The following is a 288,358-nucleotide window of genomic DNA, read 5'->3' on the forward strand; positions in this document are numbered from 1 at the left end:
TTAATAAACTATGTATATATATATATATATATATATATATATATATATATATATATATATATATATATACATACATACATACATACATACGCATTATATATCCATATAAAATTATGTGTGTGTATATTTATCTATATATATATATATATATATATATATATATATATATATATTCTGTTAGATGGTCGAAATTACACTCTGCTGAATTCCAAATTACCAAGACCAGCTGTTTGAAAGACCACATTGTCAAAAGTTTGCTTTTCCCTTGTTTGTTCCACTGGGACGGTTACCACATAGCTGTGACTTCCATTATTTAGTGTTTGAGTATCTTATGGTACACCATACTGCTTCTAAATTTTTAAATGGAGATAGCAGTATAGTGATGATCATAAAATATACCCTTTATATCAATGTAGTGCAATCTCAGAGTTGGTATATATAATTAGCATGGGGTGTGGGGGCTGCAGGGTAATTTCTTTGATCTAACAGAGGCCCATATACATATATATATATATATATATATATATATATATATATATACACACACATATATATATATATATATATATATATATATATATATATTTATATTTATATATATGGATTCACTTTATAATTTCGAAATACTGAAATCCCGAATTTCAGAATTTTGAAACCATAAAGTCAAATGGCCTAAATTCAGAAACTAAACAATCTCAAAATCACGAACAGAAACACACTATGCACCACACAACACATACATCATCCAACCCAACAAAACACACAAACACAAAAATGCAAACAAATAAACCTACACTACATATAAGCAGGGGTGCCTGCCCCCTGAGCCCCCCCATACCCCCTCTATTAACTCCGAGATTGCACAAACACACATAGAAAGGAAACTCACACCCACACATTCTACGGGTCTATATCAGTTCCGTGAAAATCCATTTTAGTGAATACCAAAAGAGCGTCACGTATTAATCGAACCACGAATAAACCAAATGCACTAAACAGTGAAATTTCAAACATCGAACAGACATAGTCGGCCAACCCCACCACCTGCTACATGCTACCTACCCAAACAAAATAAATAAATCACATACATACACTAACCAAACCCTACTCCTATCCCTAAAGTAAAGCACCACAACCCAACCTCTAACCCTACACTAAACCCCACATACACAACTATCTATGCACTATCCTTAACCCCTCCCTAACCCTAAGGGCCGTAACTACCTCACACTTCTCCTACGGAGATATACCCTAACAAAATAAATAATACACATAAATACATTTAATAAAACCCTACTTCTAACACTACACTAAACCCCACATACACAACTATCTATGCACTATCCTTAACCCCTCCCTAACCCTGGGTCTATATTAGAACATTAAAGTTTCAAAACTTTGAATGTTCTGATATCAATCCCTATTCAGCGAAAGCTGAAAATATCGAGGCAACAGAAAACCGAATTTTTACCTAGGGAAAGAATTCAGTTGTCCATTTCTGTTGCTTCGGTATTTTCAGCGCTGTGGTGGAAAGTTAAGGGGTCGGGTTCTGGTAAGTGTGTGATTGAGTGTGGTTAGGTTAGTTAGGGTTAGGGTGCGGGTTAGGTATGTGTGCGATTGTGTTTACATGAGGGTTAGGGCTGGTTAGGTGGGTTAGGGTTAGGGTGTGGGTTAGGTATGTGTGTGATTGTGTGGACGTGAGGGTTAGGGTGGGTTAGGTGAGTTAGGGTTATTGCATGGGTTAGGTATGTATGCGATTGTGTGGACGTGAGGGTTAGGGTTGGGTAGGTGAGTAAGGGTTGGGGCGTGGGTGAGGTGAGTGTGCGATAGGTACGGACATTAGGTTTAGGGTTTGGGTTAAAGTAAGTGGATAGTTAGTGGTGTGTGTATAGTTTAGTGTAGGGTTAGGTGTAAGATTTTAGGTGTATGTGTGTGGATTGCTGTTTGTTTGGTGTGGTTGTATTGTGTGTATGTGTTTTGGAACAGCAAATTTTTTCCCTAGGAAAAAATTTGCTGTTCTGTATGTTCAATGTTTTCAGCTTTCTCTGAATAGGGGTCAATATTAGAACATTCAAAGTTTTGAAACTTCGGTGTTCTAATATAGACCCCTAACCCTAAGTTCCGTAACTACCGCACACTTTCCCTACGGAGATATACCCTAACAAAATAAATAATACACATAAATACATTTAACAAAACCCTGCTTCTAACACTACACTAAATCTTACATACATTACCTATCTATACACTTACCTTAACTTGCACCCTACCCTAAGGTCCATACCTATCGCACACTTACATCAACCGCAGGGGCATCCCCTCCATCAACTGCCAGGTCATATGTGATGTCCAGGGCATTATAATTAATGTGTGTGCTGGCTGCCCTGGAAGCTATGACGATTCCCACATTTGGCATCTGACACAGCTGTACCAGAGATTTGCCATTGGGGACATCCCCTATGATCACCTAGTAGGGGATGCTGGGTACACACTGGAGCTGTGGCTGATTAGTCCCATCAGAAATGCACACACACCTGAACATCAATGCCATAATGAGACACATGCACAGGCCAGACATATAATAGAGCATGTGTTTGGGATTCTCAGGTCATGGTTCCGGTGTCTGGACACATCTGGTGGAGCCTTTCAGTATTCACCAGCTACATGTACCCAAATTGTTATGGTATGTGTGATGCTACACAATATGATCCTGTGGAAACAGCTGCAGCAGGAACAGCATGGGGCAGGGCCACGCAGCCCCCCACCATTGCCAAGGTCTGCACAGGCACACAGTGACCTGGAGGAGGAAGAACCTGAGCCTGCCCCAGTAGGCAGAAGGAGGCGTGCCCAGTATGCCCTGGCCTTGGCAAAGAGGCAACGCATAGCACATGCACTGATACAGTAGGGTCCCAGGGAATGACACCTCTCTCTGACTCGCACATACAGTAAAAGGGATGCCAAACATGACACCACCTGTGCTCAACCATGTATAGGGAGTGCATTATATGCATCCAACATAGGCAGCCCTCCAGCACCATCCACAAGTCTGGCACACCCACAAGGTAAGTCAATCAACTTACCAAATGCCAAATGGAGTAGAATGTGTTGTTACCTGTAGCTATAGTATGGATGTGAGCATGCAAGGGAATTAGGTGGCTGAATGTTACAGCAGCAGACAGTAGACACCCATAGTGGCACCCTGACATGTGTAACACATACTGGAGTCACCATAGTAGCCAGTACTACACAGGGTGACAAAAAACACTGCAGGAAATGTGCTGTGCGAAATGTTTGTCCATATGACCGACACATGCCAGTCAGGACAGTTCACATACCCAACAACAGTTGCAGACAGCAAGACAGGTGGACACAAACCCAAACAGGGCCTGTGCCATGGCCCCAGAATGATGGCTACGGGTTAACCCCACCCCCAGGCCTACACAGACAGACCACAGCAGGGCAGGCAGTGGGATGCCAGTTCTGAAAGGTAGGACATCAGACAATAATATGTAGGGCAACCAAAGCCACAATCTGTAGTACACTGGTCTGCCTCTAGACAGCATGATAGTTAGCAATACAGAATGAAATGGAGTACATGACATACCAGTACAGTCATAGCAAATGTGTACAAGTGTCACTTGTGCTCCCCCATCCTATCTAACAATGTAATGACAGTCAGGTGTGCCTCCCCATTCCCATGTAGACACATAGAAACAGTCAGGTGTGCCCTTACCTCCAATCCAGCGTAGAAATGTAGTAACAGTCAGGTTTGCTCCCCCAATCCTGTGTAGAAATGTAGTAACATGCATGAGTAGGTATAATATGAGTGGAGCAGAGATGCCCAGAGGTGGCCAAGGTAGCAGGATAGGTTGTAGCATGTGCACAATATACAGGTCTGTGTGTGTGTTAGGATGGTGTGTGTTACATATTGTGTGAGTATTCAGTATGTATGCATGTCGAGGTAATGGGTGGCCATAACCCAGTACTGCTGATGACAGGGACAAGCCCTCACAACTGCAGTGCCTAGGACAATCCCCCCAGTACACCATCTGCTAGCAGTAAGCCAATGTAAATGTATGGTGGTAATATGTGTCACTATCTGAAAGACTGACATGGCATGGTTGTTGGGCTAGATATACAAGCAGTACACAGGGGAAAGTACCCCAGACATACAGTATACATTGTATCACTGTGAAATGGAGACAGCTGCAGAATTGTACATACGAGTATGCGTCACAGCAACTGGTTATGTAGTAGTGGATACCGGTGATGTCTGCCTGAACACCTGCAGATCACAAAGGAGGTAGGACTGATGCATTGGGAAACAGCTGGTGTACCTGCACATGCCAGCATACCTGGAATGCCCCATGCATATCTGTGTGTCAGATGCAAGTAGTGTCCATAGCACACATGCATCCAGCTCACGCAAACACTATCCACAGGTACCTCTCTGGCCATATCCCTGCTTCGGGGAATGGGAAAAGTATGACCCCTCCTGTACATGGCAATAGTGGAAGAATGCAGCATGCAGTGCACGTGTCCCATGCAAGTGTGTCCCTAGCTGTACGTAGCACCCTGCCAGCATCCACATCACCTGATCAAGACTGATAGAAGGAATTTGCATGTACACCTATCACACCTATCCTGTCACCCCAAGGGAATATACTGTATGGTGGTCTGCGACTGTAGGCCTGACAGAATGCAACGGCCTGCCACATGTTGCCCACCACAACACCTAATGCCCCCACAGGCCTCTGCCAAAGGCCTGTGTCTCACACGTACTGCCAATGCATGTTAAGTCATGGACACCCAAATAATAACATAACACACTCCACATAAGCCATATGCAAGGCCATGTGGACAAACCACAGTAACATGTCCACCATGTCCCACTGCATGAACTGAGGACCAACACTAACACACACACCTGTGATAGGGTGATACCCTTAGGGAAAATGTCAGAGAATGTATGCATAATGTATGGAAGAGGTTAGAATAACAGGGGGGTGGGTGGGAGCATGGCCAACATGGAATGTGCAGAGTCTGACACCAAGCTGTGTGCCCACACTATCCCTGGCTGCAAATACATAAATGGGTGGCTACACACCTGCCCGTACACCACAATAGGGTTAATGTCCTGACCCATGACCCCTGCCTCTGGGAAACCTCTGTGAATCTGTACAGCTGTAAGGCATTGCCAAAGCAAGATAAGCCCATACTGTGTTGTCAGTGGGTGTACAAATATGGTATTCCCTGCCAGCACTCTACCAAGGTGCTGAAACAGATACACAGACCCAGCATCAAGTGTCTGCAGCTTCCCCTTCAGAATGGCATAACTTACCATGAATACGTAGGTGTCTGCCCACAATACTGGACACAGCTGCAGTCACCCTTGTCCCCCAAGATAGCACAGTGAGCAAGAATGTCCACCTGGCAGTACATGAAAACAGAAAACATCACTGTGTATAACAGTACACATGTCTGAATATCTCTGCTAACAGCAATACCATGCAGCTGAAGCAGCACAGACACAATCACCTACAGTACACACTATCCCCTGCACAGTTTGTCCCCATATTGCCAAATGATTGACGGATACCCAGCAGAAACACCTTGCTACCTGTAGGTGTACAACACAAAGGTCTGCACTGGAGTACAAACTACCTAGTATTGATCCACTCATTCTATACAGAAGGGCATACTGGGCATGCTCACACACTTAGAGAAATGAAGGCAGTGTCAGTCAACAACATACTGAAAAGTTATACTGGGCATGCTTACACACGTAATCAAAAGAAGCCCATGTCTGCAAACAACAGTGGATCAGACATATCTGGCAGTCGCAGATGTTAGTGCAGGCACTCCTCAGTATGCACCACTCATGCTTTGCACACACAGTGGATAGGAATACATGCATATATCCAAGGACAATTCACTATAATAAGCCAAACATACACATACATAGATGTGTGGGAGAGAGTGACTGTGACAAGGAGCCAACCATTATGAGGCTTGTCCCAGCCAGCACATAGCCAAATGACTACAACCACATGATGCTCAGATGTCACTCACTGTAGACATTAGCCACCAGTATCTGACAGCATTGTGGACTATGTGGTGCAAGTGCTAGCTGTGCAACATGACTGTACAAGGAAGTTTTCATCTAGCAGCTGTATACAAGTACCTGTGGAATATAACCCTGCATGTCAACCTCTAGATGAATGGGTTATGGCCCATGCACACACACTGCCCTCCCATAGCCCTACTATGACAAACCCCCTGAGGTCATCCACTTTGAAATACATCCTTGGGAAAAGTGAAGCCCAGTAATCTCCATAGAGTGCCTGTAGCTGTGTACTGCTGTAGTGTGATAAAATAGCTAGGTAGGTGTTTTAATCCCAGACATGGCAACTGTGTCTGTGTGTGTGTGTGTGTGTGTGTGTGTGTGTGTGTGTGTGTGTGTGTGTGTGTGTGTGTGTGTGTGTGTGTGCGTATATGGGTGCCTGTCTGTGTAGAGAGCAATGCTTTTTACGGAAGCCACACTCCTTACAGTTCCCATGCTCAACTTTGGCAAGGCTGCTGATGTCACCCACCTAGAAATACACCTCTGGGAAGGTTGTATCCCAGTAATCACTGTAGTGTGTTCTGTAACTGCATACTGCTGTAGAGTGATAAAGTAGCAAGGTAGGTGTTTTAACCCCAGACGTGGCAACTGTGTGTGTCTGTCTGTGTAGAGAGCAATGCATTTTAGGGTAGCCACACAAATTACAATTCCTATATTCGACTTTGTCAAGCCTGCTGATGTCACCCACCTAGAAACACACCTCTTGAAAGGTTGTTGCCCAGTAATCACTGTAGCGTGCCCCGTAACTGCGTACTGCTGTAGAGTGACAAAATACCTATGTAGGCGTTCTAACCCCAGATGTGGCAACTGTGTGTCTATCTGTCTCTGACTATGTAGAGAGTAATGCTTTTTAGGGTAGCCACACTCCTTACAATTCCTAAATTCAACCTTAGCAAGGCTGCTGATGTCACCCACCTAGGAATACACCTCTGGGAAGGTAGTAGCCCAGTAATCTCTGTAGTGCATCCTGTAACTGTGTACCACTGTATTGTGATTTAGAATTGTGGCAGGGTTCCATCCCCACTCATGGCAGTTCTGGATGTTTTGTATGTGTCCAAGTCTGTATACGGAGCAATGCATTATATGCTAGTCACAAGCAGTATATTTCACATGGCCCACTTTGGCAATCCAGCTGATGTCATTCTTCATGAAAGACAGCTTTGGGGAAAGAGTTTCCTAGTAATCCCCATGGTGCGTTCTATAACAGCTCCATGCTGTAATGTGGTATAGACCTCCGTCAGGGGTTCTACACCCACACATGTCGGACATCGATGTTTTGTGTGTGTCTCACTGTCTGTGTAGGGAGCAATGCATTTTAGGGTAGTCACCCGCAGTACATTTCAAATGGCCTACTTTGGCAATCCTGCTGATGTCATTCTTTGTGGAATACACCCTTGGGGAGGGAGTACTTCAGTAATGTCATGGTGCGTACTCTAACTGCATAGTGCTGAGGTGTAATAAACTAGTTAGGCAGGAGTTCTACTCCCAGACATGACAGGTGTGCATGTGTTCATACCTCATATCCTGTGTAGAGGTGGTTGTGAGTGTGTGACACCTGTAGCCAATGTGGAGTGGGTTTTGCATATGTCTTATATGGCAGCCCTACTATATAGCACAATGTCCACTGTACAGGGATAACAGATGTGAAATAGCTGAGAGGCTTGGGTGCAAAGCCATACTCATACATGTGACATCAAGGCCAGGCAATCACATTTAGCAACCCCAGTATTACCCAAAGCACACTCTCAACCCATGTCTCATACGCACACACATGCCTAGGCAACAGCCAATATGTGGTTAGTACACTGCATGATGGCCACTGATAGTAACCATGGAGTGATAGCAGTAGGCTACAGAGGGCATGGCCCCTGTCCATCTGTCCAATATGCATGTACATGTTGACAGTGCACCTCCACCATGTTCCCCAATGGATACTTGCACCACCTGTGGTGATATCACGTGTCCCACAATGGACATACCATGCCTGACAACATGCCCTGTATGGACAGTTGCCACTGACATATGGGAATGCTGTCAGCATGCTACCAATGTAGGTGCAGGTAAACCTGGTACCCATTAAAGGTCCCTGCCACAGGGAGCAAGACTGGCACATATGATGGTATTCTGTGTTCATAACATGGGCCAGACACCCCAGGTACAGTTCCACATGTCACTATACATGCATGTGAGAGGTGTGCACATCCCAGACACCATCCATGTCATGGGGTAAGGAACACATACATGGCAAGTGATGCACAGCATTGACCACACACAATAGTCGCCAAGGTGACTGGAAGGGGGATACAATACCCACCTGTGTGGGTAAGAGCAGAAACTGCAGCCCTGAAACACAATGCAGACCACTGTCATGTGGCCTGATGCCAAGGTATTCCCATTGTCTACCCTTGTATAGCCTGCTGCCACAGTCGACCACCACACACCCATGCAGACATGCACCCATGCATGTCAGTACTGGCACCCTGTGTGTTTATCTGTGTGTTGTATGGTGTGTATGCTCACAGCCACACTCACTACAACCCCCATGCACATACAGAAGCATGCTGTCAGATGTCAGACACCTCCTTGTACCCTTTGCCCATACAACCTCCATATGACCCATGCGGTGCATGTGGTACCTGCACAGTGATGTGTTGTGGCAATCCTGCTACTGATGAGTTGTACCCCTAGCCCTGCCCGGTGTGTCGATGTGTGCATGTCCCTGTGATAGTGTGGCTGTTTTGATGCTGGCACCTGTTCATGCTGACAGGCATGTGTATGTCACCTACCGTATAGCTGCCATATCCCTGTTGCAGATGCCACACACCATCACAGATATGTTCTGAGGGCTCCACAACAGGTAACCCATATGACACATCCAATAACTGCATCAAACTGTAAATGCAGTACATAGTTCTCAGGGGTTTGATACCCTGTGCTGGTAGGTGCATGACACAAACAAGCTGCAGTTTTACTCCCCCACCCCTTCCTGATATGTCTTCACCTCTGTCTACCTCTCCCACTCCCTCTCTGATGGATGTGGAGGCCTACATCAGCTTTGCTTAGGCAGCAGCATGTGCATTTTAAATGATGCTCATAATCAGCTGATGGCCTCTGCAAGAATCGCAGCCCTCCCTAGCTGACTGCATGTGGGACAGCTGCGGTAACATTCCCATAGCCAGTTGCATGGAAACACACTCCAATATCTAGGAACATCATGTTGGTGTTGGCCCTTGTCATTCACTGTGAGCACAAACTAGATCTGCTGGTTGGCAGCCAGCATCTGCGGTGGATTGGGGATTTACCTTCAACAACATACACTGTGGAAACAGGGCAACACACAGGAGGGGGATGTGCCTGACTCGCCAACAGACTGTAAGTGCTGCTATACTGCATGTGGCATACTGTTGGTTTAACAGTGTGTGTGTGTGTGTGGATATGTCTTTCCTAAATGTCTCCATACCTGCCATGTCAGTTCCATGTTTATGTGGAATCCCCATCTGTAGGGTCATCTACAGACAGGGCAGTGTGTTGTGCCATTGGTTCCATGTGTTACCAATGGAGCATCTATCTGTGGACTGCAGATGGTAGTATGAAGACTGCAGTCAGTAGATGGTGAAAGCCATGACAGTTACTGGCATCTTATCCCTCATAGGACATATGTTGTCACAGACCCTGTTACAACAGTAAATGTATGAGGTTATCACAGCAACATGTCATTAGTGGCCCTGTGTATGTGCTGCCAGCCACAACTCTGCCAACCTGTGTACATATGTCGTGCATGACGTGGTGTGTATGTGCTGTATACCATAATTAGTGTCATCATATCTGTTAACAAGCCAGTGAGATATCAGATTGCCCCACATATTATGTACAGTAGGGGTTGTATTTGATGACATAACCTGGGCTGTGGATGTTTGTACAGTCCTACGTGTGTGTGGGAATCAGTGTTATAGACAGCAGGTAGCAATAACTTCTAAGGGAGAACCGGAACATTCAGTGCAGCTATATATGTTTAGGAGGTTCAGGAACTACAGACAGAGTGTCGGTAGAGCCATGCTATGCTTTGTATAGTACTGGTGTTACAGGGTGTGTGTGTGTACATACTACTTTACCTTGGAATGCAGTCTGCCTGCATAGCCCTCAACTGTGGGCCTATCCTCTAGGTGGCCAGAGGTGTGCCTAACATATGTTGTCTGTCCACCACACAGGTCCTGTGTCTGATATCCCACTGGCAGTGTGTGTGTGTGTGTCTGTGTGTGTGTGTGTGTGTGTGTGTGTGTGTGTGTGTGTGTGTGTGTGTGTGTGTGTGTGTGTGGAGTGCTATCAGTACATGACCTACATATCAAGCTTTGCATATATGACATGCTGTGGGGGGATGTACCATAGTGGGCTGTGAGTATATCACACTGCCATTGCTGCCATCAGTCCACATTAGTTGAATCCCCCACACATATGGTGGGGCTGGGCCATATATATGTGGGCGTCACATACACAATATGTGTGTGCTCTTATGCACTCCAGAGGCCAGTGTATGTAATAGTGGTATATGGCCCTGTATTACTGAGTCAGGGGAGCACCATAAATTACCTAGGCTGTTAAATATGTGGGGGTATCGGGGTGAGCTGCCATAAGGTATCTGGATGTAAAGTGCCATATACTTCACCTATATGTACATTACATACATATATTCGGTTACTGCAAGCCTACTGCCACCTGCCAGATGGACTGTTCTGTTTGTCAGTGTGCATGTGATGGTGTCAGTTATGCCTTGTTATGTCACAGTTAAAGCCCATGTGGTCACATGACGTCTTTACCTCCCACTGCTGTTGTACATAGTGTAGATAGCGACTGATGAACTATACACCTGCATTACACACTGTTGATCATTTGGTATCCTGTGGTCCAGTCAGTCCTCACTACTGTACAGATCTAAGGACTTGACCTGGACAGCAATGGTTGTGAACCTTTCCAGACCACTGCATTAGAATATCTGTTTCACGGTTGCATTCCTCTGTTTATATGGATGTCACTGTCTGAACAACTATATGACATGGCATCTAGAACTGTCATGGCACACAATGAAAGGTATTCCATTTTTGCAAACCTGTGTGTGGAGTTTACACAATGACCTCTCTATGGGTATATGTTGAAGGCAACTGTCGTCATTTGTATGGTTGGCCCATACAGTATCCAGTTGTTCAGAGGTTAGCTGTAGGCATAGTGGCTGTTCCATATTGTGTGCACTGACTACATATGTATCCTACTGTACATATAACTGTGTGTGTATGTGTAGTCACATATATATCCATGGTTCCCCTTCACAAGATCAAATTCCTATAAACTTGAAATTCATAACCCCAAAGCCAGAAGCTTGAGTTTACAGAAACTCGAAAATGTGAAGGGGAAATAAAAAAAAAAAAACTTTCTAATGTTTTTGCGAGGGGGGCTTCACCCCCCTGCACCCCCCATGTGGGAGGCTGTGCCCCCACACCCCCTACTTAAACATTCCTACTCCGAGATCACACTACAGCGAAGGAAAGGGAAATCTCCTGTTCTGCGCTATATGCATAAGTGCAAAACGGAAGATTCCCCAGTCCTCCGCTATAGTGCGGTCACGCAGCTTTTAGATGACAGCTGCAAGGGTGCAGGGGGACCTAGACCCCTGTAAAAAGGTAACTGAACTCTTGTTTTTCTAACCCTAAACTTTTTATTCACAATTTTGAGTGAATGGAAGTTCGAGATTCTGATCTCGAGCTTATGCATTTCGAGCTTCCATTCATTCGATCTTGTGAAGAGGAACCATTTCCATATATAGGTGTGTGTGTGTGTGTGTGTGTGTGTGTGTGTGTGCATATATATATATATATATATATATATATATATATATATATATATATATATATATATATATACATATGTACATATGTATGTATGTATCTGCATATCTGTGTCTGTGTATCTGTATCTTAAGGATGTTGCTGGCTACCACAGTTTACATTACCTATGGGAGGCAGACTGTACTGCATAACTCTTGCCTTAAACACATAATCCTGATAGGACTGTTTAGTCTTATCAATACCACATTCAGATGCATGATGTGACTCTAGATAGATATTTAACATACTTTATTGTTTGAATATGTACTGATCATTATATATGTCTTTGTGAAGGAATGAATAATGTGTGCTCATCTATATTGTCTGGTTGAATATACTAGAAACATGTAAAATATATTGTTTGTATGTCTTGCATATGTGTTTCTTTGGAGCTTTTCTCCCTGGGCCTCCACTGGAAATGGACATGTATCCAGTTGGACTATCTCAGTTAACAAATGTAAAATAAAAAAAAAAATGTCAACAATACCAGCCTAACATCATACAGGTGGGATGTTGTACTCTTAAGTTCCTGTGCCCATGTCGTGTCAGGTCCTGGTTATGGGATCTGCAACACTTGATAGCGTATTGCGGGACGGAAGTGTTTGGCCGTGGTGGGGGATGCCAACTTGTGCAAGACATATAGTGTGTGGGGCCTCTCAACCCCAGTAACGGTGTATGTGGACATATGTGTGTTCGTTAATCTGCCATTGCTCTCTACAGATGTATGGCCATATGTACATATATAGATATATATATCTGCTGACATATATGTAACTATGTCCGTTTAGACCTACATAGCTGTATATCTGCATACACATATGTAACATGCTGTGTATATGTAGACATATAGGTATAGACACATATATGTGTCGATGTAGCTATTAGCATGTATATATGTCCATATATAGTAATATCTATGTATATAGAGTTAGAAAGCTGTATATATATATATATATATATATATATATATATATATATATATATATATTTATACGGATATGTTGTAGCAGTGTAGATAGTAATATATTTACATACAGATACATCTAGCATCTAGATGATGGTATACATTCTCTGTACAGTTGCATGACTGGACTGGTTGATATGTTACAGATATTGTCCTGACTTTCTACAGCTGTAGTGGCCTACTGTCAGACCATTGTAGCTGTGTTGCAGAGGGTCTTGGGGGTCAATAACTGCATGTGCTGGATATTGCATTGCACAGCATATCTGTTACGGCTGTGGTAGGGGGGAACATAGCAGTCATCACCAGGTTCCACTCATCTGACCCCCCACCCCTATCAACTGTGCATAAGGTCAGTTTTTTTGTGGTGTGGGTTCTGGTTGTTATTCCTATCTGGTGCTGCAATTCACATATCTATCCATATATAAATATATTTATATATCTCTCTCTCTCTATACATATATATATATATATATATATATATATATATATATATATATAGATATATATATATAGATATATGTATATCTATATTTATATCTAAATATATGTGGACATATGTATCCACCCACCAACATACCATTGATGTGATATGATGTATGTGTGAGTCAGACATTTATATGTACCTGTGTATCTACATTTACAGATCTATGACTGTCCATATGTCCATGCATGAGTGACTCACAATATTGGCCTGCCCCACATTCGTTTGGCTAATTGATGTGGATGATGTCAGACATGTGGTCAGTCAGGAATGCTGATACATTACAGTTGAAGACATCATGTTGTTCAGATTATGTGTATTACAACATATCACTGTTTAACTAGCAATGTTTTACATGTGTATGAACAATATTTCACGTGTCCAGATATGTACTCCACTTTTGTCACACTGTGTCCACAATGTTTGCAATAAGAGGTTGAGTGTTGTACTATTAGTACAATTCCCCTTATGCAGATTGACTGTGCTGCATGATATATCTGGGAATACATGGGATGTCTGTATATCCGACATGGTGTAGTGTTAATTCACTATGACTGTGGTATGCAGGGTCCTGGGTTCGGGCTGTGCAGTGGCTGTCAATTATGTTGCAGGGTTGAACAAGGGTGGTGGGATGAAGGGTGATTAAGGCACTTGTAAGCAGTCATAAGCATGTTTGAGCGACGGTATGCGTCACCAACTGCAGGTAACAGCCAGTTACACCAGGTTAGCCTCGACATTGCTTACTTTGTGTACGCAGTGCTCACTGTTACATAAACACAGACCTCCAGTTACATATGCCTAAAGATAGTTTGCGTCAGATTTACTGAGCCTGGAAATGTAAACTTGCTTACTAGTGCTGACATATGCTTACAACAGCTTAGTGCTGCTTAACCTAACTACTGCTGTATGCATTATGGTACTGACACCTCACATGTGCATTCCCTACAGTACTCCTGTTTTTATATATATATATATATATATAGATATATGTATGTATATATAAATATATGTATATTTATGATATTTCATGGCCGCAGAACTCCAGTTCATGTATATATGTTATTCCGTGGGTTATGCAACATACATATTACCCATAACGTGGTTTGCCATGGGAAATGGTATGTCCCAGTATCTTCCCTATGTCCCCCCCCCTCTTTTCTCACTGACATCCATGGGCCAGTCCCATTAGAACAGGTTCATCTAACAATGGCACGCCTCAGTTCATAATGTTGTACCCATCGTTCCCTCCCCCTCCCATTCCCCCTCTACATCAGTCATCCTTCCTACAGGTTCCAGCCTAATCTAACCACACCACTACACATTGCCCACTCTCCAATTCTCAGGACCCTTCGCGTATGTTGTCTCAACCCATGGTTCCTCAGGCTTCCCACACATGTAGTCTGCGAACATACGTCACTGTCTGTGCTTACTTTTTATGCATGGTATGTTACCCCGAGGACACTTTTTGGCAGACGTTTGGGGTCATCCTGCCAGGGACGGACATGCATTTGTTTAAGAGTAGACTTAACAGGGTGACACTGTTTCTTCCACTGGTAGTATCTTGCCACTAGTCTGGGAGCCAGTGCTATGCTATGCTTAATGGTGCGTATTATTAGAGTTGCATGATAATTGCCTTTTGGCATTGATTTCCCCTTCACCACTTATTATATATGTGTCATGTATCCTTGACACATGTGTATGGATACTGTACGGGGTCCTGGGAACTTCTGCACTTTATTACATTAAGACCTCACATCTGGACTTACTGCTGTACTCCAGTTCACATATGTATGTTCTGTAGTCAGTTATGGCACATATGACTGTATACTGATGCCTTTCACAGGTTCAGTTTGGTTATACTATGGTGAGGACATGTTTACTACTACCCCATTCTTCTGTATGTCTGTTATGGCTTGGTGGATAGCTACTGGGACTATGGTGTATAGGGTCCTGGGTTTGTGACCTGCATGGCTGTTTATTTTGTTGCCGGGCTGACAGGTCCATTAGATGCAGAGTGATTAAGGCACTCTAAAGCAGTCATAAGGCCTTACTCCCACTTACTACTGTATACATATACCTACTATTGCCTGTTTGTGCTTACACCTGCTTACTAGTGCCTTATTCTGTCTGACACTGATACGCCACACGTGCATTTCTTGCTGTACTCCAATTCATATATATATATATATATATATATATATATATATATATATATATATATATATATCAGCTATTTAGTGGGTCTTGCAACAAAAATATTGGTTATAACGTGCTTTGCCATGTAAAATAGGCTGTGCTACAGTGGGACCCGAACCAGGAATGCCTGCTCATTGGTCGGATTCTCTACCCACTAAACTATTGCTGTTCTGCTTCATTTGCATATTTCTACCATATTGTAATACCCATGTTTCCTTCCCCCGGCCCCTGAGCTCTACATACACAGCATCCATCCATTCCCCAGTTGCTAGCCCAGCCATACCACACCTCCACACATTTCCCTCTCTGCACGTGTTGGTACTCCTCCATTATACTGTCTCAACCCAAGCTTCTGCAGGCTCTTCATCCGTTTAGTCCATGTACATTCAAGCCTTCCCTTGATCCTCCTCCGATACTGGTGGAAACATCTATGTGACCCACAAAGATTGGTTCATCCTGCCAGGGATGGACCTGTTGTTGTGTCATGAGTAGATTTGCTGGTCTACACTGTTTCTCCAACTGGTAGCATCCTGCCAGAGGTTTGAGAAGTAGCAGTTTGCTCACACACCAGGCCAGCCTCATCTCCCGGTTCTGTGGAACCAACACCCCAGGTGTGACATTCTGTGCATGAAGCACACCCACACACCCCCACGGCGTGCACCGTTTTTTATTCTTCTCTTCAGTATTATGCAAGACTACTGTTCTCACAGTATGTTTGGACAGGCACTGCTCATTGATACACATAGACTGCTCGGAATACTGTGATTGAGCAATGCGCACATGTTTACTGGTATTAATCTACATACTTACATACATTTCCTATACTGTTGAATGACTGTGCTGGATGATATGTTTGTGATAGCAGCTGATTGTGTATCTGCCATGCCTAAGTGGTAATTCACTTAGACTATAGTGTGCAGGGTGGGGGCGTTGGAACCTGGGAGTGCAGATTATTTTGTTAATGGGCACAATGAGAGCTGTTGGCTACAGAATACCTAAGGCACTGTAAAGGAAGTATAGGCGGGTATGTGCTGGTGTGTGCGAAGCTCAGCCTTGCTGACCTCCTGTTATGGTGTCTTACACTGAGTTGGCCTCCACATTGCTTAATCAGTGTGGGCATTGCTTCCCGCCACCCAAAAAGGCATAACCCCGCTTGCTGCCGCATACCTCCATGCTACTTCATGTATTTAATTCACATTTGTTGTCTGGGACAATCTGACTGGATGCTTCCCCATTGTCAGTGGTGGCCCGGGAAGTGAAGCTCCACTATAAACCCCAGCTACACATTACACTTACTACCTACTGAGGTGTACACATTCATAGAGAGTAACAGACTTAACATAGCTATGTACCACATTCTTCATGCTTAGTTCACATTAACATGTCAGTATTATACATGCTTAGGTCAGGTTTACATGTCAGGTATGACTGTTGACAAAGGTCAGTTTAAGATGAAGTTAGATTCCAGTTTAACAGTTCTGGATAGGTTACACTCAGGTATTCGGGTTAGGTTTAGTTATGCCATACCTGTGTGGTAGAGTAGAAGAGAATAGTGAAGGAGTAGGTAGGTAGGTAGAGGGAGTGACATTGTAACTGTATAGTATCCTGTTGGAATAATTGGTGGGGGAACAGTAGGGAAGGTATGCAGGATGTTGGAATTTGTATGCGAGGCAGGACAGGAGGTGTTGTTTTCACTAGTTGGTGTAGGGGTATGGAGTGTTAGTTGGGGGGGGGGATTCACCATGTGGTGAGCATGTGCTCATCCAAGTGTGCTTGAGGTGTTCCTTCATGTGTTATTTACATGTGTCGTGTGGGACAGCTGAGGTAATACAAGTGGGTAGGGGGTTCCTGATTCTGCCAATATAGTTGGGGAAGGGGGTGTCACCTACTTGTGACTGTGAACATTAATAGTAATGAAACAGGGGTCGATAGGTAAGTGGTGTTAATGGTGTACACAGAGGGGCAGATAGTAGGGGAAATGTCCAGGGATGTGCAGGGACGCGGACGGGGAGGTCCACAGGTGGCCATTTCTTCTACAGCAGCTGTGTATATACATTGCATTTGGAGGTAGGTTCAGACACTCACATCCCTGGGTGGGGGTGAAGACAACAATAATACCTTATGATGCCAATTAGTTTGCCTTACATACCTATACCATACTTTGCCATGTAAAATAGACTGTGCTGCAGTGGGACTTGTACCAGGAGTAGCTGCTCATTAGGCGGCGGCTCGGCCCAATGCACACTATTGCTTACATCCCTGGGATGGTCTAAATAGAACTGCTCCAGCCAACACCTGCATGCCTATGCCCATAATTTCATGCCCATATTTCCCCCAACTGCACCTCCTCTACAGCACTCATCCTTACTATGGGTGCAGTTCGGGTCTAAACACACCACTACACACTGCCCACTCTCCACTTCACAGGACCCATCTCATACGTTGTCTCAACCCATGGGTCATCAGGCTTTTCCACCCTTGTAGTCTGGGTACATACACGCCCGCCTTGAAAGATCATTGCATGGGCGTCCTCCTATTACAAGACAATTTTTGGGGTGTTCTGCAAGGGACGCTCCTGTCTCTATTCCAAGATTAGACTTAGTGTGTCCACTGTGTTCCCCCCCCTCTGGGTGTATCCTGCCTGTGGTTTGGGGAGCAGTGGATTGTTTACATTGTTTGTGTGTTTGTATGCTTCCCCTGTCTGACTGGGGGGGGGTTAATGCTACATGTTACACGTTTGTTGATTGGCCCCTCCCTCCCTTTGGCACGACCTGTGAACATATGTCATTCTTAAGTGCTGTATCATATCATAGCTATATATCTGTGTATATGTATATATACACACACACACACACACACACACACATATATATATATATATATATATATATATATATAATATATATATATATATATATATATATATATATATATATATATTGCTGTATATACATATCTAACGACATGTGGTTGTATGGGTGTCTGCATATGTATATATCTATATGTGGGTATTTATATATATGTCTGTCTATGTATGTATACATTTGTACTACAGAGAGGGAGAGGTATATATCTAATTATGGGTATATATATATATATATATATATATATATATATATATATATATATATACATATATATATATATATATATATGTGTACACACACACACACACACACACACACACACACACACACACACACACACACACACACACATACCTCTACATATTTGGCTACATATACTGTAATGTTGACTGGTATTGCTGGTGTGTGCATACCGGCCAACCTTGTGTGCAATATATGCTTTGCAATACCTTCAACTAAATCTGTTAGTATACACAGAGTCACATGTGAAATCTGTTGTTAGTACTAGGAATACATTTGTCCCATGTGGGACAACCCGAACATTGGGTATTCAACTTTTGTCTACACCCAGAGTTACATAGGTACCCATGGCTATGGCGTGTGCCAGACCTAGGATACTTGGGTCGGGACAGTATATGGGATGGGTCCCGAGGGGGGGGTGGAGGGGGGGCAATGTGTGATGGTGTGGTAGCTACGGGCCAGTAACCAAGGTAGGGATGGTCGCTGCATGTGTGCAGCAGGTGGGGGGAAGTGGAATTGTGGGTAATGAATGTATGGGTTGGGGATGGCCTGGGTTGGATGGGCTTGTACTGCTCGGCCCATCTAGTGGGTGGGAGAGAGGAGTATGTGATATCAACATGTGAAACATAACAGAGGGCTAATTTAAACCCTTGTTTCAATGACACACGTACAATACAATGAGCCTGGTAGTGTATTGCAGGCAGACATGTTTGGCTGGATGGGGAGTATGCCAATTCTTACGTGACGTATATTGTTTGGGGCCTCTCAAGCCCATTAACGGTGCATGTAGACATATATGTTTCTGTTCATCTACCATTGCTATCTACAGATGTCTGGCCATATATACCTCTGTGAGTATATATATTTGCTTACATATTTCTAACTATGTCCGTATATACATACGGAGTCATATATCTGCATACATATGCTGTGTATATGTGGACATATAGATGATGACATATATATGTGTAGTTGTCGGCATTTGCATGTATATCTGTTCATATATTTGTATATATATATATATATATATATATATATATATATATATACATATGTATGTGTATATATCTCTGGATATTTATGTATATATACATATATATATATATATATATATATATATATATATATACATATACACACACACACATATATATATATATATATATATATACATATATATATATATATATATATATATATATATATATATATATATATATATATGTGTGACTACGTCTTTAGATAAACTACAGACTTCAAAAGTAGATTCAATGTAGCTGAAAAAAGAATGGAACACCAAAATTAGCACTTTCATTCACTTTATTTGATGTGAACTTCTTCAGAAACAACTTACCCAACCATAACAACACTTTAAATAGTAAAATAACCAGCACATGTTCTATGATGTAATTAATTAATTAATTAATTAATTAATTTCTTAAAGATATAAACTATAAATATACATATATATATACATTATTATATACAATACATGAAAAAATATATATAATAATAAATACATATAATATAAAATGTTAATAAAATTACTTCATTTGTAAAAAAACATTTTATATTTATTACCTCATTTAAACCTGGAGCCTGATCTGCTCCTAGATACACCTGCCAAACAGATTCTCTACATTCTAACTCAAGTTTGTTATTACCAGTAAATATATTATCAACACTGTCTAAAACGGAAAAAAACAAACTTTTTAAAGTTGTTACATTTACTAGAATGCTTGCCCAGTGCATTTGTCATGTCCTTTTTCTTAATAGCTAAAATGTGTTCACTAATTATTTTTTTAAAACATCTTGTAGTCATTCCTACATAATAGCTTGGACATGTCTGGCACTGGGCAACATAAATTACCATTTCACTGTGGCAAGTGTAATATTTTTTAGACCACTGCGTAATGTTTAAATGAGAAAAATAAACTGAAGAAGAATTACTAATGTATCTGCACTGTTTACAGTGAAAACACGCATATGTGCCCCTAGTATTGATAGTGGCTTTACTCTTCATTTCTAAGGTGTCTACTTTTTTCTCTAACAAACTTTAAGATTCACAACTTTCTTAAAAGTAAAGTTTGGTTTTACACCTATAACTTTAGCTAAATCCTGATTTCCCAAGACTATCTTCCAATTCTCAACTATAATCTCTTTAATAAGCCACATTTCATTAGAAATAGGCAAAACAAAGGCATTAATACATTCTCTGTCCACAGTTGAAATATTATTAATAAAAGCTAATGAACAGATAGTTAAAATAGGTCCAGCTTTACTATTTCTTAACACCATTACTTCCCTTTCAATTGACTGTAGCCAGGAAACATGATAACCTCTATCAAGAAAGAATCTTCTCAAAATTCCCATTTCATTATGAAAAGTATTGTTCTGAGATGTCAATCTACTCAATCTAATATATTGTCCCTTGATGACTCCTCTTTTCATATGCAATGGGTGTATACTTTCTTTATGCAAATACTGATTCGTAAATGTTGATTTCCTATATATCTTACTAGAAAATTGTTTGGCTATGGGGTCATAAGACAAATTCAAATCCAGAAAATTTAAAGTGGGTCCGTAACCACCAACTGAAAATTTAAAAAAAATCAGTAGTACTATTTAAATAACTGACAAAGCCATTAAATTCATCCAGTGTACCTTGCCAAAGAAAAAACAAATCATCTATATAACGACAGTAAAAAATAATCTTTTCACTATAACTACTGTCATCAATAAAAATATTCTCCCAATTGGCCATTATCAGATTTGCATATGCTGGAGCCACTCTTGCACCTATTACAACACCAGAAATTTGCTTATAAAGGTTACCATTAAATGTAAAAAAAATATTGTCCAATGTAAGTTCCATTAACGTACACACAGTATTGACTTTCATATTATTTAAATCAGTGTGTTTAGACAGATATTCCCTCAAATATTCAATGCCTATCTTATTTGATTGTTCTCCCTTAATTCCTTCAAAGCCCTGATTTCTAACTCATTCAGGTTATTTACATTTTTCACAGGTTGAATATTTCTAATAGATTCTTCACACATATTTTGAAAAACTTGCAATGTGCCAATTAATGGTGGATTATAGGTACTAGCTTTTTTTGGACCTGCATGTGATGTTGTACAATTAATGTCTTGCAGTATATATTTCAAGTTCAGCTTTCTCAAAGACAGTCTAAAATCAATGATGGTCCTAGCTAAATTAAAATTGTTAGAGGGAATAAAAGTAAAACCCTTTCGAAGAAGGTTTGTAATTGGAACTGAAATGGATATACTAGATAAATTATGTATTTGTATATCATAGTTGTCAAAACTGCTTTCTTCTACCATCTCTTTTTGTTCCTGAGCCTGCCTTTGGGCTTGTTCTGTACCGCTTTCGACCAAGTAGGTGCCCTCTTGTTCCCTTGTTTGTCCACCAAAAAAGGCACCGCATTCACTACCCCTTCACTTGTGTTACTAGTACCACCATTATTATTTGAATGCACATTTATAGTCTCATTACTTAACTATTAGAAGAAACTACACATTTCTCACAGTTTACATTACTGTTAATGCCAGTTATATCATTTACATTGTTATCAGGCCTTACATTTGAATTACTTGCATTGTTGCTGTCATTAACTTCAGCATTTGTAAAATTGTTATCTGTATCATAGTCATGATCTATCGAAGATTTAGTGTTCACTGTATATGCTGTCTTGTTTGCATAAGCCATAACTTCATGCTTAAATTTCTTTTGTTTCCTCGCAATTATTGTGGCCCTTTGTCTGTCCGCCTTTGCTGTAATGCCACAATATAAGTTGTTAAACCAAGAGAAACACAAAAAGTTTTTAACTTTCTTGTCCAAGTCACTCATTTGTTGTTTAATAGTTTCTATTTGCTTGGTGTAATATTCTGTAAGCGTAACCATCATCCTGACACCAAAGTCATTAAACATGTTAAGTAATTTGTTAAATAAACTGTCACCAATGGACACACAATTTGGAAATGTATTTGTTCGCAGTCCCTGGGGAACAAATTTTCTTTTGATGCATTCAGTTAGGTAACTGATTTCAATGTCTAACATGACATACTTTAAAGTCAACTTTCCTAAATCATATATATGCTGCTTACAGTTTCTTTGAATAAATAATGAATTTAAATTTGTGTCATTACTCACTGAATCAGTCACTTCACCATCTTGAATATTTGCAAAAGGATTCGCCGACTGTTGTAAAATGTAATCCAACACACTATTCGGACCCGCCAAAGGCTCTCCAGACGTATCGTCGTCACCTTCTCTATCCGGTGTGTTGGCAAAAACCATCCGACTAGAAGTGTTCACTTGTTGACTTTCACCAACTGCGACACTATGGTTAGTTGCTTTTTCAATCCCCTTCTGAATTGCTGAAGTAATTACACTTGTAATTTGCTCTGAAAATTGAGCAAACCCATCAGGTACTGGATGAATGGATAAGTTGAGTAGGGTGCCTTGTGACATACTCGCAAACAGCCAAATGAACCAAGCTTCGATAACAGAAAACAATCCACAAAAACGAAAGAACTTCCACAACAGATAAACTACAGACTTCGAAAGTAGATTCAATGTAGCTGAAAAAAGTATGGAACACCAAAATTAGCTCTTTCATTCACTTTATTTGATGTGAACTTCTTCAGAAACAACTTACCCAACCATTACAACACTTTAAATAGTAAAATAACCATCACATGTTCTATGATGTAATTAATTAATTAATTAATTTCTTAAAGATATAAACTATAAATATACATATATATATATATATATATATATATATATATATATATATATATATATAAATTATTATATACAATACATAAAAATATATATATATATATATATATATATATATATATATATATATATATAATAATAAATACATATAATATAAAATGTTAATAAAATTATTTAATTTGTAAAAAACATTTTATATTTATTACCTCATTTAAACCTGGAGCCTGATCTGCTCCTAGATACACCTGCCAAATAGATTCTCTACATTCTAACTCAAGTTTTATTAACATTTTATATTATATGTATTTATTATTATATATATTTTTTATGTATTGTATATAATAATGTATATATATGTATATTTATAGTTTATATCTTTAAGAAATTAATTAATTAATTAATTACATCATAGAACATGTGATGGTTATTTTACTATTTAAAGTGTTGTAATGGTTGGGTAAGTTGTTTCTGAAGAAGTTCACGTCAAATAAAGTGAATGAAAGTGCTAATTTTGGTGTTCCATACTTTTTTCAGCTACATTGAATCTACTTTCGAAGTCTGTAGTTTATCTATTGTGGAAGTTCTTTCGTTTTTGTGGATTGTTTTCTGTTATCGAAGTTTGGTTCATTTGGCTGTTTGCGAGTATGTCACAGGACACCCTACTCAACTTATCCATTCATCCAGTACCTGATGGGTTTGCTCAATTTTCAGAGCAAATTACAAGTGTAATTACTTCAGCAATTCAGAAGGGGATTGAAAAAGCAACTAACCATAGTGTTGCAGTTGGTGAAAGTCAACAAGTGAACAATTCTAGTCAGACGGTTTTTGCCAGCACACCGGATAGAGAAGGTGACAACGATACGTCTGGAGAACCTTTGGCGGGTCCGAATAGTGTGTTGGATTACATTTTACAACAGTCGGCGAATCCTTTTGCAAATATTCAAGATGGTGAAGTGACTGATTCAGTGAGTAACGACACAAATTTAAATTCATTATCTATTCAAAGAAACTGTAAGCAGCATATATATGATTTAGGAAAGTTGACTTTAAAGTATGTCATGTTAGACATTGAAATCAGTTACCTAACTGAATGCATCAAAAGAAAATTTGTTCCCCAGGGACTGCAAACAAATAAATTTCCAAATTGTATGTCCGTTGGTGACAGTTTATTTAACAAATTACTTAACATGTTTAATGACTTTGGTGTCAGGATGATGGTTACGCTTACAGAATATTACACCAAGCAAATAGAAACTATTAAACAACAAATGAGTGACTTGGACAAGAAAGTTAAAAACTTTTCGTGTTTCTCTTTGTTTAACAATTTATATTGTGGCATTACAGCAAAGGCGGACAGACAAAGGGCCACAATAATTGCTAGGAAGCAAAAGAAATTTAAGCGTGACATTATGGCTTATGCGAACAAGACAGCATATACAGTGAACACTAAATCTTCGATAGATCATGACTATGTAACAGATAATTTTACAAATGCTGAAGTTAATGACAACAACAATGCAAGTAGTTCAAATGTAAGGCCTGATAACAACAATGTGAATGATACAACTGGCATTAACAGTAATGTAAACTGTGAGAAATGTGTAGTTTCTTCTAATAGTTTAAGTACTGAGACTATAAATGTGCATTCAAATAATAATGGTGGTACTAGTAACACAAGTGAAGGAGTAGTGAATGCGGTGCCTTTTTTGGTGGACAAACAAGGGAACAAGAGGGCACCTACTTCGTCGAAAGCGGTACAGAACAAGCCCAAAGGCAGGCTCAGGAACAAAAAGAGATGGTAGAAAAAAGTAGTTTTGACAACTATGATATACAAATACATAATTTATCTAGTATATCCATTTCAGTTCCTATTACAAACCTTCTTCGAAAGGGTTTTACTTTTATTCCCTCTAACAATTTTAATTTAGCTAGGACCATCATTGATTTTAGACTGTCTTTGAGAAAGTTGAACTTGAAATATATACTGCAAGACATTAATTGTACAACATCACATGCAGGTCCAAAAAAAGCTAGTACCTATAATCCACCATTAATTGCCACATTGCAAGTTTTTCAAAATATGTGTGAAGAATCTATTAGAAATATTCAACCTGTGAAAAATGTAAATAACCTGAATGAGTTAGAAATCAGGGCTTTGAAGGAATTAAGGGAGAACAATCAAATAAGATTGATGAAAGCAGACAAAGGGGGTAAGATAGTCATTATGGATAACGGACAATACTATGAGTCTATGGAAAACTTATTTTTGGATGAAAACACCTATCAAAAAGTAGACTATACATTTATTCAGCATAGTTTTCTAAGATCAGACACATGTTTGTTCGACATGTTTTGTCAAGGAGAGTTAGACTATCCAAGTTATAGTTTTTTACAAGTTGAACATCCAAAAATGGCAGTACTGTTCGGTATTCCAAAATTACAGAAAGATATTACAAATCCTCCCTTTAGGCCTATTATATCAGCCGCCAAATCCAAGACTGAAACTATTTCTATTTGGTTGGACTACATTTTAAATCCAATTGTTCAGGCTTCAAGCCACTATTTGAAAGACTCTTGGAATTTATTTGAACTATTGAGAGATTTAAAACCATCAGTTACAGATTTTTGTATGGCATCATTAGATGTTCAGTCATTATACACCAGTATTGACCATGAGATAGGCATTGAATATTTGAGGGAATATCTATCTAAACACATTTATTTAAATAATATGAAAGTCAATACTGTGTGTACGTTAATGGAACTTATATTGGACAATAATTTTTTTTACATTTAATGGTAACTTTTATAAGCAAATTTCTGGTGTTGCAATGGGTGCAAGAGTGGCTCCAGCATATGCAAATCTGATAATGGCCAATTGGGAGAATATTTTTATTGACGACAGTAGTTATAGTGAAAAGATTATTTTTTACTGTCGTTATATAGATGATTTGTTTTTTCTTTGGCAAGGTACACTGGATGAATTTAATGGCTTTGTCAGTTATTTAAACAGTACTACTGATTTTTTAAAATTTTCAGTTGGTGGTTACGGACCCACTTTAAATTTTCTGGATTTGAATTTGTCTTATGACCCCATAGCCAAACAATTTTCTAGTAAGATATATAGGAAATCAACATTTGCGAATCAGTATTTGCATAAAGAAAGTATACACCCATTGCATATGAAAAGAGGAGTCATCAAGGGACAATATATTAGATTGAGTAGATTGACATCTCAGAACAATACTTTTCATAATGAAATTGGAATTTTGAGAAGATTCTTTCTTGATAGAACAGTCAATTGAAAGGGAAGTAATGGTGTTAAGAAATAGTAAAGCTGGACCTATTTTAACTATCTGTTCATCAGCTTTTATTAATAATATTTCAACTGTGGACAGAGAATTTATTAATGCCTTTGTTTTGCCTATTTCTAATGAAATGTGGCTTATTAAAGAGATTATAGTTGAGAACTGGAAGATAGTCTTGGGAAATCAGGATTTAGCTAAAGTTATAAGTGTAAAACCAAACTTTACTTTTAAGAAAGTTATGAATCTTAAAAGTTTGTTAGAGAAAAAAGTAGACACCTTAGAAATGAAGAGTAAAGCCACTATTAATACTAGGGGCACATATGCGTGTTTTCACTGTAAACAGTGTAGATACATTAGTAATTCTTCTTCAGTTTATTTTTCTCATTTAAACATTACACATTGGTCTAAAAAATATTACACTTGCCACAGTGAAATGGTAATTTATGTTGCCCAGTGCCAGACATGTCCAAGCTATTATGTAGGAATGACTACAAGATGTTTTAAAAAAAGAATTAGTGAACATATTTTAGCTATTAAGAAAAAGGACATGACAAATGCACTGGGCAAGCATTCTAGTAAATGTAACAACTTTAAAAAGTTTGTTTTTTCAGTTTTAGACAGTGTTGATAATACTATATTTACTGGTAATAACAAACTTGAGTTAGAATGTAGAGAATCTATTTGGCAGGTGTATCTAGGAGCAGATCAGGCTCCAGGTTTAAATGAGGTAATAAATATAAAATGTTTTTTACAAATGAAGTAATTTTATTAACATTTTATATTATATGTTTTTATTATTATATATATTTTTTGATGTATTGTATATAATAATGTATATATATGTATATTTATAGTTTATATCTTTAAGAAATTAATTAATTAATTAATTACATCATAGAACATGTGATGGTTATTTTACTATTTAAAGTGTTGTAATGGTTGGGTAAGTTGTTTCTGAAGAAGTTCACGTCAAATAAAGTGAATGAAAGCGCTAATTTTGGTGTTCCATACTTTTTTCAGCTACATTGAATCTACTTTCGAAGTCTGTAGTTTATCTATTGTGGAAGTTCTTTCGTTTTTACGTCTATAGATATGCTGTGTCCATTTAGATACTAATATATTTGCACACACACATCCATCTAGCTGCAGGTATACATTATCTGTACTGTTGCATGACTGGGCTGGAGTTATGTGTCTGACAACATATAATTTATGCATGTCTGGCATGGCTTAGTGGTAAATCATTTTGCGTATGGTGTGCATGGTCCTGGGTTCCAGCCTTGCAGAAGCTGCTTGTTTTGTTGCTGGGCAGAACATCTGCCATTGGACACTGTGTGCTTAAGGCACTTTAAAGTGGTTGTAAGCAGGTTTGGTGGAGGTAAGCACTGCCAACTTCTGGTCATAGTGTCTTTTACCCAGTTAGCTTCTCCTTTGCTAATCTGTGTTGGCAGTGCTTAACCTTATGCAAATGCACTTGCACACGCTTACTAGTGCTTACGTATGCTTACTACTGCTTATCTGTGCTTACGCCTGCTTACTGCTGCCTTATTCATTATGATACTGACTCTTCACATGTGCATTTCCTGCAGTACTCCTGTTCATAAAAATGTATGTTATTTAGTGGGTTTTACATTACAAATATTGCTTATACCATGCTTTGCCGTGTAAAATAGACTGTGCTGTGCAGGGACTTGAACTGGGAATGCCTGCTCATTAGGCGAACGCTCTGCCCACTACACTATTGCTGACATGCTTCATTTGCATATATCATCCTTGTTATCTTCTTCAGCCTTTTAGGCTGCTTTCACCGTGGCTAAGCAATGGGCACACCTGCACACCTACGGTTAGCTGTACTCGGAGCTTTAGACACCAATATGGGGGTTTCTTCTTTTGAATTTTATGTCCTGTTGCTGTTGTACTCATGGGGGATTGTTGATGGGGATATGTGGACACCTATAAGTAGTATCGCTCATTTCCTTCCACTTTCTGCTGTTCAACATTGTAGGGGCGTGTTTATTCTGAGGGCTCTGCTCTCAGACATGCCCCCTGCACTTGTACACACTCTGTGTAAGCCTGGGGGCTCTGGTAGTGCACCTGCATTACTATGCATGGTGCGCTGCCATCCTACTCCTAAGCGGCCGCTTCCGTGCAGGACTAGACTATTCTTGCATGGAAGATTAGTAAATCCGGGGGTCATTCTATCACTTTTCTTCTTGTATGGCATGTTTCCTGTTGCAGCAATTAATCAATTACCAGTCCTCACAAAAAATTATTGATACTGTACTTTCTGATAGCACCATTTGTTTCTTATTTTTATAGCTTTCATTTTTCATCTGTTAGATTTTACCATGGTTTTACATAGCAAAGTTTTATCATTACATTTTCATACCATACTTTTCTATCTTTTCTATATCGTCAATTTTTATTTTCCACAAAAATATTTTTTCTTGGTAATTTATTTCCTCATTTATACACTCTATTTCTCTTTTACTCATTTTATCATACCCCAGACAATTTTTCTGCTAATCTCTCTTTTTCATTTATCCACTTTAACACTTTGTGCAAATTTAATGAAGTAGTGTATTAAGTAAACCTAAACCTCCTTCTTTTTTATTTACATATAAAACTTAACTTTTACTGGATTTAATCTAGAGCCCCATATAAATGAAAAAAATATATCTGTAATAATTCCTTTTCAAATACTGTTGGCAACATAAATAAACTTGCTAAGTATGCTATTTTTGTTCTGAAATTATCAAACAACACTTTTTTTTTCTGAATGATAATTTATATGTTCTCCAAAAAAGACAGGTTTGTTTTATTTATTCCACTGTTTTTCCTCATTGAATTCTACTTACATCTTTATTCTCAAATGTTATACCTAACACAGAAATTTAATTCATTATAAAACATAAACTACCCATCTTTACCACATCAACTAAAACTTTACTTTCTCTTTATTTAGGGATATCCCTATCATACAAGACATGCATTTGCACAAATTATTACTCATGTTATCCAAATTTTGTTTGTTTTTTTTTTTTTGCAATTATTATAATGTTGTATGCATATGTTAGCAGAACTGGAATTTTTAACCCTTCAGGTGTCATATACCCTGCCTCCTTCAATTTGTAATTTCTTTCACATACTATCACATTTATAACTAATGCAAAGAGCATACAACTTACTGGGCATTCCTGTCTTATACAACTCTTCATATGTACCTTTTTGGCTTAACCAGCCATTTACAAGCATTTATGCTTTATTGTTACTATATTCTAAAATTCATAATTTCCTAGCTTTCTCACTTATATTATAATCTTTCATTATTACCCATAAGATTTCTTGTCCAGTTGTGACAAATGCCTTATTAAGGTCTCCTATCATGATTTTCACTTCTTCTTTTCTGCCCATAATATCATCCTCAATTTCTGTAACTGTCAATAATAATTCTTGAAACTATTCCCCTTTATACTATATATGTTATCTTCCATAATATTTTTCATTTTAGTTTCAAATCTGTTTTGTATTATTTTCATAAAGATCTTATAATCATTATTATTCAATACTATTGGTCTCTAGTTTTTTTGTTTTCTATTCTCCTTCTTCTATATGAATTTAAGTATTCCACTACATGATTCTTTATACATAATACCTGCATTTAGCCATTCATTCAAAATCTTTAAAAAATATTTTTTACCAATCCCCTAAATTTGTATATGTTTCGTACCCTGTTCCATCTGGGCCTGCAGACAAATTTATATTTACTGTCCTTATACTTTATCTAGATAATTTAAGGAAATCTCCTTTCCAACTCTTTATTCTCTTTTTCTGTTAACTTTTTACATTCCGTTATTTTTGCTACCTTCTTTTTTTCTGTAAACATTTCTTGTATATATTGCACTCCATTCATAATCTTTTCCTGAATTTTTTCTATTTCTCCTTTTACAATTTTATTTCTGTCTTTACAGCACAATCTTCCTTTGTTAATCTGCTTAAGTAACTTGATACTTCTCTTTTCTTGTAAAATATATTTGCTTATAGAACAATTATTATATTCTTTTCTTGATTTCTTTCATATAATCCTTTTTCTTTGTCAAAGTATTTTCAGTCATTATGTTCTAAATGTTCCACTGCATCCTTATATGCTATTTTACATTTTTCTATCTGTACTTTTCTCATATCATACTACCACTGTAAAAACTTTTTTTATTTTTAAATATCATCTGCCATTCAGATAAATTTTTATAAAATGTTCTCACAGTAATGTGATCTTTGCATAACTGTATTACTAATCTATTTCCTTCTTTGTTCCATGCTTTCTCATTTATCCTTTTTATTCCTTTGCCTATTTGTCTATATTCCTTGTTTTCCTTTATCTCTAGCCATATTACAAGAGGATCAGAAAATCCAACTACTTCTCCCTAAGGCCTTTTGTTATTATAATATTTTAATATTCTTATTTATCACTACACAATCTAAAATCCAATGAAATAAACTTTCCCTTTCTGTATAATTAGTATAAGCATATAATGTTATAATTCTATATACTTATTTCCATTTTAAATCTACAATGGTGAATCTTCCCATTTTTCTAAAGTTACATCTAATATCTTTACTGTATTTCTAAAGAATATGGCTATTCCAGAACATCTCTAATTTTCCAAATTCCAGATTATTTTTCTTACCCCTAGTTTCTCTGTTTGTCATCTTTCATCATTTGTTAAAAATTGTGTGACCTCAAATATAATTACATCTACATCATATGTATTACACCACTCTAACATTACTCTTCTTATTACTATATTTTTAATACTATTCGTATTTACAGAAAGCTCTCTAAACTTTTCATTTTCCATTTTCTTTAGATTTATGGTTTCATACATTCATAGCTAATTACTAGGCTATATTTCTTAATTGGCCAATTTAAGCTTAACTAATTTCCTTCCCAAATGTGAAAATTAAACACTGCATCTTCTGTCTGTTAGTATAACACCGTAACCATTATATCAAGACCAATCTTTAGCTGTATACTTTCCTCTTCATCCATTTCCTTTCTTTTTTCTTTGTACTTATCACTTTAAAATTTATTTTCCTGTCTTTTACCATTTACCAATATAATTCTTTGTCTTTCCTTTACTACCTCCCAGTTTATGTTTTCTTCATTACTTATTTCAAAACATTTTATGCCCTATTAATGAATTTTTTCTCAGCTAATTTATCTTTTATTTCCACTTCTAAAATTTCTTGTCTTTGTTCATTTTCTTCTCTTTCTTTTTCCTTCCTCTTATTTTCATTTTTACAATCCATTCATAAAGGTCCAGCTTTGCTACATTTATTAACACAAAAGTTCACCAAACAAGTGGAATCTCAAAAAATGCTGCTCCCAGTATCACTAAAGGCTTTCCTCTGTGCTACTCCTTCTGTCCAGAAGTAGAGCCTCACAATTCCATTCAAGAAGATCCAAGTGACAATAAACTCTCAAAATACTTTATTTTACATATAAAAATGAAAATAAAAATGTATTTAGTGCTTTCATCACTGTTACAGAGACTTCATTAGAATCATCTGCCCACTAATTCTCTACCTTATTTAAAGTGATAAAATCCACATCATTGGCTGGCCAATTAGTCCAAAGGTTTTAACTTTTCCTATTTTAACCCTTAAATAACAGTTTAACAAGTTTCTGTTTAAGTGCTTATACAGTATGTAGCCATTTCTATATGATTAACTTGTACTGACTAGTAAATGCAGACATAAAAATTCTTATTAAAAATATATAAAGGAATATGTAAATAAATAAATATAAAACATGTAAAGTCTAAAAATTTTTTGTATACATATGTTGTATAGTGACTCTAATTATTTAAAGGGCAAAATATATGGGGAATCAATACTAAAATACAGATTCAACACATAGGGACAAAAATACCATTTTATAACATTTCATTGCATTTAAATCATTTCCTACTAAAGTGCATTCATAGTACATATACAAAGTGCTAAATTGTATCTTTATAAATATTAAATATTGATAAAATATTAATAAAATTCCATAAATATTTCTATAAAAACTTTTTGTATTATATATGTTGCTATATGCAATAGGAGTTGTTTATCTATGTGTACAATAAGATTATCATAAATCCTGTTACACATCAAGTAAACCTATTCTGTATTCAATGTAAATCAATATGTAAGGTATGATTGCTCCTATATTGATTATATAGATGCAAAGGTGTCGTTATTCTAAATTATGTCTCTTTGGGTCTGCTGAGAGTAGATTCAAGGCTAGGCTTGTAGAACTATGGTCATTTAGACCTGGACTGCTACATGCATCCAGTCTAAGTTGCCAAATTATTTCTCAATATTCTAACCTTGTTTCCCAGTCACCCCTTTTCTCATTGTGTCTAACTTCTTACAACACCCAAAATTTGTAATCTGCATCTTTACATGTCAATGTGTGTCTGTAAAGGCAATTATTTTCATTCTTTTTGTTAATATCAAATAAATGTTCATATATACGTAATCTTAAATTATGTTCTGTTTTACCAATGTAATATCCTCAACAGATCTTGCAATATACCAAATACACAACACCTTTTGTATAGCAACTAGAATATGATTTACCCCTAATATTCCTGTTTATACTAGGTATTTCTAATTCCTTTGTTCCAGCAATAAACGGGCACTGTGCACACCTCCCACATTTGAAAGTGCCATATTTTGGACATGTCCCACTTCTATACTCATTGTTTTTCTTTTCCAATATATTTTTTAAATTCATGTTTCTTTTGAAACTATATCTCGATGGTTTTTGGAAAACTCCCATCCTTGTGGGTATCCTGCTGAACATGTCCCAAATGTCATTTATACATTTCCTTAACCAACCCATTTCCTTATGATATGTTAATGTCAACTATGGTAGCTGTACATTGGTTTGTTCAGTATTAAAATTACCCTTCTTAGTTCCAATAGTTTCTCCACTAGTCAATAGAGGTATATAAATAGTACCCCATCCTTTAATCACTCCTTCCTTGATAGGGTTGATTAGCTAATCAGGGTACCCCCTTTCACTAAACATCTTATATAGATTCCCTATTTCTTTCATAAAGTCAGTTTTATCAGATGTCATTCTTTCTATTCTGATCATTTTTCCCTTTATAATGTTCTTTTTAAGATAATATGGATGGTCACTCTCATAATGTAGGTATGAATTCGAATAGCATTCCTTCCTGTATATACTAGATCTGTAGGTCTGATTTACATAATCTTTGCATAACTTGACATCCAAATAATGTATTTCATATACAATTTCATGTATAAACTGTAAAAAAACTAGTACTATGATTTATATTCTTCATAAATTCTATAATCATTTCATCAGTTCCCATAGGATGAATATATCATCCAAAAAAAGGTGATACCCCATGATATTTTGGTGAAATTTTGGACTTAAATACATACATACTGTTGTTCCCAATATAACATAATAATATTGGCATATATAGGAGTGCACGCTGAACCCATAGCCACCCCATCCATTTGGTGGTATAGGTTCCCCTGAAAATAAATGTAATTATATCTCAAAACTAGTTCCATATTATCTAATACTAGTTTAAATTTATCTGTGCTCAAAAAATCAAACTCAACTAATATTTTTTCAAACCATATAAGACCTTCTATGTGTGGTATTACTGAAAATAAATCCTTTACATATATGGTGAGAAAAATAATATTTTCCTTAAAAAGACTAGAACCTATTTTATTCAGGAAGTCCCATGAGTCTACCAAAATTAGCAGATATTTAAGATAAAACTTCTTTAATTTGGTATCCATGTATATCATCAGTGGTTGAGTTTTAGATCCTTGTGACGAAACTATGGGCTTCAGTGGTGAGTTGTCCATCCCCTTATGTATCTTGGGGATGCCAAAAATAGCTGGAATTACTGGTTTGGGTACTTTTAAAAAATTATATAAATTAATATCAATCAGTCCCTGTAACAGGTTGTCTTGTAGAATCAAATCTATTCTTTTGTATGAAATATTTACTTCATTTTTTGATACTATGACATACCTATTATCCATGTCCAGGAGTTCCAGCATCCTATTTGTGTAGTCCCATTGATCCATAAGAACAACCCCACCCCCTTAATCCGGTTTCATTTCACAGATTTTCCCATTATCACTTAATTCTTTAAGTAGTTTTCTCTCATTGACTGTTAAATTAGATCTAGTCTTTTCATTCTTTTTGTATTTGTTTCCTATCTTGCTGGTGACACACATCTCAAAATTCTGTATGTCTTGGTGTAAAGGGGGGTTGTAAGTACTTATTTTTCTTAGTATATTGTCCCGAGTGTACTGTGGGTCATCCTTAAGTATATGGGCTTAATTTAACTTCCTGGTAAATAATTTTATATCAAGTATTATATCTTCAGTACCAGGTTTTTTGCTGGTACAAAGGTAAAATCTTTTACAAATAACTTAAAATAATCATCGTTGACTCTTACCTTTGTATAATTATAAACATTAAATTATTTTGTGTATAAATTATGGTTTTCTTCCCCATAGTAATTGCATCATGCCCGACATCCTTAATATCTACAAGTACTGTCCCTTGTTCTACATAATTCTCTATTATATCCAGTGATAAGATTGGTCTAGGTACATCCATATTTATCTCCTGTAGCCCCTCTTCCCTTGTTGATGTATATAATAATTGCCTGTCACTTCCACATAGGAGGGTTGTTGGACCAGGTACTGAATTCTCTCAGACCTCCTTGGTCCTCCCCCCCTAAAGGTTACCCATACCTTGATTACCATTCTCATATTCCTGATACTGAATATTACATTACTGTGTTGTATGTTGTGATTGTTGTTCTCCCTTTGCCCCATGTATTCTCTATCTACCCAATAATCACGGTGTATAGTAGTATCTCTATATCTATTACCAAAATTATTTTTGTTGTTTATACAATAATACCCTGTTGGTATTCCCTTATATCTCTTTCTAGTTTGGATGTTTTTCTTTTATGACTTTTTATAATCACATTGTCAACATCATGTAATGTTTTCAAATATACATTCTTGTATTCTGCAATAGTAAACAAAAGGTCTACATTTATCTCTCTATTTAATCTCTCAACTTCATTTTTACACTGTTCCATTAAATTATCATTGTTTCTCATCATTGCTTTTAAAATGGCCAGTCTACAATCATTTAATATATTACTAATAACTTTAGAAAATTCAGTATCCTCACTAGTATTATTAGAAAACTTAACCTAAGACCTTTCGGCACAATTTTGTTTTCAATACATTTGCTGAAATACCAGTTATCCAGTGCCAATGTTTTATACCTGCATAGCTGTATTTTAAAAGTCTTACATTTGTCCTTGTATGTAGCATTTTCCGCCTGCTTCCTCTCTCTTTCCCTTGTTATATTACCAAAGGATTTTTCCAGCCACTGGTTGAAGTCCATGTTAGCATACTTTTGTAAATATCTCGTTGTATGTTCACTGTCTAGGCTATACTCCATAGCACTGGATGGCTGTTTATTAGCACCGTTATCTCACCTTCCATTTTGCTGTTGTTGCTCTCTTCTCTTTGATGTTGTGGGTCTCTTGTTTCCAGCATCTGACGTCATCACTGTCTCGGCCAATAGTTTGGGACTGCTCTGTGCACATGCTATATCCGTTCCGGAATCCTGAAGTGGACTGTTAGTCTGCAAGTGGGTTTGAATAACCCTAGTAAGTTCATTGAGTAGAGAACTATTATTCATTTTACCGAGGATGACTCGGTACCAGAAACTAGTGCCAAAAATAAAACCAGTAATCAACACAAAAGTTCACCAAACAAGTGAAATCTCAAATAACGCTACTCCCAGTATCAATGAAGGCTGTCCTCCGAGCTACTCCTTCTGTCCAGAAGTAGAGTGTCACAATTACATTCAAGAAGATCCGAGTGACAATAAACTCTGAAAATACTTTATTTTACATATAAAAATAAAAATAAAAACGGATTTAGTGCTTTCATCTCTGTTATGGAGACTTCATCAGAATAATCTGCCCACTAATTCTCTACCTTATTTAAAGTGATAAAATCCACATCATTGGCTGGCCAATTAATCCAAAGGTTTTAACTTTTCCTATTTTAACCCATAAATAACAGTTTAACAAGTTTCTGTTTAAGTGCTTATACAGTATTGTAACCATTTCTATATGATTAACTTGTACTGGCTAGTAAATGCAGACATAAAAATGCTTATTAAAAATATATAAAGGAGTATGTAAATAAATAAAGACAAAACATGTAGAGTCTAAAAATATTTGTATACATATGTTGTATAGTGACTCTAATTATTCAAAGGGCAAAATATATGGGGAATCAATACTAAAATACAGATTCAACACATAGGGACAAAAATACCATTTTATAACATTTCATTGCATTTAAATCATTAACTACTAAAGTGCATTCATAGTACATATATAAAGTGCTAAACTGTATCTTTATAAATATTAAATATTGATAAAATATTGATAAAATATTAATAAAATTCCATAAATATTTCTATAAAAAATGTTGTATTATATATGTTGCTATATGCAATAGGGGTTAAAACAGTTCATCTGTGTGTACAATAAGATTATCATAAATCCTGTTGCACATAAACTAAACCTATTCTGTATTCAATGTAAATCAATATGTAAGGTATGATTGCTCCTATATTGATTATATAGAAGCAAAGGTATCATTATTCTAAATTATGTCTCTTTGGGTCTGCTGAGAGTAGATTTGAGGCCGGGCTTATAGAAATATGGTCATTTAAACCTGGACTGCTACATGCATCCAGTCTAAGTTGCCAAATAATTTCTCAATATTCTAACCTTGTTTCCCAGTCACCCCTTCTCTCATTGTGTCTAACTTCTTCCAACACCCAAAATTTGTAATCTGCATCTTTATATGTCAATGCATGTCTGTAAAGGCAATTATTTTCATTCTTTTTGTTAATATCAAATAAATATTCATATATACGTAATCTTAAATTACATTCTGTTTTTCCAATGTAATATCCCCAACAGATCTTACAATATACCAAACACACAACACCTTTTGTATAGCAACTAGAATATGATTTACCCATAATATTCCTGTTTATACTAGGTATTTCTAATTCCTTTGTTCCAGCAATAAATGGGCACTGTGCACACCTCCCACATTTGAAAGTGCCATATTTTGGACATGTCTCACTTCTATACTCGTTGTTTTTCTTTTCCAATATATTTTTTTCAATTCATGTTCCTTTTGAAACTATATCTCAGTGTTTTTTTGGAAAACTCCCCCCTTGTGGGTATCCTGCTGAACATTTCCCAAATGTCATTTATACATTTCTTTAACCAACCCATTTCCTTATGATATGTTAATGTCAAATATGGTAGTTGTACATTGGTTTGTTCAATATTAAAATTACCCTTCTTAGTTCAAATAGTTTCTCCACTAGTAAATAGAGGTAGATAGGTAGTACCCCATCCTTTAATCACTCCTTCCTTGATAGGGTTGATTAACTCATCAGGGTACCCCCTTTCACTAATCATCTTATGTAGATTCCCTATTTCTTTCATAAAGTTGGTTTTATCAGATGTCATTCTTGCTATTCTGATAATCTGTCCCTTCATAATGGTCTTTTTAAGATAATATGGATGATCACTCTCATATTGTAAATATGAATTCGAATAGGATTCCTTCCTGTATATACTAAAGCTGTAGGTCTGATTTTACATAATCTTTTCATAAATTGACATCTAAATAATGTATTTCATCTACACCAATTTCACTTGTAAAGTGTAAAAAACTAGTACTATGATTTATATACTTCATACATTCTATAATCATTTCATCAGTTCCTTCCCATAGAATGAATATATTATCCAAAAAATGGTAATACCCATGATATTTTGGTGAAATTTGGACTTAAATACATACTGTTGTTCCCAATATAACATAATAATATTGGCATATATAAGAGCGCATGCTGAACCCATAGGCACCCCATCCATTTGATGATATAGGTCCCCCTGAAAATAAATATATATCTCAAATCTAGTTCCATATTTTCTAATACTAGTTTAAATTCATCTGTGGTCAAAAAATCAAACTCAACTAATATTTTTTCAAACCATATAAGATTTTCTATGTGGGGTATTACTGAAAATAAATCCTTTACATCTTTGATGAGAAAAATATTTTCCTTAAAAAAACTAGAACCTATTTTGTTCAGGAAGTCCCATGAGTGTATCAAAATGTGTGGATATTTAGGATAAAACTTCTTTAATTTGGTATCCATGTATATCGCCAGTGGTTGAGTTTTAGATCCTTGTGAATAAGCTATGGGTCTAAGTGGTGGGTTGTCTTCCCTCTTATGTATCTTGGGGATGCCAAAATAGCTGGAATTACTGGTTTGGGTACTTTTAAAAAATTATATAAATTAATATCAATCAGTCCCTGTAACAGGCTGTCTTCTAGAATCAAATCTATTCTTTTGTATGAAATATTTACTTCATTTCTTGATACTATGACATACCTATTATCCATGTCCAGTAGTTCCAGCATCCTATTTGTGTAGTCCCATTGATCCATAAGAACAGCCCCACCCCCTTAATCCAGTTTCATTTCACGGATTTTCCCATTATCACTTAATTCTTTAAGTAGTTTTCTCTCATTGACTGTTAAATTAGATCTAGTCTTTTCATTGTTTTTGTATTCATTTCCTATCTTGCTGGTGACACACATCTCAAAATTATGTATGTCTTGGTGTAAAGGGGGGTTGTAAGTACTTATTTTTCTTAATATATTGCCCCGAGTGTATTGTGGGTCATCCTTAAATATATGTGCTAAATTTAACTTCCTGGTAAATAATTTTATATCAAGTATTATGTCTTCAATACCAGTTTTTTTGCTGGTACAAAGGAAAAACCTTTTACAAATAACTTAAAATAATCATCGTTGACTATTACCTCTATATAATTATAAATATTAAATTATTTTGTGTATAAACTATGGTTTTCTTCCCCATAGTAATTGCATCATGCCCGCCATCCTTAATATCTACAAGTACTGTCCCTTGTTCTACATAATTCTCTATTATATCCAGTGATAAGATTGGTCTAGGTACATCCATATTTATCTCCTAAAGCCCCTCTTCCCTTGCTGATGTATATAACAATTGCCTGTCACTTCCGCATAGGAGGGTTGTTGGACCAGGTTCTGGATTCTCTCAGACCTCCTTGGTCCTTCCCCCCTAAAGGGTTACCCATACCTTGATTACAATTCTCATATTCCTGATATTGAATATTACATTACTGTGTTGTATGTTGTGATTGTTGTTCTCCCTTTGCCCCATGTATTCTCTATCTACACAATAATCATGGTGTATAGTAGTATCCCTATATCTATTACCAATGTTTTTTTTCTTGTTTATACAATAATATGCTCTGCCCTGTTGGTATTCCCTTATATCTCTTTCTAGTTTGGATGCTTTTCTTTTATTTATTTTTATTTATTTATTATTTATTTATTTAACATTTGTTGACCGGGAATGTCCGACTAGGTTCCACAGAGCCTGTTTTCATCGGAGGCCCGGGGAGAAATGCTCCAGATGCATGTCTTTGGAATGTGGGAGGAAACCGGAGTACCCAGAGGAAACCCACGCGAACACAGGGAGAACATGCAAACTCCACACAGAAGGCACCCCAGCCGAGAATCGAACCGGCGAACCTCTTGCTGTGAGGCGACAGCGTTAACCGCTGCACCACTGTGACTATGACTTTTTATAATAACATTGTCAACATCCTGTAATGTTTTCAAATATATATTCTTGTATTCTGTAATAGTAAACAAAACTGTTTATTGTTGGAACAAAGAAATTAGAAATACCTAGTATAAACAGGAATATTAGGGGTAAATCATATTCTAGTTGCTATACAAAAGGTGTTGTGTATTTGGTATATTGTAAGATCTGTTGGGGATATTACATTGGAAAAACAGAAGTAATTTAAGATTACGTATATATGAACATTTATTTCATATTAACAAAAAGAATGAAAATAATTGCCTTTACAGACACACATTGACATGTAAAGATGCAGATTACAAATTTTGGGTGTTGGAAGAAGTTAGACAGAAAGAGAGAGGAGGTGACTTTGAAACAAGGTTAGAATATCGAGAAATGATTTGGCAACTTAGACTGGATGCATGTAGCAGTCCAGGTCTAAATGACCATATTTATATAAGCCCGGCCTTGATCTACTCTCAGCAGACCCAAAGAGACATAATTTAGGATAACAACACCTTTGCTTCTATATAATCAATATAGGAGCAATCATACCTTACATATTAATTTACATTGAATACAGAATAGGTTTAGTTGATGTGTAACAGGATTTATGATAATCTTATTGCACACACAGATGAACTGTTTTTAACTCCTATTGCATATAGTAAGATATATAATACAAAACATTTTTATACACATATTTATGGAATTTTATTAATATTTTATCAATATTTCATATCTATAAAGATACAATTTAGCACTTTATATACGTACTATGAATGCACTTTAGTAGGAAATTATTTAAATGCAATGAAATGTTATAAAATGGTATTTTTCTCCCTATGTGCGGAATCTGTATTTTAGTATTGATTCTCCATATATTTTGCACTTTGAATAAGTAGAGTCACTATACAACATATGTATACAAAAATTTTTAGACTCTACATGTTTTCTCTTTATTTATTTACATACTCCTTTATAAATTTTTAATAAGCATTTTTATGTCTGCATTTACTAGCCAGTACAAGTTAATCATATATAAATAGTTATATACTGTATAAGCACTTAAACAGGAACTTGTTGTTAAACTGTTATTTAAATGTTAAAATAGGAAAAGTTAAAACCTTTGGACTAATTGGCCAGCCAATGATGTGGATTTTATCACTTTAAATAAGGTAGAGAATTAGTGGCAGATGATTCTGATGAATTCTCTGTAACAGAGATGAAAGCGCTAAATCCGTTTTTATTTTCATTTTTATATGTAAAATAAAGTATTTTGAGAGTTTATTGTCACTCGGATTTTCTTGAATGGAATTTTGATGCTCTACTTCTGGACAGAAGGAGTAGCATGAAGGACAGCCTTTATTGATACTGGGAGCAGCGTTTTGTTATATTTATATCATTTCATTTCCCATTTTGCAACATGGCCCATTTCCCTACAAATATAACATGTTTTGTCACAGTTAGTTATCAAATGCTCTTCTTTTCTGCAAAAAAAGCTTGTTTGTGTTGTCCCCAGTATTTTACAACACCCCATTGTCCTCCACATTTATCATGCTTGGTTTATCAACCCACAAACATACTCAAAACAACTCTCACTTTAACAACACAGCAAAAGACAACACCACTATATACCCAGGTAAACACATCAAATTGCTAGGAGTGGAAATAGACAATAAACTAAAATTTGACATTCACATATCCATGACCATAAAAAAAGTCCACAAAAAACTAGGAGCGTTATACAGAAATAAGCAATTTCTCTCCAAAGCAGCAACGATTTCAATAGCAATTTCCCACCTTATCTCCACCCTACTTTATGCCTCTCCAATATACACCAACCGAAGGCAATGTGATCTAAACAACCTAGAGACCTGTTACAACAAAATCACCAAATTCACCACAGGGGCATCCTACCATAGTCACCACTGTCTCTCACTTGCTGAACTGGGCTGGCTTGAACTCCCTCACCTCCTTCAGTGGTATCAACTCTCACTCGCCCACAAACTAGTAAACCATCCACTATATGTCCCATCCCTCCAGAATCTACTCCAACCCTATCGCACCACCAGACCACTAAGATCCAGCAACAAAAATCACTTGCAGATCACTAAAGCCAATAACTCTGCTCGTGTAGCACTATTCTCTTGCACCATAGCCAAATTATGGAACTCACTCCCACCCACAATTACCTCCATACCATCATGCACCCACTTCAAAACTTTACTAAAAGCGCACCTAAAAACATGCTGGCTATGCCCTTGCAACTCCCACTCTAATATCATCCATCCCATCCAACCACTACCTTTCTTTCGACTCCACTAACTACCTTGATTATAGCAAGCTCAGATGCTCATAAGCCTAGTACTTATTATACAGCAGGAACTTCTCATTGTAACATTTGTTAATGTCTGTTATGTACTTCACAGATAAAGATTCTAGTTGTCTACTGGTGTACTTTGTTCTTCATCTGTAAATATGTTGTAAGCAATTGCTATGTTAAATTGTTAATCGCAATGTAATCCAATGTAACTACTGTCTGTTTATTTTACTGTGGAGCTTTCCTTCCTGGGCCTCCGCTGAAAATGGACCTACGTCCAGTCGGACACTCCCAGTCAACAAATGTAAATAAATAAAAAAATAAATAAATAAATTATTTATTTATTTATTTATTAATATTTGTTGACCAGGAAAGTACACTGGCTCAGAATTTCCCATTTTCAGTGGAGGCAAGGGAAGAAAAGCTCCAGTAACCAATTAAAAATCACTACAGCAAACAGGTAAATAAAAATTATTATACAGTAGGATAAGGTTTACAGTCATAAGTAACCATACAAATATAAACAGCATTTCTTAGTGATAAAAATATGCAGAGTACAATGTCATTATGCAGTGAAAATCAATGACAGTAGAACTTGTACACTATATAAATGGATAACTTGTTGAGGACATTCAATATAAACAATCATGACACACAATATATTCTGTACAATATGAAGGAGATTATACTTCTGCCTTGTGGAAGTTCCTTAAGGATTAAATATTGATTATTATACTTTGTTTAAGAGAAAGTCACAGAAGTACAGTTGGTTTACTAGCATTTCAGTTGATCTAAAAAAGGGATATTTTAGTCAGTAAACTCATTGGTGGTGATTTATGGTGGTATGAAATTCTGATTACAAGGACAGATGTGATTATTAAGAAAGTGATTTTTTAGGGTGACTCTGAAGGTTTTTCATAGACTCAGTTTATGTTATGGAGTTGGGTAGGGCATTCTATAGCTTTGCTATGGAGGAAGAGTGTAAGCTTTGTCCAGCTCTCTTATTGGGGTTGTACATGGTAAGAAGCTGTTTATTAGTAGAATGAAGATTTTGGGTTGTGTTGTAAGATTGTACAATAGAATGCAGTGATGTGTAGTTATTTGGATTGTATATTAATTTATGAGCAAGAGTTAGCTGAGTGCATTGGCAGTAATGTGGGAACTCCAACCATTTTAATTATTTAATGGCATGACAGTGGTGAGCCCGGTTTTGCAGTCCAGAAGCAAATTTGGCAATTTTAATATAACATGATTGCAGTTTATTGCTTAAGGTTGTGTGAAGGTTGGTAAAGATGGGGGAACCATAGAGGAGTGAGGAAAGTAGGAGGGAATGTGCTAATTTTATTTGTGTGGGCTTATCCATATACAGTTTATGTTTATATAGTTTACCTAGTTTTGAGTGTGATTTTTTGATTGTGTTAAGAATGTGTTTTTCGAATGATAGTTTATCATCTAAAGTGTCTATATATATATATATATATATATATATATATATATATATATATATATATATATATATATATATATATATGTATAAGTTTTTCTCTATTTTTAACACAATATTACAGTCTCAGCTAGCAGTCCATAAACCCATTTTATCATAAAATTTTGCAACGTCAGTACTTCTTTATATAAAGCTTTCAAATTATATTTAAAATTCTCTTTCTGCCTCTGTTTGAAATAGTTTGTAAATCTTTTTTTTTTTTTTTTTTTTTTTTGTTTCCCTGTTAAAATGCTTTTATCTCATAAAGATTCCATGGATTACAGCCTTTTGTTTTTCATATTTTGCAAGAAAAGTTTCCATCTCAAATATAATGTCACAAAATGTATATTTGATAATAGGAATAAATGTTCTTACCTCATTCACTTTTACACCCAAAGGAGCTATTACATTTTCCAACAATTCATACCTGTCCATTTCTTTGCCTTCTTTAATTTGAATCCTTACCACATACTTCCCTTGTTTTGTTTTCTTCTGCTTTCTTTTCTGCTACTCCATTTTTGCCTTCTTTTAATTTCTCTGCATATGTTTTCTTTCCCAGCTCACCACTATTCTTCAGAATTGTCTCTGCATCCTCCTTTTGTGTTTTCTCCATTTTTACCTTGTGGGAAACCCCAAATTTATTTTCTGGCTCATTCTGCACCACTTCTTTAAGTAAACCATCCCACAACCCTCCCAACTGAAGGGTTGTAATTATACATCCATTATTTACTGACTCTTCTCTATCAAACAGGTTTCTTTGAAACATTTCCTCAGAATCCTACACACATTCTCCAGTCTCAATATTTGCTTTCTCCTTCATTTATTCCACCAGTCTATCATATCCTATGCACTCAATCTGCCTCCCTGTTTCTCTGGGACATCTCTGCACCTGGAACAGAAACAGGAAGTGCTCCTCCAAAGTGGGTCCTATGCACAACAGTGATGAGAGTAGGGAAAGTTCCCAGATGCCCTGGCCAAATTTTCCAAGCTTGTATAAATACTACTTCAGGTATCCCCAGAAAAGGAGGCTACTAGCCTCTGGTCAACAAAGGATAAATATAGCTATACATACAAATATGCCATTTCACTACTCTAAACAGATAAATGAACAGTAGGAGGTTACAAATAGTGAAGTAAGATTTCTTATGATTGCATAAATGAGTTAAAAAGGACTAAATATATGTTCATCATAAAACATAAACTAAGTTAATTTTAGTAAAGCTCTGGATTTGCTACTAAACAGGAGATTAATTAGTAAATGAAGACTATGGGAATTTATATAAATAGGAAAGTCTTTTAAATGATATAATGGGAAATCCGTCTTTACAGAAAGAGCAGTTAACTTTGCACTCAGAGCTGGACCTGAGTGTAATATTATAGTGACAGTGTTGTAATGTAACATTGTTTGTGTTTCTGTGACTGAGGTGAAACAGCTATTTTATTTTGACAAGTAGGATATGAGGTGTAATTGCAATGCGACTGTAATAGTTAGGAAAATGGTAAAGAGATGTACACTCATATTCTTTGAAAACTTACAAACAGGCTTTGGTGCCATACAAGGAATTTTTAGCCAGTGAAATTTGACTATTCTCTTACTTATGAGTAATCTGAAGGCTGTATTTAATCAATGATTTTTTTCTACCATTTTTCAAAATTTCCTTTATCTCCACTGTATTCTAGAATTACATGAATGTTTTTGTTCCCACAACCTCATCAGGGAAGTTGTTAAATCCCTTAACCATTTATTTGAAAAATAATTTCTCATGTTCCATATAAGTTATCCATAGGTTCATAGGGTCATAGGTATGTACTAGGCTAATGGAAATGGAGCCTTTACAAACCTACCCCCAAAAAAATTGCCCAGGCACTGTGCCACCCAATGTTAGTTCCCAGTGCCCCTATCCAGTAGGGCAACTGGAGTGATCCCTGGGGTGAACTTTCTGTTACCCATCCACTCATCAAGATTTCTCTTGAAGAGGGCCAGTGAGGTGCTCTGCTTGACATGAATGGGAAGCTTATTCCAGAGTATGGGCAGTCTTTGGGAAATGAACCTGTTCCTCCAACATGTTCTGTTAATTGTGGTAATGAGGTTGTTATCTCTGGAGCATGTGGCACAGGGGATTGGGATTTCTTTACGTGTAGCATTTCAAGTAGGGCTGGGTCAGACATGGCTTTGTAAGTCAAGCAGAGATCACTTCAAAGTAGATGATAAGAAAATGAGAACAGCTGAAGTTTCTTGAGTCTGTCCATGTAGGACATGTGTTTAAGGCCTAGGATCCTTTTTGTGAGGTACTTTTGTTGCCTCTCCAGCTGCTGTAGGTGTCTGGTCAGGTACATGCCAAATGGGGTGTTTTATTCGATGATTGGTTTAATGAGGGATGAGTAGAGAGGCATGACCTCTTTCTTGCTGGGTGTAAAACCTTTGGTTATATGATGTGCCACATAGAAGGACTTTCTGACTACAGTGACAATGTGGTGATCAAAGGTGAGGTGACTGTCGACCTGGGTTCTCAGATCTCTTATGGCCCCTTCAGTGTTCAGTGGGCTTCGATCAATGTGGTAATTTGTGGGAACTGAGTTTTTCCAAAGGGGATGATAACTCATTTTTTGATGTTAAGCTTCAGGCCATGGTTCTGACACCAGTCATTGGTCTCAGAGAGGCCTTTTAGTAGGATGCCTGCATCACTTGGGGAGTTGATAATGACTCCTAGCTTGCAGTCATCAGTGAACCTGATCAGCCAGAGTCCTTCTGTGCTGGCCTGGACTTCTAAGAAATAGATGCCAAACAGGAGAGGGCCCAGTACCAAGCCCTGTGGGACTCCACTCATGACTGGTCAACAGTCTGACTTGGAATTTGCAACTTTCACTCTGTGGGTCCTGTCTGTGATCCAATTTGCAACCCACCTATTGATGTAAGGATTGATGCCTAGTTTGGTGAGTTTATCAATGATACCTGAGTGGGGAATGGTATCAAAGGCCTTGTCCAAGTCGAGGTAGGCTGTATGCACTGCCTTACCCTCATCCACAGCCTTGGTGACTGCCTCAAAAAAGTCAACCAGGTTCAGCAGGCAGGATCTCCCCTTGACAAAGCCAAACTGTGTGGGGTCAAGAGTTTGGAGATTGCCTATATCTTTGTTAAGCAGGTCCATGATGATCATCTCCATAGCTTTGCATGCCAGACTTGTCAGGCTAATGGGGCCATAGCTTCCAGGGTCTATAGTTGCTCCCCCTTTATGGAGTGGGATGACTAGCAGTGCACCATTCATTAGGGACATAGCCTGAGGTAAGGCTGAAATTGAACAGGGTACACAGATGTGGTGCCAGTTCATTTTGTAGCTTATGTAAAACACAGCCAGGGATATTATCATGTCCCATGGATGCTGTATTCTTGGATTTGGAGAATGCAGCTTTTACCTGTGCCACAGAAATGGTGGGTACCAGACTTTATTTTGGTATTGTGATAGGGCCCTTGTGGGGCAGAGAGGAGAAAAGTTGGCACTGAATCTGTTGGCCAGTATGTTGGCTATATCTGTCAGCTCAGTATAGAAGGTGCTGTTGTGCAATAACTCAGAGCAAATCTGGGTATTGCCTTGGAGGTTTTTGATATAGCTATAGAAGGGTTTGTGGTTGTTTTTGGTGTCAGCCGCAATTTTGCCTTCATAGCTGGCTTTAGAGGATTTGATAAGGGATCTCAGCTTTTTGTTGAGACTGATAAGGGAGGTTTTCCAGTCTTTTGACTTCATATTTTTTTTCAACAGTTCCTTCAGTTGTAGAGTTTATTGATGGCTGGGGACCACTAGAGTGGCTTCCTTTTTTGGAAGAGAGCATCTTAGTTCTATTTGGTATGGCAAGGTCCATGTCTTTTTGTATGTGCTTGTACAGTGCATTGGTGTTTGATTTGGCAGTCATGCAGCTATTTTCCATTGACATGGGTGCTGAGAAGTTAGCTACCACTGTTTTTAGGAGCCCAAAGTTGGCTTTAGAGAAGTTTTTCAGGGTGGTCACCTTAGCGAAGGTTGTAGGTGAGGGAGATTTCCATGGTGATCAGTTTGTGGTCAGATTTAACCAGGGAGGAATTGACTATAGGTGTGGAGCAATGGTCTCCCATGTTGGTGATAACCAGGTCGAGGATGTTGCTTCCTCTAGTGGGTGTCAGAATGGGTGGTCCAGGGCATTGGAATTGATAAATTCCAGAAAGCATTGGGCCTGTGCATTGGTACTTGAATAGTTTTCCCAGTTGATGGAAGAGTAGTTGAAGTCACCCAGTATGAGTATATTGGGTTGGACCGTGATAGATTCCAGGGTGCTTAGGAACTTAGAGTGATAGTCTAGGGCAGGGGTGGGCAAACTTTTTGATTCGTGGGCCACATTGAGTTCTAACATTTGACAAAGGGGCCGGAACAGGAGCAGATAGATGGCATGCTTTGAAAACATCACCTCATTGGGGGAAAAATACACATCTTGGGATATGGAGAAAACATGTGCTTTAATTTCCAATGAAAATGAAGAAAAGCATTACAATAAAATCTCTGACTTTGAAATGAGTCTTTAAACACTGAAAATCAAATAAATGACCATTTTATTTTAAAGCACTGAAAGTTCTGTTATCCTTCAGGATATCACCATCACTCTCCTCCTGACTGTCTTTTTTCAAAAGAGGTAGGAGATGCAGATGTACTTGTCCTGTTCCTTTTATTCAATTTGTTTCCCCGGTGCCAAAAGTCAACAACGACCAGTGCAAGGACGAAACAGTTGCAGCAAGTCAGTCTGTGAATCGTTATATTTGATTTGCGTGCACTGTTTATTTTAACAACGTGCGTATCACGGAGACACACACATTTTAATGGGAGCAGTGTTGTTGGTCTCCTTTTTTAGCCAGCGCATCAAAGTCTGGAGTTAGTTTTGTTGTGGCGATTCTCAGGATGGATCTGAGGTGTAGGTCTGTTAACGTGGATCTGTGGCTGGCTTTGTTGATGTTCATGACGCTGAAGGTCTGTTCACACACGAAGGTAGAGCCGAACAAAGCCAACATCATCTGCGCTTTTTGCCTTAGATTTGGAAACGGCATCATTGAGTGAAGCATAGAAGTCATTTAGTTTCAGAGAGCTGAACTTCTCTTTTAAGGCAGGGTCGGACTGAAGGTCGATCAGTTCGAGCTGAAGCTCCTCTGGAGCTGTTTCGGGGTCTTGTGACAGAGGAAAGGCCACCAATTGAAGTGACTTGTCAATTTTGTCAAAATCCAAAAACCGACGGCAGAATTCTCTGTGCAGTGCATCCAGTGACTCACTGTATTTCTTTACTTTTGCTCCGGCCTCTTTCAGCATGGCTAGTCTGGGAAAATGAGTGAATGACTTGTTCAAAATCTGCCTGGAGAATAAAGCCAGCTTGGATTTGAAGGCTTTCACGTTTGTGTACATGTTATGCACAAACTGCTCCTTCCCCTGCAGTTTCACGTTGAGCTCATTCAAGTGTGAAAATACGTCCGTAGCAAACGCAAAGTCACACATCCAGCTCTTGTTGCTCAGCTCAGGAAATTCATTAGTCTTCCCCTGCCGCTCCAAAAACACGCCAGTCTCCTCTTTGAGCTCCCACACTCGTTGAAGCACTTTGCCCAAACTCAACCAGCGGACACAGGAGTGATAAAGCAGGTCCTGGTGATCCGCATCAGTTTCCTCCAGGAACGCAATGAACTGACGGTGCTGAAGTCCCCGTGCATGTATGAAGTTGATGAGTTTCACCACAGGATTCACAACATGATTCAGCTGTAACACCGATTTACATAGAGATTCCTGGTGGATGATGCAGTGGAGGAAAATGACATCCTGGTCAGGGTTTTCATCTTTCACTTTATTCTGGATTCTCCTCAGCAGGCCAACGTTTTTTCCCGTTAAATTCAGAGATCCATCTGTGGTGACGTTAACAAGCTTACTCCAGGGAAGCTTCATGTTTTCGATGGCAGCAGACACCCGTTCAAACAAGTCCTTTCCCCGTGTTTGTCCTTTCAGAGACTTCATTGTCAAAAACTCCTCCGTTATTTCAAAAGTTTTGTTGATTCCTTGGATAAAAATGAGGAGCTGAGCAGTGTCTTTGACATCGTTGCTTTCATCCAGTGCTAAAGAATAAAAAGTGAATGACTTCGCCTTTTTGTTTAATCTGCTGGTGATATCTTCATCTATTAGTTCCACATGGCGAGTCACTGTCCGCCGTGATAAACTGATTTTCTCAAATTTGTCTTTGGTCTCCGGGCACAAAATACCTGCTGTCTCTACCATACATTCTTTTAAAAACTCACCCTCAGACAGTGGTTTGCTGGCCTTTGCTATTTTGAATGAAAGCATAAAACTGGCCTTGGTACTTGACTCTTGAATGGCAGTTTGACGGTGAAAAAAACTTTGCTGAGCCTTCAAATTAGCTGCCACCTTCTCAGCAGCAGCTTCCCGTTCTTTTGTTGAGAGCTTGCTAGCATAATTAGCGTGCTTTGTGGCAAAGTGATGGCTAATATTATACTCTTTAAAAACCACCACAGTTTCTTGGCATATCAGGCAAACAGCAGATGATCGGTGTTCAGTGAAAAAATATTTAGTTGTCCACTCCTTATTGAACACTCGACATTCTCTGTCCACTTTCCTTTTCTTGGGTCCGCTCATCTTCATAGAGGGGCGGTGGGTCAAAGGGTAAAGTGCAAATGTGGAGTAATAGGCCTACGCTTCACCTCAACAAAGCCAATATATCTAGAGTGCGTCATCTAGTGAGGAAACATCAGAATTGCAGGGGAAATAAAACATTAACAAGGTTAATTTATTAAATTTTTTCAAGTTTGGCAGGCCGAATCAAAACGTTTAACGGGCCGCATGTGGCCCCCGGGCCATAGTTTGCCCATGCCTGGTCTAGGGACATGTTTGGGGTTCTGTAGCAGGCTATGACTTGTATCACCATCTTGCCCAGTGTTAATTGTACCTGAAGTATGTCAGATGCATTATGATGGGCTACCAGTCTAGATGTGTACATATCCATTAAGAATATGGAGACACCAATGTCTTTGGAGCTTCTGGCCATATTCTGTGGCTGAAAGGTATGGAATGAGATGTGCAGGGGTGTGTTCTGCCTCTTTAAATCAGGTCTCCATTACAGCACAGATGTCGACATTCTCCATTTTGAGGAGAGCTTCAAGCAAGTGCATTTTGAGATTTAGACTTCTAGCATTGAACATTATAACCCTCAGATTGTATTTGTTTGTAGCTGTTACAGTGGAATTTTGGTCTTTGGAACACTGCCTAAAAAGGCACTATATGGGGTGGGAGGAGCCTTAGCCAGTACTTGGAATCCCGGGGGTGATAGATGCAGGTCATCTCTGGCAAAGCATTGAGGTCTGTCGATCATGTCATCCCAGGCAGACAGATACTGGATCCCCTTAGAATGACACCAGAAACTTAGCCAATCACTTTCTGCTCGTTCTGTGGTATCATTCTGGGTGATGGTAGAATACTGCTCAGGGCTAGGGTTATACCTGCATAGGGCCACATAATCTGAGAGTTCCATCACATTTGTTTTCATGTAGTGCAGGGAGGTACGTCTCAGGTCATTCACACCCACATGGACAATGACTGAGTCATATTTGTACTTGTTGTAATGTGACCTGAGTGCATGTGTTATGTGGCAGCTCCTGGCACCTGATAGACAACTGACTGTCACTTTCTCCTTGTTCAACCTAGTGAGTGGGACATTACTGTGCCTCACAATTGAGACCCCTATGGTTAGTACATTGGGCAAAGTGTTTTGCCTTAAGGGCTTAGGTTGAGGGGTACACTGTGGTGGTGAGCTATGTGTTCTGGGGTTGGTGTTTGTGCTGTGGTGGTTGAGTGTGTTTCTGTCTCTGGGGTCTCTGTTGTTTGGGTAAATGTTTATTGAGAGCCTCCGTAAAGGTGGGTGCATGGTTTGTGTTTCTATGTGTGGGTTGTGATGGTTGGTGTTTTGGAGGGCTTTGTGTTCTATGTAATGAGTTGTAGGTGTTGGCTTTCTCCTCTTGACCAGCTATTCCAGTCTTGGTTGGAGTGTGCACTGCTTTCAGTTTGGTGATATAAGTGGATCTCTCACATGTATAAGTGTTGGGAGGTAAGAGAGAGGGTTGGTTGTGTAGATTAGACAGTTGCCACACTGTCTCAGAATGCTCAAGTGCACCAGGTTAGCAGGAGAAAGCACAGGAAATTGCCCTACAGTTATACAAGGAGGGGTGGTCATAACTAATAAATACAAGTGCTGTTGCTGCATAGGAACAGCTAGTGATGATAGCACCTAAGTGTGCTACAATAAATGCTACAAAAGCCTGTTAAAGTGCTATCTTGATTAAGCTAATTGAAGTGAAAGAAGTAAAAGAACAAGCATGTTCTAATGGAAAAATTGAAGAGCAGACTTTTTGGCACCGGTAATAGCTTACTTCAGCTGAGTGCGTTGTGCGGTGTGCAAATCCACGCATCATGGGCTTTTAAACCAGAAAGTTGAAAGGAATGGAAAAACTTCCCAAATGACTAATAAACTACAATTTCTGGACCAGAAACCACTCCTCTTGTGGTAGATAGGCTACCTAGTGCTTACCACTCCCACTGGTAAGCTAGAAGGCTTCCCTCCAACACAGAAAGGTCTTGGAGGCTCAGAAACTTACAAAACAGTCCTGGATACAGCAAATCTGTATCTGGACTAGACTAGCTACAGGAAAGGCTGGAAACAAGCTTAGAAATTTTGTTTTGTTTTTTTTGTTTTTTTGTTGCAGAAAGGCAGCTAAAACAGTAGCAAAAACACTTTAAATGCAGTACAAGCTAACACAATTAAGTGTGTAGCAATATTAAAGCAAATACAGTTTAAATAAATGCAGATAAATTAAAAACAACAAAAAACAAGTGCAGAGAGCAGTACATTATGAAAAAATCAAAATGGAGGCACTTAGAGTATCTCTTTCTCCTCCCTGTTGTTCTTGTAGTCTGCAGAATGCCAAAACTGGATCTATGGAGCTTAAACAAGCACAAACCTGCAAACAGCGGCTTTTAAACTAGAAAGTTGAAAGAGATGGAAAGAACTACCCAAATGGACAATAAATTACAATTTCTGGAGCAGAAAACACTCATCTTGTGGTAGATAGGCTACCTAGTGCTTACCACTCCCACTGATAAGCTTGAAGGCTTCCCTCCGGCACAGAAAAGTCTGGAGGGGGGCTCAGAAACTTACAAAACAGTCCTGGATACAGCAAATCTGTATCTGGACTAGACTAATTACAGAAAACACAGGAAACAAGCTTAGAACGTTTTTTGTTTGCAGAAAAGCAATTCAAACAGTAGGAAAACACTTTAAATGCAGTACAAGCAAGCACACTTGGGTGTGTAGCAAAATTAAGGCAAATGCAGTTGAAATAAATGCAGATAAATTAAAAATGACAAAAAAGTGCATAGAGCAGTAAATTATGAAAAATATCAAAATGGAGGCACTTAGAGTATGTCTTTCTCCTTCCTGTTGCTCTTGTAGTTGGCAGGACACCAAAACTGTATCCGTGCCTAGGCTTTTAAACCAGAAACTTGAAAGGGATGGAAAGACTACCCAAATGGCCAATAAACTACAATTTCTGGGCCAGAAACCACTCCTCTTGTGGTAGATAGGCTACTTAGTGCTTACAACTCCCACTAATAAGCTAGAAGGCTTCCCTCCAACACAGAAAGGTCTGGGGGGCTCAGAAACTTACAAAACAGTCCTGGATACAGCGAATCTGGACTAGACTAGTTACAAGAAAGGCAGGAAACAAGCTTATAACTTTTTTGTTTTGTTTTGTTTTTTGCAGAAACAATTGCAGAAGGCAGTAAATTATGACAAACTCAAAATAGAAGCACTTAGAGAGTCTCTTCCTCTTGGAGTCTGCAGGACACCAAAACTGGACCCAGCTTCTATTTTGGCTCTACTAGGGCTAAGTAGTTAATTTCTGCCTCAAAACTTTATGTTCTGAGGTTCAATCATGATCTCCATTCATTTCATGGAGTTTGTATGTTTTTCCCATGACTTCCTTGGTTTTCAGACCAGAGTAAATAAAACCTACCTAGGTGGGGGCCTACACCCCAACACCCCCCAAAATCCCACACCTACACTAACTACATATACCAACTCCAGGATTGCACTATGGAGTAGAAAAGAGCATACTGGGCAAGAGTTTACTTACCCTGGGAAAATTTCACCAGTCAGATATTTTGTTTTTGTGATTTTCAACTCACAAAACTGAAATTCAATAATATGGTCATTTGAGTATTAGAAGGGGATCCACACACATACATACACACACACACACGCACACGCACATTATATATATATATATATATATATATATATATATGTATATATATATATATATATATATACCTATATCACATCATCAAATACATCATCTAATGACCTATTCAGCTAATGCCTCTTCATTGAACTTTATTTCTCAAAAGTTCTTTATTTCTTTATTTTATTATTATTTTTTTTTAAGTTTCTTTATTTCTTTATTCATCAAATGATAATTTTAGCAATGTTTTCCCCAAGGAAAACAGTGGGCCATCACTGGGACTTTGCTTTTTTCCCCACTTTAGTGTGATCTCAGAATTGGCATATTTAGATAGGGGGATGTGGGGGCATAGCCCCCCACTTGAGTGGGTTTTAAATTTTGTGATTTTTATGATGATTGGTAGTTGGCCTAGGTTTTTTTACATGAGTAAAAAGCATTCACTCATGTGAGAGTTTGTTCTTCTCAACTATAACCCTATAAATATATATATATATATATATATATATATATATATATATATATATATATATATATATATATATATATATAGTTCCCCTTTATAATCTAGAAATACTGAAATCTCGAATTTCAGTATCCCGAGACCATAAAGGTAAAACTTCAAAATAAGAATATCTGGAATCCGCGCTTATGCATTTAAGCTACGTTACGTGAAGTGTTTGGCTGGGATAGTGTCTGGAATTTAAGGTGAGTGAGTGTATGTGAGTGTTTCTGTAAGTTGTACATGTGGATTAGGGTAGGGAGGTAGAAGTATGAGTGTGACTGTTGGATGTGTTCGTGTTTGTGTATGTGTGATGTGTGCGTGTGGTGTGTGTGTGTGTGTGTGTGTGTGTGTGTGTGTGTGTTTGTAGCTCTCAAACCTCCATCGCCAAAATGAGGAACACTACCTTTTTTAATGTGTGACATATGGACAAAATGTGGAACACTTACTAACAGCTTACTAACAACTTCACCTAGGAAGCACTTAAGATGGTTAAAATGTGCTATTTTTACATATAAAAACTTATCTTGATGAATTAATATGATTCTGCTCTCTTTATCATGCATATTAGTTAAAAAAATACCTAACACTGAATGTGTGACAGATACTTTCAATGTGGAACTTCATGGAACATGAATGTTTCAGGACCTCAAATGAGGAACGTTCCTCGTAATGAGGTACATTTGAGAGGTATGGTGTGTGTGTGTTTCTGTGTGTGTGTGCGTGTGTGTGGGACTGTAGAATGTCTGGGTGTGAGTTTGTTTTTTTTTTTTTTCTGTTTGTGCAATCTCAGAGTGGATATATATAAGTAGAGGGGTATGGAGGGCACAGCCCTCCACATGGGGGGTGCAGAGGTGCTTGCCCCCCTGCTTATATGTAGTATAGGGTTGTATAGTTTGTGTGCTGTGGGTAGAATGGTGTGTATGTTGTGTGGTGTATGGTGTGTGTATGTTTGTGATTGTGTGTTTTGTGATTTTTTGTTTTGGGATTGTGAGTCGTTCACCTTTATAGTTTCGAGATACTGAAATTTGAGGTTTCAGTATTTCGAGATTATAAAGGGAACTATATATATATATATATATATATATATATATATATATATATATATATATATATATATATATATATATATATATATATATATATATATATATATATATATATATATATATATATATATATATATATATATATATATATATATATATATATATATATATATATATATATATATATATATATATATATGGATTCCCGGATTCCCTTCGGAATCTCAAAATCCTAAAACTTCAAATTTCATATGGTCAAGACCATATGATCAAAGTTTTAGAACTTTGAAATTCTGAACAGAGATCTGCATACAGTGCAGAAAGAGAGATTTCCCTTTACTTCACTGTAGTGCAATCTCGGAGTTGGTATATTTAAGTAGTGGTGGTGTGGGGTGTGCAGCAGGGCAGCACATTGATATTGCAGTTAGCGATGCTGCCTCACAGCTCTTGGCTTTGCAGTTCGGTTTTCAGCTGTAGTTCCTTCTGTGCTGAGTTTGCACATTCTCCCTGTGTCGGTGTGGAGTTTTGCCATATGCTCTGGTTTCCTCCCACATCCAAAGATATGTCATAGGAGAATTTCTGATCCTCAGAATTGCCCAAACGTATGCCTGCTGTGCGTGTGTGTGTGTGTGTGTGTGCACGCGAGCATGTGCGTGTGTGCGCACGCGAGTGTGTGTGTGTGTGTGTGTGTGTGTGTGTGTGTGTGTGTGTGTGTGTGTGTGTGTGTGTGTGTGTGTGTGTGTGTGTGTGTGTGTGTGTGTGTTTATCTTGCAGTGGGGTAGCGTCCCATTCACTTCTCAATATTAGATCCACTAAATGCCAGGATAGGCTATGGCTCTCCCACAGCACTAACCTAGATTAAGTGGGTTATGAATGAAATGCATAGCACTGAATCTCTGCAGCACTTCCCGTCCTGCAGTAGAAATGCAGGCATGCATGTGTGCATGCAGAACAATTATTTCAGTGCTGGAACCAAGGAATCACATGTCTTTTATCAGAATTACATGTTGTAAGAATTACAAAATTGAATGGTCCGGTAATTAATTGTAAAACTATCAACACTGAACATCAGTAATAATGATCATCAATGTTATTGTTACGATTTCTGGAGTTTTTATTTTTTTTGGTGGTCTTTGCTGTTTTTGGCTTAATATGTGGAAAGAGAGCAAGGGGTCATGGATAGTTGCTTTGATTTTGCTTTTTTTGAACTGAGGGTGCAATTGCATTGTCATACTTTCTGTAAAAGAATGCTAATATGGCAGTGAGGCACTTTTCCTGCTAATGTGGATATTGTCATCTCTCACGTTAGATTATTTAAGTGAGGGAAGTATGGAATTAATGGCCCTTACTTAGGGAGCAGGAATGTATATACCCCAGGATGAAGACTTGATATTTTATTTTGTTTTATTATTCAATGTTAGTGTCTGTGTTTATGTATTCTAAGGAATAGAGTATTTTGGATTCAGTGTAGCAGGACTCCATGTTTTTCATTCCATCAGTGCATTATAGGAAGAGACCAGTTGGTATAATGGTTAAGGTCTTTGCCTCCCATACACAGTATCATCAATATAGGAGAACATGAATCACATACTGCACTGTGGCAGGGCTAGCCACTCAATGGTGTAAAATATGGCTCTAGCTGATTCAGTCATGTTGAAAATGGGCATGGGTAGTTTGCCTGACCTATTTCAGGGACCCCACTGTGGGAGTGATTTATGTGCCCAGTATGTGTTACATTTAATGTAGGTTCACTGACAGGATGCAGCTTGGAAGTGGACGATATGAAAATGGATGATGGAAGGTGGAAAGGCAGTGCAGAGAAGCAAAGCCACTTGACTTGGGATACAGAGTCTACTACTCAGGAGAGGGATAGGTGTGAGAATTGTGGTGAGAGAGAGACTTCAAAAGGCAGTGAGGGATATCATTAGAATTATTAATGACAGACTCATGGCAAGCAGTCTAAGGAAAAGAGTGCATTCATACAGCAGGAGACTTATGAACTGATGATGGGTGACTTGAAAGCACATATTGGGCGGGTCCAGGAGTAAAGAAGGTGAAGCCATTGGACAGTCACAAGATCACATACAAGAGTGGCCAACATGCAACTCAGGTAGACATCCTCCTAGTAAGGAAAAGGCACTGGGGTAGAATCAATGATTGCAAAGTCATCCCCAGTTAAACAGTTGGCCCACAGGTTGCCACAGTGGTCACAGAAGGATCTAAGGTCAACAGAGAACAGGCTGAAGGAGTTGACTGGAGAGAAATCACAACACTTCAAGGAAGGATTCTAGTACCCCATGAAGAGGAGAAAATAGGTGGACTTGAAGAAGAATAGCAGCACCTCAAACAGCATGTGTGAGGACTACATAACAGATATATGGCCAAGCCAGATATGGAAATAAGGTAAATAAGGAAAGCTGTTGGTGGAATGCAAAAATACAGGAAGTCATCAAAAGAAAGAAGGAGTGCAGGAAAAAGTGGGAGATAGAAAAGACTGACCAAGCAAAAGAGAACTGGTTGGCTAACAAAGAAGGTAAGAAAGAGTTGCAATAGCAAAGAATAAGGCATCAGACGTACTCTTTCCAACTTCTGGAAAGTGACTCAGTAAGTGGCACAAAGAAAAAACCTTCTCACCAGTCCACAATGGAAGGAGTATTTCAAGCAACTTCTGAATGAAGAAAACACCACAGAAACTATACTGCCCCCAGAAACAGCCTACGATGAGAGAAGAAGAGAACCCAGAATAGCACTAAGGAAAATGAAGTCAGGGAAGACATCAGGCTCAGATGAGGTCACAGCAGATATGATAAAGATGCTGGGTGAGATAGGGGAGAAATGGGTCCTGAGGGTACTCATAGCTGTGTGCAGAGAAAGGCGTATCTCAGATGACTGGAAAATAAGCATACTTGTGCCAGTGTACAAAAACAAAGAGGATATCCACAACTGTGGACAGTACAGAGGAATAAAACCCCTATCACACTACATGAAAGTCCTGGAGAGGGTGATTCATAAATGGATACACATAGTAGTAGAATGTAAGATTAAGATGGCAGATGACCAGCTGGATTCAGATTAGAATGCAGCACAACTGACCTGATGTTTGTAGTGTGACAGATAGTGGAGAAGAAGCTAGAGATGAGGAAAGAGTCCAACTGAGCATTCCTAGACTTGGAGAAAGCATATGACAAAATACCAAGAAAGCTCATCTGGGCAGTCCTACAGTGGTTTGAAGTCCCAGAAGCATAGTACAGGCTATGTACAAGGACTCAATGACTCAAGTATGAACAGTGTTCCACCTCACAAAGGAATTCCCAGTGAGAGTGGGTGCACACCAGGGTTCAGCTCTGAGTCCACAGCTGTTCATGCTGGTGATGTACTATATTAGCAAACAAGTGGGAGGAGACAGATCAACAAAACTGCTGTATGCAGACGATGTGGCATTACAGACAAAGTCTGAGCAAGAGCTTCAGCAAAGGATAGGGGAATGGAAGCAAAACTGAAGGCACATGGGATTAAACTAAGCACATATAAGACAGTGGTAATGGCAGCAAACTGGGGAAATCAAAAGAAGCTGAGAATTGAGATAGAAGGGAAGATAGTGGAACAGGTAAATAGCTTCAAGTATCTGGGAGGGGTGGTTGAGGAGAAGGGAAGTCTGAATGAAGAGGTCAAAGTTAGAATCAGAGGGGCTGCAGCCAACTGGCATAGAGTCTCAGATGTAGTATATGACAGAAGAATGCCAAATAAGCTGAAAAGTAAGGTGTATGCGACATACTACTGTATGGTACAAAAACTTGGGCAGATAAGATGTAGAAGCTAGAGAAAATGGAAATAAAGTGCCTGAGAAGGTTGGTAGGATTCACACTGTGTGACAGATGAAGAGATAAGGACATAAGAGCAGAGCCAAAGTAGCTCCAATTGCAGAAAATATCAAAGAGAACAGATTATGGTGTTTCGGAAGACAATCTGGTGAAAAAGATTTGGGACAGACAGGAATAAGGTAAGATGAAACAAGGATGTCTATGAAAGTGATGGATGGATTGTGTGAAAGAAGATCTGTGACAGTCAAGCATAAGTGTTGATGAAGGTAGGAGTGTGGCATTGAATCGAGAGAGATGGCAACAGCTAACACAATACCCCGATTGGAAAAGGGGGCTGATAATGATGTTGATGGTGAATGCATTATAGATCAAATAATAACTGTGCTAAACAGGAAATTGTATTCTGGCAATATGCATGCATCACTAAATAATGGTTAATTTAAAGAACAACTAAAACACTGACCTAGATTATTTTGATCTTTTACTTAAGGTTTGATTAACTAAGCCGAAAGACACAACAACAACTTAAGGTTTGATTAACACTGATTCAGATAAATGTTTATGTAAAGCCACAGATAATTAATCAATACTCTGTGGTGGCTGCATAAGTTGCATAGCTCAGGTGGTCTGATGGAAAGAAAACTGTGTAAATACCACACAACTTGCACCACTACCATTTATTATTATCAAATTTTTATTTTTTAATCTGATTAATAATGTAATTCCACAATAAAACAGGATTATAGCTGGACAAGGTTGCAGGAGGATGAATACAACTGTCTATAACCTTATCCAGATGAAAAATAAAATATGAAGTATCTTTTGCAAGTGAGTTACCCCCCCCCATCTCCCCACAACCTCAAACTTATTTATACCAACCCCTTGGTCATAAAAACATGGGAGAAGGGAGAAATCTCGCACAGAAAAGGAATCACTGCTGAAGATCAGGCAGTTAAACTTTGTTGATTTAAATGGAATTACATGGCACCTCATTCAGTTTTAGCTCAGCAGGGAGTAGTGATGAAGTAGTGAACAGGGAGTATGCATGTTCAGTGCATACATTTTTGAAGAAGAGTGGTTGTTAAAAATAATCTACCTAGTTTGTATGTTATATCTTTTATTTTGGTTTGCTTCAGTTGTAATTTGTTGAATATGATTATTTCTTCTGAATATGTTTTATTTTATTTTTTTCTTTAGAAAATATATTTATGTATTGTGACTCAGTTTTAAACACCAGAGCAGATTTGGATAACTTAGCTTTAAATTTCTTAAAAGCATTTAATTTTTACACTTTCAGTTCTTGACTTCTGGGAGATATATGTTTATGTGCCCACATTGGACAGAAGAAACCACTAAATAAACAGTGTAAAAAGAAATAATCCCCGGGATTCAATAAGGCTTTTTTCTGTGCAGGAATAGTGTACCACTCCTGCAAGGAATATGGCCGCCGAGCAATCCAGTAAACAAGCCTAGGGACGTGCACCAGCCTACTAACACTATTTTGCCACGGACATAACTGGATTATGATAATGAACTCCTTTTCTGGTGAAAACCATGGAAATGAGGTCAATTAGTGATCCAGTAAGCAGGCAGGCATCCGTGGCAGAATAGTGTAGCTTGCAGAACTGTATCTGGCTACTAGCGAAATACATTTCTGCAAAAATCAAAATGGAGGTATGACAGCTCAAAGAAAAGCATGTATTATAATTCTTAGGCATGCCAATGGCCATTATATGGCCATTGGAATGGAAAAGTGTTGCAAAATTATAAAATACAAAGTTTATTTTTTTGGCCGATCTCTGCCGTTTAAGCATAGGGCAGCGGTGCGCAAATGGGATTGTGAAAAAATAAAAACAAATGTGAAAAAGCAATTTTAAGTTGAATCTGTATTTTGCCATTATAGTCTATGGCATGCAAAATCAAAACAATAGAGAACAGTGGTTGCTAAGGGGAAAGGCTCTGCTGTAGTGCTATAACTAGGGACTAAGACAGTAGGGTATGCTAATGAGGGAAATTTACTGAATCACAAAAATAAGACAAGTGCCAAAGTGCACCTAACCGTGTAGGAGCTATAAGCCAGTGGTGTAAGTAGGAGAAGCAGTTGACATGTAAAGGAGGTGTGTCATGCTTGGTGCAAGCACATTGGAGCCCCACAGCTCAAAGAGGGTGTGTCTGAGATTGTACTGACTTATTCCATGGAATGAAGAGCATGTTTGTGTCCAGGGGAGGGCCATTTTTCATTGTTTACCTTAGCTAAATGGGTTTGTGTGGTGCATACCAGGTCTAAAACAAAACAAAAAAAAAAACAGAAGTAGCAGGACTGTTTACATTTGGGCACCAGGTTTGTGCAGTGCGCCTCATGGCTTAAAAGTGGCAGAAATGCAAGGGAAAAAAGAAAAAAAAAGGCAAATAGCAGAATAAAAGCAATCAAGTACAAAAAAAATAGCAAGCAGGTGGAATGTATTATAGCCAGCCAATCATACAGGCAGCATCTTCAGCACAACAGTATAAACTGTGCAAACACCTGTCAGTCTGGTTTCCCCCACAAACTCTGCATCATTGGTATACACATGTGGGGGAATTTTAATCGGAAAAATGCTAGGGGCTCCCATTGTGTTGCTCCATCAGTATGTGCTAGAGGCTAAGTACGGTTAGGAGGATAATACTGACAGCCACCCCAGACTGAGGAGGAGGAGGAGAAGAGTGTTCAGACCCAGGGTAACTTACCAGGGGGCTTCATGATCTGGAGATAGTAGAGTGCTACAGGGTGGGCAGAGATATACTTCAGCAAGTCATTGAGCTTTGCCGGTCTCAACTCAGACGTGCAGCCAACAGAGGGGGACCCATCCCAGTGGATACCAAGGTATGTGTAGCCTTAAGAATTCTAGCTACAAGTACTTTCCAAAGACCTACTGGGGACATGATGGGGGTCTCACAGGCATCTGCATCCAGGGTACTGCACCAGTTCCTGGATGCCATGCTACTATATGCCGGTGAGCACATTTACTTCCCCAACACACATGAGGAGGGGACCAGTAATATGCGTCTCTTCCACCATGTAGCAGAATACCTAGAAGTACTGGGTGCGATAGACTACACGAACATCCACATCAAAGCACCACCCAGTGAACAGGGTGGGGTCTACATAAACCACAAAGGCTTCCCCTTCATCAACTGCCAGGTCATGTGCAATGCCCAGGACATTATCATGAATGTGTGTGCTGGAAGCGCTGGAAACTATCACAACTCCCACATCTGGCATTCATCCCAGCTGTACCAGGCATTCGCCAGTGGGAACATCCCATATGGCAATTTGGTGGGGGATGCTTGCCATGCACTGGAGCTGTGGATGATAACACCCATCAGAAATGCACACACACCCACTCAAAAATGCCATAATGAGGCACACGCACAAGCCAGGATCATTATAGAGCGTGTGTTTGGGATGCTCAAGTCACAGTTCCGCTGCCTTGACATATCTGGTGCAGCCTCGCAGTACTCTCCAGCCACATGTGCACACATATTCATAGTATGTGCCATGCTACACAATATGATCCTGTGGAAACAGCTGCAGCAGGAACACCATGGGGAAGGGCCACACAGCCACCCACTATTGCCAAGGTCCTCACAGGCACAGAGGGACTCAGAGGAGGAAGCCCCTGAGCCTGCCCTGTAGGCAGATGGAGGCATGCCCAGTATGCCCAGGCCTTGACAAAGAGGCAATGCATAGCACACACACTGACACTGTAGGGACCCAGGGACTGATATCTCTCTCTGACTTGCACACACAATAAAATGGATGACACACATATCACACTACCTGTAACTTACCATGTGCAGGCAGTGTACTGTGTGCATCCAACATAGGCATCCCTCAAGCATTGTCCTCACAACTGCCACAGGCACAAGGTAAGTCAGTCTTTTTAATAATAAATGAATGGATTAGTATGGTCTGATAGCATACCTAAGGTATTGCTGCATGCATGCAAGGGAATGGGGTGGCCTACTGGGATAGCAGAAGACAACTGACAGCTCTGTGGGACACCAGGAAATATCTGCACAATACTGGCTTTCCCACACTATGCAGTATTATTCAAGGTGGCAAATCCCACTGCAGTATATGTGGGGGTTCAACTAAGGGGGGGTCATATGTCACATGCATGGATGTCAATGTGGGGATCCCATACTCACCCCTCAGACCACCCAGCAAGTCAGCCATAGAAAACCATAAAGTAATGTATGGCAAAGGCCCACAAATGATGGAATACCCTACATACTTACACAGTGATATCACAGCAGGCCTTGCATTTACAGTAAGGCTCTAAAGCATTAGAAGTCTGAAACTCAGTTGCACACCATTACAATCTAACCTGTGGTCTCTAGTGATATGCCTCTATTCTCCAAGACAGGACACAATACTATGGTAAATGGAACCAAAATGTACAGCCAAATATCAGCATAGTCTGTGCAAATGTGTACTGTTGACAGGCGTGCCCCCCTCCCACACCCATATTCCCACAGAAATCCAGTAACATGTAAGTTTGTAGGGTAATAGCAGCAGAGCGCACATTGCCAGGGCAGTCCCAATCAACATGATAACTTGCTGCATGTCCACAATATGCAGGGGTCAATGAGCTATGCATATGTATGGGGAATACTGTCAGGATGTGGCCAGCAACTTCTCATGGCTGTTGTGTCCTAGTGTCTTAGGTACAGTACTGTGACAGACAGAGTCATGTTCCACGAACTGCATTGCCAACTATTTTGCATGTCAGCTACACCTACGGTGGGAATTGTACACACTGTTCAGATGTCAATATCCATTACTGCCGGAAAGCTGGATAAGTCATGTACAGGGGGCCACACATATGAACAGTACACAGGTTGGAGTAACCTACACAGTGCCTACCATAACTCCCAACTGTACAGACCTTTTTCAGAATGTACAGAAGTTTGCATCATACTTGTAGAGTCTTTATTCTGAAATAGTGATTGTCTGGCAAATCAATGGCAAACCACGAAAGTCTAAAGTCAGAAAATAATGATGGATTGTAGTGTCTCAGACTTCATACCCTATAGAAAAATGCATGCTAATGCAAAATATGTTATTGTATCACCCTTCTAGGTTTGTAAGGCCAATAGTTACAATGGTCCCTATATTTAGGCCTTTGTCACCCAATTACTCATGGCTTTGTCCAGATGTCTGGCTCACAAGCATAGAGTGGTATGGTGCCTAATAGCACAGCAGTGCATTCTGTCACTTACCATTGTCATCCCAGAGAGGTCCACTGCCTGGCATCCTGGGAACATATGAGTGACAGAATGCACTGCCTTGCTACAGATGGCCTGCATCATTCTCACATGGCCTACAGGCCTCTGACAAAGGCCTATGCCTCACCCATAGTGCCTTTGTAGGGAATGTCATGGGGTCCATACTACCAAAATAAGACAGTCAACAAAATGCAAATGTAAGGCCATGCCAATAAATGCTAGTAGCATACCTCTCAACCTCGTAGAGGAAGAAATCTGGACAAAGCCATACATAATGGTGGAATAAAGGCCCAACTATAGAGACACATTTGAAATATTACTCTCATAATGTTAGAAAGTTGATAGAATAACAGAGGGTGTGTGTAGAAGCATGAATGTCATGAAAGGTGTGAAGCCTGAAACTCTAATGTTCTGTCATTATTCCCTGACTGCAACCCTGAGTGATTTGCAACAAACATGCTAGAAAACCACAATGTTAAGGGAAACTGACCAGATATATGAGGCACAAATCTGGATAATCTGTGAGAATCTGTACAGTTGACAGGTATAGCCACACCAGGATAAGACCTTTTAGGTAAGAAGAATACCGAACAACCAGTAGATCCACAGCCAGAATATCACCAAGGTGCTGGACCTTTTACACAGCTTCATCACTCAATCGGCTGTAGCCACACCTCTCAACTGGCCGGAATGTACAATAATGTCTAGCCTATCCCTCATAATATAGGTCTATGTATCATCCATCTTGTATTTCTCTGATAACTGTGATGATCCGATTATAGCTGTCAGTAGGTAATGGCACAATACAGTACAGTGTCAAGCATTACATATGTCAGAAAATGTCTGCTAAAACAAACCCTGTAACTCAAACAACTCATACGTTGATAAGAGCAATAGTTACAGCTCCCCATGTTTGGCCCATTTTTCCAGATATCTAGCACAAAGAGGTTGCAACGTATGGCTGTAGCACACAACACCCCGGACTGGAGTACAACTATCCCTGGAATGGATTCCCACACTTACTATAGAAGGTCATACTGAGCATGCTCCTGCACTTAGAGAAGTGAAGCCCATGTCTGAAACCACATTGGACTATATATATATATATATATATATATATATATATATATATATATATATATATATATTGTGCAAATGTCTTTGCATACACACAGCTATGTAAACCTAACTGTCTCCACACACATCCATCAGACAGGATTACCTACAGCCATCTGTAGCTGGCACATATGTGGTATATCTGCATCTGTTGCATGTGATACACACACACACACACACACACACACACACACACACACACACACACACACACACACACACACACACACACACATATATATATGGGCAACATATTACAATATGTCAAGCATACACACACATAGACAGGGGGAAGAGAGGAACAGACAGTGATATAGTGAGACACACAGGGAGACACACACACAGAGTGAGTCATACACAAGGATACCCTGAATGGCATAGAGTAATGCCCTGCTGCAAACAGTTGCATACCAGTGGTAACCACTGGCATGTGCCAGCATGAAAATGAGATTCATTGTCTGATGGTACGGAGGTAGGGGTTGGAATATCACATCACCTACCTTTGTGTGTGTGTGTGTGTGTGTGTGTGTGTGTGTGTGTGTGTGTGTGTGTGTGTGTGTGTGTGTGTGTAAGTATTATGACGCCTTACCCACCCAGTACACTTCCCATTTCTCTACTTTACAAGATCTGCTAATGTCATTTACCTTAGAAGTACCTTTGGAGTGGTTTCAGTCCTGTAAGCTCTATAAAGCGTGTGATAACTGTGTAACACTATCATATGAATAAACAAAAATTGGAAGAATAAGGCACCACAACTGAGACCAACAAACAATGTAAAGCAAAGCACCTGGAGCCACCAATAAAATAAACTTTGACTTTATTGAACAAAAATACACATAAAAAATAAACGCTTAACTTATTCACCGTGTTTTTCATCAACCATGTAACTTCATCAGAAAAAACACATCATTAATCACAACCCCCTCATTATATATACTTCCCTAAACCAATTATCCAATCACTTGAACTCATACATAGTTACATACTAAAGGGCTATCACAAAGGAAGCTTTAAAAACATATTACTTAAAACACATTGCATCAACCATAAATCATCCTTGCCTATTAAAACCTTATTTAATAAAAAACACAATTAATTAATTAATAGGCAAGGATGATTTATGGTTGATGCAATGTGTTTTAAATAATATATTTTAAAGCTTCCTTTGTGATAGCCCTTTAGTAAGTAACTATGTATGAGTTCAAGTGATTGGATAATTGGTTTAGGGAAGTATATATAATGAGGGGGTTGTGATTAATGATGTGTTTTTTTGATGAAGTTACATGGTTGATGAAAAATATGGTGAATAAGTTAAGCGTTTATTTTTGATGTGTATTTTTGTTCAATAAAGTCAAAGTTCATTTTATTGGTGGCTCCAGGTGCTTCACTATCATATGAATAACTACATAGGTAGTGGTTCTAATCACAGTCCTCACATATGTAACTGTGGTTGTGTGCGGGGTAGTGTTTGTGTGTGTGGGGTGTATAGGAATAAGTGTTTTAGTCCATTCCCACCCAGTACAACTCCCATTGCCCTACTTCACAAGATCTGCTGATGTCATTCACTGTAGACGTACCATTGGACTGGCCTCTGCCCTACAAGCTCTGTGGCACGTGCGATAATTTTGTAACACTGTAGTACTAATAACTAGTTAGATAGGGGTTCTAATTTCAGTTCTGGCAAATGTAAAAGTGTGTGTGTTTGTGAGTGTATGCCTGTAGGTTAAAGGTTTTGAGCCCATTCACACCCTGTGCACTTCCCATTGCCCTACCTTAGCAGTCCTGCTGATGTCAGTCACCACAGTAGTAACTTTGGCCAGCCAGCAACTCTACAAGATCTGTGATGCATGCGATAATTGCACAACACTATGGTACAAATAACTAGTTAGGCAGGGGTTTTAATCTCAGTCCTTGCAAATGTGTGTGTGTGTGTGTGTGTGTGTGTGTGTGTGTGTGTGTGTGTGTGTGTGTGTGTGTGTGTGTGTGAGAACAGTATCTGGTGGGGGTGTGTTTGTGTGAGAACCATATCCATTGGGGTGGGTTTTGCAATTTTTTGTTGTGGTCCACCCAGTACATGTCCCAATGTCCACTTTACAAGGCCCACTGTTGTCATCCACTGTAGGGGTAGCTGTAGACACTCTGCAGCCCTATAAGCTCTGTGCCACATGCAATAACTATGTAACAGTATGGAATAAATAACAACATAGGTGGCCCTTCTAATCCTTGGATAGCATTCCCCACTCAGGAATCATAGACAAACACAATCAGCTAGGCATCAACCCCTATATCATTAGGTGGCTTGCAAACTGGCTCACAGCTAGAACCCACGATGTGAAAGCAGCGGACTCCATGCCAGACTGCTGACCAGTCACAAATGGAGTCCCACAGGGTTTGGTCCTGGGTCCCCTCATGTTCGGTATCTATGCCTCTGACGTTCAGCCCAACATGAAGGGACTCTGGCTGACAATGTTCGCAGAAGACTGCAAGGTGGGTGCATTTATTTCCTCCCCACATAATGTTGACATCCTGCAGAAAGGCCCCACTGAGACCTACGACTGGTGCCAGAACCCTGAACTTAATGACAGAAAATGTGCTGCCATCCCCTTTGGGAACAACTTGGTTCCCATGATTCACCACATCCACGGTAGCCCACTGAACACTGAAGTCATTATAAGAGAAGGGGGAACACAGGTTGACAGTGAGCTCTCTGCTGACCACTACAGTGCCACTGTGTTCAGAAGGTCCATCTATGTGGCACATCTCATTACTAAGGGTGTTGCATCCAGGAAGAAAGAAGTCATTGTCTCCCTCTACTCTCCCTTCCTTAGGTCAATCAATGAGTACAATGGCCCATTTAGCATGTACCTCACTGGGTACCTGCAACAACTGGAGAGGCTGCAAAAGTACCTCACAAAGAGGATCCTAGGCCTTAAACACTTATCCTATATGGACAGACTCCAATAACTCCAACTATTCTCTGTCTCATATTGACTACTTAGAGGTGATCTCTACTTGACTTACAAAGCCATGTTTGACCCAGCTCTGTCAGGAATGCTATATCTAAAGAACCCAATCCATCCACACCACATGCCACAGAGACCTTAACTCCATTTCCACAATCAACAGAACATGCTGGAGGGACAGGTTCATAACCCAGAGACTGACCATGCTATGGAATAGATGTCACATACATGTCAAGCAGAGCACCTCACTGGCCCTTTTCAAGAGAAATCTGGATGAGTGGATGGGGAATAGAAATCCCACCCTGGGGATCACTCCAGTGGCTATACTTGTTAGACACACTGGGGAATAACGTCAGGTGGCACGATGCCAGGATAATCCTATGGGCTAGGTTTTTAAAGGCTCCATGGCCATTTGCCTAGTACAAACTGATGAACCTATGAACCTATGGATCTCAGTACTGGCAAACATGTGTGTGTGTGCATTAGTGTGTATAAAAGTGTTTGCGAGTGTGTAAATATGTAAGTGAAAGTAGTTTGAAGCCCTTCTCACCCAGTACACCTCCCATTGCTATATTTTACAAGGGCCGGTGATGTTATTCACTTTATAGGTACCTTGGGACACTCTTCACCCTATAAGCTCTGTGGTGCATGTGGTAACTGCATAACACTATAGTATCAATGTGTGTGTGTGTGTGTGTGTGTGTGTGTGTGTGTGTGTGTGTTTGTGTGTTTGTAAGTGTGTATATTTGTACGATACAGCATTTTGAGGCCTTACTCTCCCAGTACACTGCCCATTGCCATACTTTACAAGGGGTGGAGATGTTGTTCACCTTAGAAGAACCGTGAGAAACTCTTCACACTATAAACTCTGTGGCACGTGTGATAAATGCATAACACTGTATTAGCAATAACTAGATAGGTAGGGGTTCTACTCTCAGTCCTGGCAAATGTGTGTGTGAGAACTGTATCCTGTATATGTGTTTGAGTGAGAACTATATGCACTGGGGTGGTGGGTTTACATTTTTAGGCAATAGTACCCCCAGTACATGTCCCAAGGTCAACTTTACAAAGCCTGCTGTCTTCATCAACCATGCAGGTATCTGTTGACACTCTTCAGCCCAATAATCCCTGTGCCACATGCAGAAACTATATAACAGTATGGGCTAACTAACAAGATAGGCAGGGATGCTAATTTCAGTCCTGGCAAATGAGTGTATGAGTGTATTTGTGCTTGTAAGTGTGTATAACTGTATGTTCAAGTATTTTGGGTCCATTCACACCCAGTAAATCAGCCATTGCCAGACTTTACAAGGCCTGGTGATTTGTTCACCTTAGAATTACCTTAGGACACTCTTCACCCTGTAATCTTTGTGACACATGCAATAAATGCACAACACTGTAGTAGCAATGACTAGATAGATAGAAGTTCTATTCTCAGTGCTAGCAAATGTGTGTGTGTGTGTGTGTGTGTGTGTGTGTGTGTGTGTGTGTGTGTGTGTGTGTGTGTGTGTGTGTTTAAGTGAGAACTATATCAATTGCATGGCCGTGGTTTACAATTTTAGGCCATGGCACTCCCAGTACAAATCCCAAGGTCCACTTTACAAAGGCTGCTGTTCACATCTACCATAGAGGTACTTGTAGACACTCCTCAGCCCTATAAGCCATGTGCTGAGTGCAACAGCTATGTAACAGTATGAAATGAATAACATGATAGGCAGGGCTGCTGATGTCTGTACTGGCAATTGTGTGTGTGTGTGTGTGTGTGTGTGTGTGTGTGTGTGTGTGTGTGTGTGTGTGTGTGTGTGTGTGTGCATTGGTGTGTATTGCAGTGTCTGTGAGTCTGTAGACTCATAGGTGACTGTCTAATGAGTCCTTCCACACCTAGCACATCCCCCATTGCCATACCTTACAAGGGTACATGATGTTATTCACTTTACAGGTACCTTGAAACAGTCATCACGCTACTAGTTCTGTGCCACTTGCGATAACCACATAACACTGTAGTACCACTAACTAGATGAGTAGGGGTTCCAAAACCAACACTGGCAACTGTGATCTGTCTGTGTATGTGACTGTGTGTGTGTGGGAACAATATTCTTTGTGTGTTCAACACAATATCCTCTGGGGGTGTGGGTATTACCAATCTGAGATGTGTTCCAACCACTGCACTTACCATTGTCAACTTTACAAGGGCTGCTGATGTCATCTACCATAGACTTACCTGTATATACCCCTCAGCCCTCTAAGCTCTGTGGCACATGCAATAATTGTTACACAGACCTGGTAAATGTGTACATATACAGCTGTACCTCAGCTATGACACAGTCAATGTCTGCAGGGCCACATCCTGCTGACACACAGACACCTAGAAAATAAACAGAATACAGCATGTGAGCCTACATTCAGTCAGCATTACTAACACCAATTATGCATCATGGCTGAAATGTTACACACATACTGGTGTACCCATTACAAATGCCAGCTGACAGCACCTTACACGGCATTACATAGCAAAACTGTACTTAAGTCACCCTGTGCATCAGAACCATATTAACATGTCCCTGCATTGGTGGTATGGATGACAGGGATGTGGTACAGGTATCATCATATGCACAGGGTGTTGTGTAGGTTTGCCAGAGCCCTAGGCTGGGCCATATGGTTGACATCATGTGTGTGTGTTTGGAGGAGTGTTCTATGAATGGGTCATGCAGAGGTGGTGTGTGTGTGTGTGTGTCTGGAGGTGGCCTGGCTGTGATGGTGATGTGTGTGTGTTTGTATACACACAATCATGCCATGTGACTGCCCTACGCAGGGGTATGTTGGACAGCTGTGGACCATATATGGCAGGGTGTACAGTTCACCATCACTGGCCATGGACATGTGAACTGGTCCTGCCTGGGGTCTCAGTAGTACCACCAGGCCCAAGGCCAGATGCAGTACTACTCCCCAATGGTGACTGCTGTCTGCTGGATCCGTGTCCCTGATGGAACCGGCCAGGAACACTTGCCCATGGCCTGCTCCATTGTAGTGTGAACAGCACCCGCCCTTCAGTACTGCTAGTGGGACTGCCGCTACTGGAGTGTGAAGGTGCATGGTCACATAGACTGTCAGCTGATGGTGCTGACCTACATCCATCTGGCTGATGCCCATCTCCCCCCACACGCTGCAGCACAGACATTCCATGGTCGAGGATTGCCGATGTCTCACCCCACCATCAATTCGAGACCTCAGTATTTTGATGTGTGGCCTCAACATGGTCATGTATGTTGTCACATAAGCCAGGAAGAGTTGCATTCAAGACCCTGAGTATTTGTTTGGTGTTGCCTTCACTATGTGCCTGTGCATCCATGACAGCCCAAAACATGGGTCTGGTGACACCTGCTGTGGCACTTACAACAGTGGCTCGACAGGCAGTAGTCCTCCTTCAAGCACCCCTGTCCATCCACCTATGTGGGACCTCGACTGCACTCTGGCTATGGCTAATGTCTACACTCACACTTGCCATAGTCACCACACTAGCCTGTTCCATGCCACCACCCACCAACTGTCCATTATCTGTGGCTGCTGGGACTGAGTATGTTTGGGCATTGTGACTGTGTGTGGGCAGATTGTGGATGACTGTGGGGATTCAGCCCCTGACAACCCCACTTGTGCATCACAAGGACCATCATCATGGTCAGAGTCTGCAGAGACACTGACATCAGATTCTGAGCAGGAGGGACCAAGACCACCATGTCCACCTTTGAGGGGAAGGCAACATATGTAAATTCATACCTGCACTATAAGATTTGTTGGAATACATACACACACACACACACACACACACACACACACACACACACACACACACACAGGTGAGATGGCACAAAGACATTACACAGACCTCACAATAGCCGACTGGTGACATTCACGACACACAGTCAGACCACAAAAAACACACTCTGGACAGGCCCTCAACATCATGCAGTGCAGCCCTTTCCACTTAATGTTACTTCTAATATGTACTTCTAGGATACATGAGTAGTGTTAGTAGGTGATGGATGTGTCCAATTTGTACTCATAGTCAGCCTTAGTGTAGTTCACGTGTGACCTCATATGCTTGTTCAGACACGGGTTGACTTTCTTCCAAGTTAGTGCCTGCTTCTACTTGGCCCTATACAGCCAATATAGTGACCAATTATGTGGTTTGTGTATTGCTGCTGTCCAGCAAAGGGGATTACTCTACCTTGGAGGAGGCAGGTTTTACGAGTCAGGTATTGCTGAGTCCATACAGCTATGTAGATGCTCATGTAGCTGTTTGTAGTGGACATGGACACAAGGTCATAGCACAGTTGGACAACTCTCCATTTTCAACCTGATAATCATGCTTATTCTGGCATTCATGTCTGTGTCAGGGCAATGCAACAAACAGTAGCTGTAGAAAGTTATGTCTGTTGGATGCACAAAAACTAAGATTACACATGTGTACAACATGTACAGCTTATTTACCTGACATTTTGCATCTCACATCTGTTGTTTTGAGGATTCCAGCAACACCTACTCAAATATACATGTACACAGGTAATACCTGATATACATTTCTGTTCTATGCCAGTATAACACTGTATTTACACTCTTGCTGCTCAGTCATACCTCTCAACCTGTTAGAGCAGGACATCTGTTGGACGACACACATAAATGGAGGTCAATGGCCCAAAAGTAGTGACACCTTATTAATATTGCTGTAGCACACTTGAGTCATTTGATAGCAAAGTAGGCTTTTCATTCACAGAAATACCCTGGAGGATGTCCAACACTCATATGTATGCTATTATGTTCTAATGTCAGTCTTCACAGATTTGCCACTGATTTGCCAGATATAACACAACTCTATGAGTAAATGACTACAAATATGAGGCACACATGTGGTGAGTGTGCATAACACTGGACAGGTGAAAGGCATGAGCTCAGTATATCAGATGCAGTTCAACAGACACATCTGCGACAGCAGTTTACTGTGCACATACCATGTATAGGTCTGTTAGAATTGTGAGACAAACATGTGTGTCATAGTTGTATTCACAAGTAACATATGGATATTTACAACATCCCACTAGCTGGCCTAGCAGTGTCACAGTCAGTATTGTTCAGACAATCCAGTAGTAGTCATATGTGAGCCGTCCTTTCTCAGGGTGACTCAGGGGCCTGAGTTATGAGCTATGTCACAGCAGACAGACCCAGATGCTATGGGTATGGGTGCTGATCAGCAATATATCAGTACAGCAAGTCTTGCTGAGACATATTTGTTCAAATTCCTAGTTCCCATTATTACATACCCCCTACTGTATTCCATTACATGCTTACTTGTTTGACATACCTTTTTTTTTCAAAGTATTGCTGATTTTGCTTTCAATTTGTGTTTCTGTCTCTCTCTCTCTCTCTATCTATCTATCTATCTATCTCTATCTACAGATGTAGAGGTATATACCTGTTTTGCATAGGCAGCAGCTTGTCTTTTGTAGGTAATGCTCATTAGCAGGTGATGGCCTGTGCTCCCATTGGTGTCCCTCTCTTGCTAACTGAATGCAGAACAGCTGTGTTGTTATTTCTATAGCCAATGACATGGCAACACACTCCTATAATTGAGTATTTCATGTGGGCATTGCCCCTTTTCTTTGCCTGTGAGGTGGACATCATGGAGGTATGTGGACAACAGCATCACAGAGGGTAGTTAGAAATACCTCTTATAACAAAAAGTGTGAAGACAGCCCAACAAAATGGGGGAGAAGGTTCTAGACTTAGGGTCAGAATGTAAGTATTGCTGTTATACAGTTGGATTAATGCTAGTTTAACAGGTTTTGTGTGGACATGGATTTTCGGTGTGATTTTAAGACTGACAGTGTTATGTGGTTGACATAACTCCCATCTGTAGGGCTATCCACAGACTAGTGAGAGGTTTGACTCTTATGTTTGGTCTGTTCCTCAGACAGTTTATGTCCTTGCAAATCAGTAGCATACTCTGGGGATTACAGTCAGTAAATGCTAACATCCATTTGTGTTCCTGACTTCATATCCCTCAGAAAAGATATGTGACAACAAACCCTGTAACACCAGAAACTTTTTCAGTTTACAGCAGCAATATTTCAATTATGCCCTGTTTGGGGCATCTGTCCCCAAAGTATGTTAAGCTTTGTCCAGATGTCATGCAGTAATAGGTTGATAGCTATGGTATATCATTATTTGGTGCCTTCATTCCTGATATCATCCCAGTGATGTAGCAGAATGCCAGACATGTTATGAGGAAGAGGCCATATATATGAGATCAAAGCCTGAACATTCTGTGGGAATCTGTACAGTTGAGAGGTCTTTGTATGTCAGGTGATTGTTAACAGACTGTCAGGATTGTGTAGCAGTGTAGTGTGTAAATGATAGCTGGGCTGTGTAGGGAGGGGGTAGATGTAAGTGTCATGGCTCCTCTTCTATCCAACTGTCCATGCTGCTCCAGTTTCTGGTGGTTTGTCAGCTGTATAAATTGAGTAGGGACAGACTGAGACATGTCCCGTACCACCTCAGGATTAATACTACACTGTGACATGGAACACTATATGTAGGAGTAGTGTATGAGTGGCAAACATGATATTTTTGTTCACACAGTCGTTATACTCTAGTGTTCATTCGGCTTAATAGTATGTCTCTGACTGTGGTGAAATTAGTTGTGGGTATGCGCTGACACACCAGTGTCTGTTTTTCACTACTATTACATTCCTGTAGTGCCTGATATATTTGCAAATGCATGTGTAGTTCTCCATAACTGATTTGGGGTAGTGTGCCAGTCTGACTGTAGTTTGGACAGTGCTTGGTGGCATGCTCAGCAACTCAGTGTAATTTCTCTAATGTCATGTTCTGTTCAGATATGCGTAGTATGTCCAGGTGTCTGGCTCATATCCTTGGTCTGGTCCCCATAATTGTGTATTACTGACTAATCAGTGGGGTGGTGTGGGGATAAATGTCACTAACTACTGAGAAACAACTGAGTCTTGCACTTATGTTATTTTAGTCAATATATATTAGAGCATATGTTGTTACTGCAGCAACTGTCTCAGCTTATCTACTCAAGCATTTCAGATATGTCCCTATTTTCATGGCTTTCTCCCCCCACTTTGTCAGGATTGGTCCAGATTAGTTGCACTAAGGGGTGCTGAGCATACCTGTCAAATGGCTGGATTGTTTCAGAATATCCAGATTTATTGTGAGGAATCAGAGGCCCATGAGCCCCCATATAGATACAGTGGGACTGACATCCCCACCCACAGGCACCATGCACCATCACAGCTGCAAACTGTAAAGGGGGTGCAGGGGAGATGTTGACCTAAACAGTGATGGCTATGTGGTCAGATATTACCAAGTAGGATGGCACTGTAGAAGTGCTACAGTGGCTACTCATGTTGGTTAGGATCAGGTACAGAATATTTCCACCTGTTGTAGGAGTGTTGACCAGATGTCTTGCAGTAAGAGGTTCAGAGGTATGTGATATCATTATTTAGTGACTGCACTCCAGGTATCATCCCATTAACTTAGCAGACTCCTGGAAGTGGTATGCAGTAGTGGCCATGGATATAGTCACACACTCTGGACATTCTTTGGAAATCTGTACATATGTGAGTTATGTATGTCTGGTCATTGTGAACAGACTGCAAAGACTGTGTAGCAGTGTTGTGTGTAGATGTTTGTTGGGCTGAGTAGGGAGAGTAGCAGATGTGAGTGTCATAGATCTTTTTTCTATCTGACTGTGCATGCTACTGTAGCTGTGTATGATTGTAGGGGCAGACTGAGAAATATCCTGTAACACCTCAGGATTCCCAGTACACTGTGAGATGGGCCAGTATATGTCAGTGTAGTGTGTGACTGGCAATCAGGATATCTTTGTACAAACAGTCGTTCTAATCTAGAGTTCATTTGGGGTACTGGGATGTTGCTGTGACTGTGGTGCAAATGGTTGTGTATGGACATTTTTGCACCACTATCTGCTTTTCTCTACAGTTCCATCCCTGTAGTGCATGTTATATTTGGATATACATGGGTAATTAGCCAGAGCTGATTAGAGTAGTGTCATGTTGGTCTTACTGTGGTTCAGAAGGTGCTTGGTGACATGATTGGCAGCTGTCATGGGTTTTTCCATTCTGTTACATGACTGCGGTCATAGCTCTCCACTGTCCAGATGTCCAGACACTGTCCAGATGCATGGCTGATATGTTAGTTTTGTTGCCCATAACAGTTGTGGGTTTCTGAGGAATCACTGGGATGATGTGAGCATTGAAATCAGTCAATAATGAAATTAATTTGTGTCTCAGACCTGGAATCTATCTGGAATTGTATGTTAAAGCATACCATGCTTCTCTAGCAGACTTCTACGCATATGACAGCCATATTTCAAAGATGTCACTATTGTTTGTCATTTATCCCCCCACTTTGTCGGGCTTTTTGCAAATGTCTTGCAGTAAGAGGTTGGTTATCTATCTATCTATCTATATAATATGTATGTATATATATATATATATATATATATATATATATATATATATATATATATATATATATAAATATAAAATTTGTCTGGATATATATATATATATATATATATAATTTGTCTGTATATATGCATATATATATATATATATATATATATATATATATATATATATATATAGATATAGATGATATATATATATATATATATATATATATATATATATATTTGTCTACATATATAGATATATAAATACTGGTATCTATATATACATATATTTGTATATCAGAGTACAACGGATATATAATTCCCCCCTTATGTTGAGTGGCTGTTGTGTAGGATATGTTTGTAAAAACATTTCAAATTCCTACAGCTTAGATGGTGTAGAGGTATGTTGTTGTGATTGTAGTGGACAGGGTCCTGGATTACAGATTTGGAAGTGATAATTTTTTTCATTAATGTTAAATGACCAGACTGAATGATATGTTGGTAAAAGCATTATAAATTCCCACAGCTCAGATGGTGTAGTGGTACACTGCTGTGACTGTACTGCACAGCATCCTGGGTTTGAGACTTGGCAGGGCTGATTATTTTGCTGCCGGGCAGAACAAGGGCTGATGGAGACAGAGTGATTAAGGCACTTTTCAGCAGTTGTAAGTGGGTTTGCAGGGATTTGCACAGAGCTAAGCGTTGCTAACAGATGGTTAAGCCCTGTTAGCTTCACTTAGCACCCCTTGCACCCACGCTAATTTTAATTAAAGGAAAATAAAAAGGGTGATAGGATAGTGGTGAACTGGGGGCAAACAGGGGGTAAAACATTAGGAAAACCAGCTAGAAATGTGCAGGACCAGTGCAAGGAAGGACCATAGGTTTGCATTTCTTCTACAGCAACAGCTGTAAATAATGTGTAGAATTTGGAATATACAGCCTCACACTCCACAGGGAGGGGTGTTGATGACAGACATTTGCAGAATAATCTGTGGGTTGATTGATTAGTTTCACTGTACATGGGGGAGAAATATAGAGCTATGTATGGGACAATGTTTTTTTTTGCAGGACAGATGCCCTTTTTTTTAAGGAGAGAGTGGGATGTTGGGGAAGGGCTGTAGGTATGTTTGGTGAGGTAGGTTGGGTAGGATAGGTTGCATTTGCAGACAAACAAAAGAGACAAGGCAGCAGACATGGGTGGTGTATGACACGAGGGGGGTAAACACATTTGACGGGGAGGGTAGTTGGGAATCCAAAGCCCATGAGCCCCCAAATGGATACAGTGGGTCTAAGGTCCCCACCCATGGGCAGTCACCACTGCTCATTCACAGCCCCAAAGATGGCTGTGCTGGAGGCTGGACAGGAAGGGTGGCCTGCCCCTCGAGGTGCACCAGGCGACCCTCAATCTGGAGCAGCTGACCACCCAACTCTGGTTGGATGGCACTACACACCAAACCCTGGAAGTGACTGTGGTTGACAGACTCCTGTCCAAGCCCACTCCCAGGGGGGGCAGCCCCATCCCCTGAGGCGGTTCCACCTGAAGGTGGTGCAGGACCAATGGATGAAGAAGTCCTGGGTTGGGTCCCAGACATGCTGGGGACCAGTGCCAAGGCCAGATGAGGCAGGAGAGGTGGATCCATCGGGATCTGCCTTCCCAAACATGCTATGGTGTTGATGTTTTACAGAATATGTTGGTTAGTCATGCACAACACATTTCAAGGTTAGTTATAACAGCATGCATGTGTGTTCCAATTAACCCCATAAAACAGAGTTGAAACAGATGCATAGCAAGCAGAACACATGCATAAATGGAACAACAGTATGCATCCTAACAGCATGCCAGTAACATTGATGGCAACAGGCCACCAACAATGGCATTTGAACAAGGTATGTTAACATGCAACCAATTAAATATATGAACAATACTAGAACACAAGTCCCAACATTAGGTTTGGATAACAACATACCCGTAGTAGATGAATAATAATTATTGATGCAGATGAGGAGGGGGGGGCAAAAATTCCATTACCAACTGTTTATGCTTCTATTTTCCACAACAGTACTGCTCAATACTCTATAGGTCTGCCCTCACTTTACACCTGCCTATGGCACATAGCTTGTGTAGTACAAACATACATATTAAACTGTCAGCCTGGAATGGTATGGGGCAAACTGTGACAATTCTGGGTACATGACTAGAGGGGCCTAGTACGTCAGGGTTACATATCTGGCACAGGAGGGGTACCCTATGCTGCTGTTATGTGTGTGCTACTGGCATACTTTAACTGGTTTCCTATCTGTGTCCAGGGTTATTGGCAGCAGTGACCACTAGCTGTGACAGTGTGACACTTGAGAGACATGTATCGGGAAGAGTGCATGTTGTATTTATCTATCCTGCTGTCATTTGCAGCATGTGGTGGGACAGTTGGACAGTTGCATGCACTTTATTAGTATACCCTTCATACAGCTACTACCAACATTTCCTTACCTGTAAAACCTGTGGAGAAAATATCTGTTAACACTATCTGACTATTTTTACATTTATTCCTGATTCTTTGTATGTAGATATGCACACATCTTAGTACCACTCCCTGGATTTGAACCATGTCTGGGTGTGCAAAATTAGCAACTCAGCTATTTCTCATCACACTGAGTTACTGGGGGACTGCTGTTTCTTGTTTCACTGGTTTCTTCCTAATATTCTATTGGTTACACAGTCTGAACTTGTAATCCTGTGCTGCATGCATGACAGATAGTGTACTGTGCATTAATCCTTTGGATAACTGCAGTCTGGAGAGCAAAGGTTAACACAAGGCAATGCTGCATGGAACACACTTTGATAACTTAGACATTACTATTCAGGGTTGAGTTTAGTGCAGTATGTATTTCACATTTCGTTTATATCTTGTTTTACAGCTCCACCATCAACACCTTTTCATAACAGCTGGTTCACAGAAGAACATAGGTTAATGTATGCTGTCACAGCCATATTTGCTGTGAAGAACCTGTATACATTCTATATGTCTACAAAAACATACCAGAGTAAACACAACAGTTTCTGTTATAATTGTTTATTTCAGATCAGTCTTTGTCTGACATACTTTATTTATTCAGTTAGCACAGTAACAGTATACCTACTAGCACTACTCAATGTACTCCTTCTTAGTTATTTGCACAATATACTGCAAAATAGATTTTTACTCACCAGCCTGTCAGTGCTGCCCCAGCAGTCTGTCAACACGGGCTTTTTATGTTACTAGCCCTCTCTGCTGCAGCTGTAGGGGAGAAAAACAAACATTATGCGTACCTGTCTATCACATCCTCTGGCTAGAATTTGGTACACGTATATCTGTGATACTTACAAAACTGCTGGATCACGGTTGTCCTTGGCATCTTGTATCCACTGGTCCAAGAGTGCCCCCTTCCTCCGCTTTAAGTCAGCATAGTGGTGTCGGACCTGCTCACCAGTTCGGGGATTGCCAGTAGCACTTGTGATATCATGGGCAAGATGGTCCCAGGCCTCCACTTTATACTGGGAGCCCTGGTACTGGTCCTGCAGCAGTCACTCATCATGGTTACTTACAAGGAATCCAGCCATGACCTTGGACTCCACGATGCTCCAGTACTGCACCCTAAAGTGTGAACCCTCACCTACACCAGCCATGGTTCCTATACAGGTTGACTACAACAGGTACTGGCTGTATTCCTGCCTGTGCAGTTTAAATAAGGCCATATTCACACCCTTTGCCATAATTGGGAGATTACCAAACTGCTGGTCACAGCCTAGCAATGCGCAAACCCCCCTAAGCTGGGTTGAACAGTGCTTAAAGGGGTAATTGCTGAGCATTGCTTAACAGTGTGCAAGTCCATTTAGCTGAGCTGACTGCTCACTAAACATAGCTGAGCACTGCTAACCATTGTTCACTTTTCATTTTATTTTCATTTTATTAACATGTCAAGATAATAACAATTAATCATTACTGACTTACTAGTAAGTGTATATTATTTACTTTACATGACATTCCTCTATGTGCTTTTACCTTACCATTGGGTGTGACTATACTGTATGGGTCTAGCTACACTACCCTGGTTGACAAATATCAATTACTACATCATTTAAAAAAAGAAACATTTTAACACTACTTTCCTATCTAAAAATGAAGTATTTTTCTTGGTACTTGAACACCTGCCTACAAAGGCCAGGACTCTAACCACTACCCTATCCCAGCATTAGTATTTTAGCTGTATATTTTTATTTATCTCCTCTGGGGTGTTTAAGCAATGTTGGGCAAAGGGCCATAATGCACACACCCATTCAGCTACACTTAAACAAGCCTTAGTATGGAAAAAAAAATAATTTAACTATTTATGTCCTTGTACAGCTTGAAAAGCACACACCAACCACAAAAATGATATAAAAAGCCAGATAGAAGCCAATAAGATCCACAACTGATTTATTGATTGAGCGCTTTTGTCTCACAATAGAAACTTCATCAGAATACCATTGTAACAAAAACCTCACCTTTTATACATTGTCTTAATCACATAAAATTACATCACTTCCTATATACAAAAAGTGAATTTATACATAAATACAAATAACTACTTAAAATTACTACATGACATCATCCTGTATAAAACACTTAACATGTAAAATTCTGCTTTAAGTTTTAAAATAGAACTAATAGAAATTGCACTGTTAAGTCCTGGTGCCTCAGAGGCATTAGTTCTCATTTGCCATCTGAGCTCCTTCAGTTCTAGATATTCATTCAGGGGTTCCCCCTTCACCCAAAGCGACTTGCTCAATGACAGTGAACCTGAAACTGTGTCCTGGATGCAAGCCAATATGTGCAGCTAGGGCATTTTTTGTTTCATTCCTACCAATGTCATAATAATGTTGGTAGATTCTAGTTCTCAGTGCATTGATGGTTTTTCCTATGTAAAAATATGGGCACAGGGAGCACTTAGCTAGATATATAACCCCCTTACTGCTGCAAGTGAACTTGTTTTGTATTATATATACACCATAATTGGGTATATATACCTCCTTGCCTTCCAGGATATATTTGTATTGCTTGCAAAATCCACATTTTACCATGTCCCGTCCTTGCATTCATCTTTCTATAGGTTTCCATCATATTTTTTATGCTGGTGTCTTTTTTATAGACAGTTTTGGGGAATGTTCCTACGGAGTCAAGGTGCTCTGGGTTCGTACTGAATATGTGCCAATTGTGTGTTAAAATCCTTTTAATATTGTAGAAGTGGCTGTTAAATCTAAATATACCTGATTTATTGTACAGCTTGATTACTCTAGGAGGTTGATGGGTATGTGAAGCAGGCATCTGGGCATTCTGCAGACACCTATACAGTTTAGGGCTTTGCCCATATGGCACTTTCAGATGGCAGACATTTGTGTTTCAGTCTTCGTATCCTGCAGTAAGTCTGTGCTACTGCAAACCTTTTATTCTGTCAGCTTTCAGGTTTGTCAGTACACTTTTTAAAAGGTGTCCCTACTTATATGCCTTTGTTACCCCATTATTTATGGCTTTGTACACTGTTCTTGCTTTAGGAGGTTAAGAAGTATGTGAGGCTGGCATGTGGGCATTCTGTGGAAACCTGTATAGTTGAGGGCTATGCATACCTCTCAACTGTACAGATTTACACAAAATGTCCAGCTTGTTGTCTCGTATTTTTGGCCTGTTTCTGACTGAATTGTGTTTTTCTGGAAAGTCATTGAGGACTGCAGTCAGGAATAATGGTATATATTTGAGTTTCAGACTTCTGTCCTTATGGAAATCCATGCTAATGCATAACCCATTTTCTATCAACTTTCTAAGTTTGTAAGAGCTATGTTTAAAAAGTGTCCCTATTTTTATGGCTTTGTCCCCCCATTATTTGTGCCTTTGTCCAGATTTCTTGCTTTAACGGGTTGCAAGGTATGGGACTAAGGCCGTACAGCACTTTTACAATTACAATGCAGGTGGTGTGTGACAGAACCTGTCACACACCCCCGGCATTGCTTTCTTGCTCCACTATGTATTTCAGTGTCTGTGGACACTGAAATACTAATTTATTTCTTCTCAGTATCTGTAGACACTGAAATACCTACATAATATTAGAGAACTTATCTAATATTATGCCAAACTATTTTTAGAAAGTGCTGTACAGTACTTTGAGTGCTGGAGGTCTGTTAACTGTGCAAGCACTACTTAAACATGCCCCCTGCACTCATTCACTGTTTGTGTCCGTTTAGCCTTAACAGCAGTGCGCCTTCATGAATATGCATATATATGAATATATATATATATATATATATATATATACATATATATATATAGATTTATATATATATATAATATAGATATATGATAAACAGGTATAGATATATGATAGGTGTAGATGTAGATACATTACTCTCTTTCAAGTGCTTGAACTATAAAAGTTGGACAACTTGAACACAAATGCTTGAATCACAAAGATTAAAGCAATACAGCAAAAAATAAAATATTTTTTTTATGGGGAGGAACACCCCCTGCACCCCCATATAGGAGGCTGTGTCTTGCATACTCCCCTATATTTATATATATACTGAGATTGCACTATTGTGGGGAAAAGGCAATTTCTCAGTCTCCAGTGTACCGCAGTTTTGTACATCCACCTACCAGCAATGTTAGAAAGGTGAAATTTCAAACTATTTAGCCAATATTTCAATTTCTCAAACTTTTGAATTTTATTGTTACTTTCTGTTCTTTTTTGTCTGTAACATGAATATTTAATGTATGCTTTTCTATTACACTTTTTTCAAGCTTTCAAACTTTTGAATTTTATTATTACTTTCTGTTCTGTTCTTGAGATATATAGCATACTGCCTATTACACTTTTTTTTCCTCTTTGTGAATTATTTCACCTTGTAAGTGCCTGCAAAAGATCAGTGCACTACTCAGGTAAATAAATGTTATTATATATATATATATATATATATATATATATATATATATATATATATATATATATATATATATATATATATATATATATATATATATATATATACACATTTGCTAAGTGAAACCATTTGTGAACATTGTTTCAGTAAAATTACTTTCTGTAATAATACTATAAATACTGTAAAAATCTACACAAAACATTTGAATTGCAAAATGTAATTCAATGCAACAAAACATTTGGAGAATAATGCATTATTGGCATATTTAAGAGGGAAAATTTTAAACTGCATCAGTAGAAAATGTCTCTTGACTGTGGACAGAGTGGGTGTGAATCTTAAAGTCAGTTTGTATTAAATGCTGAAGAGTTATAATAATTAAAAGAATTTACAACTACCTTCAGGAGTGAACAATATCAATAACTGATGTGTACATAGTGCAAGTAATTTATAGGGTATCACTTCTGTGTCACTGTTAGACAGAGGCACAGTATACTAACCTCAAAAAAGGGCATAGCAAAATTAATTTAAAATGTGTGGCGAAAGCCAAACACTTTCTGGCTAGGCTTATAAATGTCCTAGGGCAGATAGCCTAGTATGAACCTATGAACCTATGAACCTAAGGAGGCAGGCTGTTGTATAACAGGATACAAGAAATAATCAGGTAAATAGTTATTTAACTTATAAGAATATTTTATTAAAACAAAGTTTGGTTAAGGGATAATTCTTTAGATTATTGCAGATGATCTCCAGCTATAATCCCTTAATATTGGAATTTGAAAAGTTAAAGAAAATATTTTTGCAAAATGATTGTGGAAAGTACATGTTTTGTTTTACAACATTATGATACTAATTTTCAGCCCCTTTTGGGTAATAGGTTAACCCAGCTGAATATGTCAGAAAACAACAAGCCTGACAAACAGGGGTTTAATAGGCCTTTGATGCTAACATATTCATCAGAAGCCAGAAAGAAAAAAAAAATATTATAAGACAATTGGAAATTGTTAGATTTAGTGACAAACTGTTTGGCATAGTGGGTGAAAAGCCACAGTTTGGACAGCTTGTTTTCAAATCTGAGACCAATTTAAAAAAAAAACATTTTTGAACATAATCAACAGAAACAAGAGAAACAGGATTCACACATGGACACTAAAAGGTGTGGATGCTGTCAACAGTGCAATTACATTTTTAACAGAAACTAAGCTGACATTACAGATTGTGCTCAATAGTACAATATTTTTTTAATGGAAACGGATGAGTGGTTTATTTGGCCAAGTGCTTTAATTGTCATACATTTTATGTGGGTAAAACACAACACACACTGAAAAAAAGAATATATGAACATCTATATGACAAAGAAAGGGCCAGTGACAAAAGTGCTTTGTACAAACACACTCTAATTTTAAATTATTATCACAAGTTTTGTTTTGTTATATTAGAGGTAGAGTCCACCAACCAAAGGGAAATATGTCTAGAGTACAGTTAACTGCTATGGAAGTACTGTTTAAATGCACATACAAAACCTGGATTAAATTAAATGGTTTCTCTTACTCTGGTATTAAAAATGAGGGCACCTAAATTATAAAACATTGTTAATTAAACTTGATATATGCACTTGGATTTTGTATTGCCTGTAACAAAAGTATTTAATGCATGTATAATTAACTAACAATTCATGGTTAGGTTTATTTATTTATTATTTATTTATTTTTCATTTGTTTACTGGGATAGTCTGACTGGATACATGTCCATTTTCAGTGGAGGCCCGAGGAGAAAAGCTCCAAACTTACAACCAGATAAAGACAAGCAAGTTACAGTATATGCACAAACATATTGTATTAATATACAAGTTACAATCTCACATGTCAAGCCTATGAAGAATACAGTTTATATTCAGAAATATTTACAAATATGTTACAGTTTCTCTTATCAAACCTATAGGTACAGCTATATACAGAGTATCTGCAAAGATGTTACAGTTTCTCTTTTCAAACCTTTTAGTGTAAGACATAGGCACCGGAAGAAGGTGACAGGGGCACTTAGTGAACTAAAAAGGGTAATTTATTTATAACTATTTGCTACCACAACATAGGCTCACTTGGAGGACATTTTAAGCTTAGCCAATTTTCTTTTGGTGCTTGAATTAACATTTTCTGATTGGTCTTAACTATCCCCATGGCTGATAATTGTATATTAGTACTAGTGTGAACAACTGTGATCATGCCATAGATAATTTGAGGGGGTCATGTAAGGGATGCAGCATTTAGAAACTGCCTCTATCCATTAGTGGCATGAGGGGAAATCCTGGAGTACATTTTCTATTACCTATCCTTAGATCCAAGTTGCATTTGAATATGGATGGATGAGCTTTGCTTTATTTTTATGGATAGTCTGTTCCAGAACAGTGGTAGCCTCTGATATATATCCATCTCTCCACAACATTCAGCTTAGATACCTGGACTGAGTATTTCTGATGCGATTTGACTTGCTGATGTTCAGTAGGTCCATCTGTATTATGTTGGAGGATGCTTTGTATGCCAGACATGTCACCTCTAAGCACTCTGTAGGATACTGAGCATAGTAATAAATCTTTGAGGTGGTCCATGCAAGACCTATTGTTTAGGAATTGTATCCTTTTAGTAGGGTATCTCTGAAGGTATTCCAATTGTTGCATGGGGCTGGACAGATACATGCCAAAGTTGGCATTATACAAAATGATTGCCATAATGAGAGCTTTGTAAAGGGGGACAACAACATCTCTAGATCTAGCCACAATCAATTTGTTTATAAGCTGTGCAATATAGAAAGGTTTTCTTATGACTCTGGGCACATATTGGTCAAAAGTGAGGTCACTGTACACAAATTCCCAAATGCCAAACAATTGGATCAGTTCTCAGAGGGCATTGTCATGATTTTGACACCAGTTATTTGGGATAAACCTTCCTGCATGACTGTTAAGTCATTTGGGGATTCAATAACTTCTCCTAGCTTGCAGTCATATCAAAACTTAGCTGGCCAAAGCTCTTTGGTATTTCCTTTTACTTTTGAGATGTATATGCCAAACAGAACAAGTCTCAGCACCGAGCCCTGGGGGACTCCATTGGCGACTGGTCTCTTCCCCTGTTTTGATCTCCTGCTTCCTGTGAGACAAGTGATGTAAGTGTTTGCTCCTACATTATTCATCTTTTGTACTACACCTGAGTAGGGGATTGTGTCAAAAGGCTTGACCATGTCAAGGTAATGTGGTGTGAACTGTTTTACCTTCATCCATTGCTTTGGTAACAAGAGTAAAGCTTAAAATTTGCCCATGATTTTGAGCCTTTCACACTTTTCTCTGGGTTGTTTTCAAACACATTTTTAGGGCATGCATACATGTATGTATTCCTTGATTCACCTTCCTGATTGTATTAAATTATATTCCTTGTATACTACAGCACACTTGTTAGACTTAAGTTAGAGCGCATTTTAAATTTATTGTTTAATCATTTTTCCAGTAGGCATTGAAACAAAAATGCATTAACTAATAATGACAAAACTACCCTGTTCAGAACATTTCCATCATAAAGGTCTACTTCCACACACAACTGCATTTTAAATGTATTGTTTGAACATTTTTCCAATAGGCAATGAAGCAAAATGCATGCACCAATAATGACAAAACTGCCCTATTCAGAACATTTCCATCATAAAGATCTGCTTCCACACACAACTGCATTTTACATTTATTGTTTGAACATTTTTCCAGTAGGAAATGAAGCAAAATGCATGCACTAATAATGACAAAACTGACCTATTCAGAACATTTCCATAACAGTATACTTCTACACACAATATACAAATACAGAATCACAGTAATGTAAGCCATAGGCATGTTGCACAGCTTCTTGAACTTATTTTCAATTGGGGGGGGGGGGGCAAAAGGCCAAAAACCAGGGACAGATTTTAAACATTCCCCTGGATTCACGAATCCTCCGTGTAAGACTAAATAAGTCTTACTCGGAGGCTGCAGTTGAACGGTGTGAAGTCAGCGTGCCATGAATATTCATGAGGGCATGCTGACTCACAACAAATCTAACACGGACTGTGCAGAAAAGCAGGGGGTGTGTCTGACTGCCGAGCAGTCTAAAGGTTGATGCCCCTGCAAGTGTCCGAAATGCTAAATGTCAACACACAAGAGCGAGTCCGCTCAAATGTCCATGTACACAACACCACACTCCCTGACATTGTAAACCCCCAACACAGTTATAAAAAGTAAAACATTTAATTTTTTTTTTCTAATTCCCGATATAGCTGCACATATCTGCGTGTGTGTGCGCGGGTGTGCCCATTGCTTAGCTGCAGTTAGCAATCCCGACATGGAAGAGCATAAGAAGGAATGTTTATGCAAATTACGCCAAATAGCAATAGCGTAATGGTAGAGCGTTCGCACAAAGAGGAGGCATTCACGGTTCGAGTCCCACCACTCCCCTTCCTACTTATGTTCTAAAGTAGTATATGAAATAATTCCTGACATATATGATTAAACCTTTACTAAACGCCATTGAAATGGCCTATGTATCAGTGAACAAAATATATATTTATAAAGGATCCTGACATATAATTGCCCACAGTTAAGCAGCGCTTTACCCAGCACAATATACTTGCCCGCAGTTAAGCAGCACTTTACCCAGCGCAATAGAGTTGCCCATAGCTAAATAGTACTTTACCCAGTGCACTAGAGTTGCCCATAGCTAAATAGCGCTTTACCCAGCGCAATTGGTTTGCGCAGAGGTGGGTGCCGCGCCAACCAGAGCACCGTAGGGCAATGTGGAGCAACGTTGAGCAAAGTTGCTTAAACACAGCCACACCCCCTAGCTTGTCTGGGCAGTAGTAAAATAAAATGAATGGCAAGGTTCGAACCCAGGACTCTGTGCACCATAATCAAAGTACTGAACACTAAGCTATGACAGCTTAGGATAAACAGCCACTGTCAACATACATATACTTATAAATGGGAGAATAACCATTACTAAGCAGGCCTGCAGTCAGCCAAGAATTTTCAAAAACGGCCAATCACAAAAAAGTGCAGGAAATGCGGCATATTTAAGCCCCATAGGTGGGAATACTTGCCATAAGTGATTGTAGCTCCCATCTGCAGTTAGAATGGCTGGTGCTGGAGAGGGTACATGCTACTGAGCGCAATGTTGGGGCATCGAGGAGTTGAAATACATGGTTTGGCTCCTTGTCCACTGTCATGAGTCAAGACTCCTGCAGGGCCAGTTCCAATGGACAGAGTACAAGGCAGAGGCTTGGAACCAGTTAGCTCATGACCTCACCAGTGTCACAGCCATTCCTCGGACTGGTGAGCAGGTCCATCACCATCATGCAGACCAAAAGAGATGGAAGTAGGACCTACTGAACCAATATATACAGGAGGCCCGTGGGATGCAAGATGCCCCACAACTGAGTAGGTAGCCATGGAATGCAGTATGTAAGAAATGATAATTGATTTTGTATAATGGATAGGTAGGTCTCAATATCCCTTCATTTACTTCACAGCTGCAGGTGACCATGCTGTGAATCAGCAAGCCTATGCAGATAGGCTGCTAAGGCTGCGCCACCAGGCAAGTTAGTGATTATTCTGCATGTATTGTTATATAAAATAGGGGAGAGAGCCTGAAAGAAAGTGTCATAGTCCAATAATACAGCCATAAAATGCCCTGAATAAGTCCTCTGCATGTACTGTTATATAAAATAAGTCAGAGAGCCAGAAAAAGAGTGTAGTAACCCATTAAGAAAGGTAAAATATGTCCAGAATAATATCTCTGCAGGTACTGTCATATAAAATAAGTGAGTGACCCTGAAAAAGAGTGTTCTAACCTATAAATAAATGTTTAATATGTCTTGAATATGTCTTCCATATGCACTGTAATATCAAATAAAGGAGAGAGCCTGTGCAAAAGTGCGTAATGTAATGAATAAAGGTATAAAACCTGGAGTGTGTCTGTGTCACTTACTTTGAAATGCTGTTGTACCCTTGCATTATACAAATAGTACTGTTTTAATAAGTGCTGGCAACCCACAGTTGGCCAGTCCCATCTAAAGTGGGTGATGGAAGTGCTAGTAGCTGTGAAGCATATATACAGTCCTCAACAGTCAGTTACTGGCTGGCATGCATAAGTAAATCTGGCACACGAGTAGCTTGTTAATTTGTTCCCCAGAAATGTGAGTGTGCTACAAGCAATGCAGGGTTCTGTACAAATTGAACTGAAAATGTCATGTGAACACATCCAGATTTGTAGATAAAGAAATATGTAGCAGTGACATCTGCATCTTGGACAGTTAGTATGACAGATATAGGTCAGGTGAACTAGCCAAACCCATTACACAACCTAATGCATGTTGGCAAGTGTAATAATACATGTAGGGGATATACACCTGCAGTCACTAGGAATGTAGTGTAGACTAAAAGTACTTATAAGATGTTAATTGAGGTTTCTTTCTACACCCTACTGTATGTGCATAAACCATGCAATTACACACCTCAATCTCAAATATTTGTTGGGACATATGTCCTATTGTTTGATAAATATCTGCATTCACTTTGATGCATGTGCCCTGTTCAAACACCATGATCATGGTGGCCTGTTGCTACCACTCATCCCTGCATGCTGTTGGAATGTCCACTGTCATTCAATATATGCATGTGTTATGCTTGCTGTTCAACTGTTGGAACCTGGGTGTGTTAGGTTAATGGGAATATTACTGCATGCTGTCACAACTAATTTGGAATGCTGTTGTTTATGTTGTAATTAAACATACCTAATCACAGAACGTATGGGAAGGCCGGTCTCTATGGACCCACCTGTCCCTCCTCAGCTGGCGAGTGCACCTGGCACCAGCAGGTCCGGTGCCCAGTACGGGCTCCCCTCCTCCGTTGGTCTTGTGCCACCTTCAGGTGGAAGTGCTGCAGGGGATGGGTCTCATCCTCCCTGTGGAAGCGTGGGCAGAGAAGGGCCACCTGTCACCCTTCGAAGGGTCCGGGTTGTGGTGCTAAGGGAGATCCAGCATTCAGTCGCTGATCCCCTACGCCAGCTCGAGGCGAGAGTGGCACCTCTCATGGGTGAGCATGCCCATCTTACGCAGCCCCCAGCGCAGCGACCATCGGGGCTGTGAAAGTGCAGTGGTGACTCCCCATGGGTGGGGATCTCAGTTCCACTGTTACCATCTGTGGGCTCATGGGCTTGTGATTTCCAAACATCCATCCCCGTCAACTGTGTTCACCCACCCCATGTGTCAAACACTGCCCCTGTATGCGTCTTGTTTGTCTTGTCTGGTTACCTCCCCAACCTACCTCCCCAAGCATATCTACTTCCTCTACCTCACTTTCCACTCTCACCTGAAAAAAAAAAGGGCAATCTGTACCCACAAAAAATTTACGCCCCATACATAGCTGCCCATTTTGCACACATGTCCGCTGGACATGTAAACTGATAATTATAATTGGCAGTCCAACATACTTTGTTGTCCTCACCCCTCTCCCAGGGGTGGAAGGTTTCAAATGTCATTCCAAATTTATTGCATATGCACAGCTGTTGCTGGTAAAGAAATGGGCAGCTATGGACCTTCCCTACACCCGTCCTGCACATCCCGAGCTTGTTTTCCTACTGTCTTTCCCTCTTTGTGCCCCCTTTTTCACCACTTTCCTATCTCCCCATTTTCTTTTCTTTCAAAGAAATTAGCGCGAGGGTTAGCGGGAATAAGCACTTTTAAGCAGTAGTAAGCGGGTTTAAGTGAGTGTGCGCATGTGTGCTCTTAGCTAAGCATCGCTAAGAATCATGCAAACCCACTTACAACTGCTTAAAAGTGCCTTAGTCACTCTATGTGAGGGCCCTTGTTCTGCTCAGCAGCAAAATAAAACACCTCTGTCAGTCCGAACCCCAGACCTTGGACACACTAGACTGCATGAAGTACCACTAAGCCACAGCAGATATACAAATAACTTGGTGCTGAAATAAATATATCATGCATTACAATGAGGGAATGTAAAGGGAAAATAGGAATGGCATAACACAAATCCTGTTCTGTGGGTCTTTACCAGCAGTTGTTGTGGAATTGCATGACATGACTGTGAAAGGAGAACCAGCCATCCTAGCAGGGAATAATGTTACAGTAGCACCTTACAAACACCACACAGTATCAGACCAGGATAAACACTGGCATAGTTGAATAGGGCAGAGGCCAGACTTCCCAACTGTGACTGCTTTACAGGGATGTCCCTGATTCATAAACAAATGTTAGCTGTGCCCCTCTGAATCACTCTGAAAAGTACTAACATTAGGCAGAAAAGTGGGGAATCACACTTAATGAATAATATCAATAAGTGAGAGTAGACACTGCTTGCACGTCAGAAAAGGTGTAGTAATACATATGCTCCGATTCCTAAGAAAGTTTCAACTGAAATATGTCTGTAATATATTACAGGTGTATCTCACTTATATGTACCTTTCCCTGAGGCTGTTCAAATATATACCTGAGAGTATCTGAGGCCTGGCAGAGGCAGAAACACATAGGCATATCAGCATTTCTGCTGTTACACACTCTGAAAATAGCTTTGGAAGGAGTTCCACAAGCATGCCCTTATGTAGGAGTACAACACAGAAATATCACAGGATGTAGCCATGTACTGCTAACAACCAACTGTGACAATGCCATTGTTCCAGTGCTGAAAACACTGGTGTGGTGCACAGACAAAGAATAATAGGCTAACCTCTGGCTACCATCTAGATATGTCCACGGGTGGGAGCTACGCAGACAGACTACTTGCCTTGATAGACTAACAGGTACACAGCAACCCTGTATGTTCAGCAAGATAACCATCACACAATAATAAATAATGCTCTTTGCAGTTCTGCACCCCTTCCCAAAAGTACCACATACCTGTGTATTCAGGCAAAACCAAGGGTGTAGGTAGGCATACTCAGTACTGAAATATGTCCAGTTGTCTTGAGCAGCCTGTGCTAATGTCAACACAAACAAACCACAAACTGTTCAGAAGTGAGTAACTTAATAATTACAGTATAGCAGTTCACAAATAGTGCATGTGCCAGAGGAATACATTGCAATAACTACATTTGTATGGCAGTTAATTGTCTAATTCAAAAATAAAGTACATACTCCCATGTATCCTGTGTTAGCATTTGGAGGGGTGAGTAAAAGTCTACACTGAGAAGTGTGTACTGGAAGCAGCAACATTCAGGTTTGAGTACAACATGCATATCACTGGCTACAACCCTAGCTTCAGATATGAGACATATACTAACTTCCTGACTGACACAACGGTGTCCAGAGCAAACAAGCATGGGCCCCACCTTGGAAAGCTGAAAGGGCTACGCCTACCTACCCTAGCATTTTATAGCAGTGGGCTGCAATCACAGTGAGTACTGCAATTACCACACAGCAGGCTGCATGCAATTACTTAATGGTGGGCACCAACTGGTGCAGAGGCTGTCACATGCACATGTGCAGATGCCTAGAAAACAGGCTATACATGCTGTCCACACATGCAATAATATCATTACAGGAACAGAGAGATAGAGAGCAAGAGCAAGAGCGAAAGGGAGACAGAGGTAGAGACAGAGACACAGACACAGACAGAGACACAGACAAAAGAGACAGAAACAGAAGCAGACAGATAACCCCCCACCCCCCAAAAAAAAAAAACAGTAACAACAGACGGAGCAGAGAAATACAAAGGTAAGGTATGTAACTCATATGTATTTGCCGGCATGTAGTAGATGTTCTTGAAGAGTACTCTACACACTGTAAATCATCCATATGTGGCAGCAGTATGTATCAATATGTATCTGCACATGTGCATAGGGCAAGGGACATACTGCAACTGTTAGTGAAGGGTGGACATATATATGTTGTTGAAGGTTGTTATGTGCATATATCTATGTAGGTTGTAGTGTGTGGCATAGTAAACAGCATGCACTGCTGGTATATGTCATGTGGTGGTTAAACGCTGTGGGACTGATTTATCAGTATATCTCACAACTGTCGCATAATTGATATCCCCACCATGAAAGGTGGACTGTACATGTGCCTATATGTACATCTATATGTACAGCAATGGATGTTTAGATGTATGTGTATATATATATATATATATATATATATATATATATATATATATATATATCTATATCTATATCTATATATATATATATATATATATATATATATATATATATATATATGTATGTATGTATAAATATATATATATATATATATATATATATATATATATATATATATATATATATATATATATATATATATATACATATACATATGTGTACCACAACAGGTGCGTGGTGACCAAGGCATGGACTGAAGACCAGTGTCGATACTGCAGTGCCATCCCTCCTTTCCAAAACACTGTACCCATTAACTACCACATAGGTGGAAATCTACCTAACACTGAAGGTGTGATAAGGGAACATGGGACACAGGTGGATAGTAGCCTCCCCTTTGATAATCACAGTGCCACACTAGTTTTGTAATCTGTCTATGTGGTACGTGTCATCACAACTGGTGTGTCATCTAGGGAAATATAGGTCAGTGTTCCCTACTACTCATCACAATGCCCCTTGTGGTATGTACCTCACATGACAACTACAGCAAGTGGAAAGGCCACAAACATACCTCACAAAGAGTAATACTGGCCTCAAACAGATGCCCTATGCAGACTGACTCACAAAACCACAGCTAGACTGTGTTGCATACGGCCCACATAGAGGTGACCTCTGCTGGACATACAGAGGTATGTCACACCTATAGCTGTCTGACAACCACCATGTCAACATATCACAATCCCTCCGGGCTACACGCTCAAGGGCCCTAAACCACATCAGCTCACTAAACAGCATATGCTGGAGGGATAGGTTCCTATCTCAGAGATATGCCATACTCTGGAATAAACCACCTAGCAATAGCAAACAAGGCTCCTCATTAGCAGTTGTCATAAATACCCCTGATGATTGTTTGGGAGATAGGTAATACACCCCGGGAATCACCTCTGTGGTTCTGGTTGACAGGGGCAAGTAAAATCAAATTACATGTGTGTCAAAGGCCAGGGTAGCATATGGTTAGGCTGCTCTAGGCCCTAGGGCCAATATCGTATTACCTACCTATGACACGATGCACACACACACATGTACTCAATGCAATACCTGCGATGTGAGGCTGAATGAGTGTAACGCTGAATGTGTGCAAGGTCTGTAAAGGTGTGATAGCTTAGTGTGAAGTTGTATCTGACATGGTAGTGTGTGTCCTAGCTGTGAGGCCAGCAAAAGATGTGTATGTTATTGCTAGGCAGACATAGTAGTATGGCATACATTGTGACGTAGTTCCTGTTGACGACTGTGGTGTCCCATTGTAGGCTAAAGAAATACATGTATGCTTAGTTAGTGGTACTACTGGTGAATCCAACTCCCATATGAACTGTAGTACTACCTGAAGCTGTAGGCCTAAACAGCACAGTATGGTGTACGTTCACATTGCTTGGAAACACCGTCTTGTGTGTTTCCTGTAGTCTGCACAGATTACATACCTTAGGCATAAGGTTTTGTAAGTAGTGGCACACAGTACTGTATGGTACACAGGTAAAGCTCATCTGGGTTGGCATACATTGGTGTGTTGTATGTTTGTCTGATGTGTGTGTAATTATGCCTGTACCATGCCCACAATCATATGTGTGTTACAGGGTATATGTGTGTATCTAGCAACATATATACTCTGTTACAGCAGTATGCCACCTATATTAACAACTGTGTACATATGTTAGGCAGGGGTATGGCATCAACGACTAGGGTGGTTTACTGGTACTACTGTAACTGTACTTTACATTCATTGCAATGGATGACATCTTTCTTCATGCATTAGCGTGCTATATGCCCCTGTGGCGACGTTGTGCATTGTGCCACAAACAGTGTGCCAGGTACTGTTGTATAGTGGTTTGATATATCGAGTGTGCCAGGCACTGTCAGTCAGTTGTGGCCTGAGCACCAATATGTGGTATTGAACGTGTGTATCCTCTGACAGACAAACAGATGGTATATATGGCAGTTAAGTGATATCTGTAGTTAAGGGTGTAAAGTGTGCCACAGGACTCGCTCACACATATTGTTTATTTCTCTTTCAGGCTGATAGCCCACCACCATAATCCCTGTTACACAGCAGCAGAGGAACAGGAAATCCACCACAGCCTGGTGCAGCACTACTCCCTGCTGTTTTCCAGAAGCAGCCAGCACCAGCATGAGTGGACTGCACTGTGGCAAGATCTTGTTCGTCAGGTAAATGACATAGGCATGCATAACTGGACATATGAACAGGTACACCATCACTGCAGTGATTTAATTAGACATGTCCAGCGGCGTGTGTCTGATATCCATGGACAACAGCTTGCCACAGGTGGTGGGGTGGCCATTCATCCCCCCCTCACCAGAGTGGAGGAGCTGCTACTAAGCATGGTGGCTCCTGATCAACAACAGCAACTGCCACAGACATGTGTTGTCATGAAGGCAGGAGCCACCCAGCATGTTGACATGGAGCGTGCAGGTAACATGCCCTATCTGTAGACTACAGTTACCTGTATTGTTAGATTATGCATATGTGAGATGTGTACTGTGTGTTTAGCAGTTGTGCTGCCTAGTGTTGTGCAATACTGATATTTGGAATATTATGTGTATACCTGTGACTGTCGACTGTTGTTCTACTGTAGTTTAGCAAACCCATAGTAGCAATGCCAAAGTTGTGGCCACTGATGAACTCTTTCATATTCTTGTAGGTCCCTCTGGTGTGACAGCAGGGCAGACGGTCCATGCTGTTGAGTGTGTTATAACTTCAATATTGGTAATGAAATGTGCATGTCATAGGTGAGGTGTAGGCCATGTACACGTAACACACCTACGCATAATGCATGCTGTAAGACGTTGCACATCTCAGTAATGTCAGTCGCTGCCTCAATCACATGCAATACACAGAGCATCAGACACACTTGTGGCAACACCGTACTGCACATTGGATAGGCATAGTTGATACAGCTGTACACAACATAACACGTTTGTCATACCAGTACACCTCAACATGCTACACATGGCGTAACCACACACCCGCTGTAAGGTCACACTTCAGTATCCCACATGTCATCCACACAGCACACATGATATACGTGAGGGGGAGAGGCCTATCATGGGGCTGTGCAACTCTCTTCAACACATAACACATTCATGTTAGGTAATGCTCCCTATTGGGCACCTCACACACCCATGTACAACGTGGCTGTGTAATTGTGAATGTAGCCACTGCACTGCAGTTCAGGTACAGCATGCTAGGCGGTGGTCTGTCACACATTAGTAGCCTTGAGTGACCACATGATGCATGATGATGATGGCTCATGGTACTACACCCCATCCAGTTACAGCGACCACAGTACTACACATAGCAGTCACTGCTTTGCACCTCAATGTTGTGTGTGTGCAAACATATGCACCTATACACAATATGCATAGCATGCTGTGTGTGTGTGTGTGCAAACATATGCAACTATACACAATATGCATAGCAGTCACCATCTGTACAAAGTGACACATATATGTCCTGGAATGCTATTGGGTGTATAGGCCACATGACACACATTGGCTATGTGTGGTGTTTAATGTTGCAGTCATGTAGCATGCCATGTCATGGCTGGCACCGACATATCTGCAATATGTCCCACACTCTCCATAACGACTGTACAATGGCCATGTCGAGCACTGGTATTCCATCACGTATACATGCACCACTCATCCCGTGTGTGTACATAGAATGCATGTGCTACATCTGTGCCCACTATTATCTGTTACAGACACTGACACTGTAATCAGACATGGAAATCTATGTGACACACAGATAACACATGCAGCCATGGTATGTATACCTGTGAGTGATGGTGCACAGGACATTGCAGAGCTGATAATACTTGCACAGCAATGTTGTTTCCTTGTACACATTGTGTTCCAGGGTGTAGCCAATCACTGAACAACTACACACACATCAAAGCCATGTATACTGTTATTACTTGGGCTGTCTACACTCGCACTGCATGGTTTTGAGCAACACATATTCTGCATGCTGACATGTGTGAGGTGACCTTTTGCCTTGTGATACTGTCACCCACCTTCAACCACTATTGAGTATGTGTTGGATTGCTGGTGTGTGTGTGTGTATCTGCTGTAGTGAGGAGTGTATTTGTGGATTGCTGGTGTGTGTGTGTGTGTATCTGCTGTAGTGAGGAGTGTACTTGTGTGCATGTGTGCATGGGTGCATGTGTGATAACATCATGTACAGATTGTAAAGTGTGTTTCCTGTCTTCCTCTCACAGGTGCTGAGGTTGGGTTGGCTGAATGCAGCAGGGAACCTGAAGTCACTGCCACAAATAGTGGAAATGATGATACATGTATTGTGGCACAGGCAGGTTTGACAGGGTCTGTCGTTGGTCCGCCAATTGACAGTACACAGCTTTCCACCCCATCTATGCGCACACTCATACTGCCAATACATCCCTCATCACCAATGGCCTTAGCCGAGGGACGGCATACAGTTGGCATTGACCAGGATAGTGTGGCATCCATGGCACATGCATCCCCTCACAGCAGCCATACCCGGATTCCTGGAACAGTACCACATAGGCAGATGTTCAGGAGTTCTCGTGGGAGCACCACTGGTTGTAATGTCCCTGGCAGACGTGCCCCCACAGGTCTTACAACCTCAAGTATGTTCTGGGCTGTAATGCAGGCACAGGCACATATGGAATGGTACACCAGACAGGGACTAAGGGCGCAGAGGGCCCATTACACCGCTATCAATGACATTATCCGTGACCTTGCTGGTGCCATCTGTAATTACACCGAAGTCATTGATAGACGTTGGGGGGAGACATTAGATGCCCTCCACAATGTGTTTTCCATGAGCCAGGACCATGCAGGATGGTTGAGACGTCAACGCAGATGTATGTCAGCAACTTCAATGGCTGGCAGTCATTGCGGATGACCCACAGATCACAGCCGCTCCCGTAGTGGCAGTACCAGCCCAGCAATGCTGGGGCTGGCCTGTCGATTGACTGTCCTAGTAGACCACATGCACGTGGCTCTGGCCAGTCCCAGCAGGGACATGGGTCCAGTCGACATACCTCTGCCTCTGATGATAGTACCCAGTCAGGCTTGGTACCCGATACTGTCCGTAGCACCCCTGCCAGGCACAGGTACCATGTCCATGCCCAGAGACAATGATCTGTACAGCCTGGCAGGTACAGTCTGTGGCTGTCCCACAACCTCCCGTATATGGCAGCCACATGGTGGAGCTATGTGCATGCAGACACACACACATTAACCAAACAACTAGGGCTCACAAATACACACACACATTACATCAACATTGGCCCATGATGTACTGTTGTCCCACACACACACACACACACACACACGCACACACACACATACATGTCGATTGGATGGGTCAATGTCGGGCTCTGGCAAACCAACCACACACCCTGTGTATATGATGAAACCTGTGCCACCTCCTGTCATCTGTAACATTGACGCAGGAACAGGCTAACATGGTGCTGATACACAGGGTGACATTATAGCAGTGTACCAATGTTAGCATGTTGTCAACAGGAAAGTGTAATGATATCCTTGTAGGTATATCTGAGCAGGCATGATGTATCAAAGCTATGATTGTCAATGTAGTATTGGTTACACCAATGTTAAGTCTGAGTATGTATTGTCCACCCATGTGCCACTTGGCTGAAGTGTATAGTGTTGCCAGCATGTGTTAGTGAGTGGACAGTACGTGTGTGATGTGTGCAGTACAGATTAGCAGGTGTACATCTGTGAACATGGTGGGGGTGCACTGTCTGCATGTACGTGCATAGTGGACACATGGAAAGTGTGACATACCCTGTATTACACAGTGTTAACATCTCATAGTATCTCTCGGTGGCCAGTATGCATTCTACTACAGATATGTTCTAACATGGGTACACATGTGTGTATGACATGGTTTGACACCATGCTATGGGTGATACTGTTACTATCTGTCAATGTTTTGCATTTTGGTAGTATACACAACCTCAACAGCCTAACTATAACCAATCATTAGATGTTCTGACAACTAACACACAGATGTAGGGAACTCAGTAACAGTTGGATCCTTCCGGTACTATACTATAACAGTAACCAGTGGTATTGACCACCACCCATTCCTGGGACCACACCTGTTTGGCATATAGCCCTCTTAGGTACATGCAAAAACACCAGGGATATGTCCATCCACATCTGGAAATGCATGCATTGGCCTACAATGCATTCTCTGGATGGGACACATATCCTACCCAAGGGTATCATACAGACAGATACCTGTTGTCCAACACATGCTGTATAGCTCTAAGCTAACTATAGCATAGTCATCCACATTTACTATACATACTATCCCGACAGTACCACATAGGTGGTAGCCCCCAGCATGTATGTTGGGTACCAATGTGTACATACAGCCAAGTGTTATGTCATCTGTCCTTTGGTATCCACATATCCAAAGGTATTGTGGAGTCCCTCGGTGTATCACATAAGAAATTAGGGGCCTGTATGCATATCCACAAGGCTGTTATACACCTATAATGACTGTCCATTATTGCTAGACGTTGTTGTGTATGAACATGTCTGACATATACCCCAGGCATGTACCCTCACTCACACTAGTCTATAGTAACTGTCATGGGTGTGCATGACACAGATGACAGTGGCCACAGATCACTACAGTGGCCGGCCTTGTCACATACATACATATGTGACCTACAATCTGAAAAGCAGCGGCACAATCTGTCAAAGGTAACAAATCTATTCATGTAGTATGCAGGCTTCACACCTATGTACTAATTGAGGTCACATGTACATATATTTATTTGCCACACTGATACCTGATGTGTGCAATACACATACTGTTTCAATCCGTCAGCAATTGCAGGATTTGAACCCCTACCTAACTATGTTATGATACTAGAGAGAAACACATTAACACAATGCGCTATATGCTTCACTGGGTGGTTTCTTTTCTCCTGCTATATTTGTAGGGTGCTGACATCATCAGACTTTCCAAAGAGGAATGTACCTCTTTTAATGTGTTTTCCCAGTGTCCAAAAAGGCATTCCTCTCAAAGGAAATCACAAACATGCACCCCCCCCCCACAGTCAGCAATTGCAGGATTCGAACCCCTACCTAATTATGTTTTGATACTAGAGAGATACGCATTAACACAACGCGCTATATGCTTTACTGGGTGGGTCCTTTTCTCCTGCTATATTTGTAGGATGCTGACATCATCAGACTGGACATGGTAATGTGTGTACACTTTGTTTTATGCAATCCCAGGAATGAACCATGTGGGTCAGCAGGTGTTAACAGCTTGGACAGGACCCCACAATTCTCAGCTTGTGTGATCTGTCTGTGGACAAATTGCCATTCCTTCATATGACAATACATATTTATGCACAGATTGTTGATTTTGTGGATACGACATGTGTCTGGGATGTTGATAAAGGGCTATTCAAAGTCTATGTGGGACATGTGTAGCTCCGTTCAGTGCTGCCTTGCAAACAGTCTAGGAGGTTTGGGAAACATGATCTACCCATGAACATACCACAGTTGGTAGGGCTGTGTGTTTGTCGGCTCCCAATAGCTCTGTTTATGACTTCAATCATGATGGACTCCATGGCCTTGCAGATCAGACTTTATAGGCTTATTGGACTATACTTCCCATGGTCTGTTGTGAACCAACACTTGTGGGGAGTGCCATATGTTGTTATAACACATTCAACGGTTTCAGATCCTGTATAGAGGGTGAGGCGCAACAGACTGTTCAGGTGCTGGGTCTGTTTGTTCTGTAGTTCACTCATGACACATATAGGGAAACAATGTAATCCAGTTGATGCCATGCTTTCGGTTTGGGGGGAGCTGTTTACCCATTCTACATGTGATATCTCCTGGTATGATGATAGGGCCTTTTGTCAGTGGGAGGTGGGTGTGTATATATGGGCCTGTCTGACAGGATGTTGGCATTGTCAGTCAGGTACAGTTGGCCCTGACTCAGGACATATATGAGTGTACATTGCTATTTATGACATAGCTGAAGGAGGTGTCATGGTTCAGTCTGGACTCCTTCGCAGATAATCTTTCCAAACCACCGCCAAACCTGAGCACTAAACCCCTGTTATACTCTTTTACACACTTAACACCCTACTGATCCTTTCTAATCAGTCAACAGAGTATGTCATCATAATATCCTGGCATGTCCAAAGGTCGGTTTTGTGTGTACTCTCCAGTCCAGCTGGTGAATATTGGAATTTTGACGCAATGTTACAACTGTCTTATGTAAACAGACAACCCTCTCCTCCTCCCAACAAACTCAGATATATGTGAGAGATGCAACTATATAGACATACAGGACGCTGAGCTCTCTCGACCTATGACTGGCACAGTCTATCAGGTGGTGAAGGTAACCACACACACACCACAAATCCAGTTTCACATAGACCTATAGCGACAGCAATCAAACTACATTACCACACAAAAACATACTCGGAGGCTCTAAATAAACTCTGCCTAAGCAGCAGAAACCTTCAAAGCTGACACACAAACAACTGCTACCCCACAACAATACCGACATATCACATAGTTCACAAAGTCAGTGTGCCACACAGTCACTGCCCTTAGGGCTAAACAACACACCTAATATACTTGTAATAGGTGACACTTATTGTCAGACATACTGACATCCCACTCACCAGGCTGCACAAGGAGATGGTCGCTTTGAGCTGTCTGTCGGGTGCCAGGATCCGCCACATAACACATGCACTCAGGTCACTCCACAGCAAGTACAGAAATGGCTCCATCATTGTCCATGCTGCTGTGAATAACCTCAGACATTCCTCCCTGGACTACATGACAAGAGACATAGAGGAGCTCTCTGATCATGTAGCCCAGGCCAGTATGACCCTGATATTGTGTAGCATCTTACCCTCACCAAGAATGATGTCACAGTATACAGACAGACTGATCACTTTTAACAGTTGGCTAACATACTGGTGTCATTCAAAGGGGATCCAGTGTCTGTCAGCCTGGGATGACATGCTCGACATGCCACATAGCTTCGCTATGGACAGCTTGCACCTGTCACCCTTAGACTTTCGAATACTGGCTAAGGCTCATGCCACCCCCATAGTGCCTTCTTTAAGCGAGGCTCAAAAGACAAACCCACCTCCATAGACGTTACAAGGTAAAAGAAACTAAGGGTAATGCTGCTCAACACCAGATGTCTTACCCTCAAAATGCGCACACTCAGGACTCTCCTCAGTATGGAGAATGTTGATATCTGTGCAGTAACAGACACCTAGTTCAGGCTCCCAAAAGCACACCAGCACTACTAGGTTATACTTCATACCATGCTTTTTGGCCACAAGACTCGGACCAGCCAACACAAATAAGGGGAGTATCCATATACATCCCAGATACACACACCTCCAGGTTAGTAGCACTGTACGAAGCATCGGAGACCATACATGTGCAACTAACAGTGGGCAAAACTGCCTTTCAGTTTGTAGCCTGCTACAGACCACCCTCCCAAACTCAGGAACCCCACTCAGCTTTCCTGGGAACACTGGAGAATATGAAGGTCTCCCCAAACACCATTATATTGGGTGTCTTCAAATACCCAAACATTGACTGGGAATACTACTCAAGCCCCAGCACCCTCGCCCAACAGTTGCTAATATTTGTAAACTCAAATGCTATGGCACAACTGGTCACCACACCCACAAGAGGGGAAAACATATTGGACCTGATCATCATCAACATGGGGACTCTATGTTCCACACCAGAGGTATACCCCTCATTGGTAAGGTCAGACCATACATTTATCTCACTGGACATCCATATCCTATCCTCACCCCCATCCTAGGTAATCTCAGTGAAGAACTTCTCAAAAGCAAACGTCACACTTCTCCAAACCAAGGTGGTATCCTTCAAAGACCCTGGGACAGTGGTAAATACGGCTCAGACCGCTGAATCATTTACAAACACATTCTATGGACACCTACTGGAATGCATGGATCATGCCATCCCAAATAACAACAAGACTCACTCCCCCAAAAGCAGGGGACCTGTCTGGTGGACCCCGGCCATTAATAAGCTATACAATGAAAGGAGGAGGCTACTACTTGATAGAGCACAATCCCAAAAAGGGAAGGCATCTCTGATCAGTACTAGCAAAAAGCTATGATCACTCATGAATTCATCTAAGGCCCACTTCTAACAGAAAATTTCACCAGACACTTAGGACAATCACAAGGCCTTCTTTAGTTATGTCAGGAACCTGGGTGGAAACTCACAGATATGCTGTGAGTTACTGCATACTGACTAAACATACCCTGAATCCACAGACATTGCCAACATCCTGGCAAACAGGTTCAGTGCAAATGTCTCCCCCCCCATCCCCCCTAAAGAGCAACTGTCCATCCCAACAAAGTGTAGCCTCCCTGACATCACAAATGAACAGGTGAGTGCTGTCCTCTCCAAAGCAGACAACACAGTATCAATGGGACCAGACGGTGTCTTGGCCTGCATCTTACACGAGCTTCATGACGAACGTAACCCTCACACTAAGTCACTGTTCAATATCAGAGTTACTACAGGATATGTACCCAAGGAATGGCGTACAGCAACAGTGGTCCCACTCCACAGAGGTGGTGCCACAATGGATCCCAGACAATATCGCCCTATAAGCCTAACTAGCCTGTTCTGCAAAGCTATGGAGCGTATTGTCATAGAACTCATACACATAGACATCAGGAACCTACAGACACTGGATCCTACACATTTCAGCTTTGTTGTGGGCAGATCTTACCTCTTGAACCTGTTCGACTTTTTTAAACAGTTACCAGGTCCATAGATGTAGGGAAGGTTGTCCACACAGCCTATGTGGACCTTGCAAAACCCTTCAACACAATACCCCACTCGGCCATTATACATAGGCTCACCAGCTTCGATATCGACACATATGTCACAAGATGGATTGCTAACTGGATCAGGGATAGCACCCACATGGTCAGTATTGCAGGTGCCATGTCTGACTATACACCAGTTACACATGGCATCCCACAAGGCTCAGTCCTGGGACCTCTCTTGTTCAGTATATATTTCTCTGACAGGCTAACACAGGAGGAATATGGCTGACCATGTTCGCAGATGACTGCAAACTGGGTGCCATAATCAGCTCTCCAGCTGGCACAAGCATCCTCAAACAGGGTCTCACAGAGATGGATGACTGGTGCCAGAGCCATGGCCTACAGCTAAATGCCATTAGATGCATAGTCATCCCCTTTGGGAATAACAACATGCCCACACATTACCACATAGGTGGTAATCCATTATGTAGGGTAGGAGTTGTTAGGGATTTGGGGACATGAGTTGTTAGTATTCTCGCCTTTGACAATCACGTTGCCAAAGTGGTTAGACAGACCTTCTATATAGCCCACCTTATCCCATAAGGTTTCACATCTAGATCAAGTGAGGTCATTGTGCCCCTATACTCATCAAGACCATGCTTGGATACAATGCCCCATTTGGGATGTACCTTACCCAACACCTGCAGCAACTCTAATGGCCACAAAAATACCTCAACAAGCAGATCTAGGGACTCAGACAGATGCCATGCGCAGTTTGGATAAAGTAACTCCAGCTCTACTCAGTCGCTTACCGCCTACTCGGATGTGATCTGTGCCTGTTGTTTAAAGCCATGTCCAACCCAGAATTAATGGATATGCTCCACCTCAGGATATCCGAATCCCTTGGAGCTACACACTCTAGGGATGTAAACCTCAGCACAGATGTTAATAGGACATGCTGGTGAGACAGATTCTTATCCCAGAGGCTCCACTCACTCGGGAATGCAATCCCAGTCCCGCATAGGCAGAACCCCCCACTGACCACCTACAGGAGACATCTTGACAAGTGGATGGGTGATCGTATGTTTACCCCTGGGATATCTTCTGGGTCCCTGCTAGACAGAGGCACAATAGACTAAACGTAAATGGGCTATCTTGTGTGACCTACTATTCACAGGAACAGTGTACTAATCTTACAGGTTTGTGAAAGCCAAACACACTCTGGCTAGGCTTATACATGCCCTAGGACAGATAGCCTAGTATCAACCTCTGAACCTATGATAATGTTCGGGATGCACATTGTTTATTGAAGATACTGATTGCAGGTTTTTTATCTTCTTTGCTTTCCCACGTTCTATGAACAACCTAAGTATCTGCAGAAGATATTTGATTATGACAGGGTTCCACTATATTATATATGTGTCTGTTGTCATATAACTGTGTGCACAGGGCAGATTGCTGAATAGTGAGAGGTTCCTGGGTTAACACATGCAACTTCCGGATATGTGTGGCCCACTGCTGTACTCAGACATGGCCTAAGTGTGTGAGCATGCCCAGTTCGGACTTTCAGTGTTTTGTTGCCTGACATTTGTCTCATTTATTCAAGTGTGTGAGCATGCCCAGTGTGACCTTTAAGTATGTTGCTGTCTGAGGTCCACTACATTTGTTGATGTGTGTGAACATGACCAATATTAACATTTATACTATATGTGTGTTGAAAATCAGGTTCTATTCTTACTGCAGGGTTCACCTTTGTGTCATAACTCGACAGAGATTATGCTGTGCCTGCAGGGTTTCCATGAGATACTTTGCATAGACTTATCAAATACTGTCATGGTTTAGTGGTTCAATACTATGACTATAGTGCACAGTATCCTGGGTTCGAGGCCTGTCACTGCTTTATATTTTCATACCGAGCAGACCAGACTACTTAAGGGCCAGTAGAGCAAATATGAGCAAGTTGGCTTTTGTTCAGCTATGCCCAGCTTAGACCAAGCTTGTCCAACATTGCTCAACGTTAACCAACATTGCTGAACGTTGCCCAATATTGCTCAACATTGACCACAGTTGTACTAGTTGGTGTGTGCAATTTTGTTTACATGTACTAAATGGTGGTAAAAGCTGTTTAGCACTGCTTTATATTGCTTAACACATGGCAATCATGCCTCAGCTGGTGCTGCAGGGCTGCCTATGTCGGATGCACATACTACACTCCCTATACATGTTTGAAAACAGGTAGTGTAAAGTTAGGCATCCCTTTTACTATATGTGCGAGTCAGAGAGAGGTATCATTTCCAGGGTTCCTACTGAGCCAGTGTATGTGCTATGCGTTGCCTCTTTGCCAAGGCCAAAGCATACTGGGCACGCCTCCTTCTGCCTACTGGGGCAGGCTTAGGTTGTTCCTCCTTAGAGTCACGCTCTGCCTGTGATGGCCTTGGCAATGGTGAGGGGCTGTTTGGCCCGGGCCTATGCTGTTCCTGCTGCAGCTGTTTTCACAGGATCATATTATGTAGCATAGCACATGCCATGACAATTTGGGTACATGTAGTTGGTGAATACTGCAAGGCTCCACCAGATGTGTCCAGGCACCGGAACCGTGACTTGGGCAGCCCAAACACATGCTCGATTACATTTCGTGTTTGTGCGTGTGCCTCATTATGGCATTCCTGTTCAGGTGTGTGTGCATTTCTGATGGGTGTCATCAGCCACGGCTCAAGTGCATAGCCAGCATCCCCCAGTAGGTGACCATGAGGGATGTCCCCATTGGCAAATGTCTAGTACAGCTGTATCAGATGCCAGATATGGGAATTATGGTAGCTTCCAGGGCAGCCAGCACACACATTCAGTATTATGCCCTGGGCATCACACACAACCTGGCAGTTGATGGAGGGGAAGCCCTTACGGTTAAAGTAGACCCTACCCCGCTCACCGGCTGGTGCTTTGATGTGTATGTGCGGGCAGTCTATTGCACCCACTACCTCAGGTTATTCCACTATTTGCTGGAAGAGACGCATATTGCTGGCCAATACCTCACGGGAATTTGGGAAATATACATGATCACCGACATGTGCTGACATGGCATCCAGGAACTGGTGCAGTACCCTGGATGCTGATGCCTGTGATATCCCCATCATATCACCAGTTGGTCTCTGGAAGGTACCTGTTGCTAATATACTTAGGCCAACACATACCTTGGTTTCCACTGGGATGGGCTCCCCTCTGTTGGTTCTGTGTGTGAGGCATGGCCTGCACAGCTCAACAATTTGCTGCATGAGGTCTCTGCCCACTCTATAGCGCTCCACTATTTCCAGCTCATGTAGCCCCTGATAGGTTACCCTGGGCCTGTACACTCTTCTCTGTCTCCTCACTGTGGGTTGTCCAGCAGCATTCACATTGTCACCACCCTCAGCATATTGCATATGTCGCCTTATAACAGCAATGTTAGCCCCTAACATTTCTTTGTCTCAGTAAAGCTTTTTCAGTTTTCACTTCTATTAGCTTACTGCAGTTTTGCAGTGTCTCTGAGAGAAACATAGTGGAATGTTGTTTGCAGAGTTTTAAGTGCTGTGCTGGGCTGGGCTAGTGTACTGCCTGTGTAATTGCCTGTTTCTGATTGTTTTCACCTGCTAGCTCTACTAGTTCTCCCTGGTTAACTTCCTACCATTTGTTCTGCTTCCTTTTCCCTTTCTGTTTCCTCAGGGGGGCAGCGCCGTGCACACAAGTGCAAACACGTGCACACCAGCTCACACGCGTGCACACATGCTTATACGGACTAAAACTTGCTTATTCTTGCTAAAACGTGTGCACACTGGCACAAACATGCTTACACAACTTTAAACAACCTTAGACATGCTTACTCCGGCTTAAACGCGCGCACACAGGTGTACACGCATGCACACAGTCTTACTTGGATATACAGGCGTGCACCCGCGCACATACATGTTGCAAGTACTTCTACAAGAAACTTTAGTGTTATCCATGGCATACACCTTCAATTTCTTGCCTTTAGATAGGGTACCTGTTGACACACCTCTTCCAGTGATGAGTAACTGACAGCAAACACATGCCACTCTGCTCCAATGAGCTTCACTTCTTTCATACATACCCCCCTCATGATGTCACCTATCTTCTACTCTGATACTCCCCTTATCCTACTCCTACACTCCACTGACTGTGCTCATTTGCTATGTAAACTTGGGATTCACTATCCTTACCCTCATTTGCATAGGATTGCCTACTAATGCTTGGTTACATCTCTTAGACTGGGCTTCCCCCCTTAGCAACCTCTACTTGGAAGCCATGTTGTCTTTGGACTGCTATTCCCTTGCATTGTAAATTAGGAATTACAATAAAATCCACATTTGTAGATTTTAATTATTGGTTTTCTGGTTTTTAGAGCATCGCACGTTTGCGCGGCGCTGTGCTATGCTTAAACATCAGTGATCAGGATAAAAAAAATACTTTTATTTTTATTTTGCATCAGTGAACATTGCCAATGGCCGTATATTTGGCCATTGGCATGCTTCCTCAACTAGATGCAACCTTTATTTGGTGCTGTCATGGCTCAGTTTTGCTATTTGCAGAACCGTACTCAGTTGTCAACTGAGTACATTTCTGCAAATAGCACTACTCTTACTCGGACAGGTTTGGGCTTCCTGGATCACAAATTTATCTCATTTGCATAGCTTTCACCTGCAATTGAGGTAATTTGCATATTCAAGCCCTGTCCGTGTAAGACTCGTTTTAGGAGCTCTGTTGCCCACCCCTACCGGCTGTTCCTTGATCACTCGGCGGACATGTTGGCTGCATGGAGTCTTACTCTACTCTTAGACTCCGTGCAAGCCTTCGTGAATCCGGCCCATTGCTTGTATAATTTTAGAAAGTTGCTTGCATAAAATGTTGTGCTACCACCATACATTTCACTGCCAAGTCTTAGACCCAGAACTCTATGCACTACAGTCAGAGCAACATACCACTAAGCCAAACTAGCAGTTTTTTGAAAGACAGGAAGACAAACTTAAATGGCTATCATATAATTTAGTGAATTCAGTTCTCACTTCTCACCATAGCTCTCAACCTCTTAGCACAAAAATACAGAACAAAGCCAATAATGGGTGAATACAACCCCAAAATAGGGACACATTTCAAATACTGGTTTTATAACCTTAGAAATTTGCTAGAATAAAAGGTTTTGTTTTCCCACTGAGGCATACATTCACAAGTGATGGTGGCTAGGGACTTTATGCTCTTTTTACCTGTACCCAAGGTACAGGGTTTGAACCTGAGTACCTCTAGCCACCTGATGTATTCTGTTGGGGGCATTTTCACATGCTTGAATCCATTTGAGCCTGTTTAGTGGAAAAGAAAAATGTTTTCCTTTTCAGGAAATAAAGAAGAATTGCTACATGTGATTTCAACCTGTTAACAGTTTTCAAGTATTCCATGCCAAAGAGGGTGCTAATAAGGCAATGATTTGTAGTCCTAGATTTAAGCAAACATTACAGGCAGCATACCTAGCTTCAAGCCAGAGTTGACAATGAGTGCAGAAGGTTGTCTGAGGTAGGCTGCTTTACTGAATCACATGACTTTGTCCTGTGACTAAAATCCAATTATTTAGTTACACACACACACCAACAAACAGAAGGTTAAATGCATTTTTTTTACTAACACCTTCAAGGTTTCTGCTGCATCTGATTCAAATGATGTAATCTGCAGCATGACTTGAAATTCTGGGTTGGTTTAAGGTAAAGGGATTACAAGAAATATTATGAAATTATTAAAGGTTAAGGAATGAATCTCGGGTACACAGCAACTCAGAGACATTACTGTCAAAACACCAGTAAAAACAATAACAATGTACAACTGCTGAAATTAAATATAACTGTAAAAACAGAAAATTTTTCTAAGGGGTAAACAAATCTGCAGCCTTCATATGGGGGATATGCTCCACACCTTCCTTACCCTAAACATACTAACTCAGAGACTGTATGTACTACAAAGGAAAGGAATTCTTCCTAATCTCAAACAATGAGCAACCTCAGACATTTACAAGTACATTTGCAGTTTCTAATGAAACAGTTTTTGATGAATTTGCTTTGATGATAAAACAGTCAACAACATTTCTATAACCCTCATTTGTTTACCAGGAAAGTTTGACTTGTAGCAAGCCAATTTTCATTGGAGGCTTGGGAAGAAGTGCTCCAGATGCCTTTAAAACATGTGAGGAAACTGGAGCACCCAATGGAAACCCAAATGAATGGAGGGAAGACAAGCCGACTCCACACAGAAGGCACCCCAGCCAAGAATTGAACCAGAGAACCTCTGGCTGTGAGGTGACAATGCAAACCACTGCACCACTGTGCCATCTCTGACATTTCAGTAAGGTAACCGTAACCCCATTGCTATGAACTTGCTGCTTGCTGGACTACTATGCGATTCTAGAAGTTGGTAAGGGCAGATTGACCACGACATAATGAACAGGAAAAAACAGAAAAAGCACATACACACACACACACACACACACGCACGCACGCACGCACGCACGCACGCACACACACACACACACACACACACACACACACACACACACACACACACACACTCACACACACACACACACACCTACCTTACTCTGTACAGCCAGCCTCTGATATTCTCTGTAACTCCCACCAGACTCCAAAGTTAAATCCTTCAGCAGTAACTGAAACCAGCCAGAAATATGTGCGCCAAGCTAAATAAAACATTCAACAGCTAAAACTGTCTGTTCCTGCTTCCATTCAAGAAAGCACACCAGCCGGAAACCTTCCTTCCTTCAGCAACAGCTAAAACTGTCTGTTCCCACTCGCATTCAAACCTGGAAATATGTGCGCTGAGCTGATGTCATCGCGTGCGTGACTGACATCAGCTGCTAAAGTGCGAAAACTACAAAAATTCAAAAACTAAAGAATGGGACAAAACTGAAAAGGTGATCTGCAAAAGTGGGGGGTTCCCCTCCCCCCTCGCGCTATGATTCCGGCACCCATGGTGCAAGAGGGCTGAGATGGTACTGTGCTGTGGTCTAAATCCATGCTGGGAGTTGGCCAGAAGATTATGTTGAATAAGGTAGTGTAAGAGTTGTTTATGGATACACTTTTCCATAATTTTAGCCAGAGAGGAAAGGATAGCTACTGGTCTATAGTTTTTACATGGCATGTCCAGAATTGTGTTTGTAATATATTTATCACAATGGGCATTTAAGATACATATTGATATTTTAGAATGTGTATTTTAAGGTAGGAATGATGTAGTCACAAGTATAATTTGTAAATTATTCTTTTATTTTATTTAGGTTTTGACTATAAGATCTATTTTGTATTAATTATACAAGGTAAGTGATTGTTGTGCTTACATATCTAATGGTTACTTTATATAAATGAGTATCCAACATTGATTACAGTTCTGTAGAAGTCTAGGTTAGGCAAAACAGCTTAACTACTAGTTAATGTTTGTTGGTTTTAATAAAATATAATTTTCAGCCTGTTCTACACAATTTATTTTTCGGTTTTATAGCTTTGATTTGTGAAGTTACCTGCCTTATTTTGGTTAAGTTATAAGCATAACAGTAACAGACATTTGGTTCAGTGTTAGTATTAGTATGTAGATAAGATGCTTTTCCTAATTAAATGCATATAAGGCCACATATATTAGCGATGCTAAAAAAGGGCAACTAACTAGTACTTTGCTGAGAAGCATACAAATCAAAATGGCAGTAGACAACAATTTTAATTTAAGGACCCGGCTATAGCAACAAGTGGCAACAAAGGTAGATAAGTTATTGATAAGAAATGAAAGCAAGTGGGTAAATAAAATTGAATTCTTTGAAAGGAAAGGACTTCATTTTTTCACTTTAAAACATTTTTCTTCATTATAAATAGTTGTACTTCCAGATTACTCATTACTATTTTACTGTGGTAAAATAGTTAACAGGTTTAAATACAAAAAACTGCAATGTATGAAAGCACAGCTGAAAGTGCAAATCGGTATCTTTGAAATGGAATAACAGTTTTTAGAAATGAATATTCATTGACTTGTTCCATATGTGGTATGGTTGGGTTTAAAAATTTTTGAGCACTAATTTTCCTGCCCCATATGTATATATTTTTTCAGCTTCACAAATAACTTATATTAGCCAGCTATTTTTTCAGAAGGGTACAGATTTTTCAAAACAGGGCATGCTTTATATTTGTGGTATGATATGAACAAATTCTTTTGTGTCTATTCAAGAAAATGCTTGCTTCCTCGAGCCTTATTTAATGGAGTCTACAAGCTTCAGTAACAAAGTTAGTCATGTTTATGCATCTTATAATAGTTACTAAACACTGGCTTTGACTTTTTCTTTACTTTGATATTTTCTAATCCCATTCAGGTGAAGTAAAAGATTAATACAATTTGATGCAGTGTGGGCAATGTGAAGCATACATGTAAAAGCTACAACTCACTTTTTCCTGGAGATATTTATGTTTCTGATTGTTTATAGTAACTTCTCCGCTGATTCATGCATCTGTGTAATCTATGATTCCCCAGTGCTGCCTTACAATTGGTATATGTTTGTGATAATTTGTTAGCCTTCTAGCTTTGGGTATCTGCTAAGCAAAGGCAACAGTAATTAAACAGGAATAGCCAATATGTTTCTCTCTACTCCCATGTTTCAAGCAACACTGCAGGATTGTGGGGGTAAGAAAGATTCTCAATACCCCCAAGGCTGTTTCATCTCATAGTTGACATATTTAGAAATGCAAGGGAGTCAGGTATTGCCTACCCCCTAAAAAGTATTATTATTCATTACACTGTTAAAGACATTAATGTGAATTATGAGTGTAAAGGGTTCAGTGATTTGCAGTGCAATGTCTCTTTTTGCAATATTTATCCATATATTGCTTTAGGCTTACAGAGCTTGAGGCATTGAATTGATGAAGGCTAAACTGCATAACACAGAAATACATGTAGTACACGCAGAAGAAATGGGCTGAAACTCAAATTTAAATTAGTGAAGACAGTGAACCCCAAGTACAATGTTCAGTAATATGGGTCTATATTAGTTTGCCGAAATGCAATTTCAGTGAACACCTAAACATCGACCACACTTCAGCAAAAAACATTTCAGCAATTTGCTAAATTTACCAAGGGCAAGTAAATACTTGTCCTGCAGCAGAACAGACTGACATTCAAGTAAATTGAACCCACCCAAGTAGGGGGCTTTGCAGCCACACCCCTCACACCCTCCCTAAATATATATATATATATATATATATATATCTATATATATATTTATATATATATATATATATATATATATATATATATATATATATATATATATATATATATATATATACCAACTCCAAGATCACACTATACTGCAGAAAAGGGCAAATTTGAGTAGCAGGCCAACTACTTCTTTGCCCTTGGTAAATTCAGCAAATCGCTGAAATGATTTTCGCTGAAGTGCAGTTGATGTTTAGGTGTTCGCTGAAATTGCACTTTGGCAAATTAATATAGACCCAGTAACATATATTTCTACTGAAAAATATGATCACTTTGCAATGTCTGGCACATGCATTTTACATTGCAGCAGTGTAAACACCGAAAAGGTGCTTTACCATCAAGGGTTATTGCTGCTCCAGGTTTGCTGGAAGGGAACTCTAAAGGAGAATGAAGTAGTACTTGCTGGATCAGTACCATTCGTTACAGCAGTATGTTATCACTCCAAGAAGATGCTCTGAGGAATATGTTATCACTCCAAGAAGATGCTCCGAGGAGTTCAGTAATGTAGTGGACATGTCCAATCCACAAGTAGCACACGTACTGTATCTCTGGATGTTTTATACAAAGTATGTTTTCTGCACAGTATTAAAAAACTTTATTAGAGGGAGTGGGAAAACAGCACTGTTACTTATACCAAGTAGAAGCCTAAGTTATTCTGCAAATATGAATTTGTCAGAATATGTGACAATTTGTTTAACCATTATATACTATTTCAGCTTTCGCCTCTATAAACTGTAAATGCTGTTCCAGCTCCTGCCCTCTACAGCCATCCAACATTGTTTTTATTGGTGTAGTCCCATCTCTAAGTCTGATTTATACAGATCTGTATTGTAGACATTAGTTCAGGTAGTTCTTGATGTTCTTGGCTATATTAGTTCAGTTAGTTCTTGATGTTCCTGGCTATATGAGCTATATATTTTTTTGTAGAGCTGTTAAAAATGTGGTTGAGACTATACACAAAATTTCTAACTCCAATGATCAGAATTAGCCGCCATAGGAAAAGGCATCTCGGCTATTGTGATATTGACAAGTTGACCAGCTTCAAAAATATCCAAAAGACTTATTGTGTTTTACTTTTGTAGCCTAAAATACAAAAACAGCCTTTGAAAAGATGTAGAGGTGCACTGAAGTGTACCTCAAAACTAGTCACCCTAAACAGAATTGTCAAATGCAGGACTTCTCACTTTTGCCACTAAATGTCAAATCTCTTCCACAGCATTGACTTGTGGCAATGCAGCTGGCTAGTTATGAGAAGAACATAAGTTAGTGATTGGTCAAGTAAGACCAAGAAGTGAAAGTATGTATAGAGGCCCTGTGAATTATTCATACGACTCATTGAAATACAATGTTTCAGTGAGGGTTGTTTCTGAATATGCTCTCTGCTTAGAATATAGAACTTTGAATGCACAGGTTGATTTAAAATTTGACAGATTGGCTTCTTCTTTCATTGCTATCAGTCATGCAGTTATGCTTCAGTCTATAACAATTCATTAATGCTCTTTCACCTCCATGATTTTTTATGAGGTATTGTATTTTTTTGTACAGAAAATTAGTCAGTCTTGTCAACGTTAATAAGATAAACTTCCTGACTTCACAAATGACAGCTGTTAATTTGGATACTGCCTCACTCCCATATCAGGTTCAGCCTATAGGAGTGTCAGTCTGCTACCACACAAAATAACCCTTAGACTTCTCTATCTGCATAAGATCCATTACAGTGGGTAGTGACTTCAATACTAGGGTTAATAACTTATTACAGATGTTCACATTAAAGTTACCAGCCAATCATTTTTCAGCATTGAAGTGAGTTTATGAACTATTGTAGTAAATGAAACATAGTCTGATCTGATGTTGAAACAACTTTCTGTCCATGAAATAACATACTAACTTAACAGAAAGTAAAAAAGAAAAAAAATTAAAATAAAACTTTAGGAGTTGTGAAGGTCAAGACAGTATGCAATTGATATTGCTCATCATAGTCTGAAAAAAGAATCAACTCCATACCAAGAATAGCAAAGTTTCGGAAACAATCTGTTACAGTCCATTTGATCAGCTCCTTGGGAAAAATGGGAATTGTGCGAACAATACATACAGGGGGGAATGAGGTTTAAAAGCAGGCAGGACTTAATGAGCTATGTAATGTTTGACTGAAAATGACTGGGTAGATTATAAGTGATGTATAATGTTTGCATCGGGGAGTGTGTCAGTATGCTTTGGGATGTAAAATGCTTGCAACTGGGATTGTATCAGTATGGTTTGTTTTCATTTATATAAATGTATGATTACTTATGTCATAAGTGATGGTTTAATAAATATGTTTCTTGTTTACAAAGGGGGCAAGAATTTAATAATTTATGTTATGTTGCTTAGGTTATATGATGCATAGCAATATATGTGAAGCATAACATTTAGTTTTAACTTGTTAATACAGCTTGATTTATTTTATATAAATGAAATGTGCCTATGCCACAAGTGATAAAAGGTGTTAAGAAAGCAATTGAGGTAAAAAGTGCAACAAACAAATGTTTGTATTGCTATATTTGAAGGCCTAACATATGTGAATGCACAGAAAGAACAATACTCTGCGACCGCATAGAAATATTTTTTGTAAAAATACATAATTTATTTTTTCTCTGATACAGCAAACTGAAAATCCAAAAATTGAATAAATTATGTCATTCTGGGACTGCTTCTATGGGGTAATAATTGTCAGAGTCTATTATTTACCTTTTTGTACACCTACTCTCTGAAGTGGGGACTCCATATCTTCACTCTGTCTATTAATCATTTGTTTGTTGTGGAGATGCACTCCACTGGTTCCCTTTCTTGGTATAAAACTACTTTGTTTACCATTTTTTCACTCTTACTTTGGGATTCTAATAATACAATGATGTAATTTTGGGGAGTTTTGAGATACACTGTCATTGTAAATTGCCCAAATACTAACTACCTCATACCTTTTAATTAAGTAGCAGTGCTTACTACAAGTAAAGCTATCTTTGTCAAAGATGTCAATATCTGATGGTAATATAGTACAATTTTTGCACTGAATAAGGCATCTCTTCCCTAGTAACTCATCAAGATAAAATTTGTCAAATGGTACCAAATATCATTCAGGGAGAAGTAACTGAACTGCAAGCTAACTTAATATCAGCAGTGCAAACCAAACTCTCATGGATTATATTATTCCAATCATTCTTTGATTTGGTCCAAAATTATTCTTTTTGTGCATAATACTTTAATGAAATAGGTGCATTAGTGTACTTAAAAAAATAAAGTACTAGCACTAATAGTAAAGTATCGTATCACTTTGCTGTTAATGCTCTTGTTTCTACTCATCCCACAATCACTTTTTCTGGAACACTCATTTTTTTTATAATACTGCATAATACTGCAGATACAGCACTTATAAAACTATGCCTTAGTCTTAAGTTGAAAGGTTGACTTTGTTGAGATACCAGTGATTGGATGATACGAAATAAAAGGAGCCAGGACAGTCCTTTAGTCAACTCGTGCCCTAGGAAAAAGGGCTCCACAGTGCCCACCACACCACCTAATGTCCTCATCCTGGTCTACCTACACCATCCAGATTACTTTTTCTTTATTTTTCTCACAGTTTCTCTTACTCTTCAGTTTTCTATCTTCATTCAACACATTTTAGGGGAACAGTTTCTTTACTACAAAAAAAACAAAAAACAAATAAATACTGGAAAAGCATACCTGCTAGAGTGGAACCTTAGGCAACCACCTAGTTGGCCTATGCCTAAGTCTAGCTATGGAAGGAGTACCTCTAATTGCCACTACAATTAGCTTCCTTTTATGGTAATAAAAACAAATATTACACAAAGTTAAAAATGTATCAGAAGAACTCTCTTGAAGGGGTTAACTCCTTTGTAATGGAGCATTTCAATCATCTTAATGGTCTAGTCTTATTGAAATATGTCTTAAGCTCTTACAATTGTTCACCTTTTGAAAAGATATGTTGAACCTCATTGAGAACCCTGCAATAGCATTAATCAATATTTTCTAATTATTATGACTAGATCCCGTTAATAGGCAATTTATCTCTTAAAATAGTGTTTTTAATCCTTCACTTAATAGTCACAATATACCAGATATACTGAACTGCAGAGTGGCCCTACATTTCTGTAAATTTGAGACTACATATATCCATTTACCTCATTTATTGGTATAGATGTTTACTTATGATGATGTTCATGCTTGAATTCCATTTTTATGTGCCTGACAAAGCTGTTTTTTTACCTATGATTATTTGATGTTGTAATATAACGATACTCTAATCCAACAAATTTCGAACATCCACTTATATTCCATGCTAGAATCTGGAGAAACTCCAGTGACTAGATTACACAACAATTTATTTTTTGTCACAAGACACATTGCTGAAGCTGCAGTTGCTCTCAGAAGAGTTGCAGTTCCAAAATCCTGCCTGCCCTGGTGAAATGCAAATGAAAGACTGCATATGCATGGAGCAGTTGGAGCATATAAATTGCACCAAAATAATAAAGATGGTTTACTGCACTTTTAAAAATTGCACATACAAATTTACAGAGCATGCCAGAGAGTACTAAAGTACAACTGACGACATGTTATTCTTCTTTCTAAATACAGACAGTCTTAGCATATGTAGTGAGGCATTCTACCAGCATTATGTCATATGCCCAGTCATTTTTCACCATACCAAGGTAAGTCTTAGCCAGGCAGATATTTATAGGTATTGCCTGGTCAGGGATCTGTAGCAGTATGCTTCGGGTATGCAGTACATGTCAATACCAGCCTGTAGGTGATTCCTATATGTCTTAAAATACAGCCTTCCTGATACTCATTATAATGGAATCAGCAACACTCAAGTGGTATATTGGGAAGAACTGTGTAAGTGCCCCGGGTTACAAACTCCAATATTCTCCATAAACCCATGACTGCCATGGTCAGTGAGTCTAGAAAGAATATCACTTTCCTATCACTTCTTATGTGAAGTACCATTGTAGCCTGTGAATACCTTCTCCATGATGGAATTTAAATCAGCTCATAACCCATTACTGATGGATCTCATTAGCTCTGCTCCTTCTGTAATGACATTACTTTTCAGTAGCATTAGCAATAATTTGGGGGAGTAGTAGCAAAGTTTTTCTATAGTCAGCAGACACTGCAGGGATTTTCAGGCATATGCCATTAAGGGTCTATAGTGGGAGACTGTGCTTTGTATATTCCAGCAGCTTGAATGTAACAACTGCTTGTTTTATGACCATGTCACAAAATCATATCCATGAACATGCAAAATACATTAAAAATAACACCTCCTTATTGTAAAAATAAAATGATAGAAGATACAGTTTTCTGGCTATCACTGGAAGTGCCCTCACAACCTAAGTTAAAACACATAGAATGATATACTACATGCTTCAGTCTTTAAGATTAAATTCAACTAAAAGTCAAAGAATTAAACTACAGAAAAATGCAATATTCTGAGTCATACATCTTTGAAAAATTGAGATTTATAAAAAAAAAAAAAAAAGTGAATTCCAAACCTTACTGTTATACCTTTTGTGCATTTATGTAGGGAAACTTCACGTTCTGCATCAACCTGATATAGGATGGACCCCCAAAACCCCTACTACTGAACTACACTAACATTTATAAATAGTACCTTGGAGGAAGGGACATACTCTGAGGTAGCACAGTATTTGACTTTAATATATATTCCTCCACATTTTGCACTTGCAGACCAACTATTCCAAGAATTTCAACAATAATCTTTTTAAAACATCTTAAATCTACCATCAGATCTGTTGTATGACAGAGAACACAGATATCTCTGTCCAAAGCAGGTGGCAGCATCGTTCTATAATAATTACAGTTTTGTTTTATCGTGACAAGTAGTTTGTAGTTCATTGTCTATGCTTGTTCTTCTGCAGATAAGGTAATTTGAGAAGTCATGAAGACTAAATGACTGCATGTTTCTGAGGCATGACTGTTTGCTTCTCATTCTTAAAAAAAAGACATATGAATGTATGAGTCACAGCTAAAGAACAGCTAAAACTAATTTGTGAAAAGCTACAAATTAATTTGCTCTGGTAGTAACATTTTGTTCTTATTTCTATTTCCAGTAGCTTATCTAGTCCAATGAAACTACTCTCACAGCCTATGTTAAAGTATATAGAGGTTTACTAGAGTTTTCAATATGCCATATATAGTGGTAATTATTACTTTTTGTTGTATATTATTAAGGCCAATGCTTGTATTTTTTTTTTTTTATAAAGGGCTGCTAGGACTTGTTCCATAGATATCTGGTGAGGGGATCAAGGACTGAGAAGTTGAAAGGGGGAGCAAATATGATGGTAGATGAGGTGATGCTCAGATTCATTTTGTCAACTAGGCTATCAGCTGTTTCTTTGTGTACAGAATGGGTAGTATCACTGAGAATCAATTCTGAAAGATAACAGTGTTGTTTCTTAACTCTCTAACACAGTCAAAAAAGGATTTATAATTACTTTTAATCTAAATGGCTATTTTGAGCTTATAATTAGCTTTGTGTTTTCTGACTGCAACCTTAAGTTCTTTGTTAGGATGTCTGAATGCCCTTTTAACACAGGGAGTTTATGACTTTCTATAAGAACTCTATTGCTCATTTTGTTGTATAATTTATTTATGAGTGTTGTATCATAAGTAATGTTGTTTTTAGTTTCCTGTATATTTGGTACAGGTAGGTTCATAGGTTCATAGGTTGGTACTAGGCTATCGGCCCTAGGTCCTATACAAGCCTAGCCATAACAATTCCCTGGCTATTTCTTCCCACAGTATTTATGTCCTTGGACCCCTGTCTAGCAGGGCAACTGACGTGATCTCCAGGGTGAATTTCCTATCTCCCATCCAATCATCAAGGTTCCTTTTGAAGAGGACCAAAGAGGCACTCTGCCTAACATGTATGTGCAGACTGTTCCAGAGTTTGCAGAGTCTCTGGGTCAGGAATCTATCCTTCTAGCATGTTTTGTTCATTGTGATAACAAGGTTTAGATCCCTGGAGCGTGTGTCTCTGACGGACTGGGATTTCTTTAAATGTAGCATATCCAATAGCTCTGGGTTTGACATGGCCTTGTATGTTAAGCAGAGATCGCCTCTGAGTAGATGATATGTGACAGAGTATAGGTGGAGTTTTTTTTTAGATGGTCAGCATAAGGCATCTGCTTTACACCTGTGATTCTTTAGTGAGGTATTTCTGCGGCCTTTCCAGTTGTTGCAGATGTCTTGAGAGGTACATACCAAACGAGGCATTGTATTCTATAATGAGTCTAATGAGGGATAAGTACAGTGGGACAATGACCTCCTTTTTTCTGGATGAAAAGCCCTTAGTGATGAGGTGTGCCACATAGAAGGATTTCCTGACTGTTGTGGTGATGTGGTTATCGAAGGTGAGACTACTGTCCACCTGTGTCTCTAAGTCTTTTATCACACTTTCGGTGTTTAGTGTACTGCCACCTATGTGGTAATTCATGGGTACATGTTTTTTCCCAAAGAGGATAACTATACATTTCTTGGCATTGAGCTTGAGCCTATGGCTCTAGCACTAAACATCTGTTTCTGTAAGGCCCTTTTGTAGAATATCCACATAATTTGGGGATTCAATAATGGCTCCCAGTTTGCAGTCATCTGTGAACTTTGTTAGCCAGACTCCCTTAGTGTTGGCCTGTACTTCAGAGAAGTAGATGCCAAACAAGAGCGGTCCCAGGACTGAACCCTGAGGTACTCCACTTGTCACTTGTCTGGAGCTGGATTTGGAGTCAACTAATTTTACAGTGTGGGTTCTGTCAGTAAGCCAGTTGGCAACCCATCGAGTGATGTAGGGATTAATGCCCAGCTTATTAAGTTTATCTATGATTCCAGAGTGGGGGATGGTGTTGAAGGCCTTGGCGAGGTCCAGATAGGCTGTATGGACCACCTTACCCTTGTCCATGGCTCTGGAGACTAGGAAACTAGGTACTGAACTGTAGCTGCATTATCAGTTTCCCAAGCTGTCACCCACTCATCTTTAAGGTGAGGACCAAAAAAGTCCTCTCCATATAGAGAAACCAAATCCCCCCCAGAAAAGGTCCTCTGAAACTCAAAAAAGTTCTTATGCACTGAAATTGCAGCAAACCACTTACTACAAATGTAACAAGTGATTTACTACAAAATGCCACACACAAAGCCTTCAGTACTTCAGCCATGACAACAAATAGAGAATTAGTATTCATTTTTGAACACCAGAACTGCATTACTGCCTCACTGGCATCGGCTTATTACACCTTGTGCCCCAAGCAGCTGCCCTTGTTAACCACCAAAGCCAATATTTTTTATTTAATATTATGCAGAACATGCCAGCTAACAGCAAGAGGTTCTTTGGTTCGATCCTCGGTTGGGGTGCCTTCTGTGCAGAGTCTGCATGTCCTCCCTGTGGTCGCATGGGTTTCCTCCGGGTGCTCCAGTTTCCTCCCACATCCCAAAGACATGCTGTAGATGGATTGGATACTCTAAATTGGCCCTAGGTGTGAGTGCATATGTGTGTGTGCCTTCTGTGGAAGGTTGGGTGCCGGGCTGGCAACTCAACATGATAAAACTCCACTGCCAATCTTGAGCTGACAGGTGATCTGCTGTGGCGACCCCTAACTGGGAAAAGCCAAAAGAAGAAGATTATGCAGAACATTGTAATTGTCATTGTTATATATCACATAGGAAAATGGTTGGGTCTCTGAGTAACCAGTTTATTTTGTGTTCAAGACAGGGATGTCAAGATATTTACCTCAAATAAAAAGATATTTACCTTGAGAGCAAAGTTTGAGTGATAAATTTATATATATATGTCATGGACACTTAATAAAGAGGGTTATAATTAGGAAGACCTGATAATTTTTTTGTAGTGCATGTGCCCATGTACTATAAAAGTTAGAGAAAAAATTTAGGAGAACTAAGTGGTTTACACTTTTAAAAGCTATAAAGCATTTACCACTGTGACACAGAGAATGGCTTCTACAGAGCAGCAGCAGGAGGCTATTTTGTTTCAGTTCCTATTACTGTTATGTGATGACCATTGACTACTGTTGATGCATTAGTATAAGACTGGTGCTTAACAGAAGTGAAGGGCGGTTAACAAAAGCTTGGTAAGTATCTTTGTGACATCAGAAGGATGTTTAACAAGACTCTATTTTCTCTAATTTTGTAGAATATTAATGGTGTTCAATGTATAAGGATCCTGTTGTTGTGTCTTTTGGCTTTTCCCGGTTAGGGGTCGCCACAGCGGAACTCCGGTCCGCTAATGATAGGTAGTTGATTTTTACATGCCGAGTTTCCAGACCTGATGCACAACTTTCAATGAAGGTACGCCCGTTCACGCATGTCTCCACGCAGAAGACGCTCTAGCTGAGAATCGAACCGGACAGAGTCTTACTGTGAGGCGACAATGCTAACGCTGCACCACCACCGCACATTAGAATCCTGTGCACTCTCTAAATAAATTTCCCCACTTCTTGTGTGTTTTTTTTTATATAAACCAAAGTTTAGAGTTATGTATTAGCTTATGCATGGTGTGTGACATGGCTTCTGAACAGAGATAAGGACTATGACAGCCCCTTATACATTTACAAACAATATACTCTTACACCTGAACAAAGATTAACTTACTGGGGTCTTTGTTTATTTACCTCACAAATGCTTTTGACATGGTAGACCACAACCTATTATTAATGCTTTACTCTCATCAGGAATGAAACCCCCAGGGCAGCACAATGGTTTGATACATTCCTTACCTACATTTTAAAGTCTAGTTAGGGTCATTCAACTCCCTCTTCAACTCCACTTCTGAAAGGTTTACCAAAGGGATTAGTCCTGTCCTCCTTACTGTTCTGTCTTGATTAAAACACTCCCCACTGAACTCCTCCACCTGCCAGTCATCCTACATGCAGATGATATGATTAGTTACAGATTTTGCTCTTGTCCTACAGCAGTTCAAACCTGCTGTGGAAACACCTGAAAGCATGATAAGGCTGGCTACAAACTCACAAACTCTTACTCAACACTATTAAAACCAAAGTCATGCTGTGTGCAACTTCACAAAGAATGTCCAAAGAACCTCAGTAAAACAGTACAAATACATCAAAGTAGGACTCAACTACAACCATGCCTTTCAAAAGCATGTTTAACGTACTAAGGCCAGAGTAAGCAGTCTCCTATTAGACAATATTTCAGTTAATCCCCAGCTGTTAGAACAGCCATTAACCATGGAGTTCTGTTACCTGAACTAAGACAATATGTCATTTAACCCCCAGCTTTTAGATCAGCCATTAACAAAGAAGTTGTGTGACCTGAAAATGAGTAGGACCTACTATGCAATAATATTTATTGATTTACCTCCTTCACCCAAAAACAGAACACCACTGCTCAATACTCACTAAAGCCAGATGGCTACTCCTGCACATCAGGACAACTCTGCTAATATCAGGCCTAGTCTTTAAACTAATCAACCTTAAACAATTTCCCTCCCTAGAAGACTCTATGAAAAATTTGGCATCTACAGCCTAAGCTCCCTCCCTATATCCTCCCTATATCCTCCATTAATCTACAACTCACAAATTCCAACTTCTGCAGGACACTTCTTTTCCATATGCACTTCAAAAATATAGACTTCAATGCCACCATTAATGAAATCCATTACCACTCAAATCATCAGAGAAGTGCATGGTAAATACTTCCTTAATGGCAGTATCACTTTGTCCCCTGCCCTCTTTGCAGTAATTCAGCCTCACTGAATTATGTACATCTTTTCCACTCATCATCACTCCTCCCCCAAATAACATCTCCTTCACTCCCTTAATCTCTTTCGCTTGGCTGTCTTCCTGTCACACATGCCACTTCTGTATTCTTCCTTCTCCTGGCTCCTCTATTTTCTCCTTCCTATACACTTTTCAATTCTTCTTCACTCCTCCCTCAGGTTTACCCTGTTCTTTTTATCTCACGTCTCCTTCACATACATTGTAAATAGCTCTCATGGTGTCACAGCACTTCTTTAGTACATGTTCTGTAAGATTGTCTCTCATATTCAGGCATAACTAATCCAGCTGTTTATTATTCATTGCAACTTTGCGTCAATGGGCTGATCCTGAAAATGATTTGAGTGGATCAGTGCTCAACCCCAGACAACAAATAAAATAAAAATAGTATAATCTGGGTAACTAAGGTGATATGTACATTGGGTTATAAGTTAGCTGTCTGTACAGAAAATAAATGGCCATTTTTAATCAATATCATGCCTATAACTTTTAAAGCACTGAACAATTTTTCACACCATTTTTAAAACAGACATGATACACATCTAAAAATCTTCCTATATTGGTTGAATAAGTAAAGTCTTTCTCATTTAACAGAATGATGCATTTTAATATGCTGTTTTTTATGTTGCCGATCTTCAGGACAACGTATTCTGTTTCTAAAATGGTTGATGAACATATTCCTTATCCAGCCTTGCACAATCCATCACTTAAAGATGAGAATGTTGGCAAACCTCGCTAAGAATGCACTCTTCCCATCTATTTGTTGCGTGGTCATGCACAGGTGACACCCTGGTGAGACGTACTTGTGTCATGTTGTAATAATTACACAGTATCAGTTCCTGATAGCAGAACCTACTGCCCCTGATCAGGTAGAGGGGCATGACTGACTCTCATAGGTTGGGCTGTTTTTTTTATTTGAAATGTTTGCAGTAAGTGACTCAGGTGTAGAACGAAAACAAATTATCATCAGTAATCAACGATTAGAGAATAATGAAAATAATATATGCAAAGAAAGGTCATTCTACATTTTTCTTGGTCTCTGGTATGCCTACAGCTGACCATCAGATGCTTGGCATTGCTCCTATGCTTCTAAATCATGCCCCTCACATTCTATGTACTAAAAATGGGGTGTGTACTGCCTCCACAGTTAGCAGGCTGGGGATGCAAAGTGGAAACTTAGAATGGAGCCAGCAGCATTCCCCCACACTGCCCTGCAAGCCAGGGCTTTTCTTAAACCCTGCCACCTCAGCATGGTGACCTTACACTGTGAGGTTGGACAGGCAAAGAGTCATGGCCTTTGTGGACCAAGTAAGTCATACTTCCTTCACCATCCCTTACTCCAAGCCCAGCTTTCCCTATGGCTTAAATGTGATCCATGTATACCACCACAGTCCCCACCCCACAGAGGGAAAAAAGCACTTTCTTCCTTCCTGCCACACTGTCAGTTGCCACGGTCACTGAATGATGAAGGGTCATTGGGGATGTGTTCAAAGTTTCATCAATTTTTCTGGTTCCATGAGACTGGCTAATGAGTGGGTATTTATTAATTAAACATACTAGTTGTCCTCATTTACTATCACCCGAGTTATGCTTGCCTTCATACTTTAGTCTGCAGTCTGCAAGATGTCCATTTCTATTGCTGTACCTCTTCAAGTAGTTTTAACACTTTTTTCCTCAGTTTTTATCAGGCATTAAAGGATGCAATTAATATTAGTTAGATAATTAATCCATTATGTTATAGATAAAGAATGGTAAACAAGTCTGCTGGTTTATTCCTCATTTTTAAAAACAAAAGATAAGCTGCAGACAAACACTCTGAATCATTTTAAGCAAAAAACATGCAGAAAGGACAAAACTAAGCAATAATAAAAGATCTGAGCACCTAAAATGAAACATTTATGATCACAGCAGTTAAAATGAAGGATGAATCTCTATCAGGTTGTAATAAAGAGATTTGAAAGAAAGGGGAGAGAGAGAGAGAGAGAGAGAGAGGGGCGTGCTAAGAACAATAATAATAGTAAATGAGGTTTACTCTAGCTGTTGCCTTTGAGTCACAACTCACTAGCTCTGAAAATATAAATGACATTTCACTGAGGTATAACAAAGTGTTATAAATGAACTCTTGATGAAAACTAGTAACAGAAATGTTAAATCATCTCCAGTGTAGTCTGCTGAATATAAAATGAAGTAACGGATAATTAACAGTTCATGGTATTCTCCAGGATCAGAACTTTATACAGCAACTTTTAAAGTATTAAACTCATAATCCTGCATACTAACGGGAATGTTTCCTCAGAAGTTGGCCATAACATAAATCTAGGCCATAATCTGTATAAAAAATAGCTGGGTCCATTTTATATACCAATAATTAATTCATTAACTAATTACTCTTTTTCATAAATGCTATTGGTGCACTGTAGAAGTAATGTTATATCGTTATTAAATATAACTGTCCATTATTTTCATATGGGTAATATATACCTTTTGCCATAGAAATGTGGCACTAATGACAATAATGCACAATTCATCCTTTGTCTAAGACTCAAAGAGAAGTGACTTTAAACTTTCCTCAATGCTACTCTGCTGAAAATACAAATAGTACTGTAAAATATCGATTCTGCATGGATATGTTTTCACCTAAACATAATATTCATGCAAACAAGCATAATTTGCAGAAGTCAGTGTTTACGGATAGGAGCTAAGGCATTTGATTTCCATGTTAGTAAAGATATTTGAAGATGGTCAGTTGCTCCAGAGACTAGGTTTGTCGGAATGCTTTTCAAGAAGGTATTATTGTATCTGCTATTGAGAAATGTATCTGACATTGACAGTTTATACTTTATCCCTCTCCAAGCTGTCAGACAGCCACTTCATCAGTCCCCCTAGATTAGTACCCCACTAATGCAATCCTTCGGTGCCTGCTATCCTCTAAGTGCCCATGCCTATGTAACCCTAAGCGAGCCTTTTGCAGAATACATTCATACATACATATGTACATACAAATATTTTAGGCACAGGCAATAATGTCCTTCTAGCCTGCCAATATACCAAAACAGTTAGTCCAATAATAAGTGTCCAGGTTGTTTTTAAAAATATCTAAATAGTGCTTGCTTTAAGGTAGTCTTTTCCATGCATCAGCTACTCTCTCAGAGAAGCAATCAGTACACCTCTCATTCCTATGCAGTCTTCTGCATTGGGTGTCTGATGATTCTGTGCTACTTTTTGATAACCCTAAACATTCCCACAGGTAGTTGTTCCTACCTGAAAAAGGTCTCCTCTTAAACATCTGTGTGAGACACTGTACAAGTTCAGATATTTTAGTCTTCCATAACTTAAATTTTGACATCCATGGATGCACTCAGTATATTTTTATTGTACTCTTTAACAGTTTACTCATGCTTGTTTTTTATAAGGTTTCCATATTGTTACTCAATACTCAAATTTGAGTCTAATGCAACTAACAAATAATGATTTTGTCATTTCTGATTTCCTTGACTTTATAAAACTTTTTATATGATCTGTAGTTCTATAACTATCATTAACCAATTGCTTGATATAATTAGAAAAACTCAAAGCTGGATATATCCATATACCCAGGTCTTTAACTGAATCTACACTTTCAATCATGGCATCCTGTATTAAATATTCACCTTTTTTTCTCTGTGTCCTAATCTCATATTCTTAGTTTTTAGTGTATTTATCAGCATATTATTCTCCCACAGCCAAATGGTCAATTTAGTTAAGTTATTTGGCAGACATGCCCTATCTGTAGCACATGTAATCGGTTTACCCATTTTGAAATCATATGCATACAGACTGCAGAGCACATCAGATGAAAAGTATAGATCATCTGAAGCATACAACTTAAATAATTATGGGTCTAGGACAGAGTCCTGTGGGATACCTTGACTGTAACCAAGAATTTCACCTATGCAATTGTTGTACAATACTTGTAATGTCCTATTTGTAAGCCATGCAGCTATCCATCATATCAAGATTTCATCAATACTCAGTTGTTTTAAGTTATTAATCAGTGTTTTGTGTATGATCCAATCAAATACAGAAGTTAAGCCTTAATAAATTACATCACAGCACACTTTTCATTTATAGCTATCATTATGCTGTTATAGGACATCATGTTACAGGTGGTTACAGATTTATTTTTAATGTATACATGCTGATATACGGTTTCAAGTTCCAACTTTTCCAATTCTGAAAATAAGTTATCCGAAATAACCTTCTCCATTATTTTTTTCATAATCATAAAAATAAACTTATGGTTCCAGTTTGTGCAGTTCTTTTTCAGTTTAATCTAATTTAATTTCAATATATGAAGTTACCTGGATGCTAGCAGGACAATCTGTCACTCCCTTTGTGGAGCCAAACTGTTTTCCATAACATTTTGTAAATATATCTATAATCAGTTGTACCTGTGAATAACGTTTAGAATCCATAATTTATCAGTCTGTATCTTTAGTCCTGCTGCATCTTGTGTATCTATAAAATGACTTCATATTATGCTCATTGGAGCGATTCAATAAAACCTACACCATTCACATGGCCACGAAAAGTTTTAGATTCAGTAAACTTCGTGTAGTGGGGCGCACTCATGCTCAAACACGGAAACTTTTGTGGCATGCAAATTACAGCATAAGTATCTGAATTGTTTACTAATGAAGTAAATCAACATGGTGGAGTGATTTAACAACCTCTAAAGCAACCGTGTAGACTCTGTGCTTGTGTTGGCCATGTATACAAAAGTTTACCGAATACAGGAGTCTATATAGAAACTACAGCAAGTAATTTTCTGTACATTTGTACAGAACAGACCCTAACATGTAACCCAACACACATTATGGCATTCCCATATATGTTGGATGCTAGAAAATTATGTTAAAAATGGCAAGAAGTCCTTATTAAGTACCATGACATAAATGCTGCTTTGCACCTCCACCCCCAAATGAACAATGTAATCCTAACTAATGTAGACAGTTAAAAGTATAAACCGCATAAAATATAGAATCCCAAACCTGAATTCCTGTGTGCACATGTATACACCTGAGTAATACCCTCCTTTGACTGTACAACATTGAGCTCCCCCTCAGTTTCCCTGCCTATACGGTTACCAGCTGTGTAGATTCAGGGCTGTCAACACACTGAAGATGCAAATGAGGTCAAAACTCATTAGAATTGCTAAATTCCAAAAACTTGTAACCGTGTAGAGAAGTTCACTGCATATAGGCACTTACACAGTATTCTTGATGAATGCATGGCAGCAGTGAATGGTGACATTGGAAGGGGGTGTCAGATTACACTTACAGAATGTACATGTTGGTCTGTGAAGTGTAAAACTGCATGCAAGCAGTGCACAATTCACAAGTTCTGTGTCATCCTCTTTATTTGCTACAATGTATCTTATCTATCTGCATTACATTTAAATTTATTTTTTAATTTTTGTCCTTTTTTGTGCTATGCAGCGCTTATTGTAACCACGAGAAATGGAGGAATGAATGTCAGGTTTTTTGATACATGTCACATAACTATTCCTATGACAGCATGTGTATGTCTAGGGCTGGACTATAGAAGGTCCTGAGCTCTACTATAGGGTCTGTAATCTTCCCTCTACTCTTTTTAACTGCATATTTGCATGATATAACAGACAAAGACAAAAGTAATAAGTTCCCTGGTGTTCACCTTATTTCAGCGTTTATGTGAACAGTGGCACATAGGTCCATTTTGTGTTCCAATGGCCACTAACTGAGTTCATATATTTAGTAACGTAGCAGATGTTTTTCATAGCTGATAATTACAGCATAAGCAGGTGATTTCAGTATGGTGGAGCTATTCAACAAGCTGTAAGGCATCCATCTAGCCTACATTCTGTTTTTTCCTGCATACTTCCATCCCACGGAAGTAGACACAAGGAAATTCTAGGCCTGAAATAAAATTATCTCCACTGCATTTGCAAGATAAGTCCTGAACCTAGAATATATTCTGTAATAATATTATGGCATATCCTTGTATATCTTAACTTGGTGCAATTATTAAATAAATAGTTGTGGATTTATCTAGAAAGTACCTTAACATGTGACAACAGGCACTTATTTTACTCGTATGTGTCCATTTCTAAGGTTTTCTTTCTTATTTCTCTCCTTTTTCATTGCCATTTTTGCGTGATGTGCTGCATAGTGCAAATAGCTTAAGCAGGTAACGGTTATATTTATCAGATTTGTGAGAAGCATGGAGGACCACCTATGAAGCAGACAATCAAAAACAGTAACCAGATACATTCAATTAATGCCCTTAGCCATAGTGAAAACCCAACCTGGAGTAAAGATTGCAGTGGCTTCTAGTATAGAGTGTGCAATCTTCCTCTTACTGATGTGACATTGCAGTTTACAGCAAAGAAATGCAACAAACACAACTGTTTCCTAAACATTCTTGTGGCAACAGGTGCATGTGTACGACTACCATACACATGGGCCTGGTTTTGAGTACAGTATATGCCATATAGTTTTATTTTTACAGATATTAGCAATGCAGCTCCGGTTTGCCCACTGCTTACTTACATGCAAACAGGTGTAACACGCATGTGTGTACACGTTGTTAATCATTATGCAAATCTGCTGCTCACTGCACTATGGAACTATATATACAATGCTTTCTTATTGGTGTTTATTGTCCATTTCCTTTGTATGACATAAAACTACATTTGAAAACATTGCAAATTCAGGGCATATTCTCAGTAATCATCATATATTCGCAATAAATACATGTGTTGTCATGCCCCCCCAAGGAATTAAACCCTGGGGGTTCAGATTATTTTGCACACATACTGTATATTAACCACAATACAAAGTGTAAGATATAATGTTGTATTCTCTCTCACTGACAGTGCCAGTTAGTGGTGCTGACAACCTTGCTCTGCTAAACTCAAAATTACAACTATGCTCCATGAGGATACTTGTGGTTTTACACTACTAGGCTTCTACACACCAAAAACACACTCTACAGTTAGGCTACTGGCCTCATATGAACCTAAAAATCTATGTGCCTATGCAAGCCTCCCAACCTGGTGTCCCACATAGGGCCTGCTGATGTCATCTACCATAAGTTGACCAGCAGCCATGTAAAAGTCAGACTTGTGCCATGGTGCTTGTGGAAATTACTGAGTTCTGTAGTCTGTATACTTAGGTAGTGTGTTTGTGTGTGTGTGTTTGTGTCCAGCCAGAAGTGCAACTGTGTATTCTGCAGTTACCACCCCAATCCCATGAATTGACAACATTTTGATACTTGCAACTGCCTACACATCCAGTTTAGGCAGGCATCCCACATTCTTTTCTTCAATATGCACTGCTGATGTCAACCACTATAAGTGGACCTGCAGACACGGAAAAGTCGGACTTGTGCTGTGGCTCTTGCATAGAGTACTGTGTTTTGTAGTCTGTGTACTTAGATAGGTAGGGGTTCTGTTGTTACTCCAGTCAACTTGATGTGTGTGTGCCTCTACCCAGCAGAATAAATGTGCTATCCTATTTTTCTGATGACATGACTTGCTAGTCTTTTCATACTTGCAAAAGCCTACACATCCATGTCATGCAGACCTTCCACATGGCCTGCTGATGTCATCCATTATAAGTTGACCTGCACACATGTAAAAGCCAGACTTGCACAGTGGAGCTTGCATCAAGCTATCTGCTCTCTGATTTGATTTCTAACTCCCAAAATGTCTAAGCTACCTCTCAGTTGACTGTTCAGAGGAAAACATTGCATGAAAAAAAAAAATTCTAGATCATTTTTAGAACATTCTTTCTTTAGAATCTTTTAGATTGTTTTTAGAACATTTTTAGAACTTTAAAACGTTATTTTAGTTTGTTGCACTGTTCTTACTATGTATAATTAATATGAGACACTTCTATTGTACTTCTATTATATTTTATCTTTCATTTGTAACCTTGATGGTACTGCCTTTGGAGCTTTTCTCCCCGGGCCTCCACTGAAAATGGGTACCTTGTGGCCCAGTGGACTTCCCCGGTAATCAAACTGAAATAAATAAATATAAATAAATAAGTACTGGGTTCTATATTCTGTGTACTTAGGTAGGGGTACTGTTCTCACTGCAATCAACTGTGTGCATGTGTGTGTGTGTGCATGTGTGTGCATGTGTGTGTGTGTGTGTGTGTGTGTGTGTGTGTGTGTGTGTGTGTGTGTGTGTGTACATGCATCTGAGATGTTACTTGACATTACAGAGATATTTTTACACCAGCATGTGGGACACTGTTATCACCATATCCTCAACAGACAATGCTGATGTACCACCACATGCTCAATAGACAATGCTGATGTAATCAGCTATATCAGATTATTCCATGTACAACCATCCCACCAGGGCAGGATCAGACACTGGCCTAGAGCCCAGGCAGATGTCACCTTAGGTTCATAGGAGGTTACTAGGCTATTGGCCTTAGGGCCTTTATAAGCCTAGTCATGTTATACCACTGTTTCCTTATGGACCAACTTGTATGGCCTATATTTGCCATGCAAGTGTATGATCATCACCGACTACCCTTATCCAATAGGGAAATGGGTGACACACATGGGGTAAATTTATATTCTCCCATCCAGTGGGCTAAGTTACTGTTAAATAGGTTTATTGAGGAGCTGTTTTATGTGAATTGGGATTGTTTTCCAGAGGACTGGCAATCTCTGGAAGACATATCTGTCACTCCAGCATGTCCTGTTAATGTCGCAGGCTAGGTTAAGATCCCTAGATTGAGTGAATCTTGTCCCATGTGACTTGTGAATGCGCAGTATTTCTATTAGGCCAAGGTCTGAGACTGCTCTGTAGGCTAAGCACAAGTTGCCTCTTACCAGCTTATAATATACAGAGTACAGTGACAAGGCGTTCAACTGTCCATGCAGGTCATGTGTTGCAGGCCTTGATCTGCCTTGGTGAGAAACCTCTGAGGTCTCTAAGGTTGCTACAGGTGTCTGTTGAGGTACATACACAAGGGTGCATTGTACTGTATTAGTGATCTGATGAGGAATGTGTACAGAGGAGTTATAACATCCTTAGCTCTGTATGTGATGCCCTTACTTATGAGATGTGCAGGACAGAAGGCCTTCCTTACCACTGTGGACACTTGGTGATCACAGTTAAGTGTGCTATCAATCTTTGTTCCAAACTATCTCACCACAGGGTTTCAGCTAAGGAAGGTGCTGTTAATATTGTAATGTGCAGGGAATTCCCCTTGGCCGTAAGGGATGATAATGCATTATTTAGCATTTATTTTGAGTTTGTGGCTTTGGCACCAATCTTTTGTCTGTGTAAGACCTTTTTGTAGTTTGTCAGCATCATTGGGGGACTCATTGATTGCACCCAGTTTGCAGTCATCAGCAAACATGGTAAGCCACAGGCCATCTATTTTCTCCTAGTCTTCTGAGAAATACATTTGTAGGTTGCCCAACACAAATCCTTCTAGTACACATGTGGTAACTGTTCTGCTGCTAGAGGTGGAATTCCCAACTCTGACTGTATGTGTTCTGTTGGTTATCCAGTTGGCCACCCATCTAGTGACATATGGGTTAATTCCCAGTTTTTAATTTTTCCAAATCTTCTGGATATCTAATACTATGATGAGAATAGACCCCATTCCTAAGTCAAAGCATGATTAAAGTTCATGAAATTAGTATTGTTTCAATCTTTGATGTCATCCATAAGTGCTCTTTGCAGCACCCGCAATGTGCCCAGTAATGGCTCTTTCTACAATTCGTATGGAGTTACATGTGTTGGTATCATAGCTAAATATGATTGTAGGCTTTTTTATAAGACCCATTGCTCCTACTACTATTGGAACTATATGGGTATCTTTCTTCCACATTGCTCTTGTTTCTGCTTGCAAATCATGATATTTTATAACTTTGTGTCTCTCTCTGTATGCAGGACACTATAGTCAATGGGTGTGGTGATTTCAATGATCAATGCTATTTTTGTCTTCTGTTCTTGTACATCTATATCTGGTTTTCTAGCATCTATCTTTTGAACTGTTGGTAATGGGTGATCCCATGTGATATAAACATCATCATTTTCTATGATGCTTTGTGGCTCATGTTTCCAGTGTTTTTCAGCCACTTTGATACCATAATGTTTGCACAATCCCCAGTGCAACAGTCATGCCACATTATTATGCCTTTCAGTATACAGTCCTTCTGCCATTAGTGTGTTGCAACCAGCAACAAGGTGTGTGACTGTTTCCAATTTGGTTTTACAAAACCTACATTTGTCTGTTTCTCCCACATGTTTAATGGACTTTGTAAACCAGTGTGTATAGCCCACTTTTTTGGACTGCCAATATTAACATTTCATTTCTTGGTTTGAATTCACCTCTCCTTAACCATTCCTGCTTTTGTTGTTGATCAACATGAAGCTCTTCCAGAAGTTTTCTATGCTTGTAACTATATTTATGTTTTTTCCACATTTCTTGCCTTCTCATTTGGTCTTTCACCTTATATTCTTTCTTTGCTTTTTGGCACATTCAGTTGCTGCCTGGTTTTTATCTACTTCTGGTTTGATTTACATTCCTGCTTGACATTGATATGCTTCTCCTAAATTAAGCAGAGAAGTCATCTTAGATTTATTCTCCTCATGTTTCAAAACTTTCACTACATTGAGATCTTGTGAGGTAAGTAGATATGTGTGGAGTCCCACGATTGCAGAACTATGAATGTAATCAATTTCAGTGAGGCCCATCCCTCCTTCAGATCGGGGAATATATAATCTTGGTATGCACTGATTTTTATAAACCATTTGGTGAGCATGAAGCATCCTTCTTGTTTTAATATCTAATCTACCCAACACTTTTTGGGGCCAGTCAATCACTCCAAAACTGTACATTAGGCCAGGAAGAGCAAACTGATTCATAGGTTGGATCGTCTTCCTAGATGTCAATGCAGTTCTTGGGATTAATTTAAGTCTTCTAAAGTATTCCTTACTGCATTTTATTTACCTTTGTTCATGCTTTATTGCTGATCCTTCATCAATTTCCAAGTATTTATACACTCCCTCTTGCTCAAGTTAATTTATATCACATTCTTGTCCCAAACTGATGTTTTCCTGGTGCTGCAATTTTCCTGCTTTAAAGGTTGCTTTTGCACACTTATCAAGCCCAAATGACATTTTAATATCATCTGAAAACATTTTGGCAGCCTGCAGCTGTGCTTTCAGTTCCTCATCTGATGAACTATACAGTTTTAAACAAACAAAGAAAAGATGAAAAGTCATTAGACTTTGTTGTTTTCTAGGAGCCAAATTGTAGCCATGGTCTAAGCTGTTAAGTAAACAGCTTAATGGATTAATGGAAAGGCAGACTGGCAACGGTGACAGAGAGTCACCCCGGAATATCCCCCCTTTGAAATTTTATCCCTGGGATAATAATCTGTCCTTTATCATGGCTTAATTGCAAAGTGGTATGCCATTGGCTCATGGGTACTGTAATTTAGTCAATCAGTGTAGGGTGTATCTTGTACATTTTAAGCACTCTTTTATCCATGAATGTGGGATACTATCACATGTTTTCTGTAGTCAATCCATGACATACTTAGATTCTTCCCCTTTTTACAGTTCTCCGCTATAACTTTATTTAACAACAAATTATCCTTTGTTCTAGATGACTTTCTTTTACTGCAGTTTTGTTCTACTGCCATAATTGAGTTTTTTTCTAAATGACTATAAACTCTGTCGGCATCAGTTTCCATGTATAGTTTATATGTTGTCAGAAGGCAAGTTAGTGGACTTTAATTTTTAGGGTAGTTTGCAGGTTCGGGGGTGCACATATAAATAGGGTCTATATTATAACAACGAACGATCAAATGATCGAACATTGTTGTATCAAACTCAAAAGTTTGAATTCACAACATATCGAACTACCAGAACAGCGTTCCCAAAAAAAAAAAAAAAAAAAAACACATTCAAACATTATATAAAGTGGGGGACTTTGTCCCCACATCCCCGAACATGGGGGACTGTGCCCCCCACACCCCTTTACTTAAATATACCAACTCTGAGATTGCACTACAGTGCCAAAAATGGCAAAGTGATGGAAGCGGCCAGGCGCCTTCTTTCCCAGGGAAAGAATTTGCTTATATGCCGCTTCATTTTACGTTTTCGACATTTGAAGTTCGACCAAGACACATTCGACAAAATGAGTCTTTCGTCTTCTGATAGAAGTACTTACTCATGTTTAATCCTTGTGCAAAGATATTAATACTTTCAACCAAAAGTTAGGTACTGCATCTGGTCCTGGGGCCTTCCATTTAGAGGGTTTTATTAACTTTGTTTCAATCTCTCTAGCTGTTACTTCATCCTATTTCATATCCTGTACCTTTAAACTTATTATTCTTTCTTTTACTTCTTCCACCTATTTAGCATCTTTGTTATGTTCCACAGGATCTTCATAGATACTTCTCCAAAATGTATCTATTTCCTCTTTTTTTGGCGGTCTTTCAATTCCTTTTACCTTATTTCCCAGTTCTCTATAAAGCTTTTTTTGGGTCATCAATAAATTGCTTATTTTGTACTTTTCCCTTATATTTATATGTGTATCTTCTAAGTTTTTCTGCCTGTGCTGAAATGTTTAGTTTGTTATTTGCGGTAGTGCATGACACATCATGGTCTGTTCTAATACTGTGCATTGCTTTAATCAGATCTATCTTTCTTAGTATTTTTGTTGATCTATTTCCTCTTCTATAATCTTTTAACAGTGACACTTCTTGTCTTAATTGCTTTATAGTTTTCTCTATTCAATACTTCCATGATGGTATTCAATGTCTTCCCTTCCTTTCCCTCACTACCCTGTGTCCTTGTGGTAGAACTTTATTAGTTATTAATTTAGCAGCACAGTGATATATCCTGTTTACTTCTGTTATATCACATGGATCTCTATGGGCAGTCCTAATTACTGCATTCATTTGTTTTATCAGACTTCTTACTTTTGGGGTTTTATTGACCTTCTGCAGTCTATTTCTCTCATTGATCTTAATATATCTATCCATGTCCATTAAAGCAAACAACTCTTCTCTTAGCTCATTTTCTTCCAAACTGAGGGCACATCCCTTGTTTTCCGTCTCCTGCAGGCATTCTATAGAAAGTTCTATATCATCTTCTTGTAGCACATTCTCTTCAGTTTCATCCTGTGTCATCTATTACTCTGTCATATGGGAACTCACTCCTCAACATTGACTGCATCAGAGTTTCACAGTTTCCTGTTCCTTTCCTTGCTGTCTAGATTCAAATGAATGTTTATACTGGTTTCCTGTGGAAGGCTCCAAAATATATTGATATGGCACCTGACCAATTGCTTCCTGTTGCACTGATTTCCCCTTAATTTAGATATCCATTGCTCTATCCTGTTGTGGTGCTTTCTGTAATTGATTTTCTATACTGAATCCTTCTCTTTGCAGCTGCTCCATAACCTCACTTTCTATTTCTATGACTTCTCCATTACCAATCTCTTTTTCTACTTTTCCTCTTAGTCTTCTTACTTTTTGTATTGTAAAGTTTTCCATATCCAGATTCATTTGCTTGTATTTCTCTTCAAATATCTTTGGTGCTGCACTTTTTGTTTTGGTTAGTTTGCTTTCTCCTTTGCATAAATATTGCACCGCATTAAATCTCTTTTCCTTTCCTATGTCCATATTTCTTCTTCAAGTCTCCTGATCTTCTTGCTTTTCCTTATTCTGGGGACTCACTCTATAATGCTGTGATGTAGTCTCTGTCAGACCTTCTACATTAAATCCTTCAGTTCACAGGCACTCCATAACTTCTGCTTTACTAATCTTTTCCACATTACATCTTTGTGATATTATTTTTATTGTGAAATTTTTCATATCTGGATGCCTTTGCCTGCACTTCTCTTCAAGTGCCTTTGAGACTGCCTTCTCTATATTAGTTAACTTGGCTTTCTCATTTGCATGAATATTGCACCATTTCAAATCTCTCTTTCTTTCTCATGTCAATATTTCTTTTTTATATTTTTCAAATATCTCTAGGTTTTGCTGTTTATATTTTCACATTTCCTCATATGCTTCTTTTTCCAAACAGATCAAAGTTTATTGATGTATATACTATTTTTCTAAAATCTGTTGTATTAATGAACACAATTTTTTATTTGAAGCTTCTGACAGTTTTTTCTGCCGAAGTATTTTTCTTTCCTCTAATTTCTCTCTTAATCATTTTGTATATCTTGTGTCTAGTCTGGAAATTCTGGGCTTTTTACATAATAGTAACAATACATAATTTCTTTCTTATCCTCAGTAGTCCACTCTATCATCTTTATGGCTCTTCTTTGGCCAATCAATTTTTGTGAATTTTGTGGACTGCTACTTCCTTTTACAACAGGGGGGGGGGCATCCTTGCCCCAGGCCTGGCCTGGCCCCATTTTAAAAATGTTTCCATATTTTGAGGGTTCTACACTGTCATTATTTCCAGTCCTGGCATCAGTGAGCCTACCAGGATTGGGCACTTTTTTATCCTGGGTCTTGTGCACCCAGATATCTTTTTTTGTTTTTGAATTACCTCTGTCTGTGATATATGCTATATAAATGCAGTCTATATATCAGTGTTGCCTTGGTGAGATTTTGTGAAAAACAGGGTCTACCTTGCAAAGGTACTTACGAAGACTTGAGGATGAATTCAGTTTCAGCACTACTACTCTCCTTTGCTTGCTGACTTTTCATCTCTCCATTAGGACCACTGCAGTGTGAATAACACAATGCTCTAGAAATGTACTAAGCAATGTGAAGCATTTACCACACTCAGTGCATTTGTATAGTTTCACCCCCATGTGAGAATTCTGATGGCATTCTAGCTGCTGCTTCTTTGTAAAATGCTTACCACATTCAGTACATGTATAAGGTTCCTCTCTTTTTTAATTTCTCTAAGTCGTATGGGTTTCTAATACCATGATGGGAATGAACTCCACACCCAAGTCAAAGTATGATTAAAGTTCATAAAATTAGTATTGTTTCAGTCTTTAATGTCAGCCAGTAGTGCTCTTTGTAGCACCTGCAATGTGCCCAGTAATGACTCCTTCTGCAGTTCATATGGAGTTACATGAATTGGTAACATATCTAAGTCTGATTGTAGATTCTTTTTTATAAGACCTGTTGCTCCTACTACTATTGGAACTATCTCGGTATCTTTCTTCCACATTGCTCTCGTTTCTGCCTGCAGATCCTGATATTTTATGACTTTCTGTCTCTCTGTATTCAAGACACTGTAGTCACTGGGTATAGCAATTTCAATGAGCAATGCTACTCTTGTCTTCTTTTCTTGGGCCACTATATCTGGTTTTCAAGCATCTATCTTTTGAACTGTTGGTAATGGACGATCCCATGTGATGTAGACTTCTTAATTTTCTGTGATGCTTTGTGGCTTATGCTTCCAGTGTTTTTCGGCCATTTCAGTACTATAATGTTTGCACAATCACCAGTGCAACAGTCTCACCACATTATTATGCCTTTCAGTATACAGTCCTTCTGCCATTAGTATGTCACATCCAGCAATGAGGTATGCAACAGTTTCCAATTCAGTTTTACAAAACTTACATTTGTCTGTTTCTCCCACATGTTCAAAGGACTTTATAAACCAACATGTATGCAGCCCACTATCTTGGCCCACCAATATTAACCTTTCATCTCTTGTTTGCATTCGCCTCTCCTTAACCATTCCTGTGTTTGTTCCTGATCAACATGAGGTTCTTCCAGAAGTTTTCTATACTTGCAACTATATTTATGCTTTTTCCACATTTCTTGCCTTCTCATCTGATCCTTCACCTTATATTCTTTCTTTTTTTTTTTTTTTGGCACATTCAGTTGCTGCCTGATTTTTATCTACTTCTGGTTTGATTTCCATTCCTGCTTGACAACGATATGCTTCTGCTAGATTAAGCAGGGAAGCCATCTTAGATTTATTCTCCTCATGCTTCAAAACTTTCACTACCTTTGGGTCTTGTGAGGCCAGCAGATATGAGTGGAGTCCCACGATTGCAGATCTATACATATAATCAATTTCAAGGAGGCCCATCCCTCTTTGGAATACAGAATATATAATCTTGTATGCACAGATTTTTATAAATCATTTAGTGAGCATGGAGCATCCTTCTTGTTTTCCTGTCTAATTTATCCAACATGTTTTGGGGCCAGTTAATCACTCTAAAACTGTAAGTTAAGACAGGAAGAGCAAATTGGTTTATAGCTTGGATTTTGTTCCTAGATGTCAGTGCTGTTTTCAGGATTAATTTATTTATTATTTATTCATTTATTTTATTTATTTCCAGTTTGATAACCGGGGAAGTCCACTGGGCACGAGGGCCCATTTTCAGTGGAGGCCTGGGGAGAAAAGCTCCGATCATAAACATATTACACACTTTAAGCTACATATTACAATGAAATTACACCCTTAAACAATTTACAAATAGGAAAAATACAATTTTTTATACAGATTGTATTAATAGCACAGAAAAAATATATAGTTTCATTTTAAGTTTCAGATGAATGATACATTTTATGTAAATAGTGAAAGTTACAGTTGCAAGAAGAGGCATGTAGTCAGAGGGAAGTGAAGATATAAGAGAATTTGCATAGAGTTTACAGTGGGGCGAAGGTGAAGAAAGTAGAAGGTGAGGGATAAAGAGAGTTAGAAGAAAGAGGGGCAGGTGGGAGGTAATTACACGGGGAAGTGAAAGGATTTAGGTAGGAAGTATACAATTACATTTCCAGTTTAGTGAGAGGTGATTATGGAGTAGAGATTTAATTTTTTCTGGATTTGTAGTGGATCTTAGCAGAGGAGGGAGCAGGTTCCATTTCCTTGCTATAGTATAAGAAAATAGAAGGTGGCCAGGGGGAAGTTTAGGTTTTTGCACTGTGAGAAGATTTTGGTGGGCTGATCTTAGAGGTCTGAGAGGAGTGTATAAAGGCAAGATGTTAGAAAGTGCAGGGCAAGCAGAGAGTTTTAAAATGAGTTTGTGTGCTGTAGTAAGTTGGAGGTAGTCAAGATGATTAGTAAGTTCAAACCATTGAAGAGAATGAAGGTAGATACAATGGTGAGACAAATGCTTTGAGTTAGTATCAAATTTAGCAATTTTGTTGTAGCAACTTTCTAGTTTTGAGGAGATAGAAGATGAGAGGTTGGTTAGAAGGGGAGCACCATACAATAGAGAAGGTAGAAGGAAGGTGGAGGTGAGGGTTTGTCTAGTGGCTAATGAAAGAAAGGGGGCATTTCTATAAAGCATGCCGAGCTTCTAATGTTTTTTTTTTTATGTTTAGTTGAATATGATTATTAGAAACAACTTCTATTGAAGAGTGAGAGAGGCTGGTGATCTTGAAGGAGAGCTTATCGAGTGGGAGAGCTTTAGTGGGGGGAGAAAATAATGATATGGGATTTGTTGGCATTTAGGGAGAGATGGTTTTGAAGCATCCAATTCCCAGTGGTTGTGAAGGCTAATTGTGTTCTGGCCTGGAGTTCGGGAAGTGTAGGGGCTGAGCAGACTAGAGTAGAGTCGTCTGCATATTGCACTATTTGAGAGTGAGGAATTGCAGTGTGAAAGTCATTGATAAATATATTGAAGAGCATAGGACCGAGAATAGATCCCTGAGGAACTCCGGTAGGGGTAGGAAGGAAGGTAGAGGTACCTGTTTGCCATTTCACAGCTTGGGATCTATCTGAGAGATAGCTTTTGAACCAAGAAAGGGAATATAGGGAGAGATTGAGGCTTGAAAGATGGTTAAGAAGGAGTGAGTGAGATACAGTGTCAAATGCTTTAGAGAGGTCAAGAAGGACAGTGGAGAAAAGATTTCCAGAGTCACAGGCATGGTTAACAATGTCTGAGAAAGAGAGGAGAGCAGTAATGGTACTGTGGCCAGGACAGAATCCATGTTGAGTAGGGGTGAGGAGTTGGTTATTGAGGAGATGGGGCATGAGTTGCAGGTGGATACAATTTTCAAGGATTTTTGAAATTGGGGAAAGAATGGCTATTGGGCGGAAGTTATAAATGCTATTATTTTTGCCTCCTTTGTGAAGGGGCAGGATATATGCAGCTCTCCATAGTTTGGGAACATAAGATTCCTGGATGGATCTGTTGATGAGACTGCTAATAGGTATGGCGATACCATCGGCAGCAAGCTTAAGAAAGAGTGGAGGGATCTTGTCTGGGGCACTGGAGCATGGTTTGAGTTTAGTGAGGAGTTTTTTGATACAGGTGGTTCACACTGGTTTTAGGTGAAAAGAGGGAGGGGGTTTGGGAGAGCTGGAGTGGGAAATGGAGGAGGAAGTGGGTTTAGCGGTAATAGAGGGGATGGATTTGGTGAAGGTTTTAGTATGTTCAGCTATAGAGCTGGTAAAGAAGGAGTTAAAAAGGGTTGCAATTTCAGTGTCAGACTTATTGCTGTTGGGACAGGATTGGATTTAGAACCAGGGTGTAAAAGGGAGTTGATGGAATTCCAGAATTTTTTGGGATTGTTTGAGAGGGAAGACTGTAGTTTGGTATAGTAAGATTTTTTATCTTTAGTAACAAGTTTTTTGGTTAGGTTGTGGAGTTGCTTGAATTGGAGTAGTGTAGCAGGGTGTTTGGTTTTGTTAAAGAGTTTCCAAGTTTTGTCCCTTTGTAGCATGAGAGTTTTTGTGTCCTTAGTTAGCCAAAGGGCAGAGTTATTTTTTATTTGTTTTGTTCTAGGTGGGGCTTGGGATTTTAGGATTTTCAGAAAGGTATTATTGAAGACATCTAAGGCCTCATCTAGAGGAATAGTTTTTAAGATATCCCAATGTGTTAGTTTAAGGGTTTCAGAGAATATAGAGGGGTTGAAATTGGACAGGTTACGAGTGTGGACATATTGGTGCTGGTGAGGGAGGTGTTGGGTAGCTCGTTGAGTAAAGACTGGAAGATGATCACCTATAGAGTGAGGAAGTATACCACAGTCAGAGATCTTGTTTGGATGGCTGACTAAGATCCAGTCCAGGATGGACCCTGGGGGATGATTTTTGTTAGGTCTACTAATGTCCTTTATGAGTTGAGTAAAGTTGTAACGATTGATAGAAAGAGTAAGAGAATTGTTGTCAATTTTATTCCAGTCAATGTTGACATCTCCCAGTATGTAAGTCTGTAATTTGATATTGTTTGAAGCCCATAGGAGAATATTCTCTAGGGTGGAAGTGTTGTCTCCAGGGGGAATATAGATAGTTATAATACAAATACTTCTAACGTTGTTCATTTTGAGGATTCCTATGATTAGTTCAGCATTACTAAACTGAGGGATGGTATTTTGCTAAGGGCGGAGATTTAGCAGGCAGTTGTAGATTAATGCTACACCACCTCCTTTTTTGTTTTGGCGGTCGAATCGAAGAGCTTGGAGTCTGGAGGGATAATTTCAGAGTTAGTAATGTGTGATTTTAGCCATGTTTCTGTAACTGCTACTATGTCAGGTACAGTGTGATTTAGCCATGCATGGAAGTTTGTTATTTTGTTATTTATACTCTGGGTATTAATGGTAATGAACTTAAGGTATTTATGGTTGTTTCTAGTAGAGGAGGATGTAGAAGAAAGCGTGTTACTGGATGTGGGCCCAGGGTTAGGGTGGATGTCCCCTGATAGAGCAAGCCATGAAAAGGGAGAGATGAGAACAACCTTTGGATTGTAACTTGTGGTAGGATGGAGAAACAGTTTTGATTTTATAGAGAGTGGTTTTAAAATAATTGTTTGGAGTTTTAATTTGAAGTAATGAAATGGATTAGGTTGAAGTAGAGAGGGAGATATTAAATAAAAGTGGAAAGGAAGAGGGTGGGGAAGGGAGAGAGTGGAGGAGGTGGGGAGGAGAAAGAGATGGATATTTTGGAAGAGGAGTAAGAGGTTGAAATAAAAAGAGCTTTTTGGAAGAGAATACATGTAATGGAGGTGATTTGAGTTGAACAGGACATGGTTGAATAAAAATAGAAAATATTTTGTGAGAGGAGGCATAGAGGAGAAGGTAGAATATGAGGCAGTATGGAAGAGGAGTATATGTGAGAGTGTAGTTAGGTGAGGGATAAAGGGTGAGGGGTAATTAATTAAATTGCAGCTGGGAGGGGGAGGGTTAAGTAATTAATATGTTGCAGGGAGGGGGAGGGGCAAGGAATCAGTATAGGTCAGGGAGAAATGGGGAGGAGATTCAGGTGTCTATAAAGTTAGTTGCAGTGGGGGTGGGTGGAATTTGGGGGTAGGGTAGGGGAGCGGAGTGAGTCCATAGACAAATTTAAGTCTTCTGAAGTATTCCTTTTTGTTTTATTCGCATTTGTTTATGTTTTATTGTTGATCCTTCATCAATTCTCAAGTATTTATACACTCCTTCTTGCTCAAGTTCTTTTATATCACATTCTTGTTCCAAACTGATGTTTTCCTGGGGTTGCAGTTTTCCTGCTTTAAAGGTTGCTTTTGCACATTTATCAAGACCAAATGACATTCTTATATCATCTGAAAAAGTTTTGACAACTTGCAGTTGTGCTTTCAGTTCCTCATCTGATGAGCTATAAAGTTTTAAATCATCAACAAAGAGAAGGTTACACTTTGTTGTTTTCTAGGAGCCAGAGTATAGCCATGGCCTAAGCTGTTGAGTAAACAGCTTAATGGATTAAGGGCAAGGCAGAATAGTAACGGTGAGAGAGAGAGAGAGTCATCCTGGAATATCCCCCTTTGAATTTTGATCCCTGGGATGACAATTTGTCCTTTATCATGGGTTAATTGCAATGTGGTCTGCCACTTTTTCATGGTCACTGTAATGCAATCAAACAGTGTGGGGTGTATCATATACATTTTTAAGCACTCTTTTATTCATGAATGAGGGATACCATCAAATATTTTTTGTAGTCAATCCATGCCATACTTAGATTCTTCCCCTTTTTACAGTTATCCACTATGACTTTATTTAACAACAAGTGATCCTTTGTTCCATGTGACTTTTTTTTATTGCCCTTTTGTTCTACTGCCATAATTGAGTTTTCTTCTAAATGACTATAAACTCTGTCAACATCAATTCCCACGTGTAGTGTATATGTCATCGGAAGGCAAGTTATTGGTCTATAATGTTTAGGAGAGCTAGCAGGTTCACTCTTAAGTAGGAGCATTGTTTTTTCCTGTTGTTAGCCAGGTTGGTGTCTGCCCTGGGTGTGCATATAAATAGTTCTTACTTGTGGCTAAATCCTCATGCAAAGATGTTGATACTTTCAACCAAAAGTAAGGTACTTCATCTGGGCCTGGGGTTTTCCAGTTAGAGGGTTTTGTTAACTTTGTTTCAATATCTCTAGCTGTTACTTCATCCCATTTCATATCCTGTACCTTTAAACTTATTATTCTTTCTTTTACTTCTTCCATCTATTTAGCATCTTTATTATGTTTCACAGGATCTTCATAGATACTTCTCCAAAATGTATCTACTTCCTCTTTTTGGTGGTCTTTCAATTCCGTTTACCTTATTTCCAATTCTCTATAAATTTTTTTGGGTCATCAATAAATTGCTTATTTTGTACTTTTCCCTTATATTTATATGTGTATCTTCTAAGTTTTACTGCCTGTGCTGAAAGTTTTAGTTTATTTACGATAGTGCATGATACATCATGGTCTGTTCTAATACTGTGCATTGCTTTAATCACATCTGTTTTTCTTAGTATTTTTGTTGATCTATTCCCTCTTCTATAGTCTTCTAACAGTGACACTTCTTGTCTTAATTGCTTTATAATTTTCTCTATTCCATACTTCCATCATGGTATTCGATTTCTCCCCTTCCTTTCCCTCACTACCCTGTGCTCTTGTGGTAGAACTTTATCCGTTATTAATTTAGCTGCACAGTAATATATCCTTTTTACTTCTGTTATATCACATGGATCTCTATGAACAGTCCTAATTATTATCTTCATTTGTTTTATCAGACTTCTGACTTTTTGGGTTATATTAACCTTCTGCAGTTTATTTCTTTTATTGATCTTGATATCGTAGGTTTATCCCTGGGATCTCTTCTGTGTCCCTACTAGACAGAGGCACAGTAAACTAACCTTAAAAGGGCTATAGTCTGTGACCTACTATATAGAGGCACAGTCAACTAATCTAAAAAGAGTGGCGAAAGCCAAACATACTCTGGCTAGTCTTATAAATGCCCTAGGGCAGATAGCCTAGTATCAACCTATGAACCTATGAACCTATATCTGTCCATGTCTATTGATTCCCAGCTGTGTGAGTTTATCAATGATGCCTGAGTGGGGGATTGTGTCAAAAGCCTTGGCTAAGTCAAGATAGGCTGTATGTATTGTTTTGCCTTCATCCAGGGCTTTGGTGGCATTCTCTAAGTTGTCCTCCAGGTTTTAATTAGCCTGATCTACCCTTAATGAAGCCAGATTGTGTCTGGACAACAGTTTGAAGGTCACCTATGTCTTTGTTGATAATGTCCATCATTATTCTCTCCATGGCCTGTGAAATACGATTGGTGAGGCTTAGGGGCCTATAGTTCCCAGGGTCAGTTGACGGACCCCTTTTTGTGCAAGGGAATTACTGTTGCTGTGTTCCACTCTGTTGCAACAAAGCCGGTACTTACACTGTGGTTGGAGAGAGTGCCAACTGGTTCTGCTAGATCCTGTTTCAGATCATTTAGTTTGCAGCTTGTGATGTTATCCAGTCCTATGGAGGCTGTTTTTCTGCCTGTGGAGAGTGCAGTTATAAACTGCTCTTTGAAGATTCTAGGTAGAGGACTGGTGACAGGTATGCTTGGGGTATATCTAGTGGAGACAGGGGGGTGAGGTTTGCCCCAAACTGTCTGGTAGTAGGTTGACAATGTCCTCAGGATCAGTATGAGTGGTACCATCCACTACTAGTTCGGCACAAAGCTGGCCCATTTCTGATGTATCTAAAGAATGCTGCCTTATTATCTTTAGCTAGGGGTGGTAATTTAGGTTTGTGCATGGCTTTAGAGGACTTTACAAGATAGCTAAATTCCTTGTTTATGCTGTAGCGGATGTCCTTCCTCTGCTGAGTCAGTTCCATCTTGTTCTTAGACATTACTTTATTCCAGTTGCTGTATAACCTATTTATTGTCAAAAAACAAACCCAAAGGTTCCAAACCAGCAAGTGTAAAACTCCAAAGGTTTATTAAGAAATATGAAAGTAAAGAAATTTTGGTCTCCCTTATTAGGAAGACTTCTTCAGACAAAGAAAAAAATCATCTAACACAATTTAAAACCAAAAAGGCGCAAAAAAAAGGGGCGTATTACAAAATTACAAACAGCTGCCTTAATTGAACCCACTGACATACCTTCACATTTAAAGTTGTATTACATTAAAAGCATGAAATAAATGTCTACTTTGTATAGACGAAGTGCCAAGCATAAAAAAGTTTTCAAAAAAAGAAACACAAACTTGATAAAAGTAACAAAGGATGTCTTAGTGAAGATTCATGAACACATTCAAGTGTAAATACGATTTGTTTCCCTTAAAATACATTTTAGCAACAACTTTTCGTAGGGTAAACAAAACTCACGCAGAATCTTACGGTTAAGAAGAAAATAAAATAAAGTAATGCTTGCAACTAAGTATATACAAATATAGTATCCATTGCTTAAAAAAGAAAGTAGTAAAGAGTACACATCTCTAATACATGATGAAGAGTCAAGAATAAATAAATAAATAAACAGTGCAACTCAACTAGGAGTCTGCAATAAGTGGAATTTCAAAGGTGTTTCTAATAAAAGGAGTGGTATTTCTAATGTTAAATAACCAAATATATATGTGTGTTTCTGTTTTAAATATCTAACACAGAAATTACTTGTCATTTCATTGCCAACAGAATGCAACAACAGTATATGAAAAATAGTTTTATATGAAAAAGAATTTGTTAAAATGTTCCTTAAGCAATGGGTAAAGCACCAAGTTGCAATGAGAACACTTTCTAACCTTTAGTATACACAGTTGTAACAGCCAAAACAAGTCTAAATGCAGCTGTTTCAGTAGAAAATATGGCAAGGCATTGCTTAAAAGACACGTCTAAACCAAAACAAACAAACCACTGGATTCACATTACGGTACTTCATTCAAAAGCCATGCAGATACTGAGTATGCGAAAAAAGGCGGATAGCCAAACAAACAAAAAATCAGTTCACAACCGTGCCCATGAATACGGCACATTGTTCTGCAAATGATTTGGTACTGTGTGCAAAAAAGTAACAAGTAAATAAACTAGCAAAAGACAAAAGAAAGAAAGAGATGCAACACCTAAGTAAATCCACAGCTGTTGGTGTTCAATGACATTGACAATAGGTAAACATAGCGCTTCAAAATACCGTGGGTCTAAACATTAAAAGCTCGTTGTTGCTTACACAAAAAGATGTGTGTGTCTAGAAGTAAGCAAAAATCAAGTCAGACCACAATGCAGAACCTGACAAAAATAAAACATACAAATCCTGAACGAAACTATACAAAGTAAAGATAAGATAAGGTAAGGATCAAAGTACAGCGAAACGCTGCAGAAGTCAGAAAACCAATGTTTCTAAAGTTTAGAAATTTGTGAATTAAAGTTTAAAAGCCAGACTTAAGGTTCAACATAAGAACCAATCACCCAAAATTCTTACAGGTAGAAAAGAATAATAATAAAAATGACTAAATCACGGCTAACCCTGCTCTTAGCACTCAATCGCAAGGGTGTTTGACTACTTTTAATGGTTCTGGAAACGGAACTACTAATGAAGGAGCGAACCACACTAGTGTACTACAACACCCACGACAGAATGAAACTAGTGGTGAAGTTTCCACTCTTTTTAATTCTACAAATGAAGCCTCCTCGGAGGGCTTCCTAACGTGATCAAATGGTTAAAGTTACAATCAGTTTTTGGTTCCAACCACAATGAAAGGGTTGTTAGAGGCTCAGCTGGAGGTGGTGAGTCCTTACCTTTTAAATTAAAGGAAGTTGACAAGAAAATGTTGAAACTTAAAAAACTACAACTGGAAGTGAGTTACTTTACAGAATGTAAGAAACAGGGAGTAGTACCGAAAGGTTTACGATCCTGGCAGTATCCATCGGGTTTGGAAGCTGGAACAGAATTTTACAATGAACTACTTTCTCTATTTGACAGACATTGTACTGAACTTATGGACATGATGTGTAAGCATTATGCCATATCCATAGAAAAATTGACAAATGAGGTCACTGGGTTGAATAATGACATAAGGACACATCCAGACTTTATGAGGTACCATTATGATTACAAGAGAGTGTTTTGATCAATTGACCAACAATTAGTTAAGAACTCTGAGGCAAAATTAAAGAAACTAAGAAGGGATATTAATGACTACAAAAATGGATCTGCCTACCCTAAACCACCTCCCTTTCAGGGTAAAGGCATTTTTGGTCAACAAACTCAGTGCAATAACTTTGTGCGTCCTTATGGTAGTAAAGATCCTGAGCCTGCAATGCGAGTAGGAACAGGTGTCGGAGAATTAGATGCATTTGAGGGAGATTGGAGAAATGGTGACCCTGACTTGCGCCCAGCCAACAATTTGACTAACAACAACCACTTTAACACTAATGACAGTAATGATTCTTTTTCCAACAGGGGCCAGAACCACCAACGGAGATACAATATGAGGGGCAGGAAAGAGAACATCAATTACAACAGATAACTTCAGCACCTGTCATTTTATCGAACAATACTGGAGACTTCAAAGTGTACAATTACTCTAATTTTAATATTAGACACGAACTTTGTAGCCTTTTTAGCAAAGGACTGACCTTTGTACCTGATGAGCACTTTGACCTACCAGCGACTTTGATTGACTTGAAGTTATACATCTGAAAACTTAACCTGTCCTTGATTTTTGGAGACAAGCTTTTTGTAGAAGACCCTTTGAGGGTATCTAGTACTTACAATCCACCAATTTGCCCCCCTTTATCTTTGTTTGAACACATGTGTGAGGCTCACTTCAGGGCTCTCTGCAGGACTAGAAAGAGGAATACCATTAGGAATGTTTCAGACAATGAAGTAGAAGCCTTGAACCTAGTCAGAACTTTACTGGTCAGAGTTTTGAAACCAGACAAAGCAGGTGGTTTGGTGATCATGGACAAAGAGGAATATGATAGGAAAATGTTGGACATTTTATACAGTAACACCTATGTTAGATCAAGTATCAACGAAATGAACACTGCATATAAAAAAATGTTTCCTTCTTTAGGGACTTATTGATTGAAGGTTTGATGAGCATTGATATTTACAACTATATAGTGGTTTCTAACCCAAAAACACCTAACTTATTTGGTTTACCTAAGATTCATAAAAACCCTTCAAATCCCCCTTATGAGGGCTTTAGTCAATACTAGGTTTTCTATTACCTATGCTTGTGCCAAGTTTGTTGATGAGTTATTAAAGAAGTATGTGTCCCAAGAGTTACAAATAGTTAAGGACTCCTGGGCTTTTTAAAAAAATGTACACAAATTTGAATACTGTGACAACATACATTTTCTTACAATAGATGTAGTCGACCTTTACTTCTCCATACCCCATGACATAGGGATTGACTATGTCACCAGGAACCTAATAGCACATGGAGCGGAGAGTGATGAGATCTGTCTAATTCAAGAACTATTAGACGTGATCCTGAACAATAACTATGTTGGATTTAATGAGGGCATACATAAACAAATAATTGGAGTAGCTATGGGTTCCCCTTGCGGAGCCAGCTACGCCAATTTAGTACTGGCCCAGTGGGAACATGACTATGTATTTAAAGACAACAATTTTCAGAAAGTCAAACTATATAACAGGTTTTTGGACGACACGTAGGGGATGAAAGTAACTTTGTTGAAGTTTTAAATAACAGCACTCCATTTTTGAAATTCACATTTACTTTTGGTGAAGACACCATTAACTATTTAGATGTTGAATTGAAGAGAGATGACATTCATAGGTGTTATGTTGTTAAAACTTACAGGAAACCCATGCACTCTAACACTATGTTACACTTTTCTAGTTGCCACCCACTACACCAGAAAAAAATCTGTTTTAAAGGGCCAACTAGTTAGAGTGGCAAGAATGACTACTGAGGACTTCGCTTTCAACGAGGAATGTACCTTGTTGAAATGCATGTTTATGAGTCATGGGTACCCCGAATCACTGGTTGATGACACAATAGGAGATGTTTGTAGGAAAAGGGGTTTGGGTTCTTTTAATCCCATTCTGACTTTGAAACAAGTCAATGTAAACCTGGTAGAGTCAGACAAAGTTACATTACAGATTCTTGGTGTCCACTCTCCTAGCATGGGTCAAACCATTTTTCCCCAAGAGAAGTACAATAAAAAAAAGTTTCATTATTTCTTTTTCATTAGAAGCTAAATATATTAGCAATGTACTTAGAAAGAATTGGCAGTTGTTATCCTTTGAAAAAGAACTCACAGAGAAAATAGGGGACAAACCTGTTATCATTTTCAGAAAGGGCAGAAACCTCAAAAACATTATGGAAAGATCTTCAATAAAGCATTTTAGAATTGAAGGCACATACAAATGTGAGACCTGTAACTATTGTAAATTTATATCTACAGGGTCCACATGTATAGTGAAGCAACATCTGTTTAAAGCAAAGGGTCTTTAAAATTGTAACTCAAAATCAGTAGTGTACTTAGCTGTGTGCCAGTCATGCCCTGCCTTTTATATAGGGAAGACTGACAGAAAACTCAAAGAGAGAATTTACGAACATACGTACCACATTAGGAAGAAGAGCAATACTAATGCCCTTGCAAGACATTGTAATAACAACCCTTCTCACACTTTCCTTTTAAAGTTATAGACCAAGTACTTATAGATGAAAGAGGAGGACCCCAACAATTGCTATTAGAGAAAAAGGAACTTATTTGGCAACTTAAAATGAATTCTTACATGCCACCAGGGTTGAACGAAGTTACTTCTTTGACTTGTGTTTTAAAGTTAAGAAACCTTCTAAGATAAGACTTCTTTATTTTTACTTTAATTCTTATTTTCACTATTATTTTCATTATTATAATTTTTTATTATTACAAGATGTTGGAACCTAATTATTCCCCGTGTTCTCCCATTTTTTGGTTTCCTGTTTTGTCCCATTTTTTTGTTTAGCACATACACGGTCTCCACATGTATTGTCTTCGCTTTCACTGTTTTTCCCATTCTTAGTTTCTCATTTCCTCATTTTCACATTCATTATATATATTTCATATATACTTTACATTAAAGATTCTTTGAGCATTTATTTGCTGTGACCTTAGCGACTTTTACTTGCCCTGAGTGCAGTTCTTAAAGTTGAAGAACCCATGCAGCAGCAGTATTGAGCTGTTACCCCACACTACATTTTTTCACCCTACAGGAACTAGCCTTCTAGAAAACCTGTTAGGGCTGTATAAGTGACACCCGACACTTTTTAGTCATTCCTTAGTCATTTTTATTATTATTCTTTTCTACCTGTAAGAATTTTGGGCAATTGGTTCTTATGTTGAACCTTAAGTCTGGCTTTTAAACTTTAATTCACAAATTTTTAAACTTTAGAAACATTGGTTTTCTGACTTCTGCAGCGTTTCGCTGTACTTTGATCCTTACCTTATCTTATCTTTACTTTGTATAGTTTAGTTCAGGATTTGTATGTTTTATTTTTGTCAGGTTCTGCATTGTGGTCTGACTTGATTTTTGCTTACTTCTAGACACACACATCTTTTTGTGTAAGCAACAACGAGCTTTTAATGTTTAGACCCACAGTATTTTGAAGCGCTATGTTTACCGATTGTCAATGTCATTGAACACCAACAGCTGTGGATTTACTTAGGTGTTGCATCTCTTTCTTTCTTTTGTCTTTTTCTACTTTATTTACTTGTTACTTTTTTGCACACAGTACCAACTCATTTGCAGAACAATGTGCCGTATTCATGGGCACAGTTGTGAACTGATTTTTTGTTTGTTTGGCTATCTGCCTTTTTTCGCATGCTCAGTATCTGCATGGCTTTTGAATGAAGTGCCGTAATGTGAATCCGGCAGTTTATTTGATTTGGTTTAGACGTGTCTTTTAAGCAATGCCTTGCCGTATTTTTTTACTGAAAGCTGCATTTAGACTTGTTTTGGCTGATACAACTGTGTATACTAAAGGTTAAAAAGTGTTCTCATTGCAGCTTGGTGCTTTACCCATTGCTTAAGGAACATTTTAAAAAATTATTTTTCATATAAAATTCTTTTTCATATACTGTTGTTGCATTCTGTTGGCATTGAAATGACAAGTAATTTCTGTGTTAGATATTTAACATGGAAACACACATATATATTCGATTATTTAACATTAGAAATAACACTCCTTTTATTAGAAACGCCTTTGAAATTCCGCTTATTGTAGACTCCTAGTTGAGTTGCACTGTATATTTATTTATTTATTCTTGACTCTTCATGTATTAGAGATGTGTACTCTTTACTACTTTCTTTTTTAAGCAATGGATACTATATTTGTATATACTTAGTTGCAAGCATTACTTTATTTTATTTTCTTCTTAACCACAAGATTCTGCATGAGTTTTGTTTACCCTACAAAAAGTTGTTGCTAAAATGTATTTTAAGGGAAACAAACCGTATTTACACTTGAATGTGTTCATGAATCTTCACTAAGACATCCTTTGTTACTTTTATCAAGTTTGTGTTTCTTTTTTTGAAAACTTTTTTATACTTGGCACTTCGTCTGTACAAAGTAGACATTTATTTCATGCTTTTAATGTAATACAACTTTAAATGTGAAGGTATGTCAGTGAGTCCAATTAAGGCAGCTATTTGTAATTTTGTAATACACCCCTTTTTTTTGGTGCCTTTTTGGTTTTAAATTGTGTTAGATGAATTTTTTACTTTGTCTGAAGAAGTCTTCCTACTTTGTCTGAAGAAGTCTTTCTACTAAGGGAGACGAAAAGCACTTTACTTTCATATTTCTTAATAAACCTTTGGAGTTTTACACCTGCTGGTTCGGAACCTTTTGGTTTGTTTTTTGGCAGTTTGTTTTTCTTCAATTTTGGAATTGTATAACCTATTTATGCTTGATGCCCACCAGGGTGGCTTGTTTTCTGTGAGGATCTTGTTTTGAACTGTTCACATTCAGCTGACTCTATACATTTGTATAGGTGTTCATACAGGCCATTTGTCTACATCTCCATATAGCAGTCATTGTTGACAGTGGTAGCAGGGGCGTTGTAACTATGGCATCAGTTAGGAGGCTATAGTTTGCTTTGGATAAATTTTTCATCCTTTCTGCTCTTAAGGAAGTGTCAGGTATGATTGTGAATGTGAATGAGATGGAATTGTGATCCAACCTGACCAGGCAGGACAACACACAGGGATCAGTGCAGAGAATCACTACGATGATAAGTACTATATCTAGGGAATTCAAGCCCTTTATGGGGGTGCAGACTATCTGTTACACAGCATGTATATTACCAAAGTCCAGAAACCTTACAATGAACATGTTTGTGCACATATATGACTCCAAATTGATGGAAGGATACTTAAAGTCACGCATGATCAAGGTGTCTGGCTGTATAGTGAGTGACTCAAGTAGGTCCAAGTAGGCAGAGTAGTACTTTTGGTTCATGGTAGGGGACCTGTCGATAACAATGATGTGGAAGGGGGGTTTACATACAGTTAGTTGCACTTGGAGTAGCGCTACAGAGTCATACTATTTGACCAGTCTTGCTGTGTATTTGTCTTTAATGAAGATGTATACACCTTTGTCTTTGGTTCTTTCATGCTTGTTTCAATGTCTGAACATATGGAAGCCATTGTACCCTTGCATGACCAGGGGGCTGTCTGTGGCCTTGAACCATGTCTGTGTGACTGCATAGACATGGGTATCATTTAAGGTAAAGAGTTCTTCCAGTGAGTGCAGTTTCTGACTTATACTCTATGCATTAACAGCATAACCTTCAGTTTGTCTCTAGTGGGTTCTTTTACACTGGGACTTTAGTTCTTCTGACATTGCCTAAAAAAGCCATTATGGGGGAGGCAAGCACCTTCCTATAGTACAGTGAGGCATGTCTCCAGTCATGCACTGCAACATGGACTATGACAAAGTCATAATGGTGCTTGTTATTCAGAGACATCAGTGCATGCATGATCTAACAGCCCCTGGCACCTGACAGGCAGCTGAATCTGACCTTCTCCTTGTTCAGCCTGGTGAGGGGAACATCTGTGTGTCTCACTATGGAGTCACTTATGAGCAAGTCATTTGCTTTTGAGGTGTTTTGACTGAAGCGCTTATTGGCTGAGACACTGGTGTGTGTATTATTATGTGCAGTGGATTCTGTTGGGTCTACACTCTGTGTAGAAGGTTTGCGCTTGGGAGGTCTCTGATCTTCAGTTAGGTTTTTAGCAAGCACCTCTGAGTATTTGGGTCTATGTGTTGTGAGCTTGTTGTACAAGAGGTGACGTGTGTGCTGAGAACATGTTTGATATCTGGTTTGCTGTTATGTGAGATAATTGCTTCCAGATCCATTGTAAAGATACAGCTCTCACAAGTGGTATTGGTTTGCTTTAGCACTAACTTGTTATCAGTATACATGAGGCAATTGCTCTATTGCCTCAGGGTGCTCATGTAAATCAGGCTGCCTGGAGAAATGTTGGGAAACTGGCTTAATTATAGAAAGTATATATTGTAGCAACTAGTGGGGAGTGGGCTAGATGGACCAGGTTGTAGTGTAAGACTAACAAAAATGTGTCTATTCTGTGGTGGGCTAGGGATAAAAAAAGTGTCAATTTTTAACAATGCAGAACTGGGTTGCTTGCAGGGCAACAGTGGAAGCTCTGAGCAGCTATGGTAAACTGAGTGCAAACCTCCCAGAACAATGCTAGACTACAAGGGAAGTTAAACTATTTTAAAAAAATAACAAAGGGAAAGGCCAAGAGTGAGCCTTATTCCAGCAATCCTCAACTCAGATGGTTTCTTTTCTGCACAGTTCCGCCACAGGGGTGCAGGGTGCCCTTCTTAATGTAAGAAAGCTGGTTTTAGTGCTCCAACAATACCAAACAGACTAGATTCAGCAAGCCCAAATCGAGCCTATGCTATAAAATGCCAAAGTACTAGGAATCCAAAGTGCAGAAAATCGCAATCACAACAGAAGAACAAACAATTTAAATAAAGCAGCACTTCAGTAGAGTACTCAAACAACACTGTAGACAATAAATATTCCTGATGTGAAATAAGTGGTCGGGAGCCCAAGTGCTTAAACCAGAACTAAGACAATTTCACAGTAACATGCACAATAAGCCTTCAACCAGCATTTCTCAGCACATAAGGGTGTAGACTATACTCCCGTGCTACAAGATTCTACACCACAAACCTTCCTAATATAAAATAACTGGTTTGGAGGCCAAGTGCTTAAACCATAACAAAGACACTTAGAGCAATAGCCACAATAAGCATTCAACCAACAATTCCCAGCTCACAAGGGGAGAGGCTACCATCTCCTCCCACAAGAGTGTAGACTACAAACCTTCTTAATATAAGACAACTGGCCTGAAGCCCAACTGCTTAAACCAAAAGTAATATGCTTAGAATAGCAGCTACAATTTAATGTGATACCAGACAGATGACAGTGACAAGTCTATTAATCTACCCACATACATCATGTCATGGTTAGTAGGCCCTGTGTTTTCTTGATGAGAAAGCCTTGTGGTCTGTCCGGCTGCTGGATGTGTCTGGTGGGGTTCATGCAAAAGAGAGCATTATACTGCATTACTGTTCTTCTGAGTTTGACTACAATGCTATCATGCAATCCTGAGATCTGAATGTGATGGCATCTCTTATGATGTGCACCATACATATGTACTGGAAAACATTAAAAAGAAAGGTTAAAAAGTAATGATACACATTGCAGCTCCTGACTTCACAACCCTTACAAGAGAATGCACTAGAAAATACTGTCATGATGATGCTATCCACTGTATCATTTGACAAGGCAAATATAACTTACAGGAACAATTATCAGTTCAACAACACAAATGCAGATATGCTAGGCACTAATGTATCTGTGTACCCTGTGTATCAGACACAAAGCTTTTGTATCCCTGAATCCAAAAGAGATAAAACAGGGATATGGCACAGTTATAATCACTTGCACAGGGTGCTGGGGGGGGGGGGGCAGGAGGCCTAGGCTGACACAAGAGGTCAGTGAGTGTGTGTGAGGGAAAAAGGGAAGCAGACAGGCAGTGTGTGTGTGTGTGTGTGTGTGTGTGTGTGTGTGTGTGTGTGTGTGTGTGTGCGTCTGTAGGAGTCCTCATGTGAAAGTGGTGAGTGAGAGTTTGCATGAACACAGCTAAGCTCTGTGCTAGCTCTGCATTGTAGTATGTTGAACAGTTGTGAGCCATGTATGGTAGAGGTGGCAGTTCATCATTGTTCCCCCCGACCACAAGCCCAGGCTCTGCCAGGAGTTGCACTGGCACCTCCACTCCCAAGGTCAGATGGAGTGTTCCTACCTGAGCATGAATTATGTCTGCTGGACATGCTTCCTTCATGGGAATGCCCAGGACCGCAACCCCATGGCCAGCCACATATGAGTGTGGACAGCACACTCACTGATGAACCAGCAGAAGTACTGCTACTATGGGAGTGTGATTGGGAATAGCCACGTTGGCTATCAGCAAATGTTGGGGCTGACCTATGCCCATGAGTATGCCGTTCCCCTCCCAGAAGATGTTCCATCACAGACACTGCTTGTTCCATGACAGACACCCCTTGGTGCATCACAGACACCCCTTGTTCCAACGTGACATTTATCTGATCCAAGGAATTGGTAACATGGTGGAAACAGTCATGCATGTCAGATTGTGCCACTTCCACAACCCAGAGCATTTGCCTGGAGCACCTTTCTCAATGTGTCTGTGCCTCCATGATGGTCCTAAACATACATTGTGTGACATGGGAAAAGACACCTGCACCAGGTGGAGGAGGGACAGCAGGGCCCCTCTGAGCACCCCTATCAACCCTCCTGTGTGGCACCTCACCAACACTTTGGCTGACAGACTCAACAGGCACTGAAGCCACAGTAGCCACACTTCCCTGCTCAATGTTATCATCCCCCACCTGTCCTATATGTGTGGACTCAGTGGACTGGGTAGGTGTAGACCTACAGGTCGTGTCTGGGGAAAAGGAAAGGAGTGGCTGGATGTCAACCTCTGTGTCAGATTCAACCTCTGCACCCCCTGACTGTGCCTCAGTTTCACCGCCATCATCATCACTGTCTGATGAGACACTGACATCAGGTGACACAGGGCTCGCACTTCTACTGTCATGATCACCTGTGATAAAAAGGGAGAAACACAGGCAAACATTAATACCTGTACTACTGTGGTGCAATATATGCTAAATGACTAACAGTGCTGGCCTGTGACAGATAGCATAGCAATACACACAACAGGCTTAAAATGACACATTATATTTCTAGAAACTGATCTGCAGTACTGAAATAACATGATTTGGCTTATCATGTGCAGGAGGCATACATTGCTGGATTCCTGATGGTCCTGAAATAAGTTAAGCAAGAGGTAAGTCCAACAACATCACATTTAACACTATGATGGTGGTACTACATGTACTCCTCCCAATCTGCATGACATGTTACTTCAACAAGAACATGGCAGACAACTCCAAACTGGGCTTATCATTGTACCAATCTTCAATGCCCCACAAAAAAGACATGTGACACAGAAGTAACTTTTAATTCAATTATTTTACTAGACAGCAGTATTCAGCTAGTCATATAATAAAGACCACCTAGATGCTCTTCCTGGGACTGAGAAGGAGGGGCACCCACATCAATCACATAACATGGGCCATTCTGCTATGAGTTGCTCTGCTGTAGAAGATTCACATAGAATTCCTCACTGGCGGTGAGAGGTGGTTCTGCAGCAGGCCCACCCCTGGTTACCCTCTGGTATTGAGCAACAGCAGTATTCTCTGCCTCACTGAATGGGGTTCTGCACCTCAGTGACATTTTCAGTCCTAAAAGACAACAGAATGATAATACACATAACTATCACATAACTACAAAGTAACTGTGCCATAGCAGTAACTTACCTGTGGTCCCCGAAAAGAACAGTCCATTCTAATTTGTGACATAACAGCAATGTCTCTTTGACCCCCCCCCCGCCCACTAAAGAACAGGCACATGGACCATTTGCTAATAAAACACATTTGAAATGCTAAACATGCATTCAAAGACCCAGTCCCTGAAATATTTGTACATATATATCACACAGCTGACTATTTTCATGTATTGCCAGTCATTTGTACCTCTGAAATGGCTTGACAAACAAGGTCATGCCATCAGTACACTTCTAATTAATGCATATAGATAACAGTGAAAAAGGCTTTGCTTCACATTATTCATTAATATATTCAAACATATACATTATGCAGGTAAAAAAAATTACAGCATAACTGCTGGAGTTCAATACTACTCTGTAAAGATAGCTTGGGAAAGATTTTGTTTTGTTGAACATGTAGCAAGTATCCTCATGGTACCCCTCAACTGTCCAGATTTTTGCAGAATGTCCAGATTTTTGCTTCCTATTTTTGTTCTGTTCCTTATAAAATTAATGTTTTTTCTGGAAAATCACTGAGGATTGAATTCACTAAATAATGACATAAATTGGATCCTTCAGGAGATGCATGCTAACACAATTCATGTTATTCTATCAACGTTCTAGGTTTATAGGAGCAATATTTAAATTTTGTCCCTATTTTTGGACCTTTGCCCCCCCCCCCTTTTTATTTTAGGCTTTGTCAAGATTCCTTGTGTTAAAAGGTTGAGAGGTATGATTCTCACCATTAGTTTGACTAGCAACATGTTTACCTTTTTATAATGGAGTAGATTACTATTGGAATGCATCTGACTAGGCTGTGTTTCAGAGATGCTAATTACAGCATAAGCAGCTGAATTGCATGCTAATCAACCAGTCTGGTGGAGCTATTCAAGAAGTTATAAAGCAACCATTTAGCTTCCATGCTGTTTTTTCCTGTGGATTTCAAAAGTAGTGGAGACACAGAAAGTCTGCACAGACAAAATATTAAGAGTTGCTGCCACTTAACATTTGCATGTGCTACACACTGTGCAGGCAATGCTGCTACTGCTCCTGCCAATAGGCCTAGACCAAGATGGAGAAGAGTTTTCAGGCCACATTTAAATTATCACAATATACACAACATGGACATTGTATAGCACTACAGGACAGACAGGGACACAGTACAGGAACCCTGCAACCTCTGCCGGCCTCAACTCTGAGCCACAGCCTTTAGTATTGGCTGTGTACTGCTTGAATTATAGTCAGTCCTGAACTAACACTGTATCAACAACTGCATTTACAAGGTATGTCCTGAACATATACTGTATTGTATAATAATATTATGACATGTCCTTGTATTTCATCACTTGGTACAGTAAGCAACTTCAAGGTGAGACATTTGTACACAAATTAATGCTGTATGTGAAAGCAGAAAGTTATTTGACTTTTATGTGTTCATTAGTAAGTAGTAGGCCTCAGGCCTCAAAAATTCACATGTTGATACCTCCCCAAAGTACGGATGATCGCTGCATGCCCTCAATTTAGCACCATATGTTTGTAATGGGAAATCATAACAGAGAGACGTTTGCAAATAATGAGATACATAGCAGTTTCCAGCTTCAAAATCCTCACAAGATTAAACCAGCAAGATGCAAAACAAGGAGAGTAACAAAAGAGACATAGCCTTGTTTGTGCCATAACAGTAGCTCAGCCTGGGTCCACCCTCATTGAAAGAACATTATACCCTTGCATGTTCCATGACAGGAACCCATCTTTCCTTCCCACCTCCAAAACAGCAGTCTATACTTGTCTGTGGCATCCAACCTTCCATTAGTTTGATGGCAACTGCATATGATAGTGTTCCCAGTGAACATCCTCACAGATTTGAAGGTAAATAATATAGGCTGGCTTATACACTGCATGTCTCTGAGTACTGATCAGATAACTGAAGAATGACCAAGAAACACAGAACAGTAGGACACAGCTGTATATTTGCAAGGAATAATCATAGTAGGTTGTGTGACCAATAAGTGCACCACATCCAAATATATTACATAGAATGCATTTACAAATAACAGTCATGCCATGATATCAGTGTACATTCAGTTGCACTTGGTTGTGCGAGGAATCATGTCATGTATTTGCTGCAAAGCTGTTTGCGGACAAAGATGAATAAGTCCCCCATCCTGTTTTCTGACAGTGCATTGCATTGAGAATTGGGATCCATGCCTATGAAGTCATATCTCATGTGTATTAACAGTTTCTACTGTGTATGTCAAAAATTGATTTTCTGTATTTCAACTAATTCTCCATGTTTTATACTTTTTTTTGGCGGGGCAGTGTTTGCTAGATGCTACACTTAGCACAAACAGCTTTGGCTATGCACATCTCATTTGCACATAGAGTGGCAGTGCACAAACCAGATGATTGGGCCATCCAGGTAGCAGGCGAGACTCAGATAACCAAAAACATACACCAGATACATCCAATTGATACTATTGGCCATTACACAAATACATTTCTGGGCAGTGCACTCTATCACACAATGTGTTTGCATGATGGTAAGTGCTGCACAACACTTTCAAATGTTGCAAATCCAGAATGTATGCACTCCCAGTAAACACGATACCTGCAGTTAATTGGAAAACATCATTCTACATTGGTCTTAATCTGTGATAGGTATGGCAGGCATTCCTGGAGAGTTTTTGAGATTTTGTTCTCAAAGATGGGGTGTCCAGGAGTCCAAAGTGTTTGCTGGACTCCTAGTGAATGACTATGGGCCCAGGCTGTTGTACAGGGACTATCATGGCTCGAATTACAAGGCAGAGACATAGAATAGTTTGGCCCAGGCTCTTCCAGTGCTACTGGTATCCCCCCCCCCCGGGTGAACAATGTAGGAATCTCTATAGACATCTCAGGATGAGGAAGAGGGATACTCTTGACTATTGGATAAAGGAATTTAGGACTGGGGGCACCCCACAGATGTCTAAGTATCACTTACAAAGACTACATGTCAGAGTTAAAAGCTAGATATATTCAAGATTGGTATGCTTAATGATATTTTGTTCTGTTCTGTTTTTTCCACAGAGGTCACAGACTGGGAACTGAATGTCTAAACCCATGCGCTAGATTGGCACAGATGCAAGATGCATGTGGTATGTATGCATCCCAACAGTACGGTTATTTTAGCATTAAAAGTTACGATGCATTTATTAGTTAATTATACAGTTGCATCAAATTGAGCATTCATTTCTCAACTGTAATAGGGAAGTATGCAGGTATTACTCTCGAGGGTAAAACAAACAGTTCCGTATTAATCCACTCTTCCCACATATACACTACTGCTAAGTTTTTATAATATTGCAATGTAATGTCAGAGCTGTAGAGTAGTGTTATCACTGGCTTGTTGTAAACTCTAATCAGTATAAGTGGACCACACATATGTGCAACGAATACACACATCAGTGATTACTTACTGCAATCTGTTGTATATTGTCCATTTGTTAGGAGCTGGGTAGTCTTAACAGTAAACAAAGGTACTTGTTAGGAGTTGATACTGTTAAAAGCAAAGGTAATAGAATAGTGTCAAATACCTGTATCAATGTTTTGTATTTCACATATGATATTACTAATGGTCTTTTTTTCTCACCCCGACCCTTTTCTCTCTTTTTGTCCTTTTTAAATTTTTTATTTTTTGTGTTTCCCACAGCACAGCAGGGTAGGCCTGTCCCATGGTATCCTCCTGCCCCCACCACTGGCTACAGCATGGCTGCCCAGTGCATCTGCTGCTCTACCAGGTTGTGTAGTGCATTTTCTGCAAGACCTGGTAGCAACCCCTCTTCTGACCCTGCACTACCTGGCTTCTCAGGTAGTTCTGCCCTGCAGGATAGGCCAGTGGTTCCCTCTGAGAGCAGTGGCAGAGGTGGTGAGTTTGTCACCCGCAATGACTTGCCATGGTTAGTGCGTAGGATTGTGCACCACACAGTTGGTGCATGCCTACACCAGATGGAGACACTGCTCTCCTTCATTGTATTAAATAACACAAGGAGTTGCAGACATCAGACACTGCAGCCATTGGAGCAGTGAGGTCACAGTGATGATGTGATGACAATCTATGGGGTGAGCACTCGATTCTCACTGCCACAAAACTCGGCATCCATAGGATCTTGATGTCCCTGCCCTCACCCACCCATGGTGTTCACCCACCTCATGTGTCCTTCACTGTCCCTGTCTCTTGTCTTGTTGTTTTGTCTGTCTGTAACTGCTTCCTCACCTGCCCAAATTACCACACTCAAACATTCCTACAGTCCTTCCCCAATATTCCTCTCTCTCTCTCTCTAAAAAAAAAAAAAAAAAAAAAAAAAAAAAAGGGCCACCCGTCCCACAAAAAAAAAAAATTGTCTCATACATAGCTCTTCATTTCATACACATGTCTTCATGACACACTTGATTTGGTCGAATTCCCTATACAACAGATTGTGTTGTCACCACAGTCTCTGAAGGTGACAATCCAAATTCAGCAAAATTGGTGCATATATGTTCATGTTTTATTCTTGAATAAATGGATAGCTGTGGTTCTTTCCTATATCCTTCCTGCACATTCCTGTCTTCCTTTTACTTTGTTCTTTCCCGTTTCCCCCTGTTTGCTCCTCATTTCACCACCTTCCTCTCTTTCCCATTTTTCTTTTTTCTTTAAAGCATAAATATGTATATATATATATATGTAGATATATGCACCCTGGAGCTGAGAAAGAACAGAGGCAACCAGTAGTCTTCTACGGAACTCAAATGGCTGCCAAGTCACCAAACGCAAAATAATTGTACTGTTGTAAAAGCCTCTGAGACAAACAAATCAGCACTGACACAAACCTGTCGGTTCAGGACAACATAAATGAAATAAATGAAATACTGAAAAAATGACAAACCAAAATAAGTAAGCTCGCAGTGCTAATTATACGAAAATCAGTAGTTTTAGTTGATAGTATATAGCAGTTAATCCTCTATAATGAATGGATTCCAAGCAATGAAAATTATAGGTAAAAGCTGAATTTATTTGTGAGCGCTTTCGTTGAGGTCGCGAAGTGAACTAAAACTGAACCGAAGGGTCGTATCTTGGATTTAGCTGAAACGTTGAGGTCGCGAAGTGAACCATTGTTCTTACAGGTCTTTTGGACCTGTATTTAGCTGATATGCTATTTTGTCTCTGTTAGACATTTTCCGATTCACCTACAAGCCAGTTTGAGGGAGTCAGCGTTGCAGTACTGAGGCTATTTGGTGAGCGGATACTGATTTTCGTATAATTAGCACTGCGAGCTTACTTATTTTGGTTTGTCATTTTTGGTGGACCGAAGTGAAACCAATATTGGTACGAATTTCAGTATTTCATTTATGTTGTCCTGAACCGACAGGTTTGTGTCAGTGCTGATTTGTTTGTCTCAGAGGCTTTTACAACAGTACAATTATTTTGCGTTTGGTGACTTGGCAGCCATTTGAGTTCCGTAGAAGACTACTGGTTGCCTCTGTTCTTTCTCAGCTCCAGGGTGCATATATCTACATATATATTTTTGGTTCACGATAGGGTGGTTTGTACGATATATATATATATATATATATATATATATATATATATATATATATATATATGTGTGTGTGTGTGTGTGTGTGTGTGTGTATATATATATCTATATATATCTATATATATATATATATATATATATATATATATATATATATATATGCACCACACACACACACACACACATACACATGCCAGATATATGTCAACATATATGTCTCCAGAGAAAAACTTTCTGGGGCAAAAACACTGTACCCAGGAAAAACATTCATAAAATCCATAGTGATAGTAACCAGACATATGCATGAGCCCCAAACCCTAGGACTGTGAAGACAAAATGTTACCACTGCCTCACCATGCTTCCCTATCTAGTGCCGAACAGTAATCGATACAGAGTTACAGCACCCAGAATATTTTGACATAAGCAGAAGAAATAAACTTGGCTTTCAGGCTTGGAGAAATACTACCAGCACCACAACTAATGTTAAATGAAGAGTGAAATGAAGACCATGAATTTTAATTGTGACAGAGTAATTTTGCAGATTGTCCTCCACCTGAGAAATATTGCCAATGGCATAATAATAAAAGTGAAATATGAGCCTGAATTGCTAAATGCTCCACATTTGGATAGATGGCATTATATAATAACGTTCTGAACAGAAATCAGAATAAGTCACTAAATTACTTTTTTAATCTGAAAGTACTACCTTAGAATATTATTGTGATATACAATTCCTTGATCTTAGACAAAACATAGGCAGTATTAACATGTTAGCAGCAAAGTAATTTGAGTAAGTGGAGGACAGAGAATAGAAGTTGCTGATGTGAAATAAGAAAACATAAAACAAAAAGGTCAAGACATTCTGTCACCTAATAAAATCATTGCTTTTATTTCCATCATCAAAATGTGTTCTTAATATTAATTGGTATATAAAAAGATAAAAAATAGTTTGACCCGGGAGCATTTCAGTCCATGTTTCTTGACAGCATCTGCTTCCCCTTGATGGAAAACTTTATCTGTAAATCCCAACATGATTTATTTTTTTGATTCCTGCCTACATCCAGTAGTTTCAATCATATGTTTATAATAGCTTGGGGTTGGGGTGAAAATTGCAAACATGCATTAAGCTGTACTATTCTCAAGCTCCAGCTATTTTATTATTTAAAAATTGCTTTAAGCCCTTTAATTCTAATATTAAAGTAAACAAAATATTAATCCTGATTTTATGTATTGCAGAGTTTTTGGCTGTCTTCTTAAACAATATTTTTCTCTTTGGAAATCAGCTGTCTAATATGAATGACATGGCTGAGGCTGGCAGCATGACTGGTCCAGCAGGCCTTTTTCTAGAATATTATCATCTTATGAAACTGGATAATCTTAGCACTGAGTTGATAAAGCACTGCAAAACAACACAGCCATTAAGAATGGGAATGTCCATTTTCAATAGGCAATAGACATTTTTACAGCATGAATTGCTTTCCTGTTATTAGCAATGAAAAACTCGAACCACCCAAATGCAGATGTGATTCGATCAAACAAGGAAAAGAGGATGCCCTGGCAGATGTCATGAAAAAGATGATAGAACTTGAAAGCCATTATGCAAGCAATAATGCCTGACATCATAGGTTCATAGGTTCATAGGTTAGTACTAAGCTAACTGCCCTTGCAAGCCATTTTAAGCCTAGCCAATTATCCCTTGTGAGACTCAAACCCTGCACCTTGTGTTTCTAAGGCAAACACCTTGACCATTAGGCCACCCTACCAACCCCTATGTGTGTTAATGTGTAATTAATGCCCACCCAGGGGTGTTATGAGGCTCAACACCACAGGTGGAGGACCTCTATACCCCTGGAAGGGCATTAATTACACATTAACACACACCCTAGAGGGCATTATTGTGCTTAGAGAATGGACTCTGTAAAATAGTTGTGTTTTACTTACTTATTTATTTTTTTAAGTACTATATTATTTTTTTACATATTTTTAATGTAAAATGGTGCCTCCTGCTAATGTTTTGAACTTGCTGTAGTATATGTTGATGGTGTTGGAGGAAAGCATTTTACAACAAAAATACATAAAATAAATAACATAGTGCTTAAAAATGAATAAGTAAGCAATACACAACAGTTTTACATATATCCCATTCTCTCTCTCTCTCTCTCTCTCTCTCTCTCTCTCATACACTCATACACACATACACAGTCTCTTCTTCTTTCACAAACACACACACACACACACACACACAGACACACACACACACACACACACACACACGCACACACGCACACACATATACACACACAGTCTCCTCTGCTTTTATGCACACATTCACTCACTTAAAATTGGTCTCACTCTTTCTCAATCTATCACACACACACAGGATCCGCTGCTTTCATACACGCATTCAGTCACAAACGATCGCTCTCACTTTCTCTCCAACTCTCTTGATCTCACATAGACACACACACACACACACACACACACACACACACACACACACACACACACACACACACACACACACACACAGTCTCTCTCTCTCTCTCTCTCTCTTTCTTTTTTTTTTATATTTTACACTCGCTAAACAGCAGAACCGCTGCTTAATGAGCATAAAATAATGACAGACGTTATTTATTTTCCAGTCCGAGCTCCATGGCAAATTGATATTCTGCCATGAAGCAGTGGACTCTTTTGTCAATGGGCATTACTTGTACATTAATATCCTACTGGGGAATGTTTGTTCTCCAATCAGTGCATTGATGTATAGTTTGCCCATTCTCTATAGATGGAATAATGTGTAGTCAAAGGAGTGGTAAAGGGGAACATGTGTGACTTCCTTGAAACCCATTTTACTAAAACAATTGACCTAGACTAAGTGTTTTAATTTGTTACAGAAAGAGGTCACATGGCATTGAACCCGGCAACTGTAGTACTGTAGACAAACCTCCTAGACAAATTATCTTCAGTATCATAAATTTAGCTGACAAGGAAAGGATGCTGAGTAAAGCCAAGGAAGGGGACCATTCTTGAAGTTCATCACTATGGTTTGACTCTTCCAGTTGTATGTCCTGAGTCTCTCAAACAACACACAGACCTTGCTTCAGTAAGGTCCTTGTTCTATTGAAATAGAGTCACTACAAGACTTACACTTCCAGCAAAATGTATAATTAAATGGAAGGGTGGAGAAAGTTTGTTTTCTAACCCAGATGTAGCTCTGAATTTTCTTAAGTCTAATTCTCTCTCTCTGTTTCAGTCCCAAACAAGAGGGCAAGAGCTACCATCTAAAAGCATCAAAAGACACCCAATATAATACATAACTTTCAGATCAGCCAGTAGTCAGGTCAGAAACTATTTCTGGCCTGGGCACATTTTCATGATTTTGCACATCTGCTAAGTTCTATGATAGCAGCAAAACTGGAATCACAAAAGTCTTAGGGGGCTCACCTTTGCAAAATATTGTCTAGACAATTCTTTCCAGCAGCAATGCAGACTTCCAAAAAGTTGATATCATTGCAAATGAAAGAGGGAGAAGGAAAGGTAATGGATACTGAAACAGCCAGGGGTGAATTCCACTGTACTCAGCTATGATCAGGCCTATCATTAAGTACAGTGCCCCCTTTGGTATGTACCCAGCCAGGCACATGCAATAACTGGAACTCCACAGAGGTTCCCAACCTAAAGAATATAGGGTGTTAACAGCATGCCCTGTGCAGATTATCTCAAAGTCCTATCTCTGCAGTCTGTTTTCTTTAGATTGTTGAGATGTGGTCTATGTTTGATATACAAGGCATCCGTGGATCCCACTCTTATGGACCTTTTACCTGTTACAAAATGAATAGCATCAGAATTATTCAATTTGTGGATTTAAATGTTATTTTCAACATAAACAGGATATGTTGGAGGGAGAGAGAGAGGTATGTGTCTCAGAGAATTCCCCTTCTCTGGAATAGGCTCCCCATCTATGTGAAGCAGAGTTCTTCCCTAACTCTATTCAACAGAAACCTAGACCAGTGAATAGGAAGTTAGAAATACATCCCAGGTTTAGCAACTATGCTGTAGATGTGGATGTGAATGACCTGAGACGTACCTCCCTGGACTACATGAAAAGAGACATGGAGAAGCTCTTGGATTATGTAGCCCAGGCGGGTATGACCCTAACCCTGAGAAGCATCCTACCATCATCCAGAATGATACCACAGTACAAGCAGAAAATTATTGATTTCAACAATTGGCTAAGTTTTAGGTGTCATTCTAAGGGGCTCCAGTATCTGTCTGCCTGGGATGACATGATTGATAGACCTTGATGCTTTTCCAGAGATGGCCTGCATCTGTCACCCCTGGGCTTCCAGATACTGGCCAAGTATCTTGCCACCCCTATAATGCCTTTTTTAGGCAGTATTCCAAAGACCAAATTAACACCATAACAGCTACAAACAAATGCAATCTGAGAGTCATGCTGCTCATCGTTAGAAGTCTAAATCTCAAAATGCACTCGCTTGATGCACTCCTTAAAATGGAGAACATTGACATTTGTACTGTAACAGAGACCTGGTTCAAGGCATCAGAAAGCACCCCTGCACTACCGAGCTATAAATCATTCCACACCTTTCGGCCCCAGAACTTGGACCGAAGCTCCAAAGTCAGTGGTGTTTCTATATTCATAAAGGATGTGCACACCTACAGACTGGTAGCCCAACATAACGCATCTGAGATACTTCAGGTGCAGCTAACATTGGGTAAGACAGTGATTCAGGTTGTAGCCTGCTATAGGTCCCCAACCATGCCCCAAGACTCACACTCCACATTCCTAAGCACCCTGGAGAATATTAGGGTGCAACCTAACACTCTCATACTGGGCGACTTCAACTACCCCTCCATTAACTGGGAAAACTACTCATGTACCAATACACTTGCCCAATGCTTTCTGGAATTCATTAACTCCAGTACTCTGGACCAGCTTGTTCCTACCCTCACTAGAGGTAGCAACATCCTTGACTTGGTCATTACTAACATGGGCAACCGTTGTGCTACACCAATAGTCAACTCCTCCCTGGTTAGATCCGACCACAAACTAATCACCTTGGAAATCCACATACCCCCCCCCCCCACACACACACACACACAAAGGTAAGCACCATGAAAAACTTCTCCAAAGCTAACTTTTGGCTCCTAAAAACAGAGGTGGCTAACTTCCCAGCACCCGTGCAAATGGAGAATAGTTGCATGAATGCTGAATCATACACCAATGCACTGTGCAAACACGTACACAAATGCATGGATCTCACCATGCCCAATAGAACCAAGACACTCTCCTCAAAAAAAAAAAGAAGCCAATCTGATTATCCCCTACCATAAACAAACTCTACAACAAAGGAGGAAACTGATGTGGAATAAGGCGAAGTCCCAAGACTGGAAAAACTCCCTTATCAGCCTCAACAATAGGTTGAGATCCCTCATCAAATCCTCTAAAGCTAGCTATGAAAACAGAATTGCAGCAGATAGTAACGATAACCAGAAAGGTTTCTATAGTTATGTTAAGAATCTCCACGGCAATACCCAGATTTGCTCTGAGCTACTGCACAATGGTACCTCCTATACCAAGCCAACAGATAGTCAATATACTGGTCGACAGATTCAGTGCTAACTTTACCCCCCCCTGCAAAGGACCAATCACAATACCAGTAGATTGCCAAGAACCCAGTATTACTGCTGCACAGGATAAAACAGCATAGTCCAAGGCCAAGAATACAGCTTCTATGGGACCTGACAATATCCATGACTGTGTTCTACATGAACTACAGAGTGAACTGACACCTCACCTGTGTGCCCTGTTCAATCACAGCCTCACCTCAGGCTTTGTCCCTACTGAAAGGCGCACTGCTACAATCATCCCTCTCTACAAAGGAGGAGTGACTGCAGACCCCGGGAATTATCGCCCCATTAGCCTGATGAGTCTGATATGCAAAGCTATGGAATGCATCATCATGGACCTAATAAACAAGGATATAGGGAATCTCCAAACTCCGGATCCTACACAGTTTGGTTTTGTGAAGGGTAGATCATGCCTGCTTAACTTGGTCAACTTCTTTGAGTCAGTAACCAGAGCTGTAGATGAAGGCAAGTTGGTTCATACAGCCTACCTTGATCTGGCCAAGGCTTTTGATACCACTCCCCACTCAGGAATCATAGAAAAACTCACTAAGCTAGGCATCAACCTCTATATTACTAGGTGGATTGCAAACTGGCTCACAGATAGAACCCACAGTGTGAAAGTAGCTGACTCCAAGTCAGACTGCCTGCCAGTCACGAGTGGAGTCCCACAGGGCTCGGTCCTGGGTCCTCCCCTGTTTGGTATCTACTTCTCTGAAGTCCAGGCCAACACAAAGGGACTCTGGTTGACAAAGTTCACAGACGATTGCAAATTGGGAGCTATTATTAACTCCCCAAGTGATGTTGATATCCTACAGAAAGGCCTCAATGAAACCAATGACTGGTATCAGAACCATGGTCTTAAGCTCAATGCCACAAAAATGTGTCGGCATCCCCCTTGGGAAAAACTCTGTTCTCTTGAATTATCACATTAATAGCAGTCCACTGAACACAGAAGGTGTTATAAGAGATCTGGGAACACAGGTTGACAGCAACCTCTCTTTTGGCCACCATGTTGCCACTGTGGTCAGAAAGTCCTTCTATGTGGCACATCTCATTACTAAGAGTTTTGCATCCAAGAAGAAAGAGGTCATATTCTCCCTCTACTCTTCCCTCATTAGACCAATCATCAAGTATAATGCCCCATTTGCCATGTACCTCACTAGACACATGCAACAACTGGAGAGATCGCAAAAGTACCTCACAAAGGATCCCAGGCCTTAAACACTTGTTCTATATAGACAGACTCAAAAAAACTCCAACTATTCTCTGTCTCATATCGCCTAATTAGAGGCGATCTCTGCTTGACTTACAAAGCCATGTCTGCTTTGTTAGAAATGCTACATCTAAAGAAATCCCAATCCCTCCACACCACATGCTTCAGAGACCTCAACCTCATTACCACAATCAACAGAACATGCTGGAGGGACAGGTTCATAACCCAGAGACTGCCCATGCTATTGTATAGACTTCCCATACATGTCAAGCAGAGCACCTCACTGACCTTCTTCAAGAGAAATCTTGTTGAGTGGATGGGAAATAGAAAATTCACCCTGGGGATCACTCCAGTGGCTCTACTCGACAGAGGCACTAGGAACTAAGGTTGGGTGGCACAATGCCAAGGTAATCCTATGGACTAGGCTTGTAAAGGCTCCAGGGCAATTAGCCTTGTACACACCTATGAACCTATGCCTCTAATGGACAGGAGCAGCCTGTAAATCTTGCCCTAGCTTACATATTTCCCTTAATATAACCTCTAAGGCACATAAACTTAAGGGATACATTTGTGATGCTTGGCTTATAACAGCCCCAGTGGTCATTAGCATAGTATACACCTATGATCCTATTAAAGAAAAAGCAGTTTTATATTATTTAATGTTACTTCAAGTGGGCAACAGATAGTGAGAAATGCATGGGAACTGTCAAAAACTGTGAGGCTGCACAAAAAAAAAATACAAAAAAAAAAAAAAAAACAAAGAAGCTATTCCTAAAACCTGAAGGGTTAAAGCTGAAACTTGTTATTATTTCCAATAAATACATAGCAGGAAGGAAACTATAAAAATATTTAATTACCAGCAACACAACTGACTATAGTTGTTGACTGCTGGTACATTCTAACAATGTCAATTTAAAACATTGAGAGTTTGTGGTTTGGGACAGTTGCTAGGTTACCACCCATGGCTCTCCTTATCTGTCTGATTGTTTAATTGTTGATGTACTATGCTATTCAAGGTGAAGAGCATGTTACACTGAGGGCCTGATGATATACTGCCCTGTTTGGAACTTAAATGCTACTTATAAAAAGAAGGCAATTTTAAAATAGAATAATGGTTAAAAAAATCTTCTTTGCATCCAGGGATGTATAATGGTGAAGACATGTGCCAGAATAATTAGGCATTTTGGAGATGAGGAAAATCTATCTACTACTTGAATATGAAATCAAAACCTGGAATGAGGATTTTGTTAGACCCTTATTAGGTTGGGTACTGATGGACTCTTTCAGTGATAGTGATGACAGAATGGCATGGGCAATGCTTAATACTGCAGCAGGGCAACTGATCATAGGCAACAACTATGATGTGAACAGTAATACCAGTGACATGTCTGTGACGTCTTCAGTAGTTCAGAGAAATTAAAAAATCTCACCTCCATGACAGTTCTAGCAGGGATACTACAATGTTGTGATTGATGCAGTAAAAGCAGGCTACTGGCATCATCAGAAAAGCACATAAAGATGCAGAATATAATTCTCCAAGCTATGAGCACCTGGGGATTATATGACATCAGTGCCACTGGCCTTTATCAACAACTCTAGCTCATATCTATTTAGATTAAAAAAGAGTACATTCAAGGGGTATGTACTGTGTCTGCTTTATTCCTCCAACAGATGACATGTTAAATAGGAAACCAGACAATTAGATTTCTGTATAGCCTCTGTATAATATTGCACTCACAGCAATCTGGTTTGATGATGACTGACTGGTTTTTATACAAGACCCACAAAAAGGTGCCCATATGATGCTGTTACTACATGAATAATTTCACAGTTCTCTATGGTCTTGGGATCAGTATCTCTAAAATAATACAATTTCCAGCAAACTCCTTCTCCCAAACCACCACAAATCAGGGACAACAATGCTCGTTCTACAGACTTGGGCAACTCCCAAACACCAGCTCATAAAATCATCCTTTTATAGTAATATGATACTCAATCAAATTTTGAGAAATTCTGGTCAAAATTATATATTTGGGTCCATAGTTACAAATCCCTGAAGTTTTCTGTAATTGAAAGAATTACGGTAGTAAAAGTGTTTATGGCCCTGCACACCTTGAACCTTTTTACACCAAGGTGATGCCCTGACTGCATTCCAGATAGCCTGTGTTTGACCAGTATCATGGGAGCTAGGAGGACCAGGCAATGGATGATGGAATTGAGCAGCTGAGACCTGCTTGCCATCCAGAGAAGACTGAGGCACTCTGGTTCACTGCATTAGTAACACCTGCAGGACTACAGGTATATTTTCTGCAGTGAAGACACTAACATGCCCATGCTCATGGCAAACATTATTGTGCTGCTTAATCTGAAGGTTTTCCATGTGTCATAATGCTCATGCCCTTCCTAAGAGAAGTTATAGAAGGGCTTGCAAGCTATTGATTGGGTAGGGATAGCATGACCCACAGGATGTGCATTCTAGCCCATTACCTAAGACCAAACTCTCATAGCCCATTAACTAACACCTAACTCTCATCTGCACTGGAGAATGAATGGGCAAAAAGGCTCTTGCCCAAGTGAGGAATAAATTAGCTAATTGAGTGCAGGAAGGGTAGACAGTGGGCTGAGTCTATTGAATGCCCAAATAAATGAAAGTTAAATTATTCATGGCTCTGTGTATGTTTTACATGTTTAGCATCTTCTGGTATACAGAAAGAACTGGTAGTTTTCAAGGTTAACTAGTTGAGTGGGCAATTTATTTGGGATGGATTACGAAGAAAAATCTCCAAATGTGGTGCATGCCCCTACCTACATTTATTTAATTAATTAATTTATTTATTTATTTATTGTGTTTGTTTGCAAGAAAGTCCAGCTGTGCACTGGGCCAATTTTCAGTGGAGGCTCAGGGAGAAAGGCTCCATATACATACAATAAAAGATGGCAATATATGATAGTATTTATGACATTAGCCCACAGCCAGATGAGAATACAGTTCAAATTTAAATAAAGGTACGGACTGTTTCTACTGTTATTATTATATAGTGTGCACTGTAGCTCATACATATCCATAACATAACAATATGCTTATTGAGTTTTAAATCATGAAATTGTAGTATGAATAAAATGACAAGAAGAGTAGAGGGGAGGGATGAGAGAATGAAAAGACTAGATGGGGATTAGTAAAAGAGAGGTAGAAGTAAGACATTGGTGCAGATTATAAAACAATGTGGAGGGGGCTGATTTGGGATTACATATTACAGGTCTTTGTGTCCCACTACGGGAAGACTGTGCTAAACCATTTACATTAAATCCACTGCTAGACTTCAAGCAGGGTAACTGTTCCATTTGGGCACCATTAGAAACTAACATTTTAAAAGCAGATAAGCCATGAATAATTATCTGGTTCCAGAAATCATTAACTAAACATCTAAAAAAGTTGGCACATGATAAGTACATCACACTTAGCCCTTCAACAATTGTATAAATCAGTATCTTTGAGCAAGACCGGGGGATGACTATTCCAGTAACAGTCTATTCTTCCCTAAAAGTGGATGGAACCCCTGAGGCTACATGTTTGGCAGTGAACGGGTATCAAGTTCCCTTATAACCTGAGGCAAAGAGTAGGAGACAAGGAGGTTTTCATTGCCTTTCAACATCTCTGTGATACCTGGGGACACTTCCACAAGGGTGTTTGGAAGTATTTACAAATAGGTATGTAGTACAAAGGTTAGTGTTGAGAATTTCACAATTGCATCTTTGAAAGGGCCTAGCAAACTCAACGCCTCTGATTTGTGTAGGATACAGCTAATACCTTTGCTAAAAGAATAAATGCAGAGTTCCAGGCTACATATTTAGAAATATTTGGCAAGATGGTGCATGCTATCATGACTGATTTTATATATGTAGCTTTCAGATTTAAGAGTTCATCATCATTTTTATGTGAAAACTATTTTTCATGGTGCCTATTGGACACCAGAAATTAGTATGAAAAAGGGATTCTGGCTCACCATTTAAGTACAGATTTTGGGAATAATGGAGTTTATTATAGTATTATTGCATTAGTTTTAGCATTGTAAGCCTGTTCTGCAAGTTGTTTTTTATATGCAATGGTGTCAAAGTAGTTACAATGTGATATCCCATGCAGTTTAGGCTTTTTTCTTCGCAGTGAAACATCAGATAGTACTCAGTTGGGATATATCACGTAGTCTGGTCATTATAATTACTTACGTCTACAAGGACTTTTATGGCATTTCAATGGAAGAGAACAGGAAAGCTGCAAGTCTTTGAGCATGTGAAAAGGCTGCTTTGCTTGCATTCGACACAGGCAGGGTGTTTTGGATCAGTGTATGCAGGAGTCAATCAATATGCAAGGAAAGATGTTTCCCCCAAAAACTATGACTTCATGTCAAGATGTTTTTTTTCTGCACACTATCATCTGTGGACAGAGAATATTTTAACCTAAAACCTCACTTATTTATCTGAGATTATGTTCTGGATTAGTGATTTCCTGTCCACTGTTAAAACAGTTGTACAACTGCTTATTAGTGTGTGGAATAACTGCCATATATATTCCAGAACTAACATGTAACTATATCTGCTTGGTAGCCTTTGTTTGACTGTTACTTCAGTGGGTGAATTATTTGAAGCTTGTAAAATTAATTTCTAGTGATGGTACAGTTAATTCAATGTGCTTTCATTGTTTGATAAAGCTTTAGAAAAATCTGTTGTAGCAGTTTATTAAGGAGACTACAGTGAATATCAAAAAGAAATACAGCTGCATTATTTGGCAGTAGCTCATATTCCAGCTGTTGTGGGATCCTGCATGAGCTAAGTTAAGATAGTTGAACAATGAGGTCTTTTATCATCATCTGTAATAGTACAAGGTATTTGCTTTGGAAATCATTATATGCCTTTACTGATGTCATTATTTATGTGTATATTGTTAACAGCATGGGGAGTGTAGATCTTTTTCGCTTATTATTTCAGAGGTGACTTTTGAGAGCTTTTATAAGATGAGATGACGTTAGACTAGGGGACTCTGGTACTTATCTTGCAAACGTGTCACTTAAAAGGCTTCTTCTTGTATCACTTCAGGAAATCTGGCACAACTTGGAACAACACATCTTCTTTTGTATGGAAGTTTTCCAAAGTCATGTTCAGTTGAACTCCTGCTTTACTTAAGGAGAACAAATTTCAAACTTCCTCTTCCTCCCTCAAAGTCTTTAGGTCACTATATGGGGAATGCACAATGCCAGAACACAGGGTTTCATAATGAAATGACAGGTAAGATGAAATGTACAATACTTTCCCAGACTTCAAACTATATTTATCCTTTGATACCACCTAACTAAACATTGCCACAGAGATGTTTAAATGCTTTCATTCAATGTTTGAATTTTACACTGTTGAAGATATACAAACATGTTTTGTGCCTGGTACCTTAGCCCTTTCTGCTTTGGACCAGCACTACCAAGAGCAAACCAATGTTTTGCTGAACAGTACATTTATGAAGATTTGTAAGCCTAATGTAGAAAAGTCTGTTCCAGTGATGGTGATGACATTTGTTGCTCATGTACTCATTCTACCCTCTCTGTTTCTTTCAGAAGACAACATTTGTATGTCAGTATGATGTTTAGAAACACTTACAGAGTATATTTCCCGGTCTGGGTAGGCTATGTATTATGTCAGTTTTGTGAAGCACATTATTTTATCTTATACCACAAAATATTGTAGCACTAGTAAACGTTTATGTTATTCAGACCAGTAAGTCAAGAAAATGCAAAATAATAATAATAATAATAATTGCAGAAGTTATAGACAACTGCCATACATGGCTTTACAGGCTACTAAATAAAAGTACTGCAATTTCATTCAAATGAAAAAACACACAAAAAGAAAGAAAGATAACTTAAATCTGAGGCTTGCAGAGGCAGTATTCAATTAAAACCAGGTTCTATGAATTATCTTTTCATTCTGGACAGAATGTATGAGATTCCAAAAGATCTTACACTGGGTACACCAGATTACATAATAGCATTTGCAGCTGTCTGCATTCGCAAAGCTCTCAAACTTCCATCTCTAGAATGTGGAACACTGCCTCTCATAATGTGGAACAAACGCGCAAAGTGTGGAACACTGCCTCTCATAATGTGAAACAAATGGGCAACGTGTGGAACACTGCCTCTCATAATGTGGAACAAATAGGCAAAGTGTGGAACACTGCCTCTCATAATGTGGAACAAATGGGTAAAGTGTGGAACACTGCCTTTCATAATGTGAAGCAAATGGGTATAATGGGGAAAGTACATGATCACTGTTGCAGTATTCTGAGCTATATGGGATTATATCCTACTAAGGATATAACAGCCATCCAGCTTCCAAAGCCTCAGGGTACTTTCCATGCACCCAAACTATCAAGCAGCTTGAGCTGAGCTGACTAAAAGACAAGTGTGGCTGCAAAGCCCTTCAGAGCTTTCCTGCCAGCAGAAAGAGGGAGGCCTTGTAATGACAAGGCTAGGAATAAGAATAAATAAATGTCCACATCATGGCATAAAAACATCCCAAAAACAAGGAGGCTATAGGGAGGGAGCAGCTATTGTAGCAGTGATCATTTGAACATCTACTGCTATTGTAAGTTCAACTTATACAATTGTACTGTGCTCTTCATATTGATCACTGCTGCAGTAGCCTTAGATATATGGGTAGACTATCATAGCTAACTATATCTGGGAGGTGGAAGGAGAAGGGTCCAGGACCTCCTGGAGAATGGTCCTAGCAAACTATGACTTAAACCTAGAGAAGGAATCCAGCTTATAGTGCTTTGTAAAAGTATGTTCAGAGGACCAAGTAGCAGCTTCTAGAATACTTCTAGAGTTCTGCCCTTTCCAAAAAGCTATAGAGGAAGCCAAGGTCCTTATAGAGTGGACTTTGGCCCTGCCTGGAATAGATTTGTCATGGTGAGTATAACAAAAGGAAATAACCTTAGACAACTATTTGGAAATAGTCTGTTTTGACACCGGTTGATCTTTCTTCTTACCTTCACAAGAAATGAACAATTGATCCAATGATCTGTCAAGATAATATAGGTTCATAGGTTCATACTAGGCTATCTGCCCTAGGGCATTTATAAGCCTAGCCAGAGTGTGTTTGGATTTCGCCACCCATTTTAAATTAATTTTGCTATGCCTTTTTTCGAGGTTAGTATACTTTGCCTCTGTCTAACAGTGACACAGAAGTGATACCCGGGGTAAACCTACGATCTCCCATCCACTCATCAAGATTCCTCCTGAAGAGAGTCAATGAGGGACTCTGCCTAATCTGGACTGGGATTTTATTCCAGAGTGAAGGGAGCCTCTGGGTTATGAATCTGTCCCTCCAGCATGTCCTATTTATTTCAGTGCTGAGGTTCAAGTCTCTCGAGCGCGTGGCTCGATGGGATTTGGATTTTCTGAGGTACAGCATGTCCATTAATTCCGGGTTGGACATGGCTTTATACGTCAGGCACAGATCGCCTCTGAGCAGGCGGTATGCCACTGAGTAGAGCTGGAGTTTCTTTAACCGGGCAGCATATGGCATCTGTTTGAGCCCTTTGATCCTCTTGGTGAGGTACTTTTGGGGTCTTTCCAGTTGCTGCAGGTGTCTGGTAAGGTACATCCCAAAAGGGGCATTGTACTCAATTATGGGCCTGATGAGGGATGAGTAAAGAGGCACGATGACCTCCCCTGATCTAGATGTGAATCCCTTCATAATTAGGTGGGCTATATAAAATGTTTTTCTAACCACTTTGGCCACGTGGTTGTTAAATGAGAGATTGCTATCAACTTGGGTCCTCAGGTCCCTAATTACTTCTTCTGTACTTAATGGATTACCACCTATGTGGTAATTTGTGGGCACTTTGTTTTTGCCAAAGGGGATGACTATACACTTTTTGGTGTTTAGCTTGAGGCCATGACTCTGGCACCAGTTGTCTGTTTCTATGAGGCCCTTTTGGAGGATGTTTGTGTTGGCTGGAGAGTCGATTATGGCGCCCAGTTTGCAGTCATCTGCGAACTTGGTCAGCCACAGTTCTTCTGTGTTGGCCTGTACCTCTGAGAAATATATACCAAACAAGAGAGGTCCCAGGACTGAGCCTTGTGGGATGCCACTTGTAACTGGTTTGGAGTCTGACATGGCTCCAGCAATTCTAACCATGTGGGTTCTGTCCTTGAGCCAGTTTGCAACCCATCTAGTGACATAGGGGTTTATATTTAGGCTGGTGAGCTTATCTATAATGCCCAAGTGGGGTATTGTATCGAAGGCTTTTGCGAGGTCCAGGTAGGCTGTGTGGACCACCTTCCCCTCGTCAATGGCCTTGGTGACTGTTTCAAAGAAATCGACCAGGTTTAAGAGGCAGGATCTGCCCTTAACAAAGCCGAACTGGGTAGGATCCAGTGTCTGTAGGTCCCCAATATCTTTATTTATGAGGTCCATGATGATCCTTTCCATAGCTTTGCAGACCAAGCTAGTCAGGCTTATGGGGCGATAGTTTCCAGGATCCGTTGAGGCACCACCTTTGTGGAGAGGGACCAATGTTGCTGTATGACACTCTTTGGGTACATATCCTGTAGTAAGGCTGAGATTGAACAGTAGTTTTATGTTTGGGTTTAGCTCTTCTTGGAGTTCATGTAGGATGCAGCCCGGGACACCATCTGGTCCCATTGATGCTGTGTTTTTTGCTTTGGAGAGGGTGGCTCTTACCTGAGCATCTGAGATGTCAGGGGGGCGGCACTCTGCTGGGATAGATATTTGCCCTTTTGGTGGGGAGGGGGGGGGAGAAGTTTGCGCTGAACCTGTTAGCTAGCATGTTGGCAATGTCTGTCGGTTCGGTGTATTTTTTGTCATTTTGGACTAATTCTGAGCATATCTGGGAATTCCCACCCAGGTTACTAACATAACTAAAGAAAGCCTTGTGATTATCCTTAGTGGCCTGTGCAATTTTTCTCTCGAAGCTGGCCTTAGACGATTTTATGAGTGCCTGTAGTTTTTTGCTAATACTGATCAGAGATGCCTTCCCTTTTTGGGATTTTGCTCTATCATGTAGTAGCTTCCTCCTTCTATTGTATAGTTTGTTTATGGCTGGGGTCCACCAGACAGGACGTCTGCCTTTGGAGGATTGGGTCTTGGTTTTATTTGGGATTGCATGATCCATGCATTCCTGAAGGTGTTCATAGAATGCGTTTATAAAGGATTCTGTGGTCTGGGCCGTATTTTCCACAGGCCTGGGGGCTTTGAAGGATTCCACCTCAGTTTTGAGGAGTGTGAAATTTGCTTTAGAGAAGTTTTTCACTGTGGTTTTCTGGGCAGGGGCTGGGGTCGGGATGTGAATATCCAGTGAGATTAGTTTATGGTCTGATCTTACCAGTGAGGGATACACTTCTGGTCTGGAGCATAAAGTCCCCATGTTGGTGATGATCAGGTCCAGTATGTTTTCCCCTCTTGTGGGAGTGGTAACATGTTGTTCCATAGCATTTGAGTTTATAAATTCTAGGAACCTTTGGGCTAGGGTGTTGGAGCTAGAGTAATGCTCCCAGTCTATGTTTGGGTAGTTGAAGTCACCCGATATAATGATGTTTGGAGAGACCTTCATATTTTCCAGTGTTCTCAGGAAGGCTGAATGGGGTTCCTGGGTTTGGGAGGGTGGTCTGTAGCATGCTATAAACTGGAAGGCAGTTTTACCCACTGTTAGTTGCACATGGATAGTCTCTGATGCTTCGTGCTGTGCCACCAACCTGGAGGTGTGGGTATCTTTGACGAATATTGATACTCCCCCTCCTTTTGTTGTTCGGTCCAAGTTTTGGGGCCGAAAAGCATGGTATGAGGTATAACCTGGTAGTGCTGGGGTGCTCTCGGGAGCCTTGAACCAGGTTTCTGTTACTGCACAGATATCGATGTTCTCCATGCTAAGGAGAGTTTCGAGTGCATGCATCTTGAGGTTTAGACTTCTGGCGTTGAGTAGCATTACTCTTAGTTTCTTATCCCTTGTGATACCTATGGAGGTGGGTTTGTCTTTTGAGCCTTGCCTGAAAAAAGCACTATGGGGGTAGCAAGAGCCTTTGCCAATATCCGAAAGCCCAGGGGTGGCAGGTGCAAGCCGTCCCTAGCGAAGCATCGTGGCTTGTCGAGCATGTCATCCCAGGCTGACAGGCATTGGATCCCCTTTGAATGACACCAATACTTAAGCCAATTGTTGAAATTGATCATCTTGTCTTCATATTGTGGCATCATTCTTGGTGAGGGTAAGATGCTACTCAAGGTCAGGGTCATACCGGCCTGGGCTACATGCTCAGAGAGCTCCTCTATGTCTCTTTTCATGTAGTCCAGGGAGGTACATCTCAGGTCATTCACACCAGCATGGACAATGACTGAGTCATATTTGTACTTGCCTTGGAGTGACCTGAGTGCTTGTGTTATGTAGCGGATCCTAGCGCCCGACAGGCAGCTCACCATGACCTTCTCCTTGTTCAGCCTGGTGAGCGGGATGTCAGTGTGCCTGATGATAGAGTCACCTATTACAAGTGTATCAGGTGTGTTGTTTACTCTTAAGGGCTGTGACTGTTCGGCACACTGGCTTTGTGAGTTATGTGTTGCATGTGTTTTGTTTTGGGGTAGCGGTTGCTTGGGTGTCTGCTTTGGAGGTCTCTGCTGCTTAGGCAGATTTTTATTTAGAGCCTCCGGGTATGTTTTTGTGTGTTTATGTGTTTGGTTTGCTGTTGTGGTAGGTTTATGTGAGACTGGAATTGTAGTGAGTGTGGTTTCCTTCACCTCCTGACTGGTTACGCCAGTACTGAGTTGAGAGAGCTTAGCCTCCAGTTTGGCTATATGGTTGCATCTCTCACATGTGTTGGAATTTGTTGGGAGGAGGATAGGGTTGTCTGTGTACATGAGGCAGTTGTAACATTGCCTCAAGATTCCCAGATTCACCAGCTGGACCAGAGAGGAGACTGACAACTGACCTTTGGACATGCTAGAATAGTATTGGGAATTCCTTTATAATTGAAAAAAAGGGCCTATGGGGAACAAGGTACTCAAGGGGAGTTTGTGAGGGTGTAGTGCTTTTAATTTTTTAGTGCTGACTTATATAATTGCTTTAGTGAGCAAGTGCCAGGTAACTTAAATGCAATGTGTTACAGGTAACTTAAATGCAAAAACGACAAACAGTAACTTTCTTTCAAGTGAAACAAGGAAATAAGTACAGTAAGCAATGCAGATATCACTAGGGATCCACAGAAGCGCTGAAAAGCCGCGTTTTAGGTGGAATTAGCTTTTCAGGGAAATAACAAGCAAACAAACAACAAGCATACAAACAAAGCTAGATTCAGCAGGCCTGGATCTAGTCTATGCTACAACAAACAAGGTGTACCAATTACAGTAAGAAGCAATTCAAATATGCAGGCACTATAAGCTTTTAACCAGAAATTCCCAGCTCAGAAGGGCAGAGTCCAGCCTCTCCTACCACAAGAGTGCAGACCACGAACCCTCTTAATGTAAAATAACTGGCCTGAAGCCCAAGTGCTTAAACCAGAACTAATACACTTTTAGAATAACAGACACTGAGCCCTCAATCAGCAGTTCCCAACTTAGAAGGATGTAAGCTACCTGTCCTGCCACCACAGTGCAGGCCACAAACCTTCCTAATGTAAAACAACTGGTCTGAAGCCCAAGTGCTTAATCCAAATGACTTAGAATGATATCTGACTTGTCTGTTGATATCCAAAATATGGAGTATCCTTTCACCCTCATTTTTAGGTTTAGGAAAGAAAATGGATATATGGATAGTTTGACTTAAAATAAACTTGGATAACACTTAGAAATTCGAAGGATTAGTTCTCAAAAAAAGAAAAAAAAAAAAAAAAACCTGTTCGTGTGGAAAAAGAGGTAGGGTTGACTCATCATAAGAGTTTGCAACTCAGATACCCTTCTTACAGAGGTCAGAGCAGACAATTAAACTGTTTTCCATTTTAATAACCTCAAGTCAGCCAGATTAATTGGTTCAAATGGAACAAATGGAACAAATGCTAGTTTCTCTAACACAAAATTAAGATTAAAATTAAGAAAGGCTTATTTTATTCACAATTCAAGAAGGTATAATGCAACAGGAAAACAATATTATCAGATGGAACATATGAAGAATGTAACAAACCCAAACAACAGGGTAGTACAAATGGATGACAATGATATTGACTATCAGATAGATGTTATTGAATTTGATGAAGCAGAAGACCCTTTAGGAGTAAGACAGGAGGTGAGGAGGTCCGAAGGAATCAGGAATCGGAATGGTCAGCAATCATATGCAGAAGTGACCGGGAATCAGATAGGAAGATACAAGGGAAGAGGATGAGACAGGAGATGATTAGTAGATTATTCACATCAACCCCAGAAAAAATATACAAATCAATTATGTATATCATCCCTAGTTACAGATAGAATTAGTGTATTAGAAAAGGAATTATTTTTGACAGATGAAATAAATCAAGAGGCTATAAATGAAGTATTAGGTGTTAATCCTAAAACTATTATATATAGCTATAACAACTTCAACATATTCAATTATACAGACATGGAGATTACCCATGAATACTTTAGACTTTTTACAAAGGGATTTACCTTCATACCAGCTAGAAAACCAAGAATAGAAGAAATAGTGTTAGATATAAAACTGTTTACAAGGAAGCTGAATTTAACAGTTTTATATCAAGATAATTTAAATTATGAGAACAAAGTACTAAGGAAAGTGGTATATATAATCCCCCTTTACAGCAGGATATACATAACTTCGAAGTATGTACCATCAATATGATAAGAGATGGATACAAGAAGAGACACAAAATAATAGATAATCTTACTGATGAAGAAAGGATCATTTTAGAACAACTTAGCAATAATAAAAATATAAGAGTTATGAAACCTGACAGGGGGGGTGGAGTGGTACTTATGGATAGCTGGGATTATACTGAGAGAATGCAAAAAAAATTTAAATATGGATAGCAGGTATCGTATTATTTCCATGAATGAACTGAATATTTTGTATTAAAGAATAGACTTGAGGATAATTTGTTACAAGGGCTTATCGATGTGGAATTATATAATTTCCTTAGAGTCCCCAAACCAGTTATACCTGAAATCTTTGGTTTCCCAAAAATACATAAAGATATAGCTGATCCCCCAATGAGACCAATAGTAACATCTAGGGGATCTAAAACGTAACCTCTTGCCATATATGTTGATACTAAGTTAAAAATGTTTTATTTAAATTATGTGCACATTTTGATTGATTCTTGGGGCTTTCTGAAGAAATTCAGTACAATACCATTTCATGAAGATTATTTATTTTTAACAATTGACGTTAACGATTTGTTTTCTGTAATCCCACACAAGGAAGGCATGGAATGGTTTGAGAAAATGATTACTGAACTCAGCATGCTGAACCCTGACAAATTCAAATTAGTGTTGGAAAACATGGAATTAGTCTTGAAATATAAATTTATTTATTTTCAAGGAGATATCTACCATCAACTTGATGGAGTTGCCATGAGTTCAGCATGTGCTCCCATTTATGCAAATATAATAATGCTATTTTGGGAGAAAACATATATTTTTGGGTCAAGTTTTCAGCAGCATATCATAAGGTATTTTCGATTTCTGGATGATATTATTATTATATGGGATGGTGCATATGAATTAATTGAACAATTTATGGAATATGTAAATGGTAGTACCAACTTTCTGAAATTTACATATGAGAGTAATAAGGATGAAATACATTATTTAGATGTAAGGATAAATAAGGACTATACTAAGAAACTATATAAATCAAATATTTTCAGAAAGGAATGTTATTCAGACTCGTACTTGCATTATCAAAGTGACCATCCTTACCACTTAAAAAGAAACGTGGTAAAAGGACAAATGATTAGGGTGTCCAGAATGACAACTGAGTTTTGTGATCTCATAAGAGAATTAGATGTTGTACAGGAGATGTTTATAGAAAGAGGTTATCCTGCCAACATGGTGAAAAATATTAAAAAAGAAATAATTAAGAAACGTAATAGTAGATATAGTCCATTGTTGTTGAGTGGACAGTACGACAATGGGACAGTTAATAATGTGATTAATATGGATACGACTACGAATAATGAGTATGACATAAACAGGGACAGGAATATGGAAACAAGTAAAACAACAATAGAAAAGGATATACCCCGGTTAATTTTAATGTATTATTCTGACATAGGTTGGTTAAAAAAGGGCATTAATGGGATTTGGAATATGTTTAAAACAATGCCGACGAGAACAAACATATTTCAACAGCAACTTAAATACACATTAAGGAGAAATAGGAATTTGAAAAATATTTTGGAGAAAAAGAAAGGACAAGAAAAAGAAGGGGCATTACTAAAGGTGGGCGCACACAAATGTGGAAGGTGTGCACAATGCCCATATATAGCCTGTAAAAAGGAGATAAATATATCCAGCATAAATTTTACAATTAAAGGCCATGCTTATACAAGTTGTTACACCAAAGGAGTGGTTTATTTAGCCTATTGTCAATCATGCTGGGGGTATTATATAGGTAAGACTGAAAGGCATCTGAAAACTCATATATACGAGCATATTAGGGATATAAATAAAAAGAATGAGAATAATGCACTTTATAGGCATTCAACCATTTGTCAGAATATGAATATAAAATTTTGGGTACTTGAGGTAGTGAAACAGAAAGAAAGGAGAGGAGATTGGGAAACTTTCCTGGAGTACCACGAGATGATTTGGCAAATGAGATTGGATTTTTGTGTGTACCCAGGAATGAATGACCATATCTCTATTAAGCCTGCTTTGAAATTATTGGCATCAAACAATATAAAAAAGAAGAAATAAAATTGTGGTTTTCACCAGTTGCAATAGAATATGTAGATACCTAGGTAGATACATACAGTTTTTAGATATACAAATTACCTTGCCATGATTGTTTGGTAACGAATAGAACAATATATTAGAAATATTTATAAAATAATTTTATAAAGTATTTTAAAGTATTTTAGAGAATTATTCAACATCCATTTTTTATATATTTTTTGTACATTATATTAAATTAATTTTATGAATAATTAATGCATTTTTAGGAAAGTTTGTACATATATATTTTAGTATATATATTTATTAGTTTTCATAAGTATATTTTACATAATTGGTTATTTTAACATATTTGAACATATAGGTGATAGACAAAAAGAATATATGGAACTTTATATACTTTTTATGTTCAAGAATTATTGCATTTCTACAAAAGGTTCCTTTTATAAATTACCAATAACATGAAGTTTAGTAGTTGTCCATATTTTTGCCTTCAAGAATTTATGTGAATGAATTTACGTTTTCTTATATGTATTATTATTGCATTTATGTCATTTATATTGAGAGAGGTATATATATATATATATATATATATATATATATATATATATATATATATATATATAGATATATATATATATATATATATATATATAACTTTCATTGTCATGTGGGTGTGCACTTTAGCTATTTATATGTGGGTTAAGTAATTTTCAACAGTTTTATATACAAAAGGGTTATTCAGAACTGGAATCAACTTTAATGTGATAAACAAGTAATCAAATAATCAAGAATTGATTTATTATGAGTGTATTTAAGCAGAACACTTGTACTAACATGAGATTCTGATGAAGTCTCACGATATGAGACGAAAGCACGCTCAATCTGTTTGAATTCTGTTTCAGTTTGTGGCTGTGTATGTCAAAATAAAGATTTTGGACTTATATCATCGGTCAGTTCGTTTCTTCATATATATGTTGGTGGAGGACAGCCTTTTATAGTACCCAACAGTAGTAATAACTGTCTTGCTGTAATTTTGTTGATACTGGGTTTGCCAGTACCTGGTATTTGTGTTGGTTACAAAATTAAGATCCTAAGGTGGGGACATCAGTTCACTTGGACGCCTATTTTGCAAAAGCACTTTCTAGAACATTTTGACACGTGTCTGCCTTAAAATAGGAGGATCCATGAGCAGACATGTTGAAATGGCTGATAAATGAACCTTGACAGAGGAATAATAAAGGCCATTGGTAGTAACGCATACAAATATTGAAAACCAGAGAACAACTAGCCCTGAACGGATGCTGTTTATGTTATTGGCACCAACTAGAAAACCTTTTCCATTTGTTAATATATGTTTTTCTAGTAGCAGGCTTTCTTGCCTCCATTAGTACCTGCAGCACATCCTCAGAAAATAGGTGCCTAATGGGAATTAAGACCCTATCATCCAGACATTCAGTTGAAGAGGATTGATGGGGTGTATTAAACACTCCCTGTTCTTGTGTGAGTAAATCCATTCTGTGAGGAAGCTTGTGGTAACTACCCCTAGTAATTTCCAAAAGAAGGGAGAACCATGGTTTCCTGGGCCAGAACAGAGTTGCCATGATGATCTTCAGGGATTCCTTCTGAATCTCCAGTAGTCCACTGGATATTAGTGGAAAATGTGGAAATGCATACGGGAACATTCCTGTCCAAAGAAAAAGCATCTGTCTCCCAGGCCTTCTTGCATGGAGTACTGAAACAGAATTTTGCCAGATGATTGCTCAGGGAGGAGGCAAAAAAGTCTACTTGAAGAACTCCCCACAGACGGATCAAATCTTGGAAGATCCCCCCCTGGATCTAGCTTTCATTTGTGTGGGTCTGTTTAGTCCTGCTGAGTTTGTCTGCCACACAGTTTTGCTCTAATGGAATGTTGGATGCCTGCGGAGTGAGATTGCACTGTAACTCTATATCCCAAGCTAATATGGCTAGTTTGCAAATGAGGTATGACCTGGTTTCCCCTTGCTTGTTGATGTACCACACCACTGTGGCATTGTCTGTAACCACTTGAAGAGGTCTTGGGGAGCACAGATGGCTTAGAAAATTGAGTGTCTTGATCAGGCCAAGCATCTCCTTGATAAATATGTGCTTGCATCTGTGTCCCACGCCCTCTGCACTTTTATCACTTGTGAAACATCTTCCCAATCAAAGTTTGAAGTATTAGTGGTGATTAACTGCTTTGGAGCAGGGAGGGAGAAGGGGGGACCTTGATTTAATGGTATCTGTTTTCTCCACCATGTGATTTCTCTTGTGACAAACCCCAGTACAGGATCTGAAATGATAAAACGTGTTGATTCTTGGACCAAAGAGATTTCAGATACCACTGTATCATTCTCATCTGGAGTTTTGCCAGGGGTATCATGAGAATCACAGATGGCATGAGTCCAAAAATCCTGAGGTATTCCTTCACAGTGATTGAAATCTGAGAGGAAAACCTTAGAAATAGATCTAAATAAAGAGAGATTTTTTCCTGTGGAAGAAATGCTCTTTGAGCTGAGGCATCTAGATAATCCCAGGAACACAATCCTGTGTGAGGGACTCAAGAAAGACTTGAATGTTTTCTTGGAATCCCATCTTGTGCAATAGATCTCTTACTCAAGAGAGAGAGAGATTATTGACATTTTGAAAAAGACTTTGCAAAGATAAACGCATCATTTCAATACAGAAAAATTATGATACCCCGTATCTTGTAATGAGCTATAACTGGAGTTAGGCACTTTCTGAACATTCTTGGGGTAGTGGATAGCCCAAAAAGTAAGGCAAAAAACTGATAATTTGATCCAGAAACACAAAAACTTAAGAAATTCTTGAAGTCTGGATGAATAGGAATGTGTTAAGCATCTTTTAAGTCTAGTATTGCCAGGCAAGTTGAAAGAGGAAGAAGAGCCAACAGGTTATGAAGTGACATTAATTTGAATTCGAGCACTATCACAAACAGTTTAGGAAAGAAAGATCCAGTACTGGTCTCTAAGTGCTTTCTTTAGGACAAGGAACATCCTTGAATAAAATCCCCTTTCCACCAGGGAAAGGGGAACTGATTCTATAATTTCTTGGGACAGCATGTAATGAAGAACAGGTAGAAACAAAACAGACTGATCTGCAGGATGAGGAATTACCCTCTGGTAAGGAGGAATTTCCTCCCACTGCCATCTCTACCCCCGAAGAATGGTTTTCAGAACCCATTTGTCTGAAACAATCTGTTGCCAAAAAGAAAAATGGAGATTCAGACTTTCTGGAAGAGAAAGAAGGCCAGGGTTGTAGTGGGTCATAAAGTCTCTTGAATAGCCATTCAGGCTTGTGTCCTTGGCTTTGAGAAGTTTGAGACTTCTTTTTGGAACTTCCTTGCCACTTCATCTTAAACATCTGTTTACCTGAATTCTTTTGATACTGTTTATTCAGTTTTTTGCCAAAACTGGATGAGGAGAAAGCAAGTCCCTTGGAGAATTTGGAAAAGGAGGGTTGAAAAATCTTAGAGAGTTCCTGGATCAGCTTGCCCCTTTCATCACACTTTTTGATCACCTCTGCAGCAGAACAACCAGACACTGAATCTCTATACAAGGGAAAATTTAAAATCTTATTTTTAACATCATCTAGAAGGTTCTGAGAATGCAGCCATGCAAATTTCATTGGAACCATAGCAGTGGCAATAACCCTTGAAGAAGCATCAACACAGTCATACACATGGTGCAAGAAACTAAATTATTTAAAGCAAATGTTTTCTTCACAAGAAGAAACCATAGATAAAACATCCTACATACGTCACAATATGTCAGAATAAACTTTAACATACGAGGCTGATGATTTAAAATTCTGAAATTCAAAGTTGCAGAAATATACACTTTTCTCCCATACTTATCAATAATTTCCCATCCTTATTAGAAAGAGTAGGACTGGAATTAACTAAGTGTTTAGCAGCAGAGGCGTCAACTAAGGCTATTGCTGTTGGGTCAGGTTTGGAAATAGTGTATAAAAAGTTAAGACACATCCTCTGAAACAGACAGGACAGGAGGAGAGTGTGTTGGTTCTGGAAAATCTTTCTGTACAACTGTATTTTTTGAGATACTGAGAAACCTCAGTGTTCTCCCACTGAAAACACTGAAGCATTCAAGCAATAGTCACAGAGAAAGTGAAACCCCCAAAGAGACTCATAAAGTGAGCTTTCCTCTGATTCTGAATCAGAAATCTGAGGACAAAACCCTGAATCCATCCCTGCATCTTCCTGTTCAGATTCAGAATCTTGAATCACTTATTTTACCAGAAACTATTCTATAAGAAGGATCAATCGCCTGCAGCAAAACCTGAGCCAGCCCAGTAGACTACTGTTATCCAAAGAAATTTGTGGAAGAGTAGATACATGCTTGTTTTTTTGTTTCTTTTTGACAGGAAAAATGAGGCCAACTGTGTTACTAATGGCAGCTGCTGCTTCTCCAGGGATGGGCATAGCATTCTGGCACAACATGGAAACTTTCCCTGTTCCCTCTTTCAGTACCAAAAAGAGTGGTTCTCGTTTGCCCACTGAGGGGACACTAACGGCCACAGAGGATGTGGCTAACCCTAGGTCCATAGTGGCAGTAGGTGCTACACCGAAGGGATCTGGGGTAAAAAATGAATGGTCTGAGGTACAACAAATGGCCACTGCAGTGGTTGAGGCAAACTGCTAGCCTGCTGTGGGGGCAAAAGCGCTTTGCTTAATTTTTTTTTCTTTTTGTGGCTAGAAGAAAGACTGATCTTGGGAATGACAGATTGTTCCATGTTCAAGCCAATATTCATAATAGGGTTCTTATGAAGGCATCGGTAGTCATGCAGCTTCAACAGGACATAGTGTTTTTAATTTTGCGGTCATACAACTAGCAGTACTTAGCAATAGTAGAGGTAATGTTAATAATGAAGTGGAAATGCTTGAAGCTAAATGGATTATATCTCTACAGGCACATAGGCCTCCAGGCTTAAACTCTAGTATTCCTCTCAGACCAGCCTTAATTAGGAGGCGGTGATCTTTGCTAATTGTTTTATTAATGCAAATTGTTGATTGTTTGCATTCTCTTTTTTCTTCTTTTATATAGAATGTGTTTTGTGATTTTATCATTCTTGTTTTGGATCTGATGAAGCAGTAACCCTGTGAAAGTGCTAATCCTTGGAATAAAAACACCTTTTGGACTATTTGGACTATTTGTTTCATGGCTGGCTGTGTTGGTGTGCTCACGTTTGTATTTTTTCTATTAACTACTTTAGTATGAGCAACCTTAAGTAGCTGTTATCACTCTATTTTTGTTTTTCTCAATCCATTAACTCCCAACACTCCTAGCTTTAAAATAACTTTCCTGAAGAGGAAAGAACGAAGCATCAGTAAAAAAAGAAAAAAGAAAATGGAAGTTTTTTCCCCAAAGGGAACTAATCTGCCCAGCTAAGTAAAGCACAAGCCGACCGTCAATCCTCAAAAGGCTCAGAGGATTGTGCTCCTCAGCAGCAGAAAAGATCTGAAGGGCTTCATGCCAAAACTTGTCTTTTAGTCAGCGCAGCTTGAGCTGTTTGACAGTTTGGGCATATGGAAAGTGTCCTGCAGATCTGAAATCTGAATAAATGTTATATCCTTGGCAGGATATATAACCCCATAGAGCTAAGGCTACTGCATCAATGATCAATATGAAAAACACCATTTAACTAACAGATTACTAACAACTTCAATTCAGAAGCTCACAATATGGTTAACATGTTTACTTTATATGTATAAAAAGTTAGTTTGATAAATTAATATGATTCACTATTATTTACCATGGATACCAATTTGAAAAACAACACTGAATGTGTGGTAGACCATTTCAGTGTGGAACATTGCAGAAGATAGACTTTTTAAAGCTCAAAATAAGGAATGTTCCACATAATGAGGTACACATGGCAGGGATGTGCATTCTCCATGTACTAGATGAGGTCTCTGAAAACTGTTTACTACGTTACTTCAGAAATCTGAGAGTTAGCTTATCCTCAGTAAATGTAATCTGGCTAAGCTACTGCACACAAATGTGCAAACAAACACTCAGACATGCACTTTATCTATCTATGTGTCTATCTATCCTTCCTGTGTTGACTGAATTAGTCTCACTAGGGCAGGGGCTTATTTTTCAGGGGAGACACAAGATGGCGTTTATAGTACTCTTGGAAGTTTTGCCAGGGCATTAGAGAACTTTCACTACTCTTTTCACTTCCAGTACAACTACAGTGGCCTGTAGGGTGACTGCAGCCTGCAGCAGAATGATCAAGAACAGTTTGTTATTGAACAAACGTTGACTGACTGGAATAACCCTGTTCATATTATGCAGTTATCAGAAAGTGGCTTACCTGAAGATAAATGTGAATGTTTGTTAAAAAAAGATGGAACCCTTGATCAGGATGGTGTCGTTTGGAGTCAGATAATGGACATATTGGATTCATCAGTTACTCTACAGCAAGAGGTGATATCAGATGCCTTTAAAGTTCTGGTCCCTGTTGAGTATTCTGCTTGCCATATTTTAGATAGAAGGCAAGAGATGCCTGCTCCAAATCAAACACGTTCTTCTCCATTATTGCATATAGAAGGTACAGCACTGGGATCAAAAGACTATTTTTCAGGGAATCAGAAAACCTGTTAAATTCCCTATGGTTCATATTAATGTTAAACAAAATATACCTATTAATATGCGCAAGGTTTGGGACTCTTTGATTCTGCCATTGGGTACTAATGTGACTTTTGAAAGCAATTCTGTTGCTGAAAACCTTTTACAATAATAAAAATAAAGATTAAAGTTTCCTCACCAGGCAAAAATGGTATTCCATGCACTTCCTATACCACTATGTATATTTTTCAGAACCAATTTTTTGGGCAGATTTTGGATGAGTGGCTTATTTACAGTACATGGATACTGTTATACCTGCATGTGTTTTAGTTATAATAAAGATGATAGGACTAATACATATAATTGGAGGCTTTTCATTCATAGTAATACAGATTGTACGATTTTTTTTAGCAAAATAGGATGTGTATTGTTTTTTTTTCCTTAACATTATGAGAGGGTATAGGATGTACCAGGTAAATTTATTAAGGATATTTTATTGATCTTGAAGAAGGTGATATATGCTATTAATCATCAAACCACTTCTTCTCTATTGCTATGTTGTGGTATTCACAAAGCTTTTGATATCTTTTCTCATGAGTTGTTATTGTACATACTAGCAAAATATAATTTTAGTTCTACATTATTAAATATATTAAAATCTATTTATGAGTGTACATTGGGAAGGTGCCTTGTTAATGAATAGCTTGGAAAGCAATTTTTAATGAAAAGATGAGTAACTCAGGAGTGCACTTTAAGTGGCTTATTGTTTGGGATAGTCATGTCTTTTGTCCTGTGCTGCTATTTGCTGTTGCCACAGCTAAGCCGAACAAACGTTACGCATGTTCCTCTCCATCTCTCTTATGTTGAGGATTCAAATTTTGTTTTACAGTTTCACGAGGGGATTATTTTTACTTACTCCACTTTGCTGAACTTTTTTAATGCTGTTGGTTTATTCCTTAATTTAGAGAAATGTCATGGTTATGGTTATACTTTTGTTAGTTATGAATTTTTTACTATTACTTTTGATCCTATTAGTACTAAGTCTAAAATTTGGTATGGATTTTGTCGTGTATTATTCTTTGCAGTTATGAAGAATGGGTGTACATAAGATGTCCTTCAGGAAGAAATTTTGTTCTTCTACAATCTTTGGTGTTAAGTAGATTGATTTATTTTTGGTGGTATATTTCTGTTAGCTGAAGTTAAAGAAAAACAATTATTGCGAATTTTTTAATTTATTGAGTTCTAAGCATAACCTTCTTAAGAGAAATCTTTTGTATTGTCCACACAACGATGGAGAATTAAGTCTTAATAATCCTGTAGTATAGGTGACATCAGTACATTTATATTACGTCTTTACTTAATTTCATCTGCAATCCTCTGATGTCCTTGGGAAACTTTTCAACATTTTTGTGGTGATTGAAAAGGACACTTAGATGTAAAATCTGTATGCATCTCCTTTTGAAAGAATATGAGGATAAGACTACATACTGGAAAACTGATGTGAGAAACTCACTTCCACATTGTAAATTGTTGTATTACAAGCTGATGAACAATTATTATTATTATTATTATGATTGTCCATGGCTTAGTTTGAGTGCATGTCGCAGGACTTTTGTTAATGAATGATAGTTACAATTTCATGTTGTTTTAGAAATATAGGATTTCCCTTGTTGATTAATGTTAAGAACATTATGTATTAAAAGGTTAAAGAAATATAAAAAGTCAGATTCAATAAACCCTACACTGCCCATTAAAACCATGTGCACATCGCGCATGGTGTGTAGAGCCACATAACCATGATAAACACCATGGCATGCTAATTACAGCATAAGAAGCTGAATTGTCTGCTACTTAATTGATCCAGGATGGAAGAGGTATTCAACAAGATATAAAGCAACCATGTAGACTCAGTGCTGGTTTTCTGTGCAAATTCCAAAACCTATTGGAATACAGCCACATAAAGGATTCAACACAGAAAGAATGTTGGGCTCTGCTGTTGTTCTAATTCACGTGTATGCGCAACAGACCATGGCCAAGAAGGAGAAGAGTAACTTGTCATAATCTGCATGAGGTGGAAATTGTAGATAGCTACAGGGTGGATAGAGACACACTACAGGAACTCTGCAACCTCTGTCATACTCAACTCAGACCTAGGGTACAAATTGAGAGAAACCCATACCAATGGAGACAAATGTATAGCACTTAGAATTTTAGCTACAGGAACGTTTCAGAGACTGACAGAGGACATGGTGGGGGTGTCACAGGCATCAGCATCTAGGATCCTCCATTAGTTTCTGAATGCAATGCTCCAACATGCCAGTGACCACATTGTTTCCCTGTACTCCTGAAGACAGGGCCAAACATATTCAGAAGTTCTACTCTTTAGCACACTACCCTGAAGTACTGAGTACCATAGATTGTACATATGTAGAAATTAAGGCACAACCCGGGGAATAGGGAAGACTCTACATAAATAGAAAAAAGCTTCCACTCTATTAACTGCCAAGATGTGTGTAATGCCAAGGGAAACCTCTTGAATGCGTTTGCTGGCAACCCAAGCAGTTACCATGACTCACATATTTGGCATACCTCCCAACTGTATCAGATGTTCACATGGGGTGATATCCTACAGGGTAATTTACTGGGGAATACAGGTTATGCACTGGAACCGTGGCTGGTGATGTCCATCAGAAATGCACACGCAACTGCTGAAGAGTGTCATAATGAGGCACACACTCAAATCATAAATATCATAGGGCATTTGTTTGGGCTGCTGAAGTCATGGTTCCAGTATCTAGATGCATCTGGGGAGCCTTGCAGTACATTCCATGTACATGTACTGAAATATTCACTGTCTGTGCCATGCTACATAATATTATCCTGAGAAAGCAGATTCAACAGGATCAACAAGGGGAAGGGGCACACATCCTACCACCAATGGCAGGTTTACCACAGCCACACACAAGTGAGGAGTCAGAGGAAACCAGCAACTGCTGTAGGAGTAGGCAGACATAGGCATGTTCAGTATGCCCTTGCATTGGCTACGAGGCAACACATAGCACACTCACTCACCACCTAATTGGCTAAAACCTTCTTCCTAAACACAAACATATAGTAATCACAGTCAGCCCTGAACTAAAACTGTTGCAACTGCTGGATTTACAAGGTAAGTGTTGAACCTGGAGTGTATGGTGTAATAATATGAATTAATGGCATATCCATGCATGTTGTTACTTGGCAATGTAAGCAAGTAAAAGGTGGGTGATTTGTACAGAAATTACTCTAGCATGCAACAGTAGAGACTTATGTGACTATGTGTTTTCTATCAAGTAGTAGGCCTCAGGTAACAAAGATCAAAGATCCACACATTCAAACCACTCAAAAGTGCTGATGATCACCAAATGTCCTCATTTTGGCATCATACGTTTGTACTGAAAAATAATTAAAGAGAGAAGTTAGAAAGTAACAATACACATTTCAGTTTCAGACTTCACATCTCTCAGATTATTAAACATACTGATGCCAAAAATGTTTGATGCTATCAATTGTCTAATGTTCTAAGACCAAAGCATGTCAAAAGTACAATTAGCAAAACAACATCACAAATGAAGATATACTAAGCACTAGGTCAGCTATGCACCCTGAGCATCAGACACAAGTGTTATATATCTCTGAATCCAAAAGATAGAAAACAAGGATCTGGCAGTGATCATCACTTGCACCTTGCACAGGGGGTTTTGTGGGGGGATAGGAAGCCTAGGCTTATTCAAAAGGTTGGTTAGTGTTTATGAATAAGAAAGGGAAGCAGGCAGACATTTGGATAAAATGACAAATGGCTAGTGGGGAAAAAATGAGATTTGCTTCACAGCTGGACCATGTAACTATTGTGTGTGTGTCTGTATGGGTCCTCCAGGTGAAATTGATGTACGAATGTTTGCAGGAATACACCCAAGCTCAGTGCTAGCTCTACATCCTGGTATGTCAGACAGGTGAGTTGTGCATTGTAGAGGTGTCAGTTCATTATTGTCTTACCTGACAGTGGGAACTGGATCTGCCAGGAGTTATACTGGCATGTCCACACTGATTGTCAGATGCACTGCTGCTATCTGAACATAACTGATGTCTGTTGGATGAGCTCCCCTCTCGAGGATGCCCAGGACCAGAACCCCATGGCCTGTTACGTCTGGGTGTGGACACCTCAGCCACTGATGGAACAGTGGAAGTAGTGCCACTATGGGAGCATGATAAGGCACAGCCAGATCAGCTAACAGCAGATGATGTGGCTGACCTACACCCATGAGGATGCTGTCCCCCTGCCAGCAGATGTTCCATCACAAACACTGCCCATTCCAATGTGCCATTCATCCAATCTATTGCACTGGGAACATGGTGGAGGTAGACACTCGTGTCAGCCTGTGCCACATTAATAACCCTAAACTTTTCTCTTGAGGACCTATAGCAACATGCCTGCACCTCCGTGATGGCCCTAAACATATGTGGAGTGGCACGGGAAGCACTCCTGGATCAGGTGGAGGATTGACAACAGGCCTATTGTGAACACCCCTAACAACCCTCCTGTGTGGCACTTCACCCACACTTTGGCTATGGCCAAAGTCAATATTTACCGAAGCCAAGGTAATCACACTTTTCTGACTATCTCACCCTCCATCTGTCCAATATCTGATGGCTGACTGGAATGGGTTGGTGTAGGCCTACTGTCTGTGTCCAGTAGAATTACAGGGCACGGCTGAATGTCAAACTCAGTGACAGATTCAACCTCTGCACTCCTCAACTGTGCCTCTGTTTGTCCACCATCATCATCACAGTCTGCTGATACTCTGACATCAAGTGGTAATACTCCTACAATTTCACTGTCAGAATCACCTGTGATAATAAGCCACAAAAACAGGAAAAAAAATGAATAACTACACTACTATAGTCAAATGTATGCTAACAAACAAACAGTGGTGTCATTATTACAGACAGTACAGCAATACACACAACAGTCCTAACACCCACATCACACATATGGATAAAATTAATATTTCTTTGAACTGCTCATCACTACTGACAAAAAATATTTGGCTTACCATGTGCAGATAATGCTATGCTTCCCATAAATAATGGACCTGAAAGAAGTTAAGCAGAAGGTAAGGACACCATCACCACAATTAACAGCAACATAGGGGGTTAAAACATTTTGCCCTTTATATGTCTATTAACAATACTTTTAACAAGAACTTGGATGATAAGTCCACCCTAAGCCCATGTGTAATAAATCAGAACATGTTAACTGTATCAATTGACAATTATACCCCCAAATGAATTTAACGTTAAACAGAACTTAAGTATTGTTGTCAGTATTTTACTATACAAGAAGTATTTAACAACTGACATAGATAAGACTACCCAAAAGCTCCATCTGGGACATATTTGTTTACCCTGAAACAGTAGCACCAATGGAAATGATATGCTGTTGTGCACTTTCCAGTGAGCTGTCTGGATCCCTGACAGTGGACAAGAACTCTTCATTTGCTGTTAGTGGTGGCTGTGTAGCAGGCCACCCCTAGTACCCACAGACCCACCCATTCACGGGCCACTGCAGCTTCTCTCCTCCATGCAGATGAAATCATGTCAGTGGCCCTATGGCGCGCCTGATTATATATCCTGTTGTGGCTGCTTACTGGGTTCACATCAGCAACTATTTGCTGCCATATTTGCATTCTGCCTAACATATCACCACATCCCCTTTCAAGCAGAAAGGTACCATGTCGCCTAAAAGCTTCCACAATTACCTCATCTCAGATCACTGAAGGAGGGGGTTTTAGGGATTGAGACACATGGGTCACATAATCCTATGTGACCTAAAACACAGCAGCAGGATAATACACATAAGTATCACATAACTAAAAGTCCTGCTTAGGTATATCACATAAAAGGTAGCATTTTACTATTACCCACTGGAGAAACATAAAACAATCAAGGTATTCAAATATAAAAAATGAATTGGGTGCTTGTAACATATTACAATCATGCACAAAGCAAGGTTAGATCAAAAATAAGGGAGAGTAACAATAGCAAAGATCATGTTTGTGCCAAAACAGAAATGCTCCCCCACCCACAAAAGAACAGGCAAATGATACATTTTGCTAACAAACCATCAGTGACATGCTAAAAGTGCTATCAAATAAAATGTACTTGAAACATGTGTACGACAACCCAGAACATTAAATTTTAAGCTATTTCCAGTCATGTCCACTTGTGGCCAGCACTCCTCCAGAGGTGTATTTGGTTCATCCTAGAAGGTTAACACCCCTGTGTCATTGACGATATAGGTCATTTAGATTTCATGGAAATAACAATAGAAGAGTGTACAGAGAGAAACAGTTGTAACATTAGCACTTGTGATGATAGTTAATAAGGCCGAGTATCTGAGAAAGTGAACTAACAAACATGCCCATGCCATCAGTACACTTCTAAGAAATGCATACAGATAAAAGTAGCATTTGATAGTGCACATAGACACACCCACACACACACACATATCTATCTATGTATCTATATCTATATATATATATATATATATATATATATATATATATATATATATATGTGTGTGTGTTAACAGATTTTTCTTAATGACATTTCAGCATATGCACTATATAGCTGAGAAATGTAAGCATACCTTAATAAGCTCAGTCATGTTCTGTGCAGCTATATCCCAAAGTAATATCCTTTTCTGTGTTGTCTACATAAAAAAGTCTCCGCACCTTCAGGTTCCCTAGCTACACAGTTCCCTTTTTATGGTGTAGATTCAGGGCTGTGAGCATAGTAAAGATGCAAATGAGATGTGAACTCATAAGAATTGCTGAATCCAATTACCTGGCTCTGCATGGCAGATGTAAACATGGTGGAGGTACTTGCTCAGTGTTTGTTGATAATAGATTGCAACTGTGAATGATTACTGGTAGGGAGAAGGAAAATACAACAGCAATTGTGACTGCACTATATCCAGTGGGTGGGTCAGCCAGGTTAGACTTACAAAGTGTAGAGGTAATTGTATCAAGGTTTTAGTTGTAAGTAAGCAGCACACATTTTACAGTTTCTTTTCAGTAACATCCAACCTCCCCTTCATTTGTTGATCACCGTATATTATTGCCATTTAATATCCATACACATTTTAAGGAAAATGATACAGAATGCCTTACAGACTGCATATCTCAAATTACTGCTGAGATAAGATGAGAATGAGCAACAAACACAAAGTGATAAAACAGAGCTGGATATTTGCAAGTAATAGTCAAAAATAGTTGTGTGATCATTCAGTGCACTACATCTGAAATGAATACATGTACAGACAACTGTCATATGTTTTGTTACAACTGTGGATGATGTCACAGTTGGTTGTATGCAGAATGACTTCAGGTCTCTGCTGCAACCCTGTTTGTGTGGCAAAGAGGGATGAGACACCCTTACTGCATTTTGAAGTTTAATTGGAGTGAGAGTTCAAATCCTGACCTGTGTAAAAATATTTCAGGTGTACCAACAGATATTTTGAAGTGTTTATTTCATAAATTTGTTTTATATATTTCAACTCATTTTCTCTCTTTTTTAATTTAAAAAAATGCCAGTGTCTGCACAGTGTATGGAATAACGCAAGCAAGGGAAATAGAGAAACACATTGAATGTCATGTTTAGCTGTACTTAATTTTTTTGGTGTTTGATACTTAGCAGTGCGCAAACCCAGACTAGTGGCAGACACAGGAAGTGGACAGAAACCTTACAGACAGGGCATAGACAGTGTAAAGGTAAAAAGGACACATTGTTGCAGATTTTACTTTCCATCATGCAACGCCACTAAGCAAAGTTGCATGGCAGTTAGCATGCTTCCCCAACACCTGCAGTCATTGAACACCTGCATACAGGATTCAGTCAACAATTTGAAATGGATACATTCTATTAATTCTGTTTGGCACCCCACAAACACATTATGTGGTGTTACATGGCAGTTAACACACAGAACTTAAGAATAAATATGGAATTATGCAATGCAAGTGGAGTGAATATTAGATATTTTTACACCAAGAAGTGTTGTGGGCTTCTTCTAAGTGCTTTGGTTTCGTTTTGAGGTCGAATTATGCAATGTCATTTAACTATTCCTGTGGTAGCAGGTGTAAGTAAAGGGCTGTAATATAGATGTTCCTGGGTTCTAATATAGGAAGTGTAAGATATTTGTACTGTCATGACAGTCCAATTTATAGTAATGAACATAAAAATATACGAGTGTTATTTCAACATTCTTGTGGCAACAGATGTAAGAGTGGGGCTGCCATACAGATGGTCCTCGGTTTTAATACAGGACATTGCAGACATTTTTACTGTTGTTCTATTTCACATTATATTCATTCTCACTTATAATTCTATAGACAGTGGAGATGGTACGAATTATATATATGAGCGGTAAGACACTGCTTTTGTGTTTTCAGATGTATGACTGATGGCATACTGTCTACTATATTTCTATAAGTATAATTCTACTATCTGGACTTGAATGACATCACACTTAAATAAGACACATGCACAGATGAATCTATATACAAGGACCTTTTCAGGTCATACACATACATGGTTAACACCTCAAACTGTCATCTGTATTTTGAATGATTCATGACTATGTCTGAGAGGCACTTCTTCTGTGGCAAAGATGGAAAATCACCACTATGGAAGAAAATGTTTTGTCTCTTATGAATAGGTTTGAATCTCATACTGTAAAAATCAATTTTATCAGTGTATAAAGCCAAATCAAAAATGTGTCAGGTCAAAAAATGTATGTCTCCAATGCATATCTGCAAAGTTAAATCACCTAACAGTTACAGCAACAGACACCCCTGAAACTAATGTCAAGTGTCAGCTCAATCTTCCAGGTTCAAAACCTGCTTTCCTCCCTGCTTGACACTATTGCTGTCTGCTTAACATTGAGTAAACATGGTTGGCATAATTTCTCAGATTTGCACACTATCAGTAAACACAATAACAGGAATTGACAGGAAAGCATCTCTTGTCCTTGCTCTATTTTTAGGATTAGAAATATCTGGTATTAGAGAGGAAGGTACCCACATTAAGGCACAGAGGTGAGATGTTCATTAGTCCAGGATATTTATTGCACTCCTGGTAAAGCTCCACAGCCAAAGGCTTCTGCAGGGGGGAATATTATGGCTTTCAGTACAAGCCTGAGGCTTGGACTAGTCTGGTCAAGGCTGTATCCAGTGTGATTGGCATGCCACCCACTGGAGAACAGTGTAGGCATAATTTTAATGACCACAAAAGATCCAAGAGGGATACACTCAGCCAGTGGTTGAATAAGTTTCAAACCAGTGACACACAGTAGCTGTGTAAGTATGCTAATAAAGAGAATTTAGAATACACAGAACGCTTAATATAGGGAAGACTGATATGCATAATGCTCTTCTGTTATTTTCTCTTCTTTTCACAGCTAATCTTGAAATTGAGTTTAATCAGTTGGCTGGTTCATGTTGATCAGTTGGAGAAACTGAGGAAAGCAAATAGTATGCATGCAGCACAAGAGAAGTATTATTGTAGCTTTAAAAGTTAAAGATATTTTTGTTTTATATACAGTAGTAGCAAAGCGATCATGCATAGGCTAACTGTAAAAGAAAGTATGCATGCATAAGTCTGTAGCACAAACCAACTTCAAAAGTCAAGTGTAAGACTGTAGTCAGAAGTTGTGGGTTCAAATACCACTAGTAACAACTATACAATACTGAATTTATTTAATAATATTACATAAATTAAACTCTATACTAATGGCATAAATGCCCTGCTGTTAACCTTAATCTGTATAAATGGACTAAGCATATGTGTAATATATGCAAATTTCAGGAAGTACTTTGAGCAATCTATAATCATAGTTTGTATTTTTTAGGACATATACTTAAATATAATACTTCAGCTATGATGGTACTAATTTTATCTCTTTTTTTTCTATTTTCTGTTATGCGTCATCAGAATTTCTACATGTGAAGATGGTCAACTGATAGCAGCAGTTTTTCAGAGCTCCATGAAACTAGTATAAAAAACAGGAAATAACTTATTTTATTTTAGCAAAAATACTTAGAATTGATAGATAAAAGTATAAACTATATTATTAGTAACTTTGGTGAACTTTGGAAAAGTTTTTCCTGTCAAATTATAAAGGAGAATATATCAGTTGTAGAGATGAGCACTTTGAAGACTTCTCATTCTGACATGGCTTTAAAAAAAGAAATGCAGCTTGTGACATATGCTGTACAAGAACTCTCACTAAAAATGGATGATTTTAAGGAGAATTTACAAAACCTCAAGGAAAATTGTCAGAAACAAACAGATTCTCTCAAAGAACTTATACACCAGCATCAATCCAGAATAACACACTTAGAAGCATCCCTGAATGATCTTGATGGAAGACTGAAGGAAGAAGAAAGCCAGAAAGATTTCCTCATCAAACAAAACACTTGGCTTCTCAATAAAGTGGATGACCTGGAAAACAGGGAGAGAAGGTCAAATATAAGGATTTTTGGCATCCCAGAGAGAGATGAGGAGACAATATAATTTCTTTCCTAAATACCTGGATTCCAGAGATTTTAGATTTAATGGAGGGTCTGTCCTTTGGTATTGAAAGGGCTCATAGAGCTTTAGGAAAGCCAGTGTCAATATACTCCTCTACTCCTCCCAGATCAGTAATCATATAGTTTCTATCTTATATGGACAAGGAGTTGGTCCTAAAATCTGCCTGGAGGAAAAGTCCATTAAAATTTAATCAAAACCCAATTAGGTTTGATAATGACTATTCTACAAGGGGTTTGGAACAGAGGAAAAAACTTGGCCATTAATAAAACTGTTAAAGCAGAATAGCATCAAAACTCAGCTTGTCTTTCCTGCCAGAATAAAAATTCTATATCAGAATGAAATGAGATCATTTAATGCCCTAGAGGAAGCCACTGCCTTTATTAAAAACAATAACATTATTTCCTTACCTGAAGATATGGAATGGGCATCTGCATCTCTGAAGAGAGTTACTGATAAATCTTCTTGGACTGTTAAAAAGAAAAAAACAAAAAACCGAGTCAAAGATTGCTGTTCCCTCTAAATCTCTCAAAGTATCTGCTGCAACTGGACTTTAATTTGTTTTATACTTGCTAAATTTTCAAGTAAGGTATGTCATGAAAATATTTTTCTTATTGTTTTTCTTTCTCTTTTTGCTTTTTTCATTTTTGCACTTTTTTGTTTATATACAAATTAAATAACTGTTTATGTTTTTTAGTATATTAGTATATTACTGGTTTATTGAATGACATAATTGAACAGTAAGCTATCTTTGCTTTTATGACCTTAAGTTGACATGCTTTATTTCAAATAATATATAGCCCTTTGCCCTGCTAAACGTTCTTCTGCATTATTACACAGGCATAGTCACTGCTTAGATCAGATTACATTACATCTAATGTGTATATGCAAGCCTAATTGTGAATGTCAAGTCTCCAATTGGCTAATATAGCATAGTAGGCTTCTTTTACAAGAATAATGAGCTACACTGTCTGCAGACATATTCACGGTTCCCTTTTGTAATAGAGACTATATTTTGTGATCAAATATATACAGAAATGTTATTTATTTTGTAAACAGTTAATTATAGCCACTATTTCTAGTGAATATACTGGAATTGTTTTTATAATAGATCTTTATAAATAACTATCCTATGCAGTTAGCATTTAGTATAGGCATATACATTTACAGGAAATGAATAATGGTAATAACTATAAGGATACTCAAACACCGTACTAAATCCTAGCAAATATATGTGTGAATAATTTTGATTGAACTATAATTACTTTGCATTTAATATGCTGATTTTCTTATAGGTTCATAGGTAGGTACTAGGCTATCAGCCCTGGGGCCTATACAAGCCCAGCCAAAAAGGTACCCAGGCTTTTGCCACCCAAGAAAATTATTTTTCTGTGCCACTGTCGAGCAGAGCCACAAAGGTGATCCCCAGGGTGAATTTCCTATTTCCCATCCAATCATCAAGATTTTTCTTGAACAGTGCTAATGAGGAGCTTTGTTTGATATAGATAGGTAGTTTATTCCAGAGTATGGGAAGTCTCTGGGACAGGAATCTATCCTTCAAGCATGTTCTGTTTATTGTGACAAGGTTTACGTTCCTAGAGCATGTAGCTCAGAGGGATTGGGATTTCTTTAAGTAGAACATCTCCAACAGCTCTGAGTTTGACATAGCTTTGTATGTTAGGCAGAGATCACCTCTGAGTAGGCGATATGCGACGGAGTAAAGCTGGAGTTTTTTGAGACGGTCTGCATAGGGCATCTGTTTGAGGCCAGTAATCCTCTTTGTGAGGTATTTCTGTGGTCTTTCCAGTTGTTGTAGATGTCTTGTGAGGTACATACCAAAAGGGGCGTTGTACTCTATAATGGGTCTAATGAGTGATGAGTAGAGGGGAACAATGACCTCTTTTTTCTGGATGAGAAATCATTTGTGATGAGGTGTGCCACATAGAAGGATTTCCTGACTACTGTGGCAATGTGACTATCAAAGGAGAGACTACTGTCCACCTGTATCCCAAGGTCTCTTATCACACTTTCGGTGTTAAGTATACTACCGCCTATGTTGTAGTTCATGGGTACAGAGTTTTTACCAAAGGGGATGACAATGCACTTTTTGGCATTGAGCTTGAGGCCATGGCTTTGACACCAGGCATCTATCTCAGTGAGGGCCTCATGTAGGATGTCCACATCGTTAGGTGTTTTGATTATGGCTCTTAGTTTGCAGTCATCTGCGAACTTCTTTAGCCAAAGACCTTCTGTGTTAGCCTGTAATTCAGAGAAGTAGATTTTATTTTTTTTTATTTTTTTTTTTTTTATTTAACATTTGTTGACCGGGAAAGTCCGACTAGGTTCCACAGAGCCTGTTTTCAGCGGAGGCCCGGGGAGAAATGCTCCAGATACCAAACAGGAGAGGACCCAGGACTGAACCCTGTGGTACTCCACTTGCCACTGGTCTGAAGTCGGATTTGGAGTCTGCTACTTTCACAGTGTGGGTTCTGTCAGTGAGCCAGTTGGCAACCCATCTTGTGACATAGGGATTTATACCTAGTTTAGTGAGTTTATCTATAATTCCAGAGTGTGGGATGGTGTCGAAAGCCTTGGCAAGATCTAGATAGGCTGTGTGAACCACCTTACCCTTGTGTACGGCTTTGGTGACTGCTTCAAAAAATTATATCAGGTTTAGGAGACATGATCTGTCTTTTACAAACCCGAACTGGGTGGGGTCCAGTGTTTGGAAATTACCAATGTCTTTGTTTATAAGTTCCATGATGATACGTTCCATGGTCTTGCAGACCAGGCTTGTCAGGCTAATGGGGCATTAGTTCCCGGGGACCGTGGTGGCTCCCCCCTTGTGGAGTGGGATAACCTTTGCTGTGTGCCTTTCAGCAGGCACAAAGCCTGAGGTGAGACTATGATTGAATATGGTACTTAGGTGGGGTGCCAGTTCGTTCTGTAGTTCATGTAGAATGCAGCCTAGGATGTTGTCTAGTCCCATGGATGCTGTGTTCTTGGCTTTGGAGAGTGTGGTTTTACCTGTGCAGCTGTGATTACAGGAACTTTGCATTCTTCTATTATAGAGCTGGACTCTTTAGGGGATGAGAGGGGGGTAAAGTTAGCACTGACCCTATCTGCCAGGATGTTGGCAATATCAATTGGTATGTATATTTAGTGCTATTGTGCTGTAACTCAGAGCAGATCTGAGTGTTGCCATTGAGATTCTTGACATAGCTATAGAATGCTTTGTGGTTGTCTTTAGAATCAGTGGCAATTTTGTTTTCGTAACTAGCTTCGGAGGATTTTACCAGGGATCGCAGCTTTTTACTGAGGGTGACCAGGGAGTTCCTCCACTCATGGGATTTTACTCTCTTTTGCAACAGTTTATTCCTTCTGTTGTACAGTTTGTTTATGGTAGGGGACCACCAGATTGGCGTCCTTTTTTTGGAGGATAGCGTCTTGGTTCTGTTTAGGATAGCACAATCCATGCACTCATGTAAGTGCTTATAAAGTGCAATTGTGTAGGATTCAGTAGTCGTAACTGTATTGTCCATCTGCATGGGTGTCATGAAGTTCACCACTTCTGTCTTAAGAAGCATGAAGTTGGCTTTGGAGAAATTTTTTACCATGGTTTCCTTAATGGGGGTGGGGGCAGGATGTGGATATCTAGGGTAATTAGCTTATGGTCAGATTGGACCAATGAGGCATTGACTTCTGCTGTGGTACACTGGTCACTCATGTTGGTAATAGCTGTTGTATCTTAGATATTATTTATGTTTCAGATGCCATGTTTTCAGTTATTATAAAGTCATATTTTTTAGTATATTAGCACGTTATGACAGGAAAAGAGCTCAGTAATATCTATGACCCAATTCTTGTGAAGTTTTTATTTAGTGGGAGTTTGTCATGATAAGATTAATTCAGAGGGCAAGTAAATACAAATGCTAAATGATTCTTTGATTTGTTCTGCCATTTTGAAGTTTTTATTAGAACTAAGACAGATGACATGCTTAGGTATTTTGGGTAATCATTTATAGTGTTAATAAAGCTAATGTTTCCTTAGTCTATTAAATACTAAATTCAGATTTTATATATATATATATATATATATATATATATATATATATATATATATATATATATATGTCTCTTGCTTCCTTAGTGAATAATTATTGTATAAACGTTTAATGCTTCTAATAACAGTGTATGTAACTTATCTCTAAAACCTAACTGGAATCAATATCTGATTAGTTGTTTATCACTACTATTTTTCCCTTAATTTATAATATATTCTCCATTTTTTACTTTGTTTTCATGGGCTCAAACCAACAAAGGTTGATGGCTGGGATAGGTAGTCTATCAGATTTAGTTTATTTGCTAGACTAGGAATGTATCTCATTCCATGTATAGGGTGTATTAAAGTTTATAGCAGAGTGAAATTTGCTAATTTTTTGTTATTTAATTGTTTTTCTAATTTTGAAATGCCTGACAAAATTGTTTTACTTTTATCTTTCATGGGGAAAGTTATTTGGATTGAGATAAATAGAAATACAACAATTGATATTCTGCTGTCTATTCAGGAAGAATATTATGTATACAGGATTCTATTAATACAAGTTCTTTTATTATTTATCTTTAAAGAATTCTGATATGGATTTAACTTTGATATCCTTAAATACTAATGGCTTAAACAACCCATATAAGAGAGCTAATCTACTAAGGTATCTTAAACTAAACAAGGCTCAAGTAGTTTTTCTCCAAGAGACACACTTTAAAATAAATTACGCATTTATGTGGGACCCTAAGGAATACACAATACTTGCTCAATCTTCTTATAAAAATAAGACCAGAGGAATAACAATTCTATGAAAAAAGACTTTCTTAAATCCCCAAATTATTTACAAACTTGTAGATAATGATGGACTCATGGCCTTAGTTATACTTAAGTTTAACAATAGCATTTGGACCCTGGTTAATTTATACTGGTTCCTGGGTATGGGGATTGGACTAGCTAAGAAACACTTACCCCGGGATTCATGAAGCTCGGCGCAAGGCCGGCGTAAGGTCTGCGCCGGCGGTGCAGTGAATAGCTGGCGCAGTAGTGCCATATGCATATTAATGAGAGTGCACCGCAACCACAGACACGTGCGTAGTGTACGTGAGCGAGCCCAGGTAGGATGCGTCTGGAGGCGTGTCTAAGCCGGCATGAGGTGAGCAACCTAATGTGCTGACAGCCACGGTCTGCCCATAATAGTAATGGCAGCAGCCAGGTCCCATGCAGAATGAAACGCACGTAGAGTATGCAGCATAGTACCCGTCCCAAATAAACGGAGAAGCAAATACAAGCCATGAAGGCTTAAGTGTACCCATCCAAGGAGCAAAGGATACGCATAAGACCGCGTTTGTCCCGCAATGCACCGTCAGTGGTTACACTCAGAGAAGGTGTACAGCAGCATGTCAGCGCGCCGCACCGACATAGGAGCAGCGACTAAGGTCACCAACTGTCCCACTTTGGGTGGGGCAGTCTCTCAATGGGCAGTTGTGTCCCGAAAAAACGTATTAAAAATGGCAAATGTGCTAAGATTGTAGGACATAATGATATCCCGTATTTAATGTAATGGTAGCATGAATTGGTTATTTCTGTGACTGAAATACCTAAATGTCACAAGAAACAGAATAAGCAAGCAAATTGCCACAACAATAAGCTTTTACTTAGGCAAACAAGTGAAGTTCTATGCTATATAGTGACCGTGTGTATGTGTCGGCCTGTAAAGTCAGATGTGAGTCCCGGAAATATCCCAGCTTGGAAACTGGAAAAGGTGGCATCCCCAGTAGCGACATGGGCATGGTCACCAGGGTTACCAGCTGTCCCAATGTGCCATGGACAGTCCCTGATTGGACAGTTGTGTCCCTGCAACAATCGGAAAAATGGAAAATGACCTCAGATCCCCTGCCAAAATATTCCCGCAATATACATGTAATAGTAGTATAAAACATATACATTTGTATATGAAACACATACATGGCATAAGAAAATGAATAAGGAACCCAAATGCTTACAGAATAAGCTTATAGTATGGCAAACAAGTGAAGGTCTGTCAACTGCACTTGCCGTGGGTATGTGTAGTCCTGCAAATTCAAGTTTCCACATAACATGCCCCACTATGGGCATTGGAAAGGTGCCAACCATAATGGTCACAAGCAGTTGTGAGAGTACATAGCCGGGTAGCTGTGTCGACATAACAACAGTAAGGAATCAAGATACCTTAAACACAGGCAAACATGTGCATAGCAACATATCCCACACCCAGCGTCTCTGTCGCATACACTGGATGGCGTATGTTGAAGTGTAATATCCAGAAGCAGAACCCATGCATTCAGATGTAATACACAATAGCCTCATTGTACATGTCAGTCCCACCCATGTACACCTGTGCACCCTAACCTGCTAGCATCCGTGTGCAGCTATACACCCACACACAATGTGCATACCAGAAATGTGGTAAGATGTTTGTGTTAGGCAATGCCACGTGACCAAATATGTACCCACATGTCACCAACCCACCTCAGGTACAGATATGTAAATGGCTGCATGTGAATGTGTCTGCAGAATGTGTACATCCGCATGTGGTATGTACCCGTCGAAACCATATAGGTTTGCATACGACACGGTGCACATAACTGTACACATGTGGACAAGTCGCGTTGATGAACCACCGCATCGATGTTTAGCTATGCAGTGAGGTCGATCACATATAGCGGAACACGTGCCTATCAAACAGGACGTCCTAACAGGGTGCTACAGGCAAAGAAGGGAAGGTGGGACATCACATGTGGAGAGTAGCGTTGCGGACGGACCAAATACACCGGTCAAGGTAAAGGCGGAACAACATGCATATGGCGGATGGATGTTGTTCGAAAATATATAGAAACACATATGAAGTGCCAGTTTAGACTCAAAATACTATATAATGCATTGAATTGTACCGTACAATATGGCAGTAGAAGTAAGCCTGCATGTAATTGGTGAAGCTAAGCTGTAGTGTGATGGAATTCTGATCCTGGCAGTAACCAGTACAGCAGGCTTATGTCTGTCAGCATTAATTATATGCTGGGTTACAGAACAATAAATGTATGTACATGCATAACATCACCCCTTCCACTGAGGAGGATGGCCTTGTGAGCTCAATCGAAGATAACAGTACAACTCCTTACCAGAGAGACAAAGCAACGTATTAAGAAATTAACTGAGTACTGTATCGCAACAGTCTAGGGTCCTTGAAACAGTTACAATCACAGAAGGACAGTGTAATTGACAAGGTGCCTTGCAAGGCTGTGTTATTCTCATGGGAAAACATTTTAAAAGCACGACCCCAGCACCCATGTATGTATAGACTATTGTGGACCATAGTGATGGAAATGCCCTGTGACCAACCACGTCAGTAAATGACCTCAGATCCTCCAAAAAATATTCCTGCACATACATGTAATAGTAGTATAAAATATACATTTAAAAGTACATGAAACACATACATGGTATAAGAAATGAATATGAACCCAAATGCTTATTAGTAGAATAAGCTTATAGTATGGGTAAACAAGTGAAGTTCTGTCAACTGCACTTGCTGCGGGTATGTGGTAGTCCTGCAAATTCAAGCTTCACATAATATTCTACCATAAGTATTGGAAAAGGTGCCAACTATAATGGTCACAAGTAGTGAGAGTACATAATGGCAGTAGTTGTGTTGACATGGGAATAGTAAGGAATCAAGATACCTTAAACACAGGTAAACATAGTATAGTAACATATCCCACACCCAGCAACGCTCTGTCGCATACACTGATGGCATATGTTGAAGTGTAATATCCAGAAGGCGAGAACCATGCTTTCAGAGGTAATACAATAGCCCTCCTCATTGTATGCTTCGTCCCACCTATGTACACCTGTGCACCCTAACTCGTTAGCATCTCAGGCAGCTATACACCCACACACAATGTGCATACCTGAAATGTGGTAAGATGTTTGTGTTAGGCAATGCCACTGCAAGCAAATACGCATCTCACATGTCACCAACCCACCTCAGGTACAGATATGTAAATGGCTGCATGTGAATGTGTCTGCAGAATGTGTACATCCCGCATGTGGTATGTACCGCCGAACCATATAGGTTTGCATACGACGTGTGTGCACATAACTGTACACATGTGGGACAAGTTTGTTGTTGAACCACCAAGATCGATGATTAGCTATGCAGTGAAGTCGATCACATATAGCGGAACACGCGGCTCGCTCAAACAGGATGTCTCAACAGGGTGCTACAGGCAAAGAAGGGGAAGGTGGGACATCACATGTGGAGAGTAGCTGCTGGTTGACGGCCAAATACACACGGAAGTCAAGGGAAGGACTTGAACAACATGCATATGGTCGGATGGATGTTGTTCGAAAAATATACATAGAAACACATATGAAGTGCCAGTTTAGACCGAACATTATATAATGCATTGAATTGTACCGCATAACATGGTGTATAACTAAGCCTGCATGTAATTGGTGAAGCTAAGCTGTAGTGTGATGGAATTCTGATCCCGGTAGTAACTAGCACAGCAGGCTTATGTCTGTCAGCATTAATTATCTGCTGGGTTACAGAGCAATAAATGTATGTACATGCATAACATCACCCTTCCTGAGGAGGATGGCCTCAGGAGTTCTATCGAAGATAACAGTACAACTCTCACCAGAGAGACAAAGCAACGATTAAGAAATTAACTGACCAGCTGTATCGGAACAGTCTAGGTCCTGAAATGAGCTACAATCACAGAAGGACACTGTACTGACAAGGTGCCTTGCAAGGCTGTGTGTTATTCTCATGGGAAAAACATTTTAAAAGCACCTAATTCCCCCAGCACCCACGCCTTATGTATAGACTATTGGGGACCATAGTGATGGAAATGCCCCAGACCGACCACGGCCAGTAAGCAGTGGGCAAAAGCTGATTGTAAACACTATATAAAGAAAACTGCTTACTGTATAGAGTCAGACAAAACTCTACACTCTGACCATATTATTTAGCTTCTGCCCGTGCACACTACTAAAAACTTTCTGAACCCTTGAGCCTCCTGTGTTATTGACTGTCACTTAGAAAAGTCTACTGATAACTACAGTCTGGTTTAACTTATTTGACATTGTGATCCTTGTAATCCGAATTCCCTTTTGGTAAGCTACAGGTCAGAGCATGGCTGGTTAGACATCTACGCAGAGGGAGAATTTAAGCTCAAATGGTTCTTCTTGAATGAAAAGACCCCGACTGAATTCACAGCAGGTGTAAAGAGGCTGTTTACTGTCTGATCTGTGGCTGAAAAGGGAAAACTGGATCCCATGAAGAAATCGCAAGCCTTAAACAGGAGGCTCAGGTAAGGAGTGTTTGCCCCTTTGTCTCATTGTAGATCAAATTCAGACTACATTGTGTTTCTGTTAACAGTTGTGACAGCGGCCTAAGACCTATCCAAATACTGTTAACCTGAACATAGGCTGGGGAACACACAGCAGAGCAACAGTCATTGTAGACACTCACAGTGGATACAGGGAAGGAGACACCACGTGGTATGAGAGAAGGCACGTGAGTAGTCGCGGTAGAGGATATGGGAGATTATTGAAGAAACAGATCATGTGATCCACGCTTGACGGGTGACGTGAAGTATATGCAATCGCAGGTTAACAATGTGAGAGTTATCCAGCAAATGGGGTGGCAATAAATATGACATTGATGGTATATTACACAAATATCGTTACTGAAACAGTCGTAATCCCTGAAATGTGATGCACATGTTCCAGGGTAAACACCTGTTCAATTCTTCTGAGGGACAGTCCCTTGGCTAGGTCCTGCAACAAAACTGAATAAAATGGCAAATGTCCTGATATCTCAGGACAAACATTTCCAGATATCTTTCAAAATGGTAGATAAAAACAGTAATTTTATCTGGAACAACAAAATATCATAATAAACAGAATAAGCAACTGAAATGCTACAACAATTGGTCGCTTCTGGCAAAAAGTGAAATCCTGTCCCATGGTACTGGCCGTGGGTATGCTTTTTTCCTGGAAATTACACGCTCCAACACTAATAATGTCCACATTGTGCATTTGAAAAGCGGCAGGCCTTAAGATGCATGACAAAACAGCGACAATTGGGTATCCACATGCACATAGGTGGATTGGAGGTAGTGAACTGGGCGAACAGAACACTACAAATGGCAGCATCATACGCATACGAGAAGACTGGCACACAGTAGTACCGACAGTCCCCCCACAACCCCTACCACCTCCTACATACCACATCCAGGATATGAAGCGAGGGCAGGCTAGTCCTCACACGCTATCCTGTGGCAACAGAGGTAATAACCACCAAATGTAACAGAAGCTATTGAAACCACATCCCGAACTCGTAACATATCTAGGGACACCCGGAGTACATGACAGTCACTAGAACAGAGGAGGGATATCTGTCAATTAATTAGCATCAACCTCATGCAGGACAGGCCAGGACCCAACCCCTCAGAGGTATAGACCGTGGACACCAGAAGATATCTGTAAGTCACAGAGGGAATTCTCATCTACAAAGTAATCGCTATTCACTCATGCAATACCTCTACCTCTGATCGGAAACAAAGGGGAATGGTGGATGGTACAGTATGTACAAGCTGTAAATCATGTAATAATATTTAGGTAAATGAAAGCAGACCCACACACTATATTCAATGCTATGAACACGCCACAGATAGTACACAAACCAAAATAGCAGCCAAAACACACCACAATCAAGGTTGCTCACAGAGTCAGCTAGTCAAGGAGCACACGGAGAATAAAACAAATTTATTTCACAACCAAAGGTTGAGCTTTCACCACCAACTGTGAGTTTCAACACGCTACGGTGAAGTATCTTACCGTGGTAATATATGTTATGCTCGGCAATACCTATACATCCACATAGTCCGTATTGCTTGGTGGCGTACACATCAGGGTAACAGATACAGCCATACCCGCACAAGGGACACTGTGAAAGTACAACGATATTCTACAGGAGATGGCTATTGCTATCTCGCAGTTAACTCCACCCAGGCCAGTCAAGTTCTACTTATGGATGATATTCTGCTTCATGCCCCACCCAGCAGCAATGTATGGAAGATACAATAGCATTATTGAGATATTCAGCAGAATAGGACATAAAGTAAGCGTTATTAAATTGTAACTACAGAGAATACAGGTCATACCCGGAGAAATTCAAATAGGGTAGAACATCACATGATTTACAGGAAGGTAGCACTCATACACCAAGCTTCAACTAACAAGAAGGGAATGAAGTCCCTGTTCAACACTAACATTTGTCAAAGCTGGTTACCAAACAATGCTTTGAATCACTGTATTGTCTGCCTTAATCTTTGCAATGTAATTCCAGCAGCACAACACATAACAGGTTCGGATTGTTGGTAGCAGAAACAGCTTGCAGACTGAAATGATTGATAGCTTCCAACATCTGTAGTAGGTCTCCTGAATAATTGGCAACATATGTTGTCAGGACTGTAGATTGTAAGCGAGATATATGACGTCAGTCGTGATGCAACAGCATGGAAGTAAGCACCTACATAGCTTACCACTAATAGAAAGTTGACACTGTGGTACGGTCAGTGCCACATTGTGTACAGGCAGTTGTAGCAATCGATGGCGCAAGAGCCCCGGCCTTAATGTTACTTTTCAGACCACCCTCAATAGAGAATGTCCTTCATGCAGTTGCGATCAGTCTGCTGTAAGAGAAGATAGTATCCCTGACCCGCATAGACATTTGTCTTTGTTTGACCATACCACTGGAGTCAACTCTCATATGGTGATTGAACGCTGCGTAACATGAAACCCATCAACGGCCACGTCCGACACCCGTGTATGGCAATAGACCACACAGTTGTTTGGCACGAATGATTAAATAACTACACACAGACATGATATCATTGATACCCTTAGATGATGCAGGAGGTGACAGTTAATGCACGGATCATGTAGACAGAGTCCTCACAGGAACTAACCGCAGGTTATGCAGTAGTTGGTTGATAATGAGATTGTAGACGCCCAAACCCCGTAAAGATAATGTCTGCTCAAGCAGCAGAATAGATAGCTTTAACACGTGCTTTGTACTGTAGCGGAAAATTGGATGTATATGTCCCGATAGTCATGTTGTCTGCATGTAGTGGCGTTTATGAGCAGCAGTGGAAGAATAGGGGAATGATAACATCCACTGCAAACCGAGCTAATCATGCGCAATTGATTCTGAATACCACTCCATCTGGTGTTACCTACTAAAGTAGGTGGTAATTGTAAATGTGCAGGTCATAGAAAGCAACAGGACAGTAGGAAAGGTAAGGGTATGAGCTCGCGCATCTGCAAAACAAGCAGCCTCACAGTTGGAAAGTGTTTGTGTGAATGAGGAATGACAAACCTCAGACAGTTTAGATGTAGAAATTTTACAAACAATGCAAAACATCAACTACGAAAAGCAGAAAAAGTCAATGGTATACGAGAGCAATCCTTGAACACGGACTGCAATATATCCACAGTGATAAAGCCACATAACGCCTAATGTATTCAGATATGCGGGGTTTTGTGAGCCAAGGTAGACATGTCTCAGCAGGGGATGGCATTTGTTAACAGAATACCCCTAACACGGAATTACTAAACCACACACAAACATCATGAGCAGCGTGTCACATTTAGTAGATACAGGAGCATTTAAACCAAAGGGAGTGAGTTTACCTACACCACCACAACCGCTCGCGTGACTTTATTTGTATGGAGTCTCATACATCTGAATAAATGAGTGAATGCGGAAATAAATACTGTTTAGTGATTACACATATATATACCTGTACCGGGTAGAAGCATTCCCAACCATGAATCCGGATACAGCAGCAGATGGCAAAGAGTGCCAGTAAAATAAAAGCATCCCAGGGGATCTGGCATGCTGCATTAGAAGTCAGTGACAATAGACTCATGTAGTGAACCGTGGACAATCGCTTAACCTGGGGATTATTTTTGTATCACCTGGAATGTAAATTGCATGTACAACCCATTAAAGTCAGCATGATCGCTGGCGCCTGTGAAATCGGGGATCCCCGGAGAAATAAGTAGAGGAGGCTGGTGGGGTGACATCCAGTGACGAGTTACATGTGCTAAGTCCCACTCTAGCATTGCTGAGTGATGACAACAGTTCCAAATGTAGAGAAGCTGCACCCATCGCCGGGTAAGTAGTATGTGAATGGCACATCATGTGCCAGAGTGAAAGCTGTCATGCTCTGCAGAGCCGGAGGTCGATGGCTCATTAGTGAGGTGACATGAGAGGATTGTTAACCAATAACACTGCTTCATTCGAAGTTAAAGTCCGCTACAGATAAAGAGCAAACGAAGACGGATCTGACAGCTGACACCAGTATCCTGTGTGTGTCACCGTTATCCAAAGAACACATACAAGTGAGTGTGAAGGTCTGTACCAGGTACCGTTGGCAACGCCTACTGCAGTAGTTTGCAGAGAGGTCGCCCTGGTCCACCCTTACATTTTTCAAACCAGTAAAGGATATCAAGTTTGATTGACATCTGTAGCTGATATGTACCATAGAGCCTGAATCACCCGGCAAGCACTGTATAACACAAAGCAAACCCCTTAAAGACATTTTGTTTGTTGTCCTAATGATTATACACCTATTAACCATGTTTAGTTTACTTTTACATTTGTTGGGACCTACCTGCATATAACTAACGGATAAGCAACATGATACGTGATGAACTGGCCACAGAGTGTCTTCCACACTTAAAAATACCTAGGCATGACGCTGTGTGCATATACAAGGTTGGGCTGGGATCTTGGTGAACACTTTAAATTGCTGCAGTTTGTACTTGCCATACCCACATCATATATGGAGGACTTCCTGATGGCCAATGCTTCTGTCCCCTTGGGGATAGGGATTGGAGACTTCTGTGAATATTTATTACTTTGGATAGCAGTGGTTCTGTGAGATCATTCAATATTGCAACGTGGTGGCAATTGCGGTACTTACCTGTTACAATAAAAGGAATTGTATGGTTATCATAAACATGTAGGATATACAGTTTCAAAGTTGGTGGGAGACATTTAGAACATAACTGTGTCTTAATAATGTCATATAACAGCCAAAGATCACAGTACTACTTAGGCAACCATTCATTATTGGGTATTGAAACATCATGTGAGGAGAACAATGTGGAAGGATGTGCAGAAACATCCTGAATTGTATAAACAGTCTCTGTTAGAGACAGGAAAATGTTACATGCAGAGGTAACCCGCATCAGTAGTAAAAGTAGAATATTGTTATGTTGTTTTGTAGGGAAAGCAGTTATCAATGGTTACCTGGGAATTGGTCCGCAGTTGGGTTATTTGGGTTGTCTTGGCTCCAGTCACATGACATACTGCACAACAAGTTTCTGGGTGCTAAAACTAACTATAACACATATAGCTCAAGAATTGGGAACACAGTCGAGAAAACCTACTAATCCAGGGTGAAATGGAAGTCGTTCTGACATTCCAGTCTTCGCAAGAGATAAAGGAAATACGATTCATATGGACTTGAGTGACACAACATAACCTGGGCTGGAACACTCTAGCCAGAGTAGTGAAATCAATCAGGAACAGAGAAGTTATCAAACCTGTCGGAGGTTCACGAATGACTTTCCGCCTTGAACTTGGTGACTGATGAACTGGATGCAATGAGAACTGTTGTGTCGCCAAATTTTGGTTAGCGATCACTGCACTGGCGGCGAGAATCTCTGGTGGCCACGCGCCGCTTTTATTAAAGAAGATCGTGGCTGTGTCCAACTACCACATGAAAAGCACAAATCAACGCCCACCTAGAGGTAATACAGCAGGTGTCATCCGCTGCATGGAACCAGGCCCAAACCTCACTGATGAACCATTTCACAAACCATTTGGTGGATGGGGCCAGTCATACTGAATATCATGATTGCCATTTGTGTTGTTGTTCTTTTGCCCATGGGCTGGGAGCATGTGTTCATTATGGATACTATATGGCATTAGTCAGGACCCATGACATATCTGTACCCGAGACTATGCATCAAGACCTGTAGTGGTATTTGTCAGAAAATGCAATCCTTTTCCTTGAAATGTACAACAAATTACTTTGGGTTTGAAGAACGCTCCAGAGAGGGAAGAGGTTAGGGAAATGAAATAATGTTGTATATGTTTCTGGACAGGAACAGAAGCAATCAAAGGAGGGAGAATGTTAGCAAAATACATATTTAAACATATATATGACGCAACTTTAGAAGCAAATAGTGTATAACGATATTATTCTATCTTACAATATGGCAGTAGAGCTTATCATGCATGTAATTGCCTGTGTGTAGCTGCAGTGTGATTGGAACCCCTGACCCTAGCAGTAACCAGTGCAGCAGGTGTATGTCATTCAGCATTAGTCATCTGCTCAAGTTAGAGAACAATACATGGGCTGTACAGGTATATCTGTCATCCTTCCACTGAGGAGGATAGGCTTCTTGTGAGCTTCCAACAGAGTACAGCTGCTCAGCAGAGAGACAAAGGAACCCAGTGGTGGGAAATGGAGGAGGACCGGATCTGAACAGTGTTGGAACCGCACAGAGCAGAATTCTACCAAGTACAGTCTAATGGAATATGTGGTCGGTGAAGGTTGTGCCACCTCATGAAAACATTTAATAAGCATTACCGATACCGTTGTAGGAACACAATCGCCAGGACTCTAGCGATGTAAATGCTTTTGTGACTGACCACAACACACGTGCAGTGTGATGATAGTATACACAATGCTCATACAGCTGTAAATATGTATAGAGCAAAACAAATGTCTAAACTTTCTACTGCATAGTTCTTGCCTCCTGCTGCACAGCAGTTAATCCCAGCCTGTTATTGATCGTCATTTGAAAATACGAATGAGTACAGTTTGATTTCAAACAACTTAATTGGACATGTACGTTCTAGCATGGGAATAGTCAAGCCAACCATCACAATGTCCATGTGTACCACATACAAACAGCCAGTAACACGCAGTAGTAGTGCATGAAGGCACACCACTGTGGAATAGTAACAGGACATATGGCACGTGCCAAGTGCAGATGCATGACACAAAACCCAGATGGTGTCCCTGCAAAGAGGAACATGTGCCAACCACACTCCCACAGACAAATACCGCAATAAAAACACATGGCAAACACACAGAAACACTACTGTCCAACACACGACTGCACGGAGCCTGGTCAAACACCACATGAAGCATGCAATAAACAGGGACTTGTGTAATGTTTGCCTTAACACCCCCATAGGCCAAAGAAGAATAGAATGGACATATGCATAATGTTGTGAAGGATGTGTGGTAGTCCTCAAGTATCACAGTGTTAGACACAGATACACTGTCAACTGTGACGTATGTGCATCAGCACAGCAGTATACCTGTATGTAATACAGAGGACAATCATGTGCCACAGAAATATACACTGGAGAAAGAGTAGGGGATAGACAATTGCAATGTGACAAATTATGAATATAGGTTCACACGTCCAGGTACAGGTAGCCATCGTCCCAGGTTCAGCCATAACACACCATAGTTAGGATGACTTTGCCAACCTTCTGTGCTTCAGATAAAATATCATGATATTGCTGTACCTCCGCTACAGTGATAATGATGTATCCCTGGGTCTATACCTGCAGTTCTCCATCCAATGGACAACATACTCACAACAAGGCTAGAAGGAGATTCCCTGTCTCACTGTACTGTGATGTAGATCCGCATGTGATGTTCAGGTGACATATGTTACTCAAACACATCCTTATTAATGACTGTGACAAGGTAATGTCACCTGCCCTAGTGGTTCTGAGATGCAGATGCGTAGGTGAAGTATACACATGACATATGGGAAGGACATGGCCTCTGTATATTGTGCGTTGCGGTCAACACTAAAATGCATGGACGAATGTGGCAGGGGTCCTACAAGTGGGGGGTGTTAGCTGGCATGGAATATGATGTCATCCTCATCTGTATGCAACAATTAACCTGTGAGGGTCAGCTGCTGTAGGTGTGTATGGTCAGATACAGTCTGAATGGGCAAATGTAGCAAATCAGGTGTACCACGTAATGGGTACAAGGAGACAATGACCTAGCCTGATGTAGATGTGAATCCCTGCACAAACAGGTGGGCAATGTAGAAGTCCCACACAACCACGATAGCAACGTAGGTGTTGGGAACACTGGTGACCGACAAACTCTGTCCCTGATCCCTGGTAATCACCTCTGTGCTGAGTGGACAGCCACCTATATGCTGGACAGGGGGTGACCTAGTAGTTCTCCACAGGTATGATGTTGCAATACTTAGCATTTAGTTGTGGGACATGTCCCTGGACAGCAGATGGCATATCTGGGAGGCCCTTCTCGTTGACATTCAGGCTAGATGTCCCATTCCACTATGGTGCACCTGTTTTGCAGTCATCTACAAACAATGTTGCCTGGGCAAACCCCTGTAGCCTGTACCGTGGAAATGTAGATGTATGGACAGGAGGACCATCGGAAGGGCCCTTACGGGACACCACTTCATGGCAGGCAGTAGGTCTGACATGCTGCTGTAGCAACGGTATCTTGGGTTGTGTCACATAGACAGTTTACAACACATTCTGTGAGATGGCGTGTTCACATCCCAGCCAATGGTTTATCAACTATACCTGAGGGGGGTAATGCCGAAGCCGCCTCACAGGTCGAGGGTAGGCTGTATGGACTGCAACACCCCATCAATGGCCCTCGGTGACTGTCCCGAAATGTCAACCATGCTTTTAAAGGCATGAACCTCACTTGAACAAGATGTAAAATCGTGTTGGATGCAAAGTATGTATGTCCCCATGGGTCACATACAGGTCAGCAGCAGATCCCTCCCATGTCTTTGCAGATAGGTTCCCTCATGGTATGGGACAGTAATAACCAGGCCTGCGGAGGCATTTGGCCCCTGTGACGTGACTACAGCTGCCAGCACAACCTGGGCACCTTTACCTGGTGTGAGGCTACAAAGAAACAGCTGTCCCAACTGTGGGTCTAATTCCTCAATGAGATAGTGGAGATACAGTGGGTCACCAGCTGGTCTCATGGGATGCCAAGGTCCACTACCCTGGAGAGAGCATGTCCCACCTGTGTGTCAAGCAGAACACTTAAGACCACAAACTGCTGGCAGGCCAGACATCTCCTCATGTGGGGAGGGTGGAGATGTCCTTACTGGACTTGTCAGCCTGTATGTTGGCAATGTGTGTGCAAGTGTTGAGTAAACTCACCTCTTTGTGAACCCGAAATAGCATATGGGAGTGACCTTCCAGGTGTTGAGCATAGCAACTGAAGGTATGATTGTCAGCCAGGTCCATGTAGGTATATTCGTGGAATGTGCCTGACCATGAAGTACAACAGTGTGTAACTCTCTACACACATAAGGATGACCATGGTGTCATAATTCTCACAAAGGTGTCTGGCTCCACCTGTAGTAGTAGCCACTCCTCGTAAGCGTTGTACATCCTGTGGGCGGCTGGGCACACCACACCGATGCTTGGCATTGGTACAATGAACCACAGTTGGGTAAGTGGAATGCCTGCTCATGCAGTCCTGTAGGTACTGGTAGATGGCAAATGCATTTGATGCAGTGGCTGCAGTACTGTCGACCACTGGCTCAGGGTCCTTAAAGGAGACCACAGTAGTGCAGAATTGTGTGTGAAGTCTGCCTCTGAGCAAGCAATGTAAAGTAACTGCAACACTCACAGCAACGGATGCCAATAGCAGAAGCCAATGTCCAAATAATATAGATTAATCCTTTACGACAATATGTCTTATCATGTATTGACACGTGTAAGCATTAATATAATTGCAAATGGCCGTAAGACTGGCTTCAAAGTTCCCATGATGTACACAGTCTGGAGGAAGCGTTCGATAATAAAGGGCAATTCCCCAATCGTGACCTCTGCATGAAAGTGGTTAACCTATAACATTGATGTACAATTATTGGGTTCTGTGCTCGAAGACATGGTTCCTATAGCACTACACAGGTAGTCACAGACATCCGCGACAGTTGAACACACAGCATCAGTGAAACCCACTGCTCGGCTATGACACAGTCCGACAAGCCTACACTTTTTACATATGCAGCTGCAGTGTCCTGTAGGGACCCAAAAATTGTCTAAAGACCAGAATGATGTTCATTTCACGGGCGCATTTGAACCTTCATTGTCATCACAGGTACACATATGCAATCAGAAGCATGTTTAATGCTGCTTATAGCGTCCATGTAATGCAGCACAGATGCATGGTGTCACCCAGGGTACCGTCCATAGAATCATGCTCACATCACAGTCCCACACATGAAGTTGTGTAATGGGTACTGTCGATTGTTGCAGTCAAGGGACCCTGGGTAAGTGTAGACTTGGTCCGGGTGTTGTTTCGCGATGGCAATCCTGTCCCGCCCCGTGAGGGATGCATAGCACCCGCCTTACTCGCCATAATGCAACCATCCACCAGAGAATGCTATAAATGCAGGTGTGAAATGTGAACAGCCCTATACTAGTGTCCAGTAGGCAATTGCCGCGATGGACAAATCAGAGTGGCCAAGATGGCACCCACAACTGCAAACCCGGTAAATTACACAGCCGCTGTAAGGCATAACACAGGAAACAATAGAATCACAGCGATGTCTGCCACAAGAAAGTCGATCACTGCCGTGCCAACACCGCGACACAGCACCGCTAATCTGCCAGCAACAGAATGGCTGCCCGTCACCATACAGCGGAACAGCGCGACTCTGTGGGAACACATAATAATGGGCAGCACACAACGCCAAGTGTGATGTAACTATGGGCATTCCCACCTAAGGAAGACAACATGGTTAAATGAATACATAGGTAATCAAATATGTCTGCAGTATTGGAAATACAGTGACGGACATGTCCCATTGGGATGTCTGAGGTTTATATGAAGTGGTTACAACTAGCATCTTGGATGTGCGTCATTTGTTCACAGTACTCAAATCAATTTGAAGGTAGCAAGCACCAAGTGTAGAATGGTAGTCAAACAGACAACTATGACAGAACATACAACAAACAGTGAAAAAGCACTGCAGGACACAGTCCAGCAACATCTAATTTGACATATGCACATCGTGCCCATTAGACCCAAAATTCCATTCATTGAATGCCTGCTAGCTTCCTGCATTACTCACGTGATCTCATTAGTCGTCACCACGCCACAGGCACATATGCACTGCAAGCGTTGTTCAATGTTGACATAGCTGTCCATGAAAATGCAGCACAGAAATACCCCAGGGTACCGGGTCCATAGAACTGCGCCCACATCACAGTCCCGCACAAGGCTGTGCGATGTGTACGGGTAACGTCGACTGCCTCAGTCAAGGGAGCCTGCAGAATCTGGCCTCGTGTTGTTTCCTCGCAGGCAACTTCCTTGTCCCGCCTCCCGGGAGGGATGTGTGCATGTAGCACTCGCCTTACTCTCCGCTAATAATGCAAACCATTCACCGGAGAATGCAAAATGCAGTGGAAATGTACAGCCCATACCAGTGTCCAGTAGGCAATTCATGGATGGACAAGCGTATGACCAAGATGGCACCCACCCTGCAAACCCGTGGAATACACTGTCAGTAGTAAGGCATTACACAAGTAGCTGGCTACATAGGGACTACACTTGACATTCCCCATACAACAAACACAGACAACCAGCCGATGAACCAAAGATTTAGGTACTGTAGACACCGGCCAGTGACCACTAGAGCACACCAGGAATAAATGTAGGTCACCATGTTTATTGAAGTTTTTCACTGCTTCATAAGCAGACTTATTCAGAATACATACAATGCAGTCCAACCTACTACATTTAAATCCCTTAATTGGTCAGTAAATTAGATGTGCTAGGTATTAATTCAAGCATGCCTTGAAGGCAAACAAGCAAACAAATCCTTTATTTGGGTTAAGGTGATTCCACACAGTGAGGACATCAGACATTGTTTCCTCGAAAGGCACATTCTTCATAGAAAATAGAAATATATGTATATATATGAAAGATGAACCAACATAATGTTTTCCAAATGTCTGACTGTAAGCTATGACATATGTTCTAATGGATTGCCAATGATATTAAAAGAACTGCATACCTAGTAATATAAACAAACCATAATATACAGATAAACCGCATGATTATGACTAATGTAAAATAGACCAACGAAATGTAAAGATCTGTCAATGTGGTAATGTAAATATTCATTTAGAAGGTTACTTAAATAAAATCAACCAGACATCCAGGTTCAAACACTAACACAAGGCCAGCGGAGGCTTGCCCTCACATGTACTGGGATGTTGTCTCCACAGCACAGTGAGTGTCTGGGTGATGAATCTGTCCCACCAACACGCCTATTAATGACAGTGTCAAGGTGTACGCCACCTGCCCTTGTGGTTCTGAGGATCTAACTTTAGGTGAAGCGAAGGTCATCAGATCTGGTTCGACATGGCCTTGTATGCTGTGGGCACAGGTCACCTCTGGGCAAGTGGTATGCAAATCAGATACAGCTGGAATTTCTTCAGTTGGTCAGCATAATATGCCATTCCTGAGACCCCTGCATCTGTTGTCGGCGAACTGTTGCGCCTTTCCAGCTGCCGCAGGTCGGGTCAGATAATATCCTGAACGGGCATTGTACCCAATCATAGGTTCAATGAGTGATGAGCACAAGGGACACCGACCTCCCTGATCTAGACGTGAATCCTCTGTCGATGATGTGGGCAATGAAGTCTACCCAATCACGTTAGCAACGTATGCTCCAATCTAACGGTTAACAACAACCCGGGTCCCAGATCCCCGGTAACCCCTCTGTGCTCAGTGGACTGCCACCTATATGGTAGCTAGGGGTGCACCTTGTTCTTCCCAAGGGTATGACTAGCGCATTTCCTGGCATTTAGCTGTAGGCCATGTCTCTGGCACCACTTATCCACATCTGTGAGGCACTCCTGAAGGATATCTGTGTCAGATGTGTGTCTGACTATGGCACTCAGTTTGCAAACATTCGCAACATTGTCACCATAACCTCTGTGTTTGCTTGTACTTTGGAAACGAGATGCTGAAAAATAGTGGACCCAGGACTGAGCCCTATGGGACACCACCTGTGACTGGCTGTCAGTATGTCATGGTGCCAGCAACTATGTCCATGTGTGTTTGGTGGATTTAGCCAGTTTGCAACCCATATGGCGATGTATGGATTTACTGCTCAAGATGACGGGTTTATCAATGATAACCAAGGGGGTATTGTGAAGGCCTTGGCCAGGTTGAGGTAGGTCATGGACTGCTTACCTCTCATCAATGGCCTTGGTGACTGATCCTACAAAGTCAAACACGTAAAAAAGGCATGATCTGACTTTGACCAAGCTAAACTGGGTTGTATCCAAAGTATGCGAGTCCCCTATGTCTTTATCTATGAGTTCCATTATGATCCCTTCCTTCGCTTTGCAGATAAGGCTTGTCAAGCTAATGGGATGGTAGCAACTAGGGTCAGTGGAGCAATCCATCTATGTGGTGTTGACTACGGAAAGTGTGTGCTACTACTGGTGCATATGATCAGAGGTGACTGCAGATTAAACAGCTGTCAACCTAATTATTGGATTAATTCCTCATAGAGTTCATGGAGTAATAACAGCTGGGACACCATCTGGTCCCATGGATGCTGTGTTGGACTGCCTTGGAGACTGCAGCATTTCCCACCTGTCTTACACACAGCTATAGATGTTCCAGGATCTGTAATGTCTCGGGTATAGATATTCTCTCCATGTGGGGAGGGGGAAATGTGTAGCACTTGAACATGTCAGTAAGTATGCTGGCAACGTGTAGCGCGGATTCGATCTATCTTCACATCATTGTGAACCCAGTTTGAAACTATCTGGGAGTGTCCTCCCAGGTGTCCAGTATGGAAGCTAAAGAAGGACTTATGAATGTCTGTTTTGAGTCCTTGTTAATTTCTCTGTTGAATTTCCCTGGATGATTTCCATGACAGCTTGTAGTTCTTCAGATATAATCAGCCAAACCTTGGGGTGTGTTATTTTGCTTACAAGTATTCGGCTTTAACGCCTTGTAGTATCTACCTCCTGTCGATTTGTAGAGCTAGTTCATGGCTGGGGTCCACCAGACTGCATGCTTGTCTGTGTGGTACAAAGAGTCTCCTCTCCAGTTTTGTATGGGATTGCTCGCGCCAGTGTGCAGTCCTGCCAGGTGCTGGTGGAGGCATATGTAATGCTGATTCAGCGGTTTTTGGTGATGTTCACCACTGGCTCAGGGGCCTTAAAGGAGACCACAGTAGTGTTCAAGTGTGAAATGGGCTTTTGAGAAAGGCATATGTATGGTAACTTGACACCACTGTACACATGGAACATCATGGCAATACACCACCGCGGCTGGATATGGGTAATGCTGGACATACCCACGGCAGGCGTGGCAGCGTTCAGTCCGATGCCCGAGGGACCACACACATAGCCGGCCTTAGGCATAGGCCCAAGTAGGCGGCCGTCTAGGGCGTTGCTCTACCACGGGGCACCTTTCCAGACTTTATTTGGTGTAGGTAGACCAGGGAGGGTAGCCGGGTGATGTTGCGGTGGCAACTTCTGCCTAGGGCACCACTTAACCTAAGGCCACTCTTCCCGTGGGTAATACAGCAGTACCCACACACCGCAGGCGGGTCATTGCTAGTATGGCATATCATCTATGGCAAGAAACCAGCATATTCCCAGACATAATGGCTGGCACGGCACTTACATCCGTACCTGTCCGCCATGAAAGCGCGGTGAGCCATTCGTCCGCCAGCAGCGGCGGTGCGGGCGATACTGCAGCGAGATGTCCGTTACCAATGTCGACATTGTCTCGCTTTGTGAAACAAACTCCACATAGCGATTCAATACTAAACAGCGACGGAGCCGATGTCCCGTGGCTGAGCTGTTCAACCTGTTCCGCCATGTTAAATGTGTGTAGCACAGTGGAACCGGCCCAAAGCACAAGCGGACATGTCTGTGGCTCAGTGAAAGCTGCGTCAGCAATGGTAAACCCATGTAATATGTGCGACACAGGTGCGCTACATACCGAGGGCGTTAAGCCTAATGGAAATAGGTCCGATTGACCAGACTAGTGTGCAATTAGTATAACAAGATCTACAACGGGTGCCTGACCAGGCGCTGCGGTTACAATGGAGCGAATAAGTTGGGGGTGACGCTGGTACCATAGACACGACAAAGCGATGCCCATATTATGCCTCATCTAACATTACGTGACACGGGTCAGAACGCAGTTCTGGCATACCCATGATACACCAAACCTAAAGCACCACAGCAACACCCTGACAATCAAGGTCTGTATGCGTAGGGGGATATAAGCACTGTCATCTGAACATCCCCTGCGTCATGACACATATGCATCCTGGGCCATGAGCGAGGGAAGGCAAATGTTTTAACATGTGTACCGTTATACCTTCCCAGCAGGAGAATGGTCGCATGCCCATGGGATATAAATTTTCATACCAAGGGTATGCATACAATGACAACTTAGCTAATGCGTAGTGTCACAGTAACCGCAAACGGAATGCAGTCACGCTAAATTACTAATACAGAACATAGATGTGAACGTACATAATGCCCATGCTGCAAAAGATTGTTACATGCTGGGGCATGCCTCTGCACATCGCCCCGCCAACCTGATCGTACATATGTTACCGAAGGTCATATCTAAATACAAAACACGAATCACAATAATCTATGCAAAATATATATAAAACAGAATACGGATATAGCCAAAAGCACGCGCTGCAACCGCCAATTGTAAAAACGCGGAGTGCGTAAAGTGCAAGATCCACTTGGAAGCAGTGGAAGGTTAGTTAAGGATGTGTCTCCACCATTTATACATTCATAATTGTAAACATATGCTTAAATAGTACTTGGTAGTTGGATTCTAGTTTTGAACTTAATGCTACATACTATATTAAGAATACTGACATGTACATCCTTGATCAACACACCAGCATTCTAAGTTAGTTTTTCATTGTTAACAATTTTATGTTTCAAGACAACATTGTATTTGGACCAATATTGGTGATGAGACATCACACGTTGCTCGATATTGTTCACGCTGAAGTAAATGGCAACACTGATTTGCATAAGTTCACGTTATAACCCAAGACTTGAGCACTGTCCACTCAACTAAGGAGCAATTTATTGATTACTGGACTTTAAACTGACTCCCCTGGGAAGTAAAGGGGCGACTACTTCATGTAACAGGTCTATAGGTCTATAGGTTCATACTAGGCCAACGCCCCGAAAGAACAAAGCTCATAGCCTATAGTTTTGAAAAATACGCCAATTTCTTTATATGGGGAACTATACCCATTATTTCACGTGCTCGTTGAGCAGTGACACGAGGTAATCCCTGGGTATATTCACATTCCCATCCACGGTCAAGATTTCTCTTGTCAAGGTTTGAAGGAAATGGCCTCACATATACCGGCCTTGCCCCTGGCAGCATAGAGTCTTGGGTGAATTCATCCTCCAGCACGTCCTATTAGGTTGGAATGTGGTCGAGGTTTAAGTCTCCGCCTTGTGGCTCTGACGGATCTAGATTTTCGAGGTAGCATATTCATCAAATCTGGGTTTGACATGGCCTTGTATGCCAGGGCAAAGGTCACCCCGAGTTAAGTTGCAAGCCACTGAATAGAGCTGGAGTTTTTTCCAGCTCAAGAAGAGATAGGATGTTTCAGGACCCTTTATCCTTTTGGTGAGGAACCCTTGTGGCCTCCAGCTGCTGCAAGTGTTGGGTCAGATACATTCCGAATGGGGCATTGTACCATTGGTCCATGAGTGATGAGTATAGGGAGACTTGATGACCTCCCTTGATCTAGATGCATTTCTGCATCTCACCCCATGCCCCAAAGCAGCAGGTGGCAGCAGCATCTTTGACTGTGGAGCTCATCAAGCTGTCTGCCGGTCAGAGGTTCAATAATGTCATGAGGAAGATGGGTATGAATGGTTTGCTGTGATTTCCGCTACCGGCAATCAATGTGACAGATAGCCAAGTAACAAGGAGGCTATGGGTAGCCACAGGCATCTGCAGACAGGGGAACATACAGTGGCAGTCAAACCATCGTCGGCTGGTGGTAGTCCAAACACGTGCTCTACACTTTTACATATGCACATCGTGTGTTCATTGTATTCCAAAAATTGATCCATTCGCGAATATTAACCAGCTGCGATTGACCCAGATTTAAGTGACAGTCAGGACTACGGCATATGTGGTATATGCACCACCAGCGTGTTTAAGGTTGATGATAACTGTCCGCGTGAAATGCAGGACATATGAACAGGAACTCCCCAGATTGTCGTGTCCATAAAAGTGCGTCTAATATCCCAGTCCCGCACACACATTGAAGGAGATGTGTAATGGCACCCAGAGGGTTGCGGCCATGGATCCGGCATGCAAAAAATGGGGTTCGGTGTTGTTTGGCAGATAATCCGCTGTCCCGCCTGAGAGGAAGGGGTATAGCACGTGCTCCAGTCCTACTAAGGATGCAAAGCATCCACTGGGTAATGCCAAAAGCAGGTGTGAAATGTGTTCAGCCCTATATCAGTGTCCAGCAGGCAATCCCTCATGGATGGACATGTACGACCAAGATGGCAATCTATAACTGGAAACCTGGTGGAATTACACAGCCGCGTGTAGTTATAACACAGGACATACAGAGATAGGGACTACAGCAGACACCTCATATAAGTCAATCACCGCGTATCGGCCAAGACACAGTACCTCGATCTGGCTAAGCAACAACATGAGGATCACTGCTTCATATCATGAACAAATGTGGGCGACCTGTGAACACATACTACCGGCACACTAACAACCTCGACCAAGGTCATATGTTTCAACACTAGCTCCTGAGAATATAACCCAATATCCTTCAATGTATCAGTTAGGCATGCATGTTCTGGCTGTTTTATATTGACAATACAGTGGCGTGACATGTCCCACTGGTCTCTCAGAGGATTACTTAAAGCAAGTTGCCAACCTGCAGCATTAAGAACATCACGCTCATTTAAGTTAATCGAAGAACATGGGTTTGTGAGCACAAACATAATATGTGTAGTCAAACAGATATCCATTATTGTAAACATACAGCAGCGGTCACAACCACTGGCCAGATGGACACAGCCTGGCAACATGTTCTGTATATTTTACATGCATTATTTGTGTCCATTGTAGGACCTAAAATTTTTCCTTTTTGCAACGCCTAACTGGGTGCGAAGCGGAAGGACCAAGATGAACTACAGCCGTGATTACGGGCACAGCAAGTATATGCACCGCTAAAGGCAGTTCAAGGTTGATGGACAAATCCATGAAATGCGACATATGGACAGAACGGCCAGATTGTCAAGTCCACAGACAAAGGGCCCACATCCCATTCCAGCACACATGGAGGATTTGCTATGGCACGTCGAGGGTTGCATGGATCGGTAGTAGAAATGGGTGTTGAGATGATTGGCAGATAACTGTCGTCCCTCTGCAGAGACATGTGGTACAGAACATGCCTTACCACCCACCAACACTGACAATCATCCATCGGAGTATCGTTAAGATGCAGCTGTGAAATGGCACAGCCCTACACCAGTGTCCAGTAGGTATTTCTCAAGGGATGGACAAACGCGACGTGGACAAGATGGCACCATAATAGCAAACCTGGTGGAATCACAGCCGTAGTAAGGCATAACACAGCAGGAAATACAGATGGAAACAACAGTAGACACAATCCTCAGATCCATCCTGCCGCGGCGTAATCCTTGCACACAGCAGCCATGTTAGCAGCATAGGGGATCACCCGCTCCACTCCGCTGGAACATACGGGCGACCTGTAGGAACACATATTAATGGCACACCAACAAGCAATCTGTGAAGGTCATACTATGGTTAAATATGACGTTCTATTACAAATACATACTGTCATGAATAAATAGGTTCATATGTACCGGCTGTGTTGGAAGGACAATACAGTGGCGGATACAACCACAATGGTACCTCTGAGGATTACTAAAGCAGTTGCCAACCTGCAGTACTACAGAAAATACCCATATGGGTAAATTGGGAAGGACACGGTTCCGTGAGTACGTTATAATATGGGTAGGGCAAACAGAGACATCCGGGACTGGGAACATACGGTGCAGTCAAACTTACCACGAATGGACAATAGTCCAAGTTCTACACTTTACATATGTGCACGGTGTCCATTGCAGGACCCAAAATTCTCCTTGGCAAGTGTGGGCAGCATATCATGATCGTGTGGAACCAGAAGAGGTGACAGCTCATGATCACGTGGTCCAGTATGAAAACGCGTCACCACAAAGAAGAACGCCCACATGGCATTATATGAATAGACTTCAGGTTGCCGCGTGTCCACACACGCGGCGTTCATTATCTCATTTCCGCACACATGAAGCGGTGCAAGGGTACTGCCGGAGGGTTGCGATATGGATCGCAGAGTGCAAAATGGGTCTCGCAAGGGATTGGGTGATGATTCGTTGTCCTTTCGCGGTGCGGGACGGGCCATGCGCGCGCATTCGCACTAATAATGCCGATCATCTCACCGGAAATGCAGAATGCAGCTGTGGAATGTTTACAGCCCTATACTGCGTTCAGTAGGCAGTTCGCGGATGGACAAACGTGACGCCAAGATGGCACCAGCTGCAAACTCGGGAACTGGCAGCTGTTGCAAGGCATAACCCAGAAAAGCAGATAGACTACAGCAGACACTCCCATACAAAGCCAGATCCGCTGGGCAGATACCGCGCATACAGCACTCAATCTGCCAGCACATCAATGGGGATCACACGCCCACACAGTGGAACAGATGGGTGACCTGTAAACATGGGTCGGAACAGCCATCCCCAACGCCGCTGGAATGACATACTATGGTCAAACGCATATATGCTTCCCATCAATGAAAGACATCCTTCGTGAATTAATAGGATTGATGTCAATAGACCAAGTGGCAAACACCCAATGAACAGGGAAAGACTTAAGGCACCCTATGGCCACAAACCATGTCACACATAGGTAGATGAACAGTCAACTTAAATATTTTCGCCCACTTACACGTCAGACATATGGTATCATCCAAAGGTTTTCATAGACATGTATGCGCCATCACCGTAGGCCCCTGCGGAGACTTACACATAACATGGAAGTATCCTGCTTTTAAATGTCCAATTTTACACTCTCTCCATTTGCCACTTTCTATGCGAACAATGAACATGTAGCCACAGCATAGAAAGCACAGACGCACTACTAACGAAACACACATGTCAAGATCACAGAAAGCATACTATGAACACGACACATGGATAGTCGTACCAAGAAACAAAACAACCCAGCAACCCATAAAAAGAAGGAATCCCCGTAGTCTTGCATACGTTCGTAATATTTAGTTTATTTAAAACATTTAACGCTACAGCCTGCTTAACGTTCGCAGAAAAAGCAAAGTCTAGAATGTTCACAATCAAACAATGAGCTCAATGCGACTAGATATCACATTGTTGATTGTATCAGTTTTAAAATTGTTTCTTTGTAGCTAGCGTTGCGGAAAGCAACGGAAACACACACTACTGGCCAGGGCGGGACGGGAGTCGAACTTGTTTCATCTACATGAACTCACTCACAGTAAGGAAGCATTTATGACGCCACCGAAAGCTTATTTGAACAGAGCCGGGTCAGAGGTTTCTGTAGGCCGGAAGACATCACCGCGGCAGACAATAGTTGGCACAGTCAAGGTATGTTATGGATGTCAGCATGTCTATTCACAGGCAGCTGAAACAGACACACACACACACACACGTGAAGACTCAACCTACGCCTCATCTACACATGAACTCACTACAGCATGAAGCATTTACAGAACCAACACCAGTTTACTGAACAGAGCGCCTGTCAGAGAGTTATTTTGTATACACTGCACCAAGAAGACAATAGTTGGCAAGAAGCAAGGTATGTGTTAAGTGCCTTAAAAGCATGTTCATTCGCAGAGGCAGCTGAAACACACACACACACACACACACACACACACACACACATCGAAGGGACGGAGACGCAACTTGTATGCCTACTCCACATGTGAACTCACCACAGTATGAAGCACGTACAGAACGTGCCACTGAGTTTACTTTAAACAGACATTAAGCCAGAGGCATACTTGTAGGCTGGTGACATCAATTCAAGAAGACAATAGTTATAATAGCTATGGTGGCAAGCAGGAGCGTCTAAAAGCATGTTCATTCTAGAGGCAGCTGAACACACACACACACACACTTGAAGGACGGAGACGAACCTAGCTATCTACATGAAACTCACTACAGTATGAAGCATTTATAGAAAGCGCTTACCGGAAGCTTACTGAACAGAGTGCTGTCAGAGGCATACTTGTGGCTACAGACATCAAGACATGAAGTTGGCAATAGCCAAGGTATGTGCTATGGATGCCTTAAAAGCATGTCTATTCGCAGAGGCAGCTGGAAACACACACACACAACACCCACACACGGAAGGATGGGAGACGAACCCACGTTTCTCATTCATGAACTCACTATAGCATGAAGTAGGCATTTACAGAATGCGCTACCAAGTTTACTGGAACAGAGCTGTCAGAGGCATACTGTAGGCTGGTGACATCACCCAGAAGACAATAGTTGCCAGCCAAGGTATGTGTTATGGAGCCGCCTTAAAAGCATGTTCACTGCAGAGGCAGCTGGAAACACACACACACACACACACACACACACACACACAAGGGACGGAGACGAACCTGTACGCCTATCTACATGAACTCACTACAGTATGAAGTATTTACAGAACGCGGCTATCGAGCTTACTGGAATGAGCGCTGTCAGAGGCATACTGTAGGCTGCACATCACTCCAAGAAGACAATAGCGTTGGCAATAGCCAAGATTTGTGCTGCGGCTCCCCTAAAAGCATGTTCATTCGGGTAGAGCAGCTGGAAACACACACACACACACACACACACACTAACGGAAGGGACGGAGACCTAACCTACGCCCATCTGCTACGAACACACCACAGCATGAAGCATTTACAGTAACCAAGCACGATTTTACTGAGCAGGAGCCGTCAGGAGGCATACCCTCACGGTGGTATCATTTCAGAGGCATGTGCCCATTGGGAGTTAGCGTATGCAGTCACGCAGCCTGTTACCATCCCAAGGTCGCTGCACAGGTAACACGTTAGCGCTGCAGTCGGTCACTGGCAACTACCGATCGCACATCACGCCTTACCGGGCATGCTCAGACACTTAGACTCGGCACAGAGCAGACATGCATGCTGTCATGGTGCGAGCTGCATGGGTGAAGTGAATGTGGACCGCCGTAGTGTGTCTGAACACACAACAGAAACCTGGCCATGCCACAGACATGGCCGCTATGGCGATACAGGCATGCACCAGGGTATAACTGCAGTCGTGGGCGCTGTGTGTACTGTGCTGTGTGTCTATCTACACAGCTGCCTATACTGGGCATGCTCAGACACTTAGAGTCGGCACAGAGCAGACATGCATACACATGGTGCGACGGGCATGGGTGGCGGAATGGGACCATCATGTGTGTCCAGCCAATAATAACAGCAACCCGGCCATGCCATATGGTGACATGGTCACAGTAGCGGGAACATCTAGGTGCACTAACCATGTGTAGGATCAGCCCAGTTTGTTGTATACAGACAACCCTCCCAAAACACAGGTAGGATACTCGCACAGATGTCCTGAGGACACTGGTGAGTGGGCATGTTCTCACAACAGCAATCAGACAGGACATGAACCACCTATACATAGATTCGGGAAAATTACCCATGGCACAACACACCACGCCATCGTCCCAGGTGTTCTCACACCTGGCCACCGTTAAACAGCCATGCACCATACATACTAGGGGATGTCTGACAGTTCTGCCCATCACACCATGAGAGGATATGCCCCACACAGGATGTACAGCCCTCAATGGTGATGCCAGACCGTATAGTGGATCCACTGGTCATCCACATCCTGTAACCAACATCGGCATGGGGACCCAAGTGATGACTCTCCACAACAAACCACACACATCATACGACCAGTGTGGTAACTCACAGTCCTCCATGCCAGTGTTGAACACAGGCCAGACCGGCAACCGGCCAACGAATGCTTCCTTCTCTGAGTTAATTCACATGCATGTTCGCAACAGGCAAACATGATAACATCAGGACCTTGTCCACCACAGGTAGGCACATGGTGGTGGACCCCAGCCACTGGACTAGCTGCACATCAACAGTTGGAGCCACACATGACAGAGCAATGTCAGTAACATAGGGAAACCATCTCCCATTCATACCGCGTCACCATACACACATGTACAATCATCCACGGCCGCCTTTGTGGGAGTGGCACTGCAGAGGCCGACACAACCATAGCTTCCCTAACTGTGGTAAGGACATGGTTAGCACAGACTCAGTTGAAATGGTCCAGAATGGTGCCAACGGTCACTGCACCCACAGACATTGTCTGCAAACCAGCGGACATGTTCCATGCATACATCCCACCTCCCCCTCAATTTCCCCAAGAGGGACACACATATCCATCCCACCAGGAGTGTAGCCCCAAACATCTCATATGGCCTGAGTGATCCCATATCTCTATGGTGGCGGTTGACATTAGCACCAATGGGCACGATGGTGTCCCTGGCTGTGTGTTACTTCCATCCTCATTGAGTGCCCCTCGGCTCATTGCCACGCGGCCACTGGGGCCATGTTAGCTCATGGGCTATGTCCCCAATGATGGTGGCATATGGCATCTGTGGTCCCACTCATGCCACAGGTAGGTGCTCTATGGACTGTAGACAGCCACACCCTATCCTTGACAAGCCTTGTCTGCAAAGTTGTGGGAGGTCCATACAGGTGCCTATGGATACAGACAGCGGTAAAAGAGCCAATAATTTAATATACCTACAACAACATAGTCAAGGGGCGTGATCCTGCCTCAACCTGCCTGCCCTGTCTGGAGTGGTCACCAAGGCCATTGATGGGGATAATGCTGGTTTGCACAACAGCACCATGACCTGGTGGGAGCGCCCAGAGCACACACTCCACATGGGACTCAAGTGAAAGTGCCTGCCTAGCATACATGTGGGGACACAAGGCTCACCCGCCGCTTCAGAAAGGCTGGAGGCCCACCACACAGGGGTTATGCTCCCGGTGCCTTGTCACACCTATATCTGGCTCCCAGTGGAGGCCCACAGGGTTTCCAGTCCTGGGCCCTGCCATATGGCATTGACCTTCCAATGCATGCAATCAAGGGACAGGGCAGACAAGGTGCATGCAGATGACTACGTGACCGCCACCATACCCAACACCCCATGTGACACGGACATCCACCTAGGCGCCATAGACATGGATAACTGGTGCCAGAGCCATGGCCTGCTACTACATGCCAGAGAAGGTGCAGACCTACCTAGTGAAGGACATGTTCACCCAATGTCACATGTGGTGGTAAGTCATTCCAGATGGTGTGGACATGTTCATGGAAGTGGCTATATTACCCCGTCGTTAACCCCGTCAACACACAATAATGGCAATGTGGGTGTGAAGACATTCCACTGTGGCCTCTGGTCTGAAGGAATCGTATCGGATATCAGGGTGTTCATTGTACCCTGTACATCACACACCAGAGCAATGACCGCGCATACTGCGTACCGGCCTGTAGCTGCTTTCGACACCCGCAGCACTCGGAAGGACCGCGAAAACGTTACACAAGGCCGGGATGACGGTGTTAGGACATGTGTCACGTTGCACGCATCAAGGGACTGCTGTAAACCTCACAGCACATCTGCTCTGTGGCGATCTGTGCCTGGTATACACGCCATGTCTGACCTGGGTGATATGGGCATATTCCATCAGCTCCAGGCAAACACGGCACAGAAGGATTGTCACACACATCACCACAAAGATGAGTGACGTGCTGGGGAACAGGTCAACGGGTCGAGACCCCTACAACACGTGAGAGGAGTGCCAGCCCATGAAGGAAAGGCCCTGACTGTCAGAGCAGGAGTAATAATGACGGTGGATGTGGATACAGTTGGCGCGCCAGGCATCATCTGTGTGTCAGTGCGCGACTAGACCGGGGACTGATGGATGGCATCCCCATCCTGAGGGGTGTTAGCAGCCACACAGTCATGTTAGGTCCACATACGTCGAAAAGGGCTACACCCGTTATGTACATGCCTGTTCCTATGTAGGGGTCCGCGCCGGGTGCGGTACCTGTGCTGGCGCTGATGTTGCCAGACATGCCTGTGGGTACCCCAATAACCACGCATGGGGAACTAATTACAGTGCTCCCAGAAAGGCTGCAAGTACACCATCATTGTCATAATGGGTTGTCTGAACCAAACATGCGCGTAACCACCATGCATACTGTGTACAGATCAATGAATGCTGCACCTGTCCTGCATGCAGTATGTCTGCTGCATGATGTCAGCACAACCATCATGGCCATTGCCTGAAAGTCACCAGCCAGCAGCACACACATACCGATACACATCACGCACTATGCGGACACACAGGTATCAAGCATACACCATCATCTTGTCCACCCTGTGCATTGTAACATGTCGCGGCTAAATCCGGTGCACTGGATGAGTAGCTCACAGTCATGCGGCAGAGACTTCATCATATGCAATAGTGGATAAAGCGCCACAGGCATGGGCTGTACCAATGGATGACATCATGTGTGTGTAAGGCCTGTGCATTGACTGTTAACGTGATTGCATGTGGGTGTGCGGATCTCACAGTCGTGTTGTGTGTGGGTTTCAGGTGTGTACAAGGCCTCAGCTTCACCTGTGATGCTCATATCAGTATGCTTGGCAGCCCCAGACCGTACAGTGCAGGCGTGTTAAGGCAGCCTCACTGTGTCCACCTGCCGCGACGCGGACCTCGCGTTCGCCTGGGCCCACGGCACGACCGGTGCAGGTGGGCCAGACAGTCCACTGGCGGTCACATGTCCGCTGGAACGCGCTCACGCCCAGGGTGCCGTCCAGCCACGCCCACGTGGGCCTGCTCTGTCCTGGTGTGGTCAGTGCAGCGCCGGCACCGCTGCTACCAGCACTGTGTGGGTGGGCATGAGGTGGCACGACATCACGGTTCCTTGCACCAGGTGGTGTTGCTGGCTCACGCCACGCGCGTCTCCCCATGCCTCACCCCTACCTGGTGTTCCTGCACGGACAGCCCATCAAGGATGATGGCCATGCCTCGGTCGAGGATACCAGCCATCTCACCCACCCTCCTATCCAGAACATCGGCAAGATGCTGGGCCCGCCAATGCCCGATGTTGCTCGGTCTAAGGAACGGATTGGCAGACCTCTGCAGCCTCTGCCCTTCCTGGTTCTGCCGCTCGGCACGCGCCCGCGCCCGCCATTACAGTCTGAACATGCCTGGTTATACCAGCTGCTGCACCCTTCTGTAATGGCAGGTGTATGTTCAGCGGTGCTCCCCACGAGCAGCACCTGCCACATGCCCGCGGGCACTGCACCAGTCATTACACTGGCAACATCGCAGGTACCCACACCTTCTGCAGCCACCACACATTCCTGCTCGGTGCCAGACGGCCACTGGACCGTCATCTATGGGCAACGGTGTTGGGGTATGTGCCGGCATCCACAACCGTGTTCAGGATGAGAAGGGGATGGTGTGATGTTCTCCAATGCAGGCCAGGTGTCTGCTCTGTGACGAATTAGCCTGTGCCTCATGCACATGGTCAGTCACCACCAGTATCTGTGGGGACACTAGCATCAGTTGACTGCAGGGAGGGAATCTCACCTACAGCACCTGGCTTCAATACAAAGGCATACCGCCAGTTACAATACAGACACACACACACACACACACACACACACACACACACACACACACACACACACACACACACACACACACACACACAGACATCATGTATGTGATAATGCAGGTATGCATTCACACACCACAGACCAGTGAATGTAGACCAGACATTCCTAGTGGCAGTATGCATACCTTGCCCTGGTGGGAACAGTACAACAGGCAGGTGTCTTTTAGCAGGCATGCAGTATGTCATTATCATGGTAGTTCTGCATGCATCAATACGATACAACGCACGCGGTGGCCACGGGCCGGTTGACAGTACACATGTCTGCCGACACTATGTCATGTACACCGCAAACATGTGTGGTGTATCATGTGACATGGACCATGGTAAACCCCACCGCATGCACCACATCACAATGGCTGTCATGGTGCAGTGTTATGTGTACAGTCTACAGATACAATGTATGGGGTAACAGGGATGTTCAGTAGGTGCGGGTTGTGTGAGCTGCACATAGCTGTACAGTGTGGAGGCGGGCACTGTGCCACTCGCACAGTAGCAGGACACACAGTTATGTTTCTGTGTGATGCGTGACTGGGATGCATTACACGCGCTGCTGTCTGTAAGTCGTTCAGCCGCTCAGCAGCATGCATGTGTGGATATTGAGGCACTCAGTAGCTGTGGGAGAGGCATTCCATGTCAGTGGTGTACCACATCGATGTCCAGGGGGCCCCTTTACAGTGATGAGCCCACTATGTGTGTACAGGGCAAACGTGACTACCCACTGTGGATGTACCGCGTGGCAACATGCCTGTAGGTATCACCACGGCCTTGTCTGTCTGGGTCATTGACAATTGTGTGTGGTGGATATCGCGCACATGGCCCGGTGGCCCATGACATACAACCATACCAGTGTAAGGGGTGTCACATTCTACAGATATGCAGACAGTGTGGATGTCTCGCTGGTGTCGCGTATAGGTCATGTCATGGTGTAAAAAATGTTGCAGCCAGACATCCATCGCGGCATGGGACATGGCATGTGCCATGTCAACGCGGTGCACCCGGCGCAGGGGCATAGGTCACATTGTACGGCCTGCGTTTCCGCAAGATCACAGTTCACTATGCGGTATCATTAAAGAATACTGCAGAGTTACATACCGGCGATACTACACATGCAGCCATTGTGAACACCCACACCATTGTATGCATAGTTGAATAATGTAACACACCAATAGGTCGTGTGGTGTCATGCCACTTCACGCTAACGGTTGTATCTACTGTACATGGGTGGTGTGTGTGTCGGTGGTGCAACCTTGTATACTGCGGGATCAGGGGCAATACACAGGTGTGTGTATGTCATGCCTGGACACATGGTGAAATATCAATACACCATATCATGCCTTGACTAGGCAACAGACTTACCTGCAACAGACCCCTTTGTGTTTACAAGATGCCAGACGACCTGTAAAGGGATGACACACAAAGGCATACATTATCCATTACTATCGCCACAGTCAGCAGTGTGCATGTCACATCATGCATCTAGAAAGGCATGTGCTATGCACATGTCTTGCTGGAACACAACATAAGGGTCACTGTAGTATGCGCCTTGTGTACATATACCTGGCATGTACACATATTATGTGTTGCACCAAGACACCCACCGCCACTTATCATACAAACATGCAACCCTGATTTCACCATGCAGCCCAAGCTCATAGTTCGGGAGACACCCACCTTACCCATGGACGATGGGTTTCTGCGTGTTGTTCCATGGGTGTCCCCAGACTGACCAGGAGCTCCTCCGTGGCTGTGAGGGGCTGGGCTGGTGGCCCACCACCTGTCCCATCGCTGTTGTCTGGCGATTGCAGGCGCCGTCTTGCATGCCGGATCAGGTCTGTGCAGTGCCCGCGGATCTGCTGATGGGCGCGGTTGTATCCACCTGTGGTCGTTCACCTCCTGCACATCCTCCCACATCTCCTGTCGCTCCTGTGCTGCCTGCTGTGGCATACGACTAAATAACAACATGTCAAGGATTAGCGGAAAGGGTATGATCACCCTCCTCCTCCTGTCGACTGAATGCAGGAAGCCGATCGGCATTATTCGTAAGACATAAATGATGGTGGCAGGTCATATTTACACTGCTGCTGGCATACTGTTGGAGACATATTGCTATGACAAGTATGACATCTGCACACAGTAATCTGTGAAAGGCATCGTGGCAGTGACACAGCCAATGTGTTGGCTTCACACTGAGCAGTGGGTTTCACATCACACTGTTTGCCACCCCATCACACTGTACACGCACCATGTAGATAAAAGAAGGCTGTGGACATGTGTACTGGCTGCACCTGTGTCCATATCACTGGCATAGGTCCTCATGTGACGCCGGTGCTGCTGTTCACCTGACGCTGTGTATGTCAGTACACATCACGCCTGGTAGCCATTGTGAATCGCCACAGTGGCAATTGCACACATACACATGGACACCTGCACATGCATGTTGTGCCATGTACATCCACACAGCACTGTACGGGTGTTGGACAATCTCACACAGCTCACCTGTGTTGCAACATGTGAGGACATAGGGCAATGTGTAACCATGACACATTAGCAGGACAGGCCATGCATAGCATACACACACATTGTCCAGAGCATCACACAGCACCTGTGACACCATAGGCATCACCGCTACACACGCCAGGGCGGTTGATGCGAGAGTGCCTTGTCCATTGCACCATGTAGGATCAGGATAGCTCATGCAGCTCTTTGCTGGGCATGGCCCGCATGGTAGCGGCAGGGTATGCCACATACATGGTAATTGGGTTGTGATCCACCTGGGGTTTACGCCGATATTGGCAGGGTGGCTGTCCATTCCCATATGTCATTGCGTGTATATGATTATCACGTCTATCGCCATGGTGTGTGACAGGCCTCAAGCGAGGTATGCTGCACGCCGCTTCGTTGAGTGGTGTGTCTGGTGCATGCAGTATCACACATCCATGCATACACCGTAACCCTGGCAGGTGCTAGTAAAAAGGATATTGATCAACACAGTGCTGTATGTGGACACACACCGCTATCCTGCGTATTACGGATGGTTGCTCTGCACTGATGTGGTACCATATAAAAACATTCAGTGCCTGCTGCCACCCCATGTCTGCTGCTGCACTACACACCGCTTATCCTCTCTGTAGAATGTGGTGCTGGGCACAGCATAGGTATTCATGTATGCTGGGGACAGGGATGTTCAAGGCAGGGTCACTGATGGTATCAATATCAGACCACACGCAGGCGACGCACCCTCACACATATAACCTATTCATATTGTTGTTCGCTACGGTGACACAGCTATATTGCTATGCCGAGACATTCATACAGCCATACATACACAGATGCATGCATCGCCCATCTGTGGTATGGCTCAATTATTGCGTGGTTCAGCACATTACGTTTGACTGCAGCGGGCAGACCCACGTGCACATGTCTAATGGTAAGCCTGTTCTACAGTAGGCATCTGTGATGTCAGGCACATCTCATATCTGCACATTTTGGTTGAGTCCATCGTCCACGGGCTATGGTGGCCACACAGGGATGCTAAGGAACATATATGCATGCACCACCAGCTGTAACACTAGCCTTCAGATGCTCATGTGTCGTGGGATGCAACACTGCACACACATGTGGTTGTGGCCGCCCATACCCATCTCCTCCTGTGGGTTGCTGCTATCATCCCACACACCCTTGTATTGTATGTTCAGCAGCACCCATGGGGCCGGGCATGCACGATAACATATGCCTGCACCCATCACAGACAATGTCACACAGGTACACCGGCAGCTGTACACATCAAGGCTTGTTGTCAGCACGTCATGTGGTACACACATAACACATCTCCTGTGGGACATGGTTTGTACGGGCATGTCCAGCAGTCACATACCACAGCTACCCCCACATGACGGCTGTGCAGGACATGTGTCTGTATTGTTACCAGACATGTACACGAGCAATGCCCCCACTCACATCACATGGTACTACCTGTGGAGTATGTGTCCGTATCCATGCTATGGCCATAGATGACAATTGTACATCAATATGTGCAACATACCATTGGGTTGTCATGTGCACATGTTCCATGTGTCAATGCATTGTTTGAAAATTGTTGGCTGGGTCATTGTTGTGTATGGTTTATATGGCTGACATAGCCGTGACGTCTGATCTCCAGGTACTTCAATACCAGCATTGTACATTTCACAGCACATTCCAGCCATCATGTGGCCAGCTTAGATGACACAGTGGGAGGTGTCTGCCTATGTGCACATATGTCACACAGTACGAGGTGATTTGAATAGCCACTGTCAGGACTGGTTCTGACTGCTCTGGCTGTGTGTACTGGTGTTGACAACCATGACTGCACCAGATGTTGTCTTCTGGATGTCTGGCATTCACAACATACACCCACATTCACATAGCAGCACATCGTCCACGACAATGGACATTCCTGCATGAACAGGCACGGTATGTCTGTATGACCACTGTATATATTGCTTGGTAGCCACCAGCATGGCTGCCGTTTCACAACAGCGGTGTGTGTCCAGTAAACATGGGTTACAATTTCGTCACAACACACCTGTGTCAGATGGTCTCTGTGTGGGTGAGACAGTGCAGTTCCATACATCGCGAACAGCATACATCAGGCACCAGCGTTGCAGACATGTGAACGGCTGTGCTAGTCGACATGGTGCACACATGACACATCACCTGTACACCGTGGTTCAAGCCTTGCCACCTGCTATTGCACCACCCTGTGACATTGTACGGCCCACATGGGACTGGGACATGTGAGGCTCAATGGTGAATTAACCCTCCTCGGGTGTGTCTAGCCAGGTGTTCAGTAGCCAGTGGTCTGCACTTGCGGGATAGTGTACATTGGCTCACTCTGTCACTGGACTGTTGACTATGGTCATACTGTAAAGTTATGCAGGCTGTGGTGCTTGTCCAGTTCGATAGTCGTGTTCAACCACACTGGTCATGGGCACACATGACCTGTGGACATCTGCCCAAGGTGCAGCCCACATGTACATCTTCACATGCTATGCTGCCTGTGCAGCGGTGTCACATGTCTGTCTCCTGCAGGGCTGTCACAGTAGGCACAAAGTATGCAGTGATGACAATGCCACCTCCACTGTGTTGCACAAGCACTGCACACACAGTACAGCACACATGTCATTTATCTGCAGTGCCTGGGACCTGCCTCCATGCCCCACACGGCACACCCGCTGTAGTCCAGATTGTACACAGATCATACCTCCCAGGCACATACCTGACTGTAACACACACGGTGGGTGGGTTCCCCACACCACACAGTGATTTCATACACATACCGTATATTCCTGAAGACACACATTGCATCATAGGTAATCCATGTTCGATACCCATGTCTGGTGGATCACATGCATTATCAGGACACGCGACAGTGAATACACTGTACACCACAGGTTACATGCTGGTCGTACATACTGTACATTGCACCTAGGACAGTTGTTACTTCATAAATACAGCAACACGCCTTCCTAGGTATGGATTCCATGTACCATTACGTTTAATATGCAGTACGCATAGCTGGGTGACATTACATGACACATACCATACCACACTACTCCTCGCATGCACCAAACCTCCGCGTGTCTATGCATCATGCCTACACACATCCCCTCTGTTTGCTGAACATCCATGCTTTCAGCCCTACAAATAATTAAACACACAACCATAGCGGGTGCCGCCGTACATACACTCTACAGACGGTATTACCGACATCCACTGACAGAGGTAGAAGTTGGCGCATGGCACCCTGTACGATGGACAGTCTACGTGCTCATGCCACCGATCACAGTGCACTTCTGCTACATTTATTACTGACTGGTAGGACCATGCTATTCCACACAGAGACATGGTTGTACTGGCCTTTTCTACAGGACGCCCACAGCAGCCTTGTTCCATGCACACGCGGTTGTATGGGCACATGTGCAGGCTGTTGCACGGTAGTTGTGTTCACCCGTGGTGTGCCTGACAGTCATGGTGCCGCCCTCATGGCATCACATACCTGCCAGCTAGCTACCCACACATGACTTCTGCAGGCCCTCACGCAGGTGTGGTGGTGCTGTCCTGTTGCTTGATCACATCCACATTCAGTGCAGCATACCACAGTTTCCATGCAGGCATTGCCAACACAGATGTTAAAAGGGCATCGCGCTCGCCAATGGGTACCTACCAACAATACACAATTTCTCACTACTACAGGGTTCCAAATCCATTGACATTAGCTAACCCTGTGGACACATACATAGTAATGCCATGCACATGCTATGTCCGTAAACACAGTCCCAATGTCACCTCCAATCAGCTGTATCCCACCAACCTGGCTGTTACATGTCTCTCTGCAGCACACTGCATTGGATCATAGCCCATTCATGTAATGCTAGGCACCCTGACCACCACGCCACATCTATCACACCACATGGGTGGTACTGCATTGCACGATGGGGGCTGCATTTGTACACCCATGACTGGGCCATTCAGTATGGCACTGGGCCACATCCGACATACATGCTTCATTACACTCATTGACTACCTGCATGCCCTTTTACTGGCAACCTCTTTGTTAGCTTCTAAAACCACAGCACACCACATCCCATGCTGGCCACTCCGTCATACTATTTGCATGGTGAGTTGGGTGGTGCCAGAGGGTATCACATCAGACATGATCCGCCTTTGCCCTTCAGCTACCATTCCATTTTATGTTATTGCCAATGCACACATCCAGCATCACATCGCACCCTATGTCTCAGGATGCTTACGCCATGTGCCTCCTGTACAGGTCACACAGTGGTGCAGGCATATCATGCTAACTACAAGTCAGTGATGCGTGACATTGCACAGTCCCTTGGGTCAAGGCTCCCTGTATGCTCACTATTTGCATACGACACTACCTGCTGTCATGAGTATTGTCCATGCCTTACATATAATTACACATCTACATTCCACAGCATTGTAGCTCATCCTACTCGCATGTTGCTTTGGCACCCCATACAGGTGTCAGTGTGCTTGGAAATATATCATGTAGATATCATTGCATCAGTTACACTCACACATAGTGCATGCCCATTTCCATTCCTTTGCATACTGACAGTCATGCGGTGTGTATCACATGGATACTGTCCCTATACAGGCATATTGGCGTTGTACATGGTTGATGTACACACACATGCCCCGCATGATGGTGCTGTGGTTGCCGCATATTCCACCATGGCATGGGTACACATGTGCAGGACCCACGCATTTCTGGACCGTATGTCTAGCTGATATTCTTGGGTTGCTCCTTGTACCTGTGCCATACACACCTTTGCAGGCCAATATTACAATAACACATGTGGTGTGCCCCACACAATGGATACAACGTTACATGTCTCCGAAATGTAGTCATGCTGTGATGCTCTACCAGCTTCAGACAGTTTACCTTATGCAAATGACAGTCATATTAGCAACATCTGTACTCACCTGCATGCCACTAACACAGGGTGTAATCTACTCTGCCATGGACCATGTGTTCTCCCCAGTACTGGATGCATGTAGTAATTGCTTGGCTATTTTATGGCATTTGCAGTGGGCAGGAATTGAGACAGAACCTGCATGTGTGCACACACATGCCACATTTCTCAGCTTCGGGCGCTCTGTGTGACATCCACTGAGACTGGACACACACACCGTGCTGTGGGACATGGGTCCTGTGCCTTATCCCACAGGGCTGCACACTGTGTCACTAGTCATGTGGATAGCTCCCTTGCTGGTAGGGTATTGGCTGCATCCATGGTACCACCACAGCGTGAAGTACTGTATAGACATACAGTTGACATCCACTTCTGCTGCCTGCGGACATCACCATGGGGGTGATACTACTGTGTACATTGCACATGTGTTTACACACACGGCCCCAAGCCGGACATCATTGTGGCAACACATTGCACCTGCTACGGAATGTTTGGACATGGTTACTTGTTGCTCCCTCCATTTCGGTACCTATTCTGCTACTACACTGTCCCATATGTGTGCAGGCTATACATATCTTGTTTATGTACATAATATTAGGCCATCCTCCATCATGCATGCTATGCCTGTGATAATTGTCTATGATTTCTGAACATATCCATCATGGCCAGCTTTGCATTACACACATAATTGACATAGTCACCTCATTGCAGATACGCACGCTGCAAGACATTCCGTATGACATCGACAGTATATGCCCATGCACATGTAAAGGTAGACACTATACATACATGGCCTATCCCGCTGTGGGGCTTCATTGTCCGACATCCACCGACAGCACGGGCGGTGGTGGCATTGTTCTGTGTTTGGAATCCCTACATGACCTTGTTATCAATACCAGGTACATGTTGTCCCACTGCTGTGCACAATGCTGTCTGGCTGTCGCGGTATGCTCAAGGCTTAGCATTAAGATAACCACCTTTCACCACTCTGCCTAATGGACAGTGTATCTTTACTACACACATCGCTCATACAGTGCAGATTAATACACGCATCATGCTACACATCAGTACATCTGTGGGTCTCGATACGCCTTCCGCCTTCGCTTGTATTCGGGCTGCTATCTTCCTCTCAGTATTTCCTTCAATAGCGTGCTGTGTTCATATGAACATAATGTTTGAATATCCAGAGTCTTCCTTTTATCTTCGTCACACCCGAGGCATGTGGGGTTCATCACGCCAATAGCTGTTCCTCGGGTGTGTACTTATGCGCATATCACTGGTGTATCCTCCATTCGCAGACGCTAAGATTCGGGAAACTAGGCCATGGTTCATTCCTGTGGGTCAAGTAGAAGTTATTTGCACCACTGTGGGATGGTATGTATTGTATATAATGTTTAGTATCGCATACGCTTATGTGTGTGTGTCAGGTACATTAGCTGTGGTGTTAGCCGGATTGTGTGTGCTGGGTATGGTATTCTGTTTGACATGTGGGTGTCCGTGGTTCCGGCGTATGCCTGTTTATGGCATTGTGTAGTCCAGATGTAACATAGTTGTTATATTCCTGTACACAACGGATGCAAGGATGCATCAGCTGCTGCTAGTGTTTCCCACGCTTGTTGCGGTAATATGCCGCTGTCATTGACCGCCTGTATGTTTTTGCTACGGTTTTAGCTGTTATCCCTTTGATATGTGCGCGGTATATTCATGGATGTGGGTGACGGCACGGGTATTATCTTGTATTTATACACATACAAGATATGCTTGTGTGTGTGTCGATCCCTGCTTGGGGAGCTGCAGGTTACCCGTCTGTTGTTCTGGGAATGTTTGTCGGTTGATGTCAGGAAATGGTGTATCGGGCCGCATGTGGTGCTTTCTGCATGATTCTCCTTTACATTGGTTATATATCTGCGTGATGTTCGTCCGCGCCTATCATCCATTGGCATTTTAACAACATTGATAGTTAATACGTGATTGTGGTCCCATACTTGGACGGCTTCTGTATGCTACCGTAGCCTCCTATTCGTGCCGCTTACTTAACGTCGGGAACACACAGCGTATTTACCGGGACCGTAAGTGTTCACGATCGGTGCCGGATACATTCAGATTTCTCAACAAGACATGCCTGGATGCTGTGTAACGCTGCTTAATGTGATCAGTTAGAGTCTGGCCCATATGGCCGCCATACATACACGGTCAGGCTTCAGCCCCAGTAGACTTCCTGTTGGCGGCCCTGTGGGTACATTCTGGGACACTCCGCTTTGCATGCGTTTCACGTGCGCCACGCCGCATAGCCACTGAGTAGAGATGTCTGGGCAGTACTGCTGTGCGTTGCACTGCTGTAATATGCGCGCCTATGGTTTTCCTGTGTACTGTATGCCCACGCGTATTTATTACACTCCGCCTGTGACATGTCATCTACATTACACATTTTACAGTGGCACACACATTACACACACACAGCGGAACAGCGATAACCCTCACCTCACGCGCTGCACATATTGCTGCCATGGCTCTCAACCTTCTATTTCCAAAATGAAGGAACACACACGATAGTAATGAGCAACAATGGGCATAATGTGGAATCACATAGTAATGGCATAGTGAGCAAGCTTGCTTCCAGCTAAGTAGGTCATAGGTTGATTATATTATGCTGATTTACTTACAGTGAAGAACCTTTAATGAATTACTATGATTACATTCTTTATTCTTACCAGGATGTCATTTATATACATTCCCAACAATGGATGTTTGACAGACATTTTCAATGTGGAACTTTGAGGAACTACGCAGGAACATGAACTGTTTTTAACCCCAATGAGTGCGTTCCTCGCATAATGTCGTCACTTCACTGGTATGCTTGCGGCTTCGCACCGGCGGTTGAACACAATAATCGTCACGTTGGCGCATGCGCCCGGGTGGGCGTGTATCTACCGCACTCATATCCTATGGACATGTGCGCACATTATTATCCACGTTACTTCGTACCCGTGGACTGGTGACCATCCCGACACGCTGGATATGTATTGGATGCAGGTTGACATTTCCATAGCTCACGTTACTCTGCCGTCACCCTCCCGGGGGATGATCGGGTTGACCAGGACACTATGTTTACTATGTGGAGATTTCGCATCTTACCTATCTGTGAACTTGCATCCTGGGTTCCATATTAACCTGTTGTACTTTATATCTGTGTATGTGCGTCATTATATTTCACATGTGTACTGATATCTATTTCCGTGATCTGTATGCACATAAGACATATGTGGCCTTTAATTTTGCGGCGAGTATAGTGGCAGCATAATGCTGCTGCGGTGCTGTAGAACCGGGCAAGGGTGAGGTGTTGGTGTTCATGCCTGCTGGCGCTGCGTGCAGTGTTTGGGTGGTGCTTTGTTGGAGTCACACAGGTCCCGCCACACGGTACACATTACGGCGGACTTGTTTGTGTACACCATCACCGTGTGTGTGTGCAGGTAAGGAGGTGTCAGTCCACAAATTTACGCTGTCAAAGTATGTGCTATGCGCGCTCCTCTTTGCCAGGGCGTAGGCATATTGCACGCCCGGCCTACCTATCAATGGCACACGTGTTCATGGCGCTGAACCCTGTGCCTGTGCTGTCTTGGCAGTTGTATGGTTTATGGGCCCTACACCATTATGTCCCTGCAGCAGCTGTTTCGCAGAATCATATTGTGTAGCATACAACATACTATGAATATGTGGGCACATGTGCCTGGAGTACTGGCTCCACCGATGTATCCAAGCACCGGAACCGTGATTTCAATATCCCAAACACACACTTGGCGATTATTCTGGTTTGTGCTGCGGTGCCCTCATTATGGCGTTTGCAGCGTGTGTGTGCATTTCGATGGGTGTCATCAGCCACGGCTCCAGTGCATAGTCAGCATCCCCTGGCCAAGGTGACCTTTGTGTGATGTCCTCTCGGCGAATACCTGATACAGCGTGAGGCATGCCAGACATGGGAGTCGTGGTAGCTTCCGTGGGCTGCCAGCACACACATCCATGATATCGCCCCGCGCATTGCAATACCGACCCGGCAATTGATGGAGGGGTATCCCTATGTTTATGTAGCATCCACCCTTGCCCGGTGGCACTTGATTTCTATGCTTATTAAATGATCGCACCCAGTACCCCTCCGGCATTGTGCCACACGGTGGAAGCGGGCGACATTGCTAGCCAAACCCTCCTGAGATCTGGGAAGTTATACTCACAAGCATGTCGCATTACGGCAATTCCAGGAACTGGTGTACCCAGATGCTGATGCCTGTGAGATAACGCATTATATCCCCTGGGTTGGCCTTGAAAGGTACCCAGCTGTATTCGCAAGCCTGGCCACATACCTTGTGTCCACTCGATGGCCTCTGCTGTCTCTTGCTCAGGCGGGCCGGCACAGCTCCACGCTTGCTGTAACGTGTCCCTGTTCACCCTGTAGCGCTACTATTCTCCAGGTCTTGCAGCCCTGGTAGGTCACCCTTGGTCTGAACACTCTCCTTCTCCCGAGGCTCACGTAGTTGTCGCACCATCCTCCTCGCAACCCGCTCTGTCTCTGTCACATAATACCTATGCATCACGGCTAATGGCGGCACCCACCATATATTAAAGTCCCCTGTGTTTACACCTCCCACGAAAGTGCGTTTGGGAAATCAAGGCCAGGTGTTGTGTATCACACTTTATACTGTTGTGCTGTATACCCGTGATGTCATTGGGTGTGTCTGCAGCCATATCCATGATTATTTTCGGTGTTTTACGGTTGCAACTGCAACGGTATTACCTTTAGTGTTACATTACACAGTTGCCTGCATTGGCTTAGCTTTGCATCTACATTACTGCATCCTGCAGGCACATGGCATATGATGCATTTTATTTTGCAGTCGCAGTTATGCTACCTCTGTACTTGGCTGTGCTATTCACTTGCTCTTGCATTTCTACTACATCCCCACTATTCTTTTGCATTCATATGCTCCTCCTTTCCTGCTATGCAGGAGTCTGCATGCAGAGTTGTCAGCTGCTGCCGTTTGCCCTTCCTGGATTGATTGCGTTGATTGCCTGTCACGGCTCCAATTACACTGCTTCCGGTGATTTCATATTCTCCGCATTACCTTCTATATCCGGTGGTTGGCTGACGAGTACGCCATACGACTGGGGTTGGGGAACGAGTCATCCTCGCAGTACGCGCATCTGTGCCATACTGGCGTACTCAGCGATCTATTTCCCTCGCCATCACCGGTCCTGTTGCTGTGATGTGGCATTGTACAGCTCCAGGTTTGCTGGCCTCCAATATGCTTCCTCCTACAGGCACAATTCTCCGCGATTGACATGTATCTGGTGGTAGGCCACCGTAGTACCGCCGCGCCGCTGCTCCATCCTTACACCGGCGCCAGCTTTGCGATTCACTAATATCTGCCCATTTCCGGTACGGTGGTAGCATTGACTGCTAAAATCTGCCACGGCGCCGACCACTCCTGACAAACCCTTGGCGCTGGGGGTTGAGGCTTTCCATACATACTATGGTGGTGGCTGCACAGCTGATGTGTATTATACAGCCTTCAGGACATTGGGATTATTTCATTGCTTTGCACCTTCTGCAACATGGTCCGGGGGTTCTGGGTTGTGGTTCTCTACATACACATACTTTTGTCATTATTTACAGTTTGTGCATGTTTTTTGGACATTCTCGGTGCCTTTCCACTGATAGTTCACGGTGATTGTGGTCCTATACTTGGGATGGCCTGTATGCTACCGGTAGCCTCCTATTCGTGTGCCGCTTGCTTACTTAACGGTCGTGGAACACACAGCGGTATTTACGGGACCGTAAGTGTTCACGATCGGTGCCGGGATAGCACATTCGTATTTCCGCCGTACATGCCTGATGCTGTGTAACGATGCCGGCGATCGTGTTGAGTCTACCTTATGGCCGCCATACATACGGTCATGGTTTGTACATCGTCCTTTGCATCTCCTGTTGGCTATGGCCCTGTGGTACATTCTGGGACATTTCCGCTTTGCATCGTTTACGTCACCACGTGCATAGCCACTGAGGAGATGTCAGTACTACTTTGTGGGTACTGCTGTACATACGCCTATGGTTCCTGTACTGTATGCCTACGCATGTTATTACACTCCGCCTGTGACATGTCACCTACATACACATTTTACAGTGGCACACACATTACACACACAGCGGAACACACGACAACCTCACCTCACACATACACATATTGCCGCCATGGCTCTCAACTTTCTATTTCCAAAATGAGGAACACACACATTAGTAATGTGGAACAAATGGGCATAATGTGGAACACATAGTAATGGCATAGTAACAACTTCAGCTAAGTAGGTCATAGGATGATTAAAATATGCTGATTTACTTACAGTGAAGAACCTTTAATGAATTACTATGATTAATTTCTATTTACCAGGATGTCATTTAAATACATTCCTAACAATGGATGTTTGACAGACATTTTCAATGTGGAACTTTGAGGAACTGCGAGGAACATGAACTGTTTTACACCCCAAATGAGGTGCGTTGCTCATAATGACATACACTTCACTGGTATGCTTGCCGCTTTCGCACCGACAGTTGAACACAATACCTACGTTGGCGCGCCGCCCGGCGGCGTGTATCTCCGCACTCATATCCTATGGATATGACATGCACATATCCCATTACTGTACCGTGGACTGGTGATCATCCCGACACGCGGATATGTATTGATGCAGGTTGACATTTCCATGGCTGGCGTTACCTGCTCTGCCCACCCTCCCGGATGATCGGGTTGTCGGTCACTATGTTTACTATGTGGCGATTTCGCGTCTTACTTATCTGTGAACTTGCATCCCTGGGTTCCATATTACCCTGTTGTACTTTATATCTGTGTATGCGTACATATATTTCTACATGTGTACTGATATCTATTTCCGTATCTGTGTATGCACATAAGTACATATGTGGTCGACTTGCGGCAATAGTGGCAGCATACGGCTACGCCGTGTGCTGTAGATCCGGCGTGCGGTGAGGTGTTGGCGTTCCATGCTCTGCTGGCTATTGGGTGTGCAGTGTTTGGGCGGTGCCTTTGTTGGAGTCACACATAGGTCCGGCCATACGGTACACATTACGGGCGGACATGTTTGTGTGGCGTCCATTTCACTGTGTGTGCAGGTAAGGAGGTGTCAGTCCATGGGGCCTACACTGTCAAAGTATGTGCTATGCGTTCCCTCTTTGCCAGGGCGTAGGCATATTGGGTACGCCTCCATCTACCTACTGGGGCTGGCACAGCGTGTTCATGGCGCTGAACGCCCTGTGCCTGTGCTTGCCTTGGCAGTTGTGGCGGGCTTGGTGGCCCTACACCATTATGTCCCTGCAGCAGCTGTTTCCGCAGAATCATATTGTGTAGCATACAACATACTATGAATATGTGGGCACATGTGCCTGGAGAGTACTGCAAGGCTCCACCGGATGTATCCAAGCACCGGAACCGTGATTTCAAAATCCCAAACACACGCTCTATGATTATTCTGGTTTGTGCATGTGCCTCATTATGGCGTTCTTGCATGTGTGTGTGCATTTCTGATGGGTGTCATCAGCCACGGCTCCAGTGCATAGCCAGCATCCCCCACAAGGTGACCTTGTGTGATGTCCCCCCTGGCGAATACCTGATACAGCTGTGAGGTATGCCAGATATGGGAGTCGTGGAAGCTTCCAGGGCTGCCAGCACACACATCCATGATAATGCCCTGCACATTGCACACGACCTGGCAATTGATGGAGGGGTATCCCTTGCGGTTTATGTAGCGTGTACCCTGCTCCCCGGGCGGTGACTTGATTTCTATGTGCGTACAGTCGATCGCACCCAGTACCTCCGGGTATTGTGCCACACGGTGGAAGCGGCGCATATTGCTAGCCAACTCCTCCTGAGATCTGGGGAAGTTTATATACTCATGGGCATGTCGTAACATGGCATCCAGGAACTGGTGTAGTACCCTAGATGCTGATGCCTGTGAGATACCCATTATATCCCCGGTTGGCCTTTGAAAGGTACCTGTAGCCAGTATTCGCAAGCTCACACATACCTTTGTGTCCACTGGGATGGGCTCCCCTCTGTTGTCTCTTGTTCTCAGGCGGCGCCACAGCTCCACTATTTGCTGTAACGTGTCCCTGTCCACCCTGTAGCGCTCTACTATCTCCAGGTCTTGCAGCCCCTGGTAGGTCACCCTTGGTCTGAACACTCTCCTTCTCCTGTGAGGCCCACGGTAGTTGTCGGCACCCTCCTCCGCAACTCCGTCTGTCTCTGCCACATACCTATGCATCACGGCCAGGGTGGCACCCACCATATACATATTAAAAGTTCCCCGTGTGTTTACACCCTACGGTGCGGCGTTTGGGAAATCGCGCTGTGTGTTGTGTGCATTCACACTTTATACTGTTGTGCTGTATAACCGGTGATGTCATTGGGTGTGTCTGTGCAGCCATATCCATGGATTATTTTCGGTGTTTTACGGTTGCAACTGCAACGGTATTGCCTTTAGTGTTACATTACAGTTGCCTGCATTGGCTTAGCTTTGCATCTTACATTACTGCATCCTGCAGGCATATGGCATATGATGCATTTTATCTGCAGCCGCAGTTATGCTACCTCTGTACTTGGCTGTGCTATTTCGGTTCTTTGTTCTTTGCATTTCTACTACATCCCCTACTATCTTTGCATTCATATGCCTCCCCTTTCCCGTTATGCAGGAGTCTGCATACAGAGTTGTCGGCTGCCGCCGTTTGCCCTTCCTGGATTGATTGGTGTTGATTGCTCATTACGGCTCCAATTACACTGCTTCCGCATTTCCTCATATTCTCCGCATTACCTTCCTATATCCGTGGTTGTTGACGGGAGGCCGTCACATGACTGTGTTGGGGAACATAGTCATCCTCGTGCACATGCATCTGTCGCGCATTATGTACTCTCAGTGCATCTATTTCCTCACACGCCGTCCTGCTGCTGTGATGTGCATTGTACAGCCCAGGTTTGCTGGCCTCAATATGCTTCCTCCTACAGTGGCACACCCTCTGCGATTGACATGTATCTCGTGTAGGCCACTCCTCGGTGTAGTACCGCTGCCGTTTGCTCCATCCTTACACGGCGCCAGCTTTGCGATTCACTATTATCTGCCTCATTTGCATGGCATTGACTGCTAATACATGGTTCTGGCGAACACTGCCACCACTCCTTGACAACCCTTGCGCTGGGGTTGGGCTTTCCATACATACTATGGTGTGTGTTGGCTGTACAGCTGATGTGTATTATACAGCTCTTTTAGGACATTGTCATATTATTTCATTGCTTTGCACCTTCTGTACACATATCCGGGGTTCTGCTGTGGTTTCTACGTACATGACATTTTTGTCATTATTTACAGTTTGTGCATGTTTTCTTTGGACATTCTCGGTGCCTTTCGCCTTTGGCATATTGCACCTGTATGATACCTGACGTTGACAGCCTTCCGTTACTCCTTGGTCATGTTTGGGTAAATGTAAACCGTTTTTTTCGGTTTACATTGCCGTGCCCTTACGCTACGCATGCCCCACTTTGTGAATCGCTATTTGCCTTCATTTGCATGGTGCAATACCGCACACAGTGTGATTAGCATACCTACGCCGGGGGCGGCGCAGGTCCGGCGCACGCCGGTAGTGCACGTGGGATTGCTTCATACCTGAATCGCTCGGTGGCCATATTTGGCTTTATAACGCCGACACTATACTGGCGCCTGGCGCAAGGTTCATGAATCCCGGGGTTAGACTTTATTACAACTACATCTAAAGGTAATATTATACTAGGAGGTGATTTCAACTGTATCACAGATATTACAGAAACTACCAGAAGGAAATCTCCTAGACCATCGTCCTTAGCCAAACAGTTAAAAAAATGGACAGAAATGTTTAAATTAAAAGACACCTTTAATGCTTCGGGACCAAATTCTTTACCAAGACTATAGACATGGTACCCAAACTAGAATAGATAAAATGTATATCTCACAAGATCTTTATTCTAAAATCTTGAATTTTTTAATACAACCACGTCCCTTTTCGGATCATAATTCCCTGTTGTTAACAATACACTTGGAATTCAATCAATTAGTTATTTCCTCAAGAATTCCTTCATATATCACAAAAATTAAATACTTTAAATCTTGGATAACTTCTGAACTTCAGCTTTTCTTAGAGATTAATTATAAACCTGAAGCAAACACAATTATGGTTTGGGATTCTCTTAAGGCCTATCTATATAGTAAAACCATTAGCTGATACAAAATCAAATATTATCTCTTAAATCTAATAAGAACTTAATTGCTACAGATAATAATAAGAAAATAGAAGAAGCAAATAAGAAATACAATGAAATATTATCCCATAAAACTAATTAAGCTATGGAATAACTGAAATTAAATTCTTATGCTACCTCTCCTAAGCATCTTCATAACCTATCTATGAAAGTTAGGATACAATCAAAAATTAATAACATTGATAGTATCTTTCATGAAGGGAAAAGGAAAAAAAGTCACGGACATAGGGAACATTCTGGAGACTTTTCATTATCATTATGCAGAGCATCATAAGGATAAAATAAGTACAAATTAATGTGAGAAGTTAGAGACTATAGTTCCCAACATAACAAGAATTCCTGAGGAACCTAAGTTAGATCTACAAAAACCTATTTCTCAAAAGTAAATTATAGATGGGATTAAAAGAAGTAAGTGTAATAAAGCACCTGGAATAGATGGCTTAATTATCAAAATTTATAGATTGTTCCCTTCTTCTATAATCTCTCTCTTACATAAAACCTTTCTTGAAGTTCAAACATTAGAAAATATTCCTCCTTCTTAGAGATATTCTCTAATTTCCCCTATATTAAAAGAAAATAACGACCCTAATCATTGCAACTCATATAGACCAATATCTTTGTTGAATAATGATTATAAACTATTTATGTCAATTATGGTCAATAGATTGAAAATACCCATATCTAAAATAATAAATGAAGACCAAACTGGTTTCATACATAACAGACATACACAGGATAATATCAAAAGAGTATTAACACTGATAGATTACGTCAATAGAGGAAACCATGAAGCATTGATAATAGGTCTAGATATTCACAAGGCCTTTGACTCCTTAAATTGGGGTTATTTATTTAAAGTCTTACAGTTATTTGATTTCCCCCTTTTATAACTATGATAAAGAAAATCTATGAAAATAATCTAGCATATATCAAATTAGGTCCCTTTACTTCCAAAGCAATCCAAATCACTAGAGGTACTAGACAAGGATGTCCCATGTCCCCTATCCTATTTGGTCTGACCATAGAAATACTTGCCATTTTAATATGTCTTAACCCAAAGATAAGAGGTATAAATATATATGACCAATATATATTTAAAATGATGTTTGCTGATGATGTCTTACTTACCTAACTCTAAGGAAGTGTTAGGCAAAGTGGATATAGTAATAACAAATTTCCAAAAAATCTCAGGACTCTCCTTCAACAAATCTAAATCAAAATATTTATTATTAAATTAAAAAAGAACATACAGGTGCCAGTTAATCATATTATTGGAAACCAAGTTTCAACTCTAGACTATTTATGAATAGTCCTAGGTAAGAATATAGAGGAAACCTTACAGCTTAACTATGCTAAACCCATAGACTTAATCAAGACATTAATAAGCAAATGGAATAATTTTATAACATTTGATGATAGGTTACAACTGATAAAAATGTTTTTGTTACCTAAAATATTATATATAGCAGAAGCCCTTACACTTATACCAGGATAGCAAATCCTTAAAGAAATCACTTCAACTCTGATGAAATTCCTATGGTACCACAAAATAAATAGAGTGGCATATTCTCATCATATCAGAAAATGGGAACAAGGGGGGTTAATATTCCCACAAATTGAAACTTATATAAAGGCATCTATAATTAAAATAGTGATGAATTGGATAAATCCTAGATACTCTTCCAATTGGAAACAGTTATACTCCATTATACTAATGAATGAAAATTATGTATCAAAAATGCTTTGGTAACTGACAAAGATAAGATATGGCACTATTTAAGTTTAAATTTACAGTATAGTACACCTAAATTAACTAAACCAACACTAATAAACAATATTTTTGATGTGTTCAGAAAATTCATTAACACAAATCTAGATATAAAACTGTGACATAGATTTTTAATACCATTTACTATTGCAAGGGATTTCCCTGATAAAACACATAGAGAGATTTTTGGTTTATGGGAAAACAGTAACCTATTTTGTTGGTTGCAATGTATTGAAAACCAGCAAGCTTTGAACACACAAAGTATATTGTCAACCTATGGCCTATCCCCTAATTACTGGTTGGTTCTTCAGAGTGTCACAGCATACATTAAGGATCTGTGTAGAATAATACATAACTCATCCTTTAAAACCGTACCAAAGATTATAAACTGGATTTTTGGAATTCTATATAATAACATCAATGTTAAGAATGAATTATCATATTTATATAACACTATAATTGTCTATAAGACTATAATCCTAAAGATTTGTACTGGCAATACCTAACAAAAGGGTTTCAAGTATCATTATCAATGGAAGATAAAGCAAACATTTTATTTTCAGTTAAACTAAGGATTTTTCATTGGAAATTTCTACACAGATCCTTTTTGACACCTGAGAAGCTCTCAAAAATGAACCCTTTAAACAGCAAGTTATGTTGGAGATGTCATCTGTCCACTAATTCTGATTGGTCTCATATTTTTATGACTGTAGTAATATTAAACCATATTGGAATGAGATTAACACATTTCGTCAAGCTATCTATACTGATATATTTGTTTTGACAAAGTCTTTAATTTTGTTGAATGTTGTTAATAGTAATAATATGAAGAAAGATGACCTGTATTTGTTGTGGACAATGTTAGCAATAGCCAGAAAATGTATAACTAGAATATGGAACTCTAATGTAGCACCCACAATGGAGAAATTCCTATCATCACTGAATAAACGCATACTAATGGAGAAAAGAACTAAAGAGTTAAGAACTTTTCCTAAGGCATTGGTTAATAGTCCATGGAGGAAAGTTTTGAATTTGACTGATACCCTACAAATGGAACCAAACTCTTCCTATCATAGTTTATATATTAACTTATTATTTAACTACATATGTTTTTATCTGAATCCTTTTTGTCAGGCTGAATGTAAATAATATAAATAGTTATTGAATGTTATGAATGTATTAAATGTATTGTGTTATTTCATCAAAATAAAAATTATTTGAGTAAAAAAAAGAATTTCTACATGTCATCCATCTGTACCAAATCACTAAATGCTTTACACTACAGCAAGATAGACCAACCCCAGTGGGTCAGCTGGCTCCCATTCCACTGGCTCTAGCACTGATGTCCAGCACATCTGGGAGCCAACCTGGCAGTACTGCCTCTACTGGCCCTGCACTACCTGCACTCTCAGGTAGTACTACACAGGCAGCGAGTGCTGTGGTACCCACATGGAGTACTGGTGGAGGTGGGGATTTCATCACCTACCAGGAGATGCAAGGGTTGCTGCACATGGTTGTATGCCTACACCAGATTGAGAAACTGCTCTCCCACATGTCTACAAGAAGATAAAATGTCAAGCACTCCAGCAGCCAGCTGAGTAAGGGGACAGTGATGACAATCTTGTGGGTGAGGAATAGATTCTCACTGTCCCCATGTTTGATGGGCATGAGCTTGTGTCTCCTCACCCCAATCATGGTGTCCTCCAACCTTTTGTGTCCCTCACCATCCCTGTGTCTTGTCTGTTTGTGATGCTTGTTTACATTTGCTTCCTCACCTGCCCATTTTACCTGCCCAAGAAATACCAGTGCCCCTTACCCAGCATTCCTCTCTTAATGAAGCAAAATATAAATAAATAAACAAAATGGGCACCTGTCCCACAAAAAAAAATCATCCCATACATAGCTCTCCATTTCACACACATGTCTTCTTGACACACTTGATTTGGCCCAGTTGGCTATACAACATGATCCTGTTGTTGTCAACCCTCTTTGTGGAGGTGACAATCCAAATTCAGCTAATATTCTGTACATATTCTCATTTTACACTGTTGAAAAAATGGATAACTATGGTTCTTTCCTACCTCCCTGCTGCACATCCCTATATCACTTTCCCTTTTTGTCTTTCCCCTGCTTGCCCCCATTTTTCCACTTTCCTATCTACCCCATTTTAATACCTATAATCTGTTCAAAAAAATAGAATCACACACAACACACATAAGTACCAAAAAATGGAGCTCTTCATTTTTTGGCCTCTCTGCTTGCATGGAGTTTTGCATTGCGTCAAAATGCTAGGTGATAGTGAGCAGCTCTTCTGTGGTTCAGTTACCTCCATGCAATACCACTTAAAAATGCTGAGTTACATCAAAACACACTAGCACACAGTGAAGGTAGAGTAAAGTGAAGTTTTGCTGCCATATCAATACTTAAATTACATACACCTGGATTCAAACCCTCTATCATCTGGGCTGAAAATTGAATGTGTCAATGCATTTACACCTGCTGCAACAGAGTTAGCTAAGCAGCAGGTATGTTTTATACAGTCAATACTAACTCTCATAATTTTAGCAATGAGGCTGACATTTTGCCTACTGCTTAACTATGTGCAAACAGGGAAAGTAGTAGAAATGTATATCTCACATGCACAAACACTTTGCCAACCATAGCCAAAAACTGCTGCTTGGCGGTGCATTATGCAAAGTTCATAGGTTCATAGGTTCATAGATGTTTACTAGGCTAATGAACACAAGGTCCTTTTTAAGCCTACCCATGCATCCCAAATCTCTGAAAAGTTCTAATACCCTTGATAAGTGTAAGCATGGGCCTGGGAGATAAACCATTTACAGGTTACCTGTTTGCATCAGAGACAAGTAATATATTAGTTCTGGTTACTGTCCATTTAGTCTTCATGCCATGAAACTACATGTGGAAACATAAAAAAATGAAGGCCCTATCTAAGAATATGTTACATATTTATAGTGCAGCCATGTGTTATCTCTCCCATACAATGCAACCCTGCTATCTCAGTACTTGTTCACAAATATATCAACTACATTACATAAATGAATAAGAAATGTTGTGTGATGTACCATGCACATCTTTAGAATGACAATACATATTCAGATTTTCAAATACTTCTAGTAATGTGGACATCTGTTTGCATATACTTTGTAAAACTGTCTCTTAAAGTATACCTGCACATTGGAACACAACCACCACAGAATACACATTGCATAAATATCAGTCTGGTTGATAACATGCAGAACTTGAAATATTTTTACAGTTGAACATGACTACGCATCCATTTCATGCTGGTCTCCCTACATCTTCTCGCCAACATCCACTGCTGATGTCATCTACTATAACTTGCCCTGTAGCCTTGTAAAAGTCAGACTTGTGCCATGGTGCTTGCATAAAGTACTGAGTTCTCTAGTCTGTGTACTTAGGTAGGAATTCTGTTCTCACTGCTATCAACTGGTGTGTGTATGTGTGTGTGTTTGTTCACTTGCTTAATATTAGAACAATCATTTTACACCAGCATGCGGGACACTGCTATTACCATTTACTCCTCACCAGACACTGCTGATGTCTGTTCCTACTGCAGTAAACTGGAGTGTGTGTGTGTGTGTGTGTGTGTGTGTGTGTGTGTGTGTGTGTGTGTGTGTGTGTGTGTGTGTATGTGCGTGTGTGTGTGTGTGTGTGTGTGTGTGTGTGTGTGTGTGTGTGTGTGTCAGTCTGTCTGTCTGTCTGTATTTGTGCGCTTGCTTGAAATTAGAGAGAACATTTTGCACCAGCATGTGGGACACTGCTATTACCATTCACTCCTCATCAGACACTGCTGATGTCATCAGCTATAGCTGATTTGCAGATGTGCAGTGTTCCCATCAGGGTAAGGTCATAACCTGGCCTGTAGGCCAGGCACAAGTCACTTTATCCTATATGATACAAATTACAATGACAGGGCTTTCAGTCTAGCCACATCTGTCATAGCATGGTTTGCAGGGCCTGTATTTACTTGGTGAGAAATCACTGACATTTTCTACATGGATGCTAGTAATATCCTGGCTGTGTGCAACAGGCATGTGTGAGTTGTTAATGTTAAATCCATGTCTTTTATGTCTGTTAGATGTCCTGACAGAGGTCATCGAGGGCATGCAAGATGAGAACACTATCATTCTGTGGAACTTGAAATCCACACTGAGGTACTCACTCAACATTGTTAGATGTGACCATGAACACCTATATCACCAAGTGGGTATAGCAGTGGATCACATATGTGGTATCTAAATATGTTGAAATGTGTGAAGTGATGTATATCTCTGGTCCAGTGATCAGGTCCATACATCAGGGCTCTCTGCTAGGCCCTTTCCTGTCCATTACTTAAGTCACTGATGTCAAGATTGACATAAACATCCTGTGTCCAAACAGCTGTATGGAGGACTACAGATTGTGAGCAATCATTGACTCCAGCTGTGATATTAGTATAATATAGACACTATCAACACACATGAAAGATTGCTGCCCTAGCCATGACAATACATGAGATGAAGCAAAAGCATGCGGAGATTTGTTAAGTTATGAAAACAAATGCACAAACCAAGAGAAATGTAGACATCACACCCTATAAGCCAACCAATTGGTATGTGACCTATGTATTAGGTAGATGGTATGTGGAGTGTGCACATGGCCACAGTGGTGAGTAATCCCTCATATGTAACACAACTCCTGAGTATGTGCAGGACATCTATATCAAAGGCCATAACACTTCCATAGATCAAAGCCTTCATCACACCAATAACTGAGTACAATGCATCCTTCTTCATGTACCTCACTATACATGTTCTAGTGATGTGTAACACATTTGCACACTGAGCTGCCACACATCTTATTAGCCATACTTAGCTATTCTTTTTATTGTATAAACATTACTGTCTGATAGTGCAGAACAGCCATCAAGGTGTTACACCAAATGCATGTGTGATACCTGTTCTGGTGACATACATAGTACATGCACAGAAAAACCATCAGACAAACTCCAAACTTAAAACTCAAAAAATGTTAAAACACAAAAGTCGACAAAGTCTGCAAACAAAGATGCTGCTAAAATAAACAAGAACACTGGACAATATAAAGCTTTAGTGCATTTGCTGTTTAATTTTATAAAAATAATTTCTTCAGAACTTCAGTGCAGCAGAAAAAAACACATTTCAATACATTTTCCAAACATCCTGTGACAACCTTAATTAATTACTTAAATATTTTAAAGTGATACTGTTATAAAAAATCAGTTTTTAAAAAAATTAAACTAAATCACATTTACTATGTTGCAAAGAATGAAACCTTTAACAAACACTTAATATTAATATATTCATTGATGCCTGGCAATTGATCTGCTGGCAAAAAAATTTGCCAGTTAAGTTCCTTTATCTCTAAATAATTATTAAAATTGCCATTAAAGGAACTGGATCAACAAAGTCAACGACAAAAAAAAAAAAAAAAAAATTCTTAAAATCCTTATAAATGATGGCATACTTGGCCGAGGCATTTTTGACATCCTTACTTTTAATTGCTAGAATGTTTTCCAAAATATGTTTACTAGGTTTTCTAATGGTCTGTCTTATATAAAAACAGTGACAGGCATTACATGTAGCTAAGTAAACAACATATGTAGAATTGCAAGAAAACTTCCCTTTTGTCCATTACTGTAAACTATTATATTTCAACATAACATTAGAACCTTCATTAATAAATCTACATTGTTTACAACCATTACAATTGTGCATTCCTCTCTTACTGTACTAATTGTTGTTTGGTACTTCCTCAAATAACTTTTTAAGGTCATAATTTTTAATAACAAAATTCAGGTGTATTTCTAGGACATAACTAAGATCTCTATTACCTGTCACAATTTTCCAGTTGTTGTTGAGCATTTTTCTAATATTGAATGCATCTAAAGAAATGGGTGAAGGAAAACCTGTAAACATATTATCAGTATTTTGTTGTCTGGTGTCATCAAATGGAATGTCACTAATCAAAATTGGTGGAAATTATGAACTTCTTATCCTACTAACTTCTCAATAACAGTGTCCAAAATCAAGAAAAAAAAATAGTAGTGTATCCCCTATCTAAAAAAAGTTTTCTCAAATGATACACTGCTTGTTGTAAGTCAGTATCTGAGCTAATAAGGTGACTCACATGAATAAAGTGTCCTCTAACCACATTTGTTCATAAATATGAGGTATTGACTATATGACATAAGATAATTACTAACTGAAAACACGGTGCCCTATGTTCATGGTAATTTCCAAATCCAAAAATTTAACAATAGTCCCTTTACAATCAAGGGTAAAATGAAGAAAAGAAGGACTAGTATTTAAATTTCAGACAAGTGTCAGGTTCTTCATAGTCCCCCTGCCACACAAAACATAAACCATCAGTATATTGCCTATAAAATTCAACCCATATCCCATTAACAAATCAGGTATCAATGAAGGTAACAATTTATTTGAATCTAACCAGCAACTGCCTTCTGATAATGTCAGTGATGTGGTTAATAATAACCTTGAGCATGTTTCAACATCTGATGATTTTTTTCACTGACAATACCAATATTAGCTCAATGTCCATTAGTTATGGTGAAGCTATTGGGTCATTTTCCCCTTTTCAGGATACTATACCATCGAACAGTGGAAGGAGTCAAGGAGCATCAGGAGGCAAGCAGAAGGCAAATGGGAGAGGAAGAGGAAAATAATAATTACAGAATCAGATTATGACATTTCAGTATTAAATTTCAGTGATTTTGTTCTTCAGAAAAAAACATTTGGCAGTTCTGAAAGGGGTTTCTCTTTTGAATCTTTGTGTAGAGCAAATCTTGTTAACACCATCAAAGAACTTAAAACTGTTTGTACAGAAGTTGAATTTAAACTATATTCTGCACAATGTTAAAAGAGACAATTTCTGTTTTCACAAAAAGATTCTTCTAATCCATATCTCCATTATTCACTATAGGTAGCTCTGGAAGCATGTGAAAAAGAAATTAGAGACCTCTTAAATGCCCCACCAACAAATAGATTTTATAATATGACTGCCTTGGAGAAACAAGCATTATTGGCACTCAGTAATTTTCCTGGGCTTTGAGTAATGAAAACAGATAAGGGTAATGGAATGGTATTAATGAATCAAGTAGATTATGTGAATGTTATTTCTACTGCCTTTTCAGATATGAACGTGTCTCTTTCAATGAAATTAATGTTTGTTTTTGTAAACTTGACTGCACTTTATTAGAACTTTTGTATAATGAAGAGGTTGATCTTAAGTTATACAAGCTTTTATGTGTAGAATATCCCAAATTAGGCAGATTTTTTTGTATTCTAAAAACACAAAGTTATTGTGGATGATGAGTTTCCCTCTTTTAGAGCAATTATTTCAAACAGTGCTACAAGTTCATTTTGATTTTTCTAGATTCAGTTATTAATCCTGCAATACAAAATTCTGAATTTCATTTAAAGGATTCATGAGTATGAGTTGTTGCTGTTTGTCTTTTCCCGGCTAGGGGTCGCCACAGTGGAACTCCGGTCCGCTAATGATTGGCAGTAGATTTTTACGGTGCCGAGTTGCCAGCTCAACACCCACCTCCAACAAAGGCACGTCCATTCACACATGTCTTTCAGAATGCCACTCGACCATGGGGAGGACATGCAGACTCCACACAGAAGGCACTCCCCGCACACCAGCCGAGAATCGAACAGGAGAATCTCTTGCTGTGAGGCAACAACGCTACCGCTGCACCACCATGGATATTCATGAGTATGAGTATGAGTTAATATTTGTTTTCTGGTCAAGAAAGATGTACATTTACCCTAGATGTTACTTCATTGTATACATGTATACCACAAGAAGAGGATTTGGAATACTCTGGTTAATGTGGCCAAGTTAGATGGGAATGTTGTTAACACCTTATGTGCATTAGTAGAACTTGTTTTGGAGAATATATATTTTTTTTGCTTTTAAACAGGATTATTATAAACAGAAAAGAGGAGTTGTGATGGGTATGGCACTCTTGTATACAAATGCTGCTATGAGTTGGTGGGAAAATTATCTTTGTTCCAATATACTTTTTCAAAAGGTTGGTGTTTATAAGTTGATATATTAATGATTTATTTTTTGTGTGCATGACGTTTGCAATAGTAATATTTTTTAGAAACAATGTTTTTATTAATAATTATCTTATGTCAAATAGTCAACACCCTACATTTATGAAACAAATTTGGTTAGAAGACAACGTATTCTTGTGAGTCACCTTATTATCTCAGATGCTAACTTTCAGCAGGAAATGTGTCATTTGAAAAAACTGTTTTTAGATAAGGGCTACACTACTGTTTTTTGGGCACTACTATTGAATAAGTTAGTAGGTTAAGAAGTTAAAAATTTCCACCAATTTTGATTAGTGGCATTCCATTTGATGATGCCAGAAAACAAATCATTGATAATATGTTTACAGGTTTTCCTTTACCTATTACTTTGGATGCATTTCATATTAGAAAAATTCTCAACGACAACTGGAAAACTGTGACAGTTAGTAAATATCTTAGTTATGTCCTAGAAAATACACTTATATTTTGTTATAAAAAATCATAAGCATAAAAAGTTATTTGAGCAAGTACAAAAGCAACAATTATTATAGTAAGAGATGAATGTATGGTTGTAATGGTTGTAAACAATGTAGATTTATTAATGAAATTTTAATGTTATTTTGAAATATAATATTTATTTATTTATTTATTTATTGACATTTGTTGGCCGGGAAAGTCCACTTGGCCAAGGGAAGGGCCCATTTTCAGTAGAGGCCTGGGGAGAAAAACTCCAAAAAAACTGTTACAGAAATTATTTAAATAATATCATCTTCAAATTGTATAGGCAAGTTACACAAATGTTAAATATTTACACAGTCACATAAGGAAAATAAGAATTATGTATGTTTATACACTGCAAATGGATATTGATGGGAGAAGAGTCCAAGAAGAAAGAGCAGATAGCTGATATAAAGATATTTATAAAGTATATGTTGTTGTGTGTTTCATACTAAGGGACATACTTAAGGTGGTTTAGCCATATGACTACAGGAACATATCTGGTGATTGAGACAGTGATCTTTCAGTGCTGCTTTGAATGTTCTTAAAGAGTCTAGTTGGGTAATAGAGGGATGGAGAGCATTCCATAGTTTGGCAATGGCATGGGAATAAAGGCACTGTCCAGCTCTTTTGTTGGATTTAGTTATAGTTAGGAAATGTTTATTAGAAGACCTAAGATTCTGAGTTGGGGTGTATGTTTATATCATAGTTTTTAGAGAAGGGCAGAAATTTGGGGTCTATATTGAATCAGTGAATGCTTAAAAAAGCGAACGCTGATTCATCGACCTTATTTCAGTGAATGCTGAAAATCCCGAACACCCGGAACAGTGAATTTTTTCTCAGGGAAAAAAAATCGCTGGGCCGGTTTCGGGAGTTTGCCATTTCCTCCATTGTGGTACAATCTCGGAGTTGGTATATTTAAGTAGGGGCGCTGTGGGGGGCTGTGCCCCCCACATTAAATACTGTCTTAAGTTTTTTTTTTTTTTGCGGAACAGCGGTTTTATGCCCCTGGGGAAAAAAAAATCACTGTTCCAAGTGTTCAGCATTTTCAGCGTTCGCTGAACTAGTGGTGATGAATAAGCATTCGCTTTTTTAAGTGTTCACTTATTTAATATAGACCCGAAATTTGAGTTGTATAGTCATTTGTGGGTAAGAGTTAGTTGGGTGTAATAAAGGTAATGCGGGAATTCAAGCCAGTTTAAAGGTTTAATGGCCAGGCAGTGGTGTATGCGAGTTGGCATATTGGAGATTAACTTTGCTATTTTGTAGTAACATGATTGTAATTTTTCATAAGAAATGAGTGTAGGTTAGTGAAAATGGGGCTACCATAGAGGAGGGAAGGGAGAAGAATACTGTTAGCTAATTTTAACTTGGTGGGCATGTCCAAGTACAGTTTGTGCCTATAGAGCTTACATAGCTTGAAATGGGTCTTTATGATTGTGCTGAGTATGTGATTCTCAGAGGAGAGTTTATCATCAGTTATGATGCCAAGTAGTTTAAATGTTTTTGCAATTTCAATTTCAGTATTGTTTTGTGAGAATATTTTAAAGTCTACAGTTTGGGGTTTGGATGAGAATAGTAAGAATTTTGATTTTGTGGGATTAAGTAGCAGTTGAGCCTCATTAAGCCAGGATTCAATCAATGTAAATGCCTTTTGGGTTAACTTTAGGAGATCTGGGAAGTTGTTAGAAGAGGTGATTATTGTTGAGTCATCAGTGTGCTGAATGAGTGTACTTTGCTGGGATGCTTTATGAAGATTGTTAATGAATATATTAAAAAGCAATGGCCCAAGAATAGACCCTTGGGGGACTCCTGTATAATTGATTAGGTATTCATATTGTTTGTATTGTTATCTGACACATAGTTTTCTATTATGAAGATAGTTGTGGAATCAGGTTGGAGTGAGTGGGGAGCAGTTTATGGTTTCATGTTGGAGAAGTAGTTTAGGGTGGGACTCTGTATCAAAAGCCTTCGATAGATCTAGTAGTATGACTAAAGTAAGTAGACCAGCATCAAGAGCTTTGTTTACAGTGTTGCTAAATGAAAATAAGGCTGTAGTGGTGCTTTGTGCTGGCCGAAAGCCGTGTTGGGTAGGTGCAAGCAAGTTATCACCGGTGAGATGTTTTAGCAATTGTGAATGAATATACTTTTCTAGGATTTTAGCTAGAGGTAATACTATGGAGATGGGCTGGTAGTTAGAGAGATCACTGGTGTTACCACCTTTCTGTAAGGAAGTAATGACTGAGTTTTTCCAGAGTTGTGGGACATAAGATTATGAGATAGATCAGTTAATGAGAATGCTGACAGGTTTACAACTATGAGCAAAAGGAAAGTTTTCTTGCAGTTCTACATATATTGTTTACTTAGGTACATCTGACTCCTGTCACTGTTTTTATATAGGAAAGACAATTAGAAAATATAGTAAACGTATTTCAGAACATTTCTAGGAATTAAAAATAAGGATGTCAAAAATGCCTTGGCCAAGTATGCCCTCATATGTAAGGATTTTAAGAAATTTTTATTTTTTGCCATTGACTTTGTTGATCCAGTTCCTTTAAGTGGCAAACTGCGGTGGTGGTGCTGCGGTAGTGTTGTCACCTCACAGTAAGATGTTGTCCTGTTCGATTTTCAGATAAAGCATCTTCTGTGTGGAGACATGCGTGAATGGCCGTACCTTCATTGAAGGTTGTGCGTCAGGGCTGGCAACTTGGCACGTAAAAATCTACTGCCAATCATTAGTGGACCGGAGTTCCGCTGTGGCGACCCCTAACCAGGAAAAGTCGAAAGACACAACAACAACAACATTTAGAGATAAAGGAACTTAACTGGCAATTTTTTTGCAAGCAGATTGGTTGCCAGGGATCAATGAATATATTAATATTAAGTGTTTGTTAAAAGCTTGATTCTTTGCAGTATAGTAACTGTGATTTAATTTAATTTTTTTAAAAAATATTGGATTTATTTATTTATTTATTGCATTTGTTTACCGGGAAAGTCCACTGGGCCTAAAAGAGCCCATTTTTGGTGGAGGCCTGGGGAGAAAATCTCCAAGAACATAGATGCAGAAAAAAAATTAAACACTAATTGGTACAGAAGTAGAAACAGTGTTACACAATGGTTACAGTAATATATACAGAATATATACATAAAAGCAGGAATTTAGTTGGTTGCCAGATGAATTCAGAGTGGTATCTCTTTAAAATATTTAACTAATTAATTCAAGTTGTCACATGATGTTTGTAAAAAGTATTTAAATGTGTTTTTTTTGTGCTGCACTAAAGTTCTGAAGAAGTTCTCTATATACAATTTAAGGAGAAAAGCGCTAAAGCTTTATATTGTGTGGTGGTCTTGTTTATTTCAGTAGCAGCTTTGTTTGCCAACTTTGTCGACTTTTGTGTTTTAACAGTACATGCATAGTTGTTTGACAGGATTGCTGGCATGGGTTACATTCATGACAGTATAGATTATGCTATATATATATATATATATATATATATATATATATATATATATACACACACACATATATATATATATATATATATATATATATATATATATATATATATATATATATATATATAGATACACACACACACAATGCACACCAGTCAACTAGCCCAGATTTATCATAATGTCACATACAGGTATAGCAGTGCCCCTCCTAACACCTCCTGCAGATATTACAATGTCAGGGCAGTGTGCTTGATTACCCTCATAGATTGCTGACATGTCATAATAGTTGTATGTACAGAACCATCTATAATCACTCAGAATCACATATGTTGTGTCAGACACATGGTATTACTGGTGGTATTATTCTGATATTGTCCATGATTGTGTGTGCTTTTTTTACTGTTCTCCATGGGCCTATTACATTTTGGAGACCTCTGCTGACATTACACTCATATTCAGGCATATCAGTTTGCATAGCTTCACAATATGCAACTAACACAATTGTATATTACATCCCTGATAGATGTCCTCTCTATTGTTCTTGCCATATTGCTTATCTCAGAAAGACATAACTTCTTCATTGTTATGTCACCTTGTCTGACAGTCACATGATTTACATTTTACTGTGAAGTCTGTACTGTGCCATGTTGATATGTAATGTTCCTGCTACAACTGTCTTCCATTTACATGCCACATCTACTGTACATTATAATGTTTCACCTGTCCTCTTTCCCTGTCTTCATTCCTACAATTCATCTGTGTGTCCCTACGCAATACAAGTACTTCTCCTGACTGTTTATTTTAAATGGCAGTCCATGTACTCTTACAGATCATTTACCCAGCATTTGTACATAATGGCTTTTCACACTACTCTTCACTGTATATGCTGTCCTGTACTGTATTCGGAACATATACATTAGTATATGATAAACCCTGGTAATCATCGTGGAATTCTGCACAATCCCACTAACCTAAACTGCTGTATGGGAAACAGATTTGCTATCCATGTTGCACTACATGATTTCCTAGCTGCCAACACTTTTGCCTGCCACGAAACTGTGCTTGCTTATGTTTAAATGTGATGTGAGAAATGAATATGTAATTCACGCTGCTACTCACCACACAAACACATACACTCCATGTAGTCTTCACACAAAGTTTACATGGAGTTTATAAGATCCTGCATAAAATCTTTTTTCAGACATTATACAATCTTTGTAACATGGAACAGACTCTTGAACGTGCTTTGAAATAATGTCCTAGAGTGGCTGATTATTTGAAAATGTAATGATGGATATGTTATTATATGGTCAATATGACATTCCTGCAAAACTGGAAAGGGATAAATGCAATACAATGATTGTTTTCGTTTTATGGTTTTATAGGTTTACTAGATGTAAAATATTATTGGACAACAAATTATGGAATTGTGATCTTATCTTTCAAAAGCTCAAATATCAGTTGTGGTTGAATGGATGGAGGGATATTATTTGCCGTTAGTCTTGCTTTGTTTTTTTTTTATGTTTCCATGTTTGTTTTTGTTTGTAATGTTTATAAAATATGTTCTGTTATTATTAATAAACTTCCCCTGTTCTTTTTACATGTGCAGTGGGAGGTTTTACATTCACCAGAGCTACCACCAACTCAAGCAGAAAAAAAAAACACAAATACAAAAGCCACAAAATCTCATCCTATAATACATAGCTCAAGCCTCTGCAATATCTGAAATCCTGCCTGACTGTATTCTGCCCTTAAATCCCTATATATCACATCAATCATCTCATGCCTAAGGAGTGCCTAATGTGACACTTCAGACTACTACACTCTCACCCGCTTCCTCCCTGAATTGCTACCCCACAGTCAACTTGACTGGTTGCAGCATCTTTGCCTTAAGGCTGTGGCTGTGACTGCAAAGGGCATTTTGACCAGCTCTCCTATTTTGTTAACAAACTTAAATAAAGAAATACACTATTTATACTAGTACATAATGCTTATTTATAGAAACTCAAGAAACAGAATACTTATTTCAACATCAGAAGTAGCAGTGTTTATATCAAATCATTTTAAAATTTGCTGATCTCTTTACAGTCATTTATACACTATGTACAGTCATGGTATCAGGTTGAATTTATGATCATGTGCCATATCTTGGAGCTTGTCTAGATAAGCTTTTTTTCAGATCTCGGGTTAATATTCTTTCTAGGAGAAAATATTTCTTGAAGATTATTTTTCTGGGCTGGAACTGAAACTATAGTTTTCCAAGCACATGGATCATTAACTTTCTGGATTTCAATTTCAACATTTAGATTATTATTTAATTCTTTCTATGAGATGGTAAATTAATTCAGGTTGCACAGTAAACAGGAGGAAGCCTGTTGTAAGCGTAGCTTACTCATTCTGGAGGAAGTCAGTATGGTGCGCTGCACTAGTGACACCTATATGACTGTGTGTTTATTTCCACAGCATATAATCCTAGTTGATATTCATACTGCAGTGATGCACAGCTACAGTGTTGCCATAGAGATAGCACTGGGAGTGGTCTGTGGAACTGACTGTATTCAGCTTGCTCCCTACTACCTGGCTCTTGCTTCTGTGGGAGGTAGAGCTGCTATGGTCACACCAACTAGGGGAACAAATAGGATGTGAGGCTTCTGATTCCCATTCAGGGATGAACAAAGCTCTAGTCTCAGAAGAGAATATGCTGGTGAGTCTCCTGGACCCTGATCATTGTCATGAGCTGATGTCAACTTTTTAAGTAAATTGAAATAATATTTAAAATTGTCCTTGATATTGGGTTATTGTCCCTTTTTCCTTTTAACTTTGTCTAGAATTCATGAGCAAATAAGCTGAAAGGATTGTTTCTAAGTGTTCTTCCAAGAAATTAGATCTAGTAGTTTAACTCAGAAATTTAAGACTATTAGCCGGTAACTATTTTTGTCCTGCAGTCTTGGGTTTGATGGCCTCAATTTCCACTTGCAAATTGTGTGACTATGACCAAGGCACTTAAGCATACAGTGCTCCTGCATCATATCTAAAAAGGGAATCTTGTGCCAGTGGGTTTAAATGATAAATCAGTTGTGTTTGATAATAGAGTAGAGTGCAACTTAATATATGTGTTTGGAAAACTGGCAGCAAATTGTTATTTAAATGAGTCTGCATGAATAAAAAGTCCAAGGTACCCAAAGAAGGGAAACCCAGCCACAAAATGAACAAAAAACAGCTTTATTCCAATGAACCAAACCACATTAACGTTTCTTAACAAACTCCACAAATATGTTTTCATTTAAAGTACTTCATCAGATGCAGAATTCTGTCCCTATAATAGGACTAAACAAAGCCACTCAAGTGTTATAATGGCATCTGTGAATAACCAACAACTAATCTTTTCTATTTATGTTTTCAGTCGTAGGTGCTCTGTTCTTACTATAATCCTGAGTTATATCTAATTTTCTGTGTCCCCAGTGCTTTTCTTGAAGTATAAATGGATACAAACATATTTTGGGGAGTCGATTTTGTTACCTGGTAGGAACAATTTGTGTGCATGCATGTCTCATGATGTGTGGTTTTGTACTCACCAGAGAAGGTTGCATAGAAGTTTTTGATTAATGCTATATTCTACAATGCTTGAATGCACTGGAGGCTGTGAGCTGGCCAGTATATGGTAGTCATAGCACAGGAAGAGGGTGAATATGGCTCACAACAGAATAATGCAGAGAAGGATGTAGACAAAGACCTCTTCCAACATATGTTGAAAAATGAGAATAGCTTTTCCATGCACTGGTATTAAACAGTGTATGATGGACCTGTAAATGGTGTAATGTGGTGCAGATGTGTCAGGACTATGTGTATCAGTACTGACTTCTTGAAATTCACAACATTATCATTCATAAAGTAAAATTCTGTATATTCATATGCAATTGCCTTTTTTTCTAAACTGCAATATGGTGCAAGCTATGTAGTACATATGCTACACTATCTATATATTACAGAGAAAAATCTCTTAAGACAGTTGTCAGACACCCACCATATCATCATATACACATAAAAACAACCCATACAGTTTTGAAGTGCTGCATAAACACTGCATGATGTGCACAGGACAACACACACATCACAGGTCATAGCAAAAGACTTCAAGAGTAGAAGCACAGGATATATGACTGTGTCCTGATATGTAGCACAACCATGTGCCCGCATGCATGCAGCAGAAACTGTTTATAAAGGTACCTCACGTGTACCTAGCTGATCTCATCTCACCCAGAAGTGCCATAAATACCTCCATGTTGTCTTATGTATGCCATCTACTGAAACCTGCAGTGCCTACCAAGAACTCTTCAGTGCTTTCACTGGCTTAGTGAGTATGACTATAGACATCTGACATCTACAGACAGCCTGCATTACTTCTCCTTCTCCAGCACATACTGTTGTCATACCTGATCTTCCAACATAATTTAGCCATTTTATGTTTAAGCCATGCAGACTGCTGTAAGTTGATACTGAAGAAATGTGACCCGGCATAGGACTTATCTTAAAAGTAGGCAGACATGACTGCAGGACAGTAGATCCAGATAATGTTTGTGTCACCAAATGTCCTCCACTCTGTGCCATAGCACAGCCAGTGAGGCACACAAGAATGGTTGCCTCAGAATATTATGATGTCTTTGGCTTCTTGTCTATAATGTCACTTACAAGTCAGTGTAATAAAGACAAACATAGGATACATCTGTGCAGTTTACTGCCAGGACATGGGAGACAACTGCCTAAAGAGGAAGTTTAAATAAACTTCTAAAGCCATGGGAAGAACAAAGATGTCCAAAAATCCAAATTCCACTAAAGAACAAAAAAAAAAAAAACACCAGTTGGCAGGAAATATAAAGAAAACCACTTACTTTCATTCCTTGTAGAAAGAACTCAGTCGGAATAAAGGTAAACAACATACCTATCCATTTTAAATAAAGGCATGATACATTTATGACATGATAGGCTATTCATCTAGTCTAGTATGCCTTGTTTTTAAAATAGGTGCAACAGACAAATGCTCTCTCAAACTGAGCATGACTTCAACATTCAGTAAAATCTGCCAGTGCAGCTCTCTGTTTAAAAGTAAATTTTCCCAGTCCCCAACCTTATTGCATTTGTCAAACCTCTCATGTATAAAAAAATAAAAAATTCTTAAAATCTTTGCATATGAGGGAATGCTTAAATAATGCATTGGTGTTGTCACCATTCCTGATGTTTCTAAGATGTCCATATAAGGGATTTTTTCAATTTATGCACTGTTTCTCTGAACATAGATCAATACAATAAACATCACTAGTATTACAACTGAAGCTACCTACACATGGTATTACTTTAGAATAATTATGCACAGTCACATGTGGGCCTTTAAATATAAAACAGCAGTAGAAACACAGCCATTCTTCTATTTCCTAATACAACACACAGATGACTGCACACTCAGGTGCCCATCAGACAACCTGGGAGCTCTCCATAAAACTACTCAGGAAGCTTTAACATCCACTGAAATTTGGCTTTGTAACCCACAATTCATGATCACCCCCCAAAAAAAAAACTATTTATTTTTTCCCCCTAAATCCCTTTCTCATGTAAAAACATAATTTAAAATCTTCTGTCTTAATAATACAACCATTGAAGTCACTTCTCATAGCAAATTATTAGGGATGTTAGTGACTAATAATCCTAAATTTGACTTGCATATACAAAATTGCATATAAATACATGCCAACACTTGGAATGCTTGATACATCCAATATTTTCTCACCAATGCAAGTAAAACTATACTTGCCTTTACTTACTTCGTCCCCTCACTACCTTATGGCACTTCCATCCTCATTAGCCTCCAGGCATCACAAAAAGCAAAACATGAACAATAATAAAGTTGCTAAATTTGCAGCAAATGACTCTTTCAAAACACACCACTATATAGCACTAAAAAGCCTAAATTGGTTAGAACTACCCCATCAGCTAACACACACATACACACAGCTTCTTACCACCATAAACTTATGCAGCATCCATCTGCTTGTTCCATACAAAATACCATTCTGCACAACTATGTTCCCACTTTGGTCAATATGTGCAATGACCAAAAAAAAAAATCTCTTTATCCACAGACCTATCAAATCTGCTGGTCATGGCCTGTATTCATACCATGTTGCTAAGGCCTGGAACTCATTACTATATTCATCAAGTCAATATCCTTCACACTATTCATTAAAACCATTCTGAACCTCTTCCTAGCCAATGTCTGGCAATGCTATTCCTCTACTCCAGGATAATCTACATCAGTAAATATGAACAAGTAGATATTCAAATTTTATATCACCTTATTCCCTCACTCCCCCTTCTTTTCTCACTTCTTAGCTTCAGTTTCTGTCTCCCCAGCTCTTTGTGTAAATATAACATAACCCTAATTTTTTCTCTCACTTCATATTGCAATTCCTTGAACAAGAAACATGCAAAAACAAAGGATAGAACCAGGAACAAGTAAACGGCCTGAAAGCTGACACCACAAATGTCGAATGGATTCACAAGTTGATCTTTATTGTAAAAGCAAACCACAAAAAAACGTATCACAAGCGCTTTCGCTAGGATATTCCTAGCTTTTTCAAGTTCATACACATTTACAGAACATCAGCTTAAATAGCTGCTTGCAATAAATGAAGCAATCATAAAACAATTAAAACCTAATTGGAAACTAATTAATGCCTTTCATTTTGTTAAAGGATCTACCTACTAAAAAATATTTTAAAACTCAAATATGTGGCACAAACATTATATACAATTAAAACCACTTCTAAACAAACAATATATTTCCTATTACACAATAGAAAAAGTAGAAAAAATATATATTGATATCTACATAATATTTGACCCATAAAAAATGTACCTATACTAAATGCAAGGCAAATTACTACTAATAAAAAAAAAAAAAAAAAAAAAAAGACAGAAGAAAATAGAAAAAATAAAATGAAATAAGATAAAGGAATAAAGGAATAGGTGAACAAGAAACATGTTTATTGAATTATCACTAATGGCATTGGCAATTATACATTTACATACATGAAAACAAACCATATTGACATATTTTCGGTTGCAGACATTATATATCACATGTAATATTTGCAATCATTGTCAGTCTATCTTTACATAGTGCATTCAATCCCTGCCTTCCCTTAAACTTCATTCCTTCTTCAAATCCTTATTCTGCATATATTGTTCCCACTATTCACATTTTTTCTGTGTAATTTGCTCCTACCCTTTTCTAAAGATCCCACTTCTAGTTCTTTTATCTCTGTTACTATATTCACTATTTCTGGTATGGTCGGTTTAGACTTTGATTTCCATTTTCTAGTAATTGCTTTTGTTGCAGCCACTAGAATTAAACTCAGCAAGGCCTTACTATGTCTAGGAAATTCCAATTCTGTATCACAGCTCAAAAACATTTCCTTAGTTATACTAATTTGCTCACCTGTATTTCTGACATGTAGTCTGCAGGGATTTTTTAACATCTATCAACTCATTACCCTCACCCGAAATATGTTCCCAATTGCCTCTTTCTTCCCTATCACTCCTCCAACATTTGCAATCTACCTAAAGAAAAAAAAAATGGGAGTCTGCTTAAGATATAAAAATACCTATACAAATACTTCCAGGCAAAGATCCTAAATCTTTTAGACTTTGTTGTACATTTGGGAGCCATACATATATCCCCCCATTGTTTCAATGTAAGTTGCTTATCCAATCTCTCTTTCAAATTTTTCTCACCTCCTCTTATTGAGTCCTATAGTTATTATGGAATATTTTATATGCCCTACTAATTTTTCACATTGCAATTCTTGTTTGTATTATACTAACTTAATGTTAGGTGCAAATTGCATCTCACCATGATGCAAACAGAAGTGCAGCTAGTTGTAGATTCACTAAAATCTGTGTAGAGGCGCACAATCATGCGCATTCACGCGCATCAATGGAAACTTTTGTGGGATGCAAATTTCAGCATAAGTAGCTGAATTTCATGCTAATGAGCCAATGCAACATGGTGGAGTGATCCAACAACACTACACACAACAGTGTAGGCTCTGTGTACATATTCAAAGTGTACACATGGAAGCAAGGGCATGTAGAAGTAATGAAATATGGACAGAATGCCCATGAAAAGCAAAAACATGCATTTAATGGCTGTTGATGTCCAAAAGAATGAGGATAGTCTGTCAGATCACTTTAAATTTTATAATTTTCATTATAGCACAATTTTGCATAGTACACTGCTATGTGCAAAATGTTTGAAAAGAAATAATCGAAATGTAATTTAAAAGATAGATATGATGTAATGCCACAAAAGGTACAGTAATACCCTACATTGTGTCTTGAACTCTGTGCTCCCGTGCTGTTGCTCAGCTTACACAGCTACTATCTGTGTAGTTTCCAGGCTGCCAGCATGGTTATTATGCAAATGATGTAAAAAAGCAGTGGATTTGTTGAATCACAAAAAACATGGACCATTTAGGGCTGTTCACTCCATGTAAGCTACATGATGTTTATGTTTCCCATGGTTGTTGATGACATCAGTGGGATCCTGCACCAGTTCATGGATGCTAAAGTTATACATGCCAGTGAACACATATATTTTCCACTTACTGCTGAGGACAGGACCAGCATTATGCAACACTTTTATTGTGTAGCACACTACTCTGAAGTACTGTGTGCCATAGATTGCACTCATGTACACATCAAGGCACCACCTGACAAGCAGGGTAGAATCAAAACAAAAAACACCCAGCAGGGAAGCGAGACCTTTCTAAGGGTTTAATGTAAGTGCTTTCATCTTGACAAATGTGTGCTGGAAGCCTCTCGACTGTTTTTTACCTAGTTTTGCCGTTAGTAATCGTAAATGTCAAGACTTCATCAGACAAACATACATGCTGGGTGTTTTTTTTTTTTGTTTTTTTGTTTTGTTTGTTTTTATCAAGTTTGTGTTTTCAGTTTTTCAGGGTAGAATCTACATTAACCACAAGGGATACCACTCCATCAACTGCCAAGTTATTTGCAATGCCCAGGGGATTATCTTGAATGTGTGTGCTGGCAACCATGGCAGTTATTATGACTCCCATATGTGGCACAGATCACAGCTGTACCAGATGCTTGCTATGGGGACATTCCACAGGGCCATTTACTGGGGGATGGTGGCTAAGGTCTGGAAACATGATTGATGACATTCATCAGAAATGCACACACACCCATGGAAGAACACCATGATGAGGCACACGCACAAACTAGGAACATCATAGAGTGTGTGTTTGGGCTTATGAAATCACGGTTCAAGTGGCTAGATATATCTGGTGGAGCCTTGCAGTATACTCCATGCACACATGTACACAAATATTCAAAGTATGTGCTATGCTCCACAGTCTGATCCTGAGGAAACAGCTGCAGCAAGATCAGCAAGGGGAAGGGACACACATCCCCCACCAAAGCCTAGGTCACCACAGCCCCAGTCACATGAGGACTCGGAGGAGGAACCCCAAGCTGTTGTCCCTGTGGCTAGATGTAGGCATGCTCAGTATGCCCTTGCTTTGGCTAAGAGACTGTGCATAGCACATTCACTAACCAGTTAGGCACCCAGGGTCTAATACCTTCCTTCTACTCACATACATATATTAAAATTGATGCCAGGCAACCTATATCTTTGCATGCATTGGCTGTGTACTGCTTGCATCAAAAGAACACACTGTGAACAAGCACCAACACTTCACTCAGCTTGATAAAGAAATAAATATAAAAAGCCGTTCTTATTCACTTTAATACCAAAACAAAATAAAATTAAGCGCTTTTCGTTTGGGAAATATCCAAACTTCTTCAGATGTAGAACAAGAACAAAAACAGTCAGCCCAGCAAAAATCCACTCTATATCATGAGGAGTTCATTGATTAATTGCCTACAAGTGGATCACAGCACTCATTTAAAATTACACTTCACAGTTGCATTGTTTTGCTAACAAGACCAAAATGAACCTAAAAACTTCAAGACTTTACAAACATCATGACACAATAGAAATTATTACTTTTGCTAAGAATAAATATAAATATATGTGCATGTGTAATAAAAAATAAAAACAATAATAATAATAATACTAACACCCATCCCTAACCTAATTACTATGCAGTATTATAAAAACATAATCTATACAAAACAATGGCTTTTTATATTTATTTCTTCATCGAGCTGAGTGAAGTGTTGGTGCTTGTTCACAGTGTGTTTTTTTCTTCAGTTTTTCGTTTGTCAGTTCATTTTCTACTGCTTGCATCAGACAGAGTCAATCCTGAACAAATGCTGTGTCAGCAGCCACATTTGCAAGGAAAGGCCTGAACCTAGACTGCAGTGTTGAAAACTATTATGACGTATGCTTGTATGTCTCACCTTGTTACAATATGCAAATATATAGTGGTGTTTTTGAATAGATCTTAAGTTAACCTGTGAGTACACGCACTTATATTACCATGATGTTACCATATGTAATTATTATGCAACAGGCATGAAACACTCAGATAGTCCAACCACAGCAGAATACTGTTACAACATGCAAGAGAGAAATTAGGAAGTGAGTCTAGTCTATTGCATTTTCTGACTTCAGACTAGTTTGTATCCTAACAGTAAATATGTTTTGTCGTCCACCCACAAAAACAGGATTGTATGACAGAGAGGTGTATATTTGTAATCATAATTATAACAGCAGTTGTGTCTACTAACTGCTCTATGTCCACATATAATTCAGAGTACTTGTACAATATACAGTGTATGATTTGATAGAAGTGTGCATTTTTATGAAGGTGGTTGTGTGAGGAATGACTCCAGTTCTGGAAAGCTGCTTCTGTGGCCAAAACGACTAAGACAGCCATCCTGTTTGATGAAGCTTTAATGGTGTTGAGGATTCCAATCCTGATGTAAGTTGAAGTTTTAGAGGTTGAAAACAGTTTTAATAATGCTTAAACATTTTGCAAGAAGCACAGAGCTGCACAAAAAGGAAATAAGTAGATAAGAATCATGGCAGACTGGCAATAGCAGACACCAGATACATTCAATTATTGTCTATAGCAATTGGAAAATCACAACCTGGAGCAATGATAAGAGTGAGCTACAGTAGGATGTATACATTACATAATAGGAAGGCTGGATATTAGCAATGCACCTCGCATTTTCGCACTGCTTATCTACCTGCAAACAGGTAAAAGAGGGAAACACACATGAGTGTACACTTAGTGCAATAATCTTTGCATTTTTGCTATGCCTATCATAGCTCTCAGCTGTCCAGATTTCTGAAGAATGCCCATATTTTTACATCATATTTGTAGTCTGTTCCTCATAAAATGTTGGTTTCTACAAATTTATTGTTAAATCATTGAGAATGAAGTCAGAAAATAATTACATACATTTGATTTGTGGATGTCATACCCATCTGAAAATTTATGCTAATGCAAAACCTGTTATTCCATCAAATTCTAATTTTGTAAGGGCAATATTTAAACATTGACCCTATTTTTGAAGCTTTATTCCTACATTAATAATGGCTTTTTCCAGAAATCTTGCTCTATCCCAGGATGCAAAAAGCTCCCTTACCAGCCTCAGTAAGAAACTGAGATCCCGCATAAAATCCTCCAAAGCTAGTTACGAAAATAAAATTGCCAAAGATTTCAGACAACCACAAGGCATTCTATAACTATGTCAAGAATCTAAATGGCAATGCTCAGATCTGTTCTGAGCTAAAACAGAATGGCATTAAATATACTGATCCCAAGGATATTGCCAATATCCTGGCAGATTGATTCAGTGCCAACTTCACCCCCCTCTCACCCCCCCTAAATGGCCCATCTCAATACCAGAAGATTGTCAAATTCCGGTAATAACAGCCACACAGGTAAAAAACGCACTCTCCAAAGCTAAGAATACAGCATCCATGGGACCAGATGACATCCTGGGCTGTGTACTACATGAAATACAATATGAACTGGCACCTCACCTAAGTGTCAAGTTTAATCATAGCCTCACCTCAGGTTTCATGCCCACTGAGTGGTGCAAAGCTACAGTTATCCCACTCCACAAGAGGGGATCCACCTTGGTTCCCGGAAACTACCATCTCATCAGTCTGATGAGCCTCATCTGCAAGGCCATGGAGTGTATTATCATAGAACTTATAAACAAAGACATTGGCAACCTTCAAACACTGGACCCCACCCAGTTTGGGCTTGTGAAGGGACGATCTTGTCTCCTGAGCCTGAATGACTTCTTTGAATCAGTTGCCAGAGCCAAGGACAAGGGTAAAGGGGTCCACACAGCTTATCTAGACCTCGCCAAGGCCTTTGCCATCATACCCCACTCTGGAATCATAGATAAACTTACTAAGCTGGGCATTAATCCCTACATCACCTAATGGGTTGCCAACTGGCTTACTGACAGAACCCACATTGTAAAAGTAGCCGACTCAAAATCCAGCTCCAGACAAGTGACAAGTGGAGTACCTCAGGGTTCAGTCCTGGGACCGCTCTTGTTTGGCATCTACTTCACTGAAGTACAGGCCAACACTAAGGGACTCTGGCTAACAAAGTTTGCAGATGACTTCAAACTGGGAGCCATTATTGAATTCCCAAATGATGTGGATACGCTACAAAAGGGCCTTACAGAAACAGATGCTTGGTGCCAGATCCATGGGCTCAAGCTCAATGCCAAGAAATGTATAGTTATCCCCTTTGGGAAAAAACATGTACCCATGAATTACCACATGGTAGCAGTACACTAAACACCGAAAGTGTGATAAGAGACTTAGAGACACTGGTGGACAGCGGTCTCACCTTCGATAACCACATCACCACAACAGTCAGGAAATCCTTCTATGTGGCACACCTCATCACTAAGGGCTTTTCATCCAGAAAAAATTAGGTCATTGTCCCACTGTACTCATCCCTTATTAGACCCATTATAGAATACAACACCCCATTTGATATGTACCTCTCAAGACATCTGCAACAACTGGAAAGGCCGCAGAAATACCTCACTAAATGAATCACAGGCCTAAAGTAGATGCCCTATGCTGACCACCTTAAAAAACTCCAGCTATACTCTGTCGCATATCGTCTACTCAGAGGCGATCTCTGCTTAACATACAAGGCCATGTCAAACCCAGAGCTGTTGGACATGGTACACTTAAAGAAATCCCATTCCCTCAGAGCCACACGCTCCAGGGATCTAAACCTTGTCATCACAATAAACAAAACATGCTGGAGGGATAGCTTCCTGACCCAGAGACTCCCCAGACTCTGGAATAGACTGCCCATACATGTCAAGCAGAGTGCCTCTTTGGCCCCCTTCAAAAGAAACCTTGATGATTGGGTAGGAGAAAGGAAATTCACCACGGGGATCATGCCAGCCACCCTGCTAGACAAGGGTCCAGGGAAGTAAATAGTGTGGGAAGAAATAGCCAGGGAATTGTTATGGCTAGGCTTGAATAGGCCCTAGGGCTGATAGCCTAGTACCAACCTATGAACCTATGAACCTAAGAGTTTGAGAGTTATGCTATTACATCACATACATAGATCTGTGTTCTTACTGTTCTATATCTCCCAGATGCTTTATGTGACCTAAGACTACATGTGAAAACATTGCAAACTGAGGGCACATAACTATTTGTACAGAAACTTAATAACCATCCATTTGTTTCCTTACAACCAACTTCAACAACAATCATTACAACCATATGATCTCCTAATTCTGCTACACATACATCTAACACAAAACAAATATATAATGTTGTGTGCTCTCTCATTGACACAGCCATATAGTTGTGCTCACAGACTTGCACTGCCAAAGTCAATCATCAAAATATGCTCAATAACAAACTTGTGTTGTTACACAGCAATGGCTTCAAACAGTATATTACTGTTAGTGTGCTAGCCTCAGATGACACTAAGGAGTGACGTGCCTTTGTAGGCCTCCCAAGCTGGTGTCCTCTACATCCCATGATGATGTCATCTATTATAAGTTTACATGCAGTCTTATTAAAATCAGACTTTTGTACTGGTGCTTGCATTAAAAACTGTGTTCTGTAGTCTATGCATCTTGATAAGTAGGGTTTTGGTTCTCACTACAGGGGTGTGTGTGTGTGTGTGTGTGTGTGTGTGTGTGTGTGTGTGTGTGTGTCAAACTGAAATCTCCAATGGCATGTTTTTTCTGTTATTTTGTGCTTGCAAAAAAAATCCATGTCTAGCAATCCTCCAACCTCTTGTCCCCCACAGGGCCTGCTGATACCATCGACTATAAGAACACCTGCAGTCCTGTTAAAATCAGACTTGTGCTGTAGCACATGCATTAAGTACTGTACTCTCTAGTTTGTAAACTTAAATAGGGGTTATAATCTTACTTCAGCCAACTTGGTGTGTGTGTGTGTGTGAGCTGTTATTGGACATTATACAGAGCATTTTACAGCAGCCTACAGGACACTGTTCTCTTGTCTTCAACAGACACTGCTGATTTCATCAGCTATATTTGATTATTGGATAGGTATTCATCACAACAGGCCATGGGCACACACTGGTCTTGCAGACAGGTAGATGCCACCTCATACAATATGAGACAGACAACAGTGACATTCCTTTTATTGTATGCACAAACATCATGGCATCCCTTTGCAATGGTGATGGACAAGTTGACACATGAGATCACACAGAAATCCCCATGGACTATGATGTTTGCAGATGATATTATGAAGTGTATTGAGAGTAGGGAACATGTTTAGGAAACCCTGGAGAGGTGGAATTATGCTATACAGAGGAGAGTAATGATGG

This window comes from Protopterus annectens, chromosome 6.part0 (genome assembly GCF_019279795.1).
Source record: "Protopterus annectens isolate FY-2018-M chromosome 6.part0, PAN1.0, whole genome shotgun sequence".
NCBI classification, from domain to species: domain Eukaryota; kingdom Metazoa; phylum Chordata; order Ceratodontiformes; family Protopteridae; genus Protopterus; species Protopterus annectens.